The sequence below is a fragment of the Oncorhynchus mykiss genome, chromosome 10, assembly GCF_013265735.2.
Source record: "Oncorhynchus mykiss isolate Arlee chromosome 10, USDA_OmykA_1.1, whole genome shotgun sequence".
NCBI classification, from domain to species: Eukaryota; Metazoa; Chordata; class Actinopteri; order Salmoniformes; family Salmonidae; genus Oncorhynchus; species Oncorhynchus mykiss.
The window spans coordinates 16,104,047-16,392,404 of record NC_048574.1 but is presented as its reverse complement, the minus strand read 5'-3'; the positions used below and the strand labels follow the sequence as shown (position 1 = coordinate 16,392,404).

At 42.8% G+C, this 288,358-nt stretch overlaps 4 protein-coding genes across 16 annotated transcripts in view; all 4 read left to right on the top strand.

Moving 5' to 3' along the window:
• The window catches only part of LOC110533423 (CXADR-like membrane protein), a 122,203-nt gene extending 93,363 nt beyond the window's left edge, over positions 1–28,840 (top strand). For 2 of the 4 annotated variants that reach the window (XM_021617609.2, XM_036989804.1), the window contains exons 4-7: positions 8,315–8,482; positions 14,303–14,425; positions 14,573–14,714; positions 24,819–28,840. In XM_021617609.2, the coding sequence (XP_021473284.1) occupies positions 8,315–8,482; positions 14,303–14,425; positions 14,573–14,714; positions 24,819–25,173 (788 nt within the window). In that variant the 3' untranslated portion in view covers positions 25,174–28,840. The remainder of the gene's footprint in view (positions 1–8,314; positions 8,483–14,302; positions 14,426–14,572; positions 14,715–24,818) is intronic. The other 2 variants (XR_005053592.1, XR_005053591.1) reach the window with 2 other exon arrangements.
• A 41,570-nt stretch (positions 28,841–70,410) lies between these two features.
• Positions 70,411–205,951, top strand: gramd1ba (GRAM domain containing 1Ba). 8 transcript variants are annotated; one of them, XM_021617599.2, is made up of 23 exons: positions 70,411–71,237; positions 104,511–105,610; positions 110,615–110,689; positions 123,116–123,142; positions 148,453–148,693; positions 163,195–163,215; positions 174,685–174,769; positions 187,530–187,633; positions 188,164–188,259; positions 191,681–191,761; positions 191,916–192,031; positions 192,383–192,542; positions 195,881–196,070; positions 196,248–196,394; positions 196,689–196,813; positions 197,301–197,443; positions 197,797–197,900; positions 198,579–198,785; positions 199,079–199,169; positions 199,896–199,907; positions 200,234–200,341; positions 200,541–200,661; positions 201,017–205,951. In XM_021617599.2, the coding sequence occupies exons 2-23, from the start codon at positions 105,105–105,107 to the stop codon at positions 201,104–201,106; spliced, it is 2,850 nt and encodes a 949-aa protein (XP_021473274.1). In that variant the 5' UTR covers positions 70,411–71,237; positions 104,511–105,104; the 3' UTR covers positions 201,107–205,951. The 8 variants fall into 8 exon arrangements, with proteins under 8 accessions (XP_021473274.1, XP_021473283.1, XP_036845698.1 ...); XM_036989803.1 differs by lacking the exons at positions 70,411–71,237; positions 123,116–123,142 and adding an exon at positions 99,920–100,186; XM_036989802.1 differs by lacking the exons at positions 70,411–71,237; positions 163,195–163,215 and adding an exon at positions 99,920–100,186.
• Positions 205,952–206,674: 723 nt separating this feature from the next.
• LOC110533421 (dapper 1) lies at positions 206,675–251,087 on the top strand. Of its 2 annotated transcripts, XM_021617598.2 has the most exons (4): positions 207,402–207,535; positions 208,362–208,408; positions 240,162–240,291; positions 248,682–251,087. In XM_021617598.2, exons 3-4 carry the CDS (start codon positions 240,192–240,194, stop codon positions 250,307–250,309), a joined length of 1,728 nt encoding a protein of 575 aa, XP_021473273.2. In that variant the 5' UTR covers positions 207,402–207,535; positions 208,362–208,408; positions 240,162–240,191; the 3' UTR covers positions 250,310–251,087. The 2 variants fall into 2 exon arrangements, with proteins under 2 accessions (XP_021473272.2, XP_021473273.2); XM_021617597.2 differs by lacking the exon at positions 208,362–208,408 and having other exon boundaries at positions 206,675–207,535.
• Positions 251,088–275,344: 24,257 nt separating this feature from the next.
• Positions 275,345–288,358, top strand: part of LOC110533420 (myotonin-protein kinase) — a 23,146-nt gene continuing 10,132 nt past the window's right edge. For both annotated transcript variants that reach the window (XM_036989799.1, XM_036989800.1), the window contains exons 1-5: positions 275,345–276,702; positions 282,221–282,312; positions 282,396–282,479; positions 287,497–287,592; positions 287,819–287,967. In XM_036989799.1, the coding sequence (XP_036845694.1) occupies positions 276,534–276,702; positions 282,221–282,312; positions 282,396–282,479; positions 287,497–287,592; positions 287,819–287,967 (590 nt within the window). In that variant the 5' untranslated portion in view covers positions 275,345–276,533. The remainder of the gene's footprint in view (positions 276,703–282,220; positions 282,313–282,395; positions 282,480–287,496; positions 287,593–287,818; positions 287,968–288,358) is intronic.

The window sequence follows — 288,358 nt, the reverse complement described above, 5'->3', positions numbered from 1 at the left end:
AACAACTGTATCAAAAGCTTTAGAGAGATCAATAACAAGTGAGAGTCAGTGCTGTTTTTTATCAATGGCTTCAGTGATATAATTTAAAACCTTCATGGCTGCTGTAATTGTGCAATACTTCTTCCTGAAACCCGATTGGTACATTGATAAAGTAGAGTTAGCATATAAAAACTATTTTAGCTGTTCACTCACAAGGGTTTCAAGTATTTTCACCAGGGGTGACAGCTTTGAGATTGGCCTATAATTATTTAAAATAGTTGGAGCTCCCCCTTTTAAAAGTGGCAGGACAAATGCGGATTTCCAGACCTTTGGAATTTCTTTACATTCCAGGGTTAGATTGAACAGATATGTAAGTGGTTCAGCTATGAAATCAGCTGTCAGATTTAAAAAGCAGGGATCCAAAAGATCAGGACCTGCAGGCTTTCTCTGATCTAAGGATTTCAGGGCTTTATGTACCTCCTGCACTGAGAATGACAAAAAGCAAAAAGTTTGACCAGCTCTCGCTGGTTCATCCACACAGGGTTGTACAGAGACAGAGGACACTGAATCAAACAGCCTACCAGATGATTGAAACAATTCAGCATTTCAGTTTTGTCATATACAGCAACAAAGTCCTTCAATACACATGATGGTAATTCATTAACATTACTGTTTCCAGACATCAACTTCCACAACTTTCTAGGGTCATTCAGGTTATAAGTGCTAACAGACATAAAATATTCAGACTTGGCCTTCCTGAGAAGAAAAGAACACTTGTTTCGTAACTGCCTAAAAATAAGCCAATCAGCATCAGAACATGATTTCCTTGCTTTGCCCAGGCTAGATTACGGTCGTGAATAATACAAGACAGCTCAGAAGAAAACCATGGATTATCCCGCCCTTTAACCCTGAACCTGAGGAATGGGGCATGTTTGTTTACTATTTGGAGAAAACCATCATGAAAGAATTTCCAGGCAGTTTCCACATCAGGAATAAGCTCAATCTTGTTCCAGTCAAAATAAAACAAATCATGAAAGAAAGCATTATTCTCTGGTCAAGTATATTGTACACCCATCCATGATACCACAGGCAGTGAATCTAAAGTAGTAGACTCCTCTCACTGGTGTAGTGAAGATACCTGCATGACAAAAATATTATATTGTATATTCATTCTTATGTACAGTGCCTTGCGAAAGTATTCGGCCCCCTTGAACTTTGCGACCTTTTGCCACATTTCAGGCTTCAAACATAAAGATATAAAACTGTATTTTTTTGTGAAGAATCAACAACAAGTGGGACACAATCATGAAGTGGAACGACATTTATTGGATATTTCAAACTTTTTTAACAAATCAAAAACTGAAAAATTGGGCGTGCAAAATTATTCAGCCCCTTTACTTTCAGTGCAGCAAACTCTCTCCAGAAGTTCAGTGAGGATCTCTGAATGATCCAATGTAGACCTAAATGACTAATGATGATAAATACAATCCACCTGTGTGTAATCAAGTCTCCGAATAAATGCACCTGCACTGTGATAGTCTCAGAGGTCCGTTAAAAGCGCAGAGAGCATCATGAAGAACAAGGAACACACCAGGCAGGTCCGAGATACTGTTGTGAAGAAGTTTAAAGCCGGATTTGGATAGAAAAAGATTTCCCAAGCTTTAAACATCCCAAGGAGCACTGTGCAAGCGATAATATTGAAATGGAAGGAGTATCAGACCACTGCAAATCTACCAAGACCTGGCCGTCCCTCTAAACTTTCAGCTCATACAAGGAGAAGACTGATCAGAGATGCAGCCAAGAGGCCCATGATCACTCTGGATGAACTGCAGAGATCTACAGCTGAGGTGGGAGACTCTGTCCATAGGACAACAATCAGTTGTATATTGCACAAATCTGGCCTTTATGGAAGAGTGGCAAGAAGAAAGCCATTTCTTAAAGATATCCATAAAAAGTGTCGTTTAAAGTTTGCCACAAGCCACCTGGGAGACACACCAAGCATGTGGAAGAAGGTGCTCTGGTCAGATGAAACCAAAATGGAACTTTTTGGCAACAATGGAAAATTTTATGTTTGGCGTAAAAGCAACACAGCTGAACACACCATCCCCACTGTCAAACATGGTGGTGGCAGCATCATGGTTTGGGCCTGCTTTTCTTCAGCAGGGACAGGGAAGATGGTTAAAATTGATGGGAAGATGGATGGAGCCAAATACAGGACCATTCTGGAAGAAAACCTGATGGAGTCTGCAAAAGACTTGAGACTGGGACGGAGATTTGTCTTCCAACAAGACAATGATCCAAAACATAAAGCAAAATCTACAATGGAATGGTTCAAAAATAAACATATCCAGGTGTTAGAATGGCCAAGTCAAAGTTCAGACCTGAATCCAATCGAGAATCTGTGGAAAGAACTGAAAACTGCTGTTCACAAATGCTCTCCATCCAACCTCACTGAGCTCGAGCTGTTTTGCAAGGAGGAATGGGAAAAAATTCCAGTCTCTCGATGTGCAAAACTGATAGAGACATACCCCAAGCGACTTACAGCTGCAATCGCAGCAAAAGGTGGCGCTACAAAGTATTAACTTAAGGGGGCTGAATAATTTTGCACGCCCAATTTTTCAGTTTTTGATTTGTTAAAAAAGTTTGAAATATCCAATAAATGTCGTTCCACTTCATGATTGTGTCCCACTTGTTGTTGATTCTTCACAAAAAAATACAGTTTTATATCTTTATGTTTGAAGCCTGAAATGTGGCAAAAGGTCGCAAAGTTCAAGGGGGCCGAATACTTTCGCAAGGCACTGTATATATATATACACTGAACAAAAATATAAATGCAACATGCAACAATTTCAATGATTCTACTGAGTTACAGTTCATATAAGGAAATCAGTCAATTGAAATAAATAAATTAGGCCCTAATCTACGGATTTCACATGACTGGGCAGGAACGCAGCCATGGGTGGGACTGGTAGGGCATAGGCTCGCCCACTTGGGAACCAGGCCCAGCCAATCAGAAGTTTTCCCCCAGAAAAGGGCTTTATTACAGACAGAAATACTCAGTTTCATCAGCTGTCCGGGTGACTGGTCTCAGATGATCCCTCAGGTGAATAAGCCGGATGTGAAGGTCCTAGGCTGGCGTAGTTACATGTGGTCTGCGGTTATTGAGACTGGTTTGACATTCTGCCAAATTCTCCAAAATGAACATTCATTTCTCTGGCAACAGCGCTGGTGGACATTCCTTCAGTCTGCATGCCAAATGTACACTGACAGGGATGTAAACAAATTTGTGCACAAAATTTGAGAGAAATAAGTTTTTTGTGGGTATGGAAAAATTCTGGGATCTTTAATTTCAGCTCATGAAACATCTGACCAACACTTTACATGTTGCGTTTATATTTAAGAAATAGTCACCAAATATTTGCAAAGAATACACGATGCAGTAGTATCTGTAATGTTGATGTAAGCCTTGTCGATGTTTGTGAAGACTCTGCTATAGATCAGAGTAGTGTCACTGCTGATGGGTCCTACAGTAGCAGTCAGAGCAGTGGAGAACGCTACCTTTGGTCAGTCTTTAAATATGGGAGAGCAATTACAATTATCAAGTAAACATATTATTATTGCATATATTTTATCTTATCATATGCTGCAAAATCACACATTTTTTTATCCAGCAACTTTGGTTTGAGAACATTTTTATGTTATATTCTATTTTGTTTTAATAGCATACAGACAACCATTTGGGACATAACCTGTATTCTCTCTCTTCAGTTCCTCTACCTCTTTCTCAGTGGTTGTCAGTCTGGCCTCCATGGTTGGAAGCTCTGCTGCTAGTGTTGGAATTGTATTATTAAAAACCAATAAGAATATGAGATATGTTTCGCTATCTGCTGGTCCATATAACACTATCTCAAAGCTAACATACAGTATGCACATTATGTACTACAACCTGTGTTCTCTCTTTCCAGTTCCTCCACTGATTGTCAGTCTGGTGTCACGTTACTGACCTTAGTTCCTTTTGTATGTCTCTATTTTAGTTTGGTCAGGGCATGAGTTGGGATGGGCATTCTATGTTTTTGTTCTATGTTTTCTATTTCTGGTTTTGGCCTGGTATGGTTCCCAATCAAAGGCAGCTGTCAATCGTTGTCTCTGATTGAGAACCATACTTAGGCAGCTATGGGTTGTGGGTAGTTGCTTTCTGTCTTTGTTTTAGTTACCTGCCGGAACTCTTTCGGTTATTATTTTTGTTACGTTGTATTTTAGTGTTCAGTGCTATTGAATAAAATGACGAACACTTACCACGCTGCATATTGGTCCGATCCTTCATACTCCTCCTCAGAAGACGAGGAAAACCGTTACATCTGGTCTCACTGGCTGTCAGATCTGCTGCTTGTGCTAGACATGTTGAAATAAGTAAAAACAAAGGATAAACAATGTTGCTACTAATTTGACAGCTTTATTTACTGGCTTCAGGTTGTCTGTCTCTTGTAGAAGGTTGTCAGGTTGTTTGTCTCTTGTAGAAGGTTGTCAGGTTGTCTGTCTCTTGTAGAAGGTTGTCAGGTTTTCTGTCTCTTGTTCCTCTCATCCATCTGTCTTCAATGGCTGGAATAACATAAATTCACTACCTGTTGGGGTTACCTTCATTTTCCTCCTGTTCTTCCTTCATCTGGTTCCTTGAAATCGGCCCTAATTAATCGGCCATTCCGATTAATCGGTCGACCTCTAGTCCAGATGTCAGATTGGGTGGTGGTCTGAGTGTCGGTCAAGGCTGAAGTTTTGGTCTTCTGGCTTTCATAGTGAACTCCAATCCCCTCCTCCCTGTCTCCCTGAGCCCATGATGCCCCAGACACACACAGCAGCACCACCAGTGGAACTACAGAAGCCCTCATTCTGACAATACTCACACCTTCTAATGTACACTACATGACAAGTATGTGAATACTTGCTTGTCGAACATCTCATTCCAAAATCATGGGCATTAATATGAAGTTGGTCCCCCCTTTGCTGCTATAACAGTCTCCACTCTTCGGGGAAGACTTTCCACTAGATGTTGGAACATGCTGCGGAGACTTGCTTACGTTCACCCACAAGAGCATTAATGAGGTCGGCACTGACGTTGAGCGGTTAGGCCTGGCTTGCAGTCGGCATTCCAATTCATCTAAAAGGTGTTCAATTGGGTTGAGGTCAGGGCTCTGTGCAGGCCAGTCAAGTTCTTACACACCGATCTCAACAAATCACTTCTGTATGAACCTTGCTTTGTGCACAGGGGCATTGTCATGCTGAAAAAAGGAAGGGTTTTCCCCAATCTGTTGCCACAAAGTTGAAAGCACAGAATCATCTAGAATGTAATTGTATGCTGTAGCGTTAAGACTTCCCTTCCCTGCAATTAAGGGGCTTAGCCCAAACCATGAAAACAGCCCCAGACAATTATTCCCCCTCCACCAAACTTTACAGTTGGCACTATGCATTTGGGCAGGTACCATTCTCCTAGCATCCGCCAAACCCAGATTCGTCCGTCAGACTACCACGATGAAGCATGATTCATCACTTCAGAGAACGCATTTCCACTCCTCCAGAATTTAATGGCGGCTAGCTCTACACCACTCCAGACAATGCTTGGCATTGCGCATGGTGATGTTAGGCTTGTGTGTGGCAGCTTGGCCATGGAAACCGATTTCATGAAGCTCCCGGCGAACAGTTTTTCTGCTGACATTGCTTCCATAGGCAGTTTGGAACTCAGTAGTGAGTGTTGCAACCGAGGACAGAAGATTTTTACTCACTATGTGCGTCGGCCCTCGGCTGTCCTGTTCTGTGAGCTTGTGTGGCCTACCATTTTGCGGGTGAGTTGTTGTTGCTCCTAGACACATTAACAGCACTTACAGTTGACCGGAGCAGCTCTAGCAGGGCAGAAATGTGATATACTGACTTGTTCCAAAGGTGGCATCCTATGATGGTGGCACGTTGAAAGTCACTGAGCTCTTCAGTAAGGCCATTCTACTGCCAATGTTTGTCTATGGAGATTACATGGCTGTGTGCTCAATTTTTATACACCTGTCAGTAACGGGTGTGGTTGAAATGTCCGAATCCACTCATTTGAAGGGCTATCCGCATACTTTTGTATTTATAGTATACCATTTTACTGGGCTATTGATATTGGAGATGTATTGGAACTGTAAAGAAGTACGCATTTTAAATAACTGAATGGCTAACACTTAATTACTTTCACTGTCAGCAATGTATATGGACAAGATACTGTAGATTTTTGGAGGAATACAGTGTCTGTATGTATTGATATCTGGTTCTATAAAGTTGTTACAATATATAAATCTGGAAGCACATAGAAAGGACAGAGACATTGTCAAATTGTTATGTATTTATTAGTGGCAATAAATATGTTTGGTCTCTCATCCACACATTTAAGTACTGTTGAAAATAACATAATTTATGTCAGAAAACTCATCAGTATCCAGTTGAACATTCTGGAGCGGTCTCCCAGACATACATGAAATGGAAATTGTCACCAATTTTCAACCTCATATTCATCATCTCCAGCACCAACCCAACATCAAATGTGAAAACGTTGGCTTTCTATGTTTTGTATTAAAAAAATGTAGACGGAAAAAAAGTGTTTCCAATGACATCATCCAGTGGGCATTATGTCATCCCTTTAAACCTAGTCTTGTACTAAATTACCCTTTTAAACTGCACTAATAAAAATGGAATTTCTCAAACATGGTTTAAATGTGTATGTGTGCTTGATCAAGTTTGTTCATAGGGAGATATGTTGTGAAGTTATTGTGAGAGAACCTGTGTACCAAAAATACAACAGAACCACTGGTTCATGTACATACAGTTCTAGTCTAGAGACTTAACATGCTGGTTGGTCTATATAGTATATAGAGATTCTATTCTATATAGAGATTCTATGACCTCAGACTTGTCAGTGATGCACCAGTCAACTCGTTCATTATTGCTAATTTGATATTGGTAGATTACTTTATACTGCTGTAACCACTTAGTAATGACAGACATATAGTGCTTAATGAATGTTTTTAATGATTCTGTATGACGGCCTTATTCATACAGTTTTGTTGAATAGGAAATACATAATATCACATTTTATCATTTTAATATTACCTTTATTTAACTAGGCAAGTCAGTTAAGAACAAATTCTTATTTTCAATGACGGCCTAGTGGGTTAACTGCCTGGTGAGATTTTATCTTTTCTTGGAGTATCCTGCATTACTAGTTATTTTTTATGGCCCTCTCATGATAAATAATTACTTTTGGAGATTACGTAGATTACATTTGATTACATTTAACTGGTTCTAAATCACTTTTCTCACACTAAACATGTTATTACTACAGTAAAATATGCAATATTACAAGATATTTGTTTGATAATTATCACAGACATACTATATAATAATATATTAACTGTGTCCTCTCTGCTGGGGCGGCAGGGTAGCCTAGTGGTTAGAGTGTTGGACTAGTAACCGGAAGATTGCAAGTTCAAACCCCCGAGCTGACAAGGTGTCATTCTGCCCCTGAACAGGAAGTTAACCCGCAGACTCGGGGGCAGGACAGGGTAAACTAGCGAACAGAACTTGAGAAAAAGAAAGCATGCTGGTAAGACCTGACAAGACGAACTGGCAACAGACAAGCAGGTATAAATACACAGGGGAAGATGGGTGACACCTGGAGGGGGGTGCAGACAAGCACAAAGACAGGTGAAACAGATGAAGGTGTGACACGGTGTCCACAGATTGATTTATAAGCAAAAATGTCAGTCGGTACCAGAACCACACAGGGGACTTTACATCTAAGAGGCTCTTATTAAGAATACATTGTTCTAATTAATAATTTAGCCTTGTTTGTAATTGGTTTCTGAAGAGCATAATTGTAACAACATACTGTTATAGAATTTTTTGTATTCTCACCTGCATTATGCCTTTTCAGTTCCTCCACCTCTCTCTCACTGTCTGTCTCCCTGGCCTCCATTACATTAGTCTTAATTGGATCAAAACTACCCTCCTCCCTGTCTCCCTGAGCCCATGATGCCCCAGACACACACAGCAGCACCACCAGTGGAACTACAGCAGCCCTCATTCTGACAATACTCACACCTTCTAATGTACCTGCTCGTCCTTTTTATACAGTACCTGAACCATTACATAAGATCACTGTTGTTTTATTTTAGGTGCACTTTCATTTAAGTCCAAGAAATCATTGGATTATTTTTTAGTTATTTTAAAGGTATGTTGTGGGAAATATGAACCTGTTATTATCTAACACAAAAATGTGTGTGTTTGTCTCTCTCTTTCTCTCTGTCCCCAGTGAAGCCGTCTAAGCCGCGGTGTTGGATGGAGGGCCGGCTGTTGGAGGGTAGTGATGTTAAGATGAGCTGTAAGTCTACAGATGGCTCTGACCCCATAAACTACAAATGGGAGAGGCTGCTGGACAAGGGCAAGTACGTGGGAAAGCTGCCCCCACTGGCCCTCATAGGTAAGCCCTCTAGTCCACTGCAGGCTCTCTGTGTGTGTGTTGGATGTATTTCCTGTGCCTTCAAGACATAATGACAAGTCTGTCATTAGTCATACACTAAATTAAACTCCAACTAAGATTTCCTACTTGAGATGAAAACATTGAGTAACTTCCAGATCCCCTTTAAGGACTTTTGGGACAGAACATACTGTACTTTACATAATGAAAGTGTGTGTCAGAATGCCAGACCAATTTCAATGCAAATACACCTTCTCCAGTATCCTTGTTTGACCTTGTTCACATGTCCAGTTAGCGTTAGTGACAAGTGTTGGTAGAGTAATTTCTCACATGCAGACTCGGCCAAGTTCTTAGTCAATAGCACTCCTACTTGTTCTGGGAAACTGTCCATTCCATTCTGTCACAGCAAAGGATTGAGTTTACCAATCCCAAATCAAACACCAGCCCGACGCCCTATGAATTTCTGTTCTTTATTGAATAGTTTTGGTAAAAAATCGGTCTATAACTGGGAACAGTACTACTCATTTTTTACAATTACAATGTTTTAGTCAATTAGCAGATGCTCTTATCCAGAGTGAGTGCATACATTTTTAATACTGGTCCCCCGTGGGAATAAAACCCACAACCCTGGCATAGCAAGCGCCATGCTCTACCAACTGAGCCACACATGCGAAGAAACATTATGAAAGGGACCTTGCAGGAAAATGTAAAAGAGACACCATGGTTTGGATCATAGTTTGGTCACTGAATTAGTTTAACTTTATACATTTCCATTATTATCTATCACTATTTTTCTTAAAATATCTAATTTGATGTATCCGATGATTGTTCAAAGTTCAAACACTCTCCACATAACCATCACTTGCAATAGTGTTTCTGGATTTGATAGTTGAAAAAAAGCTTTAAATTGCATCACAATCACTGTACCTCACTGTATCCTGAACTTCCTGACGGACTGCCACCAGGTAATAAGGGTAGGAAACAACACCTTTGCAACGCTGACCATCAACACGGGGCCCCACAGGGGTGTGTGCTAAGTCCCCTCCTGTACCCCCGGTTCACCCACGACTCCAATACCATCATCAAGTTTGCTGACGACACAACGGTGGTACAACTGATCACCGACGACGATGAGATAGCCTATAGGGAGGAGGTCAGAGACCTGGCAGTGTGATGCCAGGACAACAACCTCTCCCTCCACGTCAGCAAGATAAGGGAGCTGATTGTGGCATACAGGAAATGAGGGGTGAGCACACCCCCATCCACAACGATGGGGCTGTTGTGGAGTCAGTTGGGAACTAAATGTTCCTTTGTGTCCACATCACTAAGGAATTATCATGGTCCACACACACCCACACAGTTGTGAAGAGGGCATCTCGGCACCTCTCCCCCTCAGGAGGTTGAAAAGATTTGGCATGGGCCCTCAGATCCTCAAAAAGTTAAACAGCTGCACCATTGAGAGCATCTTGACTGACTGCATCACCGCTTGGTATGGCAACTGCAAGGCACCCGACCGCAAGGCGCTACAGGAAGGCCCAAAAAAGTCCCAAAAAAACTTCAGCCCCCAAGCCATAGACTGTTCTCTTTGCTACCGCACGGCAAGTGGTACCAGTGCACCAAGTCTGGAACCAACAGGAACCTGAACAGCTTCTAACCCCAAGCTATAAGACTGCATAACAAGACTGCTAAATAACTAATCAAATGGCTACCCGGACTAGCTGCATTGACCCCATTTTGCACCAACTCTTTTACCCACACACACTCACACACTGCTGCTACTGTCTATTATCTATTCTGTTGCTATTGTAACGGGGTGGTGCGCGCTAAATAGAGTTTCAATCGGTGACGTCACTTGCTCTGAGACCTTGAAGTAGTGGTTCCCCTTGCTCTGCAAGGGCCGCGGCTTTTGTGGAGCGATGGGTAACGATGCTTCGTGGGTGACTGTTGTTGATGTGTGCAGAGGGTCCCTGGGGACGGGGACCCTCAGAGGGGACGGTCTAAAGTTATACTGTTACACTATGTCACTTTACCCCTACCTATATGTATTGTACATAGCTACCTTAGTTACATCGACTCGGTACTGGTACTCCCTGTATTAGCCATGTTCTTTTTTACTCGTTATTCACGGTGTATTTATTCCTCGTATTTCTATTTCAATGTTTTATCTTACAGTGCCTTGCGAAAGTATTCGGCCCCCTTGAACTTTGCGACCTTTTGCCACATTTCAGGCTTCAAACATAAAGATATAAAACTGTATTTTTTTGTGAAGAATCAACAACAAGTGGGACACAATCATGAAGTGGAATGACATTTATTGGATATTTCAAACTTTTTTAACAAATCAAAAACTGAAAAATTGGGCGTGCAAAATTATTCAGCCCCTTTACTTTCAGTGCAGCAAACTCTCTCCAGAAGTTCAGTGAGGATCTCTGAATGATCCAATGTTGACCTAAATGACTAATGATGATAAATACAATCCACCTGTGTGTAATCAAGTCTCCGTTTAAATGCACCTGCACTGTGATAGTCTCAGAGGTCTGTCAAAAGCGCAGAGAGCATCATGAAGAACAAGGAACACACCAGGCAGGTCTGAGATACTGTTGTGAAGAAGTTTAAAGCCTGATTTGGATATAAAAAGATTTCCCAAGCTTTAAACATCCCAAGGAGCACTGTGCAAGCGATAATATTGAAATGGAAGGAGTATCAGACCACTGCAAATCTACCAAGACCTGGCCGTCCCTCTAAACTTTCAGCTCATACAAGGAGAAGACTGATCAGAGATGCAGCCAAGAGGCCCATGATCACTCTGGATGAACTGCAGAGATCTACAGCTGAGGTGGGAGACTCTGTCCATAGGACAACAATCAGTCGTATATTGCACAAATCTGGCCTTTATGGATGAGTGGCAAGAAGAAAGCCATTTCTTAAAGATATCCATAAAAAGTGTTGTTTAAAGTTTGCCACAAGCCACCTGGGAGACACACCAAACATGTGGAAGAAGGTGCTCTGGTCAGATGAAACCAAAATTGAATTTTTTGGCAACAATGCAAAACGTTATGTTTGGCGTAAAAGCAACACAGCTGAACACACCATCCTCACTGTCAAACATGGTGGTGGCAGCATCATGGTTTGGGCCTGCTTTTCTTCAGCAGGGACAGGGAAGATGGTTAAAATTGATGGGAAGATGGATGGAGCCAAATACAGGACCATTCTGGAAGAATGATGGAGTCTGAAAAAGACCTGAGACTGGGACGGAGATTTGTCTTCCAACAAGACAATGATCCAAAACATAAAGCAAAATCTACAATGGAATGGTTCAAAAATAAACATATCCAGGTGTTAGAATGGCCAAGTCAAAGTCCAGACCTGAATCCAATCGAGAATCTGTGGAAAGAACTGAAAACTGCTGTTCACAAATGCTCTCCATCCAACCTCACTGAGCTCGAGCTGTTTTGCAAGGAGGAATGGGAAGAAATTTCAGTCTCTCGATGTGCAAAACTGATAGAGACATACCCCAAGCGACTTACAGCTGTAATCGCAGCAAAAGGTGGCGCTACAAAGTATTAACTTAAGGGGGCTGAATAATTTTGCACGCCCAATTTTTCAGTTTTTGATTGTTAAAAAAGTTTGAAATATCCAATAAATGTCGTTCCACTTCATGATTGTGTCCCACTTGTTGTTGATTCTTCACAAAAAAATACAGTTTTATATCTTTATGTTTGAAGCCTGAAATGTGGCAAAAGGTCGCAAAGTTCAAGGGGGCCGAATACTTTCGCAAGGCACTGTAACTCTGCATTGTTAGGACTCTATTCAATCAGATCTGCTTTAGAGGACATCTGCATAGTGGATGTTTTGGAGTTAGAGCTGTCAAATCCACAAGTGGCTCCCGGCATTATAAACTCAGCAAAAAATAAACGCCCCTTTTTCAGGACCCTGTCTTTCAAAGATAATTCATAAAAATCCAAATAACTTCACAGATCTTCATTGTTTCCCATGCTTGTGCAATGAACCATAAACAATGAATGAACATGCACCTGTGAAACGGTCATTAACACACTAAAAGCTTACAGACGGTAGACAATTAAGGTCACAGTTATGAAAACTTAGGACACTAAAGAGACCTTACTACTGACTCTGAAAAACACCAAAAGAAAGATGCCCAGGGTTCCTGCTCATCTGCGAGAACGTGCCTTAGGCATGTTGCAAGGAGGAATGAGGACTGCAGATCTGGCCAGGGCAATAAATTGCATTGTCCGTACTGTGAGACGCCTAAGACAGCGCTACAGGGAGACAGGACGGACAGCTGTTCGTCCTTGCAGTGGCAGACCACGTGTAACAACAGCTGCAGAGTATCAGTACATCCGAACATCACACCTGCGGGACAGGTACAGGATGGCAACAACAACTGTCCAAGTTACACCAGGAACGCACAATCCCTCCATCAGTGCTCAGACTGTCCGCAATAGGCTGAGAGAGGCTGGACTGAGGGCTTGTAGGCCTGTTGTAAGGCAGGTCCTCACCAGAAATCACCGGCAACAACGTCACCTTTGGGCACAAACCCACCGTCACTGGACCAGACAGGACTGGCAAAAAGTGCTCTTCACTGACGAGTCATGGTTTTGTCTCACCAGGGGTGATGGTCGGATTTGTGTTTATTGACAAAGGAATGAGTGTTACACCGAGGCCTGTACTCTGGAGCGGAATCGATTTGGAGGTGGAGGGTCCGTCATGGTCTGGGGCGTTGTGTCACAGCATCATCGAACTGAGCTTGTTGTCATTGCAGGCAATCTCAACGTTGTGCATTATAGGGAAGACATCCTCCTCCCTCATGTGGTACCCTTCCTGCAGGCTCATCCTGACATGACCCTCCAGCATGACAATGCCACCAGCCATACTGCTTGTTCTGTGAGTGATTTCCTGCAAGATAGGAATGTCAGTGTTCTGTCATGGCCAGCGAAGAGCCCGGATCTCAATCCCATAGAGCACGTCTTGGACCTGTTGGATCGGAGGGTGAGGGCTAGGGTCATTCCCCCCCAGAAATGTCTGGGAACTTGCAGGTGCCTTGGTGGAAGAGTGGGGTAACATCTCACAGCAAGATCTGGCAAATCTGGTGCAGTCTATGAGGAGGAGATGCACTGCAGTACTTAATGCAGCTGGTGGCCACAAGACTGTTACTTTTGAATTTAACCCCCCCCCCCCCCCCTTGTTCAGGGACACATTCCATTTCTGTTAGTCACATGTCTGTGGAACTTGTTCAGTTTATGTCTCAGTTGTTGAATCTTATGTTCATACAAATATTTACACATGTTAAGTTTGCTGAAAATAAACGCAGTTAACAGTGAGAGGACGTTTCTATTTTTGCTGAGTTTACATACAGCAGACATTACCTTTGGCTGCACCGAGTCGTATTAACAGAATTCCCATGCAGCCTTGTTTATACATTTGAAACATGAGATGTAATCTACACCTCTATTAGGATGATAGATGTAATCTACACCTCCATTAGGATGATAGAAACCCTCATTATTTATTTTCATGATTTTTCAATTTATTTGAAAAATAAATTATTTCTATATTGCCTACACTTTCTCGTTCTGAATTTCTAATTTGAGTGGGGGGGTGTGGCTTTGTGACAATGATCACAAGAGGAGCTGATCACCGATTTGACAGCTCCAACACAGTTCCACCTCCAAAACACTCACTATGTGGCTGTCTGCTATCTCCGGTAACGCTTGATGTGATTGAATCTGGGCCTTAGTCTACACGAAACATGTGACAAATACAATTGTATTTGAATTTGACCTTGTTCTGTTCTCGTGTAAGATTTGAAAAACTCAGAGATAGTGACACTGAGGAACCTGACCAAGGAGAGTGCTGGGGTGTATAAATGTACCGCCAGCAATGATGTGGGAGAGGAGAGCTGCACAGTAGAGGTCAAGATGCACTGTGAGTAACCCAGGCTATAACCAACACCCACGTACACACGTCTCATATTATAACCCCATTAGGGTTACCAAAGATGATCTGTAGGACAGTAATAGCTATCCCATTCTTTCAACCTGTGAACCATATTCATCTTTGTGTACATTTTAGATGTGCGGGGCATGGGTGTGGTGGCGGGCGCCGTGGTGGGCGTGTCCTTCGGTGTCCTCCTCATCATTCTCATTATTTGGCTGGTGTTCCGCAAGAAGGAGAAGAAGAAATACGAGGAGGAGGAGACCCCTAACGAGATCAGGTACACACAATCACACACACACACACACACACACACACACATTTAGGTTAGTTAAGGTAATTTGCAGATAGACAAAAACACAGAACATATTGAATCAAAAATAACAAAAAGTAAATACATAAACAGATGGGGTGGGAACAAACGTCACCTAGTTGGTACAAAAAGGGACTTGACTTCACTCTCAGTGCCTGTGTAGCATCCGCTCTCCAGCCTGTGTACCATCCTCTCTCCAGCCTGTGTGCATCCCCTCTCCAGCCTGTGTAGCATCCCCTCTCCAGCCTGTGTACCATCCTCTCTCCAGCCTGTGTGCATCCCCTCTCCAGCCTGTGTAGCATCCCCTCTCCAGCCTGTGTAGCATCCCTTCTCCAGCCTGTGTAGCATCCCCTCTCCAGCCTGTGTAGCATCCCCTCTCCAGCCTGTGTAGCATCCCCTCTCCAGCCTGTGTAGCATCCTCTCTCCAGCCTGTGTAGCATCCCTTCTTCAGCCTGTGTAGCATCCCCTCTCCAGCCTGTGTAACATCCTCTCTCCAGCCCGTGTAGCATCCCTTCTCCAGCCTGTGTAGCATCCTCTCTCCAGCCCGTGTAGCATCCCTTCTCCAGCCTGTGTAGCATCCCTTCTCCAGCCTGTGTAGCATCCCCTCTCCAGACTGTGTAGCATCCCTTCTCCAGCCTGTGTAGCATCCTCTCTCCAGCCTGTGTAGCATCCTCTCTCCAGCCTGTGTAGCATCCTCTCTCCAGCCTGTGTAGCATCCTCTCTCCAGCCTGTGTAGCATCCTCTCTCCAGCCTGTGTAGCATCCTCTCTCCAGCCTGTGTAGCATCCCCTCTCCAGCCTGTGTAGCGTCCTCTCTCCAGCCTGTGTAGCATCCTCTGTCCAGCCTGTGTAGCATCCTCTCTCCAGCCTGTGTAGCATCCCCTCTCAGGCCTGAGTAGCATCCCCTCTCCAGCCTGAGTAGCATCCCCTCTTCAGCCTGAGTATACCATCCCCTTTCCCCCCTCCCTCAGAGCAGGTTCCTCACCTCTTATAACAGGTTCCCAACCCTCAGACCAGGTTCCTCACCTGTCAGAGCAGGTTCCTTACCTCTCAGAGCAGGTCCCTTACTTCTCAGAGCAGGTTCCTCACCTCTCAAGAGCAGGTTCCTCAACTCTCAGAGCAGGAACCTCTCTCCAGCCTGTGTATGTATACACTCCCCTTTCCTCCCCATCCCTCAGAGCAGGTTCCTTCCCATCCCTCAGAGCAGGTCCTTCTCATCCCTCAGAGCAGGTTCCTCCCCATTCCTCGGAGCAGGTTCCTCCCAATCCCTCGGAGCAGGTTCCTTTCCATGCCTCGGAGCAGGTTCCTTCCCGTCCCTCAGAGCAGGTTCCTCCCCATCCCTCAGAGCAGGTTCCTCCCCATCCCTCAGAGCAGGTTCCTCGCCATCCCTCAGAGCAGGTTCCTCCCCATCCCTCAGAGCAGGTTCTTCCACATCCCTCAGAGAAGGTTCCTCCCCATCCCTCAGAGCAGGTTCCTTCTCATCCCTCAGAGCAGGTTCCTTCCCATCCCTCGGAGCGTCCTAAATTTTGTCTGCTGCCTGCTGGCAGTGCTTGTTACAACAGCAGCTATTTTTTGGCGATAGCGGAGCCAGTGCCGGGCTGAATTCTGCAGGCACATGGGGATGGCTGCCTACCAATAATGGAGTGGCATAGCAAGGGGAAGAGTCGCGTAGCTGACAGTCATTTCTGTCCTGTTGACATATGGAGCATTAGCGGCGACACATTCATACACACAGTCTGATATCAAACTGATGTTTAATTAGAGAAGGTGAGGGGTTGCTAATGAAGTAGTGACAATTAAGTGCATGTCGATGAGGTGCTGTCCTTACCTGACCTAACTAGGGTTCATTGTAAGAAGGGGATACCAGTTATTCTGTCATTCAGAGTACCATGTATTTGGTCAGCTACTGCTGTTACTGCAAAGAACACATCCATTTTATATGAAGACGTACAAGTTCATAATGGATGCAGACATACACTACCGGCCAAAAGTTTTAGAACACCTACTCATTCAATGTTTTTTCTTTATTTTTACTATTTTCAACATTGTAGAATAATAGTGAAGACATCAAAACTATGAAATAACACAAATGGAACATAAATGGAATCATGTAGTAACCAAAAAAAGTATTAAACAAATCAAAATATATTTTCTTTTGAGATTAAAATAGCCACACTTTGTCTTGATGACAGCTTTGCACACTCTGGGCATTCTCTCAACCAGCTTCAAATCAAATCAAATGTATTTATATATCCCTTCGTACATCAGCTGATATCTCAAAGTGCTGTACAGAAACCCAGCCTAAAACTCCAAACAGCAAGCAATACAGGTGTAGAAGCACGGTGGCTAGGAAAAACTCCCTAGATAGGCCAAAACCTAGGAAGAAACTTAGAGAGGAACCAGGCTATGTGGGGTGGCCAGTCCTCTTCCGCCTGTGCCGGGTGGAGATTATAACAGAACATGGCCAAGATGTTCAAATGTTCATAAATGACCAGCATGGTCAAATAATAATAATCAAAGGCAGAACAGTTGAAACTGGAGCAGCAGCACGGCCAGGTGGACTGGGGACAGCAAGGAGTCATCATGTCAGTTAGTCCTGAGGCATGGTCCTAGGGCTCAGGTCCTCCGAGAGAGAGAAAGAAAGAGAGAATTAGAGAGAGCATACTTCAATTCACACAGGACACCGGATAGGACAGGAGAAGTACTCCAGATATAACAAACTGACCCTAGCCCCCCGACACATAAACTACTGCATTATAAATACTGGAGGCTGATTCAGGAGGGGTCAGGAGACACTGTGGCCCCATCTGATGACACCCCCGGACAGAGCCAAACAGGTAGGATATAACCCCACCCACTTTGCCAAAGCACAGCCCCCACACCACTAGAGGGATATCTTCAACCACCAACTTACCATCCTGAGACAAGGCAGAGTATAGCCCACAAAGATCTCCGCCACGGCACAACCCAAGGGGGGGCGCCAACCCAGACAGGAAGATCACATCAGTGACTCAACCCACTCAAGTGACGCACCCCTCCTAGGGACGGTATGAAAGAGCCCTAGTAAGCCAGTGACTCGGCACCTGTAATAGGGTTAGAGGCAGATAATCCCAGTGGAAAGAGGGGAACCGGCCAGGCAGAGACAGCAAGGGCGGTTCGTTGCTCCAGAGCCTTTCCGTTCACCTTCACACTCCTGGGCCAGACTACACTCAATCATTTGACCCACCTGAAGAGATGAGTCTTCAGTAAAGACTTAAAGGTTGAGACCGAGTTTGCGTCTCTCACATGGGTAGGCAGACCATTCCATAAAAATTTAGCTCTATAGGAGAAACCCCTGCCTCCAGCTGTTTGCTTAGAAATTCTAGGGACAATTAGGAGGCCTGCGTCTTGTGACCGTAGCGTACGTGTAGGTATGTACGGCAGGACCAAATCAGATAGATAGGTAGGAGCAAGCCCATGTAATGCTTTGTTGGTTAGCAGTAAAACCTTGAAATCAGCCCTTGCCTTGACAGGAAGCCAGTGTAGGGAGGCTAGCACGAGTAATATGAGCAATTTTTTTGGTTCTAGTCAGGATTCTAGCAGCCGTATTTAGCACTAACTGAAGTTTATTTAGTGCTTTATCCGGGTAGCCGGAAAGTAGAGCATTGCAGTAGTCTAACCTAGAAGTGACAAAAGCATGGATTCATTTTTCTGCATCATTTTTGGACAGAAAGTTTCTGATTTTTGCAATGTTACATAGATGGAAAAAGCTGTCCTTGAAACAGTCTTGATATGTTCTTCAAAAGAGAGATCAGAGTCCAGAGTAACGCCGAGGTCCTTCACAGTTTTATTTGAGACGACTGTACAACCATTAAGATTAATTGTCAGATTCAACAGAAAATCTCTTTGTTTCTTGGGATATAGAACAAGCATCTCTATTTTGTCCGAGTTTAAAAGTAGAACGTTTGCAGCCATCCACTTCCTTTATGTCTGAAACACATGCTTCTAGCGAGGGCAATTTTGGGGCTTCACCATGTTTCATTGAAATGTACAGCTGTGTGTCATCCGCATAGCAGTGAAAGTTAACATTATGTTTTCGAATGACATCCCCAAGAGGTAAAATATATAGTGAAAACAATAGTGGTCCTAAAACGGAACCTTGAGGAACACCGAAATTTACAGTTGATTTGTCAGAAGACAAACCATTCACAGAGACAAACTGCTATCTTTCCGACAGATAAGATCTAAACCAGGCCAGAACTTCTCCGTGTAGACCAATTTGGGTTTCCAATCTCTCCAAAAGAATGTGGTGATCGATGGTATCAAAAGCAGCACAAAGGTCTAGGAGCACGAGGACAGATGCAGAGCCTCGGTCTGATGCCATTAAAAGGTCATTTACCACCTTCACAAGTGCAGTCTCAGTGCTATGATGGGATCTAAAACCAGACTGAAGCATTTCGTATACATTGTTTGTCTTCAGGAAGGCAGTGAGTTGCTGCGCAACAACCTTTTCTAAAATTTTGGAGAGGAATGGAAGATTCGATATAGGCCGATAGTTTTTTATATTTTCTGGGTCAAGGTTTGGCTTTTTCAAGAGAGGCTTTATTACTGCCACTTTTAGTGAGTTTGGTACACATCCGGTGGATAGAGAGCCGTTTATTATGTTCAACATAGGAGGGCCAAGCATAGGAAGCAGCTCTTTCAGTAGTTTAGTTGGAATAGGGTCCAGTATGCAGCTTGAAGGTTTAGAGGCCATGATTATTTTCATCATTGTGTCAAGTGATATAGTACTAAAACACCTGAGTGTCTCTCTTGATCCTAGGTCCTGGCAGCGTTGTGCAGACTCAGGACAACTGAGCTTTGAAGGAATACGCAGATTTAAAGAGGAGTCTGTAATTTGCTTTCTAATAATCATGATCTTTTCCTCAAAGAAGTTCATGAATTTATTACTGCTGAAGTGAAAGCCATCCTCTCTTGGGGAATGCTGCTTTTTATTTAGCTTTGCGACAGTATCAAAAAGGAATTTCAGATTGTTCTTATTTTCCTCAATTAAGTTGGAAACATAGGACGATCGAGCAGCAGTAAGGGCTCTTCGATACTGCACGGTACTGTCTTTCCAAGCTAGTCGGAAGACTTCCAGTTTGGTGTGGCGCCATTTCCATTCCAATATTCTGGAAGCTTGCTTCCGAGCTCGGTATTTTCTGTATAATAGGGAGCTAGTTTCGTATGAGAAATGTTTTTAGTTTTTAGGGGTGCAACTGCATCTAGGGAATTGCGCAAGGTTAAATTGAATTCCTCAGTTAGGTGGTTAACTGATTTTTGTCCTCTGGCGTCCTTGGGTAGACAGAGGGAGTCTGGAAGAACATCAATGAATCTTTGAGTTGTTTGTGAATTTATAGCACGACTTTTGATGTTCCTTGGTTGGGGTTAGAGCAGATTATTTGTTGCAGTTGCAAACGTAATAAAATGGTGGTCCGATAGTCCAGGATTATGAGGAAAAACATTAAGATCTACAACATTTATTCCTTCCATGGGACAAAACTAGGTCCAGAGTATGACTGTGACAGAGAGTAGGTCCAGAGACATGTTGGACAAAACCCACTGAGTCGATGATGGCTCCGAAAGCCTTTTGGAGTGGGTCTGTGGACTTTTCCATGTGAATATTAAAGTCACCAAAGATTAGAATATTATCTGCTATGACTACAAGGTCCGATAGGAATTCGGGGAACTCAATGAGGAACGCTGTATATGGCCCAGGAGGGGCCAGTAGCTATAAAAAGTGATTGAGTAGGCAGCATAGATTTCATGACTAGAAGCTCAAAAGATGAAAACGTCATTTTTTTTTTGTAAATTGAAATTTGCTATCGTAAATGTTAGCAACGCCTCCACCTTTGCGGGATGCACAGGGGATATTGTCACTAGTGTAGCCAGGAGGTGAGGCCTCATTTAACACAGTAAATTCATCAGGCTTAAGCCATGTTTCAGTCAGGCCAATCACATCAAGATTATGATCAGTTCATTGACTATAATTGCCTTTGAAGTAAGGGATCTAACATTAAGTAGCCCTATTTTGAGATGTGATGTATCATGATCTCTTTCAATAATGACAGGAATGGAGGAGGTTTTTATCCTAGTGAGATTGCTAAGGTGAACACCGCCATGTTTAGTTTTGCCCAACCTAGGTCGAGGCACAGACACGGTCTCAATGGGGATAGCTGAGCTGACTACACTGACTGTGCTAGTGGCAGACTCCACTATGCTGGCAGGCTAGCTAACAGCCTGCTGCCTGGCCTGCACCCTATTTCATTGTGGAGCTAGAGGAGTTAGAGCCCTGTCTATGTTGGTAGATAAGATGAGAGCACCCCTCCAGCTAGGATGGAGTCCATCACTCCTCAGCAGGTCAGGCTTGGTCCTGTTTGTGGGTGAGTCCCAGAAAGAGGGCCAATTATCTACAAATTCTATCTTTTGGGAGGGGCAGAAAACAGTTTTCAACCAGCGATTGAGTTGTTGTGAGACTCTGCTGTAGAGCTCATCACTCCCCCTAACTGGGAGGGGGCCAGAGACAATTACTCGATGCCGACACATCTTTCTAGCTGATTTACACGCAGAAGCTATGTTGCGCTTGGTGATCTCTGACTGTTTCATCCTAACATCGTTGGTACCGACGTGGATAACAATATCCCTATACTCTCTACACTCGCCAGTTTTAGCTTTAGCCAGCACCATCTTCAGATTAGCCTTAACGTCGGTAGCCCTGCCCCCTGGTATCAGTGTATGATCGCTGGATGATTCGTTTTAAGTCTAATACTGTGGGTAATGGAGTCGCCAATGACTAGAGTTTTCAATTTGTCAGAGCTAAATGGTGGGAAGCTTCGGCGTCTCAGACCCCGTAACGGGAGGAGTAGAGACAAGAGAAGGCTCGGCCTCTGACTCCGACTCGTTGCTTAATGGGGAAAACCGGTTGAAAGTTTCTGTCGGCTGAATGAGCGACACCGGTTGAGCATTCCTACAGCATTTCCCTCCAGAAACTGTGAGGAAGTTGTCCGGCTGCGGGGACCGTGCGAGGGGATTTATACTAACGTTACTATCTGTACTTACTGGTGGCACAGACGCTGTTTCATCCTTTCCTACACTGAAATTACCCTTGCCTAACGATTGCGTCTGAAGGTGGGCTTGTAGCACAGCTATCCTCGTCGTAAGGAGATTGTTCTCCTGTATATTACGAGTACAGCGACTGCAATTAGAAGGCATCATGTTAATGTTACTACTTAGCTTCAGCTGTTGGAGGTCCTGACGAACCATGTCCAATTAAAGCGTCCGGAGTGAAAAAATTGAATGAAAAAAAATTACAATAATTGAGGGAAAACCAAAAATATAAACGGTAATTAAAAAAGTAAAAACCGTAAAGTTGTCAGGTAGCAAAGTAAGGTTGGCAACAAAACGCACAGCAACACGTAAACAAGTCTGCAAGTTGTGACCGGAAATGGCTTCACCTGGAATGCTTTTCCAAAAGTCTTGAAGGAGTTCCTACATATGCTGAGCACTTGTTGGCTGCTTTTCCTTCACTCTGTGGTCCGACTCATCCCAAACCATCTCAATTTGGTTGAGGTCGGGTGATTGTGGAGGCCAGGTCATCTGATGCAGCACTCCATCACTCTCCTTATTGGTAAGATAGACCTTACACAGCCTGGAGGTGTGTTGGGTCATTGTCCTGTTGAAAAACAAATGATAGTCCCACTAAGCACAAACCAGATGGGATGGCGTATCACTGCAGAATGCTGTGGTAACCATGCTGGTTAAGTCTCCCGTGAATTCTAAATAAATCACAGATAGTGTCACCAGCAAAGCACCCCCACACCATAACACCTCCTCCTCCATACTTTACGGTGGGAAATATACATGCAGAGATCATCCATTCACCCACATTGTGTCTCACAAAGACACGGCAGTTGGAACCAAAAATCTCCAATTTGGACTCATCAGACCAAAGGACACATTTCCACTGGTCTAATGTCCATTGCTCGTGTTTCTTGGCCCAAGCAAGTCTCTTCTTATTATTGGTGTCCTTTAGTAGTGGTTTCCAGAGGTGGGACGAAGTCATTGTTTTAGAAGTCATAAGTAAGTCTCAAGTCTTAGCACTCAAGTCCCAAGTCAAGTCAAGACAGGCAAGTACGAGTCAAGTCTCAAGTCAAGAGCGTCAAGTATCAAGTCAAGTCTCAAGTTCTAAACTTTGAGTTGAGTCCTAAACAAGTCATAATGTGCTCTTCACCAAATGTAATACCATTTCATATTTTTAACAAGAGTAATAGTACATTACAGTTATGCAAATCATGAATGCTTTTAAAAATATCTATATATTTATTACTTTCCAAATAAACGTTATATTTCCATGGAAATACATGGATAGCCATGAGAAAGACACACCCCCCCAATAGTGATCGACTATCGAGCATCGCTATGGGGCGCAATCGGGCGATATAGGCTTGTACACAATAGCCCAACCTTAACACACACACACACACGCACACGCACACACACACACACTCTCTCTATCTCTCTCTCTGTGTGGTTACAGTAGGCTAACGTATGTCACTGGTTTTAGGAACAGCAGTAACATCAGGCAGAATTTAGGCTACCAACTGCCTAGCCAGTTGTAGGCAATCTTGGGTGCAATGATCACGTTCCCACACTGACTGACTGTGTGGAGGCTCATTGATTTAATGTTACGTTAGCCTACACCAGTAATGTAATAAAATATATAGCTGTCGGCTATTTTAGCCATAACTTACCGTTATTTGTGTAGCTTCAAATGTCGAACCAAGTTGGAAATTGTTACGCCTCCAGCTGTAATTTTCTTCCTGCATTTTTTGCAAGTTGCAATCTGTTTTTTGTTGATACAGCATCGTCTTTATATCCTAAATCAATAACTTGGGGTATCATCTTTCCAAGGGCTCCATCTGAATTCACCCGCTGACATTCCTCTGCACTGCCACGTACAACTTTTTTTCAGTTGGCTCAATTTGATTGGCTGCTATTTGATTCAAACTGTAATCCGTTAAATGAAGAGTTGATGCGCTGCACACTTTTTAAAATATTTGGGCTTGGGGGACGGTATCAAGTCAGGTCGAGTCATAAGGCTCAAGTCCAAGTCAAGTCACGAGTCATTGTTGTTAAAGTCAAAGTCGAGTTGTAAGTCATCATATTTGTGTCTCGAGTCTGACTCGAGTCCAAGTCATGTGACTCGAGTCCACACCTCTGGTGGTTTCTTTGCAGCAATTCGACCATGAAGGCCTGATTCACACAGTCTCCTCTGAACAGTTGATGTTGAGATGTGTCTGTTACTTGAACTCTGAAGCATTTATTTGGGCTATAATTTCTGAGGCTAGTAACTCTAATGAACTTATCTTCGGCAGCAGAGGTAACTCTGGGTATTTCAATCCTGTGGCGGTCCTCATGAGAGACAGTTTCATCATAGCGCTTGATGGTTGACTGAATTTCATGTCTTAAAGTAATGATGGACTGTCATTTCTCTTTGCTTATTTGAGCTGTTCTTGCCATAATATAGACTTGGTCTTTTACCAAATAGGGCTATCTTCTGTATACCCCCCTACCTTGTCACAACACAACTGATTGTCTGAAATGCATTAAGAAGGAAATAAATTCCACAAATTAAGGTACACCTGTTAATTGAAATGCATTCCAGGTGACTACCACATGAAGCTGGTTGAGAGAATGCCAAGAGTGTGCAACGCTGTCATCAAGGCAAAGGGTGGTTATTTGAAGAATAACACTTGTTTGGTTACTACATTCCATATGTGTTATTTCATAGTTTTGATGTCTTCACTATTATTCTACAATGTAGAAAATAGTACAAATAAAGAAAAACCCAAAGAGTAGTTGTTCTAAAACGTTTGACAGGTAGTGTACGCGTTGTGTGTTATAATGTGTTATGCATGCATTTAAACCATTATAGATGTGCTTGTAATGCACTCACTGTGCATTATGCGGAAGGTTGTCATTTCATTAATATTATCTTGTTTCATTGAGTGACATCCTTCGATGTCCTGAGCCACATGTCTTTGTCTCTGTCTCAGGGAGGATGCGGAGGCTCCCAAAGCCAAACTGGTGAAGCCCAACTCTCTCTCCTCGTCCCGTTCTGGAAGCTCCCGCTCGGGCACCTCCTCCACCCAGTCCATGGTCCACACCACTGCCCCCCGGGGGCCCCGCGCCCGGCTTCCTGACGTCGCTGCCCTCAAGGAGAACGGCCAGCCCCCCAGCTTCCCCCAACAGCCCCCTGCCTACACACAGGTGGTCCCCAAGACCCCTGAGCCCCGCACAGCCCCGGCCAAGCTTAGCCCTCCCCCAAAGCTAAGCCCCGGGAACCTGGCCCGCATGGGAGCAACGCCGGTCATGATCCCTGCCCAGACCCAGGCCTTTCAGACTGTGTAGGAGGGAGGGAGGGAGAAGTGGAGGGAGTAGACACAGACAGACACAAGAAGCCCCAGTACACAGCTGATAGCAACACCCAGCCTGCCCCCAGAAACCCTGTGAAAACCAGCCATATCATCAACTAAAAGTATAATTGAGTGCATTCTACGAAGGGAAGACTTTCGTAAGAGGTTTTGTCTCCTGTACAAACAATACAGAGCGAAATCTTTTGTTCGCATGATATCCCATGACAACAGAACATTCATTGTGTTTTTGCCTGATTTTGCTGACGAGGTCAGTGATGTGTATCATACTCTGACGAGGTCAGTGATGTGTATCATACTCTGACGAGGTCAGTGATGTGTATCATACTCTGACGAGGTCAGTGATGTGTATCATACTCTGACGAGGTCAGTGATGTGTATCATACTCTGACGAGGTCAGTGATGTGTATCATACTCTGACGAGGTCAGTGATGTGTGTCATACTCTGAGGTGGAAGAAGAGGAGCAAAGGGAGGACCCTGTGTAGAGTTGAGGTATTTTTAAACCAAACCGACAGAGCCATGAAAGCGGAATGGGCTATGGACAAAGGGAGGGAGGGAGTGAGAGTAAACAGGACTGTAAAAGAGCAAACAAAGGAGATACACAGGCTGCATAGCGCAGCAGAGATCAGGCGAGGGTGTCTGGCTGTCTTACGACACCTGATACCTGCTACCAACCAGGACAAACCAGATGGCAGACAAGACAAAGAGAGAAAAAAACCAAAAAGACAGGAAAAGTAAACCTCTCTCTGGACTTGCCTGAGCACCACACCTACCACACTCACACACTCTGCCACACCGAGCCAATCAATATCTCCCAGGCTTCTTTGTTGGCATCACAGACCTCCATGTAATCTCCTCCGGGATACCCGCCAAGGCCAGCAGGCATGGTGATTGGTTTAGTAAGGAATGGGGTGCTGGGGTGCACCGATCGATTGACACACCAATGAGAGTGGAGGAAAGTTTGATGCTGATACAAGAGGGATGTTTGCCTGTGATTATACAAAGATGATATAGCTTAAGTAAGAGACTCCACCTAGACACGTCACCTGTCATCCTATACACCTGCACATGGGTCACTCGCAGCAACACGAAAGATATCAATATTGATTTCCCATCTTTCCTGTGCGTCCAGCACTATACACTCAACAAGTCTGGACTTATGTAACGTTATCTTCCCATGTTCATGGACAGCGTCAATTAAGGCCATAGGAATATGTGACTGTGGTCATCATGGGGGATTATTAATGGCTGAAATATGTATTGCTTAATGTGTATTGTCTAATATTCTACGTTTCCTTTTTTCTATTTCATTTATTTCAGATTCCTTCAGAATGTTTAAAGATTGTTATTAAAGGGGTGAACTTAAGCCCTATCGATAAAGTGCCACAGTTGATGTTTGTTGAAGATGGTTAATGGCATTTCTGTTTTAATTTGTGTTGTGTTAATGACATTTCCATTAATCCAAAATGAATGAACTAACATATGAATGTGTTCTATGCCGTGCAGTATATAAAGGGCTGGATTCAATTTGTATCGCCAACTAACGTGCAAGATCCGCGTTACAGCTCCATTTAAATTTAAAGGCAATGTTCCCGCGTTCGCGGAGACCGCATTCACAGTCGGCTGAATAGAAAATTACCTTTACATTTGAAATACTTCCGCGATATATAGATTGATTCCAGCCCAAAATCATTGGATGCGAGGGCATCCATGTTTTTTAATGAGCAGAGATTTGCAGCAATACATTTAATCCCCTGCAGTTGAACTGTGTCTGAAAAAATACAAAATATATTCTGTATAATGAGCAAAGGGCCATACACATCATAATATGATATCACATGCGTTGGCTCAGCACCATCTTGTGATTATAGAAGAACAGTAATGATAATCCTAAAGAGGGCCTTGGGTTAACATACACATTTTAATTGAATACACCACAAAAAAGTATTATTCACAAAACATTAAACACGGCTTTACAGTGTAAAATGGTTAACTCTACGGTACACCTGAGATTGATTCCATTTCAAGCAGAATGAAAAGGACAATAGCTTTGAGTGAAGTCTCTTCATGGTGGCCAAACAGAATTTAAACAACACTCAACCTCAGTAAAATATCCTGGCTGAAAGTGTTGAATTATGCCCTACGATTCTCTGATTTAAATGTCAACTTTTGCCTGAGCTTTCATCTGATCTAAATGCGTGACTTCTGCCTAGCGATAGTCTTCTCTGCCTCTACGCAGCAGCACATTGGTCCTTCAGTGTTATGACTGCTTCCTCCAAAGAGACACCCCTGTTATTCTGGCTCAATCGCAATGCAATGGATGAGATGTCAGGAGCTATTTGGAGTGACTGATGCTGTGGCGCCCTCCAGGAGAACCCAGCAAACTCATCTTAGATCACCCAGGAGGGAGGGCTCTTCTCGTCCAGCGGTGCAGAGCATAAGAGCACACTCGTACTCTGGCCTCCGAAATGGTTCAAACCAGGACGGGTGACTCGAGAGTCTATACTTCTTGGTTGAAATCACCCAGATTAGTTTGTATCAATAATTGTATTTTGTAAAGTCGGCCTATTTTTGATGAGATTATTTCATGATCGTGGGCAGTTCAAAGAGTGAAAAGAAAATAGCAATTTTGTCTCTGTGACTCGAGTACTTCCAGCTTGCCCACTGTTGGTTGAAAAGCACCTTTAAACCAGGAGACGGATGAGTGGCGAGATGAGAGGACGACACCTGAGGGAGAGCTCCTGATTACCCACCACAACCCCCTTTGAATTTCCCATTATACCTTTAAAAGCCAATACAGGGAGGCCGATGATTGAATGTGGCTCTTACGGCCGTTTGATGGGGTAGGATACGCACCGGTATTGATTTTTCTGTTATCTGAGTGGCTCTGTGAATTCCCCTGGCAGAGGGCTCTGTGTCCTGAATCATTAGGGTTTCCACTCTTTTTCGTTTTAATGTCTTGCTTGGCAGACAGGAGGAATGGGAATGCTCCAAACCATGCTGCGGATAGGAACAACGTGAACCATGTATCGACTCCAAAAGGCCATTACCATAGGTTAACTAGTACAAAACTTGCATCTTGATGTCATTTATTAGTCTGTCTACTAAATACCTCCACTATGGTTTAAGTGATGGGACCTTTGATATCATGCATACAGTGTAATGTTCAAGAGCGAAAGAATCCACCCAAAGCTGAAAAATGATGGATATGCATGTCACAGATACTTAACTAGAGAAAGAACAAAACTGTATTTTTGCCTCAATGCTTATATAAATATATAAATTATCATCTTGTACAAAAAAATATTACAGTTAAAACAAATGCTATGACTGTAAAAAAGGAAAGTTATGTTCATTTTGAGTTTACTCCTTTGGGTTAAGAATTCAATCATAAGTACTTTGCACTTTCTTAAACTGTGCTCTCTGTGTCCCGCTTGCGTTAAGCCCTTTTCACCAACAGCGTTAGGGGGGAAATGTTCTCTCACTCTATTTTCTTTGATTGACAATGTCATGCAGTTACTTTGAGTTGTTGTAAACCAAAAAGGAAATGTACATACCTCCTTCTCGAGTGAAAAATGTATATTTGTACAATATCTGAATAATTCCTGTTTTGGTTTGTAATAAAGCATTTGATGAATAGCCACTTGGTATGATTGTTCTCTACTTCAGACACGCCGGCATGTGTAGGGACGGTTTCCTGGACACAAAGTGCATTCGGAAGTATTCAGACCTTTTGACTTTTTCCACAGTTTGTTACGTTACAGCCTTATTCTAAAATTGATTAAAATATTTTTTCCCTCATCAACCCTAAACACAACACCCCATAATGGCAAAGCAAAACAGATTTTATATACATTTATAAAAAATAAAAACAGATACCTTATTTACTTAAGTATTCAGACCCTTTGCTATGAGACTTGAAATTGAGCTCAGGTGCATCCGGTTTCCATACGCCTTGAGATGTTTCTACAACTCGGAGTCCACCTGTGGTAAATTCAATTGATTGGACATTTGGAAAGGCACACACCTGTCTATATAAAGGTTCCACAGTTGACAGTGTGTGTCAAGTTAAAAGTGTGTGTCGAGTTAAAACCAAGCCATGAGGTCCAATGAATCTCTGTAAAGCGCAGAGACATGATTGTATCGAGGCACGGATCTGGGGAAGGGTAAAAAAAACTTTCTGCAGTATTGAAGGTCCCCAAGAACACAGTGGCCTCCATCGTTCTTCAATGGAAGAAGTTTATAACCACCAAGACTCTTCCTAGAGCTGGCCGCCCAGCCAAACTGAGCAATTGATGAAGAAGAGCCTTGGTCAGGGAGGTGACCAAGAACCCGATGGTCACTCTGACAGAGCGATAGTGATATCTCAGATCATTATCTAGTTTGACCCCTGGGGTTTCTCAGACCCAGACCATACCCACAGATCTAATCAGAATACAGACTATTCCATCTCCACATTTGGTGGGGCGGTGAAAGGCATATTGTAGACGGCTGGCCATAAGGTTGCTGTGTGAAAACACCAGATGGGGTCTGCGTGCTGTTGTGCCCTTGAGTGCGGCTCAAGCGATGTCCATCTGTATAATGTCCCTCCAGATTTGGGGGTCTATAAGTAAAATCTTAAATAACTGTTACAATCAGGAAAACTGCTGGACAGAAAGACAGCTGATCTTCAAATTAATAATTGATCGAGTTAAATTTGATGCGACAACCAACCACTGTCCTTAAGATTCCCCTCCACCATCATTGGCTATGACACTGTAGGCTACCAACAAAAAAAATTCTGGTCAACTAGGGGTCTCATTTAAACATTTGAGGTGCAATGATGCACTCTACTGGTAAAATATAGTCATTACATTACACTAGGGCGATATTGTTCGGATGGGGCCACAGTGTCTCCTGACCCCTCCTGTCTCAGCCTCCATTATTTATGCTGCAGTAGTTTATGTGTCGGGGGGCTAGGGTCAGTTTGTTATATCTGGAGTACTTCTCCTGTCTTATCTGGTGTCCTGTGTGAATTTAAGTATGCCCTCTCTAATTCTCTATTTCTCTCTTTCTCTCGGAGGAGGACCTGAGCCCTAGGACCATGCCTCAGGACTACCTGGCATGATGACCCCTTGCTGTCCCCAGTCCACCTGGCCGAGCTGCTGCTCCAGTTTCAACTGTTCTGCCTGCGGCTATGGAATCCTGACCTGTTCACAGGACGTGCTACCTGTCCCAGACCTGCTGTTTTCAACTCTCTAGAGACAGCAGGAGCGGTAGAGATACTCTTAATGATCGGCTATGAAAAGCCAACTGACATTTACTCCTGAGCTGCTGACTTGCTGCACCCTCGACAACTGCTGTACAGAAACCCACCCTAAAACCCCAAACAGCAAGCAATGCAGGTGTAGAAGCACGGTGGCTAGGAAAAACTCCCTAGAAAGGCCAGAACTTAGGAAGAAACCTAGAGAGGAACCAGGCTATGAGTGGTGGCCAGTCCTCTTCTGGCTGTGCCGGGTGGAGATTATAACAGAACTTGGCCAAGATGTTAAAATGTTCATAGATGACCAACAGGGTCAAATAATAATAATCACAGTGGGTTGTCGAGGGTGTAACACATAAACTACTGCAGCATAAATACTCGAGGCTAAGACAGGGGGGGTCAGGTGACACTGTGGCCCCATCCGACGATACCCCCGGACAGGGCCAAACAGGCAGGATATAACCCCACCCACTTTGCCAAAGCACAGCCCCCACACCACTAGAGGGATATCTTCAACCACCAACTTACCATCCTGAGACAAGGCCGAGTATAGCCCACAAAGATCTCCGCCACGGCACAACCCAAGGGGGGCGCCAGCCCAGAAAGGAAGATCACGTCAGTGACTCAACCCACTTAAGTGACGCACCCCTCCTAGGGATGGCATGGAAGAGCACCAGTAAGCCAGTGACTCAGCCCCTGTAATAGGGTTAGAGGCAGAGAATCCCAGTGGAGAGAGGGGAACCAGCCAGGCAGAGACAGCAAGAGCAGTTTGTTGCTCGTGTCTTTCTGTTCACCTTCACACTCCTGAGCCAGACTACACTCAATCATAGGACCTCCTGAAGAGATGAGTCTTCAATAAAGACTTAAAGGTGTAGACCGAGTCTGTTTCTCTCACATGGGTAGGCAGACCATTCCATAAAAATGGAGCTCTATAGGAGAAAGCCCTGCCTCCAGCTGTTTGCTTAGAAATTCTAGGGACAGTTAGGAGGCCTGCGTCTTGTGACTGTAGCGTCTGTGTAGGCAGGACCAAATCGTAAAGATAGGTAGGAGCAAGCACATGTAATGCTTTGTAGATTAGCAGTAAAACCTTGAAATCAGCCCTTGCCTTAACAGGAAGCCAGTGTAGGGAGGCCAGCACTGGAGTAATATGATACTTTTTTTTGGTTCTAGTCAAGATTCTAGCAGCCGTATTTAGCACTAACTGAAGTTTATTTAGTGCTTTATCCGGGTAGCCGGAAAGTAGAGCATTGCAGGAATTTAACCTGGAAGTGACAAAAGCGTGGATACATTTTTCTGCATCATTTTTGGACAGAAAGTTTCTGATTTGTGCAATGTTAAGTAGATGGAAAAAAGCTGTCCTTGAAACAGTCTTGATATGTTGGTCAAAAGAGAGATCAGGGTCCAGAGTAACGCCAAGGTCCTTCACAGTTTTATTTGAGACGACTGTACAACCATCAAGATTAATTGTCAGATTCAACAGAATGTATCTTTGTTTCTTGGGACCTAGAACAAGCATCTCTGTTTTGTCCGAGTTTAAAAGTAGAACATTTGCAGCCATCCACTTCCTTATGTCTGAAACACATGCTTCTAGCGAGGGCAATTTTGGGGCTTCACCATGTTTCATTGAAATGTACAGCTGTGTGTCATCCGCATAGCAGTGAAGGTTAACATTATGTTTCCGGATGACATCCTCAAGAGGTCAAATATATAGTGAAAACAATAGTGGTCCTAAAACGGAACCTTGAAGAACACAGAAATGTACAGTTGATTTGTCAGAAGACAAACCATCCACAGAGACAAACTGATATCTTTCTGACAGGTAAGATCTAAACCAGGCCAGAACTTGTCCGTGTAGACCAATTTGGGTTTCCAATCTCTCCAAAAGAATGTGGTGATCGATGGTATCAAAAGCAGCACTAAGGTCTAGGAGCACGAGGACAGATGCAGAGCCTCGGTCTGACGCCATTAAAAGGTTTTTTACCACCTTCACAAGTGCAGTCTCAGAGCTATGATGGTGTCTAAAACCAGACTGAAGCATTTCGTATACATTGTTTGTCTTCAGGAAGGCAGTGAATTGCTGCTGGGGAATGGGAGATTCGATATAGGCCGATTGGTTTTTATATTTTCTCGGTCAAGGTTTGCCGTTTTCAAGAGAGGCTTTATTACTGCCACTTTTAGTGAGTTTGGTACACATCCGGTGGATAGAGAGACATTTATTATGTTCAACATAGGACGGCCAAGCACAGAAAGCAGCTCTTTCAGTAGTCTAGTTGGAATAGGGTCCAGTATGCAGCTCGAAGTTTTAGAGGCCATGATTACTTTCATCATTGTCTCAAGAGATATAGGTACTAAAATACTTGAGTGTCTCCCTTGATCCTAGGTCCTGGCAGAGTTGTGCAGAGTCAGGACAACTGAGCTTTGGAGGAATATGCAGATTTAAAGAGGAGTCCGTAATTTGCTTTCTAATGATCATGATCTTTTCCTCAAAGAAGTTCATGAATTTATCACTGCTGAAGTGAAAGCCATCCTCTCTTGTGGAATGCTGCTTTTTAGTTAGCTTTGCGACATTATCAAAAATACATTTTGGATTGTTCTTATTTTCCTCAATTAAGTTGGAAAAATAGGATGATCGAGCAGCAGTGAGGGCTCTTCAATACTGCAACGTACTGTCTTTCCAAGCTAATCGGAAGACTTCCAGTTTGGTGTGGCACCATTTCCGTTCCAATTTTCTGTAAGCTTGCTTCAGAGCTTGGGTATTTTCTGTATACCAGGGAGCTAGCTTTTAGTTTTTAGGGGTGCGACTGAATCTAGGGTATTGCGGAAGGTTAAATTGAGTTCCTCAGTTAGATGGTTAACTAATTTTTGCACTCTGATGTCCTCGGGTAGGCGGATGGAAGGGTATCTAGGAATCTTTGGGTTGTCCGAGAATTTATAGAACGACTTTTGATGATCCTTGGTTGGAGTCTGAGCAGATTATTTGTTGCGATTGCAAATGTAATAAAATGGTGGTCCGATAATCCTGGACTATGAGGAAAAACATTAAGATCCACAACATTTATTCCACGGGACAAAACTAGGTCCAGAGTATGACTGTGGCAGTGAATAGGTCCGGAGACATGTTGGACAAAACCCACTGTTTTTGAGTGGGCTGCACTCAATGTGATTGAGTGGGCTGCATAGATTTCATGACTAGAAGCTCACAAGACGAAAACGTTGTCTGTTTTTTTTTTGTAAATTGAAATTTGCTATCGTAAATGTTAGCAACACCTCCGCCTTTGCGGTGCTGAGGCCTCATTTAACACAGTAAATTCATCAGGCGTAAGCCATGTTTCAGTCAGGCCAATCACATCAAGATTATGATCAGTGACTATAACTGCCTTGGAAAGGAGGGATCTAACATTAAGTAGCCCTATTTTGAGATGTGAAGTATCCCAAACTCTTTCAATAATCACTTTATTCCAGTGAGATTGCTAAGGCGAACACCGCCATGTTTAGGTTTAGTTTTGCCCAACCTAGGTCGAGGCACAGAAACAGTCTCAATGGGGATAGCTGAGCTGACTACACTGACTGTGCTAGTGGCAGACTCCACTAAGCTGGCAGGTTGGCTAGCAGATTGAGTTGTGAGACTCTGCTGTAGAGCTCATCACTCCCCCTAACTGGGAGGTGGCCAGAGACAATTACTCGATGCAGACACATCTTTGTAGCTGATTTACACACTGAAGCTATGTTGCGCTTGGTGACCTCTGACTGTTTCATCCTAACATTGTTGGTACCGACGTGGATAACAATATCCCTTTACTCTATACACTCGCCAGTTTTAGCTTTAGCCAGCACCATCTTCAGATTAGCCTTAACGTCGGTAGCCCTGCCCTCTGGTAAACAGTGTATGATCGCTGGATGATTAATTTTTAAGTCTAATACTGCAGGTAATGGAGTCGCCAATGACTAGGGTTTTCAATTTGTCATAGCTAATGGTGGTAGGCTTCCACGTCTCAGACCCCGTAACGGGAGGAGTAGAGACCAGAGAAGGCTTGGCCTCTGACTCCGGATGATTCATCTTGGATGAATGAGCGACACCGGTTGAGCATTCCTACAGCATTTCCCTCCAGAAGCCATGAGAAAGTTGTCCAGCTGCGGGGACTGTGCGAGGGGATATATACTACTATCTGTACTTACTGGTGGCACAGACGCTGTTTCATCCTTTCCTACACTGAAATTACCCTTGCCTAACGATTGCGACTGAAGCTGGGCTTGCAGCACAACTATCCTCGCCGTAAGGCGATCATTCTCCTGATTATTATGAGTACAGCGACTGCAATTAGAAGGCACCATGTTAATGTTACTACTTAGCTTCGGCTGGTGGAGGTCGTGATGAACCACGTCCAGATAAAGCATCCGGAGTGAAAAAGTTGAATGAAAAAAAAGTTGAGTGAGGGAAAAACAAAAAATATAAACGGTAATTAAAAGGTAAAAACCGTAAAGTTGTCAAGTAGCAAAGTAAGGTTAGCAACAAAATGCACAGCAGCACGTAAACAAGTCTACAAGTTGATGAATGAGTACAGCAAAGTGCAATGAATGAGTACAGCAAAGTGTTTAGATAAGCTTGCGTCGTTTTTATTAGCATCGGGTCTTTTTTTGTATTTTCTCCCCAATTTCGATCTTGCCCTCCAAAACATGACCCGCCAAACTAATCTTCCTAACACCCGCCCGCTTAACCCAGAAGCCAGTTGCACCAATGAGTCAGAGACAACACTGGTAAACTGACGGAGGAAACACTGTTCAACTGACGAACGGTGTCAGCCTGCAGGCGCCCAGCCCGCCACAAGGAGTCGCTAGAGCGCGATGAGCCAAGTAAAGCCATCTGACCATCAGATGACCATCAGATGCAGGCCATTAGTCTAGTAAAATAAAAAACACAAATTATTATGCTCACTCAGCTGTGCCTCATAAGTAATACAACAAATGATCTATTACCAGTGTGATCATATACTTACAATTTTGAAATATAATTTCAAAATGGCGAGGTAATTCAAACATAGCCAATAAAATGTGATAATGTATTGGGCCAAAAGCCTACTGCACAAACCTCATTGCTACAGAACTTTTTTTTATTGGTAAATGTTGCATAGGCTTACGTTTTTTAAGGCATGTTTTTTTTTTTATCTGAGCGGTAGATCTCAAGATTCTTTTGGACTTCTCCTTGAGGACCGGCAGCTGTTCATGTATTTGATCTATTTCAGAGCTAGCATACCTGATACAAGTTGGCAACTAATCATTAAGCCCTTGATTAAGTGATTCAGGTGAGATATTTCCCAGAGGAGGTATGAGAGCCATTTATAGAGAACAATTGTTTTGAATGATTTTACAATTACAAATGTGTTTTGAAGGAAAAGTTAACATCGCACGCACGCGCAAACAGAAATCAGAACCATGGACAGCCACATCATATTCAGCTTATGTTGATTGTACTAAATAGTTTTTGGTATCTTAGAGTTGTCACTGTATTAGACTAAGCAGAGGTGATTTGATGATGTTGAAATGTTGAAGTTGAAATGTTCCTGGAATAGTGGCGGCAGCTCCTGCTCCAGCTCCTCTTGCAACTTGCGGTAACGCTCTGTGGTTCTAAATCAGTAGTTGTTTAGTGGTCCGAAAATGTTGGAAACATTGGGGGGCAGGTAGTCTAGTGGTTAGAGCGTTCTGCCCCTGAACAAGGCAGTTAACCCACTGTTCCCCAGTAGGTCGACATTGTAAATAAGAATTTGTTCTTAACTAACTAGCCTAGTTAAATAAAGATTGAAGAAAAACATGCTGAACCATGCTATAGGTAATGTAACTGTTTGTTACATGCAATTTGCGCCATGGACTTCACCAGACAGAGGTTTCTATCTGGTTTTGCGCTAAAACAAAGGTGTGTTTGAATTTATTCTGCCACTGTCTTCTTATTGTATCGGCTTTTAGGCCTATATATATCAAGGTGACAAGGAATACAAATTAACAGCAAACAACACAATTGTCACAAAACATACAGTGTAGGTTGTAATATGGGGGGGTTACCCTACTTCATCACACCGTACTTCATCACACTTACACTTATATTCCCCAGTCCTACCACAGTCCCACTTATTTTACAATACGTAGATGATGGAACATGAAATAATAAAATAGAGAGCATATTTTCCTCAAATGGTTATTGGCTGATTGTTACCAGTATGTCTGGGGCTACCGTTATTCTAGGAACACATGGAGCTGCTGTTGTTCTAGGAAAATGTTATATTTTGAAACAGAGACCACCTGCGCAAATGTGTGTTTTTTGTGTGTTTTTTGGCAAAACTAGGTTCATTAAAAACTTTGGAATATGCTCTTTCAGATTTGGTATAGCAATCAAAATGTCTGGCCTGCATGGACCTCTGCAGGATTATTTGAAAAATACCCTCTGTTATTAGCGTCAACCAGGGCTGAAAGTAAAACACTATGACGTTGTTCACTGTACCATACTGCAGCATCCCGCATGCTGTGCCTCTGTATGACACAACTGCTAAATGAGGACCCACTGTACTTCACTTTTGTTTTGAGACGACTTAGCCATCGGCCAGAGTAGGACACCTGGCTGGTTCCAAAACTAATACAATCCCTTTTCACCCACTTTACACTCTGCCTACCCGGGCAGCGGGGCCACAGAGATCCACATGACTGGGAATACAGGTATGCACTGTTGGTCACATATGTACTTTCTTTTTTTTTAAGTAGGGGCATGGATCAGAAAAACCACTAGGTATCTGGTGTGACCACTATTTGCCTCATGCAGTGTGACACATATCCTTCACATAGAGTTGATCAGCTGTGCTGTTGTTTGTGGCCTGTGGAATGTTGTCCCACTCATCTTCAATGGCTGTGCGAAGTTGCTGGATATTGGTGGCAACTGGAACACACTATCAAATCAAATCAAATTTTATTTGTCACATACACATGGTTAGCAGATGTTAATGCGAGTGTAGCGCATTAACATCGATCCAGAGCATCCCAAACTGCTCAATGGGTGACATGTCTGGTGAGTTGTCACGTATACTCCCTCCCCGGCCTCTAGGTCTGCAGGCTGCTGATTATCCTGCACACATATCCCTTTGGTTTACTTGCCTAATGACCATCACGACATACCTTATACAAATGTAGCTTTTTTTGTTTCAGAAATTACACATTTTTATTAATGGGGCCGTTTTGCCCCATGTTACCCTCGAGAACCCACTGGCCAAACACTGGTTGAATCAACGTTGTTTCCACGTAATTTCAACGAAAGTTTAGAACCAACGTGGAAAGACGTTGAATTGATGCTGTGCTCCACTAGTGGGAAGGCATTGGCAAAAAATAAAGACAAGTAATTTTGAACGTTTTGCGTGCAAATGTAAAAATAGTTATATTGAAGAACATAAGGGTATCGTTATGTTTTATAGGCATACTCATGGTTCAAACTTTCTTTCTTGAGGGCAACGGGGCAGGTGCCTGTGAGGTACTAATTTGCGTCGCTTACCCCTCTCCACCCCCGCGATGTGTGCTCTTCTCGGTCACATCACTCTGTCGGAGAATCGGTCAACCTCTCGATGCAGGGAGGACAGCAAAAAACAGAATATTTCACACGGGTGCAACCTCTAACGGTGTTTGTAGCTGCCCCATTTTAACAACGTTACGAAGTGCAACATCGCATGTATTGTGTACATTAGCCCTTCGCATTAAACTTATCAAATGGCAAACAACGGACATTTGATCCCGGAGCTGAAGCTCGAAGAGGCTGAGGACGAATGTTTGACGAGGAGCATCAGTCTGGGGTACTTGCAGCAGCTACAACAACGAAGCAACCCGCCTTCACCAATTCCGTCGAATTCAAGAGGACACAGGTAGGCAGGAGACTGTCGTCCTTCACTATACTCATACTCAAACGTAAAAAATTGCAATAAAAATTGCGTGAGGTTTGTTGGGTTGGAGTAAAACGTAAGTTGCATATTTATTTAAATATGTATACTGTAAATAAAACCAGTGGCATCAATGGATGAGATCTTTTGTAAAATTATAATTTTTTATAAACAGAATAAACATGGATTCAGAAGACTGACTGCAGCCTGATCCTGTGAACTTGACACTGCATTCAAACCGTTTTTACAACATTTTGTTGAAAGTTATTGTGCATTTAAAACTTTAATTCCAAGCACTTTAACACAACGTATTGTCTGGCCAACTCGGTGAAGTTGTCCTCTGTGCTTTGTAGTGTTTTTTGCTTAAACTCTCATCAGCATCACATTTCTCAAATATCCAGGCTGGCAGCCCTACAATTTCATTACTAATTGGAAGTCTACATAACTTGTATCTCAACACATTGCAATGAAATAGGCTAGAATAATACAGAATATAATCAAACCCAAGCAGGTAATCACAAGCAATGTAACCCAATCACATTTTAGACATCAGCACAACACACACACACACACACAGTATTGATTCTCATAACCCAGGGTAGACTTAATGAAACCCAATGACATGATCAGACACCAATGCTTCACAGTGCTATGTTAGAAACAATTATAGGCAATGATGTATCATAAAAGTTAGCCTGTATGATTTTGCTGGCAAAAGTCTCAAGTAGGCAGAGACCAGGGAAGTAGCCTACACTCATTAGGCTTGTGTATTGGATGTTAGACAGTGTTCTTCCTTCACACCACACACAGGCAACCTATGAGAGAGAAGCAGAGGCACCGCTGTTCTGGAGGCTGCAGCTCTTGAAGGGCACCTTTGAAGCGGTTTGGCCAGGAGAGAGGCAGCGGAGAGTGGGGGTTGTAGTTGCTGGATCCCTTTCCCCTGCTCTCAGTATTGACTCTGATTATGCCCTGCCTGCTCCTGGATAATTCACTCTCCAGCAGTGCAGATATATATGTCCCCCTCTCTACAACAGCTCTATTTCAGCGTTGGCCTGCAAATAAACTGTAAACGTAGGACGCTATCCTGATAATGCAGTGTACAGTAATTACATGTCAACTTTACCTCTCCCCTATTAAGATTTTTTTGTGTGTGTTGTCATTGCAGTCACATACAGTAAAAAAAAACAAAAAAACAATCAGAACAGAGAAGCACTTAATGTCTGTCAATCAAACATTCAAACTATGTCTTCATATTCAATGTAATGCACACTATATAAGCTCAAAATAGCAGGTGACTCAGTATTGGACAATTATTCAACACATTTTAGAGACCTGTAAACATTTGGTGAATGTACTCAAAGTGACCACCAGGTTTGTTTAGCTTATCATTAACTTATCATTAGTTCCCCTGACCTTGGCTTCAAGATGGGGAGAGTTAAGAGGGTGGCAGAGGTGAGGTGCTTGGTTCAGCCCAGCACTGATGATATGTCTTTATCCTTTGCTGTTTGTCCTTGGTCTGACAGCAGAGTAGGCCTAGTGCATGAATTCACCTCACGGTCAGGCAGATTTCATTATCGTCTCCGTTGTTTAATGTTCTCCGGCTGATTACCCTGATTACCCACATTTTGCCTTTCTAAAGCACTGAGCTAAAATGCTGGTCATGTTTTGGTGATATTCATTGTGTAGTCATCAAGGATAAGTGCTGAGAGGAAACAACACAGTGTTGTATTTTTATTAAGACTTATGAACCCTGTTATTCCCTTAAACTAAAGGAATAGTTCAGCGGTTTTACATATTTAGATATTTGTTTCCTTACCTTGAAAGCAGTGGCTTGCTGTCTCCTTGTCCAGACTGCCTTCAAGGTAAGTAAATCGGGTTGGGCGGTATCCATGGCTGATAGCCACTTTACCTCTGGGGAATCTGTCGAAATCGGATGCAGTTTGATCGGCATCTTAATTGGTGGTCCAATTCACAAATGTTGACCCATCGGCCTGAAATTTTGTTTGAGGAAGTGAGTGAAGAACTTTGATCACTTGTGGGGTTGATATGGCCCACATTCAATGCAAGCTGTAGTCCCGTGTCAAACTCCGGTAGCCACAAAGTGTAAAATTGAATCAGCACGGCTGCATTTTCGGCATGTGAGACAAGATTATGACGCAAGCTTGCTAAAAAAAAAATATATAGATTACATTTATTTTAGTGTTGGCAAATGGGAATGATGCTCAAATTGTCTTGGTCTCGTAGTGAGGAGCCTATAAAATGTAACTAGCTCCATAAATAGGTTTTCGGGAATTCTACAATTTATTGGAATAAATCACCAAACTATAAACTAGCTAGCCAACTATGGGTAACTGTAGCATATCAAAATATGATAGCCATGTATAATTTTTGCAAAGAAGATTGTGCTTTTTCATTGTAAGCTCATTTACTTGTGTGGCTGCCAGCCAAATAGTGTCGCACTTCTGTTGTCATCTGATGAAAATGAAGCTATTTTCAGCCGAATGTGTTGCACTAATGTATTTTCTGTGAAGGAAAACTATAGTGGCACGTCCCAGATCACTCTATTGAAGCAAAGAAACACGACTTTCAATATAAAACGCGAGCCGTCAATACACAGCTGGACTCAACGGCTCCCCTTTCTCCCGTTGTGCTATTTACAAACAAACACTTGACTGGCTCAACTGTTCTGGGGAACTATGGTAAGCTTCATTACATGAAATAATGTGACAGGTGAAATGAAGAACGCGATCTGCTTCATCTCCTAACGTATTGCACAAGTTGACGGCAGGTATTTACTTAAGTAGCTACAACTATAAATATTTATATCAAAACTTCCAAGAAATAGTTTTGACTGTATTGAAAAACCATCCCGGGTGGCTATTTCAAAATACCCTGATGTAAGATATATATGGTTTACCGCCCAAGCCTATAAGGAAACATGCCTAATTATGTCAAATCTCTGAACTATCACTTTAAAGTATTTACCTTTTTTATTGAGCTGCGCAAGAGTGAGTTGATGCCTTTAATAAGAGGTAATCAGTTGCGGTGGATGTTGGCTCAATCAAGTCATTAAAACACTAATACAGCTGCCACATCTGTATCAAAGTCAAATCACTGCCATTTTGTCCTCATGTCAATTCAAGGCCTCCTGCCAATCAAAAGCATCCTACATGTTTCAGATCCACCAACATGTCATGGGATGTCAATGGGGCTTGGGAAAGCAGGAAATTACTGATTGTAACTGTACCGAGTGGGAATGGTAGATAGTGGCAGACCCCCCACCCCCCTTTGGTTGGAAAGGGTTTAGTTAAAGGAAAAGAAAATATGGATGATTATGTGCTCTATCAAGGCTACAGAGGAGAACTCTGAAGCTTACGTACAGTCTGCTTTCATGTGGAATAAAGCTCACCGCCCCACCCGGACTAAAAATGCCAAAAGGTTATAAGATGAGACTATTTAATATTCTTCAGAATGCTGGCTGATATTCAGATGCATCGCGACATGCAACGTTTACAATACGCTGGTATGAAATCTGTATGAATTGGATATAAGAATCATATCATGTTTAAGCAAAAGGCACTTCACTTCTAAGCAAAGGCTTTTTCAATGGGATTCTGATGCTTGTACTTCCACTGAGGGGGAAATAATGTTTTTTTAATATAATTTTCATACCAAAGCAGTGTCCAATTGAGGTATTGAATTGCATCTGTCAGATTGGACATCCTCATTTAAAGCGGAGGATAACTCTTTCACCATATGCTAATAATTCACATGTACGTAGGCTATTGAAAACGCAATAGAGGGCACCTCCATAATCTCTATATCAACATTCAGATAGCATACCTTTCCTGCTCTACATTTGAATGGTTTAATTAAGCAATAAGGCCTAAGGGAGTGTGGTGTATGGCCAATATACCACAACTACGGGCAGTTCTTACGCAAGACGCAACGCGTACTGACTGGATACAGCCCTTAGCCATGGTATGTTGGCCATAAACCAAATCAAATTTGTATTTGTCACATGCACATGGTTAGCAGATGTTAATGCGAGTAGAGCGAAATGCTTGTGCTTCTAGTTCCGACCATGCAGTAATATCTAACAAGTAATCTAACAATTTCACAACAACTACCTTTTACACACACACGTGTAAAGGAATGAATAAAAATATGTACATAAATACATGGATGAGCGATGGCCGAACAGCATAGGCCAGATGCAGTATAGAGTACAGTATATACAGTGGGTCAAGAACATATTGTCAGCCACCAATTGTGCAAGTTCTCCCACTTCAAAAGATGAGAGGCCTGTAATTTTCATCATAGGTACACTTCAACTATGACAGACAAAATGAGAGAGAAAAAATCCAGATAATTACATTGTAGGATTTTTAATGAATTTATTTGCAAATTATGGTGGAAAATAAGTATTTGGTCAATAACAAAAGTTTATCTCAATACTTTGTTATATACCCTTTGTTGGCAATGACAGAGGTCAAACATATTCTGTAAGTCTTCACAAGGTTTTCAAACACTGTTGTTGGTATTTTGGCCCATTCCTCTATGCAGATCTCTAGCTGATGGAAGGAGGTTTTCACTCAAAATCTCACGATACATGGCCCCATTCATTCTTTCTTTTACACGGATCAGTCGTCCTGGTCCCTTTGCAGAAAAACAGCCCCAAAGCATGATGTTTCCACCCCCATGCTTCCCAGTAGGTATGGTGTTCTTTGGATGCAACTCAGCATTCTTTGTCCTCCAAACACGACGAGTTGAGTTTTTACCAAAAAGTTATATTTAGAATTTCAGAGTTTCATCTGACATTCTCCCAATCTTCTTCTGGATCATCCAAATGCTCTCTAGCAAACTTCAGACGGGCCTGGACATGTACTGGCTTAAGCAGGGGGACACGTCTGGCACTGCAGGATTTGAGTCCCTGGCGGCGTAGTGTGTTACTGATGGTAGGCTTTGTTACTTTGGTCCCAGCTCTCTGCAGGTCATTCACTAGGTCCCCCCGTGTGGTTCTGGGATTTTTGCTCCCAGTTCTTGTGATAATTTTGACCCCACGGGGTGAGGTCTTGCGTGGAGCAAGAAATGCAGCCTCAGGATATGTGGTTTCTAGTTTACATAGAGTCCATTGAAGTTCCTTCATGGCCGTCGATGTGTCTGCTTGGGGGGGATATACACGACTGTGATTTTAATCTAAGAGAATTCTCTTGTTAGATAATGCGGTCAGCATTTGATTGTAAGGAATTCTCGGTCAGGTGAACAAAAGGACTTGAGTTCCTGTATGTTGTTTTGATCACACCATGTCTCGTTAATCATAAGGCATACACCCCCGCCCTTCTTCTTACCAGAGAGTTGTTTGTTTCTGTCAGCGCGATGCGTGAAGAAACCAGGTGGTTGTACCGACTCTGATAACGTATCCTGAGAGAGCCATGTTTCCGTGAAACAAAGAACGTTACCATCTCTGATGTCTCTCTGGAAGGCAACCCTTGCTCGGATTTCGTCTACCTTGTTGTCAAGAGACTGGACATTGGCGAGTAGTATACTCGGGAGCGGTGCGCGATGTGCCCGTCTATGGAGCCTGACCAGCAGACCGCTCCGTCTGCCCCTTCTGCGGCGCTGTTGTTTTGGGTTGCCGGCTGGGATCCGATCCATTGTCCTGGGTGGTGGACCAAACAGAGGATCCGCTTCGAGAAAGTCTGATTCCTGGTCATAATGTTGGTGAGTTGACGTTGCTCTTATGTACAATAGATCCTCCCAAGGTGCCTGTTTGCTAATAAAAAAAAACTGGTTACCAGCAGTAAAAACAAATGTTTTGTCATACCAGTGGTATACAGTCTGATATACCATGGCTGTCAGTCAATAAGCATTCAGTGCTTGAACCGCCCCGTGTTTATAATATTGTCTATATACTTTAAACCTCTCCTAGTGGCTGGTGGTGGTGAGGTATCTCTGTCTCTTGACACTCTGCCATGTTAATCTTGGAGTGAGGCCATGCATGACACAGAAAGAGCACTGCTGCACTCTAATTTGTGTGCTGCTGACACATGGCCACACTTCTGACACTACTGGGGTTTCCTCGCCCAGGGGTATATGGGCAGCCATGCTCAGGCATTGTGTGTGTTTTTTGCTGTCAGACTGCACAGAATCACTGATCTACAAATCATCTTTCATCCCATTCCCAAATAACAATTCATTATTATGTGTTCAAGATTAGTGATTCTTCACGAAACCAGTACAAAAAAATACCATGATTTTTTGGGGGGGATTTCCACCAAATGTAATCTATAGAATTGTCGTTTGGAGGAAGTTTTAATGACATATATTTGAGATTTATATCTAAAAGCATAATTGAGAAATAACTAATCAAAGTTAGCATATTTATTATTTTGGGCTTATCCAGGCTTCCATCAGTAGGTGCTCCAAAGCAAAAATGTATGTCATATGAAGCTTGTTTGTTCTGTAACATGAGTAGTATGTACTATTGTTTTTTTAATTGAAATTAAAATATTACTCATATTACAGAACAGCAGTCAAGCTTCATGTTACATACATTTTTGCTTTGGAGCACCTACTGATGGACTCTTCAAATCAAATTGTATTTGTCACATACACATGGTTAGCAGATGTTAATGCGAGTGTAGCGAAATGCTTGTGCTTCTAGTTCCGACAATGCAGTACTAACCAACAAGTAATCTAGCTAACAATTCCAAAACTACTACCTTATAGACACAAGTGTAAGGGGATAAGAATATGTACATAAAGATATATGAATGAGTGATGGTACAGAGCGGCATAGGCAAGATACAGTAGATGGAATTGAGTGCAGTATATACATATGAGATGAGTATGTAAACAGGGGCATAGTTAAAGTGGCTAGTGATACATGTATTACATAAAGATGCAGTAGATGATATAGAGTACAGTATGTATATATATATATATATATATACATATGAGATGAATAATGTAGGGTATGTAAACATTAAATTAGGTAGCATTGTTTAAAGTGGCTAGTGATTTATTTTACATCATTTACCATCAATTCCCATTATTAAAGTGGCTGGAGTTGAGTCAGTGTGTTGGCAGCAGCCACTCAATGTTAGTGGTGGCTGTTTAACAGTCTGATGGCCTTGAGATAGAAGCTGTTTTTCAGTCTCTCGGTCCCAGCTTTGATGCACCTGTACTGACCTCGCCTTCTGGATGATAGCGGGGTGAACAGGCAGTGGCTCGGGTGGTTGTTGTCCTTGATGATCTTTATGGCCTTCCTGTGACATCGGGTGGTGTAGGTGTCCTGGAGGGCAGGTAGTTTGCCCCCGGTGATGCGTTGTGCAGACCTCACTACCCTCTGGAGAGCCTTACGGTTGTGGGCGGAGCAGTTGCCGTACCAGGCGGTGATACAGCCCGACAGGATGCTCTCGATTGTGCATCTGTAGAAGTTTGAGTGCTTTTGGTGACAAGCCGAATTTCTTCAGCCTCCTGAGGTTGAAGAGGCGCTGCTGGACCAATTCAGTTTGTCTGTGATGTGTACACCGAGGAACTTAAAACTTACTACCCTCTCCACTACTGTTCCATCGATGTGGATAGGGGGGTTTTCCCTCTGCTGTTTCCTGAAGTCCACAATCATCTCCTTAGTTTTGTTGACATTGAGTGTGAGGTTATTTTCCTGACACCACACTCCGAGGGCCCTCACCTCCTCCCTGTAGGCCGTCTCGTTGTTGTTGGTAATCAAGCCTACCACTGTTGTGTCGTCCGCAAACTTGATGATTGAGTTGGAGGCGTGCGTGGCCACGCAGTCGTGGGTGAACAGGGAGTACAGGAGAGGGCTCAGAACGCACCCTTGTGGGGCCCCAGTGTTGAGGATCAGCGAGGTGGAGATGTTGTTGCCTACCCTCACCACCTGGGGGCGGCCCGTCAGGAAGTCCAGTACCCAGTTGCACAGGGCGGGGTCGAGACCCAGGGTCTCGAGCTTGATGACGAGTTTGGAGGGTACTATGGTGTTAAATGCTGAGCTGTAGTCGATGAACAGCATTCTCACATAGGTATTCCTCTTGTCCAGATGGGTTAGGGCAGTGTGCAGTGTGGTTGAGATTGCATCGTCTGTGGACCTATTTGGGCGGTAAGCAAATTGGAGTGGGTCTAGGGTGTCAGTTAAGGTGGAGGTGATATGGTCCTTGACTAGTCTCTCAAAGCACTTCATGATGACAGAAGTGAGTGCTACGGGGCGGTAGTCGTTTAGCTCAGTTACCTTAGCTTTCTTGGGAACAGGAACAATGGTGGCCCTCTTGAAGCATGTGGGAACAACAGACTGGGATAGGGATTCATTGAATATGTCCGTAAACACACCAGCCAGCTGGTCTGCGCATGCTCTGAGGGCGCGGCTGGGGATGCCGTCTGGGCCTGCAGCCTTGCGAGGGTTGACACGTTTAAATGTTTTCCTCACGTCGGCTGCAGTGAAGGAGAGTCCGCATGTTTTAGTTGCGGGCCGTGTCAGTGGCACTGTATTGTCCTCAAAGCGGGCAAAAAAGTTATTTAGTCTGCCTGGGAGCAAGACATCCTGGTCCGTGACTGGGCTGGTTTTCTTTTTGTAATCCGTGATTGACTGTAGACCCTGCCACATACCTCTTGTGTCTGAGCCGTTGAATTGAGATTCTACTTTGTCTCTATACTGATGCTTAGCTTGTTTGATTGCCTTGCGGAGGGAATAGTTACACTGTTTGTATTCGGTCATGTTTCCAGTCACCTTGCCCTGATTAAAAGCAGTGGTTCGGGCTTTCAGTTTCACGCGAATGCTGCCATCAATCCACGGTTTCTGGTTTGGGAATGTTTTAATCGTTGCTATGGGAACGACATCTTCAACGCACGTTCTAATGAACTCACTCACCGAATCAGCATATTCGTCAATGTTGTTGTCTGACGCAATACGGAACATATCCTAGTCCACGTGATGGAAGCAGTCTTGGAGTGTGGAATCAGATTGGTCGGACCAGCGTTGAACAGACCTCAGCGCGGGAGCTTCTTGTTTTAGTTTCTGTCTGTAGGCAGGGATCAACAAAATGGAGTCGTGGTCAGCTTTTCTGAAAGGAGAGCGGGGCAGGGCCTTATATGCGTCGCGGAAGTTAGAATAGCAATGATGCAAGGTTTTTCCAGCCCTGGTTGCGCAATCGATATGCTGATAAAATTTAGGGAGTCACTTTTTTCAGATTAGCCTTGTTAAAATCCCCAGCTACAATGAATGCAGCCTCCGGATATATGGATTCCAGTTTGCAAAGAGTCAAATAAAGTTCGTTCAGAGCCATCAATGTGTCTGCTTGGGGGGAATATATACGGCTGTGATTATAATCAAAGAGAATTCCCTTGGTAGATAATGCGGTCGACATTTGATAGTGAGGAATTCTAAATTCTAAACAGAAGGACTTGAGTTCCTGTATGTTGTTGTGGCCACACCACGTCACGTTAAACATTAAGCATACGCCCCCGCCCCTCTTCTTACCAGAAAGATGTTTGTTTCTGTCCGCGCGATACGTTGAGAAACCAGCTGGCTGCACCGACTCCGATAGCGTCTCTCCAGTGAGCCATGTTTCCGTGAAGCAAAGAACGTTGCAGTCTCTGATGTCCCTCTGGAATGCTACCCTTGCTCGGATTTCCTCAACCTTGTTGTCAAGAGACTGGACATTGGCGAGAAGAATGCTAGGGAGTGGTGCACGATGTGCCCGTCTCCGGAGTCTGACCAGAAGACCGCTTCGTTTCCCCCTTTTACGAAGTCGTTTCTTTGGGTCGCCCGCTGGGATCCATTCCGTTGTCCTGGGTGAAAGGCAGAACACAGGATCCACTTCGCGAAAGTCATATTCTTGGTCGTACTGATGGTGAGATGACGCTGCTCTTATGTTCAGTAGTTCTTCTCGACTGTATGTAATGAAACCTAAGATGACCTGGGGTACCAATGTAAGAAATAACACGTAAAAAAACAAAAAACTGCATAGTTTCCTTGGAACGCGAAGCAAGGCGGCCATCTCTGTCGGCGCCGGAAGTCCTATAGGAGGAGGCCTGGATAAGGCCAAAATGACATAAATATGCCAACTTTGATTAATCATTTCTCAGTTATGATTTTAGATACATATGTCAACAATCTTAAAATATAATCATGTTATTTTTTTGTCCTGGTTTGTGAGGAATCCCTCATTAGCAATTCTGCACCTCACCTTGCTTCAACTGATCCTCTCAGACACGCCTACTGGCTAAATCCAAGGCCAACAAGGCTCTTATTCGAGCCACCTGTGATTCTGCCTCAAGTGAAATACTGCGAATACAACCTTACAGTGAAATGCTTACAAGCCCTTAACCAACAATGCAGCTTTTTAAAAAAATGTGTTAAAGTATTTACTCAAATATATTGAAGTGTAAAATAATAAAAACAAACAAAAAAATAAAAAATAACAGTAGCGAGGCTATATACAGGGGGTTACCGTTACAGAGTCAATGTGCGGGGACACAGGTTAGTTGAAGTAATTGATGTAATATGTACATGTAGGTAGAGGTAAAGTGACTATGCATGGATAATAAACAGAGCAGAGAGTAGCATCAATGTAAAAATGGGGGGGAGGAAAGCAAAGAAAATAGTCTGGGTATCCATTTGATTAGCTGTTCAGGAGTTGTATTGCTTGGGGGTAGAAGCTGTTAAGAAGCCTTTGGCCCTAGACTTGGCACTCTGGTACTGCTTGCCGTGCGGTAGCAGAGAGAACAGTCTAGTACTAGGGTGGCTGGAGTCTTGCAATTTTTAGGGCCTTCCTCTGACACAGCCTGGTATAGAGGTCCTGGCTGGCAAGAAGCTTGGCGTACTGGGCCGTACGCACTACCATCAGTAGTGCCTTGCGGTCGGAGGCCGAGCAGTTGCTATACCAGGCGATGCTGCAACCACTCAGGATGCTCTCGATAGTGAAGCTGCAGACATTTTTTAGGATCTAAGAACCTATGCCAAGTCTTTTCAGTCTCCTGAGGGGGGATAGGCGTTGTGGTTCCCTCGTCACGACTGTCTTGGTGTGTTTGGACCATTATAGTTTATTGGAGATGTGGACGCCAAGGAACTTCAAGCTCTCAACCTGCTCCACTACAGCTCCATCGATGAGAATGGGGGCGTGCTCGGTCCTCCTTTTCCTGTAGTCAGCAACCATCTCCTTTCCAACTTAATGATGGTGTTGGAGTCGTGCTTGGCCATGCAGTCATGGGTGAACTGGGAGTACATGACGGAACTGATCACGCATGATGGAACCAGTTGCAGAGGGAGGTGTTTAGTCCCAGTGTCCTTAGCTTAGTGATGAGCTTTTTGGGCACTATGGAGTTTAACGCTGAGCTGTAGTGAACGAATGGCATTCTCACATAGGTGTTCCTTTTGTCCAGGTGGGAAATGGCAATGTGGAATGCAATAGAGATTGCATCGTCTGTGGATCTATTGGGGCAGTATGCAAATTGGAGTGGGTCTAGGGTTTCTGGGATAATGATGTTGTGAGCCATGACCAGCCTTTCAAAGCCCTTCATGGCTACAGACGTGAGTGCTACGTGTCGGTAGTCATTCAGGCAGGTTACTTTGGTGTTCTTGGGCACAGGGACTATGTTGGTATTACAGAATCGTGCAGGGACAGGTTGAAAATGTCAGTGAAGACACTTGCCAGTTGGTCAGCGTGTGCTCGGAGTACATGCCCTGGTAATCCGTCTGGCCCTGCGGCCTTGTAAATGGTGACCTTTTTTAAAGGTCTTACTCACATCGGCTACGGAGAGCGTGAACACACAGTCATCCGGAACAGCTGATGCTCTCATGCATGCTTCAGTGTTGCTTGTCTCAAAGTGAGCATAGAAGTTATTTAGCTCGTCTGGTAGGCTCGTGTCAAAGGGCAGCTCGTGGCTGTGCTTCCCTTTTGTTGTCCGTAGTAGTTTGCAAGTTTGTAGTTTTCACTTCGCTTACACCAGCCTCATCTCGGGAGTTGATAGGCTTGAAGTTATAAACAGCGCAATGCTTGACGCACAACGAAGAGCTGCTGGCAAAATGCAGGAAAGTGCTGTTTGAATATTTACGCGCCTGCTTCTGCCTACCACCGCTCAGTCAGATACTTAGATACTTGTATGCTTGTATGCTCATTAGGATTATATGCAAAGCAGGACACGCTAGATGATATCTAGTATAATCATCAACCATGTGTAGTTAACTAGTTTTTTTTATTTCACCTTTATTTAACCAGGTAAGCTAGTTGAGAACAAGTTCTCATTTACAACTGCGACCTGGCCAAGATAAAGCATTCAGTAAGCTGCTCAGTTGGCAGATATTCAAAGTTGGTGAGGGAGATGAAAGTCACCAACTTCAGCGATTTTTGCAATTCGTTCCAGTCACAGGCAGCTGAGAACTGGAAGGAAAGGCGGCCAAATGGGGTGTTGGCTTTAGTGATGATCAGTGAGATACACCTGCTGGAGCGCGTGCTACGGGTGGGCGTTGACCATTGTGACCAGTGAACTGAGATAAGACGGAGCTTTACCTAGCATTGACTTGTAGATGACCTGGAGCCAGTGGGTCTGGCGACGAATATGTAGCGAGGGCCAGCCGACTAGAGCATACAAGTCGCAGTGGTGGGTGGTACAAGGTGCTTTAGTAACAGAACGGATGGCACTGTGATAAACTGCATCCAGTTTGCTGAGTAGAGTATTGGAAGCGATTTTGTAGATGACATCGCCAAAGTCGAGGATCGGTAGGATAGTCAGTTTTACTATGGTAAGTTTGGCGGCGTGAGTGAAGGAGGCTTAGTTGCGAAATAGAAAGCCGACTCTAGATTTTATTTTATATTGGAGATGTTTGATATGAGTCTGGAAGGAGAGTTTACAGTCTAGCCAGACACCTAGGTACTTATAGATGTCCACATATTCTAGGTCGGAACCATCCAGGGTGGTGATGCTAGTCAGGCGTGCGGGTGCAGGCAGCGAACGGTTGAAAAGCATGCATTTGGTTTTACTAGCGTTTAAGGGCAGTTGGAGGCCACGGAAGGAGTGTTGTATGGCATTGAAGCTCGTTTGGAGGTTAGATAGCACAGTGTCCAAGGAAAGGCCAGAAATATACTGAATGGTGTCGTCTGCGTAGAGGTGGATCAGGGAATCGCCCGCAGCAAGAGCAACATCATTGATATATACAGAGAAAAGAGTCAGCCCGAGAATTGAATCCTGTGGCACCCCCATAGAGACTGCCAGAGGACCGGACAACATGCCCTCCGATTTGACACACTGAACTCTGTCTGCAAAGTAGTTGGTGAACCAGGCAAGGCAGTCATTAGAAAAACCGAGGCTACTGAGTCTGCCGATAAGAATATGGTGATTGACAGAGTTGAAAGCCTTGGCCCGGTCGATGAAGACGGCTGCACAGTACTGTCTTTTATCGATGGCGGTTATGATATCGTTTAGTACCTTTGAGCGTGGCTGAGGTGCACCTGTGACCAGCTCGGAAACCAGATTGCATAGCGGAGAAGGTACGGTGGGATTCGAGATGGTCAGTGATCTGTTTGTTGACCAGGCTGTTGGCCGAGGTTGGAGTAGCCAGGAGGAAGGCATGGCCAGCCATTGCGAAATGCTTGTTGAAGTTTTCGATTATCATGGATTTATCGGTGGTGACCGTGTTACCTAGCCTCAGTGCAGTGGGCAGCTGGGATGATTGACTTTTTATAAGATAAGTTTAATGCTAGCTAGCAACTTACCTTGGCTTACTGCATTCGCGTAACAGGCAGGCTCCTCGTGGAGTGCAAGGAGAGAGAGGCAGGTCGTTATTGCGTTGGACTAGTTAACTGTAAGGTTGCAAGATTGGATCCCCCGAGCTGACAAGGTGAAAATCTGTCGTTCTGCCCCTGAAAGAGGCAGTTAACCCACCGTTCCTAGGCCGTCATTGAAAATAAGAATGTGTTCTTAACTGACTTGCCTAGTTAAATAAAGGCATATAAAAAATACATGTTAAAATATATATATATATTTTTTAAATCGGCGCACAAAAATACAGATTTCCGATTGTTATGAAAACCTGAAATCCGATTAATCGGTCGACCTCTAGTATGTACGTACAGTCACTGTGGGGACGACATTTATTGATGAAGCCACTGGTACTGGTACTTCCTGCTTTAGTTTTTGCTTGTAAGCAGGAATCAGGAGGATAGAGTTATGGTCAGATTTGCCAAATGGAGGGCAAGGGAGAGCTTTGTACATGTCTCTGTGTGTGGAGTAAAGATGGTGTTGGGGAATAATCAGAATTGGTTGGTAACATAGGTAAGATGTTTTATATTCATCATATGTTCTCATCAGAATGTTATTTTTGTATAAAACTGTGGCGGGGTTGCAGGATCTGTTCTATGTCAAGACTAAGTTGTTTGGGCCGGAGAGAGGGGAGAGGTCAAGCGTGTATCTCTTGGCTCCACAATGTCTGTGTGCCAGTCAGTGTGTCTCTGTGATCTTGTCAAGATAGGATGGATTTGATATATGCCTGTTGATATGGAGGATTGGTTTATGGTTCTGAGTTTGAGAAAATAACATGTTTTAGGAGACAAAACTGAACGATGAATTATGCCGATGCTGTCTTATCCTGTGTGTGTCTTTGCTATAAAGGAACTAAGTTGAAATGTGGAAGGGACTCTCAGAGAATTCATTGATAGACACTGAATTGATCTGAGAGTCACAGGGTTGTGATAGAGCTCATATAATTAAAAATGGACTTTGTGATAACTAACTCTGACGTGTGTGTGGTTTGCTCTCATGATTTGGTAAATAGAGGACATTTCCAAGACATTGGTCTAGAGCTTTGCCCTTACAGACCCTGATCTGAGACAAGTTGAGTGTTATTTTAACGGATTTTCTCCTCTTCGTCTGAGGAGGGGTAAGGATCGGACCAAAGCGCAGCGTGGTAAGTGTTCATGATGATTTTAATTAAAGAAAGCACTGAACACTGAATCAAAACAATAAACGATGACGTGAATTTAAAAACCCGAAACAGTACCGTTTGGCCCAAACACTCACACGGAAACAAACACCCACAAACCAAAAGTGAAACCCAGGCTACCTAAGTATGATTCTCAATCAGGGACAGAAATTGACAGCTGCCTCTGAGAGCCATACTAGGCCGAACTCAAAAACCAACATTAGAAAAACAAACAGACTGCCCACCCCAACTCACGCCCTGACCATACTAAAACAAAGACAAAAACAAGGAATTAAGGTCAGAACGCGACTGTTATCCCACCTGATGGTTTTGGTTTGAGGAGAGTAAGCTGATCCTAGATAAGTGACTTTTTAGCCAACTTTTACCTGGAGCACAGGCCAGTTTTGCATCCGAAAGACAGCCAGGGCTCTAATGCACCAGAGGAGTGACATCGCAATCTTAATTGGATCGTTTGCAGTAACTCATTTTTATTTTATTTAACCTTTATTTAACTAGGCAAGTCAGTTAAGAACAAATTCTTTACAATGACGGCCTACCAAAAGGCCTCCTGCGGGAACGAGGGCTGGGATTTAAAAAAAATATATATAAATATAGGACAAAACACACATCATGACAAGAGACTATATAACACTACATAAAGAGAGACTTAAGACAAGAACATAGCAAGGCAGCAACACATGAAAACACATTATAGTAACAACATAACAACAATATGGTATAACACATCAAGGTACCAGCACAAAACATGGTACAAACATTATTGGTCACAGACAACAGCACAAAGGGCAAGAAGGTAGACAACAATACATCACACAAAGCAGCCACAACTGTCAGTAAGAGTGTCCATGATTGAGTCTTTTGAATGAAGAGATTGAGATAAAACTGTCCAGTTTGAATGTTTGTTGCAGCTCGTTCCAGTCGCAAGTTACAGCAAACTGAAAAGAGAAGCGACCCAGGGATGTGTGTGCTTTGGGGACCTTTAACAGAATGTGACTGGCAGAACGGGTGTTGTATGTGGAGGATGAGGGCTGCAGTAGATATCTCAGATCGGGTGAAGGGGGCCTAAGAGGGTTTTATAAATAAGCGTCAACCAGTGGGTCTTGCGACGGGTATACAGAGATGACCAGTTTAGAGGAGTATAGAGTGCAGTGATGTGTCCTATTGTTGGCAAATCTGATGGCCGAATGGTAAAGAACATCTAGCCACTCGAGAGCACCCTTACCTGCCGATCTATAAATTACGTCTCGGTAATCTAGCATGGGTAGGATGGTCATCTGAATCAGGGTTAGTTAGGCAACTGAGGTGAAAGAGGAGTGATTACGATAGAGGAAACCAAGTCTAGATTTAACTTTAGCCTGCAGCTTTGATATCTGCTGAGAGAAAGACAGTGTACCGTCTAGCCATACTCCCGTACTTGTATGAGGTGACTACCTCAAGCTCTAAACCCTCAGAGGTAGTAATCACACCTGTGGGGAGAGGGGCATTCTTCTTACCAAACCACATGACCTTTGTTTTGGAGGTGTTCAGAACAAGGTTAAGGGTAGAGAACTTGTTCGACACTAAGAAAGCATTGTTGTAGAACATTTAACACAGCATCTTGGGAGGGGCCAGCTATAAGACTATCATCTGCATATAAATGGATGAGAGAGCTTCCTACTGCCTGAGCTATGTTGTTGATGTAAATTGAGAAGAGTGTGAGGCCTAGGATCGAGCTTTGGGGTGCTCCCTTGGTGACAGGCAGTGGCTGAGAAAGCAGATTTTCTGACATTATGCATTGTACTCTTTGAGAGAGGTAGTTAGTAGTGATGCACCGATATGACAATTTTGGCCGATACCGATATCCGATATTTTCCTTGCCAAAAAAACTGATGCCGATAACCGATATTTACATACATATTTACATACATTTAAACTCAGTTTTTCACAATTCCTGACATTTAATCCCAGAAGAAAGTCCCTTTCTTAGGTCAGTTAGGATCACCACTTTATTTTAAGATTGTGAAATGTCATAATATTTCTTTCATCACATTCCCAGTCAGTCAGAAGTTTACATACACTCAATTAGTATTTGGTAGCATTGCCTATAAATTGTTGAACTTGACTCAAATGTTTTGGGTAGCTTTCCACAAGCTTCCCACAATAAGTTGGGTTAATTTTGGCCCATTCCTCCTGACAGAGCTGGTGTAACTGAATCAGGTTTGTAGACCTCTTTGGTCACACACGCTTTTTCAGTTCTGCCCACAAATTTTCTATAGGATTGAGGTCTGGGCTTTGTGATGGCCACTCCAATACCTTGACTTTGTTGTCCTTAAGCCATTTTGCCACAACTTTGGAAGTATGCTTGGGGGCATTGTCCATTTGGATGACCTATTTGCGACTAAGCTTTAAATTCCCGACTGATGTCTTGATTTTGCTTCAATATATCCACATAATTTTCCTGGTGCCATCTATTTTGTGAAGTGCACCAGTCCCTCCTGCAGCATAGCACCCCCACAGCATGATGCTGTCACTCCCGTGCTCATGGTAGGGATGGTGTTCTTTGGCTTGCAAGCGTGTCCCTTTTTCCTCCAAACATAACGATGGTCATTATTGGCCAAACAGTTCTATTTTTGTTTCATCAGACCAGAGGACATTTCTCCAAAAAAGTACAATCTTTGTCCCCATGTGCAGTTGCAAACCGTACTCTGGCTTTTTTTATGGCAGTTTTGGAGCAGTGGCTTCTTCCTTGCTGAGCGGCCTTTCAGGTTATGTCATTATAGGACTTGTTTTACTGTGGATATAGATACTTTTGTACCTGTTTTCTCCAGCATCTTCACAAGGTCCTTTGCTGTTAATCTGGGATTGATTTGCACTTTTTGCACCAAAGTACGTTCATCTCTAGGAGACAGAACGCGCCTCTTTCCTGAGCGGTACGACGGCTGCGTGGTCCCATGGTGTTTATACTTGCGTACTATTGTTTGTACAGATGAACGTGGTACCTTCAGCGTTTGGAAATTGCTCCCAAGGATGAACCAGACTTGAGGTCTACAAAAACAATTTTGAGGTCTTGGCTGATATCTTTTGATTTTCCCACGATGTCAAGCAAAGAGGCATTGAATTTGAACGGTGGCCTTGAAATACATCCACAGGTACACCTCCAATTGACTCAAATGATGTCAATTAGCCTATCAGAAGCTTCTAAAGCCATGACATAATTTTCTGTCATTTTCCAAGCTGTTTGAAGACACTGTCAACTTAGTGTATGTAAACTTCTGACCCACTGGAATTGTGATACATGGAATTAATGAAGCTAGCTGGCTGCTTATAACGTTAGCTTTGGACAACAAGGTTAAGTAACTGGCTGGCTATTTATTTTCATGAGCTTAAGTTCAATTTCAATAGGCAACCAACAAGTGGCAACCTAGCTAATACTTACTCACAAGGATTCCTAAATCATTGCCAAGAATAATGAAAATGACTGCAGTTTCTACTGGTCATCGTTTTCAGGCTAGTTGTATTGGTGCTAGCCAGGTACCAAGCTAAAGCTAGCTACCCCAGAAGTTGTAGTCGAACAAATTATGCTTTATTACCACCCAGGTGGTAAGAGTAGGCAATATCACATCTGCCACACTAATCCTTAACACTGGGGCCCCTCAGGGGTGTGTACTTAGTCCCCCCCTGCATTCCCCCACGACTGCATGGCCAAACACGACTCCAACACCGTCATTAAGTTTGCTGACGACACAACAGTGGTTGGCCTGATCACCGACAACAATAAGACTGCCTATAGGGAGGAGGTCAGAGAACTGTCAGTGTGGTGCCAGGATAACAACCTCTCCCTCAATGTGAGCAAGACAAAGGAGCTGATCGTGGACTACCGGAAACGGCAGGCCTAACAGGCCCCCATTAACATCTATGGGGCTGTAGTGGAGCGGGTCGAGAGTTTCAAGTTCCTGGGTGTCCACATCACCAACAAACTATCATGGTCCAAACATACCAAGACAGTCGTGAAGAGGGCACAACAAAACCTTGTCCCCTTCAAGAAACTGAAAAGATTTGGCATGGTCCCCCAGATACTCAAAAGTTTCTACAGCTGCACCATCGAGAGCATTCTGACGGGTTGCATCACCGCCTGGTATGGTAACTGCTCGACATCTGACCATAAGGGGATACAGAGGGTAGTGCGTACGGCCCAGTACATCACTGGGGCCAAGCTTCCTGCCATCCAGGACCTATATAACAGGCACTGTCAGAGTAAAATTGTCAGACTCCAGTCACCCAAGTTATAGACTGTTTTCTCTGCTACTGCACGGCAAGTGGTACCGAGCGCCAGGTCTAGACCAAAAGTCCCCTCTCCCCCCCAAGAGAATGGTTGATTGTCAAGGGCAATTAATTTGATTATCTTGGCTTTAATGGATTTTGCCTTTGCGTTGCTCGATGAAATTTTCTTACTCTTTCAAATGACGGCTCGACTTGTTGACTGCTTGATCCACACAGCAGACATTGTGGGCTAGGTTAGGAAGGCTGTGTTGCATGTGTAGTACAACATTTTACGTGGCGTCATTACGATTTGTACCTAAGATATAGAGGTATGTACGGTAGCTTTGACATCAGATTTTAACATTGGCCTTAAACTAGACATCGGGCCGATACCGGCATTTTTAGCTAATATTGGCCGATTCCGATATGTTCACCGATGTATTGTGCAAACCAGGCCAAAGACCCCTCAGACACCAATACTACATAGCCGGCCCACAAGAATGGAATGGTCTACCGTATCAAAAGCTTTGGCCAAGTCAATAAAAATAGCAGCACAATATTGCTTAGAATCGAGGGCAATGGTGACATCATTGAGGACCTTTTTAAGGTTGCAGTGACACATCCATAACCTGAGCGGAAACCAGATTGCATGCCTGAGAGAATACTATAGACAAGAAAGCCAATCGGTTGATTATTGACAAGTCTTTCTTATTGCAATTTTATTTTAAAGCTACCAATACGTTGGTTGTACAACAGAACGACTGCAGGGTATTTTTCTAGCCAGGCTAGAATGAAACACTCTTACATTAGACTCTGATTGTTTATGCTCAGCTTGAATTAATGCCTGCAGACAATCATAGTGACAAACCTCCTCTGAAAAAATCCCCCAAGTCTTACAGACATGCATAAATTGCATTTGTTGTGCTTATGAAATGCTTAAGCATAACAAATAGGTTACCTGATTGCCAATTGTTCTAGACCGACATTGTAAAGATTTGCTTGTGAAAAGTGCTCTGCGTGTCAAAGTAATGGTAAAAAGCGTCTGTGTAGTGTCCGCTGGGATATGTGACCAGTGAATGTTAGACTCAACATAGAATATAGACGTACTGAGCTGAACTCAATCCCAGATCATTATTTCCATTCAGTAGATCCCAAACCGCATGCCTCATGTCCCTAGCCTGCACGCTGGTTGTGTCCCAAATGGTAGCCTATTCCTTACATGTTTTATTTGGGATATAGACACTGCAGGCTGCCTTATCGACTCCTTAGCAATTATCGGTGACCTCTAGCTGCTAAAAATAGATTTAGATCTAGTATCCTTGGGAAAAGCAGCAGTGTCGGGAACCCCAGTTTGAATAAGGGATTAGGTTGTTGTAATGCATGTCCAGGCCTCTTATGGGAATGTAATGTCGATAATATATAAACATTAGGAAATTAAATCCCTAATGCAACACACTCTGTATCCTATTTCACCCCTTCTGCAAAAACAGGACATGCATTATTTAATTTAGTTATTTTCTTGTCAGTACTGTATCAGTAACCATGCTGACTTAGAAGAAGAATATGAATGATGAATGAATACATCTGTAAAAAAGTATTCTTCTAAGTCATATTGTAAGGCTAACATTTTACAAAGTAGCCTACACACATCTTTTCAGGTGGTTCTTTGTTCACCCCAAATAACTCCATCTTTATTGACACTTCATGTCTAGTACTTTGTCTGATTGTTTAAAAGTTTTGTCAATTGAATTGTTACATCCAGTCTCATCCACCTGCGATATACAGAATAACACATTTGATATTAATATGGTAGAAAAAATAATAAAATAAAATTAGAACACCTCTAAAGTTCCTTCAATTTGAGTGGAAGCAGTTGAATTTCTACTGCTCTTCACAATCTGTTGTGGATAGCTTCTAATTCTGGAGAGCAAGGCCATGTTAAGTAGCCAGACAGTAACTGTTAGAATATATTTCTTAGGCATTTTTTCCTCCATTTTATTCAGCCGGGGATAGTATGACATGGATAGGGAAACAGAGAGGGAGATGTATAGTAGCTGGGGTGGTTTATATGTGCTGCAGGCGGCGGCATTACCCGGTAGACCAGCCAGACCAGCCTCTGGCACACCAGCTTGTAACTTTGTTATTGATCAGTAACTGCCTAATGAAAATGTGGGCTGGCATGACAAATTGATGTGTTTCGAAAAGCCTAGAAGCCTGACAGAGTATGTGTGGGACTGATCATAATTGAACCTCTTTGGTGTCTTTGACTCTCACGGCCACTAGATGGAAGACTTGGGTAATACATAGACACTGACGATGCTATGCTATTCCCATGTGAAACACTGCCCTGGGGTGTGTTTATTAGTGCACAATGTAGTAAAACATGTTGCAATGGAAAACAAGTGTTTCTTATTGTTCAAATTCAGGTTAGTCTCTCCCTGTTTTGGCGCGTTTGGTTCTTAGCAAATGCACTGCCCTATAGATACCCAGGCGGAACTATTCTGTTCACAGAGAACCCGGTACATATGTCTTCTGTCACTTGTTATATTAATGATGATAAGGAGATTAAGTCCCATCATGCACTGCTGATGTTTCCCCTGTGGCCAAAGCAGGAATGATTGACAGGGCATTTTCTGCCACCTGTATGAGGCTAGAAGAATAGACCGTTTGTCATTCAGAGCAGAGGAGTGAAGATTGTGTGTGCATGCGCAAGGACATATGAACCTGCTTTTGTGAGCTCGAAGTGCCCTCAAGCCTGTGTCTGGACAGACGGTGTCTTTGCACAGTTATTTGGGTAAGTGGATTAATTAACAAAATACTAAAATATTGTTTTTGAATGAACAATCCCTTTAAGTGTCACAGGATCAGTGATGTAGTGGTAAAAACAATTTGATGGGTAAAAAAAAAAGTAATGCTCCCTCTACTTTAAATGCATTTTTCTGCAAAAGGTGGGTAAACTGTTGGGCAAACAAATTAGGGTGGGTGAACTGTGTTTGCTTGTGTTTACTCTCCACTACATCACTGCACATGACGTATTTCCCTACATACACACAGTCTACTACTACACTCCACCTTATGTTTCCCTTCAAAAACCCTGAGCCTGCTCCATCCACGTTACAATTTTAATTTGATATTTTAGTTATTGATGTTCTTTTCTAGAGCAAAAAAATGGTGCACTGGAGCTGTCACAATGTGTACACCCTTGTTTACTCATCCAGCGTGTTGTGTAACCTCAGTCTCTAGCATATATTCTGTAGCTATATCTGATTCCTTAAGTTACTCGCCATCTCTTCCAGTGGTGCCAAATGTCTCACATCAACATGGAACGACACAGTAATGGCACAATCAGGGCACACAATGGCGCGTTGTCAGACTACCGGCAGAGAATGAGTCAAATCCAGGATTTTGGGGGGGGCTTTGTGCTATTATGTAACGGATAACCACAGACCTTCTGCACATTACCTTGGAAATAATGGATTACTCAGCGGGACAAGAGGCGTTTATCCCACTTATACCACAGTTACCAAAGACAACAATACTAAATCACACATTTACCGGTAGGAATAACATTTTTTCGTTGATATTTTAATAAGCATATTCATACTTTCATCTTTTGGTTGCTAGAGACGCTACCCAATCATTCGTTCGTTCGATTAGTTCAATATTTAAGGACACGACCCAGTTGTTCATTCTATATGTTCCGTTATCTATATGTTCCGTTATCCCTTGCAGTCATGACCTCTGCAGCAACTAGAATAACAGAAAAATAGCTGCATTTACATTTGTTTAAGCTGTTTTCTATTGACATCAAATCAAATTTTATTGGTCACATATACGTGTTTAGCAGATGCTATTGTGGGTGTAGCGAAATGCTTGTGTTTCTATCTCCGACTGTGCAGTTATTTTTATATATATATATATATATATATATAAGTAATAGCGAACAATTTCACAACATATACCCAATACACACAAATCTAAGTAAAGGAATGGAATTAAGGATATATAAATATATGGACGAGCAATGTCAGAGTGACAGACTAAGATACGGTAGAATAGTATAGAATACAGCATATGAGATGAGTAATGCAAGGTATGTAAACATTATTAAAGTGACTAGTGTTCCATTTATTAAAGTGGCCAGTGATTTCAAGTCTGTGTGTAGGCAGCAGCCTCTATGTGCTAGTGATGGCTATTTAACAGTCTGAAGGCCTTGAGATCGAAGCTGTTATTGAGTCTCTCGGTCCCAGCTTTGATGCGCCTGTACTGACTTCGCCTTCTGGACAATAGCGAGGTAAACAGGCAGTGGCTCAGGTGGTTGTTGTCCTTGATGACCTTCTTGGCCTTCCTGTGACACCGGGTGCTGTAGGTGTCCTACAGCACCCAATTTTACCTTGCATAGTGCCTTCTTGTCACATTGCAAATCAAACACTAGGCTAGAAGCTTGCAAAATAGTTTGTTGCTAGCAAACCTGCCAATATGACATCCGAATTCAAAAATATAATTTGCTGAAAACAGCTGGTCAAACTAGAAATTTAATGTGGGAGGATTTGACAGCATAGCTCCACTTGCGTCATAACTACAGTAAGGATCGAATAAATTAATTTTCATCACTCACCACGGTAGGTCACCAGATGCTCCCCAAAAAAGTCTCAGCAAAAACAAATCAATTGCTAGCTAACTAGCTAGCTAAGTTTTTCTTCGTTGGACCTAAGTTGACAATGTATCCAATTTTGGTTTGTGTGTTTGTTGGTTTAGCTTTCTGTAACTTTGTCGCAAGTATAGGCTACATGTGTAGGTGGATATTGCGTCATGATTGTCAGGTGCCCGGATATCTTTTCCAACTGTTTGGTTCAAATATCCATTCTAGAATTCCGTTCTAGCCAATCAGAAATGAGTATTCAACAATGCTGTGGTATAACCACTTATGATTTGCGTCTCAAATGGCACCCTATTCCCTATATACAGTTGAAGTCGGAAGTTTACATACACTTAGGTTTGAGTCATTAAAACTTGTTTTTCAACCACTCCACAAATTTCTTGTTAACAAACTATAATTTTGGCAAGTCGGTTAGGACATCTACATTGTGCATGACACAAGTAATTTTTCCAACAATGGTTTACAGGCAGATTATTTCACATATAATTCACTGTATCACAATTCCAGTGGGTCAGAAGTTTACATACACTAAGTTGACTGTGCCTTTAAACTGCTTGGAAAATTCCAGAAAATGATGTCATGGCTTTAGAAGCTTCTGATAGGCTAATTGACATTTGAGTCAATTAGAGGTGTACCTTTTTTTAATTTATTTTTATTTCACCTTTATTTAACCAGGTAGGCTAGTTGAGAACAAGTTCTCATTTACAACTGCGACCTGGCCAAGATAAAGCATAGCAGTGTGAACAGACAACACAGAGTTACACATGGAGTAAACAATAAAGAAGTCAATAACACAGTAGGGAAAAAAAAGAGTCAATATACATTGTGTGCAAAAGGTATGAGGAGGTAGGCAAATAATTACAATTTAGCAGATTAACACTGGAGTGATAAATGATCAGATGGTCATGTGCAGGAAGATATACTGGTGTGCAAAAGAGCAGAAAAGTAAATAAATAAAAACAGTATGGGGATGAGGTAGGTAAATTGGGTGGGCTATTTACCGATCTACTATGTACAGCTGCAGCGATCAGTTAGCTGCTCAGATAGCAGATATTTAAAGTTGGTGAGGGAGAAGTGTCCAACTTCTGCGATTTTTGCAATTCGTCACAGGCAGCAGAGAACTGGAAGGAAAGGCGGCCAAATTAAGTTTTGGCTTTAGGGATGGTCAGTGAGATACACCTGCTGGGGAGCGCGTGCTACGGGTGGGTGTTGCCATCATGACCAGTGAACTGAGATAAGGCGGAGTTATGTTATACTCACAGACATCATTCAAACAGTTTTAGAAACTTCAGAGTGTTTTCAATCCAATAATAATATGCATATATTAGCATCTGGGACTGAGTAGGAGGCAGTTCACTCTGGGCGCTATTCATCCAAAAATGAAAATGCTGCCCCCTATCCCAAACAAGTTAAAGGGTGATTATTCCAAATCTGTGAAATGCTGCAGATCTGCCCGCAGATGAGGTAGGAACACATATCCCACACAGAAGTGGTGGGTAGAATTTGACAGGTCAAGGTAGCCTTCTTCCTCCAAACTGTGCTGCAAGTTGTAGTACTGACATGTCAAGGCACTCCAAACATCTCTCCATAAGCGTTCCACTCTAACAGAGAGAAAGAAAAGGTTTTGTTGGGGTGGACCTAATCTCTGTGGTCCTGTGGTCTTCCTCCATGAATAGTGAACACTGAGGTGGGTCCGAGGTTATAGAAATGTAAGTTGTTTGTGCCTCTGTGAGTGGTTACTGACTGTATGTGACGCGGACACCTATCTGAGTGTACCTGAAACATTTAAATATAGAGGGCTATGGGTCTCACCACTTGGTTATTGCAAGCCTAACCCCCAGGAAAATCATGACTTGGCAGCAACAGGGGCTTGATAGTCCAGTGAAAATGTCTGTGTTTATGTGGTGTAAATCTGAAGAAAAAAAATGATGAATGCATGTGAGACAGGTTCCATGTACAACAAGACAGGCAGAGAGGAAGAGAGAAAAAGAACACAGAACAGATTAATTACCTCTGGTTATGGACACAAGGCTTCAAATCAAATCAAAGTTTATTTGTCACGTGCGCCGAATACAACAGGTGTAAACCTTACAGTGAAATGCTTACTTACAGGCTCTAACCAATGGTGCCCAAAAAAAGGTATGTGTGTGTAGTTGTAGGTAAGTAAGTAAGTAAAGAAATAAAACAACAGTAGAAAGACATTTGAAAAAAGAGTAGCAAGGCTATATACAGACACCTGTTAGTCAGGCTTATTGAGGTAGTAGTACATGTAGGTATCATTAAAGTGACTGTGCATATATGATGAACAGAGAATAGCAGAAGTGTAAAAAGAGGGGTTGGCGGGTGGGGGGATACAATGCAGATAGCCCGGTTAGCCAATGTGCGGGAGCACTGGTTGGTCGAGACAATTTAGGAAGTATGTACATGAATGTATAGTTAAAGTGACTAAGCATATAAGATAAACAGAAAGTAGCAGCAGCTTAAAAGAGGGGTTGGGGGGGGCACACAATGCAAATAGTCAGGGTAACCATTCAATTATACCATGCTAATTTCAAGTCTATATATCTTAAAAACGATGCTATTTCAGAAACGCATCATTTGTGACACACAATGCAAATAGTCCGGGTAGCCATTTGATTACCTGTTCAGGAGTCTTATGGCTTGGGGGTAAAAACTGTTGAGAAGCATTTTTGTCCTAGACTTGGCACTCCGGTACCTCTTGCCATGCGGTAGTAGAGAGAACAGTCTGTGGCTGGGGTCTTTGACCATTTTTAGAGGTCCTGGATGGCATGCAGCTTTGCCCCAGTGATGTACTGGGCCATACGCACTACCCTCTGAAGTGCCGTGTGGTCGGAGGCTGAGCAATTGCCGTACCAGGCAGTGATGCAACCGGTCAGAATGCTCTCGATGTTGCAGCTGTAGAACCTTTTGAGGATCTCAGGACCCATGCCAAATCGTGTCACTGGGCAGCTCGCGGCTGTGCTTCCCCTTGTAGTCTGTAATAGTTTGCAAGCCCTGCCACATCCGACGAGCGTCGGAGCTGGTGTAGTATGATTCGATCTTAGCCCTGTATTGACGCTTTGCCTGTTTGATGGTTCGTCGCAGGGCATAGCGGGATTTCTTGTAATCTTCCAGTTTAGAGTCCCGCACCTTGAATGCGGCAGCTCTACCCTTTAGCTCAGTGCGAATGTTGCCTGTAATCCATGGCTTCTGGTTGGGGTATGTACGTACAGTCACTGTGGGGACGACGTCCTCAATGCACTTATTGATAAAGCCAGTGACTGATGTGGTGTATTCCTCAAGGTCATCAGAAGAATCCCGGAACATGTTCCAGTCTGTGATAGCAAAACAGTCCTGTAGTTTAGCATCTGCTTCATCTGACAATTTTTTTTATAGACCGAGTCACTGGTGCGTCCTGCTTTAATTTTTGCTTGTAAGCAGGAATCAGGAGGATAGAGTTGTGGTCGGATTTACCCAATGATTTACTAAATGCCGCTGAAAAACATAGAATCTTATATCTTGCGGTCTGAGAGTCTTTAGGTGCCTTTTGGGAAACTGCAAGCGGGCTGTCATGTGCCTTTTACTGAGGAGTAGCTTCCGTCTGGCCACTTTACCATAAAGGCCTAATTGGTGGAGTGCTGCAGAGATGGTTATCATTCTGGAAGGTTCTCCCTTCTCCACAGAGGTCTGTCAGAGTGACCATCAGGTTCTTGGTCACCTCCCTGACCAATGCCCTTCTCCCCCGATTGCTCAGTTTGGCCGGGCAGCCTGCTCTAGGAAGAGTCTTGGTGGTTCCAAACTTCTTCCAATTAAGAATGGAGGCCATTGTGTTCTTGGGGATCTGAAAATGCTGCAGAAATGTTTTGGTACCCTTCCCCAGATCTGTGCTTAGACATGATCCTGTCTCGGGGCTCTATGGACAATTCCTTCGGCTTGGGTTTTCCTCTGACATGCACTGTCAACTGTGGGACCTTATATAGACAGGTGTATGCCCTTCCAAATCATGTCAAATCAATTGAATTTACCACAGGCGGACTCCAATCAATTTGTAGAAACATCTCAAGGATGATCAATGGAAACAGGTATCACTTGGGCTCAATTTCGAGTCTCATAGCAAAGGGTCTGAATACGTAAATAAGGTATTTCATTTACAAACAATGTCTGAACCTGTTTTCGCTTTGTTGTTATGGGGTATTGTGTGTAGATTGCTGAGGAAATGTTTTCAATATATTTTAGAATAGAACTTACGTAACAAAGTGTGAAAAATGTCAAATGGTATGAATACTTTCAAAAGGCACTGTAAATGCTCCTATAGGCACAGATCCACGTACAGATTATTTTCCCCTAACCTTGACTAAGACAAATGGCAAAAATGGCCAAATAAATGCTTCACAGATCTCAAGTAACAGACGCATCTCAACATCAACTGTTCCGAGGAGACTGTGTGAATCAGGCTTTCATGGTCGAATTGCTGCAAAGAAACCACTACTAAAGGAATAATAAGAAGAGACTTGCTTGGGCCAAGAAACACGAGCAATGGACATAAGACCGGTAGAAATCTGTTCGTTGGTCTGATGAGTCCAAATTTGAGATTTTTGGTTCCAACTGCCGTGTCTTTGTGAGGCGCAGAGTAGGTGAGCGGATGATCTCTGCATGTGTGGTTCCCACCATGAAACATAGAGGAGGTGTGGGGGTGCTTTGCTGGTGACACTGTCCTGTAATTTATTTAGAATTCAAGGCAAACCTAACCAGCATGGCTACCATAGCATTCTGCAGCAATACGCCATCCCATCTGGTTTGCGCTTAGTGGGACTATGATTTGTTTTTCAACTGGACAATGACCCAACACACCTCCAGGCTGTGTAAGGGCTATTTGACCAAGAAGGAGAGTGGCCTCCACAATCACCCGACCTCAACCCAATTGAGATAAATTGGACTACAGAGTGAAGGAAAAGCAGCCAACATGTGCTCAGCATATGTGGGAACTCGTCCAAGACGGTTCAAAGTGAAGCTGGTTGAGAGAATGCCAAATGCCAAGAGTGTGCTAAGCTGTCATCATTCCATATGCATTATTTCATAGTTTTGATGTCTTCACTATTATTCAACAATGTAGAAAATAGTAAAAATATAGAAAAACCCTTGAATGATTAGGTTTGTCCAAACTTTTGAATGGTACTGTATTTGATGTCATTACATTCGCGCCGTTCCATTATTATGAGCCGTCCTCCGCTTAGCGGCCTCATGTGGTGTGTAAATAGCTCTATCTGTTTTCATGTGGTAGTTGTCATCTGTCATGTTGTCTCAAAATGTTGATGTTATTCTTTTTTCATATCCAATTGGTAGTTAGTCTTGTCCCATCCCTGCAACTCCCATATGGACTCGTGAGAGGCGAAGGTCGAGAGCCGCGCGTCCCCTGAAACACAACCCTTTCAAGCCGCACTGCTTCTTGACACAATTCACGCTTAACCCGGAAGCCAGCCCCACCAATGTGTTGGAGGAAGCACTTGTACACCTGGCGACCGTGTCAGGAGTCTCTAGAGCACGATGGGACAAGGACATCCCGGCCAGCCACATCCTCCCCTAACCCCGACGACGCTGGGCCAATTGTGCGTCGCCAAAATTTAGGGGCCTCCCGGTTTGATACCAGGCTGTGTCGCAACCGGCTGCGACCGGGAGGCCCCTACATTTTGATGGTTTAATGTTATCTTTAACTCTGTGCACTTGAATGCCAGCCTGTAAAAGGCCAACTGAATGAACAGAACTTAACTGAATTGCGTTCTACTTACTCTGTCGTTGAGTTTTCATGGCATGTACCAGGCTGGTTATGGGAGCGTGTCTGGGATGGCTACTTGGTCATAGACTGGGGGTGGTGAGCAGGGTGAGTTTACATGGTCTCCTGCACTGTGGGAAGATGGTAATATGATTTGAGTCAGATAGCACTGCTGGATATTTTTATAGCTAAAGGTTGAGTGAAAGTGCTGCGACAAAAAATAGGCAAAATGGTTGAACAGAAATGTGTCATTTTGAGGTGTATGGCTTCTCGTGACTGGAGGTAAAGAAAATAGGTGTGTGGTCTCCTGTTTCTGGGAAGATGTTTTTATATGATTCAAGTCAGGAAACACTGTCTGAAATTATATGTGTTGTTCAAGGTTTTCCACAAGGTGTTAAAAATAGCTTCATTGTCTTTTAGCTTTGCCTTTTTTGTGTACAGTACTGTAAAACTCTACATACATGAAATGTATCAATTTTAATGTGGCCACCTTGTTAAGAAGCAGACAGGGTGGTCTCTGGTCTCCCTATTCACCATTCTGTGGTCGTCCCAAATGGCACCTTATTCCCTATATAGTTGAACCCTATGCTGTTTGGGACACATCCTCGGATCTAGTTAACCACAAACAAGATGCTAATCATCAAGGATAACAATCCTGACTGAATCACTAATTCTGGAATTAAATGGTACATCCCAAATGGCATCCTATTCCCTTTATAGTGCATTACTTTTGACCAGGGCCCATAGTGCTCTGGTCAAAGGCAGTGCACTATATAGGGAATAGGATGCCTTTTGGGACACAAAGTCAACCAACTCTCTTCTTGGGACTTCCTCCCTTCCATATGTAGTTTTCCCAGAGAGCGTTTCATGCCATATGACAAATGGGATCTGTGTATGTATAGATTAGACTGCTACATACCTTCATTCCTGGCTTGAGAGCCAGCTACCAGATTGGACCTAAGGCCTTGTTCTAAGTTAACTACAACAGTTCAGTTAATCTTTCTAACTGCAGCATCAGAGTAGCATACTGTACACACTATCTGCAGAACAACAGCACACAAACACTGCATCTGTTGAGGGGAAAATGCTATTTATAGCACACTCAATCATTTTGGTCTCGATGGCCCTAACAATGCTAGACTCCCAGTCCTTACAAGAGGAAATATGGGTTCCTGCTTATCCAGCTTACTATGTTTTGATATCAAATAAATGTGAATGTATACAAATAGCATATGAATACCATTAGCATTTGTGTATGCAGTTTTTGTTAGTCTTCTGTTTTCATTATATGTAGGCTATATGTCACTGTAAACAGGTTTGCATTGAGAATATTGTGATGAAATACCTGTAACTTTTTTGTCTCATCACATACGCTGCTGCTACTGTTTATTATGTCACTTTATTCCTAGTTATATGTACAAACTGTATCTACCTTAATTACCTCATACACTGAGAAGGGTGCAACTGCAGCCTGCAATACCTGTAAATAGCGAAGTGTCAAATTAGGCAAATATTTGGGGCTGCAGAAATATTTTTGCACTGTTCTAGATGAGATTCAGAGGCACTTCCATTGAAAGTAGGTCAGAAGAAGCTACTGACTTGATGTAAAAAAAAAAATATTTGTGAGAGATTTCAGACATTTGTTGTCATGAGCTGTATGAATATATTAGCATAAAGAATGTTCTCATGAGTGTTGTCAATTCGAAAATATTGTAAAGGATTGGATGCACTTAACTTTTTTTTATTACCGTGTCTAATAAATAATATTGGTAAACATTTTGTCATGGTAAAGAGAAACAAACACTTGTGCTTAACGTTTCGGTTAGTTGCTTTTATTAAGAGCACGACTAAACTAATGTTGTAAGATATGGTGGATAAAGGATTCTTTTCTGTTTTACTGTCACCTGATTTGTCCTTCCCTCTTGTAGAAGATTATCCTTGTGTTTGAATGTTTTATGATGCCACAATGCTTTACAAAGACTGATAACTCTCTTTTGTAATGCATGCACAAAACCAGACTGTCGAGACGCCAAATAATAAGGATTTGCAGAAGAGGAAGTGCTTATGCGTTATGTTGGCATAGCACTGTAAAACATCTTGATGGTTGTTGCTGTGAATGCTCCGAGGCTGAATTTCTACAAAGCTGCACAGGCTGCATGAGTGTTTTTGGAGGATATGGAGTGGTGAATTATCAGGATTGAGACAGCATGGTTGTGTACCAAATCGCACACTGTTCCCTATATAGTGCACTACTTTTGACCAGTGCACAAAGTAGTGCACTATATAGGGATTATGGTGCCATTTGAGATGCACCCCATGCTCCGCTGGGATATATTTACCCCCTAGAACACCATGTCACCTTGTCCACCCGACCAAAAACAATTGTAAAAGGGCCTGGTCTAAGTGGTGCGTGTGCTATTTTGGTGGTGGTGCTCTCTGGCTTGGGAATCAAGGCACACCGGAAAATAGGATAACAGCAAGATTCACTGGTTAGAGCGAGAGGGAGAGAGAAAAATAAATATATACATATATGAGTGCAAGAACATGCAAGGAGTGAGTGAAGAGAGAGGCAAATAGAGAAGAGAGAGTGCAAGAGGGAGATGGACAAGAGCAAGTGGAGTGAGCTGCAAGAGACGAGAGAGAGAGAGCAAAATAATAGGGATGAAACTGTGAGTCAGTGAAGAGACGAGAGAGAGAGCAAAATAATAGGGATGAAACTGTGAGTCGGTGAAGAGACGAGAGAGAGAGCAAAATAATAGGGATGAAACTGAGTCGGTGAAGAGACGAGAGAGAGCGAGAGAGAGCAAAATAATAGGGATGAAACTGCGTCGGTGAAGAGACGAGAGAGAGCAAAATAATAGGGATGAAACTGCGTCGGTGAAGAGACGAGAGAGAGAGAGAGAGAGCAAAATAATAGGGATGAAACTGTGCGTCGGTGAAGAGACGAGAGCGAAAGCGAGGCCGATGGAGAGAGAGACAACATGCAAAAGAAGAAAAATAAATGGAAATGTGTGTGAATGAGACCTGGGGAGGATGACACGCATCTTAAGAATGAGAGTACTCCCCTGCCTTTTTTCTTTACGTAAAACAGTGCTTCTCTGAGTTGCATTCAGAGAGACTGGACGGTCGAGGGAATACAGGAGAGAATACACATGATACTCCTTTTCTAGTTCTACTCCAAGGAAATGGATTATTAGGCTGTTCATTTAAACACTGTTTTACAACAAGCCAAGGAATTTGGAGAAAGCGCTATGGTGCGCAAGAAAGAGGTAAATCCAACCATTTTTCTGCTTAAAAGTTGTATGTTGAAGGTTAGATTTGATAGTAACTAATTGTAAAGTCTTGCATTTTTTTATTGTATATGATTAGTGAGGGGACAGAGCACAATGTAGACTTTTAATATTGCCAATCAACTTCTAACATTGATGAAAGACTCCATAAATTATGAAGAGTAACAGAGTCCAAGGTCTTGAGTCAATGGAGATGTCCAGTGATGAATAGCTTGTGAAGTCACAAGTGTGATGAGTGGAACAGGGAGTGATCAGTTTGTGCAACAATCTGGACTGGATTGATATTAGTCATTCCAGGGCATGGTGTCCTTTTTCAAGAGAACCAGCTTTCAGAATTTCACCAAAATGTATTATTGCAATGACTTGCGACATGTCCTTTAGTCTGATCGTGTTTCAGTGTTTTGAAATGAGGCACACCTTGTTATACAGAGGCAATGGAGGAGGTGGTGTAATGTGAATGCCATCACATCATTAGATCGCTACTGGTACTGTCTCCTACTGTCCCTGATTTAAAAATGCAGCTTATAACCTGCATTAAGGTCTGCCTCCTCCAAATATGTTGCCATCATCACCCATATCATGTCTCCTACTCATGAAGCCATGAGCCATGACATTGACCTGAAGCAGCCGAATACAAGGACCCAGCTTGATATCTAATTAAAGTAACTGTCCAGTGAAAATCTAACTTCTAAAAGTTAATATTATGTTATTAACTCAATGTTGTTGAATCCAAATACTCATATTTTTGGCCAAAGCTTAAATTGGAGAAAGAAACTTCCATAAACCCTACCACAAACTTGTATCTCAAACAGAACATTTAAAAAATGCTTGCTATTTCCTCCTAGAGGATGAGCTGGCCAATCAGCGGTCTACTCACATTAATATTTTCAATGACGGGTATATGCCCACACCATTCCAAGAAAAACAAACCCATATTAAATCAAATGTATTTGTCACATACACATGGTTAGCAGGTGTTAATGCAAGTGTAGCGATATTGTAGTTAATTATAGGTAATATTTCATAGAAATCTGGAAACACTGGACAGTTACTTTAAAGTATCACATTGCTGAATTTGCAGTGCATTAAATTGTTTAGCCTCACAACCTGTGACTCTCTGAAAGGTGAGTATGGTTAATGCTCATTTAGGTAATCACTGTTGTAGTTCATAAATGCCACTCAATGATCCGTTATAGTTTATTCAACTGTTGGAGTAGAATGTACTGTGCCCCACTTTTCTTCCCTCCAGCTCTGTTTATTTCCCTGCTTCTCAGTGGATGTCTGTGATCGCCATACAGTACGGGCTCCCCTCTGCAGAGAGCTAAGATAGGGGGATTTCTCTAAGCCCTCTTCAAATTACCCATGGGGGTAAAGTGAGTGGCTTGTCTGAGAGGATGGATTTGGGGACCTACCATGCAGACTGTATAATGATTGAGAGAGTAGAGATGTCTCCTCCCCTCCATCATTTTCCATTTCCCTTCACTCACCGGGTGAATGTTGATGGTGTTTCCTTGATTCATTGTGTGTTCTCTTCTCGCCTCCTTCTCAAAATGCATTGGAGGAGAAGATTTAAGTTCCTCCCCTCAGACCTTCACCTTCAATGTATTGTGAGGACGTAAGGAATCAAGGAAATACATGATCAGCATTAGCACTAGCCATGCTGGGAAGGATGAAAGTACTGGAACGACACTTTTTAACCATATATATGGTTCTAACCATAAGCCTCTAACCCTAAGTTATTTCCTTAAAATAGCTTAACTTACTCGGCATTCAGTTGTCCATTTTGGAATGGCCACCTTGTGACTATCCCACTACCAACATCTGACGGTGCGCTTTCTTATCTTTCTAACATTCGCTCCATGGGGACCCTGAACAATTCTATGGCCTTGCTATGAAGAAATATCTGCCAATAAAACAAGTAGGCCCTCATATTCATATTGGACATAGGGCTTTTGTCAACACTTGACAAAATAATGACATCATTCTGTGAGGATTAATAAGGAAAGTGTTCTATTGCTGATAGGTAATGTGTGTTCAGCATGCTTCAGGTCTCCATACAGCCAGCTATGACGAGTTAACCCAATTGTTCCTTGAAATATGTACTCTTTTTCTCATAATTTAATCTCCACACTTAGACAATGTTTTTGTTTAGTAATTATGAAAATCTGGCTACAGCTTGAACAATCGTTTATCACGTAAGGCACAACTAATTTGCATTTGCCGTGCATTCATATATGGTCCTGGTCAGTTCCTAGATGGGAGACCATATGCTGCTGGAATTGATGTTGGAGGGCCAGTAGGAGGCACCCTTTCCTCTGGTCTAAAAAAATATCCCAATGCCCCAGGGCAGTGATTGAGGACATGTGTAGGGTTCCGTCTTTCGGATGGGACGTTAAACGGGTGTCCTAACTCTCGGTGGTCACTAAAAGATCCCATGGCACTTATCGTAAGAGTAGGGGCTAAATTCCCAATCTGGTCTTCATACTGTACCATCATGGCCACCTAATCATCCCCAGCTTACAATTGGTTTCCCTGTAACTCCCCTATAACTATTCCCCAGGTCGTTGCTGTAAATCAGAATGTGTTCTCAGTCAACTTACCTGATAAAATAAGGGTTAAATAAAATTAAAAATTAAAAAATTATTAGCATCGTCAGCCTTCATCCTTTTGCTAAACACAATTAATCACAGACTATTCTTTCTCCCAAAATAGTTTGAGTAGCATCAGTGGGGTCTGTGGGCTTGAGAACCTCATTTTGAAAACACCATTCTTCAGCTTGTACCGTAAGATGCACAGTTGCATATTATATCCAACACTTGAAAGACAGTTACCGCTTTCCCTTCCTAGATTATGCCACACGGCTTTAAAAAAATGAAAATAACAGACAATAAATACCAGCTATAAAAAAAAATGGTGGCATTTGTGAGAGAATTATAGCTGAAATCCTCCTTGTTAAGAGTGGATGCTGAGCCAATGAATAATAATAAGTAACAATATAATTTCACTCCCACATCCCACTGCTCTCATTGGGACACTTAGGCTCTTATCATTGGCTTGTGTGGAAAACAACAACATACTCCTAGTGTAAACCCACAATAGTAGCTGGAAATTTACCCATTGTTAATAGTTATCCTATTATTTTAAAAAGAACCAAGCTAATCCTCCTGATTTAGAGATCTTAATATGTTATTTTGAGCTGAAGGATATTGATAGGTTTCTTTAATGAAGTCCAAGGGGGCACATAGGCTACATATGCGCTGCACATTTAAAAACATGGGCCTCAGATTGCTTAAAATATTACCCAGATGCAAACCGTGTCTGAACAGATTAAATCACCCTTACACTAGCATGCATTTTGTGCTCTGGAGGCATTGTTTTTGCATTGTAGCAAATCATGCATACAGTACTCTAGCTAGCTAGTATACGCTACGTGCTCTGAGAGCATTGCTTTTGCAATGCAACTTAGGCTGTTTTGTGGAGTGTTCTGCTCTTTCCACCCAAGGAAGGTTGTCTTAACAGCAGGTCCGTAACGGTGCAGCTGAGCGTGCAGTCTGGAGAAAGTAGGTGAGCATGTACGGAATACATCATAATAATAATAATAATAATAATAATAATAATAATAATAATAATAATAATAATAATAGATTTATTAAACTTATATAGCGCTTTTCATTAAACTCTCAAAGAACTTTAAGAGAAATCAAATAGTTCAATAGATTATGGCAGGCAGGGTAGTTCCTTCATGGCTTGAGCAGTCAGCCCCAAGGGGAAGGCTAGAGAGGAGGCATTCAGAGATGAAATAGAGGGGGGTCACATCCAGGGTGTTTGACTGGTCTGTAGTCATTCATCAGGGCTCCCTGGTCCCTGGTTTCTGAAGCAGCGCTTCTCAGTATTAGTATCTGAAGTCAGATGCCATGGCTAGAACTCTCTCACTACTGATGTGCAGCATCCACCTGAATGAATGCCACGACAGCTGTGAAGGAGGCAGAAAAGCACACTGCACATCAGTCCAGAATAGTCTGCCTTGAAACTAACCACTGGAGAAAACTGTTCAAAACTTCAACTTCAGAAACGTTTTTTAAAATGGTATTTTATTGAAACTTTATTTAATTAGGCAAGTCAATTAAGAACAAATTCTACAAATTTTTACAATGACTGGATCGAACCAGGGTCTGTAGTGACACCTCTAGCACTGAGATGCAGTACCTTAGACCGCTGCGCCACTTTTGAGCCAACTTAAACCAAAACATATTAGGAATTTCCACATTCCTATTCTTCAGACCTCACCCCTCCCCTAGTCATGTCTCAACCCTGCACTAGTCACCCAGACTTGACTAATGCTGGGTTGAAACATTGACTTGAGGAGGGGTGACGTTTCAGGAGGAGGAATGATGAAGTTGCTAATATGTCTACTGCAGGCTGGCTGCACTGAAACACACAGCTCAACCATTCACCTTGGGCATATGTGTGGCCTAGCTTTGGGACACAACATCAGGAGTCTGTGTATTGTTCTGGTGGTTGGCGATGGAAAATAACCATACCACAATATAGCCGGCTTCACATTTTCTTCTTCTTCTTCTTCCTGTCAATAAAAGCATCTGTAGAATCTCTAGGAACTCTACTTACCAGACATAGTGAAATGTGTCCCTTGCTATCAAATAAACTTTAGAATCCAGCTTTTTTCTAAACCGCATCATATTCCTACTGTGTAAACAGTGGTAGATTTCGTGGTAGGAAGTCTCACGTGAAGTGTGTGTGGTCTAATGGCAGCCCGCTGTCTAACTTGGTAGGAATATGGTTTGGTTTATTTCTTTATTTTTGCATAACCTGAACTAGAGGGATAAGGGTTGAGAATGACTAGGTTAAAGGAAAGTCTGATGACAAGGATTGAGAATGACTAGGTTAAAGGCAGTCATGCAGTCATACATCAAGTGTAAGGAAATGACCTAAAAACCATAAAGTTCAGTGTTAGACACCTGATAGGTGTGGAAGTGTCAAATGTTTACACTTGCTGTTGTTTTTCTACTCTACCCCAAAAAGTGTGAATGAAGAGCATTTTCATCGACTTCCCAGAAATTGTAATAAGATTTACTGTATAATATGCAGCTATGATGAGTATGGCATTTTGCATAACCAGAACAAATTCATTCATCATTAAATTATAAAATATCAAATATTTTTAAGTGATATTCTGGAATATTTCAGGAACGTGAAATAAAGTAATGCAACTGTTAACCCCTTCAACATGTGTTGCTAACAGATGTAATTGTAGTGTGCTATAATGTCATGTTACATTATATCAGGCGAAGGTACAGCTGGACATGAGCCTATTTCTGTACCCATTTGCTGCAGGCACAACTCTTACAAGCTCATCCCTCCTCCACAATATTGTTACCTTACACTCACTGTTAAAAGGGAGTACACACACTCATTTTTTTCTGTGGGGGGGGGGGGGGGGAATATAGTGCTATATAGAACCTTTTTTTTTGGAGGTTCTATAAAGACACATCCTCATAACATTTCCAAATGGAACCTGTATTTTATTGATTTATTTCACCTTTATTTAACCAGGTAATTACAATTGTGACCTGACCAAGATAAAGCAAAGCAGTTTGACACATACAACAACACAGAGTAACACATGGAGTAAAACAAACATAGTCAATAATACAGTAGAAAAATGTCTATATACAATGTGAGCAAATGAGGTGAGATAAGGGAGGTAAAGGCAAAAAAAGGCCATGGTGGCGAAGTAAATACAATATAGCAAGTAAAATACAGGAATGGTAGATTTGCAGTGGAAGAATGTGCAAAGGAGAGAGAAATAATGGGGTGCAAAGGAGCTTAATAAATAAATACAGTAGGGGAAGAGGTAGTTGTTTGGGCTAAATTATAGATGGGCTATGTACAGGTGCAGTAATCTGTGAGCTGCTCTGACAGCTGGTGCTTAAAGCTAGTGAGGGAGATAAGTGTCCCCAGTTTCAGAGATTTTTGTAGTTCGTCCAGTCATTGGCAGCAAAGAACTGGAAGGAGCGGCGGCCAAAGGAGGAATTGGTTTTGGCGGTGACCAGTGAAATATACCTGCTGGAGCGCGTGCTACAGGTGGGTGCTGCTATGGTGACCAGCGAGCTGCGATAAGGGGGGACTTTACCTAGCAGGGTTTAGTAGGCGACCTGGAGCCAGTGGGTTTGGCGACGAGTATGAAGCGAGGGCCTGCCAACGAGAGCGTACAGGTCGCAATGGTGGGTAGTATATGGGGCTTTGGTGACAAAACAGATGGCACTGTGATAGACTGCATCCAATTTATTGAGTAGGGTGTTGGAGGCTATTTTGTAAATGACATCGTCGAGGATCGGTAGGATGGTCAGTTTTATGAGGGTATGTTTGGCAGCATGAGTGAAGTATGCTTTGTTGCGAAATAGGAAGCCAATTCTAGATTTAACTTTGGATTGGAGATGTTTGATGTGAGTCTGGAAGGAGAGTTTACAGTCTAACCAGACACCTAGGTATTTGTAGTTGTCCACATATTCTAAGTCAGAACCTTCCAGAGTAGTGATGCTGGACGGGCGGGCAGGTGCAGGCAGCGTATGGTGCTATAAAGAACCCTTTCCTGAAGGTTCTATAAAAACATTAATAAAAGGTTCTATATATCACCAAAAAAGGGTTCCGCTCTAGTTACAACCCTTTTTGGGGCTATATAGAACACCTTTTTATGGTTCTTTATGGAACTTTTATGGATAATGGTTCTATAAAATCCTTCCTCAATCTCCAAGGTTCTTTTGTAGATCCTTTTGAATAACCAAACAGGGTTTTTTATTCTGGTTAGCCATACTATATAGTTAAAATTCCTTAGGTGTTTTTGTGTTATGTTGAATCAATTTTGCTAGCCCTACAATGGCTGTGGGTCCCTGAGGAGAGAATTGAGAACCTCCCTGATTTAGTCAACCGTTCTCAATTGACACAAGGTCATACATGAGTATTTCACAAGACACCATAACTGGCCATAGTCATATTTAACATGTAATGGCATTACACAACAGAGTTAAATAGGAATGTCACTCACAGTTTCACAAAAATAACTGTGAGCAAACCACTCCCCAAAATATTCTGAGATGCCGCACCTACATTTGAATTCTCCTTAAAAAAATGAAAGATCTATGTCAGCTGAGAAGAGGTAGTAATATTGGTTGGTAATGGTGAGGGTTGTTTCATGTCCTGAGGCTGGACATTCTGTATGACAGTTCTGTTCCATATGCACCCCTTCTGCCGAGAAGTCATTTTTGCCTAATCCTAAATTACGTTGTCGCAATACGCCTAATGGTTTGCTAGTTTGTGGGATTGTAATTCTTTGTATCTCGATGAAAATGAAATCAAATCCCATTACTCTTACAGTGGACGTCGTCTGACTCCTCAGCCCGCTCTCTCTCACTGGCCTGGTGAAATGAGAAGTGACAGCCCTGGTTACGTAATGTCCAATCAGACGCTTCTAGGTTCCATAGTGTAGGGTAAAGTTGCCACTAGACCTGCCATTGGGTCATGTGTATTTCCCCACTAATGGTTAAGATTGGGGGAGGGAAATCTGATCCTAGATCTGTACATGTAGGAGAAAATTCACCCAGGAGCAGGTTCCATACCAAGACTATGGGGATCATCTCTAGTCTAAAGCACTGCTCCTCAATCCTGGTCCTGGGGACCCACAGGGTGTGTGCAGGCTTTTGTTCTAGGCCAGCATTAACATACTGCATCTGATATACCTATTTAACTAATCACTGAACCCTTGATTAGTGGAATTAGTTTTGTGAGAATAGTACTGGACTGAAAAATACTGCTCTAGAGGAGTGAAAGTGCATCGTTTTGGTATGTGCCACCACACAAAATAAAGCATTCCACACAAATTGTCAATGTATACCACATGGTTCTGAGTTGGTGTCACACACCAGAGTGGGTTTCCCAGTGGGAGGTTCAGTGTTTGTGTGTGTAGGGGCATCTCAGCACCCCTGGGGTACCATATAGCACAGACAGGCTTATATAGCACAGAGGTCTCATCCCCTACACACATGACATGGGTCTGATCGAGGTTAAGTCCCTAGGGATTAGTTAGGAGCAGATCATTATGAATATGTAACAGGAGTGGAGCTAATCTCAATAAATTATTAAAAATAGAGGAAATATGCAAATATAAATGTCACGAGCTGCAAAAAAAGTATAGCCATACCAAGAAAGTGAATGTCCACTCACTGTTTGCTGTTCTCAAGTGTGATCTTTATTTGAGGAATTGAGACAGACGTTTTTGGAAAGTAACGATGTTGTCGGGTAGTTGACCGTTCCTCATAGCTCATATAGCCAAACACCTTTTTATTCATTTTGTAACATGGAAGATTTTCGATCAGCTATGCACTAAATGGTAAGGAGTTGATTAATTAGTTTGTTGTTGGATAAAATCACTTTGAATCACTTCACCAGTCATTCATTTCAGTGTTGAGTACAGTACTTGATTATCAAAAAAACTAAATAAGGATTACTTTCTGACTGATTACTGCACAGAAAGCACCTATTAAAGTGCACTGTGCAGCGCATTTTTTAAATTAAGTGTAATAATTTATTCATAGCGGCTGACGTCAGTAGACCGGCCTAGTAGTACGAATCGTTTGGGACTGCATTATATCATTTGGGAATACAAGACCTACTTTTCATATGTCTTTTGAATTAAGAACAGCAGCTTTGGTCTACAATTATTCATTAGATATTCATACTACATTTTCTCTACACACTGGTAGAAGTAGTTTTGGTAACGCTTAACTTGATATAGTCATGACATAACAAATGGTAATGACAATGGACTTTGCACTCTTATGATGATTCAGTGTTCAGGTCAGATATTGGTTCAGTGTAAAACGAACAAACTAATGGATTGTGTCATGACTGTAGATAGACTCTTGATTGTCAACGACATCCATCTTGTCATGATTATTACAGTGTAACCGACAGGTTGTTCTTGAAATCACCACCACTCATTTGACTCTCCGTTCCAGTCAGACCCATTGTGGGTTTAATATACACTGCTCAAAAAAAATAAAGGGAACACTTAAACAACACAATGTAACTCCAAGTCAATCACACTTCTGTGAAATCAAACTGTCCACTTAGGAAGCAACACTGATTTACAATAAATTCCACATGCTGTTGTGCAAATGGAATAGACAACAGGTGGAAATTATAGGCACTTAGCAAGACACCCCCAATAAAGGAGTGGTTCTGCAGGTGGTGACCAGAGACCACTTCTCAGTTCCTATGCTTCCTGGCTGATGTTTTGGTCAGGAGGAGCACTGCCAGAGCCCTGCAAAATGACCTCCAGCAGGCCACAAATGTGCATGTGTCTGCTCAAACGGTCAGAAACAGACTCCATGAGGCTGGTATGAGGGCCCAACGTCCACAGGTGGGGGTTGTGCTTACAGCCCAACACCGTGCAGGACGTTTGGCATTTGCCAGAGAACACCAAGATTGGCAAATTCGCCACTGGCGCCCTGTGCTCTTCACAGATGAAAGCAGGTTCACACTGAGCACGTGACAGATGTGACAGAGTCTGGAGATGTCGTGGAGAACGTTCTGCTGCCTGCAACATCCTCCAGCATGACCGGTTTGGCGGTGGGTCAGTCATGGTGTGGGGTGGCATTTCTTTGGGGGGCCGCACAGCCCTCCATGTGCTCGCCAGAGGTAGCCTGACTGCCATTAGGTACCGCGATGAGATCCTCAGACCCCTTGTGAGACCATATGCTGGTGCGGTTGGCCCTGGGTTCTTCCTAATGCAAGACAATGCTAGACCTTATGTGGCTGGAGTGTGTCAGCAGTTCCTGCAAGAGGAAGGCATTGATGCTATGGACTGGCCCGCTCGTTTCCCAGACCTGAATCCAATTGAGCACATCTGGGACATCATGTCTCGCTCCATCCACCAACGTCACATTGCACCACATACTGTCCAGGAGTTGGCGGATGCTTTAGTCCAGGTCTGGGAGGAGATCCCTCAGGAGACCATCCGTCACCTCATCAGGAGCATGCCCAGGCGTGGTAGGGAGATCATACAGGCACGTGGAGGCCACACACACTACTGAGCCTCATTTTGACTTGTTTTAAGGACATTACATCAAAGTTGGATCAGCCTGTAGTGTGGTTTTCCACTTTAATTTTGAGTGTGACTCCAAATCCAGACCACCATGAGTTGATAAATTTGATTTCCATTGATAATTTTTGTGTGATTTTGTTGTCGGCACATTCAACTATGTAAAGAAAAAAGTATTTAACCTCTAGTGACTCCCCATCCCGCATGTGGGAGCGTAATCATCGACTGACACTAATTAATATAACGCAACGGACATAAATATTCCTAGAAAATATTCCTATTCATGAAAATCACAAGTGAAATATATTGAGACACAGCTTAGCCTTTTGTTAATCACCCTGTCATCTCAGATTTTCAAAATATGCTTTACAGCCAAAGCTAGACAAGCATTCGTGTAAGTTTATCGATAGCCTAGCATAGCATTTTGTCCAGCTAGCAGCATGTAACTTGGTCACAGAAATCAGAAAAGCAATCAAATTAAATTGTTTACATTTGAGCTTTGGATGTTTTCACTCACGAGACTCCCAGTTAGATAGCCAATGTTCCTTTTTTCCAAAAATATTATTTTTGAATGCGAAATAGCTCCGTTTGTTTTTCACGTTTGGCTGAGAAATCGCCCGGAAATTGCAGTCACGAAAACGCAGAAAAATATTCAAAATTAGCTCCATAATATCGACAGAAACATGGCAGACGTTGTTTATAATCAATCCTCAAGGTGTTTTTCAAAAAATCTATTTGATAATATATCCACCGGGACAATTGGTTTTTCAGTAGGACCGATTGGAATAATGGCTACCTTTGTATTTTATGCGAGAATCACTCTGGGAGCCATCAGGTGACCAGTTGCGCAATGTAGCCGCTTACGGGTATTCTTCAACATAAATGCGTAAAACTACGTCACAATGCTGTAGACAGCTTGGGGAATACGGAGAAAAAGTAATCTGGTTGATAGCCCATTTACTGCTCAATAGGGACGCATTGGAACGCAGAGCTTTCAAAAGATGAGTCACTTCCGGATTGGATTTTTCTCAGGCTTTCGCCTGCAAAATCAGTTCTGTTATACTCACAGACAATATTTTTACAGTTTTGGAAACTTTAGTGTTTTCTATCCTAAACTGTCAATTATATGCATATTCTAGCATCTTGTCCTGACAAAATAGCCCGTTTACATTGGGAACGTTATTTTTCCAAAAATTAAAATACTGCCCCCTAGTCACAAAAGGTTTTAATAAGAATATTTCATTCATTCAGATCTAGGATGTGTTATTTTAGTGTTCCCTTTATTTTTTTGAGCAGTGTATTACTAAAGTGTACATGTGGCTTTGAATGTCCAAACTCCTATAGGCGTATTCTGAAAGGGAGAGCAATTTGACAGCCCCAAAGGGGGGGCTTAAACATGACCAAATACATAACTATTTTTGAAAGTATCACGAATGACACCCTATTCCCTTTAGTGGACTATGTAGGGAATAGGGTGCATCTTTGAGAAGCACTTTTGTGTCCCCAGTGGATTTCTAGAGCCTGAAGTCAAGTGAGTCTTTAGTGGTACTGATGGAAATTAGAGGAGTGACATTAAAGTGTGCTTTGTGCCGTTATGTGTCATACTGATGCTCTTGTGGGGGGTTTGAGGCTTTTAACTAGGGCACAAAACACACTTATTTGAAAGAGGCAGTTGACATTTGGGTAAATTATGTTGAGCATTAGTCATTATGAACAAAATAATGAAATGGCTCTGAACTCAGCGGCAAAGGGAGATACAGTAGAATTTTCCGTCTGTAGCCAAGCTAAGATCCAAATCTAGTATTCAAATGATTTCAGTTACAGTATTTCAGGGTTGGGGTCAATTCCAGTTCAATTCAGGAAGTAAACAAATTCCAATATTTTTTTCCTCATATTGAAGAAAATATTGTAATGTCAATTTACTTCCTGAATTGAAAAGGACCCCGATTACAGATGATCTTATCTGTCCTTAGAATAGCAATTATTAAAACATTGTTCAGAGACTACTGTACCTTTTTTTAAAGGGACTTTGGTCCTGTATAGTCAGTGTGCACTGGGCTGGTTGTACTCCAGTGCATTGTGAGCTGTGGAGGCAAAATGCTAACTTAAGGCAAATATTACACACCATTTATCTATTGATTTAAGAGTGTTTAGTAACACATCAGCCAAGGGCTGGAGGACTGTGGGAGGTGTTTGAAGTGAAGCATTGAATGCATCCACACTGTTGAGATGTGGTTGGTTACTCATCTTGACATGAGGAACAGGATCTGACTGCGGAGGAAGAATGTTGTGGGGGGATTGTTGATGTTTTAGGACAGGGGGGTCAAACTAATTTTTCCCCGGGGGTTGCATTCGGTCTTAAACGAGGTCCGGAGGGCCGCAGTGATTTAAAAAATATTTCTTTGACATTCAAATTTGAACAAAATAGTCCTCTATCATCTTTTTTTTATTTATTTGATGCTCCCTGACTCTCTAGCTTTCATTTTGGTGATTAGTAGTGAGCTGGAAACAGTCAAGAAACTGTATGAATGTAGGTCCATTATCATTTCTACACCGTTTCCATTTGGTTTTAGTCATTTTAAAGTAAAGTACTCTAACCGTTTTGGACCCCCTCGTGGGCCAGATTCGGCCTATGTTTGACAACCCTGTTTTTGGGCAGCATGATTGTTTGATATAGGAATTTAAACACCCACACCAGTAGAAATCCACTTTTTCGAGCTATAAGACGATAGCCAGAGCTTACCCATGATGTTGCACAACGATTTAAGTTGATAAGTCATCATTTTAGTCAAATAATTATATACAATACCGAAGTGCCCATTTCGTGCAAATCTGTGTGAATGCGCTGCATTTTCCTATGATATGATATACAGTGGGGCAAAAAAGTATTTAGTCAGCCACCAATTGTGCAAGTTCTCCTACTTAAAAAGATGAGAGAGGCCTGTAATTTTCATCATAGGTACACTTCAACTATGACAGACAAAATGAGAAAACAAAATCAAGAAAATCACATTATAGGATTTTTAATGAATTTATTTGCAAATTATGGTGGAAAATAAGTATTTGGTCACCTACAAACAAGCAAGATTTCTGGCTCTCACAGACTTGTAACTTCTTCTTTAAGAGGCTCCTTTGTCCTCCACTCGTTACCTGTATTAATGGCACCTGTTTGAACTTGTTATCAGTATAAAAGACACCTGTCCACAACCTCAAACAGTCACACTCCAAACTCCACTATGGCCAAAACCAAAGAGCTGTCAAAGGACACCAGAAACAAAATTGTAGACCTGCACCAGGCTGGGAAGACTGAATCTGCAATAGGTAAGCAGCTTGGTTTGAAGAAATCAACTGTGGTAGCAATTATTAGGAAATGGAAGACATACAAGACCACTGATAATCTCCCTCGATCTGGGGCTCCACCCAAGATCTCACCCCATGGGGTCAAAATGATCACAAGAACGGTGAGCAAAAATCCCAGAACCGCACGGGGGGACCTAGTGAATGACCTGCAGAGAGCTGGGACCAAAGTAACAAAGCCTAGCATCAGTAACACCCCCGGACAGGGCCAAACAGGAAGGATATAACCCCGCCCACTTTGCCAAAGCACAGCCCCCGCACCACTAGAGGGATATCTTCAACCACCAACTTACCATCCTGAGACAAGGCCGAGTATAGCCCACAAAGATCTCCGCCACGGCACAACCCAGGGGAAGGGGGGGGGGGGGGGGGCGCGGCGCGCCAACCCAGACAGGAAGATCACATCAGTGACTCAACCCACTCAAGTGACGCACCCCTCCCAGGGACGGTATGAAAGAGCCCCAGTAAGCCAGTGACTCAGCCCCTGTAATAGGGTTAGAGGCAGAGAATCCCAGTGGAAAGAGGGGAACCGGCCAGGCAGAGACAGCAAGGGCGGTTCGTTGCTCCAGAGCCTTTCCGTTCACCTTCCCACTCCTGGGCCAGACTACACTCAATCATATGACCCACTGAAGAGATGAGTTTCAGTAAAGACTTAAAGGTTGAGACAGAGTTTGCGTCTCTTACATGGGTAGGCAGACCATTCCATAAAAATGGAGCTCTATAGGAGAAAGCCCTGCTTCCAGCTGTTTGCTTAGAAATTCTAGGGACAATTAGGCCTGAGGCCTGCGTCTTGTGACCGTAGCGTACGTGTAGGTATGTACGGCAGGACCAAATCAGAGAGATAGGTAGGAGCAAGCCCATGTAATGCTTTGTAGGTTAGCAGTAAAACCTGGAAATCAGCCCTTGCCTTGACAGGAAGCCAGTGTAGGGAGGCTAGCACTGGAGTAATATGATCAAATTTTTTTGGTTCTAGTCAGGATTCTAGCAGCCGTATTTAGCACTAACTGAAGTTTATTTAGTGCTTTATCCGGGTAGCCGGAAAGTAGAGCATTGCAGTAGTCTAACCTAGAAGTGACAAAAGCATGGATTAATTTTTCTGCATCATTTTTGGACAGAAAGTTTCCGATTTTTGCAATGTTACATAGATGGAAAAAAGCTGTCCTTGAAATGGTCTTGATATGTTCTTCAAAAGAGAGATCAGGGTCCAGAGTAACGCCGAGGTCCTTCACAGTTTTATTTGAGACGACTGTACAATCATTAAGATTAATTGTCAGATTCAACAGAAGATCTCTTTGTTTTTTGGGACCTAGAACAAGCATCTCTGTTTTGTCCGAGTTTAAAAGTAGAAAGTTTGAGGCCATCCACTTCCTTATGTCTGATGCTTCTAGCGAGGGCAATTTTGGGGCCTCACCATGTTTCATTGAAATGTACAGCTGTGTGTCATCCGCATAGCAGTGAAGGTTAACATTATGTTTTCGAATGACATCCCCAAGAGGTAAAATATATAGTGAAAACAATAGTGGTCCTAAAACGGAACCTTGAGGAACACCGAAATTTACAGTTGATTTTTTTAGAGGACAAACCATTCACAGAGACAAACTGCTATCTTTCCGACAGAAAATATATAAACCAGGCCAGAACTTGTCCGTGTAGACCAATTTGGGTTTCCAATCTCTCCAAAAGAATGTGGTGATCGATGGTATCAAAAGCAGCACTAAGGTCTAGGAGCACGAGGACAGATGCGGAGCCTCGGTCTGATGCCATTAAAAGGCCATTTACCACCTTCACAAGTGCAGTCTCAGTGCTATGATGGGGTCTAAAACCAGACTGAAGCATTTCATATACATTGTTTGTCTTCAGGAAGGCAGTGAGTTGCTGCGCAACAGCCTTTTCTAAACATTTTGAGAGGAATGGAAGATTCGATATAGGCCGATTTTTAGTTTTTTATATATTTTCTGGGTCAATTTTTTTCAAGAGAGGCTTTATTACTGCCACTTTTAGTGAGTTTGGTACACATCCGGTGGATAGAGAGCCGTTTATTATGTTCAACATAGGAGGGCCAAGCACAGGAAGCAGCTCTTTCAGTAGTTTAGTTGGAATAGGGTCCAGTATGCAGCTTGAAGGTTTAGAGGCCATGATTATTTTCATCATTGTGTCAAGAGATATAGTACTAAAACACTTGAGCGTCTCTCTTGATCCTTGGTCCTGGCAGAGTTGTGCAGACTCAGGACAACTGTGCTTTGAAGGAATACGCAGATTTAAAGAGGAGTCCGTAATTTGCTTTCTAATAATCATGATCTTTTCCTCAAAGAAGTTCATGAATTTATCACTGCTGAAGTGAAAGCCATCCTCTCTTGGGGAATGCTGCTTTTTATTTAGCTTTGCGACAGTATCAAAAAGGAATTTCGGATTGTTCTTATTTTCCTCAATTAAGTTAGAAAAATAGGATGATCGAGCAGCAGTAAGGGCTCTTCGGTACTGCACAGGACTGTCTTTCCAAGCCAGTCGCAAGACTTCCAGTTTGGTGTAGTGCCATTTTCGTTACAATTTTCTGGAGCTTGCTTCAGAGCTCGGGTATTTTCTGTATACCAGGGAACTAGTTTCTTATGAGAAATGTTTTTAGTTTTTAGGGGTGCAACTGCATCTAGGGTATTGCGCAAGGTTAAATTGGGTTCCTCAGTTAGGTGGTTAACTGATTGTTGTCCTCTGGCGTCCTTGGGTAGACAGAGGGAGTCTGGAAGAACATCAAGGAATCTTTGTGTTGTCTGTGAATTTATAGCACCACTTTTGATGTTCCTTGGTTGGGGTCTAAGCAGATTATTTGTTGCAATTGCAAACGTAATAAAATGGTGGTCCGATAGTCCAGGATTATGAGGAAAAACATTAAGATCCACAACATTTATTCCATGGCACAAAACTAGGTCCAGAGTATGACTGTGACAGTGAGTCGATGATGGCTCCGAAAGCCTTTTGGAGTGGGTCTGTGGACTTTTCCATGTGAATATTAAAGTCACCGAAGATTAGAATATTATCTGCTATGACTACAAGGTCCGATAGGAATTCAGGGAACTCATTGAGGAACGCTGTATATGGCCCAGGAGGCCTGTAAACAGTAGCTATAAAAATTGATTGAGTAGGCTGCATAGATTTCATGACTAGACGCTCTAAAGACGAAAACGTCATTTTTATTTGGATGATCCAGAAGAAGATTGGGAGAATGTCATATGGTCAGATGAAACCAAAATATAACTTTTTGGTAAAAACTCAACTCGTCGTGTTTGGAGGACAAAGAATGCTGAGTTGCATCCAAAGAACACCATACCTACTGTGAAGCATGGGGGTGGAAACATCATGCTTTGGGGCTGTTTTTCTGCAAAGGGACCAGGACGACTGATCCGTGTAAAGGAAAGAATGAATGGGGCCATGTATCGTGAGATTTTGAGTGAAAACCTCCTTCCATCAGCAAGGGCATTGAAGATGAAACGTGGCTAGGTCTTTCAGCATGACAATGATCCCAAACACACCGCCCGGGCAACGAAGGAATGGCTTCCTAAGAAGCATTTCAAGGTCCTGGAGTTGCCTAGCCAGTCTCTAGATCTCAACCCCATAGAAAATCTTTGGAGTGAGTTGAAATTCCGTGTTTCCCAGCAACAGCACCAAAACATCACTGCTCTAGAGGAGATCTGCATGTAGGAATGGGCCAAAATACCAGCAACAGTGTGTGAAGACTTTGACCTCTGTCATTGCCAACAAAGGGTATATAACAAAGTATTGAGAAACTTTTGTCATTGACCAAATACTTATTTTCCACCATAATTTGCAAATAAATTAATTCAAAATCCTACAATGTGATTTTCTGGATTTTTTTTCTTCTCATTTTGTCTCATAGTTGAAGTGTACCTATGATGAAGGCCTCTCTCATCTTTTTAAGTGGGAGAACTTCCTCAATTGGTGGCTGACTAAATACTATTTTGCCCCACTGTATACAACTTATTTTCAGCCTATGTTTTGTGTCAGGGCTGGGTTTTATTTGAATGTTACCACCCATCAGCATGGGATTGTTTATTAATAAGAAACAGATGCAAAGATATTCCTCTTCAAGACTGAGATGAGCCAAACAGACTTGTCCACTTGCTCACCTCAGCCATGGAGCAAATTCAAATAGGGATGCAAACTTGTGTTTTTGCACATCCATTTTTATTTAGTTTTTTTACCAGAAAATAATCATAATCCATTGGATATTTTTGTCAATTTCACTTGTTTTTTTAACTGATGCGCTTATCCAGAGCAATTAGGGTTAAGTTCCTTGTCAAGAGTACATTGATAGATTTTTCACCTAGTCAGCTCCAGGGTTCGAACCAGCAACCTTTGAGTTACTAGCCCAACGCTCTTAACCGCCAGGCTACCTTCCGCACCCATATAGCTGACCATTTATTAAATAGTTTAGTTCCGTGATATGATAGCATTTTGCAAACCTGCTCCCCCTGTTGCCCCAAGATTAATAGTTTTGCTTCATTACACGGTCCACTGCTTTGATTGGTGTAACATTAGCTAGAAATGTCTATCCAGATAATGAAAAGCCCCCTCAAAATAAATTCAGGGAAATTATAGTTACATGTTATTTGTGGCATGCATGATCATGAGCTAATTCATTGTAGCCTTTCATTTTACTTCTGACTTGGCTTTGCTGTGCCGAAGCCTGCCAATAGCCAAAAGTTCTGTGTCCATTAAAATGTAGAAAAACGCATATCAGCTATCTTTTAATAGTTATCCATCTTTACCGGAGCGTCATCTTATTCTTTTTAACTATTTATTTGGCAGATTTGCAGCCGCAATTTTTGGAAGATGCCAAAACCTTGGAGATGACAAAGTCAAAGATGTGGCCAGTGATTTCTATGTGTGGCAAAGTTTTCCCTAAATAATTTAAGGACAACCGATGACAAATGTGTTTGGAGATTTGGGTGATAGAACACTTTTTTTTTTTTACCCCTTGCATGATATTGTGGCATCAATGTACCTCAATCTGTATCTATATCAGCACACACATTATCTGAGTGTGGTACAGTTTCCTCAATTACACAGGCCATTCACATTTTGTTTTGTTTTTTTTATCAAACTTTGAAAAGATAAAACTTGTCACTAGGGTCACCACATTTAAATTACCCATATGCGGAACAACAGGATGGTTTTGCCAGACAGTGTGACCCTACATGAATAAAAACATTTAGTAGCATTATTTCTCAAAATTTGTACCGATAGATATCATTATAGAATATGCACAATATACATCCACCAATTGCAACATCTGCCTATTATCTCAATACAATTTTTAATACCTACAAACCAAGTTAGTCATACACATCTTTAAAATAGGCCATCGTCACTATCAATTGTGAATGATAATTCTTCACATTTTACCAGGGAAATGTCCAAACTGCGTCTGCATCCCAATCATTTGATCTCAAGTCAGTTTCATGGGAATATGCATTTAAAGTTTCGTAAATTACTGTTTAGTGAGCAAATTAGAGCAGATCGTGTTAAACTATATAGCCTTCCTATATTTTGTTTGAATCAAAGAACATTCTGCCTAGTGGCGCGTGCTGTTGAGTTTTGGCCGCATTACATTTTTTGGGGACTATGCAGCTAACCAACCTAAAATCTCATAGGAAATGTGGTGTTTTTGGTGTAACAGTAACGTTATACTATCATTGTCATCTTCCAAGACATTGATTCAGCTTTGCTATAACTTGACTAAACTACCACCATTGTAACAACCACCATCCGGTGTGCTCTGGCAGCAATACACCCCTGTAGTCCACTACAACGACCAAGCAATTGAAGCATAGCCTACTCTTGATGCAGAAGCAAGAGACCATGTGCGACCATGATCTCAACAATGATTGGAATGTTTAACATCACCAGTAGGCTTACGACTCGTGTACACTAGCACGCGGTAAATTGCAGCGTGACGCTTAGGCCGCCCAGAGTGGCTCGCTTGTGGGTGTCCTTGCAGCATATAGCAGCACGTTCGATTGTGGGTCAAGAATTCAGCATAGCAAGTTTGTATGAAGGTCTGGTTATTAAATGGGTAAATACACTGCTCAAAAAAATAAAGGGAACACTAAAATAACACATCCTAGATCTGAATGAATGAAATATTCTTATTAAATACTTTTTTCTTTACATAGTTGATTGTGCTGACAACAAAATCACACAAATTATCAATGGAAATCAAATTTATCAACCCATGGAGGTCTGGATTTGGAGTCACACTCAAAATTAAAGTGGAAAACCACACTACAGGCTGATCCAACTTTGATGTAATGTCCTTAAAACAAGTCAAAATGAGGCTCAGAAGTGTGTGTGGCCTCCACGTGCCTGTATGACCTCCCTACAACACCTGGGCATGCTGAGGGATCTCCTCCCAGACCTGGACTAAAGCATCCGCCAACTCCGTTGGTGGATGGAAGAGCCATGATGTCCCAGATGTGCTCAATTGGATTCAGGTCTGGGGAACGGGCGGGCCAGTCCATAGCATCAATGCCTTCCTCTTGCAGGAACTGCTGACACACTCTAGTCACATAAGGTCTAGCATTGTCTTGCATTAGGAGGAACCCAGGGCCAACCGCACCAGCATATGGTCTCACAAGGGGTCTGAGGATCTCATCTCGGTACCTAATGGCAGTCAGGCTACCTCTGGCGAGCGCATGGAGGGCTGTGCGGCCCCCCAAAGAAATGCCACCCCACACCATGACTGACCCACCGCCAAACCGGTCATGCTGGAGGATGTTGCAGGCAGCAGAACGTTCTCCAACGGCATCTCCAGACTCTGTCACGTCTGTCACGTGCTCAGTGTGAACCTGCTTTCATCTGTGAAGAGCACAGGGCGCCAGTGGCGAATTTGCCAATCTTGGTGTTCTCTGGCAAATGCCAAACGTCCTGCACGGTGTTGGGCTGTAAGCACAACCCCCACCTGTGGACGTCGGGCCCTCATACCAGCCTCATGGAGTCTGTTTCTGACCGTTTGAGCAGACACATGCACATTTGTGGCCTGCTGGAGATCATTTTGCAGGGCTCTGGCAGTGCTCCTCCTGCTCCTCCTTGCACAACGGCGGAGGCAGCGGTCCTGCTGCTGGGTTGTTGCCCTCCTACGGCCTCCTCCACGTCTCCTGATGTACTGGCCTGTCTCCTGGTAGCGCCTCCATGCTCTGGACACTACGCTGACAGACACAGCAAACCTTCCTGCCACAGTTCGCATTAATGTGCCATCCTGGATGAGCTGCACTACCTGAGCCAGGTTGTGTGGGTTGTAGACTCATGCTACCACTAGAGTGAAAGCACCGCCAGCATTCAAAAGTGACCAAAACATCAGCCAGGAAGCATAGGAACTGAGAAGTGGTCTATGGTCACCACCTGCAGAACCACTCCTTTATTGGGGCTGTCTTGCTAATTGCCTATAATTTCCACCTGTTGTCTATTCCATTTGCACAACAGCATGTGAAATTTATTGTCAATCAGTGTTGCTTCCTAAGAGGACAATTTGATTTCACAGAAGTGTGATTGATTTGGAGTTACATTGTGTTGTTTAAGTGTTCCCTTTATTTTTTTGAGCAGTGTAGTTTAATCCAATCATCATTTCATGAATTTATTCACAAGTAAATAGTAATATGCTCTAAAATGCTCTGGTGGCAAACCAACTTTGCTGACCGGTTTCCAATCGTCCACATGGCTGGGAGAACCTATTCACGTAAGTAAATACATTTAAAAAATAATATGTATTACTAGTTAACTAGCTACAGTGCAGGCTAACTCAAATGAGCTGCTAATGTAGCTAACTTGCTATCTGGCCAACTTTACATACTGTATAGCTAGCTAAGTGAATTAAATATCACCAGATAGCTAGCTAATATTAAGTTATCTTGATGTATGTATCACTCTAATAATAAAAAATAAACTACAAATGCATTTGTAGGTAGCTAGCTAACAGCCATGGAGGAGGGTGAAAGGATAGCAGCCCCAACTGTCAAAGTGAGAGAGTAAGCTATTTTGGATAGGGCAGGTACTTTTGTGTAGTTCCAGTCCATAGAAGTGAGGCCGGAGATAATAGTAACATAATATTCAGTGAGGTCTTAATTTGAGTATAATGAAGTCTATTTCTTGTGAGGCTTTCTGTCCTCAGAAACAGAGATTTGTGAAAGCCTGTCTGCAGATGAAGAGGTCTCAATGAAGAGCAGTGGTTCTCAGTCCTGGTCCTCGGAACTCGATGGGGAGCACATTTTTTTTATTTTTTCCTTAGCACTGCACAGCTGACTCAAATGTTTTATTTTACCTTTATTTAACTAGGCAAGTCCATTAAGAACATATTTATATTTACAATGATGACCTAGGAACAGTGGGTTAAAGGATCAACTCATCATCAAGCTTCAAGTGATATTTATTTATTAATTTGTGATGCTATCCTTGATATGATCCTGCTATTGTCACATGCACATGTGTATGCACATGCATCTATCTATCCAATGTTATCAATATTTTTTTATGAGGGATATTATACTTTAGTAGTCCACAATGTCCTGGTGATGTAAAAGTCTAATAATGATATTATCTTCCATATTCCTACAGATACCTTGTAACTGGAGATTCCTTCAAAACGATTCTCTACAGTTACCGTATAAAGCACTGCAAAGTTGGGTGACCAGGGCCATCTGGGACTGCCTCTTGGGGGAATTCAGGCATGTGAAGGCTAGCTGTGTCCTGCATATCTTCATGAGGATAGACACGAGGACCAAGTCTGCTGATCTCTAGGATGTTTCAAGGATGGGGTCCAACAACGCAGCAAGAGAGGCAATCTGTGTGTGTGAGAACTTCACCTCCTACTTCTTCAAAGAGGGTGCTGTTCCCTGGCAACACCATTGACTACACTATGCACAACCAACGGCTCTTTTAAGAGCCATCCACATTGCAATAAGAGTATTCTTCCATTTACTTAGCTATGTCAACTGCAGTTCCCAGTTTATATCCCTTTTGATTTCTACTTCTCTGGTGAGGGTGCTGATTAGGTAAGGGTGGGATGTCTGTAAAAGAAAAACAGGCTATTTTAAGTAGTATAAAGAGGAGGAAGGGAAGTGCTACTAAGGTACACAATAGTACATTTTGGTAGATAGGTGTTCTTTGGTAAAAGGTGTAAATTGGTTATCAAAAAGAAAGGAGGACCAAGGCACTCTTCCTATAATTAATTTAAATGCCTTTATTAGTATGGCATGTTCAATAGAAACAAAGATTTTTTTTAAACCGAAGAGTTTCGGGCAGCATGGCCTTCGTCAGAGAGTACAAAAAAAGGAATATAATGTCCTCTTTTGAACAGCTTTTCCAATTAGCCCTAATTGGAAGAGGGAGTGGTTACAAAATTGATTAGATACACCTAGTAAGCAATACTATACACATTAAAAGGTGAAATACTGTAGCTAAGTTATCATAAAAATACAACTCCAAGCTAGAAGTATCAGAAGACTAAAAGGTTGTTCTAAACTTAAATATGACTGGGAGAAGTGTCAAGAATAATAAAGCAATATATTCCATAGTACACTAGAACAACAAAACATGAACAACAACAGTCTAACCATTGCTGAGGGCAAATTAAGCAAAATGTCCACTGGATGACAGCAAATGAACCCATCACAACCCTACCGGAAGGGTGAGAAATCCATATCTTCATTTAAACCAGGGTATTTAGTGGCCTGTAGTTTGTAAATCCAAAAACGTTCCCTTTGGTTTAACTGTTTAAGACGGTCCCCTTTTCTAATAGAGGATATTTTAAGTCACCAATATTGAAATAGTGTAGAACAATTAGACACCCTATAACCCACACCTACACACTCATGTATCAATCTGATTGATGGATTGTGTTGTGCAGTATGCAGGCTCAGGTGTAGAACTGTGGCTCCTTCCACTTTCAAAGAATAGGGAAGAGGGCCAACCATGGAGAATAGTAAGACACTTCATTATTTCTATAACTACGCTATATTGTTTATTCTTGTGTGTCTGTGCATGTTTTACAGCATAAAGTACTCTGTAGCCACTTAGTGTGGACACCAGGTGAGGCCACACACACAGATTCCCATTAAACACTCTCTTTAACTACCTTATTTTCCCAATAACAGTCGCTCTCCTTCACTTCGTCCCTCTCCCCTTCTCCCCAAATCCTTTAGGTTATTTCAGCTGTGTTGGTGAACCCCTCCCGCATCTGAACTGGCTACAAAGAGGGCACAGCATGATCAGAGGTGAGAGGTCACTTGGTCGGGTCAACAGGAAGTATTATTAAAGAGATGCTTTACATTGAAATACAGATAGAGATGTAGTAGTCCAAGAGTTTATGATCCAAGGTCAGTTTTGCATTTCACCTTCTGATGATTATGATGACTGACAATGTTAGCATGTTTAAGCCTTGTTTTTTAAAATTCTCTCTCTCTCTTGTCACAAGGTATGTTTTGATGTGAGAGAGGATGCCAACCCCCAGTCCCGTCATCGCTACCTCACTCGCTTTTAAAATAACCTGGTTAGGAGACACCAATAGAAACACAATTGCTGTCTTCCCTGCTCCTCTGTTCTTACCTCTTTCCCTTCTACACCTCTCTCATCACCTCCTTTCTTCCTCTGTTTTTATATTGCACACCATATGTGCATTGAAGTAAAGATTGAACTTGTATATATAATATTACAATTATATTTATAATGCATGTATTATGTATTTATAACACTTGGATAATGAACTTCTTTCAATAAAGCGTTCCACATTCTCTACTGGTTGAAATTAAGTCTCTAATTTGATGAAATACTACACCTATCCTGTGTTTATCAGATCAATACAGATGAAAAAATTGAGATTAACTGTTTTTTAGAGTATTTACATGATGCATAGGAGGTGTAGTGTACTGTTTAAGTTATATTTATGTACAGTACCAGTCAACATTTTGGACACACCTACTCATTCAAGGGTTTTTCTTTATTTTTACAATTTTCTACATTGTAGAATAACTGAAGACATCAGTATAGAATCATGTAGTAACCAAGAAAGTGTTAAACAAATTAAAATATATTTTGTATTTTAGATTGTTCGAAGTAGCCACCCGTTGACTTGATGACAGCTTTGCACACTCTTGGCATTCTCTCAACCAGATTCATGAGGTTGTCACCTGGAATGCATTTCAATTAACAGGTGTGCCTTGTTAAAAGTTGATTTGTGGAATTTCTTTCCTACTTAATGCATTTGAGCCAATCAGTTGTGTTGTGACAAGGTAGGGGTGGTATACAGAAGATAACCCTTTTTCGTAAAAAAACAAGTGCATATTATGTCAAGAACAGCTCAAATAACCAAAGAGAAATGAGAATCCATCATTACTTTAAGATTTGAAGGTCAGTCAATATGGAACATTTCATGCACTTTGAAAGTTTCTTCAAGTGCAGTCATAAAAACCATCAAGCACTATGATGAAACTGGCTCTCATGAGGACCGCCACAGGAAAGGAAGACCCAGACTTACCTCTGCTGCAGAGGATAAGTTCATTAGAGTTACTAGCCTCAGAAGTTACAGCCCATATAAATGCTTCACAGATTTCAAGTAACAGACACATCTCAACATCAACTGTTCAGAGGAGACTGTGTGAATCAGGGCTTCATGGTTGAATTGCTGCAAAGAAACCACTACTAAAGGACACCAATAAGAAGAAGCAGCAATACTTGGGCCAAGAAACACGAGCAATGGACATAAGACCGGTGAAAATTTGATCTCCGGTGTGTGGTTCCCACCGTGAAGCATGGAGGAGGTGGTGTGGGGGTGCTTTGCTGGTTACACTGTCAGTGATTTATTTAGAATTCAAGGCACACTTAAGCAGCATGGCTACCATAGCATTCTGCATGGATACGCCATCCCATTTGTTTTTCAACAGGACAATGACCCAACACACCTCCAGGCTGTGTAAGGGCTATTTGACCATAAAGGAGCGTGATGGAGTGCTGCATCAGATGACTTGGCCTCCACAATCACCCAACCTCAACCCAATTCAAATGTTTGGGATGAGTTGGACCGCAGAGTGAAAGAAAAGCAGCCAACAAGTGGTCAGCATATGTGGGAACTCCTTCAAGACTGTTGGAAAAGCATTACAGGTGAAGCTGGTTGAGAGAATGCAAAGCTGTCAAGGCAAAGGGTGGCTACTTTGAAGAATGTCAAATATAAAATATATTTTGATTTGTTTAACACTTTTTTTAATTTGTTTAACACATGATTCCATATGTGTTATTTCATAGTTTTGATGTCTTCTATTATTCTACAATGTAGAAAAACCCTTGAATGAGTAGGTGTGTCCAAACTTTTGACTGGTACTGTATATATGTATTACAAATCAGCCTAACTAGTTAAATCATGTTTCTAGTGTATTCTAGTCCTGGGACATTGGTAAACACTGTTGAAGTGTATAATTTGTATATATACATGCAGACAGAGCATCATTCAAAGACTGGAATTTTATACCCCTGGTATTGGATATGACTGAAAAAGAATCTCACAGACATACATACCTGAACTGCACCTTTATTTGCCAAGGTAGAGTACATGATTAGTGAATATATTCAATGTACAGGTTACAATGTTGGGATCTCATGCATGGTATTATTATTATTTGACCATGCTGGTCATTTATGAACATTTGAACATCTTGACCATGTTCTGTTATAATCTCCACCCAGTACAGCCAGAAGAGGACTGGCCACCCCTCATAGCCTGGTTCCTCTCTAGGTTTCTTCCTAGGTTTTGGCCTTTCTAGGGAGTTTTTCCTAGCCATCGTGCTTCTACACCTGCATTGCTTGCTGTTTGGGGTTTTAGGCTGGGTTTCTGTACAGCACTTTGAGATATCAGCTGATGTAAGAAGGGGCTATATAAATACATTTGATTGATTGATTGATTGGGAAGTACATGTATATACGACTTGCATCCTTGGTACAAAATTATATTATATTCTACTCAATCCATAGGCTTCGTTGAAGTTGATATAACTGGCTATGATAGCTGAGGTTCTGTAGCTAGGTTCTGAACTAATATGTATACCAAACGTTTTAGGGTCCATACACAGATCGGCTACATGGCTAGCTACACATCCATAGGCATACAGGTATTTTTATCCTCCACTGTGCAATAAGCAAGAAAATAGTTGGCTAGCTACGTTACTTCAGCTGCATTGCATGGCAAATATCAGCAAGGCAAGCTTACAAAATTGTACATTCAATTTGTAGTAAAAGCTTTTGCTAACTAGATTCTTTACATCCACTGTTTCACAAGATGACAGCCTGGTTTGCTGGTTGTTTCAGGAGTCCTTAAAACATTAAACAACCAGAATTACAATTTCTAACTCATGTCACAACACACATAAAGCTAGACAGCTAGGTGGCTAATTTTAGCTAGTCAGCTAGCTTGCTAAATAGGGATTTTCGTAATAAACTTTATGACAAAACTATGCATAATTGTTTGTCTTTACATGAACTAACATTCCTCTCAACTGTACTTTTTTTTGCCTGATTCGTTATGTTATAATTACTTACATTTGCTTCCATCCTAGTATTTTTGTCAGCCATTGTAACAGTATAAGTTTAGACCGTCCCCTCGCCCATACCCGGGCGCGAACTAGGGACCTTCTGCACACATCAACAACTGACACCCACGAAGCATCGTTACCCATCGCTCCACAAAATCCGCGGCCCTTGCAGAGCAAGGGGAACAACTACTTCAAGGTCTCAGAGTAAGTGACGTCACTGATTGAAACGCTATTTAGCGCACACCGCTAACTAAGCTAGCCGTTTCACATCCGTTACACCATATTTGCTGAAGAAAGTCTCCAGCCTTGGGTCGCATAGCGTCAAAATTGTCATGGGAACCACTCGAAATGATTGGTCGCCGCTGGTGATTTTCATAAAGTAGGGACATTTTTACATTTTTCAGCACGTTCGTGCTGCCCAATGGTCCCTGCTCTCTCCACTTCTCACCGCTTTCCTTCCATTGAAAATGAATAGGAAGTGGTGTTTCCCCGCGCGGCACCGCGTGCTAGTGTACACGGGGCATTAGGCTACCACATCCTTATGATATATTTTCATAAGCGCAACATGACTGCAAGAGACAGGTTGGAATGTCTGACTCAAATTGCATTTTTTCCTAAATTGGTGGTGTTTGAATTTGTTGGGATTGGTTGTTTGGTTTGATTGTTTGGTTGTGGGACAAAGGGCCAAATTTCCCAACTGACAACACAATTCGGGAAATATGGTCACCCCACTTGCCAGTAAAGATGCCTTCAGAATGACATCACAACTCATTGTGTCATTGCCAGTGTGGCAATGTGGCAAGGTTGGAATCTGAAAATAATTTGTGAATGTGTCCGAAATGGCACCCTTATTACCTTTATAGTGCACTACTTTTAACCAGGGTCCATAGCGTGCCATTTAGGACGTAATTGTGTTTCACCCCCAAGTCATGTAACTAACCAACCCATTCTGTCAATCACAATAACCTCAATATGGACATTAATGGTCTGGCTCTAGGCTATTTTCTAATGGCTTTTTTTTTTATTCAAGCCTGAATGCAAATGCAAAAAAATATAGATGAAAGGGAATAGGAGGACAATAGTTAAAGAGAGCAACTATCCACAGCTGTTATGATACTGTAGGCTATCTACAAAATTAGAAACATCTTACTGGCCTTCCTTTCTCCATGAGAAACTGATGATTAGATCTCATTATAGGCCTACACCGTGAAGCATAATAGGCTATGATGAACAACATCTGACAATGAGACTTTTGACTGTGCTGGACTCTCAATGTCAAAAATGTGTTTAATCATTTCTAGTGTTCAGTCTATTTAGGGCTGTATTTTGTGATTTGAGATAATAGGCATAGATACATGATTGGAGAGAGATTATGATATGAAAAGGTAGAATTTTCATGGGGTGTATCGCAAAGATCTCTGAGATCATGATGTGAATAAGTACGAGGCCATATGAAATTGATAACTGTCACATTCTCACTTAGCGTTAACAGTTCAGGCACGAAATGCAACCGGACACAGCTAAGACCTTCTTCCGAAAAGCGTAGCCTTCTCGGAACATTGAAACTGAAAGGCCATTCTGATTGAATGAAGGATGTGTCAATCGAATACTGCCTGTTAGCCCCTATGTGCAGGAAATAAAGTTGACAAAAGGATAAATCACAAATTATTTCTGAGATACGTTTAATAAATAGTGATTGAATAAGCTAAGTTTTTTGTTTGTTAAAACTTCCCCCCAAGGCTGTGCGTGGACACATCTTAACGAAAGGAAATACATTGTGAAAGTACGCGGTCTATTGCTGTGACAAAGTTTACAAGGTGCAGTTTGACAGCTGGCTACTTTTTCAACAATTCATGCCTGGGTCTGAAAAGGTACGGATAGCAGCCTAATTGTTTGCTGAAACATTACATTTTGGTGTTTTGGAAAATGTTGCAATATTTGCATTGACATAACATTACATTTTGATGTTTTGAAAAACGTTGCAATATTTACATTGTCATATCGTGGGGACTATTGCAGCTTTTCTCCGCTGGTTTTGTATGAAATAATTGCCACGTAATATCTCATTTATTTGACATTCTTTGTCCTATTTTACTTTTAATGCATTGCTGTGATAGCCTACAGCGATACGGAGTAGTCGTATTGTACGTTCAGATATTCATTCATAAGGACATTGGCAATTGCGTGTAGTTACGGTATGACAATGCGTGACCACATCTTTGTCATAGCATTGACACGTTCTTGTGGAATTGTCAAATTAGAAAATGTCACCTATTAACATTTTGAATGGGTCCTGCAGTTTCAGATTAGGATGTTAGGCTATGTAACTTCTTCAGAGAGTACAATTCCTGAAATAAGACCAACACTCATTTGCCAAACCAAGTTGGCCTTGGACATTTATAACAGTTTGATTTCTACACAATACATAGGCAGCCCGATTATGATACTTTTCCACTAAAATGTTCTTTTGACCAATCACATCAAAATATTTTTCAGCGCTGATCACAATTTTAAAAGCTGTGTGTGTGCGTGCATGAAGGAGATTGTGTGAAAGGGCATACGAGGTACATTAATTTTATAGTAATCAGATTGCAGCCAAATGTTACATTCCTCAGTTTTAACCACATCCTGTGATCACATGACTGGATGTTGTTGCACCACAGACTAATATGAACTTGAAACATTATATTCAAGCTCTTTTCAACATCATATATTACATTCGATGCAGTTAGCTATTTTATCTAATGCTGAATCTGTAAGTAGCCTGGAATCTGTATTGAACACAATTCAAACAACGTCCTATATAAGCAGGTCTCCATTAGCCTGGAGGTTAAGAGCATTGGGCCAGTAACCGAAAGGTCACTGGTTCGAATCCCAGAGGCAGTTCTGCCCTTGAGCAAGTCAGTTCACCCCAACAACAACTGCTCCCCGGGCACCGATGACGTTGATGTCGTTTCAGAGGAGTTGGGATAAATGCGTTGAATGCATTGTTGGTCAACTGACTTTCTTCCTTAGAGGGGAAACACATTGAAAATAAATAACTGGTCACTTCCCTCTGCTTTCTTTGTCTATTGAGAAAGAGAGACAGACCTGTTTTTCACTAATTTGCCTTCATGTCTTAAAGTAATGATGGACCTGTCAGTGTATTTCTTAAAGTAATGAACGCAGCTGTATACATGTCTGATGGTAGAATGGCAGGTCTCCATTCAGTTGTGAAAAGAAGTTCTTTGACATTTACAGTACCAGTCAAAAGTTTGGACACACCTACTCATTCCAGGGTTTCTTTTTTTGTACTGTTTTCTACATTGTAGTATCCAAAAAAAGTGTTAAACAAATCCAAATATATTTTATATTTGACATTCTTCAAAGTAGCCACCCTTTGCCTTGACAGCTTTGCATATGCTTGGCATTCTCTCAACCAGCTTCACTTGGAATGATTTTCTAACGGTCTTGAAGAAGTTCCCACATATGCTGCGTACTTGTTGGATGCTTTTCCTTCACTCTGCAGTCCAACTCATCCCAAACCATCTCAATTGGGTTGAGGTTGGGTGATTGGGGAGGCCAGGTCATCTAATGCAGAACTATATCACTCTCCTTTTTGGTCAAATAGCCCTTACACAGCCTGGAGGTGTGTTGGGTCATTGTCCTGTTGAAAAGCAAATTATAGTCCCACTAAGCGCAAACCCGATGGGATGGCGTATCGCTGCAGAATGCTTTGGTAGCCATGCTGGTTACGTGTGCCTTGAATTCTAAATGAATCACTGACAGTGGCACCATCACACCACCTCCTCCATGCTTTAAGGTGGGAACCACACATGGGGAGATCATCCGTTCACCTACTCTGCATCTCACAAAGACATGGCAGTTGGAACCAAAAATCTCAAATTTGGATTTCCATTCCATAATGTCCATTGCTCGTGTTTCTTGGCCCAAGCAAGTCTCTTCATCTTATTGGTGTCCTTTAGTAGTGGTTTCTTTTCAGCAATTCGACCATGAAGGCCTGATTCACGCAGTCTCCTCTGAACAATTGATGTTGAGATGTGTCTGTTACTTCAATTATGTGAAGCATTTATTTTGGCTGTCATTTCTGCAGCAGAGGTAACTCTGGGTCTTAATTTGCTGTGGGGGTCCTCATGAGAGTCCGTTTCATCGTAGCGCTTGATGGTTTTTACGACTGCACTTGAAGAAACTTTCAAAGTGCATGAAGTGTTCTTGAAATGTTCCGGATTGACTGACCTTCATGTCTTAAAGTAATGTTGGATTGTCATTTCTCTTTGCTATTTGAGCTGTTCTTGACCATAATATTTTTACCAAGAAGGGCTGTCTTCTGTAAAGCACCCCTACCTTGTCACAACTGATTGGCTCAAACGCATTAAGAAGGAAAGAAATTCCACAAATGAACATTTAACAAGGAACACCTGTTACTTGAAATGCATTCAAGGTGACTGACTACCTCATGAATCTGGTTGAGAGAATGCCAAGAGTGTGCAAAGCTATCATCGTGGCATAGGGTGGCTACTTTGAAGAATTTCAAATATTAAATATATTTGGTTTGTTTAACACTTTTTTTTGGTTACTAAACGTCCTCTCACTGTCAACTGTGTTTATTTTCAGCAAACTTAACGTGTAAATATTGCCTACCGTTTGTAAGTTGTTAGGGTCTTAACAACCGTTCCACAGGTGCATGTTCATTAATTGTTTATGGTTCATTGAACAAGCATGGGAAACAAATCATACAAATCTAATTAACTTCACAGATCTTCATTGTAAAGGGTTTAAACATTATCTGTGAAAGACAGGGTCCTGAAAAAAGGCTGTATCTTTTTTTTTGCTGAGTTTGTGTTATTTCAAACTTTTGACTGGTACAGTATCTAATCTGCCATGTACCAAAGGCTTAATACAGAGTGAGTTTTTAACAGTGCTTTACGAGTTAAACACAACTGGCATGATCAGAATGAAAAGTGGATACAGAAAATATGGGAAAGAAAATCATCTTTCTATTATCTGACTTCTATGGAAATCTGAAAGCTGGGAATTTTGGAGCTGGAGTTTATCATCCACATATAGAATTGGCTGTTTGTCTGTCATCATCTGATGTGAATGGCATCCCCAATCTGTTTTGGCCTTAATCTGCAGAGAAATAGTAGGATGATGGATGGTGGCTCACTCAACTCAGAGCTGCGTTCCAAATGGCACCCTATTCCCTACATAGTTCGTTACTTTTGACCAGGGAGAGAGAGAGAGAGAGTATAGCGATGCCATTTGGGTTGCAGACAGAAATTAGCTTCCCATTAGGGCAATCAACAGTTATTTTCCCTGAATTAGCTCCCTGCTGGGAAGGAGATGAAACCAATCAGAATATCACTTCCCTGCTCCCTCTGTGTGTGCCCCCCCCCCCCTTCTCTCTCTCTCTCTCTCTCTCTCTCTCTCTCCTCTCTCTCTCCTCTCTCTCTCTCTCCCCCCCCCATGCTTTATTGGCATGGGAAACATGTGTTAACATTGCCAAAGCAAGTGAGGTAGATAATATACAAAAGTGAAATAAACAGTAAACATTACACATACAGAAGTTTCAAAACAATAAAGATATTACAAATGTCATATTATGTATATATACAGTGTTGTAGCAATGTACAAATGGTTAAAGTACACAAGGGAAAATAAATAAGCATCTCTCTCTCTCTGTCTCTCTTGCTGTGTGTGTCTCTCGCTCACTCTCGCTGTGTGTCTCTCGCTCTCTCTCTCTCTTTCTCTCGCTGTGTGTCTCTCTCTCGCTGTCTCGCTCTCTCTAGCTGTGTCTCTCGCTCTCTCTCTCTTTCTCTCGCTGTGTGTCTCTCGCTCTCTCTGTGTGTCTCGCTCTCTCTTGCTCTCGCTGTTTGTGTCTCTCGCACGCTCTCTCTCGCTGTGTGTGTCTCTCTCGCTCTCGCTGTGTGTGTCTCTCTCGCTGTGTGTGTCTCGCTCTCGCTGTGTCTCTCTCTCTCTCTCTCTCTCTCTCTTGCTATGTGTGTCTCTCGCTGTGTGTGTCTCTCGCTCTCTCTCTCTCTCTCTCTCTTGCTGTGTGTCTCTCGCTCTCTCTCGCTCGCTGTGTGTGTGTCTCTGTGTCATTGGGTAATTGTGACTGGTGCTGTGAATATCTACATGCATGTGGCTACACCGTACTTAGCATACGGTATCCTTTCATTTTCCTCTGACTTTTAGGCCATGGCTGTGATACCAGGGACTAGAGCAAGGGGGCGCTGAATAGCACTCATCTTAATGGGCTACTGACACCAAGTGGAGGCTGGATCAGAAATTCTCGAGACCTCGGCCCATAGAGCAAGTCATCAGGACGAGTAATGACACAAGAAGATGCCATAGTGCTTTTGCATCCAAACCGTCTACTTGGAAGAATTGGTGTAACATTAAACCTCCACTTGTCAGCTCAACCTGACATACCTCATGGAACGCAGTACTTAGATAGAGCCACATGCCAGATGTCGCTGATCACTAGTGAAGGCAGAGATTCTGCTCTTTCTAGTCTCATTGGAGAGGACAGACAGCAGGACTGGATTGGCGAGGCCATTGCTCATCAGGACCACTGAGGAACTGCCCTGATCTCTGTCACACAATAACAAGGTAGAGTTACAAACTCAACCAAGTCCTGATTCTGTATACTCCCTATCACTCTGGACAAAACAGTTCAAAGGTCTCTCCACCTACACTACTGCACTCCCCGCAGCATCCTGCAAGACATCCGTTCCCTCTCCCTCTCTATCAGCCTCCCTGGATAGAGGGTGCCCCTCGGCTGCTTTTATGAGCCAGTTGTTGGTGGGACAGAAGATCATGTCTGAGAACCTTCGGCTCCCCTCCTTCCAGGTGCAGGCCCCCGGTGACTGGGAGACCCAGGATGGCGACCCAGGATTGGGAGCCTCCGCCTCGGGAGACAAAGTTGAGGTACCCGCCGGGGATGGTGACCCTTCCGCCCTCTCCGGTTCCACCACTCCGTCCCTCCGCCGCAAGCGCTTCAAGATGCGACGCATGAAGAACGTGCAGAGCGAGAGCAGTGTGACCCCGGCTGTGTCTGTGGCGGCTGCCACGAGGTCAGAGGTCATGAGTAAGGGCCATGGGTCACGCTCCTTCTCAGGGGCCATGGAGTACCTTCAGCTGCCGTCCATTGAGATAACGCCAATCAGCGATGAGGACGCGGCAGCCACCTGGTCCAACTGCTCCACACCCAGCGCTTCGCCGCGACGCAAGCGCTTCCTGCTACGCCGTTGGCTGAACGTGCGAGAGAGGAAGGAGCACAGCAGTGAGAGCAGGTCTGTATAGAAGCTCCATCTGAAGTTACCTCTAGGATTAGCTTCCCCTCCCCAATCCTAACCTTAACCATTAGTGGGGAAAATGCAAAATTGACCTAAGATCAGGAACTAGGGGAAACTTCAACCTACTGCCAGGCAGTTACATAACAAATGAGGGTAGTCCCCAAGTGTTATTAATGTATACAGCAAGGGTGGGTTACCCATTAAGTGTTGTATATAAAGTCGGGCAATCTTACTATTTTTAAGGCATTCTCAAGCATCAAAGTTTAGTCGGAAGTTGGAACCATGTAGAAGTGGAACCATAGAACAAAACAGTCTCTGTATGACCAGAAAAAGTATAATTACACACTAAGTGAAAGGTATGATTAGAGTTGGAGTCGCCTTTGTCCATATCATTTTCTATCACTTTATGAATACAAGCCCTGGTCTGTAGAGTTGCTGGGATGTAGTTTGTTTTTGTCTTTGTGTATGAGATTGGTCCTGAAAAAATATTTTCTGTAAAAAATGTCACACCCACCTACTTTTATCAAAGAGAAATATAGTTGTGATTTAAACGACCTTTATCACTTTTCACTCGAACAAGCCCCTAATAGGGATTAGTGACACGAAAGGTCAGAGTGCACCTAGTGTTTCAAGTCCTCAGTGGGCCCCTATTTGTTCATTGAAACTCCATCCCAGGTTTCTGTGATCTAGTAGACTTCATTTGCACATGCAGCCTAATTCTCATATTTTTTGCCACTAATTGGTCTTTTGACCAATCACATTAGATCTTTTCACATTAGATCTTCTCACATTCGATCTTTTCACATTAGCTCTTTTTCAGAGCAGATCTGATTGGTCGAAAGACCAATTTGTGAAAGAAATATCAGAATTAGAGTGCCTGTCTAAACGCAGCCATAGACACCAGCTGGTGACGTCCCACTCTGTTCTATAAACAGGTTATTTTTACCCCCAATCTTACCTTCACTCCGAATAGGCTCCTTGGAATGTTACATAAGCCACAGTGCTGAGTATGAATTGTCCTATACATTATAAATAAAACCAGCCCCATGCTATTTATCATCAAACAACAGGAAATGCAGGAGTGTACTTAAGAATATCGATACAAATGTTTAATACATACAAATGCCCTTACTGACAGAGTTTGGTCTTCAGTGAATGTAGATGTTATGCACTGCGCTGCCATAATACATAATACATACATAATTTGAATATGACTTAATAATTAATAAATACATTTTATATTTATTCAAATGTGGGTGTATGTTCACTATTGGAAGTTGATGTTTTGGCCTTATATATATTTGATGAGCATAATGTTTATTTCTAGAAGTTGCCTGGTGTTTGTTACTAGCTTCGTCTAGGTTGGCAGAAGTGAGAGAATGCATATTTGAGTCTTATGAGGAGTATTGACTACTATAGTATTGTCCCTGGCTGTTCAGTACTTTCAAATATGTACGATTTGTACCACTTGTAACATTGGTTCTACTGTGATGATAGTTGGAAGACTGGTGAAAATTAATCTCGGCACAGGTTGGCATTTTTTGGGATGACTCATGTAGTGGAGGCAGCTCTACAGGGTAGTCACTCAGATAATCAAATCAAATTTTAAACCTAACCTTAACCACACTACTAGCCTTATTATGCCTAACCATGACCTTAATTTAAGACCAAAGAGATAATTTTACAATACATATAGCCAATTCTGACTTTGCCGCTGGCCCATCTAGTGGAAATCGCTCAGCTCTGCTGTCACTCTCCGGCCTCTAAGTCATCAGGCTGCTGATTATCCCGCACACCTGTCACCATCGTCTCGTGCACCTGCGCCTCATGACTCTCACCTGGACTCGATCACCTCCTTGATTATCTTCCCTATATCTGTCACTCCCCTTGGTTATTTCCTTAGGTGTTATTGACTCTGTTTTCATGTCGGTGTGTTGTTTATTGTTTCATTTATTTATAAAAACACTCACTCCCAGAATTTGCTTCCCGACTCTCAGCGCACTTGTTACATCTGCCTCCAGGACAAGATTAATCCCAATAAATGTCAACCTGCAATCTCAACACCCTGAACCAAATTGCCGCCGAATTTTGGGGTGTTCACAAGAGATGAGGTGAAGCCCATCTGACTTTATACTACAGCCATCCCAGGAGACAAAGTGCGAAGCTACAATTCAAGCTCATTACTGTAAAATAGATAGTTCTGGAGCTGACAAGCGTGCTAGTCCCCTGACATGTACAGCCTTACAGAGGAGAGCTAAAGGTACTGTCTACGTCCCAAATGACACCCTATTACCTATGTTGTGCTCTACTTTTGGGGCCCATAGGGTTCTGGTCAAAAGTAGTGCACTATATAGGGAATAGGGTGTCATTTGAGACATAACCCATGTAAAAGTGCCAGGGGACAGTACTGGAAGGAGTTACGTGGCTATATTAAATATTCTCAACCAACACTGTTTGTGAAGACCTGGGTCAAAAGTATTGCATTATATAGGGAATAGGGTGCCATTTGAAACACAGCTCTGATTTTCTAAATATAAAACAGTACTGCTGCTTACATATCCCAGCCAGCCTTTAGTTTCCGGTGCTCTGACACACAGCCTGGATGGCAGACTGTTTCTGCACCCACGCCTTGTTGTTGTCATGGCAAGTCTTGCCAAGTTGGCTATTGCAGAAACAGACTGGCTCCCAGGCTGCTCTGACGGTATATTAGTTGCTGCGGGAGGTGGCACTTTTTCTTTGTCTCACTCTTTCTTGTGGTACATGTGAGGCAGATTGTAGTCGTGCCACTCTTGGTTATGTGAAGAGGCCTATTCAACAAATGGAGGCTTGTCTTTTGTTTTTGTCTTTGGATACCCCTTCACGGAAAACATCTCACTGTATTTGCATAAATGTTGCTGCCTTATAACTGGCAACAATGCAAGGAAGACTTTCAATAGGACAAATTATAGCTTCCAGTGACAAGACGACCAGAGACACAGTATATGTCTCTACAGGCCAGTTTCCCGGACACAGATTAATCCTAGTTATAGACTAGAAATAAGACATAGCTATTTACGACTATGATTAGTCAAATCACATTAAGGAACGACTCCTGGCCTTACCATAACATGTTTACCCTCATTGTTGACAAAGTCAAATCAAATGTTATTTGTGACATGCGCCGAATACAACAACTTACTGTCAAATGCTTACTTACAAGCTCTTAACCAACAATGCAGTTAAGAAAATAGAGTTAAGAAAATATTTACTAATAAACTAAAGTAAAAAAATAAAATATAAGAAGTAATACAATAAAATAACAAATAGTCTTTGCTGCTCTCTAGTGGGGGCTTCTATCTTTTTTTCTGTCTGTTAACTGTCAGTTTTTTTTACTTTGGTTTTCTGAGTTTGACATTTGACATTGTGTGTTGTCTAAGTAATCAGATTGTCCCATTTGCTTTGGGATTTTGGGGAATTTGCTTAAATACCTTTTGTCTGACTTTTAAATTAATAATATACACTACCGTTAAGTTTGGGGTCACTTAAAATGTGCTTTTCTTTAAAAAACAAGGACATTTCTGTTGTCCGTTACAATGACATAAAATGTATCATAAATACAGTGTAGACATTGTTAATGTTAAACTGTTGTTCTGATTAAAGAAGCAATAAAACTGGCCTTCTTTAGACTAGTTGAGTATCTGGAGCATCAGCATTTGTGAGTTTGATTACAGGCTCAAAATGGCCAGATACTCAACTATTCCATTTCAATATTATCGCTTGCACAGTGCTCCTTGGGATGTTTAAAGCTTGGGAAATCTTTTTGTATCCAAATCCGGCTTTAAACTTCTTCACAACAGTATCTCGGACCTGCCTGGTGTGTTCCTTGTTCTTCATGATGCTCTCTGCGCTTTTAACGGACCTCTGAGACTATCACAGTGCAGGTGCATTTATACGGAGACTTGATTACACACAAGTGGATTGTATTTATCATCATTAGTCATTTAGGTCAACATTGGATCATTCAGAGATCCTCACTGAACTTCTGGAGAGAGTTTGCTGCACTGAAAGTAAAGGGGCTGAATAATTTTGCACGCCCAATTTTTCAGTTTTTGATTTGTTAAAAAAGTTTGAAATATCCAATAAATGTCGTTCCACTTCATGATTCTGTCCCACTTGTTGTTGATTCTTCACAAAAAAATACAGTTTTATATCTTTATGTTTGAAGCCTGAAATGTGGCAAAAGGTCGCAAAGTTCAAGGGGGCCGAATACTTTCGCAAGGCACTGTAGATATTCCATACAAAATCAGCCGTTTCTAGCTTCAATAGTCATTTACAAAATGAACAATGTCTACACTGTATTTCTGATCAATTTGATGTTATTTTAAATGGTCAAATGAATATGCATTTCTTTCAAAAACAAGGACAATTCTAAGTGACCCCAAACTTTTTAACGGTAGTGTATACCCATTGATTCTTGAAATGTGTAACTTCTAGAATCTAGATGGTCAGTCCTTGCATGCATAGCTCTGTCGAAGCATTTGAGAGGGGTTACATTTCTCCAGCTCTATTCCTCAGCGTTTTACCGAAACAGTGGAAAGGTGCCTGCTTTGTTATAGTTTGAACTGCAGATGACCCCTAGGTGTCACACGCACACACTCACACACATATACACATTGAACACACACACACAGACAAACACATAGAGATCTCTGGTTGCATGTGGTAAGCTACACCTAACACTGTCTCTCTGTGGTGTGTTTCCTCAGCAGGAAGAGCAGCCTACAACACACATTACATCTAACACTGTCTCTCTGTGGTGTGTTTCCCCAGCAGGGAGAGCAGCCTACAACACACCTTACACCTAACATTGTCTCTCTGTGGTGTTTTTCCCCAGCAGGGAGAGCAGCCTACAACACACATTACACCTAACACTGTCTCTCTGTGGTGTGTTTCCCCAGCAGGGAGAGCAGCCTACAACACACATTACACCTAACACTGTCTCTCTGTGTTGTGTTTCCCCAGCAGGGAGAGCAGCCTACAAAGCAGCCATGAGGAGGACTCTGCTCACTTCTTGACCCCTCATAGCCGGGAGGAGAGGTGTGTAGCGTGTTTGTATTTCTGTGCCTGGGGGTGTGTGTGTGACTTGTGTGCATATGCAGGTTCAAAAAAAGACAATGAGAGAGCAAATAAAAAGGGTATGTATTGATCATAAAGACTTTTGGAAGACGTTATGTTTTTAATGTATCGCTTATCATCCAACTTAACCCAACTTGCTAGCATGCAAAGAGATGCCGGGGCGGCAGGGTAGCCTAGTGGTTAGAGTGTTGGACGAGTAACCAGAAGGTTGCAAGTTCAAACCCCTGGGCTGACAAGGTACAATCTGTCATTCTGCCCCTGAACAGGCAGTTAACCCACAGGCCGTCATTGAAAATAAGAATTTGTTCTTAACTGACTTGCCTAGTTAGATAAAGGTAAAATAAAAAATTATGGTCTGAGGTCAGTGAAGTACCTGCATTGTTCTGATAATTCCACTAGAGGGCAGTACTGCTACACAGGAGTACTGCTACACAGGAGTACTGCTACACAGGAGGACTGCTACACAGGAGGACTGCTACACAGTAGTGCAGGTTTAGAGTCAATTAGAGAGAGGGGACAATATGCATGACCAAGTGTGAGAGAAAGGGAGAAGTCCCCCTGACTGTTTTAAAGAGGGGTGTTCAATTTACAAGTGTTAATTTGGAGGTGTTAAGTTGCTTTGAAACAACGGTTCCTTTTTTTCTCATCAAATGTCTTCTGGGCTTGACCACCAGGAGGCTGTACACACTACAACACAGTATTAGAGAATTTTCCCTAGTCTCCTTCTCTCTACAACACTGTCTCAGAGAATCTCCCCTAGTCTCCATCTCCTCTCTCTCTCTCTCTCTCTCTCTCTCTTTTAGTTTCATTTCCTCACACTGAGCACTGGTGAGGTTGAATACACTTGACTAAAGGGCTCTACACAGTCTACACCAGGGGTACTCAACTACTATTTGAGAAGGTCCAGTGACACAAATGTCTTAGGTGGCAAAGGTCAGGATGGATATCGTCCTTTATCGGCTCTGTGGTACAGCGGAGTAACAAACATAGTCGCCTATGACTTAGGAAACATGTATGACTTAGGAAACATATATTAAATGAGACTAAGAATTTGAATGAATTACAACTTATTTATTTTGAATGTGCAACATGCATCAACATTGCCGAAGAACAAAAGTGGTTGCTTAATTGTCTATACAAAAAGTGTGCTGTGAACCAATGTATATGGGCCTTGACACAATGGAGTGAGAGCAACTCTAAGACACTGGTGCAGGTGTTCATTGTGAACCTGGTGCAGTATTTGTTTTTAACAAAGTTAATTGTGGAGAAGCCTGATTCACAGCTGTATGTGGAGCCAAACATTGTCAGGATGTACAGTACTAGTCAAAAGTTTGGACACCTTCTCATTCAAGGGTTTTTCTTAATTTTTGACTATTTTCTACATTGTATAATAATAGAGAAGACATCAAAACTATGAAATAACAAATCAAAATATATTTTATATTTGAGATTCTTCAACGTAGCCACCCTTTGCCATGATGACAGCTTTGCACACTCTTGGCATTCTCTTAACCAGCTTCGTGAGTTAGTAACCTTGAAAGCATTTCAATTAACAGGTGTGCCTTGTTAAAAGTTCATTTGTGGAATTTCATCCCTTCTTAATGTGTTTGAGCCAATCAGTTGTGTTGCGACAAGGTAGGGGTAGTACACAGAAGATAGCCCTATTTGGTAAAAGACCAAGTCCATATTATGGCAAGAACAGCTCAAATAAGCCAAGAGAAATGACAGTCCATCATTAAAACCAGCAAGGGCTATGATGAAACTGGCTCTCATGAGGACCACCACAGGAAAGCAAGAGCCAGAGTTACCTCTGCTGCAGAGGATAAGTTCATTAGAGTTACCAGCCTCAGAAATTGCAGCCCAAATAAATGCTTAACAGAGTTCAAGTAACAGACACATCTCAGCATCAACTGTTCAGCAACTGTTCAGAGGAGACTGTGTGAATCAGGCCTTCATGGTTCAATTGCTTCAGAGAAACCACTACTAGAAGAGACTTGCTTGGGCCAAGAAACACAAGCAATGGACATTAGATAATGGAAATCTGTCCTTTGGTCTGATGAGTCCAAATTTGAGATGTGTCTTTGTGATATGCAGAGTAGGTGAATGGATGATCTCTGCATGTGTGGTTCCCACCGTGAAGCGCGGAGGAGGTGTGATGGTGCTTTGCTGGTGATACTGTTAGTGATTCATTTAGAATTCAAGGCACACTTAACCAGCATGACTATCACAGCATTCTGCAGCGATACGCCATCCCATCTGGTTTGCGCTTAGTGGGACTATGATTTGTTTTTCAACAGGACAATGACCCAACATACCTTCAGGCTGTGTAAGGGCTATTTGACCAATAAGGAGAGTGATGGAGTGCTGGATCAGGTGACCTGGCCTCCACAATCATCCAACCTCAACCCAATTGAGATGGTTTGGCATGGTTGAGAGAATGCCAAGAGTGTATAAAGCTGTCATCAATGAAAAGGATGGCTACTTTGAAGAATCTAAAATATATTTTGATTTGTTAACACTTTTTGGTTACTACGTGATTCCATATGAAGATGTGTTTTGCTTCTTCTGACACCTCTGTCACATTTGTGACCAAGAAGAAAACTTGCGTAGACTGTGTAGAGCCCTTAATAAAGGGACTCGTGTTCATTAGGGCACACCATAGCCAAACATTTCAAAACACTTTTTACTCTTGGCACCAGCTGTAGCAAGAACACACTATTAATTTGTGTCAAAGGAGGACATATAATGGTGTAACATCTCCTCTGCAAGCTTTCAGGTGTTGCAAGCTTGCCTTGAACTGGTATACCCTCTCCCATGAAGGCGTAGCACACCATCAGTCCCCTGAGTCGGGGTGCCTCCGAGCTCGAGGGGCCTTTGCTCACCTCACACATTTTTTTTACAACCTGTACAAATGTACATCACAATTAATTAAGCTATTTAGAATTAGAAATAGATTTAGCACTTTTGGGACTATTCCATTGAACTCGGCTCTAAAAAAAACTTCAAAGGTTCTAACCCACATCCACTCCTCAGGTCATTTTTGGCCATTACCAACATCACAGTGTGCCAGTGTACAGTAATAGAATGTTTATTATAATTCTATAGTTAGATTATAAATAATAGTGGGTACTTTGAATACAGTGTTGTTTGACATGACAACAAATGAAAATGCCATGGACGAGTTATTGTGACAGGGTAGGAACCAAGTTGACGTTCAGTGTTTCCTAGGGGACACTATAATCTTTAGCTACATATAGCCAACATATTCATGCTTCGCCTATTCCTCTTTGATTTAGAAGATACTGTTGCACAAACAACATGCTGATATAAGCCTCCACCAGTATTGGTATCAGGCTGTAGTAGGTAGCTACGTTTGCTCTGACTCAGTACTTTTATTAGCTAGTCAGCTAGCCAGCTAACTAGCGATGAGCATTAGTGGCTAACACGATTTAGCTTAACTTGCTAAGAAAATACGAACTAGCTGTTTGCAGATGTAAGAAGCACAAACTAATATTGTAATTATAGAACGCTTGTGGATTTAAATTAAGATTAAAGTGGAAACAACATCGTTGTCATCAACATTGTCTAGTGGTCAAGCAACAACAAATGCGCTCCTTGAGTGACGGAATGGGACTAGGTCTGTGTGGAAAGCGGCATGGAGAGAGCGGAGAGGGATGACTCAAGTAGCGGAGTAAACTATACAAATGGACGTTACACATGGCGTATCACAGTTAACAAACCAAACATTCAAATACCGTTATAGAAGGTAAAGTAAAAACCCAAGCTGGTCCGTGCATAAGTACCGGTGTATAGTAAAATATGGTATACCGCCCAGTCCTATGTGACTCATAATTATGTTCTGGCTGTGCACCTGTCTTATGTTGTAAAACAGTGACTAGCTGCTAGAGTGTTTGGACTGAGTCGAGTTACTCATCTCCGATATATTCAGACACTGCCCAAGACATGAATTTGATTTGAATGCGTACTTGTTGGCGGACATTTGAATACGTTTTTAACCCAGGTCTGGGTTAACCTTAACCATGAGTGAGGAAAATGCTAAACTGACACAAGATCAGCATCTAGGTAGAGCTTTATCCTACACCTTCAAATTAAGCTTTATTTATACAGCACATTTAAGACATGGAATGCAACGCAATGTGCTTTACAAGAAGAAAATAATAAAAACAATAAATTAAAGCTGAAATATTTACTACACAACAAAAACAAGACTATCACACTGCAGGGAAGAGCAGTCTAGGTGTCTACCTTCCTTGCCTTCTCCTTGCATGTTGCCTATTGACAACACATTGGAGTATTAAATTAGACACTAGACAATCTCACCGGGATGCTCATTTACCGCACACTGGGTTGTACAGTATATCACTAAAACACCTCGGCCCTGAACCAACCAACCATACACACACACACACACAACCCCCTGCATTAACACCTGCAGAGACAGCCATATGGGGGGTGGGGGGCATTGAGCACTTTACACATGTTCCCTCATAGTTAACTCCAATGCTCCCCTCCCCTAGCTCAACCTCCCTGGTGGACAGTACATGAATTATGGGCGGCCCCCATGCGGAGAATATATCCACCCAGCACAGCGGACTGTAGCCAGATATACAGGGTATCATAGTACAGTACGATACACCAGCAGAGCTGAACAGAGCAGGTGAGGAGAGGAACAAGACTGAGAAGCCTGGAAAGTGGGTCACCTTGAAGAGGGAGGATATGAGCGAGAGAGACATGAGAGTGAGTGAAAGAGGGATAGAAATAGTAGGGGACTGAGAAAATGTAAGACTGAGTGTGTGAAAGCGATTGGGCTGATTTTCACCATAGTCCAGAGTGGCCAGCTTGGTCAGATGTCCTGCAGCCTGGGAGTCAGTTAGAGCTGTCACCTGCGGGTGACCTCAATGAGGAGGAGACTGGCCCTCCGCAGGGTCAAGTGAGTAGCACTGACCTCTCTCAGTCATTCTCTCTGTTGTTGGACTCTCTGTTTCTCAACTCCCCACAGGACATGCCCATTTTATTTCCATTCCAGCACTAATCTACCGGATTCAACTAATTGAGCACTTGATGGTCAGTGGATGAGTTGAAACCAGTGGGTTAGTGCTGGGCTGGATCAAAAATGTGCGTTGTGAGGGGACCCAAGCTTGGAGTTGAGGAACGTTGATTTGGAGCACATAGTGGCTTTGTTCAGAGAAAGCTGTTCAAATTATGCTTAATGTAGGTCCACATTCCTTTGTGCCATGTACTACTTACTATATTATATTGTTCTTGATGAGGTCAATATACGTTTTTGAGTTGCTATTGCACCTTGGAAAACAGTTGGCACAAAGACGTGTGGTGCCTGGTATTGTTTTTTTTTTTTATTGATGAATGGTTTTACTATGTACAGTACACCAAGGTTTAGATGTGGACTGCAAAGCTGTTTGAATCTGAATGAACAGGTTCATATTAGCTCATGGTTGTTGTTATTGACTCGTATTGTTGTACACTGAACCAAAATATAAACGCAACATGCAACAATTTTTTAAATGTTACTGAGTTATAGTTCATATAAGAAAATCCGTCAATTTAATTAATCTATGGATTTCACATGACTGGGAATCCATATATGCATATGTTGGTCACAGATCCCTTAAAAAAAGGTAGGGGTTTGGATCAGAAAACCAGTTAGTATTTGGTGTAACCACCATTTATTTGCCTTATGCAGCGCGACAAGTCTCCTTTGCATAGAGTTGATCTCGTCGTTGATTGTGCCCTGGAATGTTGTCCCACTCCTCTTCAATGGCTGTTTGAAGTTGCTGAATATTGGTGGTACCTGGAACACGCTGTCGATCCAGAGCATCCCAAACATGCTCTATGGTTGACATGTCCTGGTGAGTATGCGGGCCATGGAAGAACTGGGACATTTGCAGCTTCCAGGAAATGTGTTCAGACGACGAGCATGCAGATGAGCTTCCCTGAGTTGGTTTCTAACAGTTTGTGCAGAAATTATTTGATTGTGCAAACCCACAGTTTCACCAGCTGTCCAGGTGGCTGGTGTCAGATGATCCCGCAGGTGTAGAAGCTGGATCTGGAGGTCCTGGGCTGGCGTGGTTACAGGTTAGACGTACTGCCAAATTCTCTAAAACAATGTTTATGGTAGAGACATGAACATTAAATTCTCTGGCAACAGCTCTTGTGGACATTCCTGCAGTCAGCATGCCAATCACACATGCCCTCAAAACTTGAGACACCTGTAGCATTGTGCTGTGTGACAAAACTTCACATTTTAGAGTAGCTTTTATTTTCAACAGCACAAGGTGCACCTGTGTAATGATCATGCTGTTTAATCAGCTTCTTGATAATGCCACACCTGTCAGGTGGATGGATTATCTTGGAAAGGCGAAATGCTCACTAACATGGATGAAAACAAATTTGTGCATTTGAGAGAAATAAGCTTTATTTGCGTACATTATGGAACATTTCTGGGATCTTTAATTTCAGCTGATAAAACATGGGTCCAACACTTTACATGTTGCGTTTATATTTTTGTTCAGTGTATACAGACCCCTTGACTTTTTCTACATTTTGTTACATTACAGCCTTATTCTAAAATAGATTACATCGTTTTTTTCCCTCACGAATCTACACACAATACCACATAATGACAAAGCAAACAAAGGTTTTTAAACATTTTTTAAACCCTTTACTGAGTACTTTGTTGAAGCACCTTTGGCAGCGATTACAGCTTCAGGCTTTTTGGCAATGACGCTACAAGCTTGGTACACCTGTATTTGGGGTGTTTCTCCCATTTTCTGCAGATCCTCTCAAGATCTGTCAGGTTGGATGGGGACAGGTATTTTCAGGTCTCTCCAGAGATGTTTGATCGGGTTCAAGTCCGGGCTCTGGCTGGCACACTCCATGACATTCAGAGACTTGTCCCAAAGCCACTCCAACGTTGTCTTAGCTGCGTGCTTAGGGTCATTGTCCTGTTGAAAGGTGAACCTTCGCCCCAGTCTGGGGTCATGAGTGCTTTGGAGCAGATTTTCATCAATGATCTTTTCAATAAAATAAAACGTTATTTGTCACATGCGCCGAACACAACAGGTGTAAACCTAACTGTGAAATGCTTACTTACAAGCCCTTAACCAACAATGCAGTTTTAAGAAAATACCCCCCCACACCCAAAAAGTAAGAGATAAGAATAATAAATAATTAAAGAGCAGCAGAAAAAACAATAGCGGGGCTATATACAGGAGGTACAGGTACAGAGTCAATGTGTCAATGTGCGGGGGCACCGGTGTCGAGGTAATTATGTACATGTAGGTAGAGTTTTTAAAGTGGCTATGCATAGATAATAACAGAGTAGCAGCAGCGTAAGGAGGGGGGGGGGTCAATGCAAATAGTCTGGGTAGCCATTTGGTCAGCTGTTCAGGAGTCTTATGATTTGGGGGTAGAAGCTGTTTAGAAGGTCTTGGACCGAGACTTGGCTCTCCGGTACCGCTTGCCATGCGGTAGCAGAGAGAACAGTCCATGACTAGGGTGGTTGAAGTCTTTGACAATTTTCAGGGCCTTCCTCTGACACCGCATGGTATAGAGGTCCTGGATGGCAGGAAGCTTGGCCACTGTGATGAACTGGGCCGTACACACTACCCTCTGTAGTGCCTTGCGATCGGAGGCGGAGCAGTTGCCATTCCGGCAGTGATGCAACCCGTCAGGATGCTCTCGATGGTGCAGCAGTAAAACCTTTTGAGGATCTGATGACCAATGCCAAATCTTTTCATTCTCCTGACGGGGAGTAGTTTTTGTCGTGCCCTCTTCACGACTGTCTTGGTGTGCTTGGACCATGTTAGTTTTTTGGTGATGTGGACACCAAGGAACTTGAAGCTCTCAACCTACTCCACTACAGCTCCGTCAATGAGAATGGGGGTGTGCTCGGTCCTCTTTTTTCTGTAGTCCACAATCATCTCCTTTTGTCTTGATCACGCTGAGGGAGAGGTTGTTGTCATTGCACCACATGTCAGGTCTCTGACCTCCCTATAGGCTGTCTCATCGTTGTCAGTGATCAGGCCTACCAGTGAGCAAACTTAATGATGGTGTTGGTTGTGCCTGGCCGTGCAGTCATGAGTTAACAGGGAGTACAGGAGGGGACTGAGCATAAACCCCTGAGGGTCCCCCGTGTTGAGAATCAGTGTGGTGGATGTGTTGTTACCTACCCTCACCACCTGGAGGCAGCCCGTCAGGAAGTCCAGGATCCAGTTGCAGAGGGAGGTGTTTAGTCCCAGGGTCCTTAGTTTCGTGATGAGCTTTGAGGGCACTAGGGTGTTGAACGCTAAGCTGTAGTCAATGAATAGCATTCTCACATAGGTGTTCCTTTTGTCCAGGTGGGAAAGGGTAGTGTGGAGTGTGGTATGCATATTGGAGTGGGTCTAGGGTTTCTGAGATAATGGTGTTGATGTGAGGCATGACCAGCCTTTCAAAGCATTTCATGGCTACAGATGTGAGTGCTACGGGTCGGTAGTCATTTAGGCAGGTGACCTCAGTGTTCTTGGGCAAAGGGACTATGGTGGTCTGCTTGAAACATTTTCAACGAGGTTGTTGGCCAGCGCATGCTCGGAGTACACGTCCTGGTAATCCGTCTGGCCCAGTGGCCTGGTGAATGTTGACCTGTTTAAAGGTCTTACTCACATCGGCTGCGGAGAGCGTGATCACACAGAACATCCAGAACAGCTGATGCTCTCATGCATGTTTTAGTGTTACTTGCCTCAAAGCGAGCATATAAGTTATTTAGCTTGTCTGGTAGGCTTGTGTTACTGGGCAGCTCTCAGCTGTGCTTCCCTTTGTAGTCTGTAATAGTTTGCAAGCGCTGCCACATCCAACTAGTGTCAGAGTCGGTGTAGTACAATTCGTTCTTATTCCTGTGTTGACGCTTTACCTGTTTGATGGTTCTGTCAGAGGGAATAGTGTAAACTTTCGGGTTAGCGGGAGCTCTTGAAAGTGGCAACTCTATGCTTTAGCTCAGTGCAAATGTTGCCTGTAATCCATGACTTCTGGTTGGGGTATGTACAGTTGAAGTTGGACATTTACATACACTTAGGTTGGAGTCATTAAAACTCATTTTTCAACCACTACACTAATTTCTTGTTAACAAACTATAGTTTTTGCAAGTCGGTTAGGACATCTACTTTGTGCATGACACAAGTAATTTTTAGAACAATTGTTTACATACACATTATTTCACTTATAAATCACTGTATCACAATTCCAGTGGGTCAGAAGTTTACATACACTAAGTTGACTGTGCCTTTAAACAACTTGGAAAATTCCAGAAATTGATGTCATGGCTTTAGAAGCTTCAAATAGGCTAATTGACGTCATTTGAGTCAATTGGAGGTTTACCTGTGGATGTATTTCAAGGCCTACATTCAAACGCAGTGCTTCTTTGCTTGACATCATGGGAAAATCAAAAAAAATCAGCCAAGACCTCAGAAAAAATTGTAGACCTCCACAAGTCTGGTTCATCCTTGGGAGCAATTTCCAAACACCTGAAGGTACCATGTTCATCTGTACAAACAATAGTACGCAACTATAAACACCATGGGACCACGCAGCCGTCATACCACTCAGGAAAGAAATGTGTTCGGTCTCCTAGAGATTAACATACTTTGGTGTGAAAAGTGCACATCAATCCCAGAACAACAGCAAAGGACCTTGTGAAGATGTTGGAGGAAACAGGTACAAAAGTATCTATATCCACAGTAAAACAAGTCCAATATCGACATAACCTGAAAGGCCGCTCAGCAAGGAAGAAGCCACTGGTCCAAAACCACCATAAAAAAAACAGACTACGATTTGCAACTGCACATGGGGACAAATATCATACTTTTTGGAGAAATGTCCTCTGGTCTGATGAAACAAAAATAGAACTGTTTGGCCATAATCACCATCGTTATGTTTGGAGGAAAAGGGGGGATGCTTGCAAGCCGAAGAACACCATCCCAACCGTGAAGCACAGGGGTGGCAGCATCATGTTGTGGGGGTGCTTTTCTGCAAAAGCAACTTGTGCACTTCACAAAATCGATGGCATCATGAGGTAGGAAAATTATGTGGATTAACAATTAACAATTTAAAGGCAATGCTACCAAATACAAATGGAGTGTATGTAAACTTCTGACCCAGTGGGAATGTGATGAAAGAAATAAAAGCTGAAATAAATATTTCTCTCTACTATTATTCTGACGTTTCACATTCTTAAAATAAAGTGGTGATCCCAACTGACCTAAGACAGCGACTTTTTACTAGGATTAAATGTCAGGAATTGTGAAAAACTGAGTTTAAATGTATTTGGCTATGGTGTATGTAAACTTACGACTTAAACTGTACGTACAGTGACTGTGGGGACGACGTCCTTGATGCACTTATTGATAAAGCCAGGAGCTGATGTGGCGTACTCCTCAATGCAATCGGAAGAATCCCGGAACATATTCCAGTCTGTGCTAGCAAAACAGTCCTGTAGTTTAGCATCTGCTTCATCTGACCACTTCTTTTATTGACCAAGTCACTGGTGCTTTCTGCTTTAATTTTAGCTTGTAAGCAGGAACCAGGAGGATAGAGTTATGGTCAGATTTTCCAAATGGAGGGCGAGGGATCGCTTTGTACGCGTCTCTGTGTGTGGAGTAAAGGTGGTCTAGATGTTTTTTCCCCTCTGGTTGCACATTTGACATGCTGATTGAAATGAGGTAACACTGATTTAAGATTCCATGCATTAAAGTCATCGGCCACTAGGAGCGCCGCCTCTGGATGAGCGTTTTCCTCTTTGCTTATGGCGGAATACAGCTCGTTGAGTGCGGTTTTAGTACCAGCCTCGGTCTGTGGTGGTATGTAGGCAGCTGCTAAAAATACAGATGAAAATTCTCTAGGTAGATCGTGTGGTCTACAGCTTATCATGAGATTCTCGACCTCAGGTGAGCAAAACCTTGAGACTTCCTTAGATATCTTGCAGCAGCTGTTGTTTCCTTAAATGCATAGGCCCCTGCCCCATGTCTTACCAGAGGCTGCTGTTCTGTCTATAACCTGTATGTTCTTAATGTCATCGTTCAGCCACGACTATCTGAAACATAAGATATTACGGTTTTTAATGTCCCGTTGGTAGGATATATGTGCTTTCAGTTCGTCCCATCCGGCGCCATCTTCCATCTTTCTGTACTTTGCTCCGTTCATCTTTCCCTCGATGCTGACTAGTCTCCCAGTCCTGCCGCTGAAAACATCCCCACAGCATGATGCTGCCACCACCATGCTTCACCGTTGGGATGGTGCCAGGTCTCCTCCAGATGTCAGACGTGACGCTTGGCATTCAGTCCAAGGAGTTCAAACTTGGTTTCATCAGACCTAAGAATCTTGTTTCTTATGGTCGGAGAGTCTTTAGGTGTCTTTTGGCAAACTCCAAGCGGGCTGTCATGTACCTTTTACTGAGGAGTGGCTTCCGTCTGGCCGGTCTACCATAAAGGCCTGATTGGTGGAGGGGTGCAGAGATTGTTGTCCTTCTGGAAGGTTCTCCCATCTCCACAGAAGAACTCTGGAGCTCTGTCAGAGTGACCATCGGGTTCTTGGTCTCCTCCCTGACCAAGGCCCTTCTCCCCCGATTGCTCAATTTGGCTGGACGGCCAGCTCTAGGAAGTATTGGTGGTTCCAAACTTCTTCCATTTAAGAAAGATGGAGGCCACTGTGTTCTTGAACTTTTTAATGCTTCAAAAATGATTTGGTACCTTTCCCCAGATCTGTGCTTCAACACAATCCTGTCTCGGCGCTCTACGGACAATTCCTTCAACCTCGTGGCTTGGTTGTTGCTCTGACATGCACTGTCAACTGTGGGACCTTATATAGACACCCTCATGTCCAATCAATTGAATTTACCACAGATGGACTCCAATCAAGTTGTAGAAACTTCTCAAGGATGATCAATGGAAACAGGATGCAGTTGAGATCAATTTTGAGTCTCATAGCAAAGGGTCTGTAAATAAGATATTTTTGTTTTTTATTTGTAATACATTTGCAAACATTTTCTAAAATATGATACTGTGTGTAGATTGAGGAGAAAAAAACGATTTAATACATTTTAGAATAAGGCTGTAATGTAACAAAATATGGAAAAAGTTAAGGGGTCTGTATACTTTCTTTACTTTACCAGGTCGTTTGGATGAGTCAGTCACGATTTATTTACGTCTGATTGCCATGCTATCAGTTTCATAAATACAACCAGATTAATGAATGTGTTGTGGTGTTGTCTTTTTGAATTATGAATTGATAGCCATGATGTGATAAGTATTCACCCAGAAAACTATTGTTTTTAGTAGTTTTATAAGCTAAAAAAAAAAGATGTTTGTTTTCATACAGGTCCGACAGTGGGACAGGCAAGGTGAGGTAAGAATTGTCTCTTTGTGCAGAGAATGTGCTAAAAGATGGTTACTGAATCATGACTTCTGCTCCAAGATGATGAAAATGCCATTGTTTTAGTTTCCGGACAAACTACACCTCTCATTGTGTGAAGAGTATTCAGCCTTTTGTATTTGTCGAACTGTCTGTTTCTGGTGTATTGTTAGTTCCAGGTGCTATTTTACCTCGGGCGACCTGAAAGTATTGTGTGTAGGTGTGTGTGCATGCGTGAACATAATCTGGTTGATAGGCAGAGCCGTGCCCATCAGAGAGAGTGTTCACTATGGAAGCACTGGAATGGTTATGCAACGTTTAACACTAGAAAGGACTTGAGGACCCCCGAGCCAATGATGCATCTTTTGGACGTCAACATTCTAACAGTCTAATAATGCTATCGGAAAAGTAATAATTTGGTTGCATTTATGAAGGTTTTAGGTAACATTAGAATACAAAAATGTATTACTGTAAGCCAGGGTCCCCAATTTGTTTCTGGCTGGCCAAATAAAATACTCATCAAATTAAAGACTCACCAAGAAATTAGCTTAAAGTGATTTAAATTTAGGAAATATCTTCCCAAGTATTCTCATTCATAAATAGAGAGGCATATCTGATCATATCCCAATGTAATCAAGGTTAGAAAATACTCAATGTTTTTGTCAAATACTACATTTGTATTTGCCAGCAGCATACCACCCTGCATCCCACAAATGGCTTGCTTCTGAAGCTAAGCAGGTTTGGTCCTGTTTGGTAGACCAGATGCTGCTGGAAGTGGTGTTGGAGGGTCAGTAGGAGGCACCCTTTCCTCTGATCCAATCATATATTTTTTAAGTGATTGGGCACATTGTCCTGTGTAGGGTGCTGTCTTTCGGATGGGACGTTAAATGGGTGTCCTGACTCTCTGTCGTCACTAAAGATCCCATGGCACTTATCGTAAGAGTAGGAGTGTTAACCCTGGTGTTCAAGCTAAATTCCCCATCTGGCCCTCATACTATCATGGTCACCTAATCATCCCCAGCTTACAATTGGTTCATTCATCCCCCCTCCTCTCCCCTGTAACTATTCCCCAAGTTGTTGCTGTGAATGTGTTCTCAGTCAACTTACCTGATAAAATAAGGGTTCAAATAAAATAAAACATATGTTTGGGATTCTTGTGGTCAATTTGCAGTGTACAAATTATTTATAACTACGTTCGGGCCCCATCACCATCCGCTAAAGGAGAAATCGACCCATGGCTGAATGTAATTGGGGCTACTGTACTGTATGTTCAAATGAAAAAACATCAGAAAGATCAACATTGTACTTTTGGGGGGCAGGTCTAAAGAAACATGGAAATAAGAAAATGTTTTTCAAAACACAAATGTAAAGTTTTATTATGCTACTACTCTTTGCTTAGTAGCCTGAGCTACACTTTATGACCAAAGGTATGTGGACACATGCTCATCCAAAAATCATGGGCATTAATATGGAGTTGGTCCCCCCTTTGATGCTATAACAGCCTTCACTCTTCTGGGAAGGCTTTCCAATAGACTTTGGAACATTGCTGGAACAGTGCACAGAAGCATTGTCATGCTGAAACAGGAAAGGGCCTTCCCCAAACTCTTGCCACAAAGTTGGAAAAACCTAATAGTCTAGAATGTCATTGTATGCTGTAGCGTTAAGATTTCCCTTCACTGGAACTAAGGGGCCTTGCCCGAACTATGACAAACCCCAGCCCCAGAACATTATTCCTCATCCACAAAACTTTACAGTTAGCACTATGCATTGGGGCAGGTAGCGTTCTCCTGGCATCCGCCAAACCCAGATTATTCCGTCGGACTGTCAGCTGGTGAAGCGTGATTCATAACTCCAGAGAATGCGTTTCTACTGCTTCAGAGTGTAATGGCGGCGCGCTTTACACCACTCCAGCCGACGCTTGGCATTGCGCATGGTGATCTTAGGATTGTGTGTGGTAGCTCGGCCACAGAAAACCCATTTTATGACACTACCGACGAACAGTTCTCGTGCTAACATTGCTTCTAGAGGCAGTTTTGAACTCGGTTGTGAGTGTTGCAACCAAGGACACATGATTTTTATTCCCTACACACTTCAGCACTCGGCTGTCCTGTTCTGTGAGCTTGTGTGTCCTACCACTTCACGGTAGAGCCGTTGTTGCTCCAAGACGTTTCGACTTCACAACTAACAGCACTTACAGTTTGTTGAACTGACTTGATAGAAAGGTGGCATTCTATGATGGTGCCACGTTGAAAGTCTTGGAACTGTTAAGTAAGGCCATTCTACTTCTAATGTTTCTCTATGGAGCTGTGTGCTCGATTTTCTACACCTGTCAGCAATGGGTGTGGCTGAAATAGCCGAATCCACTAATTTGAAGAGGTGTCCACATACTTATACAGTGCATTTGGAAAGTATTCAGACCCCTTCCCTTTTTCCACATTTTGTTACCTTACAGCCTTATTCTAAAATGTATTTGTGTTTTTTTTTACCCTGAATCTACACACAATAGCCCATAATGACAAAGTTAAAACTGTTATATATAGAAAAAAACCCATACCTTATTACCATAAGTATTTAGACCCTTTGCTATGAGACTCGAATTTGAGCTCAGGTGCATCCTGTTTCCATTGATCATCCTTGAGATGTTTCTACAACTTGACTGGAGTCTACATGTGGTACATTTAAATATATTGGACATGATTTGGAAAGGCACACACGTCTCTATTAGGTCCCACAGTTGACAGTGCATGTCAGAGCAAAAACCAAGTCATGAGGTCGAAGGAATTGTCCGTAGAATTCCGAGACAGGTTTGTGTCGAGGCATAGATCTGGAGTAGGGTACCAAAAAAGTTACAGTATTGAAGGTCCCCAAGAACACAGTGGCCTCCGTCATTCTTAAATGGAAGAAGTTTGCAACCACCAAAACTGTTCCTAGAGCTGGCCGGCTGGCCAAACTGAGCAATTGGGGGAGAAGGGCCTTGGTCAGGGAGGTGAACCTAATGGTCACTCTGACAAAGCTCCCGAATTCCTTTGTGGAGATGGGAGAACCTTCCAGAAGGACAACCATCTATGCAGCATTCCACCAATCAAGCCTTTATGGTAGAGAGGCCAGACGGAAGCCACTCCTCAGTAAAAGGCACATGACAGCCCGCTTGCAGTTTGCCAAAAGACACCTAAAGACTCTCAGACCATGTGAAACAAGATGCTCTGGTTTGATGAAACCAAGATTCAACTCTTTGGCCTGAATGCCAAGTGTCATGTCTGGAGGAAACCTGGCACCATCCCATCGGTGAAGCATGGTGGTGGCAGCATCATGCTGTGGAGATGTTTTTCCAGCGGTAGGGACTGGGAGACTAGTGAAGATCGAGGGAAAGATGAACGGAGCAAAGTACAGAGCGATCCTTGATGAAATTCTGCTCCAGAGCACCCAGGACCTCAGACTGGGGCGACCATAAGCACACAGCCAAGACAACACAGGAGTGGCTTCGGGACAAGTCTCTGAATGTCCTTGAGTGGCCCAGCCAGAGCCCGGACTTTAATTCGATCAAACGTTTCTGCAGAGACCTGAAAATAGCTGTGCAGCGATGCTCCCCATACAACCTGACAGAGCTTGAGAGGATCTGCAGAGAAGAATGGGAAAACTCCCCAAATACAGGTGTGCCAAGCTTGTAGCTTCATACCCAAGAAGACTCGAGGCTGTATTTGCTGCCAAAGGTGCTTCAATAAAGTACTGAGCAAACGGTCTGAATACTTATGTTTTGCTTTATCATTATGGGATATTGTGTGTAGATTGAGGGAAAAAAGGCTGTATGGTAACAAAGTGGAAAAGGTCAAGGGTTCTGAATACTTGTTTGGTTGTAGTGCATAATAATATCAGTTTTTCTCTTCATGTCCTGTCAATGGCAGCTGTCGGAAAAATGGTGCTAACGACAGAAATGTTATTTCTTGCCTTGCACTGGTATAGTGTGAGTGTTGTCTTGTCATTCTTCACCACCGTTGTGGAGTAAAACAGCTGTGCAAGTGCATTTTGCGCAGAGAGGGTGAGCTCCCATCTCGCTTTGTTCATGGTGCCGATTAGGATTGTTTTATTTGCAAGCAACTTGTTCGGCAATGACAGTGAAGTGAAGAAATTGTCCATGGTGATATTTCTCCCCTTGCCAGCATAAGGTTCCACAAGCCTCATCACCACATTCTCTGAAACTTGCTCACCTGCTGCCCAATGTGGATCTTTTCTGAAACGGTGTAGTTCCTTCCTCTCTCCTGTCTCACCATCTCATTTGTAGTTGGCCCGGGCATACCGTTCTGGCTTTTTTATGACTAGGCCTCGGAAGTGTAGATTCAGGCTGAGGCTCAGAATCAGAAGAATAATCATCAGAGATGTCATGATTGAATTCCTCCCCGCCATCTGAGTCATTTTCCTTCAGATCTTGTAGCAACGCTAACTCATTATGTGCATCCATCCATTCGTCTTGGTCTTCTTGCCCTTCTAAATCACGCACGCTCTCACTGTGTACTCCAAGTAGGCCAGAGTAGACTGATGAAACTGCTTTGATTGGGTGGACTGATATAGGGTACATACCATTTTGAGATTATAAATAGAATATACCAATACAATGGCCCGCCCTGTTCTTCATTCTGGTTACTACGTAGTTATGCATTGTCCGTTTCCCCTCGCTCATCAACTCACCCATTCGTCCCCATCATACTTTACTTCATTTGTTATATGTGTGAAATTAGTTTAGGTTCAGTATCGGGGTGATTATCGACTGGCCATTGCACCTTCCAATGTCGGGAGAATGAGCAGAGCAGGCCCTACCGTCGGGAGAAGGAGGGGCAACGGGGTTAAACCATTCAAATAATGACAAAGACTGCGGGGAGCATGACTTTAAAAATGTCATAAAATAAATACATGAATGAGCAGTCAGAATGCCTGCTTTAGTGGTTCTAGTGTTAAAGGGGTAAAGTAGAATTCCTGATTTAGTGATTCTAGTGTTAAAGGGGTAAAGTAGCTTTCCTCGACTCCTTTCCTTGACTCCTTTCCTTCATATGCCCTGATCTGGAGGCAGGTCACTGGATCAAATCACAGTGAAAACAATCTGTCTCTGTGCCCTTGAACAAGGCACTTCACCCAAATTGCTCCAAGGGTGCTGGAGAATGGTGACCCTGGCCATGAGCCCACTCTCTGCAGGTGTCTCAGGAGGAGTTGGGGTATGCAAGAAACACATTTCCATGACATGCTAATGCAATTCTGTGACAGGATAAATATAGGACCCCCCCCCCCCCCAAATTATTTGTTATTAATTATCTTAAGAAATGGAACAGGTGAGAGCAGATTTCTAGTAGTCGTTCCCGATTGCTTTCACCTCTTTTCAGATCAGTGCAGAATATAATTCAATAAAATAGAACTGTATTGTTCATTTGTAAGCAAGAGCAGCGTGGCTTGAGAGTCAAACCACATGGGACAAACGAGTGAGACCGAATAAAAGGAATTGTCATATGAAGATTGCAGAGAGAGGGGGGTTTTTGTGTGCATGCATCTTTGTGTGTGTGTGTGCGCTTGTCTGAGCGCGCGTATCTGTTCAGGGATCTCTGTTCAGAGGTCAGAGTGGTGTTTGCTGCTCTGATCTGAGGAGATAGAGGCTGCTTCAGTGATGCAGCAGTAACAGCAGTAGCGGGGATTCATATTACATCTGATGATTCATCACCACCATACTGCAGCATGCAGCAGACCAGGGTTATCTGAACCCCTACACACACACACACACACACACACACACACTCCACTACAGCCAGACAAGAGCTAAAAGGTTTAAGGTGTAACAGTTAAAACTCCCAACTGTTAACGGTTCATGTACGCACGCATACAAACACACACGCAGCTATTTCAGCACACACACACATCACTTTCTTTCACTAAACTCCTCTTTCCATCTCAGATTAATTCCCTCAGCCTCTCCTCCCCTGACTTTGTGCTCATTTAGATTAAGGTGCTAGATAGCATATAATTATGTTGCTAATTATAGTCTTGCTGAGTTACTAATGTCTCGGTAGTCTCACTATATTGTGTTGGTGGCATCGTGAGAGAAACTGTGTGCCTTGCTGAGTAGAGGGAAGACGCTGATTTTGTGTTAGTTTAGCGTTTCCCCTCACTAATGGTTTAGGTAAAGAAAGGCTAATCCTAGATCTGTACCTAAGGGACACTTCACCCAGGAGCAGTGTCAACCTTTCTATGGGAGGCTCGTCCGGTGCAGATTGTAGAAGAGCAGATGCTAGGCTAAGGGATTAGCACCACAGCCTAGAGGCTCTGTTTCTGATGCTAACCCAGCCCGACAGGCACCCGTCTGTCACCTGACTTCCCTCGCCGCCCTCTCATTGGTTGGCCGGTATAAAGCAGCATGGCTAAAAATACCAAATAAGGTTATAGAGGGGACTGATAGCCAGTGTGTGGGCGCTCTGGGGCCTGGCCCTTTGAACTCTGGCTTGGTGTGTGTCCCTGCTGCGCCGCTCCAAGCATAGGAAGCTGTGTGTGTGTGTGTGCTGAAATAGCTGTGTGTGTGTTTGTATGCGTACGTACATAAGTGTGTAAGGAGAGCCTTGGGTCCACAGTGTTCTCAGCCACATCTCCAGAGACCAAGCACAGGAAATCAGCAGGCCCACATCCAGAGCTACAATTACAGTGAATATACAGCAGCAATGTAGGCCGGCTAGAACACCTTGCATGGCATACCGCAGTTCTGTCAGACGGGTTCGATTCACAGGTCCGCACTTAGGTCTCTCTCTTTCAACCCTGTATGTTGTTTTGTAATAATAATATATGGGACTTACACTGAGTATACAAAACAGGAACACTTGCTCTTCACATGACATAAACTGACCAGGTGAATCCAGGTTAAAGCTATGATCCCTTATTGAAGTCACTTGTTAAATCCACTTCAAATAAAATGTTATCACATACACATGGTTAGCAGATGTTAATGCAAGTGTAGCTAAATGCTTGTTTTTTTGTTTAGTGTAGATGAAGGGGAGGAGACAGGTTAAGGAGATTTTTAAGCTTTGAGACAATTAAGGCATGGATTGTGTATGTATGCCATTCAGAGGGATATTGAAGTACCTCTGAACAGGTATTACGTTCCAGGTGCATTGGTGTGAAGGTGTCAAGAACTGTAACGCTGCTGGGTTATTCACTCTCAACAGTTTCCTGTGTGTACAGTATCAAGAATGGTCCACCACCCAAAGGACATCCAGCCAACTTGACACAACTGTGGGAAGCATTGGATTCAACATGGTCCAGCATCCCTGTGGAGTCCATGCCTCTTCAAATATTAGGTTTTCCTAATGTTTGGTATACTCAGTGTATATAGCACTTTTCAATGACCCAAAGTCTCCCCCTCTCTTCACTTCTGTCTAAAAATAGTAAGAATAATACTTTAGTGTTACCAGGGCTAAATGCAACACTGGTCAGTTGTAGCAGGTACATTGTAGTGATACATCTTTGTCTGAGTACCAGTGTAAAGTTTTTTGGGGACATTCACGTCATCAATATGTTGCTACTGGATGTGTTGAGAAGCTATTCAAATGCAGTCAAAAAGCATTTTTCAATGTTAAATTAATCCAAATCGATTATGAATGTGTAAAAAATACAATCATTTTCAAACCCACTTTCTGTTGATTAAAGTGCAGTCAAACGTGTGGTGCGGTTTTGTAAGGGGGTACTCGGGGAAGGTTGAAGTTCAAAAAGACAACTTTATTTAGGTAACCACTGTGATTAAATGGTAGGCTATAGGCACATCACTGTTGCAGTCCTCTCTGTTACTATACTGTGGAATCGACCAGACTAGAAACACTCATACTGATATTTTATGTGTTTTACCAGATTAGGATGGATTGGTTTGCATTCAAGAAACCTGAATGTACGTGACACAAGTCATTGGTTTTGAGTGGTTTGAATTCCTGTGTCATCGTTGCACTACCCGTGCGTCTAAGGGGAGGTTTCCATGACAACAGTCCTTGGCCATGTGACACCCAGCCTTGGCCCAAGTGCATTTTGGGTAAGGTGACTCTGCAAAACTTGACTGTAGCAGGAAAGAGAGGGAGAAGGAAAGAGAGAGGAAGGGAGAAAGGGAGACAGCCAGTGTCCACTCCCTCCCTCCGTCTCTCTCTCTCCAACTCCCTCTTCAGTCCTTCCCCTTTTCCCTGTTGGCGTGCTGCCAAAATGTGCTGGAGCAGGACGTATAGTGTAGGGAGCAAAGCAAGGCTAATTTTTTGACCCTGAGCTCAACCCAAATGAGGAAGGAGTCTGAAAATGAAATGGGCACTTAAGGCTCCTGTTGATTTAAACAAAAACAGCATATAAATAGTATAGCATATAAATAGCTTCTTTAACTTAGACACACGTGCTGTAAGAAAATGGCCTGTAGTATTATTATAGACGATACGGGGATTGCATTGTGTGCACCATGTACAAAATACAGCGTGTTTACTTGAACAGGGTAATCATCTCCTTCTCACAGACATTGATTTACGAAAAGTTACAACATAAATTGTGTCACAGACTATAATTTTACTACCCCTGTCTATATAATATGTTAGTTAGTTGCGTGTGTCATTACTTTAGTTAAATGTTACCCAAGAGGTCCATAAATTACAATAAATTAGAATACTGACTTACAATATCAGTGGCTTAGCAGTGTGGTTAGGGTTAGCAGGGTGGTTAGGGTTAGCAGTGTGGTTAGGGTTAAGCATTAGGATTAGCATTGTGGTGAAGGTTAGGCTTATGATCAGATTTGATGAGTTTGTGGCTTTGCCAGCTAGTGACCACTCTGCAGTTTTCCCTCCAGGGCAAGAATGATGACAAAATATGGCAACCTGTGACAATGAATGTGACTTGACCAAAGAGAAAATGTGAAGTTGGAAATCCGGAAATTGACTCAGCCACAGGCACATACAAGCACACGCATATACAAAACAGTACAATTAGGTTTCTCTAATTTTCATTCACACACACACACATTATCTTTCTCTCTCACAGCCACACCGACACACACACACACGCAGTGTGCTCCATCTATCCCGCGTTAAGAGATTAGAGAGCCAGCTGCTAGGACTGACGGATACTGGAGTTTGTGGCCACACACACACTGTAATCCCCTCCGAGGGTCTGACTCTAACAGACATGAGAGAGTGTGTGTGTGTGAAATAGAGAGGGAAAAGGTACTGTTAGGTTGGCGCCACAGTACTGTTCTGTTGGGGGGAGGAGCTAAACTCATAGAGAGAAAGAGGGGGCTCGCTGGATTGGATGTGAGAGGAACGGAGCATGCCCAATAGGTCTCTCAGCCCTGCAAGCGGCTCAGCTCTTGCTTTCATCTGCAGAGCGAGAGAGAGTAAGTGAGTCTACTGCATATGGGAGAGTTTGCATGTGAGCAGCTGCCACCACCGTACTCTCTCACACACACACACACACACACACACACACACACACACACACACTCACACTCAAACTCTCATCCACAAACACACACAGATGAGGCTGAAAGTGTTTGGGACAGGCAGCAGGAAAGGACAGCTTTATCAGCACTAGTGTTAGCATTATAGCATTTTGAGCTAGCTGGCTCCTCTTCTCCTTCCTCCGTTTCTCTGTGAGCCAGGGCAAGCTCCCCTCTTTCTCCCCCTCACATGGGCCCTGCGGACAGACCTAGGGTCCCGGGACTACCCCTCCTGTTGCCACTCAACATGGCAAGGAATGACTGGCCGTCCGAGTGGGGAGACCTCGCTATGGGCATTGGACAGCAACGCTTCTGCTCACCGCTGCACTAATGAAGGGCTTCAAGCTCGCCTGGTAAGACTAATATCTGTCTTTATTGGGAGACACTGATGATAGGGGTAGGAGGAAGAAGATGATGAGGGTTAGGAGGAGGAGTAGCCGAGTGCTTCCCTGCCCTGACCTGCTATTTCCTCAATCCTTCCCTTCCTTCGTCTTCTCTCTCTTTCTTTCACACCATCTGTCCATTCCTGGCATCAAGGATGGGAGATTTTTACTGAGCCCTTTATAATATGGCAGCCTTGAAGAGAGCATCATATTCCTCTCCTCTCATTGGTTCGTGTCTCCTCTCATCAGACTCTTCTAGTTTCTTTTCCCTGCATTTTTTCTCAGTTATCCTCATCTCTCCTGTCCTTGTTTCTCATTTCCTCTCCCCGGTTCTCCTTGGTTTTCATTGGTTCTGCTCAGTTCTCCTCTCCTCTATTCTATTCTCCTCGATGAACCTCTGTTTCCAGTGTTTGTGAATGCGTCTCCCTCCTGCCTCTGTCATATATTGTTATTGCTGGCCTCCACTGATTGTTACACAAGGGAGTGAGGGAGAGAGAGAACGCTAGCCTGATGCCATCATTGAAGTCATTTGTGGTGAGGGGCATTGTATAAACCGAAGTCATCAGCGATTGGATTGTCTCTAACCAATCAGAGTATCAAAGCCAATTACGAATTTTCGAATTTACCCACGTGTGTTCTGGCCCAACCCATCGGTTTCTGTACCAATTAGACGGCCCTGAATGTGTTTGCATTCGGTGAAGGGTTGGGGAGGTTCTCTGATCCAGACTCATTGCGGAGAGGAACTAACGTCCGTGGGCGTGGTATAGCATTTGGCCGGAGCAGGGAGTCTGGTTAGCCAGGCAAAGAGAACACAACAGTAACACCACTGTCAGTGGCATTCTGAGCAATCTTTTTCTCCCACAGTGTCCCGAAGTTTCTCCACTTAATTTTAGATCTCCGTGCCTCAACCCTCCTCTCCCCTCGTTGCTTCCTCAGAATCTGAGGATGTGCGCTTGTTTTGAATACCCCAAAATCAAATCAAATTGTATTTGTCACATGCTTTGTAAACAACAGGTGTAGATTAACAGTGAAATGCTTATTTACGGACCTTCCCAACAATGCAGAGAGAAAAATTAAATGAAAATGATAACACAAGGAATAAATACACAATGAATAACGATACCTTGGCTAAATACACAGGATACAAGTACAGAGTCGATGTGCAGGGGTACGAGGTCATTGAGGTAGATGTGTACGTAGAGGTAGGGATAAAGTGACTTGGCAACAGGATAGATGATGAGCAGTAGCAGCAGCGTATGTGATGAGTCAAAATAGTTAGTGCAAAGGGGGGTCAATGCAGATAGTTAACCAAATATCTACCAGGACTATTTAGCAGTCTTATGACTTATGGTAGAAACTGTTCAGGGTCCTGTTGGTTCCAGACTTGGTACATCAGTACCGCTTGCTATGCAGCAGCAGAGAGAACAGTTGACGTGTGGGTGTACATGTATTTGTGAATTTCCTTGCACTAGTGTGTACACTGTATGATGTGCATGTGTGCACATGGTCACATCTGAAATTGTCAGCATTGATAAAGATGAGCAAAAATGACTGTATAAAATAAATGATACAAATACTGAACTATATTGTATGCTCCAAACATTTTGACAATTACCTTATTTTATACTAATACAATTGCTCAGAGAAAGATTTTGTTTAACCAGTAATACTTTTTTTCCTTCATACAGAATCTTTCCAGATCTTTGATATCCTTTGTCTGTACTTATAGACTGCCCTCTTCAATTCAAACCACAGGTTTTCAATGGGGTTCAATGGGGTTCAAGTCCAGAGATGAAGATGGCCATTGCAAAAGGTTGAGTTTGTGGTCAATTAACCATTTCTTTGTGCTTGGGGTTATTGTCTTTCTGCCAGATATACTTGCAGCCAAGTTAAAGATGCACAAATATCGTACCCCCCAAAAAACCTACCCCCCCATTATTGTAATGTTTACGAGGTCAGCATGTCCTGGGGGTATGGTGTTTGTGTCTGAAACTTTCTCACTCACCATTATTCACAAATCATTCAAGATTTTCCGTAATCATTGTAGCATCCATATTCATGCAGAAGTGTTTAGAAACATATTCCATTCTTATTTTCAGTAAAAGTGACTCCAAAATGACATGTTATTTATAATTTAATTCCTATTGGGCGCAAAATAATCTGAAACAAAACCAAAACGAGCAGCAAATACAACCAACAAATTTGTAGAGTCACAAACTTGATATACAGTGCCTTGCGAAAGTATTCGGCCCCCTTGAACTTTGCGACCTTTTGCCACATTTCAGGCTTCAAACATAAAGATATAAAACTGTATTTTTTTTGTGAAGAATCAACAACAAGTGGGACACAATCATGAAGTGGAACGACATTTATTGGATATTTCAAACTTTTTTAACAAATCAAAAACTGAAAAATTGGGCGTGCAAAATTATTCAGCCCCCTTAAGTTAATACTTTGTAGCGCCACCTTTTGCTGCGATTACAGCTGTAAGTCGCTTGGGGTATGTCTCTATCAGTTTTGCACATCGAGAGACTGAAATTGTTTCCCATTCCTCCTTGCAAAACAGCTCGAGCTCAGTGAGGTTGGATGGAGAGCATTTGTGAACAGCAGTTTTCAGTTCTTTCCACAGATTCTCGATTGGATTCAGGTCTGGACTTTGACTTGGCCATTCTAACACCTGGATATGTTTATTTTTGAACCATTCCATTGTAGATTTTGCTTTATGTTTTGGATCATTGTCTTGTTGGAAGACAAATCTCCGTCCCAGTCTCAGGTCTTTTGCAGACTCCATCAGGTTTTCTTCCAGAATGGTCCTGTATTTGCCTCCATCCATCTTCCCATCAATTTTAACCATCTTCCCTGTCCCTGCTGAAGAAAAGCAGGCCCAAACCATGATGCTGCCACCACCATGTTTGACAGTGGGGATGGTGTGTTCAGCTGTGTTGCTTTTACGGCAAACATAACGTTTTGCATTGTTGCCAAAAAGTTCAATTTTGGTTTCATCTGACCAGAGCACCTTCTTCCACATGTTTGGTGTGTCTCCCAGGTGGCTTGTGGCAAACTTTAAACGACACTTTTTATGGATATCTTTAAGAAATGGCTTTCTTCTTGCCACTCTTCCATAAAGGCCAGATTTGTGCAATATACGACTGATTGTTGTCCTATGGACAGAGTCTCCCACCTCAGCTGTAGATCTCTGCAGTTCATCCAGAGTGATCATGGGCCTCTTGGCTGCATCTCTGATCAGTCTTCTCCTTGTATGAGCTGAAAGTTTAGAGGGACGGCCAGGTCTTGGTAGATTTGCAGTGGTCTGATACTCCTTCCATTTCAATATTATCGCTTGCACAGTGCTCCTTGGGATGTTTAAAGCTTGGGAAATCTTTTTGTATCCAAATCCGGCTTTAAACTTCTTCACAACAGTATCTCGGACCTGCCTGGTGTGTTCCTTGTTCTTCATGATGCTCTCTGCGCTTTTAATGGACCTCTGAGACTATCACAGTGCAGGTGCATTTATACGGAGACTTGATTACACACAGGTGGATTGTATTTATCATCATTAGTCATTTAGGTCAACATTGGATCATTCAGAGATCCTCACTGAACTTCTGGAGAGAGTTTGCTGCTCTGAAAGTAAAGGGGCTGAATAATTTTGCACGCCCAATTTTTCAGTTTTTGATTTGTTAAAAAAGTTTGAAATATCCAATAAATGTTGTTCCACTTCATGATTGTGTCCCACTTGTTGTTGATTCTTCACAAAAAAATACAGTTTTATATCTTTATGTTTGAAGCCTGAAATGTGGCAAAAGGTCGCAAAGTTCAAGGGGGCCGAATACTTTCGCAAGGCACTGTAGTCATTGCATCGTATGAATATGGGACCAAATACTTTTTTCATAGTTTAATTCACATAAGGGAATTTATCCCAATACTTTTGGTCCCCTTACATGGGGGGTACTATGTACAAAAAGTGCAGTAATTTCTAAACGGTTCTTTAACGGTATATTAATGGGTCTGCATAGAACCATACCGTACATTTTGACGATGCGCACGCATGCACACACACTCCACATTCCCTAAAATGGGAAGCTCCATGGCAGAAATCAGCTAAAGATGGGTAAGAACCCGGTGTAAATCAGTGACGCCTCAGAAAAATTCAAACCAACCAAATGCCTTGCTTGGACGGAGTTACAAAGCTGCTCACCAGATTAGTGCTGTGGGAGCAACAGTGTGTGAGGATAAAAAACAAGCACTGGTGACAAGACATTTTTACAGCACACTGGTTCACACAGCATTTCTGTTATTTCGAAATGAGCTAAAGCTGATAGGCTAATGGACGTAATTTGAGTCAATTGTAGGTGTACCTGTGGATGTATTTCAAGGCCTACCTTCGAACTTAGTGGGAAAATGGGAAAATCAAAAGAAATAAGCCAAGACCTCAGAAAAAAAATTGTAGACTTCCACAAGTCTGGTTCATCCTTGGGAGCAATTTCCAAATGCCTGAAGGTACCACGTTCACCTGTACAAACAATAGTATGTAAGTATAAACACCATGGGATCACGCAGCCGTCATACCACTCAGGAAGAAGATGTGTTCCGTCTCCTAGAGATGAACATACTTTGGTGCGAAAAGTGCAAATCAATCTCAGAACAACAGCAAAGGACCTTGTGAAGATGCTGGAGGAAACAGGTACAACATTATCTATATCCACAGTTAAACGAGTCCTATATAGACATAACCTGAAAGGCCGCTCAGAAAGGAAGAAGCCACTGCTCCAAAACCACCATAAAAAAGCCAGACTACGGTTTGCAACTGCACATGGGGACAAATATCGTACTTTTTGGAGAAATGTCCTCTGGTCTGATAAAACAATAACAGACCTGTTTGGCCATGATGACCATCGTTATGTTTGGAGGAAAAAAGGGGAGGCTTGCAAACCGAAGAACACCATCCCAACAATAAAGCACAGGGCTGGCAGCATCATGTTGTGGGGATGTTTTGCTGCAGGAGAGACTGGTGCACTTCACAAAATAGATGGCACCATGTGGAAAATTATGTGTATATATTGAAGCAACGTCTCAAGACAACAGTCAGGAAGTTAAAGCTTGGTCGCAAATGGGTCTTCCAAATGAACAATGACCCCAAGCATACTTCCAAAGTTGTGGCAAAATGGCTTAAGACAACAAAGTCAAGGTATTGGAGTGGCCATCACAAAGCCCTGACCTCAATCCCATAGAAAAGTTGTGGGCAGAACTGAAAAAGTGTGTGCGAGCAAGGATGCCTACAAACCTGACTAAGTTACACCAGCTCTGTCAGGAGGAATGGGCCAAAATTCACCCAACTTATTGTGGGAAGGCTACCCAAAACGTTTGACCCAAGTTCAACAAATTGAAGGCTATGCTACCAAATACTAATTGAGTGTATGTTTACTTCTGACCCAGTGGAAATGTGATGAAAGACATAAAAGCTGAAATAAATCATTCTCTCTACTATTATTCTGACATTTCACATTAAAACAAAGTAGTCACCCTAACTTACCTGAGACAGGGAATTTTTACCAGGATTAAATGTCAGGAATTGTGAAAAACTGAGTTTAAATGTATTTGGCTACGGTGTATGTAAACTTCTGACTTCAACTGTATATTCTCCTCTATTTACTCTCAAATTGAAAATCATGCAAGACTACAAATCCCTGCAAGCTCCTGCATGTCATATCTAGCTGACACCTTTGCTAACAGGTATTGTCAATTTAAAACTTGCACAAGACCGTTCACAGAATTGTCAATTTAAAGTATTGTATCCAATTTATTCATTACTAAATTTAGCTAACATTAGATAGTTAATCCAGAGATTCTTACCTTTGCCTCGATTCGGCAGTCTCTTCCAGATCATCATGGTGTTTGTAGTTCTTTATCATTATCTGCTAATTACCATTTCATTTTTGTGGTAAATAGAAACGAGTATATTGTTAAAAGTCACCTTGTCCTAGAGAGATTTACACATGCACACCAGGGTAAGCCTACACAAAACACAGCCGTTATTTAAGTGCATCTAAAATTCCCTATGGGAGAAATGAGTATTGGGAAAACGATTGGAACCATTTCCCTGTTTGACCACTAGGTTTTATGGGCATTATGAATCATACTGTGGTACTCTATTGTCACCAGCACAAGGTGCACCTGTGTTATGATCATGCTGTTTAATCAGCTTCTTGATATGCCGCACCTGTCAGGTGGATGGATTATCTTGGCAAAGGAGAAATGCTCACTAAAAGGAATGTAAATAAATTTGTGCACAACATTTTTGAGAAATAAGTGTTTTGTGCGTATGGAAAATGTCTGGGATCTTTTATTTCAGCTCTGGAAACATGAACAACACTACATGTTTTATTTATATTTTTGTTCAGTGTACATTGTCTACTGGTATAATTTTTAATTGAGAACAAATAGCTCAACATGTAAACAATGTGTGAAAATAAGCTATTCTCTGCTTCAGATACCCTTAAGGCCAGTAATGCCCTCAAACTGTAGGTCTATGGCTGCATTGGCAATGCATGCCATATGATAAGCTGCTAAATGGATTCACATACCGTAGCTGATATACTGAGAGAGAGTGACAATCAAATAAAACAGATTTGAGATCTTACAACTAGACAAAAATGAAATGTTCATTTGAGAATACAATCTGGAGGCGAAAGAAACGCACACCTGTTTAGGCGAGGTGCTGGATGGCGAAGTAGAACACCTGTTTAGGCGAGGTGCTGGATGGCGAAGTAGAACACCTGTTTAGGCGAGGTGCTGGATGGCGAAGTAGAACACCTGTTTAGGCGAGGTGCTGGATGGCGAAGTAGAACACCTGTTTAGGCGAGGTGCTGGATGGCGAAGTAGAACACCTGTTTAGGCGAGGTGCTGGATGGCGAAGTAGAACAAAATTAAAGGAGAGCCGCACACTCTAGGAGCTCAGATGCAACAATTGAATAACCCAATATCCAACGTTTCAACAGACTTCATCAGTGTATAATGACAAACATTGCGGGTCACTAGTTTATATAGTGTCAAAGGACACACACAGGTGTCTGTAATCATGGCCGGGTGTGGTCTGATATCGTTGGTTATTTCGCAGATTTAAAAAATACAAAAAACATGAATCAGAGCATACGATCATAGATACAATTTGGCTATATGGGCCTATAAACATTTACAATGAATAGCAACATAACAATAATCACAAGAATGGCTTCAGATCAAAGTCCACGTTGAGACCAAATGGAACGAGGGTCTTTAAATTAAAGATCCAGGCAGCCTCTCGTTTTAACAATAAAGTGTCGAGGTCACCCCCTCTCCTAGGGAGAGTGACATGTTCGATGCCTATATAACATAGGGATGAAATCGAGTGGTTCGCTTCCAAAAAGTGGGCCCCAACTGGGTATGTCAAGTTTTTGCACCTAATGGTGCTCCGAGATTCGTACTTTTAATTTGCGCTTTGTTTTACCCACATAATTTTTACCACAAGGACAAGTTATAAGATAAATAACTGCCTTAGTGGAGCACGTGATAACACCTTTGGGGAAACAGATCCCAATCAAAGGTGTTATCACTTCTTGAAATGTAACATCCAATCAAAATCTTGCTGGTCCGCTGGATCCCAGCATTCAAACTGTTTTTTTCAATACATTCTCCAGACCTCCAAGGGAGGCGTGACACGATGTGATTTTGGAGGTTTGGCAACTTTAGACTATTTGTCTACCAATCAGTTCAGAGCCGTTTGACCTTGTTGTGTTGGCTCTGCTGTGTGGTCATTGAATAGAATTGATAGGACAAGAGACAGAGGGGTCATTGAACAGATGTCAGCTGTTTGCTGTCTAAAAATGGCACCGCATGGATTTTTCTCTGTGTGTGCATGTTTTTGTCAACTGACAAGGCATGTAAGGCCAACATTCCACCATATTGTTAGTCCTGTTTTTTTGTCTACAATGAAGCAACTTGATTATTCTATTGGTCTTAAAGCCAATGTTAAGCTGAATCCTGGACTATAAAATGATTCTTCAAAAGGAGCTTGCTTTTAAGTCCAGGAGTAGGCTTAATCCGGGTCTGGGAAACTGTCCCTTGACAGTTCTATATATATTAAATGACTGAGGATATCGCCATCAATATTACCTATTCCATATCTAGATTGCTTTTCTATCTAGGTATGGAATAATACCTTTTCTGTCAGATGTTTTTTTTTCCACTGCCATAACAATCCTTGATTGAAACGTTACAATACTTCACTCTTAGCCATGTTGTCCTCTTTGTGTCTCTCTGATTTAATCAACCTCCTGCAGGGAAGCAGAGAAGACACAGATATGGTTATCTATTTGGGATGTGCATCTTTCCCTTTTAAGACAATTCGATACGCATCTAGGTACATGGGCCCCGATATGATACAGGAACGATGTGTTTTGTTTGAAACGATTCTGTGCGATTCGGTTTGATTAGAGAACGAATCGATGCGTTTCGGTTCGATGCGATTGAATGCACTAACATTCTTGCATAAACACATTCATTTTCTATTCCAAATTTCAATTGGCTGCTGATGGAGCTCATGAGCTAGGCTTCTGAGCTGGATCTACTGCGCTGACGTGTGTGTGTGTGTGTGTGTGTGTGTGTGTGTGTGTGTGTGCGTGTCAACATTCTCTGATGTGTGGACCTCCAACCATCTTTGTGGTACCATTTGAAAGTTTACATTTGAACAAATATTAAATAGCGTCTAAGCTACAAAATATGCACATATTTAAAAAATCAAGTTCATACATGTTTAAATAATTGAATATTTAAAAAAAATGTATATATATATATATGTATATATATAAACAACAATTTTAAAAAAACTTTACGTTTTTAAATTGTATCAAACTCAACTGTTTATTTTTTCCAATGATTTCTCATGGAATGGTGGGGTGTGCAAAATGGGTCAACTTTGAGCACTTCTATCTCCTTTGGCATTCGGGTCCAAAAAGTCATTTTCAGCCATTTCTTCCATGGGAAAACGTATGGAACGTTTTGTTTAAATCCTACGGGATGCTGTCAAAAGGGATTGAATTCACATGAATTTACCCTGTAAAATAAGAATGGCTCTGTCTATGAACTTGCTTTATTACAGTGATTCTCCCAGGGTAACGTCAAAGAAATGATGGCTTGGTGTTTTCTAAAATGGCAGACGAGCCCAACTACCACAGGGAGAAGAATCTGTGTGTACCCCAGACACTTTATCTTCTACAAGTAAAGTCATCACACAGTTCACTATATCACAGCTAAAGTAGAGAGCGTATGTCTGCATTGAAAACCTCCCCATCTACATTATATAGGCTACACCTTCACAGCCCCCGATTGGCTACATTTTGGCTCACTCAGCAGTTAGGTGCTCTCGGATATGACGATTTGGTTCAGTGTGCTGTGCGCTGAGGTCTGATTGGTTGCTTTTGGCTCAGGCCACATAGTGCTATGTGCAATCAGCAGAATAGTCCCGTGGGGATTCATATTCAGCGTTACTTAACAGAAAACAGTCTCTACAAGGCACAGTGAATGGTTGGTAATGTGGAAGCTGAAGCTATGCACTTTGAATGAAGCATAACATAGTGTGCCATATTTTTGTTTTTAGGCTCCAGTACAGAATTAAGTATAACACATCTCTTTGTGCTTCTGTAGGCTTTCATAATGTTTTCCCTTGGCTTTTTTATTTTCAAAAAAGTCAAAAGAACTTGCATTGTGAATGTGATGAAAAGAAAACAGAATTACCTGGAGATGTATTCCTCATTTAATGTTGAGGCCCTTTGAAATGATACTTGATCACGTATGTAATTAAATTAACATGTTTAGAGTTGATTTAATGAGCTGACATAAGCATGCGAAGGAAATGTATATTCACCGATGACAGCGCAAATTGGAGAATATCGATTGGGAATGTGTTGGGAACTTGTTTTTCCCCAGGGAACACAGGCTTAGAATCTCTGCAGGTAGCAACATCAGCCAAAGCAGGGTCATTATCATTAGGCACCAGTTGGAAGAAAGTGGACTGAACGGGGAGGGACTTGTCCAATAAGAAATGCTTGATTTCGTTTTCTGTTACAAAACATTATTAAATTGTTTCTATTGCGGGCCCTAATGAACATGAGTCCTATGCCCTGTCCCAAAACTTGTAAACTGCAGCCCTGCTTCCTTCCTGCAATTATTAAGACTTGAACAGGGTCGTAGAGTGGTAGGTGTAGTATGGCACTTGTCAGACAGCACCTACGGTCATAGATCAATTAAAGGTCACGGCGCAATCTTTCTGATAACCCTGTCAGTCTCATTTCCGAGTAAAATTGTTTGTTTATCTTACTTTGCACTGTCCCCCCTCTCTCCTTTCATGTCTTATGGGCCGGGGAGGATGAGGGGATAGCGGGATGAAGGAAAGCTTGCGGTGTGTTCTGATGCCAGGCGCTCTTTAGAGCCAGCTGTGTGCTTGTTGGGAGTTGTGTCAAAATGCCCCCCCCACCCTTCTCTTTGCCTCTACTGCTATCCATCCCTCTCTCTTCTCCCTCCCTCCCTCTGCTTCCCAACCTGTTTTTTTTCTATCCCCCTGTTTCATGGAATATTCATCTGAGCATGTAGTGAAAGGAATATTGTTTTTTTTCTCCACTATCACTGTGCAAACCAAAGCCTGAAGGCCTGATTTGATATTTTCCACAAATAAACGTTTTTGTATCGGAACAAAATAACATGTCATAGCTGGAGTATATCGCCCTCCACAAAAAACATTGTTTCCTAACAATAGAGGAATAAACTGGCAAACCAGGGTGTTAATGGTGCAAAAGTGTAAGTGAGAGAAGTGAGGGTTTGATGTGTGCGCGTGAATTCTTGCAGGTGTATGCGTGGGATCTCGCATGCGTGTGAGAGACAGACTGAGAGGAGAGGTTGTTGTTGTTGGTGTGTGTGTGTGTGTGTGTGTGTGTGTGTGTGTGTGTTTGGGGGGAGGGGCGGATGGGCTGACAGCGAGAGTTAGGTGACGTCAGCCAGTGCGGCTCCATTCATGAACAGCCTGAATAATTGACGAGCCGGCCTCCGGAACAGTGCTGCACCATGCAGAAGCCATTATGCAAAGCAGCTAGCATCGGCAGCCATCTCTCCCCAGCTTCAGCATCACCTACACCATAGAGAGGGAGAGAGGGAAGGGGAAGACATGTAACGGAAGCAGGGAGAACGGGAAGAGCGAACAAGAAGCCAAGGAAGGATAGAGAGAAGGGAAGAAGGAAAAGAGGAGGCTTTGCAGTAGCCGAATAACGTGCCCGTGAATCACTGCAGAGAGAGGGAAAGACAGCGAGAGGGAAAGAGGGAGCAAGAGAGGGAGGCCATCACGATGTCTGTTTGAGAGAGGGTGTGCTCCGAAAGCCTGTATGCGAGTGGTATCGGAGGGCTAGACGGTCGTGTCTAACCCAGACCCCACACACGAACCCCTGTCTGGGATGCAACGGAAGGCATCCCCCCCATCTCCTCTGCCTCCCCTTCTCGTGCTGGTCACTGAGTAAATGGATGAATGAAGCAGGTGGAAGCCAACAGGCGGGTTGAGTCCTTCATGGCTACCAGGTTAGTTCTTATCACTGCTTCAGGGGTAATTCACATTCGCATCCTCACCTTGCACTGTCTAGTAGAAATTAATAGGAGGGCTAATTAGTTTAGGCTAATGCTTATCAGAGCATCCGATGACGGAGGAGACCGGTTATCTCGTCTGTAGACGTGCTGGCAATGTTTTTTTTTTTTTTCTCCATTCCCAGCACTTCGACTAACAAGGTAACCTGTCTCCTCCGTTATCGGACGCTCTGATTAGCATTAACCTAGCGTGAGCTAATTAGCCATGTTAGCCCCCCTCCTGTTCATGTATACTGTACAGTGCAAGGTGAAGATGCTAATGTACATTGGCTATACGGAAACATCAGGGATGTCTTGCATGAATGCCCAAACTGTTTAAGCTTAACTGTCTGGCTTTAGGGTCGATGCATGTTAAGCAGAGTATAATCAAAGTGAGTGACTCGGAGCCTTAGTATTCTGTAGCACGCTAATGCTAACAACCAATCATTTGAATAGCCAATGGATAACCATGATCGCTACAGAAAGAAAATGAGAGGAGAGAGATATTAAGATTCAGGAATGCTGGCTGCAAGATGCATCCATCATTCCGTATTCATATCACCTTCATTTATGAGCATATCTAAGCTGTCTGTATTGTAGCAATTATTTGATGCATGCACCATGATTATCTTTACACATTTCCCTTCCTTTAGTTGTGATGTTTTAAGCATGACATCTGTCTTTGCATGCCTCAATTGATCCATCCCACTTACAATGACTACATACAATGACTCTGTTTTGTCACAGAATAACCTGAAACATAATCCATCGTTTCACCCTTTTCAGTGTTATTAGAAGTGTAACCTGTGCTGCTGGGCTCTTGTTTTCAAGAACAGGAGTATGACCATATGAAGAGTAGCTTGACCTGTGTCAACGATAGTGCCGTTTGACGTCAGTAAGCATAGCAACAGTTGACCTCCACTTCTCCCTCTCCAGTGGAATTTGGGTTCAGTGTCAAAATATGTTCTGCATTTTACCATTGTATAAAGACACAGATGCTAGTAGGCTCAACCTGAGATTTATGAAATGGGCTTCACCTGTATAGCAGGTGAATAAGTGTCCTCATCTGAGTGCTGTCAAGCCACAAAGCGGATGTGTAATGACTGCTAATGGATGCCAGGACATTGTTGTTTCTAGACACTGATCTAAGATAGTTTTTTACTGATGATAACACCCTTGAGAAGATGCACAGGTACACACACCCTCGTCCTCCTACCCAGCTATAATAAGCATCCCAGTATGGTGTATCAAGCAGTCTTCCTGTGTGTAGCCTGAAATAGACCAGATAAGGATGGATAGAGTAATGAAATGATAGATGAGAGGGTGAGGCACTGTACACACATCCTCCCACCATCCCTTATGTAAGGCAACAGCACACACACACACACACAGAATGTATTATACAATCACTTCCAACCAGGTGGGTACTGTTTCAATAATATCACTCTCACCTGCTGGAGCTAGTCGAGACACACCTGTGTGTTTTTGTCTATGCCTGTAATGTTGCCCATAGCAGATCAAAGTTCCACCAATAAGCTGTAATCTACTGAATGCAAGTTAGATGTCTCGAGTGAATTAGGGAGTATTACTGAAGCGTTGTGTGTGTGTGCAATGACCCAGCAATTTAACAAGCATAAACGCATGCCTCAATAGTAAAATGGCACTATAATTTATCATATTGTAGCTGTCTAGGATGTCCTATGACCTCCCTCTCTCTTTGTTGGAATCTGTTTGCTTTTCCAGCCTGACACACACACACAAACTCTGCTTAAATAATAGTCTTCACCCAAAGCCCTTGGGTGATGTAGAAAGTGAATTGTGGAGAAAGAGATGGGAGGAGTGAGAGAGAGAGGAAAATAGTGTGTGAAAGCTGATGGCAGGACACTCCACAGGGTACACTCCATGGGAGCTTACTGTTGGGATAGAGTGAGAGGGGGCGCCAACACCTGCAGCAGAGCTGCTGTTCTCTCACCAACCATGAAGAGGGTTGAGTGAAGTTAGTGTTCTCTCCACTGAGCTACACCAACATGGCCAAAAGAGCCTCAGTTAACTGATATCAAATGAAGTACATCTGTTGAATCTGCCAGCACTTAGACCTGAAGTTCTGGGTCCGTGTTCATAAAATATATTAGAGTCCTGATCTAGAATCAGATCCCTTCTCTTATTCATTGATTTTAAAAAGGCAAACTGATCCTCAATCAGCATTCCTACTCTTGAGACGCTTTATGAATACGTGCCCTGCAGAGTAGACACTCTAGTCTGGATAGGAAATCAGTTAGTCAATACATTGTCCTCTCTCGTCAAGGGCAGAGACAGTGCCTCATTGATGTGCTCTGAATCAAAGACTAATCTGGCCCTCTGGAGGAAGTGAACACATTGTCATTGGGGAGGTTCCTGCTATCTTAAATTGTCTGATGGTCAAACAACGTAACTTGCAATGGAGTGGATGTTTTTTATAGGGTCTTTGTAAATCATGCATCATGTCAAGACTTCTATTTGTTTAATTGAGTACACCAGCCATACTGTACTCAACAGGAGGAGCACGGTCCGGGTCCAGAAACACTTTTTTTTCTGCTGTTTAGAGTTGTAATAGTAGAATGCATAAGGTGTAATTTTGTTATGTGTTAGTGCATGGGCAGTTTTCCTCTTATGTCATTCACTGGCAGACCTTAGAGAGCTATTTATAACCTGTCAAATGTCCAGTTGATCAACCACTAGCCCACATTGATTATTAGGGCATGAAATTAACTTTTTGGTCTACCAGCCAAATATTTTTTGCTGCTTAAATTACACCAACAAACCACAAATTAACAGATAAGCTTTGTAATGCTTTGTAATATTTCTAAAACAGTACATGAATTACTAGTAAGAAGTAACTAATGTTTGTGACCGGTCTTTTATACAAAATATCACGACTCAAGTCATGTTTGTACCTGTGAGATTGACTAGTAGAAGTGTTGTCTTCTCTTCCCTAGCAGTTGAAACTCAAACATAGAAAAACAACCTAGCTTCTGAACAAAACAATGTAAATAGCCAAGAAACACAAGGACAAATTCTCATTTCAGTAAATTTTTGTTTCAAGTAAATTAGACAAACTTTTATTCCTGTGCGCAGTGCATCTAAAAATGAATCTTTCACTCAGCTCTTCACATGCGCACAGCCCCTAGCCAGGCTGTATTGCAGTGCAAGGTGGAATAGGTTATATACGAAACTTTGAAAATGGCTACCACAGCATTTATTTGACGATAAATGTGATCATACTTGACTTTTTTTCCCGCAAATGCGAGTGAAATGCTCAAACTGTGGAGCCCCGACCACCCACCAACATTGCTGTTGAAATAGACATCTTACCCGCCAATGTCAAAATCCACCCGCAGGTGGTGGGTGTTAATTTTAGACCCTGTTGATTTTGTTGAGTCACTCAGGTATCATATGAACACATAAGACATGGAAAATGTGTAGAATTTCTGGAAATTAGCTTTAAAACTGCAACATTTTCTTCTTAATTAACCCCATGGCAAAAGGTGTAGAATTGCAGGAAATGACCTTTTTAAAAAGGCTAAATGTTCTCTCTGACATCAACAGGGGTGTGGGGTTGCAAGGTCGGGGTTTGTTACTATGCTGATAAATGATCATATCCCTACCTTTTACACCCCTGTGTGACTGAACCTTCTCAAATAGTAGTTGAGGACCCCTGGAGTACACATTTGGATCTCAAGCATTCAGCCCATAAGTGCTCTGAGTATCTCAGAGTTTAAACAATTATTTTAATCATTCCCTCTCTTTCCATCTCTCACTGACAGCACTGCCAGCAATTCGAACCGGAGCACGCCTGCTTGCTCGCCCATCCTGCGCCATCGCTCTCGCTCGCCCACACCCCAGCAGAGCTTGGAGCACAGTGGTGAGAACATGGTGGAGAAGGGCCACTTGGACCCCGCCTCTGACAAGGACAAGTCCCCCTCCACCCCAGAGCAGGTGGTGCAGCGCACCTACAGCCAGTCGGTACACTCCGCCACACGCAGCAGTGGAGGCAAGAACTCCAAGGTGAGCCCATGCACCTGGACCAGACATGCATTGGATATAACACGCACATGGGACAAAACATAATTGTGTATAGGGGGTGAACATTTATGCAGTAACGCACATACACACACACACACACGCATGCATATCGTACACAGTGCAGACACACACAAAATACTCCACATTACATACCTATCATGCTCTTAAATCTCCATTGAAGGAGGGTTTCCCCCTATCTCAGTCCTGTAATCTTCGGGAAATAACCATGCTCTGGTCTGGACCAGGGGCCAATGGGCAGGTGTGGACACGCCCCAAATACATAGCCTCTCTTGGCCGCCCACTGCATATCCTCACACATTTGCTCTGCCTTTTAATCACATCTTCACAGGACAATAAAGTTGTTTGCCTTTTGGGCCTTCTGATCCACTGGGGCTAAAAAGTAATCCACGCTCTCACAACAGAAGAAACAGCAGAGATCTCGGTACAAATGGTAAACTCGATTACTTCATCCCAGTTGAAATGAATATACTGTAGAATGAACTTCAGTGTGGGCTGTCTGAATGAAATCGACAAAGTTCGTGTGTGAAGAATGTTTGTCTGCCACTCAGTAGTGGATTTTGAAAATCTGCTTCTTAGTCAAGTATCATCGTAAGGTTCTTCTCAACCTTTTTCATATCCCATTCCATGGTGATGTTTGCCTCATTTCCACTCTTAGGGATTGACTTGTCCGTCGGTTGTCATGCCATGTTACTCCGCTGTTTTACTTTCCAGACATTGTTATGTTTCTGCACCAGCTGCACCGTGTTAAAACCACTCACAATCCAAGTCTTTAACTTGAAATTCTTATGGATTTATTTTTTCTGCCTTAGGTGTTTGCTGTTTATTTGTTTTTGTTTTCTGATTTTCTTTGTTCTTCTTCTCATGCATGCTAGTCTCACAAGCGACTTTCCAAAGTAAGCATCAATCTTTTTCTGGTCTTTCTCCTTTCTCCTTCCCGCTAGCTTGTGCTCATGCCTGGTGACCTTCCTACTATCCCTGCAATACGCTAATTGTTTCTCCTCTATGCCACCCTACATTATGCTAAGTTAACGTGTGCCTCTATCCTGTTTTTGCCTATGCTACTTTACGCTACCTGATGAGACTGCCCAACCATCTCTACGCTAAACTATGTTAGCCTAACCTAGCTTACCCCTTGCTAACCAACTGTATTAGCCTACCCCTTGAACTGACCTGATCTTGTTTCCCTCATGCCTTGATAGCTAGAAGCGCTAGCTCACTTTGCCCTGTGTTTACCTATCCCACCCTGTAACGCCTCTACTATTTTCTAACCAACCTTTTTATTTATTAGACTTGGTGATCCTAAACTCCATTTCTCCTTACTCTATGCTGCACTATATCAATACCGGTTACCATCTTTTTTTCTGGAGAATCTCATTTCTATACTGCTTGAGCACATGTTAAAATGGTTACCATGGTAACCGGAAACCCTCAGTCTATTCAACATTACCCTAAATTGCCATTGCTTAACTTTCCATCTCTCTATCACACCACATTATCCAAACCTATCTTAAAGGTACGCTCATCAATATGTTGTCATCATCCAGCGCTGGAGACAACTTCCTGTTTACAGACAACTGAATTCAAATCTGCTAAGACTGACACTATTAGCTTTTTACAATTTATGCACTCCTTTGAGGCATGCCCACTTTGTGAAGAGTTTAGTTGTTGTTGACGTCTGTATGCGGGAAGTGGCCCCGCTTCGTATGATATCATATTGCAGAGTGTACCTTTTACCCACCTATCCCCACATGTACCTTTCATCTGCATACACAAAGCTAACTTATTACTGACTAAAACCTAATGAGTTTACTAAGAGTAGGCTATACTAAGATTTTATACTAAGAGTATGTATATAGTAAAGAGTAGGCTATACTAAGATTTTATACTAAGAGTACGGCTATACTAAGAGTACGGCTATACTAAGAGTACGGCTATACTAAGAGTACGGCTATACTAAGAGTACGGCTATACTAAGAGTACGGCTATACTAAGATTTTATACTAAGAGTACGGCTATACTAAGATTTTATACTAAGAGTATGTATATAGTAAAGAGTAGGCTATACTAAGATTCTATACCAAGAGTACGGCTATACCAAGAGTACGGCTATACTAAGATTTTATACCAAGAGTACGGCTATACTAAGATGCTATACCAAGAGTACGGCTATTCTAAGATGCTATACCAAGAGTACGGCTATACTAAGATTCTATACCAAGAGTACGGCTATACTAAGATTCTATACCAAGAGTACGGCTATCCTAAGATTCTATACCAAGAGTATGGCTATACTAAGATTCTATACTAAGAGTACGGCTATACTAAGATTCTATACCAAGAGTACAGCTATACTAAGATTCTATACCAAGAGTACGGCTATACTATGATTCTATACCAAGAGTACGGCTATACTAAGATTCTATACCAAGAGTACGGCTATCCTAAGATTCTATACCAAGAGTACGGCTATACTAAGATTCTATACTAAGAGTACGGCTATACTAAGATTCTATACCAAGAGTACAGCTATACCAAGAGTACGGCTATACTAAGATTTTATACCAAGAGTATGGCTATACTAAGATTTTATACCAAGAGTATGGCTATACTAAGATGCTATACCAAGAGTACGGCTATTCTAAGATGCTATACCAAGAGTACGGCTATACTAAGATTCTATACCAAGAGTACGGCTATACTAAGATTCTATACCAAGAGTACGGCTATCCTAAGATTCTATACCAAGAGTACGGCTATACTAAGATTCTATACCAAGAGTACGGCTATACTAAGATTCTATACCAAGAGTACAACTATACTAAGATTCTATACTAATAGTATGTGATTGCAAAAGGCATCCGTGTCAGGGATATGCCAAGGCAGGATACTCTGAGTGCAGCCCAATCCAGAAATCTGGCAGTGGCTTCAGATTTAAATTAAATTTTCACAAAACCGCTTGTTGCAATTTCGATGAGGCTCTCTTGTTCAGTTATCGGTATGTGGACTGGAGGCATGCATGAAAGGGATAACAAATCCAGTTGTTTGTGTCATCTGTTTCGGAAAGTACCTGCGTAATTGCGCATCCAACTCATTCCGGTGCTTCGCTATATCACATTTAACGTTGTCCGTAAGCTTGAGTTCATTTGGACACAAAAAATCATACCATGATGGAAAGACCTGTGTGTTGTCCTTGTTAATGCAGACAGAGAAGAGCTCCAACTTCTTAATCATAGCCTCAATTATTTTGTCCCGCACATTGAATATAGTTGCGGAGAGTCCCTGTAATCCTAGATTCAGATCATTCAGACGAGAAAAAACATCACCCAGATAGGCCAGTCGTGTGAGAAACTCATCATCATGCAAGCGTTCAGACTAGTGAAAATGATGGTCAGTAAAGAACTTTAAGCTCGTCTCTCAATTCAATTAATGTGATTGGATGTTAATTATTTCTCTAGGCTACCTGTATTTGACATTGTGTTATTTCGCTGAACAATAGATTGTTTAATCAGAGCCGGTCCTGAACTCCCTGGGGCCCTAAGCAAAATTCTGCTAAGGGGCCCTCCTACCTGACCCGTGAGAACATGTAAACCATTTACTATTACCACACAGTCACACCTGACACCTCGGTGCTCCCACTACAATCCTCCCTCCTTTAAAACGGTTTGCTCCATCTGTCAGTCTAAGAATAAGTAGACCAGAACAGAATGAGATATATGCAAACAACGTTTATTGAATATAATATTTTCTATAGCATCTTAAGATAAGTGAATATTAACAAGAAATTGTAGAAAATAATAAAATATAACACTGAGCTTTGGCTCTGCTGCCTGGTAATTAGTCCAGTCCTCAAAACATTATACAATTAACTTTGTCCATACAATGTAAACACAAGCCTATAGGCTATGGCTGCAGCTATATGTCTTAAAATAGTCAAATAAAACTTATACATCTGTGTGATTAACTTTGGTTCCCTCTACAGCCTGGGCATTTTCAGCATCAGCATGGGCACCAGTCTGTATGGAAGAAATTGAGAAAGTATGTCATATAGTTAGTTAAGAAGTCATTTACACACATGCACTTCTGCCATACAATCTTAAATGTTACTAAGTATATAAACATTTCAATTTTTGAATTAAAATCTTACCATCAAAATATTCCTCTTCTGCACTTTATTAAGGAAAAATCATCATCAATGATGTCATCATAGGACATGTGTTTCTCCACGTCATGATTTATGCTCATGATGGCCAGACCACTATGACATGGGAGACCTCAGGTAGCTTTTGATGTGCTTTCATTTTGAAAAGCTATTTTCTGCCAATGCTACTGTTACTGGTAGAGTGACTGCAATTATTAGGGCCATCCAAAGGTTAGGATAGATTTCCTTTAGGTTTTTCTCACAGAGAAAGAAAAGTGGCTCAAAGGCTGTCAGTCATCTTATCTGTTGGCAGATCAGGTCAATTCTGAATGTCGTGTGCCAGATCCATTCCACTGATGTCACAGTCATTTCTGAAGGTTAGAGTTTTCAACTTCCATGCACTGAGCCTTTAAAGATTCACTGGACATCTGAGAGGCAGTGCTGATGTTCAGCAGCACTCCATATTTGGTTTACACCTGGTTTAGTGTTTCAAATCTCTCATCCATGGATGTCACAGCAGAGTCGACCACAGTGTTGAAGTAGTTGACTTCAAGGTTTTTCAGTGCATTAGTTCATCAGGAGCCTCATAGCTGAAATGCCTCTTGCTGTTTCTCAGACTCTTTTCTTTCAGAACAGCCTCATTAATTTCTTCACAAATGCTTTTGGCTGTTATATGGGCCTCAGAGAATCCAGTTTCCCGGTATGTAGTGAGGGAGGTCTTTGCATTTGAGATTAAATTCACTGCGATATCCAACTGCATTGAGGGGGATTGGAGGAGCTTGTTCATCTTGTTTGTCATTGTCAGTATCTCACACCATACAACACAGCAATCAAGAAGAGGTAGGACCCAACTTCCTCTGCAAGTGCTTGTGCCTCCACTTTGGCCACAGGATCGTTGATCGTCTGTCTGGCTTCCAGTAATGCCTCCCGAACCTCGGAAGCCTGATACCTGATTGCATGAACACTTTGGAACCTACTCTCCCATCTTGTCACTCCATGACTTCACAGTTATTTTCACGTGTTTCTTCAAAACACTCCATCTTTGTGTGTGAAGAGCTTTTGCACATGCCCAAAACACCCAACTGCATCTTTTGAAGATTTGGCAGCATCTGCAATGACAAGGTTTAGAGTATGGGACGAACACGGCAGTCTGGCTTGTACTCCTTGGTGCTTGCCCTTCATGTTGGCCTCAATATCATAAGCTTGCCCTCTGCAATCTTCAAATGGAATCTTCAGCTCTTTCAGCTTATCTAAGATGACGGTGGACAGATTCAAGCCTGTTGTAACAACAACATTCACAAAGCCAATGAAGTGCTCCTTGATCTCTGGCTTTCCCTTTAAAGCCACGCTTCTCAGATTAATGGACATTTGCTCCTAAATCAAATCAAATCAAACCTGGTGACTAATGTCAGGTATACAGTCCAAGATAATGGAGAAGTACTATGAGTCTCTTGAGTCACTATTGCTTCCAGAATCTTGTCACTCACAATCTGTATCAGCTCATTCTGTGTGCGCTTCCCAAGGTAATGAGCATGTCTCTCCATCTTTAATTTTGCTGAGATGATTTTCCATAACGTGGTCAAATTTTGCCAGTAATTCAACCTCGTTTAGGAAGTTTCCATTATCTGGTTGGAACAGCTTGTTTGAACTCCTGATTGCTAGGTTTCTTTCAGCCAGAGACTGGGTGATACTTATTAAGTGTGTAAGGACATGCTGCCATCTCTTTCTTTCAGCCTCAAAATTGTAATCTGTATCTGGTCAAGAGTCTGTCCCTGACTTAGGTGCCAATCAAGTTCTCTCTACTTAATCATATTGTTGTGTTCAGCACTACCCTCATGGTGTTTCAGAATGGCGTTGATATTTGACCAGTCATTCACACCTTCCTTTATTATTTTGTAGTCTTCTGTAGAAAAGAGCATACAGCAAAAACAATACACAGTGTTGTTTTTGATTGAGTTTGAAAGCCAGCTCCTGGTAATCTTCTGTAATAAGCCTGAATGGAAACCTCTTCTAGACTTGTCTTTAGGTTAAGAAAAATTCACTCCTGGTTAGAATGGACCTCTGCCCTCTAACTCAGTCCTCATAAAGTCTGTGAAAACTGGGGGCCAATCTGGGTCATTTGGTGGAGCAGCAACTGTTCTATTATGGTCTGAGCTGCTTGTATCTGATGCTGGCTGTACACCTCTGGTTGTGCTAGTACTGGCTGAGGCTGCCTGCACTTTACCTGGGTCTGTGTTAGTACTTGCTGAAGCTGCCAGTACTGGGTCTGTGTTAGTATTTGCTGAAGCTGCCAGTACTGGGTCTGTGTTAGTATTTGCTGAAGCTGGCTGTACTGGGTCTGTGTTAGTATTTGCTGAAGCTGGCTGTACTGGGTCTGTGTTAGTATTTGCTGAAGCTGGCTGTATTGGGTCTGTGTTAGTACTGGCTGAGGCTGGATGTGGATCAACTGAGTCTGTGCTTGTACTGGCTGATGATCCAGCATCTCCCTCTACTGACAAACTTAAGCATAGCACCTGTAAATTATAGATAGCAAAACTATTATTAATTTTATCAGCTGCATCAGACCCATTCAAACTGGCTCCCCCAGTTTCCTTTTATACATTCTCAAATATAAAATAGTATTTATACTATGGCGTGACTGAATAATTGATGGTTATTATTTACTGAGAGATGTGCATCCATATTTCCCAGTATGCCCAGCTAATCAACAACTAATTCAATATATAAATCAATAGTCAATGTCAATCCATTGCTTTCCATCTTGCATTAGTCCAGAGTTGTACAACTAAACATTGACTGAGAGACTAGACAATCATTGTCTTGTTTTAAAATGTGCGCCTATGAGGGGTGCCATCACACCTATATATTTTCTGGACTGGTCCCCAAAGAGGTTGCTGCTGGAAAGCGAGAGGTTCATTTCGTGCACGCGCATATGAACGCATGTTCACGTGTGACGCGGTTATCTTTTCCGAGCTGCAGTTTATAATCATCGATGCCCGTTTTGCGTTTATCCAACGTAATAAATTGTTGTATTTCACTCTCACTTTTGTCAGGCACAAAGTCACATAACACAGCCCTGGAAGTGGCTGGCAAGCAAGACGCAGACAGACCAAGAGAGGCACTGCCCAGCTAGGTTAGCTAGACAGACAGACTAGAGAGAGATGCACTGCAAGCTTGCACATCAACTTAATGTTAGTTATTTGCTGACGTCAAACTTGAAGAGGAGAGAACACAAGTTTACCTGATTTCTGTTCCTGCTATTCACCCTCATGGTGTGTTTTTCTTCTTCTCTTTTTGTGACCAGAAGAATAGTTCCGCTTCATCCTCTTATTCCACTTTGACACAAGGGGGATGCCGGGCCCTTGCGTAATTTGCAGGGCCCTAGGCAAGTTGCGTAGTGAGCGTATAGGGCCGCCCGGCTCTGGGTTTAATTTTATTTTTGGCAGTGAAATGAGGCTACTCAGGCAAAGGGGAAAAAACTAGCCCCGTTGGAAAATAGAAATGGACTCTTTGAAAATGTGTTTTTGGCGTACCCCAGTTTGGGAATACCTGCCATACACTATTCTATGGACTTTATCCTAACCTTCTTTAACTTCTTGACTTTGCCTAACCCCTTCTAAGGGTTGTGTTCAGGTTTTTTTTACAACTGAAATTTGTGTTTCTTATTGAACAAGGCCCTGCCGGTTTCGGGTGTGTTTTCTTCTGTTGATGCCTAATCAACATGGCCCAGCCTTCCTACCCTACTCTACCACTTTCCTGACAGCATCATTCATTCAAACATGATCCCCTATGTGCTTCTCTGTCTGAAATATTCTGTGTTTCTGGAGAAGTTAACCCTAGATGCTGATTTTGGGTCAGTTTAGCATTTTCCCCACTAATGGTTCAGGTTAGGATTGGGGAAGGGGAAGCAGATCCTAGATCTGTACCTAGAGAGAAATTCCCTTTAGTGCTACTGTTCATGCTGTTCTTTAACTTTGATGGAGGACCACACTGTACAAATCGTAGCATCGCTGTGGTACCAGGACAAATCCCAAACATTAATATTTGAAGGCATGTAGGCACACACACACACGTAGATATTGTACACACGGATGCACACAGCTCCCCCTCCCACCGACCACCACTAGTTACTATTACTTCCTGAACAAGCTAACTATGGAAGAGGAAAAGCTTGACACTTTATTCAGACGGTGAGGAAATTAGGTGGCGAGACAGTCAAGTGGGAGAAACAGTGGGAAGGGGGGATGCAGGGATTGAACCCTGGTCTCTGGTGGGGAATTGTATATGTGACATGTACTGGGGAGTGTTACCACTACATGTCTCTGCACTTGGAAGGGGAAAGGTAATAGTCAGTCACCATTGGTCACTTTCCTCTTAGTTGGAGGCCTTCACGAGTCCAAAAAGTTGTACCCATTCTGAAATGGACCAGGGGCTTTCCCATCTTGACCCGATATGCATCAATACATAAAAAAAATATAGAGCTCCATTGGAACGGACTAGAGGTCAACCGATTAATCGGCATGGCCGATTTAATTAGGGCCGATTTCAAGTTTTCATAATCTGTATTTTTGGACGCCGCTTATGGCTGATTGCATTGCACTCCACAAGGAGACTGCGTGGCAGGCTGACCACCTGTTACGCGAGTGCAGCAAGGAGCCAAGGTAACTAGCTAGCATCATCTTATAAAAAACAATAAATCTTAACATAATCACTAGTTAACTACACATGGTTGATGATATTACTAGTTTAACTAGCTTGTCCTGCAAATAATCAATGTGGTGCCTGTTAATTTATCATCGAATCAGTCTACTTCGCCAAACGAGTGATGATTTAATACACAAGTATATATATTTAAACCTGCATATTTAGTTAAAGTAAATTAATGTTAGCAGGCAAAATTAACTAGGGAAATTGTGTCACTTCTCTTGCGTTCGGTGCAAGCAGGGTCAGGGTATATGCAACAGTTTGGGCCGCCTGGCTCGTTGCAAACGGTGTGAAGACCATTTCTTCCTAACAAAGACCGTAATTAATTTGCCAGAATATTACTTAATTATGACGTAACAGCAATATTTAGACATGGATGCCACCCGTTCGATAAAATATGTAACGGTTCCGTATTTCACTGTTTTCGAAAGGATAGTTTCCGGATTTGACCATATTAATGACCTAAGGCTCGTATGTCTGTGTGTTAATTATAATATAATTAAGTATATTATTTGATCAAGCAGTCTGACTGAGTGGTGGTAGGCAGCAGCAGGCTTGTAAGCATTCATTCAAACAGCACTTTCCTGTGTTTGCCAGCAGCTCTTCGTAACACTTGAAGCACAGCGCTGTTTATGACTTCAAGCCTATCAACTCCCGAGATTAGGCTGGCAATACTACAGTGGCTATAAGAACATCCAATAGTCAAAGGTATATGAAATACAAATGGTATAGAGAGAAATAGTCCTAATAATTCCTATAATAACTACAACCTAAAACTTCTTAACTGGGAAATTTGAAGACTCATGTTAAAAGGAACCACCAGCTTTCATATGTTCTCATGTTTTTTTACATGGCACATATTGCACTTTTACTTTCTTCTCCAACGCTCCAAATTGAACATGTTTCATTATTTTGAGACTACATAGATTTTGATTTATGCATTATAAGTTAAAATAGGTGTTCATTCAGTATTGTTGTAATTGTCATTATTACAAATATATATAACGGCCAATTAATCGGTATCGGCTTTTGTGGTCCTCCAATAATCCGTATCAGCGTTGAAAAATCATAAGTGGGCGACCTCTAGAACGGACCCGAGGACAACTAGACCCATTTCCGTATAGACCTGGTCGGATCCAGATCCAGTCCGATCCGAGTGAGAGAAGCAGCAAACAAGTCCATTTTTAAACTACTTTATTAGCCGATAAAGCGTGAGGGAGAGGAGTTATAGGGAGTCGATGCTCTAACAGGGGCCGTGCTGTGTGTGTAGGCTTACTGTAAGTGTGAGTGAGTGACACGGTGCAGGGCGGAAGGAGGGAGAGACGGCCACCAACCATGCCAACTCTTGCTATAGTTAACTAATAGCTGCCATAGATGGGTTATTTATCATGCAATATTATTACGTAGTACCGGTCTTGACTGCATCAAACTGGGAGAAGCTAGTTATGCTAGCTCGCTAGGCTAATTGAAGTCGCGCGCGCTTTCTCATCCTACAGTTACAAACAACTCCATTCAGAATAGAAAGTAGCAGCCTACCTTTTGGCTCTTGGTCGTTGTTGCCTATATCCTTCAACTTGAACTTTTAATTCCATCTTCCATTGATTTAGATATCTCCCAACTTTTGCCACACAATGCCTGTAGCCTATTGCTGCTTTGATGACTTGATTGGCCAACAACAAGCTACATGCACCACTCTCGTGAAAAGCAAGAGCAGCAGCATAAATCATAATGTCTCTCTCTCTACTGCAGCAGTCACATTCAGATCTGTACGGTTTAAATGACCAACCCCGAGACCCGTGAAAATCATATGAGATTCGACGTAGACCCGTGACATTATTTACAGTTCTGGATCCGGACCCGCTCTGGTCCCGGATTGGGTCTTGGGTATTCGAGTACAGGTGGATCTGTGAAAACGTTTATTTGGAGCACACACTCATATCTTCAGCCTCTCCAGCCTGAGTTATGACAAGCAGGACACAACGAACATAATCAACATAAATCATCAACTGATTAGCAACCAACCAATGTTTTATTATTATTATTATTGGACATCATTATTGAACAGCTACGACATCATCAAGCGCTATCAATGTGTGACACAGTGCACACCAGCCCAACACAGTAGAGAGAGAGATATATATATATCACACACACACACAGTTGAAGTCGGAAGTTAACATACAGTCGTCGTTAAAACGTTTTGAGAATTGACATATATTAATTTTCACAAAGTCTGCTGCCACAGTTTGTATGATGGCAATTTGCATATACTCCAGAATGTTATGAAGAGTGATCAGATGAACTGAAATTAATTGCAAAGTCCCTCTTTGCCACGCAAATGAACTGAATCCCCCCCAAAAACATTTCCACTGATTTCAGCCCTGCCACACAAGGACCAGCTGACATTATGTCAGCGATTCTCTCGTTAACACACGTGTGAGTGTTGACAAGGACAAGGCTGGAGATCACGCTGTCATGCTGATTGAGTTTGATTAACAGACTGGAAGCTTCAAAAGGAGGGTGGTGCTTGGAATCATTGTTCTTCCTCTGTCAATCATGGTTACCTGCAAGGAAACACGTGCCGTCATCATTGCTTTGCACAAAAAGGGCTTCACAGGCAAGGATATTGCTGCCAGTAAGGTTGCACCTAAATCAACCATTTATCGGATCATCAAGAACTTCAAGGAGAGCGGTTCAATTGTTGTGAAGAAGGCTTCAGGGTGCCCTTCAAGGACCGTCTCCTAAAGTTGATTCAGCTGCGGGATCGGGGCACCACCAGTACAGAGCTTGTTTAGGAATGGCAGCAGGCAGGTGTGAGTGCATCTGCACGCACAGTGAGGCAAAGAATTTTGGAGGATGGCCTGGTGTCAAGAAGGGCAGCAATGAAGCCACTTCTCTCCAGGAAAAATATCAGGGACAGACTGATATTCTGCAAAAGGTACAGGGATTGAACTGCTGAGGACTGGGGTAAAGTCATTTTCTCTGAATCCCCTTTCTGATTGTTTGGGGCATCCAGAAAAAGCTTGTCCGGAGAAGACAAGGTGAGCGCTACCATCAGTCCTGTGTCATGCCAACAGTAAAGTATCCTGAGACCATTCATGTGTGGGGTTGCTTCTCAGCCAAGGGAGTGGGTTCACTCACAATTTTGCCTAAGAACACAGCCATGAATAAAGAATGGTACCAACACATCCTCCGAGAGCAATTTTCCCAACCATCCAGAAACAGTTTGGTGAACAATGCCTTTTCCAGCATGATAGAGCACCTTGCCATAAAGGTAGAAGTGATAACTAAGTGGCTCGGGGAACAAAACATCGATATTTTGGGTGCATGGCCAGGAAACTCCCCAGACCTCAAGAGGTGGGTGGACAAACAAAAACCCACACATTCTGACAAACTCCAAGCATTGATTATGGAGGAATGTGCTGCCATGTGGCCCAGAAGTTAATTGACAGCATGCCAGGGCTACCTCATGATGCCATTTATTTTGTGAAGTGCACCAGTCCCTCCTGCAGCAAAGCACCCCCACAACATGATGCTGCCACCCCCGTGCTTCACGGTTGGGATGGTGTTCTTTGGCTTGCAAGCATCCCCCTTTTTCCTCCATACATAACGACGGTCATCATGGCCAAACAGTTCTATTTTTGTTTAATCAGATCAGAGGACATTTGTCCAAAAAAGTAGGATCTTTGTTCCCATGTGCAGTTGCAAACCGTAGTCTGGCTTTTTATGGTGGTTTTGGAGCAGTGGCTCCTTCCTTGTTCCTTGTTGGCCTTTCAGGTTATGTCGATATAGGACTCGCTCTAGATACTCTAGATACTTTTGTACCTGTTTCCTCCAGCATCTTCACAAGGTCCTTTGCTGTTGTTCTGAGATTGATTTGCACTTTTCGCACCAAAGGACGTTCCTCTCTAGGAGACAGAACACGTCTCCTCCCTGAGTGGTATGATGGCTGCGGGTTCCCATGGTGTTTATACTTGCGTACTATTGTTTGTACAGATGAACGTGATACCTTCAGGCGTTTGGAAATTGCTCCCAAGGATGAACCAGACTTGTGGAAGTCTACAATTTTTTTTCTGGGGTCTTGGCTGAATTCTTTCAGATTTTCCCATGATGTCAAGCAAAGAGGCACTGAGTTTGAAGGTTGGCCTTGCAATACATCCACAGGTACACCTCCAATTGACTCAGGCTAATTGACATCATTTATCAGAAGCTTCCAAAGCCATTACATAATTTTCTGGAATTTTCCAAGCTGTTTAAAATACACAGTCAACTTAGTGTATGTAAACTTCTGACCCGCTGGAATTGTGATACCGTGAATTCTATGTGCAGTAATCTGTCTGTAAGCAATTTTAGGAAAAATTACATGCACAAAGTGGATGTCCTAACTGAATTGTCAAAACTATAGTTTGTTAACAAGAAATTTGTGTAGTGGTTGAAAACGAGTTTTAATGACTTCAACCTAAGTGTATGTAAACTTCCGACTTCAACTGTGTGTGTGTGTGTGTGTGTGTGTGTGTGTGTGTTTTTAGAACTATGGAATGTAAAGAACACCTCCTACAGTTCATGCCAATGGCCTCCCATCAAGAAACCACACCTCGCAGTTCTACTCAGGCACTTGATTAATGTTGATTTCATCCCGATGAGCAAAGATAAGCTCGAAATAATTTGATGCATAATCCAAAGAATGTTGATGGTCGGTTGTTTCATGTGTAATATGGATGGTTAATTTGTAATGTCAATATTATTACACAATTGAAGGCAGCTAGTTGTAAGCTGCTGTTATGAGAGGCCTTCATACAGATGTAGGATGCACTATATTCCCTGTATAGTGCAATACTTTTGAGCAGCCCTAATGGGTCCTGGCCAAAAGTAGTACACTCTAGGGAATAGTGTTCCATTTGGGATGCCGTTTTAGTGTTCAAGTCTACTATAATATGGACAAGATACCTTCCTGTCAATAACTTCACTTTTGAGGGTAATCTTTTTTTCCCCAGTTATATGTAGCCCATTGTTGCCCTCTTCTGGCGTATATATGTATTGACTTTTATATTAACTTTTACTTACTTTTCAAATGTTTTTGTAAGCAGTAAGACTGACTGTGAGTGGGATACTTCTGTACAGGTTTGGAGTAACTGATTACATGTAATCTGATTTACAAAAAACCTACCTGTTACCAGCTAACATATTGTAATCGGATTACAGATACTTTTGAAAAACTAGATTACTTCTTGGATTTATAAAAAATCCAGAAAGGATGTTTGAGAAAAAAAAAACATTATATGACACCTTTCTGTTTTTTCAATGACATTCAACTCAGCATGGAAAAAGGTGCAAGTTTGAGTTTGTTCCTGTGCGAGTCTGACCAACACTCAGAGACCACTATGATAACACACCAAATGCTTTTAATGAATCATTTTTGTCTTCTAATTACTTTTAAAGGGAAAGTAATCCAAAAGTAACCGAAAGTGACTTTACTGATCTACCCAACCCTGCTTGTGTTTAAGGTGTGAAAGCTTTTTTCTGTGTATTTTTGTTGCCCTAGCACTAACACATCTCATCTTTCTCTCTTTTTTTTGTCTCCTTCTCCACCTTGATGTTCGACTCTTGTTTGTGAGCACAGAAAAGCCAGAGCTGGTACAATGTAAGTCTCTAACTCTTCTCCTACCTCTCCTTGGTGAGCTGTATGTAACTGTGGGTGATGTGTTGCACGTTCTGACGGCACAGTGGGTTGGAGCAAGGTGCTTGCAGTTGTGGGTTTGATTCTCACATGGGCCTCATACAGTATACGGGAGGGTGTGTGTGTGTGTTTGTTTGTTTGAAGTTGCTTGGGAGAAAAGCAGCTGTTAAAAATACCATTATAACCATATTATATATTTCAGTGATATGGGTAGGACTGGTGTTCATGTTATCAGACTGTGTTGCACTTTGTCATTTGACTGTTGGCTGTTGCAAGGTTTAGGTCTACTGTGAAGTACTTCCCTTGCAAATAGTATGTCAAAACATTCCTGGTAATGATGGCAGTCATGTGAAATTATGAATTCACTTTTTATCCAAAGAAATTATTGAAAATTAGAGGCTAATTTAATATGGCATCAAATTAATCATGAAATTGTCTTCAGTTGTGATTCGCATTGCTCCATGGTGAATAGTGAATACACATTTAACAATGCAGTTGCCTAGGGTGATTTTTCCCATGGGAAATGGAGAGATCTTAGAGTCATGGCATTCAGTATGAGAAGTTGTTCAGTCACGTCGTATGTGGGTGGGTGTGCATTTGCAAACCTTCGTGTCTGCATATATGCTTGTGTGTGTGCGGTCCGTATTTGTACAAGTGTAAGTGTGTGTGTGTGTGTGTGTATTGACTTTTGTGTTTGTATGCACTTGTGTGTGCGCACAAAGGGCTTTTGTTGTATTTGGTTGCCTCTTGACTATAACCAGGGCCTGTGTTCCCTGACTGTAACCAGGGCCTGTGTTCCCTGACTGTAACCAGGGCCTGTGTTCCCTGACTGTAACCAGGGCCTGTGTTCCCTGACTGTAACCAGGGCCTGTGTTCCCTGACTGTAACCAGGGCCTGTGTTCCCTGACTGTAACCAGGGCCTGTGTTCCCTGACTGTAACCAGGGCCTGTGTTCCCTGACTGTAACCAGGGCCTGGGTTCCCTGACTGTAACCAGGGCCTGGGTTCCCTGACTGTAACCAGGGCCTGGGTTCCCTGACTGTAACCAGGGCCTGGGTTCCCCTGACTGTAACTAAGCAGTAGCTGACAATAGGCTAATCTCCCACCTCCCTCTGATAAACCAAGCTGACAAAAGGCCGATCTCTGTTTTAACCAAGCTGACAAAAGGCCGATCTCTGTTTTAACCAAGCTGACAAAAGGCCGATCTCTGTTTTAACCAAGCTGACAAAAGGCCGATCTCTGTTTTAACCAAGCTGACAAAAGGCCGATCTCTGTTTTAACCAAGCTGACAAATGGCCGATCTCTGTTTTAACCAAGCTGACAAAAGGCCGATCTCTGTTTTAACCAAGCGGACAAAAGGCCGATCTCTGTTTTAACCAAGCGGACAAAAGGCCGATCTCTGTTTTAACCAAGCGGACAAAAGGCCGATCTCTGATTTAACCAAGCTGACAAAAGGCCGATCTCTGTTTTAACCAAGTGGACAAAAGGCCGATCTCTGTTTTAACCAAGCGGACAAAAGGCCGATCTCTGTTTTAACCAAGCGGACAAAAGGCCGATCTCTGTTTTAACCAAGCTGACAAAGGGCCGATCTCTGATTTAACCAAGCGGACAAAAGGCCGATCTCTGATTTAACCAAGTGGACAAAAGGCCGATCTCTGATTTAACCAAGCGGACAAAAGGCCGATCTCTGATTTAACCAAGTGGACAAAAGGCCGATCTCTGATTTAACCAAGCGGACAAAAGGCCGATCTCTGATTTAACCAAGCGGACAAAAGGCCGATCTCTGTTTTAACCAAGTGGACAAAAGGCCGATCTCTGTTTTAACCAAGCGGACAAAAGGCCGATCTCTGATTTAACCAAGTGGACAAAAGGCCGATCTCTGATTTAACCAAGTGGACAAAAGGCCGATCTCTGATTTAACCAAGCGGACAAAGGCCGATCTCTGATTTAACCAAGTGGACAAAAGGCCGATCTCTGATTTAACCAAGCTGACAAAAGGCCGATCTCTGATTTAACCAAGCTGACAAAAGGCCGATCTCTGATTTAACCAAGCGGACAAAGAGCCGATCTCTGTTTTAACCAAGCGGACAAAAGGCCGATCTCTGATTTAACCAAGCGGACAAAGGGCCGATCTCTGTTTTAACCAAGCGGACAAAAGGCCGATCTCTGATTTAACCAAGCTGACAAAAGGCCGATCTCTGATTTAACCAAGCGGACAAAGGGCCGATCTCTGTTTTAACCAAGCGGACAAAGGGCCGATCTCTGATTTAACCAAGCGGACAAAAGGCCGATCTCTGATTTAACCAAGTGGACAAAAGGCCGATCTCTGATTTAACCAAGCGGACAAAGGGCCGATCTTTGTTTTAACCAAGCTGACAAAAGGCCGATCTCTGTTTTAACCAAGCGGACAAAAGGCCGATCTCTGATTTAACCAAGCGGACAAAGGGCCGATCTCTGTTTTAACCAAGCGGACAAAGGGCCGATCTCTGTTTTAACCAAGCTGACAAAAGGCCGATCTCTGATTTAACCAAGCGGACAAAAGGCCGATCTCTGTTTTAACCAAGCGGACAAAAGGCCGATCTCTGATTTAACCAAGTGGACAAAAGGCCGATCTCTGATTTAACCAAGCGGACAAAAGGCCGATCTCTGATTTAACCAAGCGGACAAAAGGCTGATCTCTGTTTTAACCAAGCGGACAAAAGGCCGATCTCTGATTTAACCAAGCGGACAAAGGGCCGATCTCTGTTTTAACCAAGCGGACAAAAGGCCGATCTCTGATTTAACCAAGTGGACAAAAGGCCGATCTCTGATTTAACCAAGCTGACAAAAGGCCGATCTCTGATTTAACCAAGCGGACAAAAGGCCGATCTCTGATTTAACCAAGCTGACAAAAGGCCGATCTCTGATTTAACCAAGCGGACAAAGGGCCGATCTCTGTTTTAACCAAGCGGACAAAAGGCCGATCTCTGATTTAACCAAGCGGACAAAAGGCCGATCTCTGTTTTAACCAAGCGGACAAAAGGCCGATCTCTGATTTAACCAAGTGGACAAAAGGCCGATCTCTGATTTAACCAAGCGGACAAAAGGCCGATCTCTGATTTAACCAAGCGGACAAAAGGCTGATCTCTGATTTAACCAAGCGGACAAAAGGCCGATCTCTGATTTAACCAAGCTGACAAAAGGCCGATCTCTGATTTAACCAAGTGGACAAAAGGCCGATCTCTGATTTAACCAAGTGGACTTTTGATCTGTGGACCAGGGCTGCATCCCAAATGGCACCTATTCCCTTTTTGCTGTTTCTAGTTTATGTCAAAAGACTGCAGTATATTATATGAACATGACTGTGTATTTTAATTCTCATGTACTCACTCTAGTGGTATAGCCCGTGTTCATTAGGCACCAATAATATTCATTTTATCTGACTATGGATTAGTCCAATAGGAAATGCTTGTTTCTGTTTTCAGTTGCGTTACATTGTGCCAGATTTAGTTATTGGTGTGCAGATAGTGAGAAGTGTGATGTGCTTCCTGTTTCTGAATATCAACAGGAAGTGTGAATTAGGGACATTGTTTTTAGGTGTCCATGGAACACATATGGTAGCCTACATCTGTACCGAACATTTGGTTCTGTCAGTCATGTTTAGATTTAGGCTACCCTTTGGTGATAAAGTAAGACTAGGTTTACACTCCACCTAGCATTATCCTTAGCAAAACATCACTGATGCTTGAGTGAAGTTACAGATTCTGGCATACACCGAAATCTCTGTGCAGAGCCCTCCGTGTGGTGTGCAGTGAAGTCACAAAGCAGAACTTCGAAGAGCCGCTATGGAGTGCCCCTATAGTGGAGTCTAAGTCCAGCCGAACCAAACTCCAGGGATTGAGGACAGTATGACGGGATGCCTAACTAGATACAGATGAGGTGTTTCTGAACCGAACAGTTTGGCCTGTAAAACAAAACCACCATATGACTGAGCAGATGAGAAGCCGTTTTAGGTCTAGTTTCTTTATTAGGATCCCTGTTTGCTGTTCCAGAAGATGTTCAGCTGCTCTTCCTGGGTCCACAACAGCCTGTAAACAGTAAACACAAGACATGTGGATAGTCTTCATAATGACCATGAGGTCATAAAAAAACAGACCTATCCAGACAGCCAGAGAAAGGAAAGGAAAGAAATAGGGTAAAAGAGAGAGGGTTAAACTAGGAAGGTGCAGTTTCACTGCATGGTAGTCCTAATAGTTAGTCAATAGACAGGCAGCCATAGTCGACTGTAGCCTGTCTATCATAGGGTTGTTCACACACCTTAGAACCTGTTGTTCCAGGGGCACAGTGGGAAAACCAAATATTTCTGTGCTCTGCAATGGATCTGGACTTCAACCGATCTATCATTGGCAGTCTTAAGACCAGGAAAAGGTTAGAGGATATGAGTCACACTGGTATAAAGGCTGTAATCCAACACACAAGAGTCATGTTCAGTAGTGAGGAAACATTTTAAAATGGAATGAAATGTGGAGGTACTACTTAAACTTGTCCAATAAGACACACTCATTTTTGTTTTCTGTTGCAAATGTTTTGCTACAGTGTGTCTTAATGAATTCATCCCTGGTTCCTTTGGGTAATGTCAGAGAGAGACTGCGAAGTCTCAGACAGATGTTTGTGTAGGGGGAGACGAGGATGGTGGGGGAGAGCCAGGATGGGATGCAGGAGTTGGGTTGGGAGGGCAGTGTAGCCGTGTGAATCACCTTTCTGGTATGAGAGTAAGGGCCTCCCATGCCCATAACCCAAATCAGCCCCGTGAGAGGGCCTTTGGAGTTCATTCACCCCATGACCTGAGATAGAGTGGGAGACAGCGAGATCTGGCTTGGGCCTTGTCCTTGGCCATGCTACAATGTTTACACCATATGACACACACACACACAATGGGTTTTTCTGTTCGCTGCTCTCTCTCTGCATACAAAACCTCTGAATTCATTTTTGCCTCCCATACTTTTCCTGGAAGATAAATGTATTTATTTGCATTTTTGCAGGATGAAAAAAATAATACTTAGTAACAGTAATAATATGGCAACTACTAATAATAAAATAACTGTTTTTTAAACCTAAATTAACAGCATAAAAATGTTTTGTCCAGCTACTAATTTGTATTTATTTGTGATCCCCGTTAGTTCCTGCCAAAGCAGATACTCTTCCTGGGGTCCAAACGTACCAAAGCACCCACATTACATATAAAACTACAGATAAAACAGTGAACTATGTGTTCTGACTGAACTAAAGGTAAAACAGTACATCCATATAACATCCCTACACCACCACATATCCACAACACAACATGTTTAATGCCACCATACAACAATACCACAATGTGTCTGTACCTTTTTGTGTGTGTCTCTTCAGTCCCCGCTGTTCCATAAGGTGTATTTTTACCTACTTTTGAAATCTGATTCTACTGCTTGCATCAGTTACCTGATGTGGAATAGAGCTCCATGTAGGAATGTGCGCCTCCCATAGTCTGTTCTGGACTTGGGGACTGTGAAGAGACCTGTCTCTGGTGGCATGTCTTGTGGGGTGTGCATGAGTGTCCGAGCTGTGTGCCAGTAGTTTAAACAGACAGGTCGGTACATTCAGCTTGTCAACACCTCCTACAAAAACAAGTAATGATGAAGTCCATCTCTCTTCCACTTTGAGCCATGAGAGATTGACCTGCATGCCATTAATGTTAGCTCTCTGTGTACTTTTAAGGGCCAGCCGTGCTTCCCTGTTCTGAGCCAACTGCAATGTTCCCAAGTCCCTCTTTGTGGCACCTGACCACATGACTGAACAGTAGTCAAGGTGTGACAAAACTAGAGCCTGTAGGACCTGCCTTGTTGATAGTGTTGTTAAGAATGCAGAGCAGCGCTTTATTACGGACAGACGTCTCCCCATTTTAGCTACTGTTGTATCAATATGTTTTGACCGTGACCGTTTACGATCCAGGGTTACTCTAAGCAGTTTAGTCACCTCAATTTCCACATTATTCATTACGAGACGTAGTAGAGGTTTAGGGTTTAGTGAATGATTTGCCCAAATACAATGCTTTTAATTTTGGAAATATTTAGGCCTAGCTTATTCCTTGCTACCCATTCCAAAACTAACTGCAGCTCTTTGTTAAGTGTTAGTGTTATGTCATCTGCATACATACACACTGGCTTTACTCAAAGGCTGCATGTCGTTAGTAAAGATTTGAAATAGGCCTCCAGCTAATAAACTACTGTTACAACTACTAATACAATTAAGTACCTATAAAATATACATACATATTTTCAAATATCTTCACATGGTGATGGTTCTATTAGTTCTTAACATTTGAAAAGGGTCTTTCTTAAATTGACTGGGATTTAATGCCATGATTTCTATAGGTTAATGATTCCAGTCATTTGGGTCTTTGCATCTGAAACATCTTACTCCAACCTCATGATGTACTCTTGGAATTTCTAATTACTGCTGCTGTTGAATGGACTAGTGTGAGTCTTGTAAAGTTAGGTGTTCCTTAATATATACAGTTGATACTAGAGGTCGACCGATTATGATATTTCAACCATGATACCGATTAATCGGCCGATTTTTATTTATTTATTTGTAATAATGACAATTACAACAATACTGAATGAACACTTATTTTAACTTAATATAATACATCAACATTTATCCTCAAGTAAATAATGAAACATGTTCAATTTGGTTTAAATAATGCAAAAACAAAGTGTTGGAGAAGAAAGTAAAAATGCAATATGTGCTATGTAAAAAAGCTAACGTTTCAGTTCCTTGCTCAGAACATGAGAACATATGAAAGCTGGTGGTTCCTTTTAACATGGGTCTTCAATATTCCCAGGTAAGAAGTTTTAGGTTGTAGTTATTGTAGGAGTTATAGGACTATTTCCTTCTATACCATTTGTATTTCTTTAACCTTTGACTATTGGATGTTCTTATAGGCACTTTACTATTGCCAGTGTAACAGTATAGCTTCCGTCCCTCTCTTCGCTCCTCCCTGGGCTCGAACCAGCAACACAACGACAATTAGCGCGCGCTAACTAGCTAGCCATTTCACTTCGGTTACACCAGCCTCATCTCGGGAGTTGATAGGCTTGAAGTCATAAACAACGCAATGCTTGACGAAGAGCTGCTGTCAAAACGCACGAAAGTGTTTGAATTAATGTTTACGCGCCTGCTTCTACCTACCACCATTCAGTCAGATACTTGTATGATTGTATGCTCAGTCAGATTATATGCAACGCAGGACACGCTAGATAATATCTAGTAATATCATCAACCATGTGTAGTTAACTAGTGATTATGATTGATTGATGCTAGCTAATGCTAGCTAGCAACTTACCTTAGCTTACTGCATTCGCGTAACAGGCAGTCTCCTTGTGGAGTGCAACGAGAGAGGCAGGTCGTTATTGCGTTGGACTTGTTAACTGTACGGTTGCAAGATTGGATCCCCCGAGCTGACAATGTGAAAATCTGTCGTTCTGCCCCTGAACAAGGCATTTAACCCACCGTTCCTAGGCCGTCATTGAAAATAAGAATGTGTTCTTAACTGACTTGCCAAGTTAAATAAAGGTATAAAAAAAAAAATAATAATCGGCAAATCGGCGCCCAAAAATACCGATATCCGATTGTTATGAAAACTTGAAATCGGCCCTAATTAATCGGCCATTACGATTAATCGGTCGACCTCTAGTTGATACATTTCAAAATAGATTAGTACCAATGCAGTTGTCTTCTGTTTGGGAGGGACAGCCCATTGAGTGATTCAGACAGTGTGCAATGATGTCTTATAACGGCATCCAAGAATCAATCTGCAAAGATTGTTATGAATGACAAAGTAAGGTCTTGGTTGTGTTTTAATAGATGACGTCACCATAGACTAGGATAGGAAGCAGTAGTTGGGTTACTAAACTACTAAATTCACAGCGGGTATCATAAGAAAAGCCTTTGGTTCAAGTCAGGACTTCCGGATGGACACACACAACACACACGTGGATACATGACTTGTGCATACTGTGTAGCCTTAGGGTCTTCATAGAGAACCATAGAGGTTGACTGTTCAAAGGGCTTTTCAGGCTGAGAGATGGTTTTTGGAGGTGTTTTATAGCCTTAAAAACATACAAGCAGGTACACCTTCTGTTGCACTCTAGGCCCTCCCATTTCTCCTCCCTCTCTCTCTCTGCCACTCTCTCCTTCCTTTTTCTCTCTCAATGCTCCTCCAATACCACTTTCCTCGAGAATAGGGGAGGGAGGGAGAGATTTCAACAGTAGGACTAGAGTCCTGGTAGGAGCACACGGCTCTGTTGTGGTTTGCCTGGTCAGTAGTGTGCAGTGGTCCTTTTTGGTCAGTCACATGGGTTCCACTCTGTCCTGGGACGCACTGTTGACCACTTTTATTGATGAACAATCGTCTCTTCACTGGACAAGCTAAAGCATCAAGCGGATTGTTCTGTTTTCTGCTCTCCCTGAGGACAAAGACTGTATGTGTCCATTTTAGAGAGAGAGAGAGCAATTGGACTTTGAGACTGCTTGAGCTGGGCTTATATGTATGTTTTCTGTTAGTGCAGAAAGAGAGCTTTTTTTCTCCATGTGGATTGTGTGTTTTTTGATATAGATATATATTGCTTTGAGAAATCATTTGAGGAGACCATGCCATTCTGCAGCACCTTTGGAGGTATCCCTATCTGAAATGACTTTGGGGATGACTGCATGTATAAGTGGGATTGTTTTATAAGAGGATTGTTTTAAACCAACTTTTTCCGTCAATTACAGACTGCAAAGCATATTTTCTGTAGTTTAACTGACTGGAGGCCTTTTCTGTGTCCCAGGTCTTAACCTTGTCTTAACCCTGTTTAAACCTGGTTCTGACTTGGTCTTAACCCATTCTTAAGCCGGACCAACCAGTGCACTTGGCCCAAATGGCCTATTAAGACTTACCAGGGGATCAACTATTTTTCAAAAACAGGAGGGAGGGAGGAGACATTTCCACTCCAGAAGAAGGGGGCTCCTGCTGTCCTGAGTGTAAATCAATATTTCCTTACGCCCTCCACCCAGCTTCTCATGCCTAACTGTACTCTATGGAGTACTCTCTCTGAGTTCTGTAGTTCTATATTTTGGGGTCCTGTAGCTAAGCAGTTCAGAGAGTTAGGAAACGTTCACATTCCTTCATTCTTTAGTAATGTGAAATATGCTCTTATTAATTCTGTATTGTTAAGTTCTAGTGAGCTCTTAAGCTCTGCTAGTTACCTGTAGTGGTGAGAGATATTATTCCAGGTATCTCTGTCTCCCCAGCCTCTTTGGGAGGGTTCAGAGAAGTTCTCTGTTCCACCCAGGGGAGGGAGGGAGAGAGATGGGGAGAGAGAGAGGGAGGGAGGAGCTGATGACAAATGACCAGTCCCCTGAGGGCTGAGTTTACTGCAGGTCAACTGCAGCTTAGGCGCTGTGTGTAAGAGGAGCCAGGGCTAGACAACGTTTGACTCGTAGAGGAATTCCATTCCTTCATCGACAAAGGGGGAATACCAGACCAACACCAGACCAACACCAGACCACCCGCCGGGCTGAAAGACCCTGCTCACACCTTCCACCTGAGGAAAGAAAGAAAGAAAGCGAGAGGGAGGGGACGGGTGGGAGCCAAAAGAAAACGGACATCCAGGCCATGGACATTGCAGTCAGCATGGACACTGAGACAGACCAGGTGTCTCTGTCTGAAGATGCCCTAGCCCACTGGGAGACCTGGGACTGGGAGTCAGAGAGGGTGCCAGCTGTAAGTCACCCTCTCTGGAGCTGGGGTGGAGACAGGTGTGGGGGGATGAGTGGGTGAGGGTTACAGTTTTAAATCCCAAGTTGATTATCGGTTTCTAAACTAGTATGTGATATTGTTGTGCTGTGCTGCAAAGTGACTTATGGTGAACTTGTGGTCGCGGTCATTGTCTTGCACATTTTTGGGGGTTGATACAGGACTAGGGGTAAGGGTAGGCTGGACAGCGAGTGGAGTGGCTCTAGAAGATTCGCTTAGGCGCACTGATTTGGGGTGGCAGGTAGCCTAGTGGTTAGAGCGTTGGGCCAGTAACCGAAAGGTTGCTAGATCGAATAACCGAGCAGACAAGGTAAAAATCTGTCGTTCTGCCCCTGAACAAGGCAGTTATCCCACTGTTCTTAGGCCGTCATTGTAAATAAGAATTTGTTCTTAACCGACTTTCCTAGTTTATTTAAAGGTTAATTTAAAATAAAATAAAATAGGGTAGACAGTTGTGGAAAAATAAAATGCATAATTTTATATAGGAATGTAGTGGAGTAAAAGTAAAAGCTGTAGAAAATATAAATAGTAAAGTACAGATACCCCCCCAAAATTATTTAAGTAGTACTTTAAAGTAGTTTTACTTAAGTAATTTACTTCACTGCCTATAGAGATGTAATAGAGAGCTCATCTATCTGTAAAGGCCTCTTCTGTGACAGCATGGCCAACGGCATTGAGACAAGTGCCAGTCTCCATTTTAAAGTAGTGGTACCCTCTATCCAACTCTATGGCTAGACCTGATGACCAACACATTAACACTACAACTCAAGCTTTAGTTCTAGGCCATAGGCTCTTCCGTTGCTGTGCACTGGGCTGGTTAGAATGACCCAAGGCAATGTTAGTGTCCAGTCTAAAACCATCACCACCACACTGAGAGCTCATTGGCTGCATTCCCTCCCTTTTCAGGATAAACAATGCAGTGTTTGTGTGGAGAGACAGGCGAACTGGCTGTGGTCTGCAACTGCCGATAAGAGAACTCTCTCTTTATCTGGCCCTCTAGAAGGAAATGTGTTTATCTGAATGTGAGGGAGAGAAAGACAGGAGGAACTCCAGCTGAAGTATTATTAGCATCAGCGTGGATCATTTAGCATATTTTAAAGTGTTCCCGTTTGTGATAGGAGCTTTTATGTTATTTCAGACTCTGACAATCTGTAGAGAAAGAAAAGAGAGACAGAGTTTGATTCTATTTCTGCAGTAGCCATGGTCAGATAACATCACTGAATGGGGGTGGCAGCTAGCCTGGTGGTTAAGAGCATTGGGCCAATAACTGAAAGGTCGCTGGTTCAAATCCCCAAGCCGACTAGGTGAAAATTCTGTCGGTGCCCTTGAGCAAGGCACTTATCCCTAATTTCTCCTGTAAGTCACTCTGGATAAGAGTGTCTACTAAATGACTGAAATGTCAATTTAACTGGAATAAAATATATAGTCATGTCTACTACCATTTTCATAAAAAAACTGGGCAGAGTCATGTTATACAGATAAGTAAATTAGTTCCCTGTCTGTTTATTGCTGTCAGTGGGGGCATTACACTTGTTTGCGTATCTAAAATATTTTATATTTGTGTTTGTTAATTTAGTGCAAATGTGTTTTTTATGTTTTCCTTCTATCCCCGCTACAGGTATTGAGTCCTACGTATAAGCAACGCAATGAGGACTTCAGAAAACTCTTCAAGCAGCTACCCGACTCAGAACGCCTCATCGTGGGTGAGTAAGATGGAAGGATCAATGAAAACTATATTCATATTTATTCTTGAACACCTTGGTGGTTTTCAGCAGGGCACACCATACAATAGCAAAAACATATTACAACGGAATAACAGTCTGTTTTTCTAAATTCAGATAGTGACTCTCTGTTTCAATTGTTTTCTCCCCGCTTAACATGACCTAGCTTTTTCTTGTTGTCCTGAACAGTACAGATCTTAATCTCCCTTGGCTTTTTTTGATGTCTGCAAAGTATGACAAACTGAGTTAGGAGTGATTTAATGTGCAATGTCACCCGATCACAAGTATATTCAGAGATGTGAAACATTTAGAACGTTGCAGATGGAAATGTAACCAGTAGAGCCAACTCAAGCTCTCAAACAATAAAAACCATACATAAACAAAAGACAATAAACACACATTTCAACAAACATTAATGGCATCACACCTGCTCAGACCCACATGTCTCCACCGCAACCCTACACATCACGTATGTCTCACAACCACACTCCCCCTCAACCTTCATCCCCTGGAACTTTCCAGTGCTTATAGTTCTATTTTTCTCAGTAGCCCACACCTTTTCAATATTTAAATAATCATACATTTGATTCGTCCACTATCGTAGTGAGCGAGTTTTTAAGTAGACATTTTTTTGAAATTGCAAAAGTATGGTCCATCCCGTTTTGGGTATCTCACCGCACCCTCATATGCGACCCGTTTCAGGAAACTAGGCGTATGTCGCGGGTCACTACTTCACAGGAAAGCCGTTTCAACGTAAACTTTTTTACGTCACCAACGCTCTGGATAACATGAAAGCAGCCTAATCAGCTCTGCTAGGCTGAGTAAAATGGTCAGAGTTTGAGTGGGGGCTAAAGCTTAAGAGGGTGTGAACGATTCTGAATGGGTGTTGACAAAGAAGAGTTCTCCAGTAGGTACAAAAACAAAGGCTATTTTCTAAAAAGTGAGGTTACAAGTTTATTAACTTTAAAAGCAGAATTACTTTCCCATTGTTCCTCATTCAGTGTATGGTATACCATTTTGTATAATATCTCTGTGTCTCTGGATAAAAGCAACGCTACATAAGACCGAGTCAAGGCAGTTGGTCACATATGCCATGTCTTGAAATATGCAGAGAGACTGATTTTTAAAAGTAAACTTACATTGTAAAACTTCTGACAGCCAACTTTCTAACTCAGACCATAACTTTTGGACTTTATAGCACTCCCAGAAGGCATAAATTATTGAGTCTTTATTAGTTTTATACTTAAGACATGACTGCCTTTGTGCTGTAGAATTTGTGAATTTTGTCTCTTGTATAATAAATTCTATACATTTAGTTTATATTGGATTAAGCGTACAGTCGTGGCCAAAGGTTTTGAGAATGACACATATTAATTTCCACAAAGTTTGCTGCATCAGTGTCTTTAGATATTTTGGTCAGATGTTACTATGGAATACTGAAGTATAATTACAAGCATTTCATAAGTGTCAAAGGCTTTTATTGACAATTACAGTGGGGCAAAAAAGTATTTAGTCAGCCACCAATTGTGCCAAAGTTCTCCCACAAAGTTCTCCCACTTAAAAAGATGAGGCCTGTAATTTTCATCATAGGTACACTTCAACTATGACAGACAAAATGAGAAGAAATTGTGCCAAAGTTCTCCCACAAAGTTCTCCCACTTTAAAAGATGAGGCCTGTAATTTTCATCATAGGTACACTTCAACTATGACAGACAAAATGAGAAGAAAAAAAATCCAGAAAATCACATTGTAGGATTTTTTATGAATTTATTTGCAAATTATGGTGGAAAATAAGTATTTGGTCACCTACAAACAAGCAAGATTTCTGTCTCTCTGACCTGTAACTTCTTCTTTAAGAAGCTCCTCTGTCCTCCACTCGTTACCTGTATTAATGGCACCTGTTTGAACTTGTTATCAATATAAAAGACACCTGTCCACAACCTCAAACAGTCACACTCCAAACTCCACTATGGCCAAGACCAAAGAGCTGTCAAAGGACACCAGAAACAAAATTGTATACCTGCACCAGGCTGGGAAGACTGAATCTGCAATAGGTAAGCAGCTTGGTTTGAAGAAATCAACTGTGGGAGCAATTCAGGACACCAGAAACAAAATTGTATACCTGCACCAGGCTGGGAAGACTGAATCTGCGATAGGTAAGCAGCTTGGTTTGAAGAAATCAACTGTGGGAGCAATTACTAGGAAATGGAAGACGTACAAGACCACTGATAATCTCCCTCGATCTGGGGCTCCACGCAGATGGACTCCGTGGGGTCAAAATGATCACAAGAACAGTGAGCAAAAATTCCAGAACCACACGGGGGGACCTAGTGAATGAACTGCAGAGAGCTGGGACCAAAGTAACAAAGCCTACCATCAGTAACACACTACGCCGCCAGGGACTCAAATCCTGCAGTGCCAGACGTGTCCCCCTGCTTAAGCCAGTACATGTCCAGGCCCGTCTGAAGTTTGCTAGAGAGCATTTTGATGATCCAGAAGAAGATTGGGAGAATGTCATATGGTCAGATGAAACCAAAATATCACTTTTTGGTAAAAACTAAACTCGTCGTGTTTGGAGGACAAAGAATGCTGAGTTGCATCCAAAGAACACCATACCTACTGTGGAGCATGGGGGTGGAAACATCATGCTTTGGGGCTGTTTTTCTGCAAAGGGACCAGGACGACATATCCGTGTAAAGGAAAGAATGAATGGGTCAAGTATCGTGAGATTTTGAGTGAAAACCTCCTTCCATCAGCAAGGGCATTGAAGATGAAACGTGGCTAGGTCTTTCAGCATGACAATGATCCCAAACACACTGCCCAGGCAATGAAGGAGTGGCTTCGTAAGAAGCATTTCAAGGTCCTGGAGTGGCCTAGCCAGTCTCCAGATCTCAAACCCATAGAACATTTTTGGAGGGAGTTGAAAGTCCGTGTTGCCCAGCAACAGCCCCAAAACATCACTGCTCTAGAGGAGATTGGCATGGAGGAATGGGCCAAAATACCAGCAACAGTGTGTGAAAACCTTGTGAAGACTTACAGAAAACGTTTGACCTCTGTCATTGCCAACAAAGGGTATATAACAAAATAATTTGCAAATAAATTCATAAAAAATCCTACAATGTGATTTTCTGGATTTTTTTTTTCCTCATTTTTTCTGTCATTGTGGAAGTGTACCTATGATGAAAATTACAGGCCTCATCTTTTTAAGTGGGAGAACTTGCACAATTGGTGGCTGACTAAATACTTTTTGCCCCACTGTACATGAAGTTGATGCAAAGAGTCAATATTTGCAGTGTTGACCCTTCTTTTTCAAGACCTCTGCAATCTGCCCTGGCATGCTGTCAATTAACCTCTGGGCCACATCCTGACTGATGGCAGCCCATTCTTGCATAATCAATGCTTGGAGTTTGTCAGAATTTGTGGGGTTTTGTTTGTCCACCCGCCTCTTGAGGATTGACCACAAGTTCTCAATGGGATTAAGGTCTGGAGTTTCCTGGCCATGGACCCAAAATATCTACACTGCTCCAAAAAATAAAGGGAACACTAAAATAACACATCCTAGATCTGAATGAATTAAATATTCTTATTAAATACTTTTTTCTTTACATAGTTGAATGTGCTGACAACAAAATCACACAAAAATTATCAATGGAAATCAAATTTATCAACCCATGGAGGTCTGGATTTGGAGTCACACTCAAAATTAAAGTGGAAAACTACACTACAGGCTGATCCAACTTTGATATAATGTCCTTAAAACAAGTCTAAATGAGGCTCAGTAGTGTGTGTGGCCTCCACGTGCCTGTATGACCTCCCTACAATGCCTGGGCATGCTCCTGATGAGGGATCTCCTCCCAGACCTGGACTAAAGCATCCGCCAACTCCTGGACAGTCTGTGGTGCAACGTGGTGTTGGTGGATGGCGCGAGACTTGATTTCCCAGATGTGCTCAATTGGATTCAGGTCTGGGGAACGAGCGGGCCAGTCCATAGCATCAATGCCTTCCTCTTGCAGGAATTGCTGACACACTCCAGCCACATGAGGTCTAGCATTGTCTTGCATTAGGAGGAACCCAGGGCCAACCGCACCAGCATATGGTCTCACAAGGGGTCTGAGGATCTCATCTCGGTACCTAATGGCAGTCAGGCTACCTCTGGCGAGCACATGGAGGGCTGTGCGGCCCCCCAAAGAAATGCCACCCCACACCATGACTGACCCACCGCCAAACCGGTCATGCTGGAGGATGTTGCAGGCAGCAGAACGTTCTCCACAGCATCTCCAGACTCTGTCACGTCTGTCACATGTGCTCAGTGTGAACCTGCTCTCATCTGTGAAGAGCACAGGGCTCCAGTGGCGAATTTGGCAATCTTGGTGTTCTCTGGCAAATGCCAAACGTCCTGCACGGTGTTGGGCTGTAAGCGCAACCCCCACCTGTGGACGTCGGGCCCTCATACCACCCTCATGGAGTCCGTTTCTGACCGTTTGAGCAGACACATGCACATTTGTGGCCTGCTGGAGGTCATTTTGCTGGGCTCTGACAGTGCTCCTCCTTGCACAAAGGCGGAGGTAGCGGTCCTGCTGCTGGGTTGTTGCCCTCCTACGGCCTCCCACGTCTCCTGATGTACTGGCCTGTCTCCTGGTAGCGCCTCCATGCTCTGGACATTACGCTGACAGACACAGCAAACCTTCTTGCCACAGCTCGCATTGATGTGCCATCCTGGATGAGCTGCACTCCCTGAGCCACTTGTGTGGGTTGTAGACTCCGTCTCATGCTACCACTAGAGTGAAAGCACCGCCAGCATTCAAAAGTGACCAAAACATCAGCCAGGAAGCATAGGAACTGAGAAGTGGTCTGTGGTCACCACCTGCAGAACCACTCCTTTATTGGGGGTGTCTTGCTAATTGCCTATAATTTCCACCTGTTGTGTATTCCATTTGCACAACAGCATGTGACATTTATTGTCAATCAGTGTTGCTTCCTAAGTGGACAGTTTGATTTCACAGAAGTGTGATTGACTTGGAGTTACATTGTGTTGTTTAAGTGTTCCCTTTATTTTTTTGAGCAGTGTATGTTTTGTTCTCCGAGCCACTTAGTTATCACTTTTGCCTTATGGCAAGGTGCTCCGTCATGCTGGAAAAGGCATTGTTCGTCACCAAACTGTTTCTGGATGGTTGGGAGAAGTTGCTCTTGGAGGATGTGTTGGTACCATTCTTTATTCATGGCTGTGTTCTTAGGCAAAATTGTGAGTGAGCCCACTCCCTTGGCTGAGAAGCAACCCCACACATGAATGGTCTCAGGATGCTTTACTGTTGGCATGACACAGGACTGATGGTAACGCTCACCTTGTCTTCTCCGGACAAGCTTTTTTTTCCGGATGCCCCAAACAATCGGAAAGGGGATTCATCAGAGAAAATGACTTTAACCCAGTCCTCAGCAGTCCAATCCCTGTACCTTTTGCAGAATGTCTGTCCCTGATGTTTTTCCTGGAGAGAAGTGGCTTCTTTGCTGCCCTTCTTGACACCAGGCCATCCTCCAAAAGTCTGCCATTCCTGAGCAAGCTCTGTACTGGTGGTGCCCCGATCCCGCAGCTGAATAAACTTTAGGAGACGGTCCTGGCACATGCTGGACTTTCTTGGGCACCCTTGATGATCCGATAAATGGTTGATTTAGGTGCAATCTTACTGGCAGCAATATCCTTGCCTGTAAAGCCCTTTTTGTGCAAAGCAATGATGGTGGCACGTATTTCCTTGCAGGTAACCATATTTGACAGAGGAAGAACAATGATCCCAAGCACCACCCTCCTTTTTAAGCTTCCAGTCTGTTATTCGAACTCAATCAGCATGACCGAGTGATCTCCAGCCTTGTCCTCGTCAACACTCACACCTGGGGTAACGAGAGAATCACTGACATGATGTCAGCCTTGTCCTTTTGTGGCAGGTCTGAAATGCAGTGGAAATGTTTTTTGTGGATTCAGTTCATTTGCATGGCAAAGAGGGACTTTGATCAGATGAATTGCAATTAATTGCACTCTTTATAACATTCTGGAGTATATGCAAATTGCCATCATACAAACTGAGGCAGCAGACTTTGTGAAAATTAATTTTTGTGTCATTCTCAACTTTTGGCCATGACTGCACATTAACTGTAATTTTGTTCGTACACTCCCTCCATCTTGTGCAAATATCAGTTCTTTAAAAATGTTGTTGTATATCCTACCTATTATTTGAGCGAGTATCTTTTCCTGACTCAAATAGGATTCCCTCAACATTGCTCTGATGACCAAAAGTTTTCAGATCGAAATTTCGTAAAATACAACTTTTAAGTTGCATATTAGAGGTCGACCGATTATGATTTTTCACCGCCAATACTGATACCGATTGGAGGACCAAAAAAGCCGATACCGATTTAACTTCTTATGGTATAGGGGACGCTTGCATCCCACTTGGCCAAAAGCCAGGGAAAATGCAGCGCAGCAAATTCAAATAAAATTATATAAAAATCAAACTTTCATTAAATCACACATGTAAGATACTAAATTAAAGCTCCACTCGTTGTGAATCGTTGTGAAGCTATTATCTGATGATGGCACAACAGTAAACAAAGAGGGTAGCATATTTCAACCCTGCAGGCGCTACACAAAACGCAGAAATAAAATATAAAACATGCCTTACCTTTACAAGCTTCTTTTGTTGGCACTCCAATATGTCCCATAAACATCACAATTGGTCCTTTTGTTCGATTAATTCCGTCCATATATATCCAAATGTCCATTTATTTGGCGCTGTTTGATCCAGAAAAAAAACAGCTTCCAAATTGTGCAACGTCACTGCAAAATATTTCAAAAGTTGCCTGTAAACTTTGCCAAAACATTTCAAACTACTTTTGCAATACAACTTTAGGTATTTTTAAATGTTAATAATCGGTCAAATTGAAGACGGGTCCATCTCTGTTCAATAGAGGAAGATGACAAACCAAGCTACTTTTCAAGTCTTGCGCAACTCTCAACAGTGTTACGCAGTTCCTAGATGGCCGTACTTCTTCATTGCACAAAGGAATAACCTCAACCAAATTCCAAAGTCTGGTGACATCCAGTGGAAGCGGTAGGAACTGAACACAACTTCCTAAGAAATATCGTTTTCCAATGAGAACTCACTGAACAGACAGAGACCTAAAACAAAATCTGAACGGTTAGTCCTCGGGGTTTTGCGTGCTACATAAGTTCTGTTGTACTCACAGACATGATTCAAACAGTTTTAGAAACTTCAGAGTGTTTTCTATCCAAATCTACCAATAATATGCTTATCTTATATTCTTGGCATGAGTAGCAGGAAGTTGAAATTGGGCACGCTATTTATCCAAAAGTGAAAATGCTGCCCCCTACACCTTAAGAAGTTAATCGGCAGATTTTCTTAAAAAATGTATTTGTAATAATGACAATTACAACAATACTGAATGAACACTTGTTTTAACTTAATATAATACATCAATAAAATCTATTTAGCCTCAAGTAAATAATGAAACATGTTAAATTTGGTTTAAATAATGCAAAAACAAAGTGCTGGAGAAGAAAGTAAAAGTGCAATATGTGCTATGTAAGAAAGCTAATGTTTCAGTCCCTTGCTCAGAACATGAGAACATATGAAAGCTGGTGGTTCCTTTTAACATGAGTCTTCAATATTCCCAGGTAAGAAGTTTTAGGTTGTAGTTATTAAAGGAATTATAGGACTATTTCCCTCTATACCCTTTGTATTTCATTAACCTTTGACTATTGGATGCGCTTATAGGCACTTTAGCATTGCCAGTGTAACAGTATAGCTTCCTCCTCCATGGGCTCGAACCAGCAACACAACGACAACAGCCATCATCGAAGCAGCGTTACCCATGCAGAGCAAGGGGAGCAACTACTAGAAGGCTCAGAGCGAGTGACGTTAGAAACGCTATTAGTGCGCAAAAGTTAAGCACGAAGAAACTGTGGAAATACTCATCAGGATGGGGAAAGCACGTTTCTGACCACACAGCGTGCTGGGGTCATAGAATAACTGAAACTGAAGTCCCAGGAATCAAGGCCACTGATAAGCTGAATGAGATGTGATAAGTATTTGGTGTGACCTTGACCAATAAGACTCTTAACAAAAGTGGGGCTCCTCTGAATGGAAGACCAAGCTGCCCGACTAGAACTAACCAGAAGGGATGGCTAGAATCAGCTGACGGAAGCTGTCCGTTTTAACATTGTTCCTCTTTAGAGTATTTAACAATATATACCTTGGGTGGCGAGTTGATACAATTCCAAATTTGAAAGTTTTAAAACACCCTCAGATTTTGGGAAATGTTCCACTTTATTCTGAGTTTTATTTGCCCAAATGAAATCTGTCATTGGTATTACCGAAAATAAATTCTAATAAATTTTGGAGCCATGCCATTCTAAAGCGGTTTATTCTACCTGTAAGATTTATGGGGAGATTATTCCATTGAATTATATCTGATTTCATGTTGTTGAGTAATGGGTTAAAGTTGTATTTATGTATTTGTTGTTTGTCACTTAATAATCATCTTAAGTATGTAGTATTTTTGTGGACCACAAGTATCGTCAATATTTCAGTTTTTTCCAGGTTCATTTTATATCCTGAGATTTTTAGATTATTCCGGAAATATTTTTACATTGAGTTTTCAATATTAGTCAGGTGTATGAGGAGATGGTCTGCAAATAAGTTTAGTTTATATACATGTTTACTGATATCTGTTACTTTTGGGTCCTGTCTAATTTCTTTATTTTTTTTTTCACCTTTATTTAACCAGGTAGGCTAGTTGAGAACAAGTTCTCATTTGCAACTGCGACCTGGCCAAGATAAAGCAAAGCAGTTCGACACATACAACAACAGCGTTACACATGGAATAAACAAACATACAGTAGAAAGTCTATATACAGCTTGTGCAAATGAGGTAGGATAAGAGAGGTAAGGCAATAAATAAGCCATGGTGGCGACGTAATTACAATGTAGCAATTAAACACTGGAATGTTAGAATGTGCAAGTAGAGATACTGGGTGCAAAGGAGCAAGATACATAAATAAATACAGTATGGGGATAAGGTAGATTGGATGGGTTATTTACAGATGAGCTATGTACAGGTGCAGTGATCTGCAAGCGGTTCAATTGTTGAAACAGGAGGGGGGAGAGAGGACATCACTGTCTCGTACCCCTTTCTAAAGCAATTTAATCAGATAAAATATTTTTGTATATTTTTGCTTTAGGATATTTATTTAATATTTAATATTTTTATGACATTTGTTATTTCATCTGGAAAGTTGAATGTTTCCAAAGTTTTGATTAGAAATGGCCACTCGATTGTCGAAAGCGTTTTCGTCATCAACAGCCATTATTGGAAAATGCACATCTTGTTTTTTAGCGCATTGTATTATACTAAAACATGTTCTGGTATTTGTTTGCAAGTGTTTATTTTAGTATGTATCAAGTCTGGTAATACTTTTGCCATTCTGTTGATTATGAGTTTTGTTATTTTGTTGTCTCAATTTATTAAACCTATCACTCTGTAATCTGCTGGGGACTCTCCTGAAATAACTGTTTGATACATGGAACTCAGAAGCACTACATTGAGTGGCATGTGTGTTTGTCATTTGCATAAATAGGGGTGCTACTTTGTCCCAGAATATCAAATCCAATTCTACGTGAAAGCGGTCCATCCCTGGTGCTTTCTCTGAGCGATTGTTTTAACGGTGTCTTGTTTATTTTTGGGTGAGTTCCATTTGCTGATCTCTACTTAAGGGTTATTGAGTCTAAGAAGGCTGTAGAATCAGTCTAACTGAAATATAATTCTTATTTATATAGATTTTCATGCAAGCTTTTATAATTGTTATTAGAAGCATTGTTTAATTAAAGCAATTGTATACTTAACTTAAAAAAGGATTACTTGTTTGGCGTGTATTCATTTTGTGTGGGCTGTGTGGTTGTTTACCGGTTTCTTTTGCCATGACATAGTATGCTTTAACTTGTAATTGTATGTTCTTTATTTTGTAAATATTTTTTTGTCTTTTTCGAAGATAATGATTTATTTGTATTTCATTTTAATTTCTAACTGATTGAACTTTTGCCAGGTATGAGATTATCATTCCCCTAATATATGCCTTGAAAGCATCCCAAAATGGCTTCTCGAGCGGCACAGTGGTCTTTATTTTTTCGTTTACATATTTAATAGACTTCTTGTCTTGAAGATGTGCTATGTTCATTCTCCATATTCTGTCACTAAGTGTATTTTCTATTGGTTTAATTATGCATGATTCATGAGAATGATCCGATATCACTATATCATGGATTTTAGAACCAGTATATTGTTGTGCATTGTCTTTTTATTTTTTTTAAAGGTGTGGTCTTTTGTAGTTGGGAATACAAATCTCCAGATGTCCTGTAAAATATTTGTAGAGTCCCTTTTCGATAGACGGGTTGGTTGTTTAGCAAAAAAAAACGATGCCTGTACAACTATGGGACAAAACAGATGGGGTTGTCTTAGATTGTTAACCATATTTTCTCTCCAATGTTTGTTGATAACAAATCAATTTGCACAATGGGCATTTGTTGCCTCTCATACATCATTACAGTTGTTGGTTGGCTAACTAGTGAATTTGAGGAATATTAGCATTGACATCAAATCAGTCAAAACACCTCAAAACAAAACACAGTATCAAGAACAAGATGAAACTAGCTGAAACAAGTCACTTACGATTCCCCACATGGCAGTTTCTTCTGATTGTTTGTAGCTATCTGACCATCCAGAATCGCATCGTTTTCGTGACGTCAGCTAACCCATCTATATGACAGACAATCATACCTGTTCTACACAACACATTTCTGAACGTTCTATAACTTTTCACACCCCCTGAACAGGCCCCAGGTTTCGATTAATATGCTCAGCTGGCTTTTCTGCCATTGGACTTGTTTTGAAGCTCAAATGCACATAAACTCAGCAAAAAAAGAAACATCCCCTTTTCAGGATCCTGTCTTTCAAAGATAATTAGTACAAATCCAAATAACTTCACAGATCTTCATTGTAAAGAGTTGAAACACTGTTTGCCATGCTTGTTCAATGAGCCATAAACAATTAATGAACATGTACCTGTGGAACAGTCATTAAGACACTAACAGCTTATAGACGGTAGGCAAATAAGGTCACAGTTATGAAAACTTAGGACACTAACGAGGCCTTTCTACTGACTCTGAAAAACACCAAAGAAAGATGCCCAGGGTCCCTGCTCATCTGCGTGAATGTGCCTTAGGCATGCAGCAAGGAGGCATGAGGACTGCATTGTGGCCAGGGCAATAAATTGCAATGTCCTTACTGTAAGATGCCTAAGCGCTACAGGGAGACAGGACGGACAGCTGATCATCCTCGCAGTGGCAGATCACGTGTAACAACACCTGCACAGGATCGGTACATCCGAACATCACACCTGCGGGACAGGTACAGGATGGCAACAACAACTGCCCGAGTTACATCAGGAACACACAATCCCTCCATCGGTGCTCAGACTGTCCGCAATAAGCTGAGAGAGGCTGGACTGAGGGCTTGTAGACCTGTTGTAAGGCAGGTCCTCACCAGACATCACCGGCAACAACGTCACCTATGGGCACATACCCACCGTTGCTGGACCAGACAGGACTGGCAAAAAGTGCTCTCCACTGACGAGTCGCGGTTTTGTCTCACCAGGGGTGATGGTCGGATTCGTGTTTATCGTTGAAGGAATGAGCGTTACACCGAGGCCTGTACTCTGGAACGGGATCGAGGTGGAGGGTCCGTCATGGTCTGGGGCCGTGTGTCACAGCATCATCAGACTGAGCTTGTTGTCATTGCAGGAAATCTCAACGCTGTGGTTTCAGGGAAGACATCCTCCACCCTTCCTGCAGGCTCATCCTGACATGACAATGCCACCACGCACATAACGAGCAGTATTGCTGATTTCTTGCAAGACAGGAATGTCAGTGTTCTGCCATGGCCAGCGAAGAGCCCGAATCTCAATTGCATTGAGCACGTCTGGGACCTGTTGGATCAGAGGGTGAGGGCTAGGGCCATTCCTCACAGAAATGTCCGGGAACTTTCAGGTGCCTTGGTGGAAGAGTGGGGTAACATCTCACAGCAAGAACTGGCAAATCTAGTGCAGTCCATGAGGAGGAGATGCACTGCAGTACTTAATGCAGCTGATGGCCACACCAGATACTGACTGTTACTTTTGATTTTGACCCCCCCCCCCCCCCCCCCCCCCCCCCCCCCCCTTTGTTCAGGGACACATTATTCCATTTCTGTTAGTCACATATCTGTGGAACTTGTTCAGTTTATGTCTCAATTGTTGAATCTTATGTTCATACAAATATTTACACGTTAAGTTTGCTGAAAATAAATGCATTTGACAATGAGAGGACATTTCTTTTTTTTCCTGAGTTTAGATGCAGCCTTGTCCCAGATCTGTTTGTGCTCATACATTCTATCCTTAATGAGGGCAGACTTTGGCATGATAATGAGTGACAAGGAGTTGGCATGAATAATAAATTGAATGGATAGATGTACAATGGCTGTCATTAGAAGTAACAATTTGTTCTTAACTGACTTGCCTAGTTAAATAAAATGTAAAATAAAAATTTGATCTGCAGATGTTTTATATTTATTGGTAGAGCCATGACTTCTTATAAACCCCATGACCTTTAATAACCTGATGACCTTTGACCCTGTGTGGCAGACTACTCCTGTGCCCTGCAAAGAGATATCCTGCTGCAGGGGCGCCTCTATGTCTCAGAAAACTGGATTTGTTTCTATAGCAACATCTTCCGCTGGGAAACACTGGTATGGACTTTAGTTTCCTTTACCATTCTCTACACTGGGTTACTCTGTCCCTTAATGCATAATGTGCCAAATTGCCCTCGTACTTATGTGTAGGCCATCTATTTTCTCTTAATAGAAGGTATTTGACTTCAAATTAAAGTGATTTGCTTGGTTTGTTCCATATACTGCAGTAGTAAAGCTACAGTCCAGGATTTGTGATTCTGTAAAATCATATGTCTTATCAGAACCCAAAATATAAGGTTTTATTATTTCATGTTAACAAGCAACAAGAATGTAATCATACAATGTATATCTTCAGAATATAGTTGAAACCATAGAATCTTTGATGCCAATGACTTGCAGCTAGAGCACTGTCTATCAATTTGAGTAGTGTTATGTTTCCCTCCGCTGTCTGGTTGAGGACCCCATTCTGTTGTTTTTCCAATCAGACTGTAGCTTTAATGATAACATCTTTCATTTGCAATAGTTCTAGGCTTTTCAGGAGGGATGTCATCTGTAGTCTAACACAGTTTCGCGCTTTTCCTCTCTAGCTGACAGTCCGGCTGAAGGATATCTGCAGCATGACAAAGGAGAAGACTGCCCGCCTCATTCCCAACGCCATCCAGCTGTGCACTGACAATGACAAGGTCAGCACTGGACCCACACATGCATATATATACACAGGCATGGACGATTGCCACTCCTATTTGTCATTTTTTTATTTGAGTCGAGAAAAATGTGTCCTCAGACCTGGAGCCAAAGTCATTCCACTACACAAGAATGGTAAAGAATCCTTTACTGGTTCTAACAGTTTACCAATCAGCTTGCTGCCGACTCTTAGCAAATGTTTTTTTTTAAAAGAAGGGAAAAAAGTGTTTGACCAGACACAATGCTATTGCTCTGATGATTGGTTGAAAGAAATTGATAAGAAGATGATTGTGGGAGCTGTACTGTTAGATTTCAGTGCAGCCTTTGATATTATTGACCATAACCTGTTGTTAAAAAAATGTGTGTTATGGTTTTAAATTTATTTCAACCTGCTGTATCGTAGATTGCTGTGATCCATCTAAAATAATGGAAGCATCTCTAATGTTAAACATGCAAAGTTTGGTGTACCGTAGGGCAGCTCTCCTTGCCCTCTACTCGTCTCTATTTTCACTAATGACCTGCCACTGGCGTTAAACAAAGCCTGTGTGTCCATATATACTGATGATTCAACCATTTACGCTTCAGAAACCACAGCTAGTGAAATCACTGCAACTATAAACAAAGAGTTGCAGTGAAGTTTAGAATGGGAGGCCGGTAATAAGCTAGTCCTGAACATCTCTAAAATTAAGAGGATTGTATTTGGTACAAATCATTCCCTAAATTCTAGACCTCAGCGGAATCTGATAATGAATAATGTGGCTATTGAGCAAGTTGAGGAGACTAAATTACTTGGTGTTACTTTAGAATGTAAACTGTCATGATCAAAACATATTGATTCAATGGTTGTAAAGATGGGAAGAGGTCTGTCCATAATTAAGAGATGCTCTGCTTTTTTGACACCACACTCCATAAAGCAAGTCCTGCAGGCTCTAGTTTTATGTTATCTTTATTATTGCCCAGTCATAAGGTCAGGTGCTGCAAAGAAGGACCTAGAAAAAGTGCAGCTGGCGCAGAACAGAGCGGCACGTCTTGCTCTTCACTGTAATCAGAGGGCTAATATCAATACAATGCATGTCAGTCTCTCTTGACTGAAAGTAAGGAGCGACTGACTGCATCACTTATTTTTATTAGAACCTCCGTGTTCAAAGTTCCAAATTGTTTTCCATAGTCAACTTGCACACAGCTCTAACACACACTCTTACCCCACCAAACATGCCATCAGGGGTCATTCCACAGCCCCCAAATCCAGAACAAATTCAAGAAAATGTACAGTATTATACACTGAGTGTACAAAACATTAGGAACACCTTCCTTGTATTGAGTTGCAGCCCTTTTTGCCCTGAGAACAGCCTCAATTTGTTAGGGCATGGACTACACAAGCTGTCGAAAGCATTCCACAGGGATACTGGCCCATGTTGACTCCAATGCTTCCCACGGTTGGCTGCATGTCCTTTGGGTGACGGGCCATTCTTGGGACACACGGAAAACTGTTGAGCATGAAAAACTCAGCAGCGTTGCAGTTCTTGACCCACTCAAACCGGTCCACGCCTGGCACCTACTACTATACCCTGTTCAAAGGCACTTAAATCTTTTGTCTTGCCCATTCACCCTCTGAATGGCACACATACGCAATCCATGTCTCAAGGCTTAAAAATCACCTGGTCAGTCTCTGTCATGGAAAGTTGTTTCTAATGTTTTGTACACTCAGTGTATAGCGCCATAATTGCATTGAATTCCCTTCCATCTCACATTGCTCAAGTGAACACCAAACCTGGTTTCAAAAAACAGATAAAGCCACACCTCTCAGCACAACGCCTCTCCCCCATGTGACCTAGATATTTTGTGTGTATGTACTGATACTTTTGTTTATATAGTGTATGTGGACACCTCTTCAAATTAGTGGATTTGGCTATTTCAGCCATACCTGTTACTGACAGGTGTGTAAAATTGAGCCCACAGTCCGTAGACAAACATTGGCAGTAGAATGGCCTTACTAAAGAGCTCAGTGACTTTCAACGTGGCATTGTCATGGGATGCTACCTTTCCAACAAGTCAGTTTGTCAAAATTCTGCCCTGCTAGAGCTGCCCCGGTCAACTATAAGTGCTTTTATTGTGAAATCGAAACGTCTAGGAGCAACAACGGCTCACCCACGAAGTGGTAGGCCGCACAAGCGTACAAAACGGGACCGCAGAGTGCTGTAGCGCGTAGCTCGTAAACATTTTGTCCTCGGTTGCAACACTTACTACCGAGTTCCAAACTGCCTCTGGAAGCAACGTCAGCACAAGAACAGTTCATTGGGAGCTTCATAAAATCGCTTTCCATGGCCGAACAGCCACACATAAGCCTAAGATCACCATGCGCAATGCCAAGCGTCGGCTGGAGTGGTGTAAAGCTCGCTGCCGTTTAGACTCTGGAGCAGTGGAAACGCTCCAGTGCTCCAGAGTGATGTTTTTCCAGTGAGGGGAAATCTTAACGCTACAGCATACAATGACATTCTAAACGATTCTGTGCTTCCAACTTTGTGGCAACAGTTTGGGAAAGGCCCTTTCCTGTTTCCGCATTACAATGCCCCTGTGCACAAAGCCAGATCAATGCAGAAATGATTTGTCGAGATCGGTGTGGAAGAATTTCGCTGGCCTCCACAGAGCCCTTACCTCAACCCCATCGAGATTGACAGAAATTATATCACTGACTGCGAGCCAGGCCTAATCGCCTAACATCAGTGCCCGAACACTGTCAATGGAAATAGTCCGGGTGGTCATTTCATTAATTGTTCAGGAGTCTTATCGTTTGGGGTAGAAGCTGTCAAGGAGCCTTTTGGACCTAGACTTGGTGCTCCGGTACCGCTTTCCAGGCAGTCTTTGACCATCAGAGGAAGGCCCCAAAAATGGTCAAAGACTCCAGTCACCCAACTCAGACTGTTTTCTCTGCTACCGAGCAGAGTGAACAGTCTGAGTTGGGTGACTGGAGTCTTTGACCATTTTTGGGGCCTTCCTCTGACACCGCCTAGTATAGAGATCCTGGATTGCAGGAAGCTTAGCCCCAGTGATGTACTCTGGGCCATACGCACTACCCTCTGTTGCGCCTTACGGTCAGATGACGAGCAGTTGCCATACCAGGCGGTGATGCATCCGGTCGGCATGCTCTCGATGTATGTAGTTCTGTCCTTGAGCTGTCTATTAATGTTCTGTATTATGTTTCATGTGGACCCCAGGAAGAGTAGCTGCTGCTTTCGCAACAGCTAATGGGACCCTAATAAATTACCAAATAAAAGACCAAATGCTCACACAAACATATGCATGCACATACTTTATATACACACATGCGCAAATAAATGATTGAACCTTTTTTATGACAGACAGATGGCTTTCCTATCAGGTTGGTGATATAGTATCCTAACCTTTTCTTGCTTCCCACAGCACTTTTTCACCTCGTTCGGCGCAAGGGATCGGACATACATGATGATGTTCAGACTATGGCAGAATGCTCTGCTAGAAAAGGTACGACTGTTACATGTATGACTGTTCACTTTTAATTCAAATACAACACTGTGGAGAGTGTATTGTAGCCAATTTAATCAAAGCTCACCTTTTCCCCCTTCTATCACTTCTCCCTCTTTCATCTCTCCTTTCTCCCTCTCTCTATCTATCTCAGCCTTTGTGTCCCAAAGAGTTGTGGCACTTTGTCCATCAGTGTTATGGCAATGAGCTGGGTCTGACCAGCGACGACGAGGACTACGTGCCTCCAGACGATGACTTCAACACCATGGGGTGAGTTTTGACCCCATAGTCACACACACCATCGGTGACCCCGATGACCATGGGTAAAGCGCTGGCACCGTTCCCCGTGCTTATAATGGTGACCTACAGCTGTTGTACTTCCCCGTGCTGATAACGGTGACCTAAAGCTGTTGTGCTTCCCCGTGCTGATAACGCTGACCTACAGCTGTTGTGCTTCCCCGTGCTGATAACGGTGACCTACAGCTGTTGTGCTTCCCCGTGCTGATAACGGTGACCTACAGCTGTTGTGCTTCCCCGTGCTGATAACGGTGACCTACAGCTGTTGTGCTTCCCTGTGCTGATAACGGTGACCTACAGCTGTTGTGCTTCCCTGTGTTTTAGGTATTGCGAGGAGCTGCCGGTGGAGGAGAACGACGCCAATGACGCCACCACCCTCGCCAAGACGGCAGACGTCAAAGGCGACACCAGCCCCCTGTTGTCCCGCAGAGTCTTCCCCGACAACATCCTGCCCTGCCCGGGCATCATCGACCCTCTCCTTCCCGTGAGTACCACTAGATATTAGACCAATTCTTGCTTTGCATCACCTACAGACAAAATGTATAGAGTGTTCTAGAGTCAGCAACTTAGTCAGCTAGCCCACCTCAGACTCTGCTACCCAAGCCTGACGGGCCCCAACACTATACATTGGGTTAGGGATGGATAGGGCCTGTTTTTACATCAATATCTAGGATACAGGCAGGGCTCAGTTATCACTAAATTGATCTCAAACCTTTTAAAGCTGAGCCATTTGCTTGTGCTCTGCTGTGCAGTACAGTCACATCTGACTAAGATCAACTTCAACCTTGTCAAATATAAGACCGAGAGGAGAGATTATTTCACAGAAAAAAAATTACGTTCCTTGAATTTTGTCTGAGATTATCATCACTGTCAAACGCTCCCTGAAACACTTCAGCGAGCAGGCCTTTCTAATCAACCTGGCCGGGGTATCCTGGAAGGATATTGATCTCATCCCGTCAGTAGAGGATGCCTGTTTTTTTTTAAATGCCATCCTAACCAACTTAAATAAGCATGCCCCATTCAAGAAATGTAGGAACAGATATAGCCCTTGGTTCGCCCCAGACCTGACTGCCCTTAACCAACACAAAACCATCCTATGGCGTTCTGCATTAGCATCGAACAGCCCCCGTGATATGCAGTTTTTCAGGGAAGCTAGAAACCATAAGACACAGGCAGTTAGAAAAGCCAAGGCTAGCTTTTTCAAGCAGAAATGTTCTTCCTGCAACACTAACTCAAAAAAGTTCTGGGACATTGTAAAGTCTATGGAGAATAAGAACACCTCTTCCCAGCTGCCCACTGCACTGAAGATAGGAAACACTGTCACCACTGATAAATCCACTATAATTGAGAATTTCAATAAGCATTTTTCTACGGCTGGCCATGCTTTCCACCTGGCTACCCCTACCCCTGTCAACAGCACTGCACCCCCCACAGCAACTCGCCCAAGCCTTCCCCATTTCTCCTTCTCCCAAATCTAGTCAGCTGATGTTCTGAAAGAGCTGCAAAATCTGAACACCTACAAATCAGCCGGGCTAGACAATCTAGACCCTTTCTTTCTAAAATGATCTGCCGAAATAGTTTTCACCCCTATTACTAGCCTGTTCAACCTCTCTTTCGTGTCGTCTGAGATTCCCAAAGATTGGAAAGCAGCTGCGGTCATCCCCCTCTTCAAAGGGGGTACACTCTTGACCCAAACTGCTACAGACCTATATCTATCCTACCCTGCCTTTCTAAGGTCTTCAAAAGCCAAGTCAACAAACAGATTACCGACCATTTCGAATCTCACCATACCCTCTCTGCTATGCAATCTGGTTTCAGAGCTGGTCATGGGTGCACCTCAGCCACGCTCAAGGTCCTAAACAATATCTTAACCGCCATCGATAAGAAACATTACTGTGCAACCGTATTCATTGATCTGGCCAAGGCTTTCGACTCTGTCAATCACCACATCCTTATCGGCAGACTCGACAGCCTTGGTTTCTCAAATGATTGCCTCGCCTGTTTCACCAACTACTTCTCTGATAGAGTTCAGTGTGTCATATCGGAGGGTCTGTTGTCCGGACCTCTGGCAGTCTCTATGGAGGTGCCACAGGGTTCAATTCTTGGAGCGACTCTCTTCTCTGTATACATCAATGATGTCGCTCTTGCTGCTGGTGAGTCTCTGATCCACCTCTACGCAGACGACACCATTCTGTATACTTCTGGCCCTTCTTTGGACACTGTGTTAACAACCCTCCAGGCAAGCTTCAATGCCATACAACTCTCCTTCCGTGGCCTCCAATTGCTCTTAAATACAAGTAAAACTAAATGCATGCTCTTCAACCGATCGCTGCCTGCACCTGCCCGCCTGTCCAACATCACTACTCTGGACGGCTCTGACTTAGAATACGTGGACAACTACAAATACCTAGGTGTCTGGTTAGACTGTAATTTCTCCTTCCAGACCCACATCAAACATCTCCAATCCAAAGTTAAATCTAGAATTGGCTTCATATTTCACAACAAAGCATCCTTCACTCATGCCACCAAACATACCCTTGTACAACTGACCATCCTACCAATCCTCGACTTCGGCGATGTCATTTACAAAATAGCCTCCAGCCTCCAATACCCTACTCAACAAATTGGATGCAGTCTATCACAGTGCAATCCGTTTTGTCAACAAAGCCCCATATACTACCCACCAATGAGACCTGTACGCTCTCGTTGGCTGGCCCTCGCTTCATACTCGTCGCCAAACCCACTGGCTCCATGTCATCTACAAGACCCTGCTAGGTAAAGTCCCCCCTTATCTCAGCTCGCTGGTCACCATAGCATCACCCACCTGTAGCACGCGCTCCAGCAGGTATATCTCTCTGGTCACCCCCATAACCAATTATTTCTTTGGCCGCCTCTTCTTCCAGTTCTCTGCTGCCAATGACTGGAACGAACTACAAAAATCTCTGAAACTGGAAACACTTATCTCCCTCACTAGCTTTAAGCACCAACTGTCAGGGCAGCTCACAGATTACTGCACCTGTACATAGCCCACCTATAATTTAGCCCAAACAACTACCTCTTTCCCTACTGTATTTATTTATTTTATTTATTTATTTTGCTCCTTTGCACCCCATTATTTTATTTCTACTTTGCACATTCTTCCATTGCAAAACTACCATTTCAGTGTTTTACTTGCTATATTGTATTTACTTTGCCACCATGGCCTTTTTTTGCCTTTACCTCCCTTATCTCACCTCATTTGCTCACATCGTATATAGACTTGTTTCTACTGTATTATGGACTATGTTTGTTTTACTCCATGTGTAACTCTGTGTCGTTGTATGTGTCGAACTGCTTTGCTTTATCTTGGCCAGGTCTCAACTGTTCTCAACTTGCCTACCTGGTTAAATAAAGGTTAAATAAATAAAAAATAAAATAAAATAAATTAGAGTAAGGAAATATAACTAGCTAACAGCTAACTGCTCTTGTTCACATCTCCTGAGCACCCCAAGGTGGAACCGTTGCTATGGATACTCACACATAGACTAGCAGAAAGAAGAGCAGCCCTGGGAGTGAGGGGCAGAGACCAGCAGCTAATGGATACTAACAAAGGAAGGGCCTGAGTAGGGTAGGGCCTGAATGTTGCATGCATGGGTAGGGCTCAAGCTTAAAATTCATGCCCATGCAGGGCCCTCCCAAGATCACACCACACCAGTGGCATTTCAACCATATTATCCCTTGCTGAGCTTTCAATTTTAAAAGTATGTAGGCAGTAGGTAGGGCAATGATCTGTGATTATGGTTTTACTTGACCCTTCGCTCATGACCCCCTCTTCCTCTGTAGTTTGATTTGGCCACCGTGGACGATTTCCCCCTGTGTCTCCCTGATGGCGAACTCCTGACCCTCCAGTTGCCGGGGTTGGACAACCGGAGCAGTGGTCACAGCAGTCCCGCCCCCTCGCCCTCGCTGGACTTCAACGATAATGAGGACCTCCCTACTGAGCTCAGCGACTCTTCCGAGACGCACGACGAAGGTTTGGGTCTCTGAAACATGCACATGCGCGCTCACTTGCACACATGCGTGCATACACGACGACTCATTCACTCACTCACACACTCACACACACTCTGTCACTGTCCTATTCCTGTATATTAAAACACATACACACACACACTCACTCACTTGCTCTCCTTCCTCTGTGTGTGTGCAGCAGGGGAGGTGCAGGCCTTTCATGAAGACCTGAATGGGAAGCAGTACATGAACGAGGTGTATGAGTTCAGCGTTGACAAGATGTACGACATCCTCTTCACCGAGTCCACCTTTATGAGGGACTTCCTAGAGCAGAGACGCTTTTCAGGTGACACCACAGTACCCAGACCAGTTTTACCTTTTAGATCTTAATGATGAAGATTACATGGACAGGGGGTGACCTGATCCTTGATCAGTTTTTCTCTCCTTCCTCCCTTGAGGTAAATCCTTATCTGACATGGTTGGATTGGTAAAGTGGACACCACAATAACTCACAGATCAGAATTGAAGGAAGGCAGGAAGGTTACATTTTGAAAGAATTCAATGTGTGTCAGACTAAAACCTGGGCAAATGTTAAAGGAGGAAGGGCTGATCTTTCTGTCTGTCTTCACTCTTCGTCTAGACATCGTCTATCACCCCTGGAAGAAAGAGAAAGACGAGGCAGGCAACCAGACCAGAGAGATCATGTACACCGTCTCCCTCACCAACCCCTTGGCGCCCAAGACCGCCACCGTCACTGAGACTCAGGTGAGTGGAGCCTCCCAGTGGCAATGCAGGTCATAGAGGTTTTAAATGTTGTACATAGTTTGTTTTCATGCTTTGTTTGCGTTTGACGTAACGTAACTACAGTCACTGTTATGATCACCTGTGTGTAATGCATTATGAATGCTATTACGGTTATGAATGTATTTACAGGCTGCTTTTGGGAGCCACGGGTTGTTATGAATGTATTTACAGGCTGCTTTTGGGAGTCACGGGTTGTTATGAATGTATTTACAGGCTGCTTTTGGGAGCCACGGGTTGTTATGAATGCTTATAAAAAAATATTATGAATGCTGATAGCAATGTTCTTATTATTGATTATTTATAGAAGGTACTAAAACATATAGAAAAACCACCACATTCATTTTCAGATGACAAATGGCTTAATGTAATTTGCAGCCTTCCAATTGCCAGAATAGGCCTCTTTTGTTGTTGTCTGTTAACACAACTATTCCATATCTCTGTGGTTTAGACGCTGTACAAGGCCAGCCAGGAGAGCGAGTGCTACATCATAGATGCCGAGGTGATAGCACACGACGTCCCCTACCATGACTACTTCTACACCCTAAACCGCTACGTGCTCACCAGGGTGGCCAGGAAGAAGTGTCGGCTAAGGTGAGAGATTTCCCTCTATTCTTCCTATGATTGGAGATTGGGTGCTCCACTCTGTTAAAATTAGCTGTTAAAATTCCAACCAGGGATGTGTTCAGTGGGGCACACTAGCAAAATGCTTTACAACGGAAGACAATAACAAGTGTTCTGATTGGACATGTTTAGGTAGTGCCACTTCATTTCACTCTGTTTAAAAAATGTTTTCTCCCTACTGAACACAACCTTGATAATGCAGTACTTGACTCCTTGGGTGAAATGTATTCAAAATGTATTAAAAGAATAAGTCAAATTTAAGGTTGACCAAGTAGGTGTAATAACGGTTGAATTATGTGTGTCTGTGTGTGTGTGTCCTGCAGGGTATCCACAGAGTTGCGCTACAAGAAACAGCCGTGGGGGCTGGTCAAGGGCTTTATCGAGAGGAACTTCTGGAGCGGCCTGGACGAGTACTTCAGACACTTAGGTCAGTTGGACTATAGTTTAATCTAGAATATGAATGGTATGGAGCCTGGGGTCATTCTTGGAGCCTAGTATTTGTTAGCCTGATCCACCATCCTGCCAGCTGTGCTCTCGTTTCACTTCACTTCATCAAGAATCCGTGTAGCGAAACAGAATGTAAGCTCGCGAGATCAGGATGGTGGTGAGAGGCTAGGGATTTGTCTTTCTTAAAACATTTAAATCAACTGTATTCTCACTTGAGAAACTAGAATGAGTACTCTTTAGATAGTGCTTAATCACCAGGATAAATTATTTAAGTAAATATTTAACTCAAAGAATTAAGTAATTTACTTTGCTTAAACCTGTAGTTTGCATGCCGGTCTGTTTCTACTTAAGTGGGTCCTTTGGTAGTTGCCTTGCCAACAACTCACAACAAAGAAGTAAATAGCAGAAACATACTGGCACCCTGGCTATTGAATCTCTCCATGATTTAAGACCCAGCTTCTGTGAATACCATACAGTGTCATACTGGTTGCATCCCTAATGGCACCCTATTCCCTATATAGTGCACTACTTTGGACCAGAGCCTTAAGGGCCCTGATCAAAAGTAGTACACTGTCTAGAGAATAGGGTGCCATTTGAGAGAAACTGTGTTATGCAGCTTGTGAAATAAGCATAAACCCTTTCCTTTAACTCTTTCCAGAGCTGGAGCTGAGTAAAGTGGAGGTGGTCCTGGTTGAGCCCCACAGACAGTCCCCCAAGGCCAGGGCTCTACGGGCAGGGGCGTTGAGGCGGCGGAAAAGGCCCTTGATCCACCTGCGGCCCCCCCACATGGACGAGGCCCTCAGCCCCGTCACCACCCCCGAGGACGAGGAGGTCACCCACCACCATCGCATCAAACAAGTGGCAGGTCAGACCAGTCAGACCTGGGTTCAAATAATATTCAAATTCTTAAGATGCTTGTGATTTGCGTTTTCCTGGCACAATGGAACAACTGTCAGAACAATTGCCGCAATGTTTGTGTAGCACTGCGCTGTAGATTTTCATAGCGATTGTCATCACAAAAAGCTGTACTGTATCAGGGTTGTGAAAAACAAATAGTTTATTACCTGCAGCTGTAATATTTGATTAGGGCAGGAATAAAGCATTAGGTATTGCGTGGCTTTTTGTATTGATCCAAAATGGTCACCTGTCTTCCTGCAGGTTCCACTCAGACCAGACACATCCCGGACCATGTCCCAGGGGGCCTAGCGCTCTACAGCGTCTCCAAGCTACTCCTCATCATCAGCTTTGTGTGAGTATCCTTCCACCACCACCCTGGGGGGCTGTCACCATGGCAACACCTGGTTGTTTGAGATTCTCTTTCATGTGTTTACTGAGAGGTACAACCATATAAATATAATTACTAGAATGGCCAAAGCCCCTCAAATGTCCATTCTAGTAACTCTAATTCAATGGGTGGAGAACTATCCATTGAAGATCCCATAGATATCTCTGGTCTCTACTTTTCTCAGTTGATGTTGAATGTTTTGGGTGTCATTTATGTGTCAAAGTTGCCTGTGGGGACTCATCTGATTTAAATCTGTCCACTTCAACTTGTCTTGTTCTTGGTGTACTAAAGTGGAGAATGTCAGAAGGTTAACATTAATGGAGACACCTTTTGAAGACCGCGTCGTATTTGCTAGCAAAGGTGGTGCTCTTGCTAATGAACTGTTACTGCGCTCTTTAGCTAACTACCGTAACACTATTGTTTTAAAAAACAACAATCAAAATACTGGCGAGGTGTCTCAAGTTGTGACGCTCCCATGCGTTTCCACTTTCTAGAAGTACTGAAACCAAACATTGACAATCGAATATATTTTATTTTATTTGTATTTATTTATTTATTTTTTTTTTTTTTTCCTACTACTCTAAAGCAGAAAAACCCTGTCTTCTTGTCTGGTGATGTGTGTAATTGTCCTCTCTCTCTCTCTCTCTCTCTCTCTCTCTCTTTCCCTGTCTCCATTCATGCATCCTATAGGATCTGTATAAGGTATTCAACTTTTTTCATAACACCATGTTGATTAGATATGTGTTTGTGTTTGATGGACTTGGTTCAACCCATACATACACTAGACATGAGTGTTAACATATTCTTCCTTTGCAGTAGTTGAAGGCATGCACATTCCAGGGGAATCCTGCTATCCTTAGTCTAACATAGATTTATGTCATCTCTACCTCTCTTTACTCTAAATATCTCTCTACTTTACCTCTTTCTCTCTTCTCTACATCTCTCTCTCTGTTTATTCTCTCGCACTCTCTGGCTTCACACTCTCTCTCTCACTCTACTCTCTGTTTACTCTCTCTCTCTATCTACAGTCTAGTATTGCTGGTGTTTCTGAACATGATGCTGTTCTATAAGCTGTGGATGCTGGAGTACACCACACAGAGTCTCACCTCATGGCATGGCATACGACCACAAGAAAGGTACTTCACACAAATACACTACAACCCAATTCGGTACCAGCCCTGTGGAATGACTTTGGAATTGTATGTTAGTCTGTTTTAGAGTTTAGAACATTATTAAAGTGTCACTCCACAATATGACAGTAATTATGACAGTAACAGACAAATTACAGATTAAAAACAGTGTTTGTGTGTGTTTCTCGCTCTCCCCTTCTCTCAGTAAACTGCCCCAGACCCAGATGGAGTGGGCCCAGCTCCTGGAGTCGCAGCAGCGTTACCATGACGACGAGCTGCAGAAGTGGAAGGAGATCATCAAGTCGTCTGTGATGTTGCTGGATGAGGTGAGACAGCCAATCAGTAGAATACTGATGGCCTTCGCATAACTGACCAATTAGGTCAGAGAAGGATAGTTCATTCACAAACTTTACTTTTTGAGAATGTGTGTGTGTGTGTGTCATAGATGGTTGTTCAAACACATGCAGTACTGTATTCAATGTGACGGCATGTAATGTGTATTCAATGTGATGTGAATTTAGGAATCAACTTAATTTACGAATGCTAAAAATCTTTGACATTGCATATACTTCCTATTGACTTCAATGCATGATTTTCAACAAAATAAAAAATGTATGATTTTTGCAAAAAGTTTTGAAGTCGAGCTTGTGAAGTTGAAATGTTTCCTTTGTCCCTCTACAGATGAAGGACTCGTTACTAAACCTGCAGAAGGGCATGGGTTTAAAGGACTTTAACTCTGAATCGGAGGAGAAAGGGAGTCGATATCACTGAGAAACAATCCCAAGGCCACCAGCCGGGACATTATGTGCAATATCTAACCAACCATTCATTGGAACTCTTGGGCAAAGAACAGAAGGATGTTCTATTGCAAGGTGGACAGGGCCATTCTCCCACTGCCCAACTTCTGGCATGAAGTGACCTCATCACCATCAGGACCGGAGTGGGACGGCAGCCATCGTTGCATCATGTGAAAAGACCGCAGTGATGGTCCTTATTACCCAGGATCCTTGGGACGTCCCTACCCCATTGACGTTTAAATTTGAAACCGTTTAAGGTAAGGGTTAAGGTTAGGTAAAGGTTATAGCGAAAGTTAGCGTTAGGGGTTAATGTTAGGGATTAGGGTATGAACGTCCCAAGGATCCCGGATAGCACTAGCTGTGCCGTGACCCACCTTGGCCTGAACTTTGAACTTTTTATCACCTTGTTTTCCGAGAATGTCGTACTGTAAAGTTTTTTGTTTTTGGGGGCCACGTGCGGACTGGGATGGCATGGGGGGCCGGTGAAAGCATGCAGTTTCTTGTCTCCGTCTGAAGAAAACAAATTGCTTTCCTGGTGGAGATGTGTATTGAAACCTCTGCGTACTCTGTCTCAGACTGGGTAAGGGGTTAGTACATAGCCTTTTTAGGAACTCTTGGACAAAGTTGTGGAGCTGCAGTATCCTTTTTTTTTTTAACAGACCTTAGGACTCTGGGAACAGGTTACGACCGTGCCGGAAACATAATCAGCATGCAGTGTTTCAACACAATCCATCATTTGTAGGATAGAACCACAAAGAATCAAAGTATATTATAAATGAAAATATAATTCCGTATTTATTTTTTGTGGAAGTCAATTGCAGTCAGGGCACACTTTTACCAGGCTTCCGTGGTGTATCAGGGCAGGTTTCCCTGAGAGCTTGTGCCATGGCTTTGTTATTCTCTGTTTAAGTGTTTGTCGTTTTCTAAGGCATGTTCTCTACTGTGTGTAGAGTAGCCCAACCCCTTTTGATTTGTGGACAGGGGAGCTAGCTATAGCTGTTAGCAGCAGTGAGAATATATTGGTTGTTACCATATATGGATGAGAAAGCAGTCTGCTTTTGCAGAGGTACACAGTATGTTTCGATGATGCAACCCTCTTCCATAAACAGGGCATTCTTTACCCTAGCCAACCCCAAACGCTATCTCAACGTTGTGCTTAGGTTTTATCCAAACATGTCTCCAACCTTATCCTTCAGGATGATTTGTTTTAGGTTATGGATACACCTATTCATTGTTGCCAAGATTTGTGTGTCAACTTTTATGCTAACATGTATGTTTTTTCAATTTGGGCAGTATTCTTGTCATCTTTTATTTGGCCACTTTGTGTTGTATCAATTCATATGTGGCTATCCTGTCCTTGGCTTGAATAGAATGTACTCAGAGTGTACTGTATAGGCCTTGGTATGTTCCCTAAGTGATTTTACACATGCAATGGAGCTTGAATTTGTCCCTACCTGCGCCACATAGATCATTCATGTTTTTCCCACAGTATTTGTTACCAGCCTAAATACTGTCAGACAGAGAGAATAATGACCAGTGTTTTGATAATGTGGATGTTATACTCTGTCACTCTATGAACTTTAAAGTGTTCGGTTTTTAACCAGAGAGGGAGTAGACAGTATTTTAGGGAGGGTATTCTTTTCGTAGAGAAGTTTACAAAGGGATACTGCAGCCGAACTGAAGTACGACAATTACAACGATGTATTTGATGATTAAAACTGTGAAATTCCTCATTGAAAAATATGCTTGAAGCTGGAAAAAAAGAATAATGCATATTGTACAGTTCAGATATTTATTGATTTATTTATGTACAGTGTAAAACAAACGTTTGGGGAAATGATCAGTGTTCACCCTCTGCAGACCTGTATTCAAATACCATTTTAAAATATTTCAGCTTTGCTTGATTAAGCTTGTCTGGCTTTGTGGACCAATAGAAAAGTCCTAAAACTGCAAACCCCAACCACTTGGTATTCTAGGCTGGCTAATGCAAACACTCAAAGTATTTTAAAAATGTCTAAATGTATTTGAACTCGGGTCTGACCTTCTGTAGTCCTTTTTGTCGTCCCAAAAATGTCTGCCATGGGCTATATTCTGGCATATTGGATGTGTCAAATTGACGCTATCAACCATTACCACTTTGTGTCTGTCGATTTTGTCTAATGATTTCTACTGTGGCCGAAGCTATCTGTTTAGTATCTCCCGCATCTGTCTATGGAAGCATATAGCTATCAAAAGACATGTTATTTTCAGATTGAATTTTGACTGCTATATACGTCCATATTTACCCTGCCACCCATGTATTTATCATTGACTCTCTAGGATTGTTATGATGACTTGGGAAACAAACAAAGCCCTGTTCAAAAGTTGATTCAGCCACTAACTGGTGTGTTTGAGGGATTGGTTCACGGTGTGCACAAATAACATTTGAGCCAAAAGAATGTCAGAATTGAAAAATGTTATGCATTGGGATACAATGCTTTCGCCATGGGTTGTATTCAGTAGGAAGCAAACGAGCCAAAACAGGGAGGGACCTACCTGAATTTGTCAAATAAGATACTCATTTTTGTTTTCAGTTGCAAAACATTTTGCTGTGGTGTGCACTAATGAATACGACCCTGGACTCATTAGCATTGCACAGAGAGGGGATGGGTTCAACTCACGTACATTCCAAAAAGAGGAGGGTTTCATCTGAAAGAAGAAAAACAACAATATGGATTGATACAGTCGGTAGCATTTCATACACATTTTTGATTGCGAGTCATTTACGTTATTGCAGAATGATTTTCCCCGACTCCCTTGCGCTATGACATGGTTTAATGTTACTAAAATGGCCATTTGACCTTGTTTAGGTCAAATTGCCCAATTTTAACAATGACAACGTGACAATTCAGGGCAGATTTATTTTTAAGAGAAAGGGCCCATGATGAGATTACAATGACCTGTACTGTACTTTACATTTTTTGCCTGTATCTCACCATGGCAATCATTTCTGTTGACATTGTGGCCCTTAGAAGAGGAGTAGAAAGCAGTCAACCAATGTGGGACGATGTGCAACTAAAAAGAGTATTTGGGAGGAATAGTAAGGTATTCTGAGGTAATAGTAATCTCTTCCAAATGACTTGGTGACCCTTAAAGATAAAACTATTAATCTAATGCAATACATGTATTTAATGAATTCACTAACATTGACAGCAAGCTGCCTTCGTTAGGGTTTCTGAAAAACTTGAGACCCTTGTGGACCCTTCGAAAGTGAATGCATGCTAGCTTCCTGTCCCATTTGTTCTCATTCACAATCTGATGCGTTCTATGCATGGGTGCTTTATATTGCAAGAATGCCTCAAATAGCCCAGAAAAAAATGTACTCTGTTCAACAACCTACATGAATCTAATATATTGGTAGTTGAAAGCTTGCAGAGTGTTTTTCAATAGAATGGTCAGCAAGCATGTTTGAGTGTCTGAGAAAACAAACAAAATATATTGCAGCCAAAGAGTAGTGTTCTTCAAAAACCTGAAACTGAAAGAGCTTTACTCATTTGAATGCTCACAAAGCCACAGACCTGTTCATGTTTGCCGAATTGTAGAACATTCTAAATCAATTCTTAACAATTTGCAGAATATAGAGAATGTGTTATACTGAGTATGAGACATAAATAGCTAATTGAAAGGATGTATTTTAGAGCTTGTGGTTGTAGTTATGTTTCCTGACGACTCAAACTGAATTCTTCCACTGCTCTGTGTTCGCTACATACTTCAGTCTGACACTTCCATCGTTGAAGTCGTTTGTGGTGATGTCAAAATGAGGGGTGTTGTACCAAACAGTCATCAGCCATCGGATCATGTCAAACCAATCAGATTATTTTCAAAACGCTGCTTGACCTGCGTGTGTTCTGGCTCTGGCCCAACCTGTCCGTTTCTGGGACCAATTCAGAACAGTTAGCATTCTAGAAATGGTCGGGGAGATACTCAGATCCAGACTCATTGTGGGGGAGAAACTACTGTCCGTGGGTGTGGCATAACGTTTGGCCGGAGCATGGTGTTTGGGTAGCCAGGTAAAGAAGCCTGACCAATTCTTTCAAACCCTTCACTTCATTACACACACACCTCAGACAGGTGCAATTTCTTCAGATTTTTTTCCATCTCAAACACTGTGGTATTATATCCTCTGTATCAATACCAGATGTTTTTTTTAAAGCCTTCTGATCTCCGATATATGACTGAAATATTCTGCTGAGGGGAGGACAGCTCATAGTAATTGCTGGAACTGGAATGACATCAAACACATGGAAACCATGTATGATACCATTCCATCGATTTCGCTCCAGCCATTACCGTGAGCCTGTCCTCTCTAAGGTGCCACCAACCTGTGTTATACAGATAATATATTGTATTTCTATGTTGTGTATCGTTTCAGTGTACACAGACTAGTGAAACCCTTCTGCGCTGGTCGTGGTTTTGGGAAAAACTCTGAAAGAAAAAGATTCTAAAGGCTTTATTGGTTTGCGGAGGAGAGATGGAGGGAATGAAATAAAGTCAATCAAATAGGTATTTTCTGTCTGACTCATCCCTGCAGCTGTCTGTTTCTGTCCATACCAATGAATTGTGATGTTTTTTCAATGGGGGATTCTTCAGTACCCCCTTGAGCAATGTTCACGTTGCTTCCAATTGTCAGTGCTACATTTGGTCATTCATTCAGTTCAATTAATTTCTAGTCACTATTTTCATTCATGTCATTTAATCTAATAATGATGCTGCCATGTTACTAAGACATTTGTAAATGAGACATGCATTTTATAGCCCTATTAAATAAGTGAGAGGAGGCATTTCGAATGTCAGCTGTTCATCATTGTTCCTTTGTGTCCTTGCTCGTTATATCAGAGGTTGTTTAAGGTTATCTGATGATGCGTAGCAAATGGCACCCTATTCCCTATACAGTACACAATTTTTGTCCAGAGCCCTACATAGACATACACTTCGAGACATACTGTACATTCCCTACATAGGGAACCGGGTGCCATTTGCGAAGCAACTAGCTATCTCCCAGCAATGATTAGGTGAGAGGTGTGGACTCTTCAGGCTGCATGTTCCATATAGGCAAATGTTCCAGACCCCTAAAGACGTGAGATGAGAAACAGTTGATATGTACACCCAATCTGTTATGTAGCACTAATGTGATTTAAGTCTCATTTCATCATCACTCTGCAATGATCTGAAAACCGACTATATCACTGTATATGAGCAGATCCCACGTTTCAACTGTCCACAGGCCCAAAGGGAGACTATGTAGGACTATTGAGATGCTACGCTGCACTCTAGGCTGGGTCTTGCACCTATAGTTCATACCAAAAGTGGGTGGGCATGTGTGCGTGTGAGAGGGAGAAATAAAAAGAGATACATGTGGCCACCAGATGGCGCCTTCCCCTTGTTAGGCTGTAATGTACACAATCTACAGGCAGGGAGTATGTCTCCAGTAGCCTACTTATCAGTGAACTTTGCAACCAACCTTTGTTATGTTTCAAGTATAAATAGCGTATAGAACCGTCGGTCTCCCTTGCAACTAGTCATACGATTTCACTGATTCCTTTTTCACTGACAATGGGTTTATAGGCGAGGTAGCCAGAGAAGGTGCTTGGATTTTCATGAAAGGCTGGTACAACGTGATCAACGCTTCACGATCCCTTGGTGTTAACTTTTAGGCATTAATGAAAGATTAATTCATTGAACTGGCTGGGTGAATGTGACCTTGAGCGTTTAGGAATACAAAGGAGAGCTCGTTGTCCAATCACATCTTGAAGAGCAGATTACTTATGAATATTAACTATTGTGGGTTCTGGGTAACCAATGGACCCTCTGAAAAACCCGGGCATGCTAATGTACAATTGACAGCTACGGAATTGGAATCCAGCAACATCATTGAGCGAGCAGTAGGTATGGGTTCGGTTCTGCATACAATGGTTCGCAGCTGTATCTATAGTTTACATTCGCTACTTCGCTTTAAAACATGTATATCAAACCAAAGAGTAAAGTCACTTTGAAATTAAATATGCAGACAAGTTAGCCTCACTTGGATACTAGTAGGAAGGAACGACCAACGGCTGAGAAACGATCAAAGAGCCAAAGAGTAAGCACTCAGCCACTCTCCGAGCAAGGGAGAACGATGTACCGAACGTTTTCTTTCCCAATGACAGCGGAGCGCAGTCGGAATAAGGAGCGCCTTGAGGCGAGTTTGGCCGGTCTGTGTGAGTTGGAGCTGCTGAAACAGAGGCAGGAATGCCTGGTGCTCAGTGCCCTCTCCCTCGGGGTCTCGGTCTCAGGACGCCCGGCATGGGGCGATGTACAGCCGGCCTGGCCCGTTCCGGAGACAACCAACTGTGCGTCAGACGACTTTAGTTATAGGCGCCATACGGTAAGACGACTTTCGTATTAGTGTACTTATAATGCATATTGTACATTTCTATAATTTTGTATTACTGCGCGTTCATGGAAAGCTGTAGAAGCGGATTTGTTACGCGTGTAATGCTCTTGGAATGACGGCCGTGAAATTATAAATCTATCATATATAACTAACCTATATAGAGTGGATCTGTGCCGAATAACGGTACCATCCGAAATGTGGACCAGACAGCACCATACTGTGTGACCGGAGCGTGCGTGACCATTTAAGGCGAACTTCGGTGCTTGGGTTTTTCATTCCGTTGTCCCTTGACGCTGTTTCGAAAAAAATAAAAGTATATCAGCCGGCTGTATTGTCTTTATCGAGTTAGTGATAAATGATCCGTTGTTCTGAAAAGGTCGGACCGTGCCCACCACCATGTCGATCCTGGAGTTCTGTGTAGGCCTATAGTTGCTGTATTGTGGTAGTTTCCACCATTATTTGGGGCATCTGTAAATTATCTTTCCACTCAGTAGGCTAATAATATGATGAATAACATCTCCATATCTTTTATCGTGTTTTACTTTTTCTATTTATTTATTTTATTATTTATCTAGGAATATTACATGCTTTCCCTTGGCTGCATTTTTAAAGAGAATACCTGGGGTGCGATGTGGTTGGAGTTCCATATCCTTAATTGAAGTAGCGTTAATTAGGTTTGAGTAGCATAATATGCTTAAAACCCCCAAAATTATATTTATAGCTAAATGGAGACCCACTCAGTTAAAATATTTGAACAGACATTTGTTCAAGTGCTGCGCTTGATGCAAGTGTTGCTATCTCTTCATCATGGTATTAGGTGATGTCCATAACGCAGAGATTACAACAGCATTGGCAACCTAACAGGTAAGGAAAATATTTTGCAATTTTTCATCAAGTATTATTTTCTCTATGGATGAAATTGGTGATGTGGGGATAACCTGGACATGCATGGCCTTGCACATTTGCTACGAAAATATTGATCCATATGTTTTATGGTAAATACATTTACTTCCGCGGGCATAACAATTAATTAACCTCTCTGGGATAGGGGGCAGTATTTTCACGCCAGGATGAAAAGCGTGCCCAAAGTAAACTGCCTGCTACTCAGGCCAAGAAGCTAGGATAAGCATATAAGCATAGATTTGGATAGAGAACACTCTGAAGTTTCTAAAGCTGTTAGAATCATGTCTGTGAGTATAACAGAACTGATTTGGCAGTCGAAACCCCGAGCACAATCCATCCAGGGGGGGAAATTTGAGGTCACTGTATTTTCCAATGTCTTTCTATGGGAGACCTGATTTATTAAGGCCCAGATTGCAGTTCGTATGGCTTCCACTAGATGTCAACAGTCTTTAGAAATTGTTAGATGTTTTTCTTTTGAGAAATGAAGTAGAGCTGTTCTTTGTAGGTGTCACTCTGAAGGGCTTTAGTCTTTTGTTGTGTGTGAACTGGAGCGCGCTTCACGTTGTTTTTATCCGGTATTAGAAACAGTTTATTCAGTCTTAAATGTTATTTTATTTACATTTTAGGATACCTGAAGTTGGATTAGGAACGTTGTTTGAAATGTTTGGACCAAGTTTACAGGTAACTTATTAGATACTTTGTAGTCATGTTGGAACCGGTGTATTTCTGAATCAAATGCGCCAAATAAATTGACATTTTGGGGATATAAAGAAGGAATTTATCGAACAAAACGGCCGCTCATTGTGTCACTGAGACATTTGAGATTACAAAAAGAAGATATTCAAAGGTAAGACATTTATTATATGGCTATTTCTGACTTTTGTGTCGCACCTGCCTGGTTGAAAAATGATTTTCATGTGTTTGTATGCAGGGCGCTGTCCTCAGATGGTTTGCTTTCGCTGTAAAGTGTTTTTGAAATCTGACACAGCGGCTGGATTAACAAGAAGTTAAGCTTTATTTTGATGTTTTACACTTACATTTTTGTGAAGGTTGAATATTGATATTTCTGTAGTTTGGATTTTGGTGCGCTACAATTTTACTGGATGTTGTCAAATCAATCCCGCTAACGGGATTCGAGCGGGATTCGCGCTTAAGGGATCCATAACTAATCCTGCTACATCTTTGCCTCTATCATCAAGCGAGAAAGTGTATGTAAATGCATCCTAAACTAAACGGTAGACTAGCCTGGCTGCAGTACATTTATTAGACTATCTAGACTGAAAAATGACGAGCATGACTTGCACACGACCCCTATAAAAGAGGTCACTTTAAATTGGTGATAGGTATAAGTGAATGGGCTTTCTCTCTTTCAGGCACTTCAGGCCGCTGTGTGAACAATGGCCTTGGGTTAAATGGATATTGATAGGGCCATTGCTCTTGTGTTGTGACACATTGATAACCTTGTGGACCATTTGGTTAGGCGTTAATGGTTCAAATATTGTTTTGGGTTGTCTTCGTGGGTTTTGAACATTATGTTTCAATACTTTCAAAATGTTAGTCATATTGGCTAGTCCACATAATTATCTAATGATTTTATGACTATTTTTGCATAAAATAAAGATAGGGCCATGCAATTGATTCTCAATTGAAAGTAATTGTTGGTCCTTATCCCATCATGCTCTAGCGACTCCAGTCTAGCAACTCCTATGGCAGGCAGGGCACATGCACATTGACACAGTCACGGGTTGTGCCTAGAGGTCGACCATTATGATTTTTCAACGCCAATACCGATTATTGGAGGACAAAATGTATTTTAATATATATATATATATATACACACACATTTTTGTAATAATGACAATTGTAACAATACTGAATGAACAATGAACACTTACTTTAACTTAATATAATACATGGGTGTTCTTAAGGTGATTCCACAGGTTGGTGGTATTTTTTGATTTAGCCGTTGCTGACCCCATGCTTACATATTTATCACAAATAAGACACCTTGCTTTCCCTGGTGCCAATTCCATGTAATAGTCCCACACTGGTGCTTTGCTTTTCTCTGCCATCTGTAAAACACACACACAGCTCTGAAGTGACAATGATACTGAAGAGTCTGCATAGGAGACAAATACTCTCAACTGTTTGAATAAAAATAGAGTTTAAGTTACCTGTGATGAATGTTGAAAACAAAAACTAATTTCTATATGCAGGAAATCCTATTTTAATAATGGACATGGTAAGAATTGACTACCAAAGTGCGAGTCATCATTCCCATGACTCTTTCTAGCAAAATCTGAAAATATCGGTTCCTTCATTCATTTATTCCATAGGATATTTTTAGATTCACTTAAAATAAGGTCTGTGTTTCGTGTAGGCCTACACCACCTTGCCAATTTTATAACTGTGTAGATATCCATAGGACAAGGTAACTCTGATCAATATTGTCTAAATATAAGCGAAGATCATTTTTTTTGTAGAGTGGATTTATGAAAATATTTTGACAAACGTTACCTTATCCTAGTGAGATTTACATGGGTATCAAAACGCCGAGGCGGTTTAAGTCTGCACGAAACACAGACCTTATTTGAAGTAGATCAAGACATTCTCTATGGAAGACATGATCGGTAAAATAACGAAGGAACCCCTTTCAAGTTCAGCCGCAAGTTATTACAGGAATTATAACGCGTCGACTATTTCTCTCTAAACCATATACCTTTGACTATTACGAGCCTGCTGCTGCCTACCACCCCTCAGTCAGACTGCACTATAAAATCATAGACTTAACTATAATAAACACACAGAAATACAAACCTTAGGTCAAATCCGGAAACTATCACCTCGAAAACAAAACGTTTATTCCGTTCCATGTTTCATCTAACGAGTGGCATCCATGAGTCTAAATATTCCTGTTACATTGCACAACCTTCAATGTTATGTCATAATTACGTACAATTCTGGCAAATTAGTTTGCAAAGAGCCAGGTGGCCCAAACTGTTGCATATACCTTGACTCAGCGTGCAATCAACGCAAGAGAAGTGACACAATTTCACTTGGTTAATATTGCCTGCTAACCTGGATTTATTTTAGCTAAATATGCAGGTTTTAAAATATATATATATATACTTGTGTATTGATTTTAAGGCATTGATGTTTATGGTTAAGTACACATTGGTGAAACGACAGTCGTTGATAGTTTTTTTTATAAGATAAGTTTAATGCTAGCTAGCAACTTACCTTGGCTTACTGCATTCGCGTAACAGGCAGGCTCCTCATGAGGCAGGTGGTTAGAGCGTTGGAGTAGTTAACTGTAAGGTTGCAAGATTGGATCCCTCGAGCTGACAATGTAAAAATCTGTCTTTCTGCCTCGTTCCTAGGCCGTCATTGAAAATAAGAATGTGTTCTTAACTGGCTTGCCTAGTTAAATAAAGATTAAATAAAGGTATAAAAATAACAAATTCTGCAAAATCTGCGCCCAAAAATACTGATTTCCGATTGTTATGAAGACTTGAAATCGTCCCTAATTAATCGGCCATTCCAATTAATCGGTCAACCTCTAGTTGTGCCTAGAAGGCCAGCATCCCGATGTCGCCTCTTCACTGATGACGTTGAGACTGGTGTTTTGCGGGTACTATTTAATGAAGCTGCCAGTTCAGGACTTGTGAAGCGTCTGTTTCTCAAACTAGACACTAATGTACTTGTCCTCTTGCTCAGTTGTGCACCAGGGCCTCCCACTCCCCTTTCTATTCTGGTTAGAAGCGCAGAGAGCATCATGAAGAACAAGGAACACACCAGGCAGGTCCGAGATACTGTTGTGAAGAAGTTTAAAGCCGGATTTGGATACAAAAAGATTTCCCAAGCTTTAAACATCCCAAGGAGCACTGTGCAAGCGATAATATTGAAATGGAAGGAGTATCAGACCACTGCAAATCTACCAAGACCTGGCCGTCCCTCTAAACTTTCAGCTCATACAAGGAGAAGACTGATCAGAGATGCAGCCAAGAGGCCCATGATCACTCTGGATGAACTGCAGAGATCTACAGCTGAGGTGGGAGACTCTGTCCATAGGACAACAATCAGTCGTATATTGCACAAATCTGGCCTTTATGGAAGAGTGGCAAGAAGAAAGCCATTTCTTAAAGATATCCATAACAAGTGTCGTTTAAAGTTTGCCACAAGCCACCTGGGAGACACACCAAACATGTGGAAGAAGGTGCTCTGGTCAGATGAAACCAAAATGGAACTTTTTGGCAACAATGCAAAACGTTATGTTTGGCGTAAAAGCAACACAGCTCATCACCATGAACACACCATCCCCACTGTCAAACATGGTGGTGGCAGCATCATGGTTTGGGCCTGCTTTTCTTCAGCAGGGACAGGGAAGATGGTTAAAATTGATGGGAAGATGGATGGAGCCAAATACAGGACCATTCTGGAAGAAACCCTGATGGAGTCTGCAAAAGACCTGAGACTGGGACGGAGATTTGTCTTCCAACAAGACAATGATCCAAAACATAAAGCATAATCTACAATGGAATGGTTCAAAAATAAACATATCCAGGTGTTAGAATGGCCAAGTCAACGTCCAGACCTGAATCCAATCGAGAATCTGTGGAAAGAACTGAAAACTGCTGTTCACAAATGCTCTCCATCCAACCTCACTGAGCTCGAGCTGTTTTGCAAGGAGGAATGGGAAAAAATGTCAGTCTCTCGATGTGCAAAACTGATAGAGACATACCCCAAGCGACTTACAGCTGTAATCGCAGCAAAAGGTGGCGCTACAAAGTATTAACTTAAGGGGGCTGAATAATTTTGCACGCCCAATTTTTCAGTTTTTGATTTGTTAAAAAAGTTTGAAATATCCAATAAATGTCGTTCCACTTCATGATTGTGTCCCACTTGTTGTTGATTCTTCACAAAAAAATACAGTTTTATATCTTTATGTTTGAAGCCTGAAATGTGGCAAAAGGTCGCAAAGTTCAAGGGGGCCGAATACTTTCGCAAGGCACTGTAGATATTCCATACCCTTTGTTGGCAATGACAGAGGTCAAACATTTTCTGTAAGTCTTCACAAGGTTTTTGCACACTGTTGCTGATATTTTGGCCCATTCCTCCATGTAGATCTCCTCTAGAGCAGTGATGTTTTGGGGCTGTTGCTGGGCAACGTGGACTTTCAACTCCCTCCAAAGATTTTCTATGCTACCCATCCCGCTATGCCATCCGCTAATGGGATGGGTAGCGTCAAGAAGTTAATGTAACCACTGTGTCAGATTTCAAAAAGCTTTACGGAAAAAGCAAACCATGCAATAATCTGAGTACGGCGCTCAGAGCCCAAACAAGCCAAAAAGATATCCGTCATATTGTGCATTCAACAGAAGTCAGAAATAACTTTATACATATTCACTTACCTTTGATCTTCATCAGAATGCACTCCCAGGAATCTCAGTTCCACAATAAATGTTTGTTTTGTTCGATTATGTCCATCATTTATGTCCAAATAGCTCCTTTTGTTAGCGCGTTTGGTACACACATCCAAACTCACGAAGCACGTTCACTAGGAGCAGACGAAAAGTCAAACATTTCCGTTACAATCCGTAGAAACATGTCAATCTTTAGGATGTTTTTAACATAAATCTTCAAAAATGTTCCAACCGGAGAATTCCTTTGTCTGTAGAAAAGCAATGGAACAGAGCTCGCTCTCATGTGAACGAGCGTCACGAGCTCAAGGCATTCTGGCAGACCTCGTGACTCATTCCTCTCTCATTCACCCCCACTTCACAGTAGAAGCATCAAACAAGGTTCTAAAGACTGTTGACTAGTGGAAGCCTTAGGAAGTGCAACATGACCAATATCCCACTGTATCTTCAATAGGGAATGAGTTGAAAAACAACCAACCTCAGATTTCCCACTTCCTGGTTGGATTCTTTCTCAGGTTTTTGCCTGCCATATGAGTTCTGTTACACTCAGACATCATTCAAACAGTTTTTAAGAAACTGCAGAGTGTTTTCTATCCAAATATACTAATACTATGCATATATTAGCAACTGGGACTGAGTAGCAGGCCGTTTACTCTGGGCACCTTATTCATCCAAGCTACTCAATACTGCCACCAGCCTTTGAATTTGTACATTTTCCTGTTTAATAAATATATTGTTCAAAACAAACTGTTCAGCTACTTCCTACTCTGCCCCTCAGTGACTGCCAGCAGCAGCAGCTCCCCCTCCGTGGGCACATAGGCCTTTCGAACATTGCTTGGATTGTTTTGCCTGCTATTTGCCCCAATGAAATCGCAGGATTTCATAGCATAAATTATAACAGCACAAGTTAAATGGACCTTCCTGGGTTGCTCAAATGTGTGTCCATTCAGTCAGAACTTCTGGGTCTGCTGTAGTCTCCATCCCAGTGAGTCTCTCATTGTCAGATGGCTTGCTTCCACACGTGAGACTAGATCTGCTCTATCAGGTACAGATGGCGCTAAAGCAAAAAGCTAATTGTAATTAACTTGTAAGTAAATAATCAGAACAGTCATGGGACATGATAAACCAGACAACTACTTCCAACAAGAGTCAAGGGACAGAGGGATACACTAGCTAGAACCTTCTCATCGTAGATCTGGTAGGACAAAAAAGCATGGCCAATTTGAATTTGTTCCCGCCCAATGTTGTTCATCATGTTCTACTGTTGGTGACAGGGCAACGTGTTATGTGGACTAAAACGGCATAAAACCGGGTGTATTACAAAGCATGATCCAATTAATTAGCCAGCTAAAGTAATTTTGAAAGTCATTGAGAAATTGTTTGGTCGATTTTTGGTATGGTTAAATTAACCAGTTATATACCTTTGATAAGCAATAGCTAGCTGGTAGCTTGCTAGCTAGTTAGCTCCAATGCCAATTTCATGGCTTTCTAAACTAATATGACTAACTCTGAAATATGAAGTTTGAGAATAAAAGTTAATTGGCTAGCCCATCATGCTTTGTGACATTATGCTAGCTAGCTATCCCCAGTTAACCTGTTTTCACTTATTGCGTTCTCACTGGTGCACTCGTTTGTTCATGACGTGAGCTGGCTGGTTGCATGTGCAGCAGTGGTCATTCGTTTTTTGACATGCAAAAGTTAATTAGGTGTGTCTATGCTGTTGTTCCAATGCAGAGATCGATTATATATTCTCAAAGAAACTAACGGTAGGTCGAAAAAATGGTCTCATATTTCTGTCATGCTGCTTTGTTCACAACTCCAAACACCTCGCGCCCTAGGTATTCAGCCAATCAGTGGCCGCCACTGACTGACAAGTCATTTCTGGAGCACAATATACTGTGTGCACCAAGCAAAATATTGACTGTCTTCAAATGCTTTCCTAACTAGATATGTTACAAATTCATCATCATTGGGAGCAGTTCTCCAATTATAGAGGGATTAATTAAGCAAAGTATAGGCCAATCCATAGGAAATAATGATTTTGCCATTTGATCTCCTCCTCACACAAAGTGTGCGTCCTAAATGATACCCTATATAGTGTACTACTTATGACCAGAACTTATGGGGCGCTGGTTGGAATTAGTGCACTATATAGGGCAAAGGGTGCTATTTGGGACATACAAAGCTGAGCCTTTGCCGATAGCCTGCTCTAAGACCAGACCTCACATCTTCCTGATTGTTAACTAAACAATGCTTGATTCTCCCTCTGTAGTGGGATAAAGATAAGGTAAGGTGTAAAGATAAGTTCAGGGACAGGTATAAGGGGTTGGTTTGTGTGTGTGTGTGAGAGACACAGGAGAAAGTTGAGTGTGTGTGTGAGGAAGGTGCTGCCATGTGATTAAGGTTGATTTTGTGTGTGTGCGTGCATGTGTGAGCAGACTCTCCAGGTTTGTTCCTGTGGCGGTGGTGCTGACAGCCATCAGACAACAGCTGGGAAATCAAATATTGCCCCTGTTCCAGAGGGGAAGTATGTGTGCTTGTGTTTAAAAGAGAGAACAAATTAATGTGGGTGTGGGAGGGACGGGGTGTTGGAGGTCAGATTGTGTGTATTGTTTTTGATATCTGATCAGTGCTGCTATGTGATATCAAAGTATGTGTGAGAATTTCATTCAAAGTATGTGTGTGTGTGTGTGTGTGTGTGTGTGTTTCCTCATATTAGCAGGCTGTACTGTAAGCCCCCATGGAGCCCCTTGCAGCTGTGGCCATGTGTCATCGGAGCCTCCCATATGTGACATACACAATTCTCATACTCTACTGTAATGTGTGTGTGTGTGTGTTTGCGTAGCCTACAATGTGTGTGTGTGTGTGTGTGTGTGTGTGTGTGTTTTGAAGCCTAGCTGTGTTGGGTTAACATTGTGGAGTGTCAGGCGAATGTGTGCACAGAGTCAAAGTGGGTGAGAGGCATAATGTCGGTTGTTGTCACGTCTGTCTTGTTGTGGGGTTTCTAGACAAGCTCTGGGGTGACAGTTTACTTCGGTACAGATCTAGGATCAGATTTGTATTTATTATGGATCCCCATGCCAAAGCAGCAGCCAAAGCAGCAGCTACTCTTCCTGGGGTCGTGCAAAATTAACGCAATTTATACCATTTTTAAAACATTACAATACATTCACAGATTTCACAACACACTGTGTGCCCTCAGGCACCACTACTCCACCACTACCACATATCTACAGTACTAAATCCATGTGTATGTATTCCCATCCCCATACCTAAACTTAACCATTAGTGGGGAAAATGCTAAACTCACCCAACATATGCCTCTTGGGGTAACTTCACCCTAGTCCCTCTACACACAGTCCATGGGATGTGGAGAGAAGCCCCTAACCACTGATGTAGGGTCAGATCTTTCCCTTCCCACTAATGGTGTCACGCCCTGATCTGTTTCACCTGTCCTTGTGCTTGTCTCCACCCCCTCCAGGTGTTGCCCATCTTCCCCATTATCCCCTGGGTACTTATACCTATGTTTTCTGTCTGTGCCAGTTCCTTTTGTTTGTTCAAACCTACCAGCAGTTTCCCTTTCTCCTGTCTTTGCTATAGTCCCTGTTTCCTGGTTTTGACCTTTCCTGCCTGCCCTGACTTTGAGCCTGCCTGCCGTCCTGTACCTTTGCCTCTACTCTGTATTACCGACCTTTGCCTGACCTGACCCTGAGCCCGCCTGCTGTTCCGGTGCCTTACACCCTCTCTGGATCATTGACCCCTGCCTGCTTGACCTGTAGTTTTCCCACCCCTGTTTAAAGAATAAATGTTAGTTTCTTCAACACTGTCTACACCTGGGTCATACCTTAAAACGTGATAAATGGTTTATATAAGGGGGTAAGGTTATATGATCGTAGATCTGTGTCTAAGGACAACCTCGAATTTCTACACCACACCATCTCCAACCCCTGAAAATAACCCCCATGTTGGCTTCTTTCCACCACCACAGAGCTCCACGGAAGCTGACTATCAACCTCCATACCCAGCTTCGGTGCTCCCTGCTGGGCTTCGCTGAGCAGAGGGTTGGCCTGTCTTCCCTGCTGGGAGTTTGAGGATCCAGCAGGGGCATAATTAGCCATGCTCAGTGCTGAGGGACGCTGTTAGCGGTTGTTAGCGGTTAGCTGCAGCGCAGGCTGTTAATAATTGATGGGAACAAAAGGTTTAATTGCACAAGAATCCTGCCTGAGGAGAGACATGAGTGAGAAGCTAGGGATGAGGAGTGTGTGTGGGGTGTATTATAGCTGGGTTGAAAGGGAGTTGTAATGTAGTGCTGGTGTCTGTCTGTTAGGGTGAGAGTTTTGGTAGTGGGAGAGGGCTGGATAATTCATCCAGAGAGATGGGGATGCCCGTGGAGATTGATTGATTGAGTGTTGCTCTAAGGCAGTGGTAACCAACCTTCCCTGAGTCAAGATCACGTTCTCTAATACAACTAATCTCATCTTTCTCAGCATAACTCATAACCTGGATATAAACAGCTGGGCTAATAATCCAAGATGACCCACAGCACAGGAGGAAAAATTATGTAGTCAAACTGCCAAAAAGCAGAGAGTGCATAGCTACAGGCTGGGCAGCGAGTCCACTACCATCCCCTACAGCTGGCCGACAGCCATGTCAACAGATGGTGAACATTACTCTCCTCAAAGACCATGAGTCAGAGGATCTGATAAAACTTCATGATTCGCTCAGAGCAGAGAAATGCAAAACATTGGACTAGAAGTCACATTTCATCTGTGTGATCTGTCTGTCACTGGTCTCTATTGTGGCTACAGGTCTATGGCCCTGGCCAACAATCCTGCTGGTTAGTGTCCAGGCCTACAGGCTCTGGTTAAGCACTGGGCTTGGTGCTTTGATCTGGGTATTAGAGTGAGACAATCTGGCAGCAGGTGGGGTAGATTAGCTGGATTGGATCTATTTACTACATAGCAGACCAGGGAACTCCCAGAAAATCTCTTCTCATTGTCCTGGGTTACCTGGGGTTACCTAGGGTTACTGGCTGATGCCCCACTGAGACTGATAAGAGGTTGACACACAAAAGTCAGCCAAAGTGTGTGTGTGTGTGTGTGTGTGTGTGTGTGTGTGTGCACACTTTTCTCAGTATTTAAAAGACTGTCTAGTTTGCCGATAGATACAAATAGATTCATACAACTGCAAAAAAAAATGATATATTACCATTGAAGAACAGTACATGATTTATTAAATACAAATACCATATCACATTAGTTCAACCTAAATGTACACATACACAATGACCACCGTAAAAAAGAAATAACACATCAATGCCGATACAGTAGATCATTTTGAACAACAGGGAATGGTGCTAGATTACTTACACCATACTGTGTGACTGACAGAGTCAGCAGAGTCAAAATTCAAGCCGAGATCTACCGCTCAGATTTTTTTTAACATGTAAGCCTATGCAACATTAACCAATTAAAAATAGTTATGTAGCAATGAGGTTTGTGCAATAGGCTATAGGCCCAAGACGTTATCACTGCATATTGACTATGCTTGAATTGTCCTGCCAATGTTGTTCTTCTCAGACCATTTTGAAATTACAGTGCCTTCGGAAAGTATTCAGACACCTTGACTTTTTCCACATTTTGTTACGTTACAGCCTTATTCTAAAATGTATTAAATCGTTTTTCCCCCTCATAAATTTACACACAATACCCTATAATGACAAAGCAAAAACAGGTTTTTAAAAATGTTAATTTTTTTTTTTTTTTACTGAAATAATACATTTACATAAGTATTCGAACCCCTTACTCAGTACTTTGTTGAAGCACCATTGGCAGCGATTTACAGCATCAATTCTTCTTAGGTACAAGCTTGGCACACCTGTATTTGGGGAGTTTCTCCCATTCTTCTCTGCAGATCCTCTCAAGCTCTGGCAGGTTGGATGGGGAGAGTTGCTGCACAGCTATTTTCAGGTCTCCAGAGATGTTCGATTGGGTTCAAGTCCGGGCTCTGGCTGGGCTACTCAAGGGCATTCAGAGACTTGTTCCAAAGCCACTACTGCATTTCCTTGGTTGTGTGCTTAGGGTTGTTGTCCTGTTGGAAGGTGAACCTCACCCAAATCTGAGGTTGTGAGCACTCTGGAGCAGGTTTTCATCAAGGATCTCTCTCTACTTTTTTTCCATTCATCTTTGCCTCTATCCTGACTAGTCTCCCAGTCCCTGCCGCTGAAAAACATCCCCACCGCATGATGCTACCACCACCATGCTTCATTGTGGGGATGGTGCCAGGTTTTCTCCAGACGTGACGCTTGGCATTCAGAATCGTTAGGTGCCTTTGGCAAACTCCTAGCGGGCTGTCATGTGCCTTTTACTGAGGAGTGGCTTCCGTCTGGCCGCTCTACCATAAAGGCTTAATTGGTGGATTGCTGCAGAGATGGTTGTCCTTCTGGAAGTTTCTCCCATCTCCACAGAGGAACTCTGGAGCTCTGTCAGAGTGACCATCGGGTTCTTGGTTGCCCCCCTGACCAAGACCCTTCTCCCACGATTGCTCAGTTTGACCGGGCAGCTAGCTCTAGGAAGAACTTCTTCCATTTAAGAATGATGGAGGCCACTGTGTTCTTTGGGACCTTCGATGCTGCAGACATTTTTGTACCCTTCCCCAGATCTGTGCCTCGACACAATCCTGTCTCTCAACTCTACGGACAATTCCTTTATCCTTTTTGCTCTGACATGCACTGTCAACTGTGGGGAAATCATTTCCAAATCATGTCCAATCAATTGAATTTACCACACGTGGACTCAAATGAAGTTGTAGAAACATCTCAAAGACGATCAATGGAAACAGGATGCCCCTGAGGTCAATTTTGAGTCTCATTGCAAAGGGGCTGAATACTTATGTGAATAAGGAATTTCTGTTTTTTACTTGTAAGACATTTGCAAACATTTCTAAAAACCTGTTTTCGCTTTGTCATTATGGGGTATTGTGTGTAGAATGCGGAAGAGTTTATTTATTTAATACATTTTAGGGCTCCCGAGTGGTGCAGCGTTCTTAGCCACTGCATCTCAGTGCAAGAGGTGTCACTATAGTACTTGGTACTATAGGCAATATATATTTAAAAAATGTAGGTATATGATCACACTAGTAATAGATAATTTGTTGTATTACTTGTGAGGCACAGCTGAGTGAGCATAATATTTTTTTTTAAATTCTGGACTGATGGCCTGCTTCTGAGGGGAGGGAGGGAGCAGTGGTGAGGCTGCCTCTCACCTGACTCACAGTCCCTCCGCCCTCCTTCCCTCCGCTGAGAAAAGGGGACACAGTCTTCCAACTTATTGCAAAACTCAAGTAGCATTGCATTATTTCTGCCTCATGCACCAATTCATGTTGTTACGCCTATGACCAGAGAAAGTGAAATATTCCTCAATATTAAAAAAGACACAAGATGCTAATAATAACAACGCAAGCTTAAACACTTTGCTATATACATTCATTGCACCTGCAGTGCTGGTTATAGCGTGAGTGAAAGTAGGGAGGAATCACATTTTATGGCTACTAAAGGAGCAACGCCGCTATTGGGCACGCAGTCAGAATGCCTGAGTGTGATTAACCTTTCTTCACTTCCCATCACCACTTCTTTCATCCCCACTGCATCATGTAATGACTTTGACACCACAATAGAGTTTTAGAAATTATTTAGTACATTGAGACTTAGGGAGTTCTTCTGTCCCATAAATGAGGAGTCTAAATGTGAATGTGTCAAGTATGATTGAGACGAGTGTTCAGACACAATAGAGAATGACATTTCCCACAGAACGAATACCCCTTTTGAGCCAAATCCACCTTTTGTCTGCCCAGATACAGAAATCCTTCTCTAGAAACATACTGCAGATTGGCAGAAAAAGATGTCTCTGATTCTGAATAAATAACAAGAATAGAGAGTCTAATCTCCCTAAAGAACAGAGACAAGCATTGGACGATTTAAAAAATGATTCCACTTTGATAGGGCGTAATGCTGATAAGAGCAAAGCTGTGGTGTTGTTAAACCGTGATGACTATGTGAATGAGATCTGGGGACAATTGAACACCACCACTTTCTATCAGAAATTGTCACGTGACCCCACACCACTGTTCAAAGAACATTCACTGCAAGCTGAAGTCTCTTGTGGAAAGGTGAGACATTATGCAAAAATAATGAGAATATGAAAGTAGACTATCCAATCAGGAGCATTATTCATGTCTTCCCAAAAATCCACAAACAATGGGATAAGCCACCAGGGAGACCTATTATGGCCTCCATTGGCTCATTGACTGAAAATATTTCTGCTTTTGTGTCAGCTCGACTGGTTGATTACCACGGCTCTCAGGGGATCGCTGTGTCTTGCTTTCAATCACACTCTCTGTCGCTCTCACTATTTCTCTGTCTCTCTCTCTGTGTATAACTCACTCAGTCTCTCTCTCTCTTTCTGTCTCTCTCACTCTCTCTGTGTATAACTCACTCAGTCTCTGTTTCTCTCTCTCTTTCTGTGTCTCGCTCACTCTCTCTGTGTATAACTCACTCAATCTCTCTGTCTCTCTCACTTTCTCTGTGTATAACTCACTCAGTCTCTGTTTCTCTCTCTGTCTCTCTGTCTGTCTCTCTCACTCTCTGTGTATAACTCACTCAGTCTGTTTCTCTCTCTTTCTCTCTCTCTCTTTCTGTCTCTCTCTCTCTGTGTATAACTCACTCAGTCTCTGTTTGTCTCTCTCTTTCTGTGTCTCGCTCACTCTCTGTGTATAACTCACTCAATCTCTTTGTCTCTCTGTCTGTCTCTCTCTTTCTCTGTGTATAACTCACTCAGTCTCTGTTTCTCTCTGTCTCTCTCTCTCTTTCTGTCTCTCTCTCTCTGTGTATAACTCACTCAGTCTCTGTTTCTCTCTCTCTGTCTGTCTCTCACTCTCTCTGTGTATAACTCACTCAATCTCTCTGTCTCTCTGTCAATTCAAGAGGCTTTATTGACATGGGAAACATATGTTTACATTGCCAAAGTAAGTGAAATAGAGAAAACAAAAGTGAAATAAACAATAAAAAAATTAACAGTAAACATTACACTCACAAAAGTTCAAAAATAATAGACATTTAAAATGTCATTATGTCTATATACAGTGGTGTAATGATGTGCAAATAGTTAAAATACAAAAGGGAAAATTAAAAAACAAATATAAGTTGTATTTACAATTTTTTGTTCTTCACTGGTGTCCCCTTTCTTGTGCCAACAGGTAAAACATCTTGCAGTTGTGATCACTCAATAGATATGGGAGTTGATCAAAATTGGATTTGTTTTTTTGAATTCTTTGTGGGTCTGTGTAATCTGAGGGAAATATGTGTCTAATATGGTCATACATTTGGCAGGAGGTTAGGAAGTGCAGCTCAGTTTCCACCTCATTTTGTGGGCAGTGTGCACATGGCCTGTCTGCTCTTGAGAGCCAGGTCTGCCTATGGCGCCCTTTCTCAATAGCAAAGCAATTAGTCAAAGATTTTCTTAATTTTGAGTCAGTCACAGTGGCCAGGTATTCTGCCACTGTGTGTTCTCTGTTTAGGGCCAAATAGCATTCTAGTTTGCTCTGTTTTTTTGTAAATTCTTTCCAATGTGTCAAGTAATTATCCTTTTGTTTTCTCATGGTTTGGTTGGGTCTAATTGTGTTGCTGTCCTGGGGCTCTATGGGGTCTGTTTGTCTTTGTGAACAGAGCCCCAGGACCAGTTTACTTAGGGGGCTCTTCTGGTGATGGCTTTGTTATGGAAGGTTTGGGCATCACTTCCTTTTAGGTGGTTATAGAATTTAACGACTCTTTTCTGGATTTTGATCATTAGCGGGTATCGGCTTGCATTATTTGGTGTTTTACGTTGTACACATAGGATATTTTTGCTGAATTCTGCATGCAGAGTCTCAATTTGGTGTTTGCCCCATATTGTGAATTATTGGTTGGTGAGCAGACCCCAGACCTCACAACCATAAAGTGCATTGGGTTCTATAACTGATTCAAGTATTTTTAGCCAGATCCAAATTGGTATGTCACATTTTATGTTCCTTTTGATGGCATAGAATGTCCATCTTGCCTTGTCTCTCAGATCATTGACATCTTTGTGGAAGTTACCTGTGGTGCTGATATTTAGGCCGAGGTATGTATCATTTTTGTGTGCTCTAGGGCAACAGTGTCTAGATGGAATTTGTATTCTTGGTCCTGGCAACTGGACCTTTTTGGAACACCATTTTTGTCTTACTGAGATTTACTGTCAGGGCCCAGGTCTGACAAAATCTTTGCAGAAGATCTAGGTGCTGCTGTAGGCCCTCCTCAGTTGGGGACAGAAGCACCAGATTATCATCAAACAATAGACATTTGACTTCAGATTCTAGTAGGGTGAGGCCAGGTGCTGCAGACTTCTAGTGCCATCACCAATCCTTTGATATATACACTACCATTCAAAGGTTTGGGGTCACTCAGAAACATCAAATTGATCAGAAATATAGTGTAGACATTGTTAATGTTGTGCATGACTATTGTAGCTGGAAACGGATGATTTTTAATGGAATATCTACAGTGCCTTGCGAAAGTATTCGGCCCCCTTGAACTTTGCGACCTTTTGCCACATTTCAGGCTTCAAACATAAATATATAAAACTGTATTTTTTTTGTGAAGAATCAACAACAAGTGGGACACAATCATGAAGTGGAACGACATTTATTGGATATTTCAAACTTTTTTAACAAATCAAAAACTGAAAAATTGGGCGTGCAAAATTATTCCAGAAAATTGCCTAAAATTGGCCTCAGACTCTTCACGGAGCAGCCTGTTAATTACAAACAAAACAGTGAAAGCTTTGTATTGAAGTGGGATTGCACATTTTGCAACTCATGATTACATCTTTGGTCATCGTGGGAAAGACGCATCATTAAAAACATTTGTAAACAACTGTCTGCAGTTCAGAGCCAACCTGGATACTGAGGAGATCCTGGGGGAAATGGATGAGAATCAACAGCTTCATGCTATAGAGGAACAACATACTCCATCCTGGAAAGATCCGCCTACTGTACCTCACAGAATAACTCTAACCCTACAAAAAAAAGAAAGACAGATTCATCTACAAACACGGACTATTTACTTACTTTGAAGTAGAGGCTAGTACTCTTGCTGGAATCCATGCAACACAAATTGTGTTTGCAGGTAGCAGGGCTGAGGGTAAGTTTGGCGTTTTGCCAGAGTGAAATTCTAATGCGCCAAGGAGAGAACAGCCAAGGTAAAATCCCTCGATTCCAACATGGATTGTCTACTCAGGGAAAAGAGGGTGATAAGTGGGTCGCTACTAGACATACAAACCTGGAGCATGTGTGAAAATATCATATTTTCTGTGATTCCTGAGGACTCATCCAATAATAATCCAGAGGGGGCAATCAGAGTTCATGCAATCCGCTTTGAAACTTCCTCTAGAGACTGTAAACAAGGTTGTTTTCCACTAGGTTTGAACATTTTGGTGTATATTCAGAGGTGGAAACTTTCCATGGGAATATATGGCAATTAATAGAAATATATGCAAATTAATATTAATTACATTTAAATGTAGATGTTTTTTGCATTGGATATATTTACCATACCACATGGAGACAGAAACATTAACATTTTACCTTAACATAAGTAGAAATAATTGCAAATGATTACATTTTTCCAATAGGAAAAAAACTATTTATGAATTGAACTTTAATTAAATAAGTTGACTCTTCACATGGGATGATTTCACTGAACAAAAGAAAGGGAATATTGAATGATCCCAATGATCCATCACATCTCCCAAAAATGTTTTCAACATATGGAGGAGTAAATGATAGTTTAGAAACTAAAGCTTTGGTTGTCTTCCTCCCAGGCTTCCATGTCTTCTCCATGGACCTCCTCAATGTCCACCTCTTCAACATCAGAATGTGAGGCCTCATCTTCCCTGTCACTTTCCAACCTTGTTGAGGATGGCTCGTTGTCAGGCTCAAAAATCCTTAAATTTACCCAGATGGTCACCAATTTTTCAACCCTTGTATTGGTCAGCCACTTGCGTGCTTTGGTGTGTGTGTTCCCAAACAAGGACCAGTTGCGCTCTGAGGCTGCTGATGTTGGTGGGATTTGGAGGATGATGGAGGCAACGGGAAAGAGCCTCAGATCCACAAACTCCCTTCCTCCAGGTGGCTGATGAGATATGTTGGCACGACTGCCATATTGTAACTCCATCCCATAGCCCTTGCTTGGAAGTGTACTTTGCCAGACTGCCAATAACCTTGCCCTCATCCAGGCCAAGGTAGTGAGATATGGGAGTGATGACACCATAGGCCTTGTTGATCTCTGCACCAGACAGGATGCTCTTGCTAGCATACTTGGGGTCCAACATGTACGCTGGGCTTCAGGCAGAAGTCTTCACGCTTTTTGATGTTTTTCAGAACTGCAGTTTCCTCTGCTTGGAGCAACAGTGAAGTGGGCAAATGTATGCATGCACCGGCAGACTGTGATATCGGCAGATTGTGGTATGGCCATTTCTTGGAGAGACTTCTTCCCCTCCAGGAGACTGCCAAACATGATGACAACACCACCTCAACAGGTGTTGCTGGGCAGCTTCAATGTGGTGCTTTTATTCTTCTCACTTTGCATGGTGAGGTAGATTGCTGCTATAACTTGATGACCCTTCACATACCTAATCATTTTCTTGGCTCTCTTGTAGAGTGTATCAATTGTTTTCAGTGCCATGATGTCCTTGAGGAGCAGATTCAATGCATGAGCAGCACAGACAATGGATGTGATGTGAGGGTAGGACTCCTCCACTTTAGACTAAGTAGCCTTCAAATACCTTCTGTGGTCCAACGTAATTGATGACTGCCTTCAGCTCATCTGCATTGTAGAGACCGGTGTGTCTGTTGTCCCTTGTGTCTGTGCGCTTGTAGAATACTGGTTGAGAGGTGGAGGTGATGTAGCAATTATTCTTTGCCCACGAACATTCAACCACCCATCAGAGAATTCCAATACAGCCTGCTTTCTCTATGATTTGCTTGACCTTCACTTGAACTCTGCATCCAGCAAAGAATGTCTGGTTGGAGGGGTGTATGCTGGGCAAAGAACATTCAGAAATCTCTTCCAATACACATTGCCTGTGAGCATCAGAGGTGAACCAGTTGCGTGCACAGCTCGAGCAAGACATTCATCAGCATTTCTCTGACTACGTTACTCTATTGAGTAACATAGTCAGAGAACTAACTTTGGATTCCAGGAGGACCATCGATAAGTTGTCATTCGTCATTTTCACCTCGAATAGAAGTAGAGGGACTTGGCCTCCCGGATGGCGCAGTGGTTAAGGGCGCTGTACTGCAGCGCCAGCTGTGCCACCAGAGACTCCGGGTTCGCGCCCAGGCTCTGTCGTGACCGGGAGGTCCGTGGGGCGACAAACAATTGGCCTAGCGTCGTCCGGGTTAGGGAGGGGTTGGCCGGTAGGGATATCCTTGTCTCATCGCGCACCAGCGACTCCAGTGCGCGCTAACCAAGGTTGCCAGGTGCACGGTGTTTCCTCCGACACAACCTGACTTCCGGGTTGGAATCGCTGTGTTAAGCAGCAGTGCGGCTTAGTTGGGTTGTGTATCGGAGGACACATGACTTTCCGAGCCCGTACGGGAGTTGTAGCAATTAGACAAGATAGTAGCTACTAAACAATTAGATACCACAAAATTGGGGAGAAAACGGGGCACAATTCGAAGAAAAAAAAAGGAGAGAGACTTTTGTCAGAGGTTGCTTGTTGTGAGCGCTGAGGGAACTTTATGCACTTGGCCAGATGATTCCTCATTTTTGTTGCATTCTTTACATATGATTTGGCACAGTATTTGCAAATGTACACAACTTTTCCTTCTACATTAGCTGCAGTGAAATGTCTCCACACATCAGATTTTCCTGGCATTTTCCTGTAAAGATTAGAAAACAGAGTACATTTTAAAAAAAATACAATTCCAGGTACATATAAATAGTTAAGCAGTTAGATTAAACAACTCCTTTGTAAGATAAATGTTTTAAAATGAACATGTATGGAAACAGGTGAATTAACACTACACAGATAGCAGGCTAAAGCAAGCTAAAACCCACATGGTAGCAGAAACTAACTAGCAGAAATTGTTAACAAGTTAGAAATTATTTAAACACACCTTGCTGTACTATTTACTAGTTAACAAAAAAATCATGCATGTCATATAAAATATATTCACCCCACCCAGTATTGTAATCAAAACTTACCAGAAAGCATGTAGTCCTTGGCTCAGACAGTGTAGTAGTGTGGGCTCAATAGCATCTCATTAGTGTGCAAGATCTTGAGAATCAGCTGTACATGTGATGGAAGAGTGCACTGCACATGTGATGTAAGAATGCACTGTGCATGCAGAGGGTTGCAATTCCATTGAATTGGGGATAGTTTAACCAAAATATGCCACAAGACCTAGAATTGCCTTATGCGATTCCCCAAAAAATTGGGCTGACTAAATACTTTTTTGCCCCACTGTATATACTGAGATCATGTGACAGATCATGTGACACTTAGATTGCACACAGGTGGACTTCATTTAACTAATTATGTGACTTCTGAAGGTAATTGGTTGCACCAGATTTTATTTTGGGGCTTCATAGCAGAGGGGTGAATACACATGCATGCATCACTTTTCCATTTTATATTTTAGAGAATTTTTTGAAACAAGTAATTTTTTTCAAAGGTGTTTATGTATGCCGATGACTCAAGTTGTATATTAAGTCCTGAAGCTAGATCCCTGCAATGTCTCATTGAAGATCTAGATATCTTTTTTGGAATCTCTGGACTAAAACCTAATTAGGATAAGTGTACAATATATTATATATATATATATATATTATATTATATTATACACAACTTTTACATTACCCAGCAGTTTACCTATAAAATGGGCTGACGGTGAAGTAGAAATACTTGGTATTCATGTCACAAAATATATAAATGAGCTCTCCACAATGAATTTCAATAGAAAACTTGTAAAAATAGACGAGATCCGGCAACCATGGAGAGGTAAATACCTGTCTATTTATTGAAACATTGCCCTGATTAACTCCTTAGTCATTTTTCAATTTACTCACTTACTTATGGCGCTGCCTACTCCTGACGATTTGTTTTTCGAATCATATGAGCAAAAAATATTTAGCTTTATCTGGGACGCTAAACCAGACAAGATAAAGCGTGCCTATCTGTATCATGAATATGAATTGGATGGGTTGAGATTATTAAATATAAAAACACTAAACCTCTCTAAAAGCTCAACTTATTCAAACGTTTTACTTGAACCCTAAATGGTTCTCAAGTAGAATACTAAGAAAAGCTCAACCATTGTTTAAATATGGCCTTTTGCCTTTGTGCAGATTGCCATGTCTCATTTTCGATTAATTTAAAATTATACTTTTTTCCACGTAACTCTCTTTTTCAAACAAGCATTGCAGAGCTGGCTACAATTTCAATTTCATCCCCCTGAAAAGATAGAACAAATATTACAACAAATATTATGGCTGAACTCAAATGTCCTGGTTGATAAAATAACTGTATTTATGGGAAAGGGTCTTTTGTTTTTAAATAATATTGTAAATTGGAATGGTAGCATTATGTCTGTCATGGAGTTATCAGAATTGTATGGGAAGCTCAAAAATGGAGGAGGCAGGGTAGCTGAGGGAAGCTGAATAGTATGGGAAGCTGAGAGTTGGGATGTGGAATTGGAGACAAGTGGGAGTGGAGTTGCTGGGCGGGGGATAGAACGACGGTCAAAGATAAAAGTCGAAATTAAACATAACAAAAAGTAAGTTTGAATGACACTGAGGGGCAGTGTTGTTACAGCTAATGCCTGTTTGCCTGAGGCTGATGCCATGCAGGTGTTTGTACACATGCATATACACACACTCTCATTTGAATGCACACGTGAATATACATGGACACACACATGTAAATAGTGCCATACATGCACTCAAACATATTCAGTTGGCCTTGCTGTTATTATTTTTGTTGTCCTTGATATCTTTTGTTTTTTGCATTGTTGTTTTCTGTTTTCCTTTGTCTTTCTCTTTTTTCTCTTTTGATCATTTTGTTGATTGTTGGTGCATTTGGGAGGGGTCTTGGGGGTGGGGAAAGCAGTTATTGTATTTTTCTCTGTGGGGGGCAGCTCTTGGGGAACTGTGCCTTGGAGGGCTGTGGCCTAGCGGTTGGGAGCTTGGGCCGATGGCTGATGGATCACTGGTTCGGGTCCCCGTTATTGACCTTGTGGGAGATGTGTCGACTTGCCCTACAGCGGGGCATTGACCCTGGTTGCTTCTGTGTGTCGCTCTGGAGGGGAGTCTGTTAGATGACTAATGTGATGTAGTTGTTGAGTGGCTTCACTGCAAGTATATTGTATGTTTTAAATATTAAAAAAATAAATGTGTGTGTTTTTTGTCCATTTTTAACCGCACACTTGTTGTTTGTGTACATGGATTTTATAATGTCATGTTTTTCCCCCAACACCACTTTCCATCAATTTGTATAGCAGACCCTAATGCCAAATTGAGTCAAAAGCTTTTTTGAAATCAACTAAGCATGAGAAGACTTTTCCTTTGTTTTGGTTTATTTGTTTGTTAATTAGGGTGTGCAGGGCGAATATGTGATGTGGTCTGTCGTACGGTAATTTGGCCAAAAGCCAATTTGACATTTGCTCAGTACATTGTTTTCGCTGAGGAAATGTACGAGTATACGGATAATGATAATGCAGAGGATTTTCTCAAGGTTGCTGTTGACGCATATCCCCGGGTAGTTAATGGGGTCAAATTTATCTCCACTTTTTTGGATTGGGCTGATCAGTCCTTGGTTCCAAATATTGGGGAAGTTGCCAGAGCTGAGGGTGATGTTAACAAGTTTAAGTATAGCCAATTGGAATTTGTGGTCTGTATATTTTCTCATTTATTTTAGGATACCATCAACCCCACAGGCCTTTTTGGGTTGGAGGGTTTGTATTTTGTCCTGTAGTTCATCCAATGTAACTGGATAATCTCTCCCCATTTCTCATTCTCTCTTCCCATTTTTTTCTCTCCCTCTCTCTCACTCCTGGAGAAGGCACCTCACTTTGTTGCCATGGTGAAAGTAGGGGGGGGGGTTACATAATTGGGTTTGCTAACAAGTTTAAGGCTGTCTCAAATGACACCCTATTCCCTTTATAGTACACTACTTTTGATGAGCCCTGGTCAAAAGTAGTGCACTATATAGCGAATACACTGGGATGCAAAGTTAGAGTAGATTTTATTTTGGGAGCTTCCAGCGGGCCTTCTTGGGGCCCCCCGCATCAGCAAACACAAACACACCACAGTGAGTTGACCTATCAGAGAGAGGGCCCCACACAAAGGCCTCCCGCTTACTCACACACACTACACAACTCCACTGCACCACAGTACACTACACAGTGTGGGGGCTACTGTTTGGGCTGGGGGGTTTTGTGCCCTCCAACGGGGGGGGGGGGGAGCGTGTGCGTGTGTGTGTGTGCACACTACTGCACAACTCACAATACAATAAAGTCTATACAGTTAAGCACAATGTGACTTCATTCAGATGCACCACTCTGGAAACTCTGTGTGCCTCCCAAATGGTACCCTATTCCCAAAATAGTACACGCCTTCTGACCAGGGCACATAGGGCTCTTGTCAAAAGTGGTCCACTACATAGGGAATAGGGTGCCATTTGGGACACAGTCTCTAAATGGCATGCTTGATTTCACGGAGTAATTTCAGAAAGTGGTGCATTCACATGGAAAACATGAGGTAATGCACCAAACTGATGGTGTTCAGTATACCATTGATAATCCATTCAAATCTTATTTGTCACATGCTTCGTAATCGGAAACAACAGATGTGGACTAGCAGTGAAGGCCCTCCTCAACAATGCAGAGAGAAAGAAAATCAAGAAACAATAGAAAAGTAAAACGCGTAATAATAAAAGTAATAATAAATACACAATGAGTAATGATAACTTGGCTATATACAAGCTGTTCAGCATCCTGTTGGTTCCAGACTTGGTGCATAGGTACAGCTTGCCGTGCGGTAGCAGAGAGAACAGTCAATGACTTGGGTGGCTGTCTTTGACAATTTTTAGGGTCTTCCGCTGACACTGCCTGGTATAGAGGTCCTGGATGGCAGGGAGCTCGGCCTAAGTGATATAATAGGCTGTACGCACTACCCTCTGTAGTGCCTTCCAGTCAAATGCGAAGCAGTTGCCATACCAAGCGGTGATGCAGCCAGTCAAGATGCTCTCGATGGTGCAGCTGTATAACTTTTTGAGGTTCTGAGGGCCCATGCCAAATCTTTTCAGCGCCCTGAGGGGGAAGAGGCATTGTCGTGCCTTCTTCACGACTGTGTTGGTGTATTTGGACCACGATAGTTTATTAGGGATGTGGACGCCGAGGAACTTGAAGCTCTCCACTATAGACCCGTCAATGTGAATGGGGGGCGTGCTCGGCCCTCCGTTTCCTGTGGTCTACATCAGCTCCTTTGTCTTGCTCACATTGAGAGAGAGGTTGTTGTCCTGGCACCTCACTGCCAGGTCTCTGACATCCCTGTAGGCTGTCTCATCGTCGTTGGTGATTAGTCCTTAGTCCTACCACTGTTTTGTCGTCAGCAAACCTAATTATGGTGTTGGAGTCATGCTCGGCCACGCAGTCGTGGGTGAACAGGGAGTACAGGAGGGGACTAAACACGCACCCCATTGGGGCCCCTGTGTTGAGGGTCAGCATAGGGGATGTGTTGTGTCCCTGGTGTCAGAGTTATTTTCCAAGCCCAGCTGTGTAAACACCTTTTAATTATCACAATTCAAATGTTATCTTCACTATACTGAATTTCAGATGGAACAGTATGTCATTTCGACATAATTACATTTTACTTTTGGAGGCAGTGTGTAGTGCGAAATCTCATTGTAGTATAATGTTTATCATATTGAAGGGGTATCAATGACTCTCAATTGATATATATATATATATATATGTGTGTATATGTATGTATGTATGTATATATATATATATATATATATATATATATATATATATATATATATATATATATATATATATATATATATATATATACAGTGCCTTGCGAAAGTATTCGGCCCCCTTGAACTTTGCGACCTTTTGCCACATTTCAGGCTTCAAACATAAAGATCTAAAACTGTATTTTTTTGTGAAGAATCAACAACAAGTGGGACACAATCATGAAGTGGAACGACATTTATTGGATATTTCAAACTTTTTTAACAAATCAAAAACTGAAAAATTGGGCGTGCAAAATTATTCAGCCCCTTTACTTTCAGTGCAGCAAACTCTCTCCAGAAGTTCAGTGAGGATCTCTGAATGATCCAATGTTGACCTAAATGACTAATGATGATAAATACAATCCACCTGTGTGTAATCAAGTCTCCGTATAAATGCACCTGCACTGTGATAGTCTCAGAGGTCTGTTAAAAGCGCAGAGAGCATCATGAAGAACAAGGAACACACCAGGCAGGTCCGAGATACTGTTGTGAAGAAGTTTAAAGCCGGATTTGGATACAAAAAGATTTCCCAAGCTTTAAACATCCCAAGGAGCACTGTGCAAGCGATAATATTGAAATGGAAAGAGTATCAGACCACTGCAAATCTACCAAGACCTGGCCGTCCCTCTAAACTTTCAGCTCATACAAGGAGAAGACTGATCAGAGATGCAGCCAAGAGGCCCATGATCACTCTGGATGAACTGCAGAGATCTACAGCTGAGGTGGGAGACTCTGTCCATAGGACAACAATCAGTCGTATATTGCACAAATCTGGCCTTTATGGAAGAGTGGCAAGAAGAAAGCCATTTCTTAAAGATATCCATAAAAAGTGTTGTTTAAAGTTTGCCACAAGCCACCTGGGAGACACACCAAACATGTGGAAGAAGGTGCTCTGGTCAGATGAAACCAAAATTGAACTTTTTGGCAACAATGCAAAACGTTATGTTTGGCGTAAAAGCAAAACAGCTGAACACACCATCCCCACTGTCAAACATGGTGGTGGCAGCATCATGGTTTGGGCCTGCTTTTCTTCAGCAGGGACAGGGAAGATGGTGAAAATTGATGGGAAGATGCATGGAGCCAAATACAGGACCATTCTGGAAGAAAACCTGATGGAGTCTGCAAAAGACCTGAGACTGGGACGGAGATTTGTCTTCCAACAAGACAATGATCCAAAACATAAAGCAAAATCTACAATGGAATGGTTCAAAAATAAACATATCCAGGTGTTAGAATGGCCAAGTCAAAGTCCAGACCTGAATCCAATCGAGAATCTGTGGAAAGAACTGAAAACTGCTGTTCACAAATGCTCTCCATCCAACCTCACTGAGCTCGAGCTGTTTTGCAAGGAGGAATGGGAAAAAATGTCAGTCTCTCGATGTGCAAAACTGATAGAGACATACCCCAAGCGACTTACAGCTGTAATCGCAGCAAAAGGTGGCGCTACAAAGTATTAACTTAAGGGGGCTGAATAATTTTGCACGCCCAATTTTTCAGTTTTTGATTTGTTAAAAAACGTTTGAAATATCCAATAAATGTCGTTCCACTTCATGATTGTGTCCCACTTGTTGTTGATTCTTCACAAAAAAATACAGTTTTATATCTTTATGTTTGAAGCCTGAAATGTGGCAAAAGGTCGCAAAGTTCAAGGGGGCCGAATACTTTCGCAAGGCACTGTGTATATATAGTGGTATGGTATTAGAATAGGGAAGCATATAGCTGTCAAAATCCAATTTTAAAATATATATTGAATAAATCCATATCATATTTGCTATATGCTTACATAATAGAATGTACCTTTATCAACTGAACCACGGTGAGAACATTGTTGGTGTTGGCTTCCAATGACATCGTATCTTATGTCCTTTCACTCAATGTCAGTAATGTATTATGGGGTCAACTAGTTTTCTATTCGTAGTCAGGAAAGTACTCTATGGCAGTGGTCGCCAACCATGGCCCTGAAGAGTGCAGGCTTTTTGTTCTAATCCAGCACTATGATGATACCCTACTAAGCTAATGTACATCTCATCAACACCATGGTTAGCTGAATCAGGTATGGTTGTGCTAGCCTGGGTGACAGTCTGTTTCTGCTCTCTTGCCAACAACCTATGGAATTGTCATGCCCACTTGAAACAGACTGGTAACCAGGCAACAGGTCAGCTCTCATATGACATGTAATGAGCATTTTCACCCTCACTCGTTGGCTCAGCTAGAGCAACCTAGCTGCTTTCTTTGTCTAGCACATTCAATGAGAGAGAGAGATTCCTCTTGTCCAGATGGGATAAGGAAATAGGATGGGAATTGCGTCATCCGTGGATCTGTTGGGGCAGTATGCAAATTGTAGTGGGTCTAGTAAGGTGTAGCTTATATGATCCTTAACTAGCCTCTCAAAGAACTTCATGATGACAGAAGTGAGTGTTACGGGGACATAGTAATTTAGTTGAGTTACGTTCACTTTCTTGGGTACAGGAACAATGGTGGACATCTTGAAGCAAGTGGGGACAGCAGACTGGGATAGGGAGAATATGTTTATGAATATGTTCATAAACTCCAGCCAGTTGGTCTGCACATGCTCTGAGGACCCGGCAAGGGATGCCATCTGTGCCTGCAGCCTTGCGAGGGTTAACACGCCTAAAGGCATAGCTGGACTATTTGTACTCGTCCATGTTCCCAGTCACCTTGCCGTGGTTAAATGCAGTGGTTTTGCGCTTTCAGTTTTGCTCAATGCTGTCATCTATCCACGTTTTTGGTTTGGGTAAGTTCTAATCATCACAGTAGGAACAACATCCTCTAGGCCCTTCCTGATAAACTGAGTCAATGTTATTCTCAGAGGCAACCCGGAACATATCCCAGTCCACGTAATCAAAACTTGAAGCATAGATTCTGATTGGTCAGACCAACATTGAACATTCCTTACCACAGGAACTTCCTGTTTAAGTTTATGCCTATAGGAAGGGAGGAGCAGAATGGGGAAAGGGACAGGGAAAAGGGGATACCTAGTCAGTTGTACAACTGAATGCATTCAACAGAAATGTGTCTTCCACATTTAACCCAACCCCTCTGAATCAGAGAGGTGCGGGGGCTGCCTTCATTGATGTCCACGTCATCGGAGCCCAGGGTACAGGTGTTGTTGGGGGTTAACTTCTTTTCTCAAGAGCAGAATGGCAGATTTCGAACCAACGTTCTTAACCGCTAAGCTACCTGAGCCTTGATCTGATTTGCCGAAGGGAGTGCGTGGGAGGGTTTTGTAGCGGTGCTGGAAGGAGGAATAGCAATGGTCAAGAGTTCTCGATGAGTGAGTAGCGCAGCCGATGTGTTAACTTTGGGACAGTTTTCCTCAGAATTGCTTTATTAAAGTCCTCAGCTACAATAAATGCAGCCTCAGGACATGCGGTTTCCAGTTTGCACAAAGTCCGTTGTAGTTCTTTGAGAGCCGTCGCGGTGTCGGCTTTAGGGCGAATAATCACTGCAGTGTCATGGGAAGTAACTTCAGAGCAGCTCGTAAATGAGTCAAGAGTTTAAGTCATATTTAATTACTTTTTAAAGATGGCTTGAATCATTTAGAGAGAAAATAATCACTTAGGGAGATGAAATGTAGGGGAGGGAGGGACTTGGAGTAATGCTTTACTGCAGTTAAGGGTGTAACTCAAGGCAATTTCTGTTTAAAACGTTTTAGTGGTTCACATGATTTGGAGTTATACTGTGTGCTTATATATCTTGTATGACATACAAAACACATGGATTACACTTAAGATGAACTGAGTTACATCCTAACTTTACTTCAACAACATTGGAAATTAGTAAAGGTTTTGTGCTCTCGGTCGGGCTGCCCTCTTGTATCCGCTTGTTTTCTTTGTAAACTGAACTCTTGTATCATGTCTTTACTAACAGTGATGCCAACATGACACGTGGCCTTGAACCTTACCAGACTAGCATAATCAAATGAATGAAGAAGTCATCCTCTTATTGTGCCATTATGTAACAAGCTTTAGACATGCACAGGGTGAGCATGGCTTGGGCTTATTCTATAGCTTGTGTGTGTCTACGTGTGTGCAAATGAACTGGGCTAATGTGATGCATGCGCTGGATGAAAGGACCTGTGTGTGGGTTTAGGAGTCACTCAAGTGAGACAACACCGGCTCAATGGGCACGTTTCCTCTGCACACACACACAAGCACAAGCACATGCACACACACACACACACACACACCTCACAGCCACTGTGTATATAATCCCTGAGATCAAATCGCTGTTAACCCTATAGAGGTCAAACTATAAAGGCTTTGGCCCTATATCTTCTGTATTATGTGATTACCACTCAAAGTACACCAATCAACTCCACTTCCATTCCAGTCCATTCAAGAGGCATGGAGAAATCACCGTGGGGAAGGGTCACCAAACTTTAGTCCCCCAATCCTGGCAGGCTTTTGTTCCAGACCAGCACTACCTGTCGTACTACTACCCTGATAACCCTCAAATTAGTGAATGTATTCATCCCCCTCTCTAACATCTTTACCCTCCCTCTTCTCTCCCCTCCTCCTCATTCCCCACCTCCTCCCACTCTTCCCTAATTCCCCTCCTCCCCCTCCACCTCAGCAGTTAAAGTTCCTGAGAGCACAAAGACTGACTCAGTCTTACTAGAGAGAGAGAGATGGGGGGGAGGGGGGGGGGGGGGGGGGGGTGAGAGACTGACAGCCCAGGGTGGTATGTTTACAGCCCCTGTCCCCCCCCCCCCCCCCCCCCCCCCCCCCCCCCCTCTTCCCTGAGGGTGTTGGACTGACCCTGCCCCTGGCCTGAGTGGCGGGCCTGCTCCCTGCTCTGACAGGTCGCTCAACTATGGACCCCTGGAAGGGGGAGAGGGAGGGGGAAGGGAGAGGCCACTAGGGCTATAGAAAGAGAGTTTCTGTGTTTTTCGACCTGGCGTTTTGTCAGGGTGATTGACACTCACAGACTGAACGGAAAAAGACTCATTCGTGATGACAAGATGCATTGTGTGCAGGGACTAGTGGTGATTGTGTATGCTGTTCCTCCCTCATTTCCCCCCTCTTTCATGTTGTCTTGATCTCTTTCTCTCCCTCTCTTTCTTTCAATTCAATTTATTTTAAACGTATTGGTATGGAAAGTGAGAGCACTTACATTCAGTGGTGGTAAAAGTACCCAATTTTGATAAAAGTAAAGATACTTTAATAGAAAATGAATCAAGTAAAAGTGAAAGTCACCCAGTAAAATACTACTTGAGTAAAAGTCTAAAAATATTTGATTTTAAATAGACTTAAGTATCAAAAGTATAAGTCATTTCAAATTCCTTATATTAAGCAAACCAGGCAGCACCATTTTCCTGTTTTTGATTTATTTATGGAGAGACAGGGGCTCCAACACTCAGACATCATTTACAAATGAAGCCTGTGTGTTAGGTGACTCCACCAGATCAGAGGCAGTAGGGATGACCAGGGATGTTCTCTTAATAAGTGTGTGAAATGGACCATTTTCCTGTCCTGCTAAGCATTCAAAATGTAACTACTACTTTTGGTTGTCAAGGAAAATGTATGGAGTAAAAAGTACAATGTTTTCTTAAAGAATGTTTATTTATTTAATCTTTATTTAACTAGGCATGTCAGTTAAAAACAAATTCTTATTTACAATGACGGCCTACCCCAGACAAACCCTAAACCAGACGACACTGGGTCAATTGTGCGCCACCCTATGGGACTTCCAATCACGGCCATTTGTGATACAGCCTGGAATTGAACCTCGGTCTGTAGTGATGCCTCTAGCACTGAGATACAGTGCCTTACACCGCTACACCACTCGGGAGCCCACTCGGGAATGTAGGGAAGTAAAAGTAGTCAAAAATATAAATACCCCAAAAAACTACTTAAGTACTACTTAAGTACTACTTAAGTAGTACGTTAAAGTATTTTTACTGAAGTACTTTACATCACAGCTTACATTGTCAAAGCAAACATAAAACATGGATGGCTGAGTAAGACAGAAATCTTATCCTTTTCTCTCCCTGTTATCTATCTCTTTCTCCTCTCTCTCTCTCTCTCTGTCTCTCTCTCTCCACAACTCTTCCCATCTTCCCCCCTTTCTCCTTCCCCCTCTTTCCAGTAAGTTCACCATTATTTCATGGACAGGTCAGCATGTCTGTGTTTTTAACCCACAGCTTCCCTGCCTTTATATGGCATTTTTTACTGGGTGAGAAGCCCTGATTTACACAGGGAAAACCATTGAGTAAGGCTATGGGTTGTTAGGGAGTTAGTTTGTTTTTTAGCTGCACTGTGGACCCCCCCCCCTCCCCCCGTCCCCCTTCCATCAGATGTTTAACTTCAGTTTCACAGCAGGCTCCCCCAGCGAGTCTAGTGTGTGTGTGTGTGTGCGTGCGTGTGTGTGTGTCTGCATTTTTTGGGGTGTTTGAGTTTTTCAATCAGTTTGTGGGTTTTCAGTGTGTGTGAGTTTTCATTCGAAGTGTACAATTTGTGTGTGTGCAGGTGTGCTTTGTCAGTGTCAGCTTGTGTGCCCACACACACAGACGTCTCAGCGTTATTCCCAGAGTCCTCCTCTCTCCTCTGAATTACTGTAAATATAGAACTTTCTCTACCACATGACCAGCAGGCTTTTCTACCTTCTCAGCTAGTCAAACCACGCCCGATGTTATAAGCCAGCAGAGTGTGTGTGTGTGTAACTCTGTACACCTCTATAGCACAGGAGGCTGCTGAGGGGAGAATGTCTCATAATAATGGCTGGAATGGAGTAAATGCAATGGTATCAAATACATGGACACCATATGTATACTTTGTTCGATACCATTCCGTTTATTCCATTCCAGACATTACTATAACCTCGTCCTCCCCAATTACGGTGCCACCGTTGTCTCTTATTTTCCATCTCTCACTCTGTCACCCTTTTATCTCCCCCTTCTCTCTCACTCTTTGTCTCTCTCTCTTTCTTTTCTTTTTTCTTTCTCTCTCTCTCCTCTCTCTCTCTCTCCTTCTGTCTGTAATATATTCGGTTCTTCACGTCCGCTAAGGGCTGTTGTTTTGACAGCTTTAACCTTCTCCAAAGCCGATGCTGTTCCTATCCTTCGCTAGCCATTTGAGATTTGGCTGTGTGTGTGTGTGTGTGTGCGCACGCGTGTGTGTGTGTGTAGAACATCCAAATACAGTCTTTAACCCTGATTCTATGTCTCTCATTGTGTTCCAGAGCAGTCTACAGTGTACTCCATGTGGTCTGATGGCATCTCTGGAGCAGCAGGTTGGGGAGCTGAGGATGGATACAGAGGATAATGCGGTGGAGGCCTCTACTGAGCTGATGGACATTCGGCCCAGCTCAGGTAACACAACACTGCACAAATTGGACCCTTAAGTAGGGAGGGTTGCAAAATTCCCAGGTTTTCCAGATATTCTGGTGGGAAGATTCCTGGAGTCAGCTGGCAATAAGCAGTAAATATGGGAAACATTCCTCTGGGATTTCTGGAGAAAATGTTTTGGGGGAGGGGGAGTTACCAGAATTTTGCAACCTTGCCATTGGTTCAATCTATCATACAGTATTTCTGCTAAACATTGGCTGGCCCTCGCTTCATACTCGTCGCCAAACCCACTGGCTCCATGTCATCTACAAGACCCTGCTAGGTAAAGTCCCCCCTTATCTCAGCTCGCTGGTCACCATAGCATCTCCCACCTGTAGCACACACTCCAGCAGGTATATCTCTCTAGTCACCCCCAAAACCAATTCTTTCTTTGGCCGCCTCTCCTTCCAGTTCTCTGCTGCCAATGACTGGAACGAACTACAAAAATCTCTGAAACTGGAAACACTTATCTCCCTCACTAGCTTTAAGCACCAACTGTCAGAGCAGCTCACAGATTACTGCACCTGTACACATACATTTTTTTGCCTTTACCTCCCTTATCTCACATCATTTGCTCACATCGTATATAGACTTGTTTATACTGTATTATTGACTGTATGTTTGTTTTACTCCATGTGTAACTCTGTGTTGTTGTATGTGTCGAACTGCTTTGCTTTATCTTGGCCAGGTCGCAATTGTAAATGAGAACTTGTTCTCAACTTGCCTACCTGGTTAAATAAAGGTTAAATAAATAAATAAAAGTATGACCGTTTGGTGTTGGAGAGCAGTGTTGTACTACCTGAGTCTCGGGCTCAAGTCACGAATTTCATGACTCGTGACTCGACTCTGACTCAACCAGTTGTGATTTTGCTGTCATAAAGCCTTTCTCCCTTGCATAAGTCAACATGCTAGATAGCCACTGTACTAGCAGCTAGGCCTTATCAGCTAGCATTCTACATGACAAAATATAGTTTAAAATATTTTTAGACCTCATCCTAGGGAACCGTGACTCAACTCTGGACTCAAGTCAAGGGCTTGAGCCTGCTCTAGTTCCAGGCCTTTATGCTGTAGTTCCATCAGAGAGAGTCGTCACCGAGGCCCATTTAGTTTCTCTCCTTGGCTCAGAGGCTGACATCATTATATGAGGTGGTTTGGTAGCCTGGCAGGAACAATTGCAGGCAGACGCGTCGGCGCCATTTTAGAATGGTTAACTTAAATGACCCCACAGTAGGCCCATTACTGCTCTGTACAGATGTAGGATCTTAATTTGATCACTCTTTTGTTGCAGAGAATTTTCCTGGACAGAAGGAAATGCAAACTTGTAGTGTATTTGAGTTTCGAAAAGGGTTCAAAAGTTTGCCATTTCCGACATGAAATTTCAGACTTAATTTTCCCCAATGAAAAATGTATCAACCACTACAAAATGTGTATGAATTATAATCCACATAATTACTACTATTTCCTGTTGCTGCAGTATTATTTTCCTTCTGTAGCAAACTGGCTCAAATAAAGATCCTACATCTGTATAGCTATCTCACCCCTATCTCACCTCAATCTTACTGTATTGTACTGTATATTTCACGCTTGTCTTTTTGGAGAGAGAGCCAAGGTCGTATGTGATATAGCGGGATTTGTCGAGGGCTGCGTAGGTCATGTGCTTTATGAATCAGTGCAGGAAATGTTTCCAAAGCCCACATTAAACTGATAAATGGATTCCATTTTCAGAGAAGCATTTTTGCTAGGAGTTGAAAACTACTTGGCTTGGAGAGTTGTGAGCCATCCAATGAAAATGTACTTTCGGCTCCCAGAGTTTTAAGTCCATGGCTAATGTTGTGCCATTTACCTCAAAATATACACAGACGGCTGGCTATTTGGAGATTGAGGGTGGCACGTTGAAAAAACACTTTGAGAAACCTTCACAGGTTAAGAAAAGGAAACCTTGAGAGGCATCAAATGCCTTCAGGAATGGCTAAATGACTAACGTGCCATTCGCTTTCAATGTGAAAACAACACAGTATATCTCCCTTAGAAAAAGACTAAATGAACTGGAAAAACACTAGACTCTCCTACATTCCAAGCTAGGCTAGTAATGATGTGCTACCAGTCCTCTCTTCATAACTGAATGTTCCTCAGCTACAGTCAAATGAAAGAGATGCTGTGTAAGTCTTTTAAGAGAGGATACTCTTCTGTAGTTATTTTTGGGACCCAATTGTACTTACTTGCTTACTATACTTTTATTATTTCACAGTAACATAACCTTTAAAAAATGGACAGATCTAAAATGACTCTTAGTGGCATGCAGAGAAAGACCATAACAAATTAAAAATAAAAAGCTCAGCTTTTAAAAAGCTACTACACTAAAGAGATTACAATGAAATCTAGAGTGAGAGGCCAATATAATATAAGGGGGACCCACCCGTCTACGGCCGACAAAGTCACACAAGTGAAGGTGGATATAAGTTAACATGGCAGTCTCTTTCTATTCAAACCAATTAGTGTTCCGGTTCATAAGAAAAGTAAGCAAGAGACTGTATGCATACCCAATGACTGTAGAAACAACCATCCACAGGAAACACAGACTGTTGCACTTGCATACCAGTACTCCCAAAGGTCATTTGGCTGAGACTTGAGTGGTATTGGTCCTGTGTGGCTCAGTTGGTAAGAGCATCAAATCAAATCAAATTTTATTTGACAAATGCACAAAAAACAACAGGTAGACCTTACAGTGAAATGCTTACTTACAGGCTCTAATCAACCGTGCAAAAAAGGTATTAGGTGAACAGTAAAAAGACAGTGAAAAATAACAGTAGCGAGGCTATAACAGTAGTGAGGCTACGTACAGACACCGGTTAGTCAGGCTGATTGAGGTAGTATGTACATGTAGATATGGTTAAATTGACTATGCATATATGATGAACAGAGAGTAGCAGTAGCGTACAAGAGGGGTTGGCGGGTGGTGGATGGCGGGACACAATGCAGATAGCCTGGTTAGCCAATGTGTGGCAAAACTGGTTGGTCGGGCCAAATGAGGTAATATGTACATGAATGTATTATTGAAGTGACTATGCATATATGATAAACAGAGAGTAGCCGCAGCGTAAAAGAGGGGTTGGTGGGTGGGGGGGGGGGGGGGGTGGCACAGTATTGTATTGTGCTTTTATTTTCTGGACACTACACTACAAAAAAGTGCTATTTTTTTTAGATAGATCCATGTCCCAGGCCATCTGTTTTGTAGATCCGGCTATGCCACTATCTAAAATGAATTACATTTGCTGATTTGCTGTGCATATTCCATTCATTTGGGGTTGATCCTCGATGTTAGCATCGACCTGCTAACTGTCTGAATCGCCGTGTCCCCAGTCAGCCCAACCACTCACTGGACCCATATGTTCACTTGGCTACGCATTCCTCTCTCTAATATTAATATGCCTCGTCCATTACTGTCCTGGTTAGTGATTACTGTCTTATTTCACTGTAGAGCCTCTAGCCCTGCTCAATATGCCTTAACCAACCATGCTGTTCCACCTCCTGTACATGCGATGACATAAAACATCTCTCATTAAACGTCTCTAGAGACGATATCTCTCATCATTACTCAATGCCTAGGTTTACCTCCAATGTACTCACATCCTACCTTACCTTTGTCTGTACATTATGCCTTGAATCTATGCTATCGTGCCCAGAAACCTGCTCCTTTTACTCTCTGTTCCGAACGTGCTAGACGGCCAGTTCGTATAGCATTTAGCCGTACCCTTATCCTACTTCTTCTCTGTTCCTCTGGTGATGTAGAGGTTAATCCAGGTCCTGCAGTGCCTAGCTCCACTCCCACTCCCCAGGTACTCTCATTTGTTGATTTCTGTAACCGTAAAAGCCTTGGTTTCATGCATGTTAACGTTAGAAGCCTACTCCCTAAGTTTGTTTTACTCACTGCTTTAGCACACTCTGCCAACCCGGATGTCTTAGCCGTGTCTGAATCCTGGCTTAGGAAAACCACAAAACCCTGAAATCTCTATTGCTAACTATAACATTTTCCTCCCAAGATAGAACTACCAATGGGGGCGGTGTTGCAATCCACTGCAAAGATAGCCTGCAGAGTTCTGTATTACTATCCAAGTCTGTAACCAAACAATTCGAGCTTCTACTTTTAAAAATTAACCTTTCCAGAAACAAGTCTCTCACTGTTGCCACTTGCTATAGACCTCCCTCTGCCCCCAGCTGTGCCCTCGATACCATATGTGAATTGATTGCCCCCCATCTATCTTCTGAGCTCGTGCTGCTAGGTGACCTAAACTGGGACATGCTTAACACCCCGGCCATCCTACAATCCAAGCTTGATGCCCTCAATCTCACACAAATTATCAATGAACCTACCAGGTACAACTCCAAATCCATAAACACGGGCATCCTCATAGATGTCATCCGAACTAACTCTCCCTCCAAATACACCTCTGCTGTTTTCAATCAAGATCTCAGCGACCACTGCCTCATTGCCTGCATCCGTAATGGGTCTGCGACCAAACGACCACCTCTCATCACTGTCAAACGCTCCATAAAACACTTCTGCGAGTGGGCCTTTCTAATCGACCTGGCTGGGATATCCTGGAATGACATTGACCTCATCCCATCAGTAGATGATGCCTGGCTATTCTTTAAAAGTGCCTTCCTCGCCATCTTAAATAAGCATGCCCCATTCAATTTTTTTAAAACTAGGAATAGATGTAGTCCTTGGTTCAGCACAAAAACATCCTGTGGCGTTCTGCATTAGCATCGAATATCCCCCGTGATATGCAACTTTTCAGGGAAGTTAGGAACAAATATACACAGGCAGTTAGTAAAGCTAAGGCTAGCTTTTTCAAACAGAAATTTGCATCCTGTAGTACTAACTCAAAAAAGTTCTGGGACACTGTAAAGTCCATGGAGAATAAGAGCACCTCCTCCCAGCTGCCCATTGCTCTGAAGCTAGGAAACACTGTCACCACCAATAAATCCACTATAATTGAGAATTTCAATAAGCATTTCTCTACGGCTGGCCATGCTTTCCACTGGGCTACCCCTACCCCGGTCAACTGCCCGGCACCCTCCACAGCAGTCCACCAAAGCCCCCACCATTTCTCCTTCACCCAAAACCAGATAGCTGATGTTCTGAAAGAGCGGCAAAATCTGGACCCCTACAAATCAGCCGGGCTAGACAATCTGGACCCTCTCTTTCTAAATTGAGCTGCCGAAATTGTTGCAACCCCTATTATTAGCCTGTTCAACCTCTCTTTCGTATTGTCTGAGAATCCCAAAGATTGGAAAGCTGCCACGGTCATCCCCCTCTTTAAAGGGGGTGACACTTTAGACCCAAACTTCTACAGACCTATATCTATCCTACCCTGTCTTTCTAAGGTCCTCGAAAGCCAAGTTAACAAACAGATTACCGACCATTTCGAATCCCACCGTACCTTCTCAGCTATGCAATCTGGTTTCAGAGCTGGTCATGGGTGCACCTCATCCACACTCAAGGTTCTAAACGATATCATAACCGCCATCGATAAGAGACATTACTGTGCAGCCGTATTCATCGACCTGGCCAAGGCTTTCGACTCTGTCAATCACCACATTCTTATTGGCAGACTCGACAGCCTTGGTTTCTCAAATGATTGCCTCGCCTGGTTCACCAACTACTTCTCAGACAGAGTTCGGTGTGCCAAATCGGGGGGGCCTGTTGTCGAGATCTCTGGCAGGCTCTATGGGGGTGCCACAGGGTTCAATCCTCGGGCCGACTCTCTTCTCTGTTTACATCAATGATGTTGCTCTTGCTGCTGGTGATTCTCTGATACACCTCTACGCAGACGACACCATTCTGTATACTTCTGGCCCCTCTTTGGACACTGTGTTAACTAACCTCCAGATGAGCTTCAATGCCATACAACTTTCGTTCCGTGGCCTCCAACTGCTCTTAAATGCAAGTAAAACTAAATGCATGCTATTCAACTGATCACTGCCCGCACCTGCTCGCCTGTCCAGCATCACTACTTTGGACGGCTATCACTTAGAATACGTGGACAACTACAAATACATAGGTGTCTGGTTAGACTGTAAACTCTCCAACCAGACTCACATTAAGCATCTCCAATCCAAAATTAAATCTAGAATCGGCTTCCTATATCACAACAAGGCATCCCTCACTAATGCTGCCAAACATACCCTCGTAAAACTGACCATCCTACCAATCATTGACTTCGGTGATGTCATCTATTAAATTGCCTCCAACACTCTACTCAACAAACTGGATGCAGTCAATCACAGTGCCATCCGTTTTGTCACCAAAGCCCCATATACTACCCACCATTGCGACCTGTACGCTCTCGTTGGTTGGCCTTCGCTTCATACTCATCGCCAAACTCACTGGCTACAGGTTATCTACAAGTCTCTGCTAGGTAAAGCTCCGCCTTATCTCAGCTTACTGGTCACCATAGCAGCACCCACCCGTAGCACGGGCACCAGCAGGTATATCTCACTGGTCACTCCCAAAGCCAATTCCTCTTGGGTAGTACATCATCAGTTTTCCTCTTGTCGTACCAGTAATTGCATACCTTAGAGCAGGGATCATCAACTAGATTCAGCCGAGGGTAAATTTTTTTCTTGAGCAGATGGTGGGGGGGGGCCAGAATATAATTACAAATAATTAGCAAATTGACCGCGAGAGTTGGAAACAGATAATATTTGACTAAAATATAATAATTTCAAACCTTGCTTACATTTGTATATGATCACATCTCTCTATTATGCCTAGGAATACTTGGGAACAGTTCCTCAATGCTGGAAGGGGGGCCAGAGTGAAAAAGTTTGGGAACCCCTGGTAAAAGAGGGGACTGCCTGTGCCCAGTGACATTGATAAATTAGGGTACTGGGTGTGCTGGTGGAGGGGTGAAAGGAGAGACTGGTTGTTCATGTTTTGATGTGTAACGGCATCAGTGGACTGTCTTGTGGTGATTATGCAGGGGCCTAGATTATAGTCATGGGATTAAGACAAGGCTGCTCTGTACAGACTCAGTCGGAGAGAGAAAGAGACCCACTGTAGCATGTTAGAGAGACACACACACACACACACACACACACTTACAGACTCTCTCTCACACACACACACACACACACTTACATACTCTCTCTCTCACACACACACACACACACACACACACACACACACACACACACACACTTGAACAAACACACAGGCAGAGAGACTCTCAAACATTAACACTCACACACCCACACATACATAGACTCTCAAAGACACACACATACTGTGCATAGACACTGTTAGAGTGCATCTTACCCAGTCTGGCCATGGTTGTGCTAAGCTGACGTTCCTAAAAGGAATGCGTCCCTATGGGATGCAGCAGACTAGTTTAGGGAAAACAGAAGGCGTGTCCCAAATCGCACCATATTCCCTTTATAGTGCACTGCTTTTGACCAGAACCCTATGGGCCCTTGTCAAAAGTTGTGCACTCAAAAGGAAATATGGTGCCATTTGGGACACAAGCCAGACTTCAGTTTGATGTACAGTAGAGTAGATCCCTGGTGGTCAACCTCTTGTTACCTCAGCTGCTCATTCTATCTGAAGGATTCAACAGAACACTGTCTACGCCCCAAATGGCACCCTGTTCCTTATATAGTGCAGGACCCTGGTCAAAAGTAGTGCACTATGTAGGTAACAGGGTGCCTTTTGGAACAGAGCCTGTGTTGTATCTGTAACCGCCTGGTCATAATAAACAGCGTCCGCTGTTTTTGCAGCTGTGTATTGTACATACAGCTAGAGCTACGTCCGTAGTGCCTGGTGTATGTTTGCTCATTCACCTGAGTGGGTTTGTATACCTATTTCCCATAACGTGCTCCTTTTCAATGATAGTTTGTCAGCAATGCCTCACAATACTGTAAGTGCTACTGCAGGCTAGTGACTAGAGATGGCATTTCTTCAGAAGCGCCATAGCCCATTTGAGCAAGTCTCCGTTTTGGATAGAAAACCAAATGTAAAAAAATTGGTTTGAGATGAGCGTGGTTCCCCAATTTTGTGTCCTGACACACTCCAACATCATTTAGGCTGTAATAGATAGTGTGTTGGTCCCTCGAGTATACGGCATATTGCACTTTCACTTTAAATGTGTAGCCATAGCACTTTGAATGAATTATTTTGTGTAGTTTGTGTTTTCATGTCGTATGTACGTCTTTTTAAGCACATGACCAAATAAAGTTGATCCGAATGACAAAATCTCACTGTAGATGCATCATTAGCTTATGTCTGTGGGTTCTCAAGTCTGTGGGTTTTCTTGTCTGTGGTGTTGTTCTCTGCTTTGTCTGATTATAACTGTGTTATTGGTTCTGTTTTCCAGGGGAATTCTTCGTGGCCAATCGGGAAGGACAGCCAGAATCCGGGTCCCGCCCCACAGTCCCCCTCTCCTTCTCGGCCCCCTACCCCTCCCTGGAAGGCATCACCGAGGGGGAAGACAAGGCCTGGGCCTGGGACCACAGCTCAGGGCCAGGAGGAGGGCTGGATGTGGAGGGGGAGCCCACGGAGGAGGACTACCGTCAGGCCCAGCGTGTTGAGACATATATCCTGAGCCTGATCCAGCGGCGCGCCCTGTCCCCTCGGCCCTGCAAGCCCCGCACCGCCATCACCGTGGCCCGCCAGAGCAGCCTCTGCCGCAAGGACCCCCTGCCTCCACCACCCGCTGCCTCCATCCCTGAGCACCACCCCCACCACCACCAAGCCGCTGGTCCCCCTCCCTCCGAGGGTCCCCCTGCATCCTGGGCCTGCCACAGCCTGGACCAGGAGCCATACGCATGCATTGCCTTGCTCCCCAATGACTCCCCTCTCCACCATCACCACCCTCACCCTCACTACCCCCAACCAAGGCCCAGACAGCCCTTGGCCAACACCCGCTCTGCCTCCCTGGACTCCCCCTGCAGCATACCTCCATCCCAGGGCCCAAGCAGCCACGAGCCCGACTCACCCCATCCCTTCCACCACAGCTACCCGGCCCCTCCCCCGCCCCGTTCGCCTCCCTTGCCTGACCAGCAGCTGGTCAATGCCCAGTACATCCCTGCCCAACCTCTCCGGGCCCCCACCGCCAGGGCCTCCGCACACTCCCACTCCCACAGGGGGGCCCCTGGGGGACCCAAACCCAGCCGGGGTGCCTATTCTCCAGAGAGGGGTTCTCAACAGCAGCCGGCCCCACAGCAGCTGCAGCAAGCCAAGTCTAAAGCCGCCCCCAAGAAGTGTCGCTTTAGCGAGGAGAGGGAAAGGGAGAGGGACAAGGAGAGGGAGAGAGACAGAGAGAGAGAGCGGGAGCGGCCAGTAGGCTCCAAGAAGCCTGGAAGACGAGCCTGCAGGTCCCAGTCTGAGAACAGCCTCAATGGGCAACGGGGTGTCCCTGAACGCAAGTACAACACGGTGGAGAGAGACGGGGGAGGATCAGGGTCAGGAAGCGGCCGCGGAAGCCAGTCCAAGGGGAAGAGGCCCCAGCCGGGCAGCACAGGCTACCGCCGCTGGCGCTCCACCCTTGAGCTCAGCCAGGATGAAGCTGAGCAGCCTCCACAGCCGCCCCCAGCTGACCAGGGGTCCAGGCGCACCCGCAAACCCCGGCCTCCTCCTCCACCTTATGCCTACATCAACCCACACCCGCATCATCACCCCCATCTGGAGTACCTGGACCGAGAGCTCGCAACCCTGTGTTGGCCCGAGGAGTGCTACCCCCACCCTGGGCAGGGCGAGTCCGAGTCGAGCCTGAGTGAAGACTCGCCGGCCTCCAGCTCGCTGTCAAGTGACTCAGATGAGAGCGGGGGTCTGGTGTGGCCCCAGCAGCTCCCCCCTCAACTCTCCTCCCCCCTGACGGCCACCGCTCCAGCTGGGGCCCCCCTGCAGCCCAAAGCCTTCGTCAAGATCAAGGCCTCCCACGCGCTCAAGAAGAAGATCCTGCGCTTCCGCACGGGCTCCCTCAAAGTCATGACCACCGTTTAGAGTGCCGCACAGGACCCGTGCTTAGTAGTTGGGGGTTAAGACAATTTAGTGTCTCTCTCTATATGCACCTGGTTTCCTTTGAGGAGAAGCACAGTCTGTTTTGAAGAGCCACAAGTACAGAAGACAGCAAATGTAACTCACTGCACTGCCTAACTGTACATGCATATACATAGACTCTTTGGCTTTCAATGCATCCTTCACAGGCCTCAGATCTGCCATAAACCCTCCTGAACAAGCAAACAGAGCTGAGCCTGAGCTCTAAACTATGATCCCAGAGCTGTGAAGCTTTCGGCTATTGCTTGAACCCAACCAGGCGGGGTCTGAGACAAGATAATATGCTATGGGGCTTGAGTTGGCCTTATTCCCCTTTCCCTCCCCCTGACAGAGAGTACTGTGAGCATGATATGTCCCGTCTTGTGACTCAGCATCAACGTGTCTGTAGTCTAGGTTGCGTTCCAGGCCACACTACTTTGCAGACATTGTATCAACCAATGGATACATGCCATGTTATTAACTGCATAACGCAGTTGGGTATCAGACTGCTAAATCATATGTGGTTAGCTGATACGTTAAACACCTATCTAGCTGTGAAATCTGACGTTGTCATATCTGGCAGGTGTATGCAATGTAGCCTGGAACGCTGCCCTCCTCTGCACATGACCACCTGTGTGGTGTGATTTACTCACTCCTGTATTTATGAATGTATTCTGTAAATAAAATGAGCTGGGACCATAGAACCTTAAGGGGACCACAGAGGTCTTGTCTCTCGACCACCGGCTGTCAATGTGTGTTTCATTGGACGGAGAGAGAGTGAAAGTGAGTGACTGTGGGTGTGTTTGCCTCTCTAGCTCTTTAAAGCTCTCAAGCTGTGATGAATTATTAGTGTTGTTAGTGTTCCATCCTGAATCGCACCCAGGTTTACCACGCAAAAGACCATGCATGGGCTGTGTCTGAAAACATTACTGGCTGTCAAATCCTTGCTGTTTCTGTTTACTCAATTCCTCACCTTCCTCTCAAAGCTCTTTGGAGGAGAAGGCCCAAGGGGAGGGATCTTGGGTACTCTGTTCCAATGCACTTTGAGAGGGAGGAGAGGACTGGTGGAAACAAGGACGGAGGATGCAAGGATTTGTCAGCTAGAAATGTTTTCAGACACGTCCATGGATGGGCTCTTTCTAAAATATGCTTTCTTCAATTCCTTGCTTACTCTTTCCTCGCCTCCTTCACAAATTGTATTAGAGGAAAAGATCTGAGGTGAGGAAACTTAGACCTTCTCTTTCAATGCATTTTGAGAGGGAGGTGAGGAGAGTGGATGCTAGGGGAGAAAAAGAAACCCAAGCTGGACGTCCATTTCAGAGCAAGGATAAAGCTATGACGTGATGAAAGACAACCTTGCAGTAAAGGTACCGATAACATGATTCATTTTAAGAGAGCTACATGATACACATTTTCCTTCTGACAATTCAGACCACATGTGGCATATCTGACACTGTAGCCAGTCTAGTTGCTCTATCTCATGGAGATAAAATGTAAACTACAGTGGGGGAGTCCCAAATGGCTCCCTATTCACTACATAGTGATCTACTTTTTACCAGAGCCCCATGGGCCCTTGTCAAAAGTAGTGGACTATATAGGGAATAGGGTGACATTTGGGACATAACCAGTATCTGCTGTGCTGGGTGGTACCAGTGGAGCCAACTGCACTAATAACCTTTCACTGAGGTAGGTGGTGGAACACACACAGGCAGGGAAACACACACACCCTTTTAGCAGTGAAAAGCCTGGTGCTGCAGGTGATGTAGGTGTTAATTGAAAGAAAAGAGGGAGTTGGGGAGGGGTAAAGGAGGATAGTTGGGGGGGAGGGGTAAAGGAGGGTAGTTGACAGAGGGTGGAAGGAGGGAAAGCGGGGTAGATGGACATGGAAAAGCATGTGAAAGCAGGGGAGGGGCTGGTTTCTGGGTTAGAGATGGTATCTTGTTTTTGTTGTTGTCATGCAGGTCCAGTCTGGCGTGTCACCAACATGGCTGCAAGCCAGAAGACAGGAATTCACATAAACACTTAATCAGTTTCTTCCCCTGGAGAACAAGATCATTAGCCCCAGATGTAGCGGAGCAACTTCCTACAAACACAAACACACACACACATACACACACACACACACACACACATACACACACACACACACACACACATACACACACATACATACATACACACACACACACACACATGCTTGAGCAAACACACAGGCACTGGCACACACCCAGACACATATTCAGGCACTGGCATAGGCACACACATGCATACACACGCGCAGACACATACACATAAACCAAGTGGGAAAGAAGGGCAGGAAAGCGTCATCATGTAAGATCCTGAGAACTCCTATGACAATTTTGACAGACACCCATTCTTACACACACAGTTACACACTTCAAAAAGGCCCTTGCCCTACGACCTTTCCTTCCATTGCCACATTCTGGTAAACACACACAAATGCACGTCTTAGGGCAGCTGTAGAACACAGCACTATTGAGTAAATGAACAGGGAGTGTGTGAGGCTGGGGGAAGAGAAGAGGACATGGATTTTTGGGATATGGGTTGGGCATTATGACACTGTTCCAGCTGTGTCAGTCATCTGTCCTGCTGCAACAGGAATAGAAAAGAGAGTGCAGGAGAGGAGAGGAAGGCTCCAGAAAAGAAGATGGGCGGTTGAGAGAAACTAGCTGAAACTAGTGAGCCCCTTACCCTAATCAATCCTGCTGGAAATAGAGAGGGAGGAGAGATAGAGGGAGAGAGACTGAGAGAAAGAGGGAGAACTCAGGCAAAAGAAATAACTCTCTGTAGCCTCCCTCTCTCTTCACTCGTTCACTGTCTCGCTCTCAGGCATTTCCCCGCCCACCATCCCCTCTCTTTCTCACCCTCCCTCCCTATACCTCTCTCCCTCCCTCCATCTGGATTTGGTTAGAGAAGCATGCTCCCTTCAGGGCTAGGAACCTGGGGTATTTCCTGAGAAGCAGTGATACAAGAGAGCGGGCCAGTCAGCCAGCACCAGGCCAGAAGAGGAAACCAAAACACAGAAAGAGAAACAGAGAAAAGGAGGGAGGGAGAAAGGGAAAAAAGGAGAGTCAAACTCAACTGAATGGAGGCCTGGCCGGCGCCACATCTGGGTTTGATTTGAGGGAGAGGGAGGGAGTGAGAGTTAGAGAGAGAGAGACGAAAGAACGGGGGATGGTGTTGAGTGAAGGAAGAGAGAGAGAGAGAGAGAGAGAGAGAGAGAGAGAGAGAGAGAGAGAGAGAGAGAGAGAGAGAGAGAAAAAAAAGGGGCTTTATTTTGGGCACTCTTTTTCTCTAGTTTTTATTGCGGTCTTTATCTCCTTGCGCCCCGACTTTGATGACTTTGTCCTGTTCTCAAGAGAAAAAGCAGCAGCAGACTGAGCAGCCGTTCACTCCTTTTCTCATTTTCACTCTGTCTGTGTCTCTCCTTTCTCTGCTCTCTCCTCACCCCTACTCCTCTCCCCTACTCCTCACCCCTACTCCTCACAATTCACAATTCACACACATACTCTTCTCTACCATTGATGGCCTGATAAATCCTTCCCCCCGTAAACCTATGTGAACTTTCCTTCATATCTAAATGTGATGAGTTTGCGGCATATTTCAGAGGATAAGATATCCTACATTAGGCTGGGTATCAGTCAAGCAAGACCTGATGAGAAGTTTGTTGATATGTATCCTAGCCTACCATGCAAGAGCAGTATGGTTTTATTTTATTCTGTGCCCTGGTTGGCACAGACATGCTCAGGAAAGTGATATCTGAACTAAACATTAGGAATGTGACCTAAATATATTTTTAGGAGGAACATTGCTAAGTGGCGGCTGTTTCTCTCTCAGACTGATACAGAGAGACTCATCAATGCTTTTATTACAAGCAGGCTTGACTAATGTAATGCTCTCCTTCCTGTCTGGTCTACCAGAGAAAGCCATTGGTCAACTGCAAAACATACAGAATGCTGCAGCACGGGTACTGACCAAGACCAGATGGAGAGCACACATTACACCGGTTTTAAGGTCTCTGCACTGGCTGCCTGTGAGTTTTAGAATTATTTAAGATTCTTCTATAGGTTTTTAAAACAATCCACAATTGTGCTTTTAAGTTATGTACCCAATAGGTCCCTCAGGTACTGACCTTTTAACTATCCATGGATAGTCCGCCTTTAGTTATTCAACCTTTATTTAACTAGGCAAGTCAGTTAAAGCCTAGCAGCAGTGGGTCAACTGCCTTGTTCAGGGGCAGAACAACAGATTTGTACCTTGCCAGCTTGGGGATTCAATCTTGCCACCATTTCGGTTACTAGTCCAGCGCTCTAACAACTAGGCTACCTGCCGCCCCTATTATGCCCCCAGCCTCTGGAATAGCCTGCCAAAGAACCTGAGTGGTTCTGTGGACATATTTAAAAGATATCTTAAAACTTTTTAGCTTTGCTTTTCCTCTGGGTGCTTTTTAGTTGTTCAGTTTGTGTCATTCTTTTGTTTTTTATCTTATGTTTGTTCTGTAGTAAACATTTCAGCTTTTATTTTCTTCGTTTTTTCTTGTAATGCACATCCATGTCTGAAATGTGCTGTATAAATAATGCTTGATTTGATTTGATATACACACCACACACAAACACACACACCCTCAAACCCCCAATAACCATGTCTGCCTTTTTCCATATCCATAACCCAACATAAAGAGGGGCTCACACACAGGAGCTATGTGTCGGGCCGCAGTTCTGCATACCACGGTCTGGGAGCCCAGCCAGCAATGTTACAGAGAGAGAGAGAGGGGGGGGGTATGAAGGAGGAGACTGGGTGAAAGTGGCTTGTTTGATGGGAAGGGGGCAAGAACTTTGTGGACAGACACCCCAACCTCTGGGATAACTCATACCCCCCTCCCATGACAGACAGCTCCCCCCAGGGTCCAGCCCTATAGCTGGCCCCCAAACCCTCTTCCCTCCAGTCCAGGTGGTCAGACAGACAGACAGACCGACTGATGAAGGACAGAGCCCAAAGCAGCAGGCACATAGAACAGAAACACTGGTGGCCCACATCGGACACAAAACAGCCGCTGTGACGCCACGCCAGCGGTGCAGCACAGGGTTGTGTGTGTGTGTGTGTGTGTGTGTGTGTGTGTGTGTGTGTGTGTGTGTGTGTGTGTGTGTGTGTGTGTGTGTGTGTGTGTGTGTGTCTGTGTGTGTGTCTGTGTCTGTGTCTGTGTATGAACACAGTCCCACAATCAATGTCCATCTCACATTTCACACTGATGTACTCTAGATTTTGCTTGCATGTACAGCGTGACTGCTGGTAGATACTTAGCACAGTAGGAGGCCATTCCTGCTTTTGCTAGAACAAAAGATGTTCCTCCTGTGTATCGTCCTGGTACCGACGAACCAGACTTTTGTACTTGTAGAATCACAATGCTTGTCAGTGGCCGAGAACTTGAGAGTACAAACCTCCACGTGGGGGAGCCGACAGATGTGACAAGAACAATGAAAAAAAAAAGGACACTTTTCCCTTCTTATCAGAATGTTCTAACTAAAACAAAAAAGCTGCAGCTACCTTTTACATCTAGCTAAGATTTTTTTGTTAGGTTCAGTTTGATAATGTGCAGTTTGATAATGTAGCGCCTACAGAGATGGTCACCTCGCTTTGCGTTCCTAGGAAACTATGCAATATTTAGTTTTTTTATGTATTATTTCTTACACTGTTACTCCAGGAAATCTTAAGTCTTATTACATACAGCCGGGAGGAACTATTGGATATAAGAGCAACATCAACTTACCAACATTACGAACAGGAATGCGACTTTCCCGAAGCGCATCATCTGTTTGGACCACCACCCAGGACAATGGATCGGATCCCAGTAGGCGACCCAAAACAACAGCGCCGCAGAAGGGGCAGACGGAGCGGTCTTCTGGTCAGGCTCCGTAAACGGGCACATCGCTCACCGCTCCCGAGTATACTACTCGCCAATGTCCAGTCTCTTGACAACAAGGTAGACGAAATTCGAGCAAGGGTTGCCTTCTAGAGAGACATCAGAGATTGTAACATTCTCTATTTCACGGAAACATGGCTCACTCGGGATACCTTATCAGAGTCGGTACAGCCACCCGGTTTCTTCACGTATCGCGCCAACAGAAACAAACATCTCTCTGGTAAGAAGAAGTGCAGGGGTGTATGCCTTATTATTAACAAGTCGTGGTGTGATCATAACAACATACAGGAACTCAAGTCCTTTTGTTTACCTGACCTAGAATTCCTTACAATCAAATGCCGACTGCATTACTGAGAGAATTCTCTTCGATTATAATCACAGCCGTGTATATCCCCCCAAGCAGACACCTCGACGGCCCTGAAAGAACTTCATTGGACTCTATGTAAACTGGAAACCACATATCCTGAGGCTGCATTTATTGTAGCTGGGGATTTTAACAAGGCTAATCTGAAAACAAGGCTCCCTGAGTTTTATCAGCATATCGAATGCACATCCCGGGCTGGTAAAATTCTGGGTCATTGCTACTCTAACTTCCGTGAGACATACAAAGTCCTCCCTTGCCCTCCTTTCGGCAAATCTGACCACGACTCCATTTTGTTGCTCCCAGCATATAATCAGAAACTGAAACAGGAAACGCTTGTGTTCAAGTCTGTTCAACGCTGGTCCGACCAATCTGATTCCACGTTTCAAGATAGCTTCAATCACGTGGACTGGGATATGTTCCGGATAGCCTCAGATAACAACATTGATGTATACGCTGATTCGGTGGGCGAGTTTATTAGCAAGTGCATCGGTGATGTTGTACCCTAAGTGACTATTAATACCTTCCCCAACCAGAAACCGGGGATTGATGGGAGCATTCACGCAAAACTGAAAGCGCGAACCACTGCTTTTAATCATGGCAAGGTGACCGGAATCATGACTGAATACAAACAGTGTAGCTATTCCCTCCGCAAGGCAATCAAACAAGCTAAGCGTCTGTATAGAGACAAAGTGGAGTCGCAATTCAACGTATTACAAAAAGAAAACCAGCCCTGTCGTGGACACAGATGCTTGGTCCCAAACAAACTAAACAACTTCTTTGCTCGCTTTGAGGACAATACAGTGCCACTAACATGGCCCGCTACCAAAACCTGTGGGTTCCCCTTCACCGCAGCCAACGTGAGTAAAACATTTAAACGTGTTAACCCTCGCAAGGCTGCTGGCCCAGATGTCATCCCTAGCCATGTCCTCAGAGCATGCGCAGACCAGCTGGCTGGTGTGTTTACGGACATATTCCATCAATCCCTAATCAATCCATATCCCAGTCTGCTGTTCCCACATGCTTCAAGAGGGCCACTATTGTTCCTGTTCCCAAGAAAGCAAAGGTAACTGAGCTAAACGACTATCGCCCTGTAGCACTCACTTCCTTCATCATGAAGTCGCATTAACATCTGCTAACCATGTGTATGTGACCAATAAAATTTGATTTGATTTGACCTGCTCATTAGTTCGCTAGCTAGCTAATGTTAGCTTACTAACTAAGCCACAGTCACACGCGTAAGTAATATGAATGGAATTGGGTGGTAAGTGCAGCACAATGAACACAACAATAAATGCTTCATCAAGATAGCTATCTAGCAAGATGATGAAGAAATTATTTGTATACAGTACCAGTAAAAGGTTTGGTTAAAAAAGTTTATTTTGTCAAAAGTAAAACGTTTATTTTGACTGTTTTCTACTTTGTAGAATAATAGTGAAGACATCAAAACTATGAAAGTTTTCATGCAGTCACCAAAAAAGTGTTTAAAAATATTTTAAGTAGCCACCCTTTACCTTGATGACAGCTTTTCACACTCTTGGCATTCTCTCAACCAGCTTCATGAGGAATGCTTTTCCAACAGTATTGAAGGAGTTCCCACATGTGCTGAGCACTTGTTGGCTGCTTTTCCTTCACTCTGCGGTCCAACTCATCCCAAACCATCTTTATTGGGTTGAGGTCGGGTGATTGTGAGGCCAGGTCATCTGCTGCAGCACTCCATCACTCTCCTTCTTGGTCAAATAGCCCTTACACAGCCTGGAGGTGTGTTTTGGGTCATTGTCCTGTTGAAAAACAAATGATAGTCCCACTAAGTGCAACCCAGATGGGATGGTGTATCGCTGCAGAATGCTGTGGTAGCCATGCTGGTTAAGTGTGCCTTGTGTTCTAAGTAAATCACTGACAGTGTCACCAGCAAAGCACCCCCACACCATCACACCTCCTCCTCCATACTTCATGGTGGGAACCAGACATGCAGAGATAATCCGTTCACCTACTCTGCGTCTCACAAAGACACGGTTGTTGTAACCAAAACTCTCACATTTGGACTCATCAGATCAAGGTACAGATTTCCACCAGTCTAATGTCCAATGATCGTGTTTCTTGGCCCAAGCAAGTCTCTTCTTATTATTGGTGTCCTGTAGTAGAGATTTATTTGCAGCAACTGAACCATGAAGGCCTGATTCACGCGGTCTCCTCTGAACAGTTGTGTCTGTTATATGTACTCTGTGAAGTATTTATTTGGGCTGCAATTTCTGAGGCTGGTAACTCTAATGAACTTATCCTCTGCAGCAGAGGTAACTCTGGGTCTTCCTTTTCTGTGGCAGTCCTCATGAGAGCCAGTTTCATTATAAGCGCTTGATGGTTTTTGCGACTGCACTTGAAGAAACTTTCAAAGTTCTAGAAATTTTCCATATTAAAGTAATGATGGACTGTCATTTCTCTTTGCTTATTTGAGCTCTTCTTGCCATAATATAGAAAATAAAGAAAAACCCTTGAATGAGTAGGTGTGTCCAAACATTTTACTGGTACTGTAATTCACTCTCCATTATCCTATACTACCAGTGCCAGTTCGCTTGCTTATGTCATGACGTTGCCCTCTTTGGAGATAGAGAGTACCATCCCTCTCTCTCTGCACCATCCCTCTCTCTCTCTCACCACCTCTCTCTCTTCCCCCTACCAACAGGCTCTGTTAGGCAGGTCATAAATTCCTAGAGGAGTTCTCTCCTCATTGCCAGAGTGTAAGAGAGAGTGAGTTTTCATAGAGAGAACAAAGGAACTTCTTCCACATCACAGAACTTCAGAACTGAACAATATTCATGTTCTGGAGAATGTATGAATGGTCGGTGAAGTAGCCAGCTACGAACTGGTCCGTTTTGCACAATTTGGTGACCTCAGGAAAGACAATACAGCCACATTACCATAACTCTATTTATACAAGAGTCTCAGTTGTGAGGCTTGCATCTAATTGTTGTATAAAATTAATGAGTAAAGATGAAACTATTTGTGAAATTATGTAATGTGATTTTAACATACACTGTCTGGAACATCGACCTCTTCACTTGGTTTTCAATGGAGCCTCACTCCTTCTTTCTTCTTTCTTTCTCTCTCTCTCTATTTCTCTCTTTCTTTCTCGTTCTCTCCCTCTTCCTCTCTCTCGCCCGTTCTCTCCCAGAGGTTGCCTAATTTTTATATCTTCGTTGCCATGGAGTGCTTTTATATTTAGCCCGCTTCTGGTGGAGGGACCTGTGGTTTCCTTGTCTGCTAGGATTTAAAGTTCAGAGGCGATGTGCTTTGCAGGTGCTGCTCTCTCTGCAGCATGGACAGCAGCTCTCACCCACTGTTTAGACTCCTGTGACAGCCCAGTTGATCTGTGTTGTTTACAGACGAAACAGTAACAGCACAATGAGCCTACTGTGAAAGCAGCATTGTGAAATGTTGTGAAAGACGCCACAAAAATCAATTTCAGCACGAGGTCATGTAAGATCTGGATCTCTGTCAGTAGTAGGCCTATTTTACAGGAGGTTGGTGACACCTTAATTGGGGAGGATGGGCTCGTGGTCATGGCTCGAGTGGAATGGTATCAAACACATGGTTTGATGCCATTCCACCTGCTCCGTTCCAGCCATTATTATGAGCCTTCCTCCCCTCAGCAGCCTCCAGTGGGCCCTACTGCATGCTCTGACAACAACTGCCAACTGAGTTTTTTTTTTCTCGAAACTGACAGATTTGTCAGATTTTTCTATTTATTTTTATTTAACCTTCATTTATCTAGGCAAGTCAATTAGGAACAAGTTCTTATTTACAATGACGGCCTACCACATCAGGACACAAGAGACACCACAACACTACATAAAGAGTGACCTTAGACAACAACAGAGCATGGTAGCAACGCAACATGACAACAACACAGCAGCAGCACAACATGGTAACAGCACAAACATGGTACAAACATTGTTCGGCACAGACAACAGCACAGAGGGCAAAAAGGTAGAGACAACCATTCATCAAGTGAAGCAGCCACAACTGTCCTAATATGGATGTCGTACGTGTAGTTGTTCCTTCAAGCTCCAAGCTCCATGTTGAGTACCACTCAGAGTTAATATACGAGATGAGAGTTGGTTGATACTTTTTTACATGTGGAGGACCACTGTAAACATAAGATTAAAGGGTTGTATTGCTACTCTTCAACTATTAAAATGGCAGTAATGCAATTGTGCTCCTTTTGTGCCTCGCAACAGAGTTTTGTTTCAGAAATAGACATCTGGGAGGTCTAGATTCAATTATTTGAGACATGCTTGAACATTTGTAACCCACAGTAGCCTACAAATTCTGCTTTATAAATAATGCATGAGGATGCAGTTGTCTCGTCCATCTTCAGTGTCATTTTAGCAGCAAAATTCCAAGATCCTTTGTTCTACAATGCCCTTATGCTCAAGTAGTGATTGTGTAACTGTAGCTTGTTGGAAATTGCATTGGAGTTATTGGGCGATGGTTGGAGAGCGAAGTGGAGTTGGCCTGCTGTTGTGCTGCCCACGTGAGGTCTGGTAGTGTAACTGCATCGTTACTTGAAACACGAACACAGAAATATCTAATTTACTCATGTATTCACACCCCTGAGTCAATACTTTGTAGAAGCACCTTTGGCAGCGATTACAGCTGTGAGTCTTTCTGGGTAAGTCTCTAAGAGATTTTCACAGCTGGATTGTGCAAGGTCCATTATTATTTTCTAAATTCTTCAAGTTCTGTCCAATTGGTTGTTGATCATTGCAAGACAACCCTTTCCAGGTCCTTTCAAGTAGATTTAAGTCAAAACTGTAACTCAGCCACTCAGGAACATTCACTGTTTTCTTGGTAAGCAACTTCAGAGTGGGAGCAACTTGGTAAACAACTTTAGGGCTTCTGAGTGGCGCAGCGGTCTAAGGCACTGCATCTTAGTGCTGGAGGTGTCACTGCAGAAGCTGGTTTGATTCTGGGCTGTATCACAACTGGCCGTGATTGGGAGTCCCATAGGGCGTTGCACAATTGGCCCAGCGTAGTCCGGGGCTGGGGTAGGCTGTCATTGTAAATAACAATTTGTACTTAACTGGCTTGCCTAGTTGGAAAAAAAAAAAAAAAAAAACTCCAGTGTAGATTTGGCCTTGTGTTTTAGGTTATTGTCCTGATGAAGGCAGTGGTTAATTTGTAAAACGGGAGGTGCCGGAACCAAAAGTGAGCGCAAGAGGGGGGTGACCTGGGAAGTTTTGAGGTATCGGAATGCATGAGAAAAAAATGATCACCTTTATAGTAAAGCATGCATATCATCGCATTTGTGTAGTGACAGAGCAGTAGAATAGAAGCATTTAAAGAACTTGCACATATGGGGAACATTTTTAGTGGCCAAGGGCCTGGGAAAAACGTGGCCTTTTATAAACGCATTTCATGCAATTCTACGTCATTTTACATGACTGGAGACTTTGGCAAAATATTTTTTAATAGAGCACAAATTATCAAAATGGCAGGCTACTTTGACACTGACAAACTGAAAATCTGAGATCAATGAAAACTACCTTGTCTTGCATCCCCCATCCGCCTAGGCATAGGTGTCTGGAGACAAATCGTAGGCTACAATATGAGGAGGAAATTATAGTCCTAAAAATGCTTTCCAGTTTCACTGACTCACCCAATGATGCACAGCTCATTCACTGGTGATGGCTGATGCACTCGTGCCGAAAACCTATCTCTCTCTCTCTCTCTCTTTTGTTAAACAATATTTTATAATATAAGTTGATCAAATATTTTGGTAGCCTACAGCACAGAGTCCTCGCTTTTCAGCAGAAGCCATTTGCTTTCCAACCTGTGTTTTCCCTCGATTGTATTTGAAATATTGCGAAAGGCCTGTTTTGTCTGCATGATGTTTTTTTCACTGACAGATTTGTAGGCTAATCCTTGTTATTGGGCTACAATCCACAGCTAGGCTATTTTTTTAAATAAGCTATTGATCGTCTGTCTAAATTATAGGCCTTCTCATGGTGTACAGTAGTAGGCTATTCTGAATGATTTCATTAACAGACAGCAGTAATTCAATAATTTTGGCAAATGTATTTTAATTTATCAGGGTTGCTGCAGTGCTTCATTAAGGAAAGAAATGATTAAGTGCATGAGTTGCAAGCTCATGTCTACCAGAGCAGTGAGGGAGAGGGATCATATCAATGGAATCTCATTCTAGTTATGTGAGAGATACTGGTGCGTTTCTCACACAGCCACCACCAAGCGTTGGTCTCAAACATGTTACAATGTCGCGCAAACCATAAGCCCGGCCGGCCCAACACAAATCAACTCTTAGAATATTAGGCCCAGGTTGAAAATGCACTTTTTCACATAATTGTTTTTTTTGTGGAGGTAGGAGAATTAATGAAGAGACAACTCAAATTAACTTTGATCGCTTTTTAAAATAATTTTTACATTGAAAAAAGTGAATTATTTTTCATGCCACGAGTGGTACAGGATCCAGCCAAGTAGGTTCCGGAACAAAACAGTCCAAAACAGAGAGGTGGCTCAAATTAAGCACTGACTGAAAGGTGAAAGGTGCTTCACTGGCTCAAAGGTGCTTCAACAAAGTACTGCGTAAAGGGTCTGAAGACTTATGTAAATGATATATTTTTTATAAATTTACAACAACAACAAAAAGTTTTTGCTTTGTCATTATGAGGTATTGTGTATAGATTGATGAAAACAACTAAGACTAAAATGTTAATCAATTTGTAGAATAAGGCTGTAACGTAACAAAATGTGGAAAAAGTCATGGTGTCTGAATAATTTCCCAATGCACTGTAATTGGATGGATTCACAGAAATGCTGGGTTTCTTGAGTTTCAGTGCTCTTGTTTCACATTGGGAAAGACTATGCCAGACCAGTATTCGATAAGGAGGTGTTTACTAATATCTTTGATGAAATATTACACATAAATGCAGAGTTTTACTCAATATGGGCCATTTGGGTTTGCTCCAACGTATACTATTTGATGGTGCCTGGCGGGCAAAATATTCAATAGTCCTTAAAGGAATTTCAACCCAAGGAGATAATGTACAAACACATCTGTGTTGCCACAATTAGAAGTTGCATGCATTCGTGATGAATAAAAATTATCTGGTGAATATTCATGATGAGCCATGTTCATGTATTCATTTATTTTCCTTTTTTGTGCTAGAGAGAAGTGCAATATCCTCATTTGAATGTCCCAATCTGTGGCACGTGCTCACAAAAACGTACTTGTAGTATGGTAATAAAAAAAGATATCAAAATAGTATAGTAGTCCTACACAATACTATGTAGCGTCATTCAATTATTTCTCAGCCTCTTTTCAAAATGTCTCCAAACAAGTGATTTCTACCTTTTAATTCTACTGTGCGGCTGCTTGCGTCTCAATAAAATCCAAACGTGTCTCTACAAGATTATCAACAGGGAGATAGATGCAGGAGTAACTATGCAGGAGTAATGACACAAGCAGCTTGTTGAACTGATGTACAACCAATTTGACAAAAGTGTTACATAACTGTTGTGGAGACACCACACAATGGTTGTGTAAAAAGATATGTGCACACAAATTCTCAGTTTGATCACAAAAATAAAGAGTGTATCACAACCATTGTGCCAAATGTGCTGTACATCAGTTGTACAGTACCAGTCAAAAGTGTTTCTACATTTTACAATTTTCTACATTGCAGAATAATAGAGAAGACATCAAAACTATGAAATAACACACATGGAATCATGTAGTAACCAAAAAAGTGTTAAACACATCAAAATATATTTTATATTTGAGATTCTTCAAAGTAGCCACCCTTTGCCTTGACAACAGCTTGCACAATCTTGGCATTCTCTCAACCAGATTCATGAGGTAGTCACCTGGAATGCATTTCAATTAACAGATGAGCCTTGTTAAAAGTTCATTTGTGGAATTTCTTTCCTTCTTAATGCTCAAACAGCCAATCAGTTGTGTTCTTACAAGGTAGGGGGGGTATACAACAGATCACTCTAGTTGGTGAAAACCAAGTCCATATTATGGCAAGAACAGCTCAAATAAGCAAAGAGAAATGACAGTCCAGCATTACTTTAAGACATGAAGGTCAGTTAAAATTTCAAGAACTTTGAAAGTTTCTTCAAGAGCAGTCGCAAAAACCATCAAGCGCTATGATGAAACTGGCTCTCGTGAGGACCACCACAGGAAAGGAAGACCTAGAGTTACCTCTGACGCAGAGGACAAGTTCATTAGAGTTACCAACCTCAGGAATTGAAGCCCAAATAAATGCTTCAGAGTTCAAGTAACAGACACATCTCAACATCAACTGTTCAGAGGAGACTCAGAATCAGGCCTTCATGGTAGAATTGATAATGATCTCCTGATGTGTGGTTCGTACCGTGAAGCATGGAGTAGGAGGTGTGATGTGTGGGTGTGCTTTGCTGGTTACACTGTCAGTGAGTTACTTAGAATTCAAGGCAAACTTAACCAGCATGGCTACCACAGCATTCTGCAGTGATACACCATCCCATCTGGTTTGTGCTTAGTGGCACTATCATTTGTTTTTCAAGGGCTATTTGACCAAGAAGGAGAGTGATGGAGTGCTGCGTCAGATGACCTGGCCTCCACAATCACCTGACCTCAACCCAGTTGAGATGGTTTGGGATGAGTTGGACCGCAGAGTGATGGAAAACCATCCAACAAGTGCTCCGCATAATGTGGGAACTCCTTTGAGCATTCCAGGTGAAGCTGGTTGAGAGAATGCCAAGAGTGTGAAAAGCTGTCAGTGGTTAACACTTTTTTGGTTACTACATGATTCCATATGTGTGATTTCATAGTTTTGATGTCTTCACTATTATTCTACAATGTATAAAATAAAAGAAGAAGAAAAGAAAAGAAAAACCCTTGAATGAGTAGGTGTGTCCAAACTATTGACTGGTACTGTACAACTTGAGTGTGTAATGGGCTTATTTGTTTCAGGTAGCGAATAATGTGACTTCCATGACGGCGGTAGAGGACACCATAGTCTTTTATCGAACGTTATTACTTGGCGCAGGCGAAACCACTGCACTGTAGCCCACTGCACTGTAGCATCTCTCAGACCTAGGTTGCATCTCAAATTGCACCCTATTCCCTATATAGTGCATTCCTTTTGACCACGGGGCATAGGGCTCTGGTCAATAGTGCACTATATAGGGAATAGGATGCCATTAGGGAGGCAGCCCTAGCCAGTTGCTTGTTTCCATGTTGTCACATAGCAACAGATTTGTCTCTTGAACACAGTCTGAAAACTACAGGTAGCTAATATCTTTTTGTATTTGTGTTCTATGTACACATTTTTACTAGTTTCCCAAGAGGGGAGGCCCTAACGTTTCAATTAATATCATATGGCATTTTAAATCTTTATTTTAACAGTAAACAATAATAAAAACCCATTAAATGAGAAAAAACCTTTCCGTCTATCTTGAAATATGCCATCTTATGTCACATAAGATATTGGAGAGGTAAAAATCCACAGGCTGCATGTCCGGATGATGTCAGAGAGAGTTCCGATGGTGATGTCAGAAAGAGTTCCGTAGTTTCGTCACTGTGCTCCACTCCTATTGGCTCATCTCCTCAGGCTTGGGCGGGGCAGTCTCGCGGAGGGGCGAATGGGGAGGAGTCAAAAGGGCGACGTTGAGGGATTGAGCCGTAATAGAACTCTTTCGTCTTCTGTGAGAGAGAGAGAGAGAGAGAGAGAGAGATGGTGGGTGGGTGGGTGGGTTGAGGGCAAGCATCCACTAGCGCTTGTGCTGATCTGGAAGAATTGTATAGGTACAAGCAATATCGTGGCAGCCGTTGTGCTTACACCTATCCAGGCCTCTCAGATCTACACATGTGCCTAAGCCTAAGAGCTTTCCCTGAGTGAGCCTTTGTCCCTCTTAGTTTTATCTCTGGTTCTTACCCCTGTAGCACCACCACATCATCCTGGTTGTCCCCACTGATGCAGCTTTCTGTCTGGGGGAGGCTCTGCTCATTGAAGAGGTCGTTCTCCTCCACTCCCTGGGAGCAGCGCCGCTCCCCCATCTCGCTTGCCTCGTCAGTCTGCACCACGATGGAAGGCAGCCGCCCCCTGCGGTGAATAGGGTCCTCTGCAAACGACTCTGACTCTGTGGCCATGGGAGTCAGGGTGCAGGGGAAGATCTGGGGGAGAGAGGGGTGGCAGGGAGAGAAAGGCAGGGGGAGAGAGGCAAGGGGAGAGAGGGGTGGCAGGGAGAGAGAGAGAGAGAGAGTTATTGAGTTTGTGGGTCACTTTGTCATACATAGTGAGTGAGTGAGTGAGTGAGTGAGTGAGTGAGTGAGTGAGTGAGTGAGTGAGTGAGTGAGTGAGAGTACCTGGTAGACTCTGCTCTCTCTCCTCTGCACTGGATCTGCTGAATCCACTGGAGCAGTCATCACATTCACACTGCACAGACACAAGAAGAGTGTGTTAAAACACAGCAAGATACCACCACATAGCACACAGATATCATTTAACACTATTAACACAGCCACACACACAAGAACCTACAGAGTCATGTTCCGTGCGGTTGTCGACAACATGCCTTTGATTGAATCCCGGCCATGGTTTAAAATATAATTTTGGGTAATGCAAGTTCTTGTGCTGGTAGGGGAATAACCTGTTAGGGGAATAATCTGTTAGGGGAATAACCTGTTAGGGGAATAACCTGTTAGGGGAATAATCTGTTAGGGGAATAACCTGTTAGGGGAATAACCTGTTAGGGGAATAATCTGTTAGGGGAATAACCTGTTAGGGGAATAACCTGTTAGGGGAATAACCTGTTAGGGGAATAACCTGTTAGGGGAATAATCTGTTAGGGGAATAACCTGTTAGGGGAATAACCTGTTAGGGGAATAACCTGTGTGTAAATGTAATCTGCTGCTGTATTTTTTGTGTTATCTGTGATCGGTTTGTTGGTCTTGTTTAGTTTCTTGATCATTGTACATAAACTGTATGTGTAAACATGTATACGCAGGGCCCAGCTGTCAAAGAGACCTTGGTCTCAGTCTGTGTTCCTTGTTGAAATAAAGGTATAATAAATTAATATAATTTTAATTTCATGGGTGGTCAGTCCTTGCATCCATATACAGTGCCTTGCGAAAGTATTCTGCCCCCTTGAACTTTGCGACCTTTTGCCACATTTCAGACTTCAAACATAAAGATATAAAACTGTATTTTTTTGTGAAGAATCAACAACAAGTGGGACACAATCATGAAGTGGAACGACATTTATTGGATATTTCAAACTTTTTTAACAAATCAAAAACTGAAGAATTGGGCGTGCAAAATTATTCAGCCCCTTTACTTTCAGTGCAGAAAACTCTCTCCAGAAGTTCAGTGAGGATCTCTGAATGATCCAATGTTGACCTAAATGACTAATGATGATAAATACAATCCACCTGTGTGTAATCAAGTCTCCATATAAATGCACCTGTACTGTGATAGTCTCAGAGGTCCGTTAAAAGCGCAGAGAGCATCATGAAGAACAAGGAACACACCAGGCAGGTCCGAGATACTGTTGTGAAGAAGTTTAAAGCCGGATTTGGATACAAAAAGATTTCCCAAGCTTTAAACATCCCAAGGAGCACTGTGCAAGCGATAATATTGAAATGGAAGGAGTATCAGACCACTGCAAATCTACCAAGACCTGGCCGTCCCTCTAAACTTTCAGCTCATACTGATCATTTCAGAAGACTGATCAGAGATGCAGCCAAGAGGCCCATGATCACTCTGGATGAACTGCAGAGATCTACAGCTGAGGAGGGAGACTCTGTCCATAGGACAACAATCAGTCGTATATTGCACAAATCTGGCCTTTATGGAAGAGTGGCAAGAAGAAAGACATTTCTTAAAGATATCCATAAAAAGTGTCGTTTAAAGTTTGTCACAAGCCACCTGGGAGACACACCAAACATGTGGAAGAAGGTGCTCTGGTCAGATGAAACCAAAATTGAACTTTTTGGCAACAATGCAAAACGTTATGTTTGGCGTAAAAGCAACACAGCTCATCACCCTGAACACACCATCCCCACTGTCAAACATGGTGGTGGCAGCATCATGGTTTGGGCCTGCTTTTCTTCAGCAGGGACAGGGAAGATGGTTAAAATTGATGGGAAGATGGATGGAGCCAAATACAGGACCATTCTGGAAGAAAACCTGATGGAGTCTGCAAAAGACCTGAGACTGGGACGGAGATTTGTCTTCCAACAAGACAATGATCCAAAACATAAAGCAAAATCTACAATGGAATGGTTCAAAAATAAACATATCCAGGTGTTAGAATGGCCAAGTCAAAGTCCAGACCTGAATCCAATCGAGAATCTGTGGAAAGAACTGGAAACTGCTGTTCACAAATGCTCTCCATCCAACCTCACTGAGCTCGAGCTGTTTTGCAAGGAGGAATGGGAAAAAATGTCAGTCTCTCGATGTGCAAAACTGATAGAGACATACCCCAAGCGACTTACAGCTGTAATCGCAGCAAAAGGTGGCGCTACAAAGTATTAACTTAAGGGGGCTGAATAATTTTGCACGCCCAATTTTTCAGTTTTTGATTTGTTAAAAAAGTTTGAAATATCCAATAAATGTAGTTCCACTTCATGATTGTGTCCCACTTGTTGTTGATTCTTCACAAAAAAATACAGTTTTATATCTTTATGTTTGAAGCCTGAAATGTGGCAAAAGGTCGCAAAGTTCAAGGGGGCCGAATACTTCCGCAAGGCACTGTAGCTATGTCTATGAATTTCAGTGGTTACATTTCTCCAGCACCATCGCTTAGTGGCGGACGGACATTTAGTTGTTTTTCAAATCGTAGACTTTAGCTTTAATTAGACAACAAGTGTTTTTACATACAGTATCCACAATATCTAAGATGGTTTTGGCTGAGACTCAAGACAAAGGAATCTTCTTTCTTTTCTGTATCATAAAGTAGTTTAATCGAAGCAAAGCCTCAGCGACTGATGTAATACAGCAGAAATGCATCAAAGCTCACTGCTCAGGTGACATTATGTCCCCAAACAACACTTGCTGTTCTACAGGGCAATTGGGGGCTGCCCTCTTCTATATGTAGAGTGGAGGCTGGTGGGAGGAGCTATAGGAGGATGGGCTCATTGTAATGTCTGGAGTGTGTTCCATTAATTCGAGTCAAATGTGGTTTCCAAATCACAGGCTGTAGCTTTAATGGCGAGGGGGAGAAAGTCTCTCCTCCTCCTCGTTAGCTAAATCCCCACAGTAAGACCTTAATGAGGTAACAGGCTTGCACGCCCACATGACTCATCACCCCTCCTGGGGAAAGAGGAAGTGAAGGGGGAAGGGGAGGAGAGAGGGATGATAAGGCAGAAAACAAGGACACAAAGTCACAACACAGATGGGGTTCCATTGCCAGTGGGGGTGGGACCCCAATCCTGGACACCAGAAATACTGAATGGAGTTAGGATCAATTCTATTTTGGATTCATTTGAAAAAGTGAATTGAATGATCCTCATTGAAGATGAATTGCCCTTCTGATATCGTGAATTGAATTTAAATTTGTATACTGAAGGAACTGAATTGAAATTGACCCCAACTTTAATACGGACAAATTCTGTTGTCAATGATCGCTTACTGACCGGTAAACATTCAAGCACACAAAATGAGGAACAACCTTTCTGCGCTCAACACCATCAATGTAACAGGAACCAACAGACACTAACCAACATAACCACATTTGCATTATGTTATCTATTTACATTAACAATTTGTGGTTCCCTGAACAGTTTCGTTTTAGCTCTAGATATTGTCACACTCCCTAATTTTTTGGGATACATATTATAGAATGATAGTCAGTACTGAGCTGCCAATGCCAAGCTTGTATGTTACTGCTCTAGCATTGGCCCACGCTCCGGGGTAAAGTTTCTCCTAGGTACAGATCTAGATTCAGTTTCCCCTCCCAAAATCATATCCTTAACAATTATTGGAGGAAAAGCAGCCCAAGATCAGTGTCTAGGGGAAGCATCACCCCCCGGGTCTTACCTGTGGGGAGAGGGTAACCGGGTTACCATTTCCAACGGAGAGTCCTGGAAATGGTTGTACTGACTTCAGAAGATAGTCAAATCAAATCAATCAGGAACATCACCCGAAAACTGAACCCAAGTCTGATGCTCTTTTGGATTTTGTTTCTGTCTTTCTTCTGTTATTTTACTTCTCTCTCTCTCTTTGGACCTCTATCTCTCTCTCTTCTCTGTCTCCCATTCACTGACACATGCATACAGTAAGTACCTACACCCTCATGCACTCACACGATCCCAAGCCAGCTTTACTGACTGACCGGCTTAACTTCACTTTAAATTAAAAACGAGCAGGTGACATCATGGTGACTATCGTTGCACGGGGTTGGCCACTAAGGAGCCATGGGAAAAATGGCCACCGCAGACAGAGAGTCCAGGGAAGTATTCATTAGTGCAGGAGTTCAGGTAGTCCTGTTTCAGCTTGTTTGATTCCGTTTGTGTCCTAGTAAATATGACCCAGCTAATAAAGCACCCCATATTTTACATCACACAAAATAACGGTGTCTAAAATGGCTCTCTATTCCCTTTATAGTGCACTACTTATGCAAATCATACTTTTATGATTACTTTAATTAATAGGTATAGATGTCTTTTAGTGATGGAGGGTTAACACAAATGAGTATATCCCCAGATCAGAGTAGAGCTAGAGCATAAGCTGCAGTAAGACAGCACATGGACACAGACACGTTCTGATAATACTGTTAGACAGAGCATGCTATACCTCTGAAATGTACTTGAAATTACATGTTAATGCTACGGTTACTGACATTTTGTTGGTTGCCATTTCTTGTTGTAGGGGGAAGTGGCCTCTAGACGCTGATCTTGGTTCAGTTTTCATTTTCCAAACTAAAAAAAATGCATATTGATGTGGCAAGTGACACTTTGCTTCTTGAAATTCCAATATCTTGAAAACTTGACTGCTGACATGCTAAACATTTCAGGACTGTATCAAAAGTGGACAAAAAACAGCATTAATCTGTAAAGGTTAGGGTTGGGGAGGGGAAGCTGATCCTAAATCTGTACCTAGGGGAAACTTCACCTCGGAGTCGATTTCAGATTTCCAGAGAATAAATGGATGTAAAGCGTTTTGTCCAGCGTCTTTATGCTTCTGTTATTGATAGTGCATGTGATTGTGTTGCTGGTCTGTAGGTTAGAGTTGCTCTGCCCAATACAGTTCAATTCATGGGTCATTCTTGCTTTTGACCACCTGGCGGCACTAGTACATGTAAACGATTATCGGTGAGCCAGGGTTGCAAGTTTGAATAACACGACTGACAGGGGCACTTCTGACAGGTTTTCAGGTGACACTTACTACCGTTGTACCCTTGAGCAAGGCGTCTAATGCCAAAGCAACCCCAGGGGCACTGCACTGCACTGCGGCTTACCGTGTGCAGCTCCCAGCCTGTCACGTGTGTACAGTATGTTTCTGTTTGCTGCTGTCAGCAAAATATCACATTTCTCTTGTAATGGACATAAATATCTATTCTATTCTAAATAACTATTATATTTTCTTACATTCTGTTCTATTCTGTGTGCAGTGGTACTCTATCGTGACTGAACAGCACTTCTCTCTCCTGCTGTACAATAGACCGGCAAGTAGCCTAGTGGTTAGTGCGTTGGACTAGTAACTGAAAGGTTGCTAGATTGAATCCCTGAGCTGACAAGGTAAAAATATATCGTTTTGCCCCTGAACAAGGCTGTTTACCCCCTGTTCCTAGACTGTCACTGAAAATAAGAGTTTGTTTTTCACTGACTTGCCTAGTAAAATAAAGACCCAGACAGTGTCTCATAGTGTGTGCTTGATAATGGATGCCTCTGAAATAGCAAGCTATTCCCTTTATATGGCGCACTGGGCCCTGGTTAAAAGTAGTGTACTGTAAAGGGTGCCATTTGGGGGACACCCAATGACTCATGGGCTCTACTGTATTGTGGCTCACATGTTAAGATGTGTCCCTCAAACAGAGTATTAACTCCTCTTTTCACAGGAGGATTCTGTCTCTGTCTTTGCATGAGCGCCCACACTGTGCCTGGGTAGAAGTCGTCTCTAGGGTCAGATTACTCTCCCCCAAATCCTAACCACAACTATTTAGGGTAAAATGCAAAAACTGATCATGTATCAGAATCTAGAGGCAACTTCTCTTTACTCTGTGTGGTCTATGTGGGCACCAACCAGGGTTTGGGTCAATTCCATTTTAATGAAACTATTCAAGGAGGTAAAGTGATATTTTGTCAACTGAAAAAAGGGAACATTGGGATTGGAATTTCAGTTTACTTTCTGAATTCAACTAATTGAAATGGAAATTAACCCCAACCCTGGTGCCCACACTACTCTCCCAGCATGCATTGGTTCTGGACAGAACTGACCCTTGAAGCAGATCTAGGATCAGTTTACCCAGCTTATATTAACCAGACATTAGATCAGCATTGGGTCTGACAAGGGTGAAGCTTTTAAAAAAAATGTTTTTTTTAATTAGGCAAGCCAGTTAAGATCTTAAGAACAAATTCTTATTTACAATGACGGCCTACCAAAAGGCAAAAGGCAAAAGGCCTCCTGCGGGGAGGGGGGCTGGGATTAAAAATATAAAATAAATAAAATGTAAATATAGGACAAAACACACATGGCAAGCTAGCTGCCCAGTGTTCTGTTCCCTGGCGTGTCCCAGAGCACCACTTCCTTAGGAAAACATTCCACTGACACCGTCTGCACCACACTGCTATGCTGTTGTTGCTGTGGGCTCCACAACAGTACACAAACCCTCTCACATGGGCACCACACACTTATTCATTAAGTCTAAGATATGCTATGCACACATAATACAAACACACACTGTGCACATACAGATATGCTACACTGAACAAAAATATAAACACAACATGAAAAAGTGTTGGTCCCATGTTCATCCCAGAATATGTTGATAAGCACAAAAAGCTTATTTCTCTCATATTTCCTTTACATCCATGTTAGTGAGCATTTCACCTTTGCCAAGACAATCCATCCACCTGACAGGTGTGGCATCTCAAGAAGCTGATTAAACAGCATGATCATTATACCACTGGGGACAATAAAAGGCCACTCTAAAATGTGCAGTTTTGTCACCTAACACAATATCACAGATGTCTCAAGTTTTCTTGCTGACTGCAAGAATGTCCACCAGAGCTGTTGCCAGAGAATGTGATGTTCATTTCTCTACCATAAGCCGCCTCCAACGTCGTTTTAGAGAATTTGGCAGTACGTCCAACCGGCCTCACAACCGCAGACTATGTGTAACTATGCCAGCCCAGGACCTCCACATCCGGCTTCTTCAACTGCGGGATCGTCTGAGACCAGCCACCTGGACAGCTGATGAAACTGAGGAGTATTTCTGTCTATAATATAGCCCTTATGTGGGGAAAAAAAACATGCTGATTGGCTGGGCCTGGCTCCCCAGGGAGTGGGCCTGGCTCCCAAGTAGGTGGGCAAAGGACTGCGCCCCTGCCCAGTCATGTGAAATCCATAGGTTAGGGCCTAATGAATTTATTTCAATTGACTGATTTCCTTAAAGGAACTGTAACTCGGGGAAATCGTTGAAAGTGTTGCATGTTGTTTTTAAATTTTTGTTCAGTATAGATGTGCACCAACAAAAGACAGAAATGCATGTACAATGCATACAGGAACGCACGCAGGCACATGCACGCTCTATATGCACACACATCTACACAGCAAATTGACCAGTGTTACCTAGTGTTGATTTTCCGGTGTAACATTTCTAGTGTTGATTCAGGAGTTAAATTAACACTCAGTGATGTTGTCCAGGGTCACGCCAAGGTTCTTTGCACTCTGGGAAGAGGACACTGTGAAGTTGTCAACCGTGATGGAGAGGTCTTGGAGCGGGCAGGACTTCTCCAGGAGGAAGAGCAGCTCCGTCTTGTCAAGGGTGAGCTTTAGGTGAGATCCAAGCTGAGATATCTGTCAGGCTTGCAGAGAGGCGTGTCACCACCTGGGTGTCAGAAGGGGGGAAGGAGAAAAGTAGTTGAGTAGGAGAGACCATATGAGGATATGACAGAGCCTAGTGACTTGGTGTATAGAGAGAAGAGGAGAGGGCCTAGCCCTGGGGGGGCACCAGTAGTACGAGTAAGTGGTCCAGACACAGATCCTCTCCACGTCACCTGTTAGGAGGGATCTGCCAGGAAGGATGCAATCCAGGAGTGTGCAAGGCCTGAGACACCCAGCCCTGAGAGGCACAATATGCAAGTGTGTACCCACACGCACACAAACACAATTCAAAACACACTTATCAATATGGAGTTTAAATGAACACCGTATTGAATTATAATCTGGGTTGTTCGAGTCCTGAATGCTGATTGGCTGAAAGCCGCGGTATATCAGACCATATACCACAGGTATGACAAAACATGTATTTTTACTGCTCTAACTAAGTTGGTAACTAGTTTATAATAGCAGTAAGTATACGTCAGCATAAAGCATGCTTTCTGCAGGATGTGCTATGAAAACAATGAAACATTCAAATAAAATAGAGAGACAAGAAAAGGAAAAGAGAGGCTGATTTGAAGGGAGGGAGGCAGGAGCAGTGGTGTATTTATAAACAGAGAAGTAGAGGAAGGGGGCAGTTCACTGGAGAAATCAAAACAGAAAAGTTGGGAGGAGAGAGAGAGAACGAGAGAGGGAGGAAAGCTTAACAGACAAACAATGAGCGACAGACACCGGGGGAGAAGAGAAGGACAGACATACAGAGAGAATAAACGGGTGGACAGACTGAGTGAGTTGAGGATTTTCAGAGCCAGTGAGCTGGAAAAGAGAAGTGGACAACCACTGTGCCCCTGAAAAGAGTGCATGAAGAAGGTAGGGAGGAGGGCTGTGAAGACAGAAGGAGAGAGAGAGAGGTGAGTTGGAGGGTCTGCAAAAGGTTGAGGGACCGAAATATCTCATGGACCGTGGACAGTTCTGTAACTGTAGTGAGATTTGAGGAGACCATAAAACATGTACCTGTGGTACAGAGTAGTGTATGTTTTAGCTTGACCACATACAGTTCTAGAAAATGGAGATACAATTCTGTGAAAGAGGTGGAATATTTTGAACTTTGAAGTTTTAGAAGGACGGAAGAATTGACGTATGAGGTGGACGGGAGACGGAGATTACAAAGCAAAAAGTCACTTGGAGGAAAAAATTGAGACAATCTTTTTTACACATTAACACAATCCTCCATCTACTGTAATATTGCAGACACTGCATTTGGACAGAAGGAGAGAGAGAGAAAGAAGGAGAGGGAGAGAAGGGACGCACCAAAAAAGGGCTGGAGTTAGAGTCGGAGTAACTGCATGCTTAACAGACACTGTAGAGTCACGGGGAGAGAAGAATAAGGGGGCGGAGAGACAGAGAGACAGAGAGACAGACAGACAGACAGACAGACAGAGGGACAGACAGACAGACAGACAAAGTGACAGACAGACAGTGGAACATTTCAGCTGGTGTAAGCCCCCAGCAGTCACACACAACCACACCCCCCCACACACACAAACACAAATACACACACTGTACAGAGTGAAGGACTGACAGATGACAGGGGAGTTGCAAGGGGCACAGAGCAAGGATAGCCGGATCGAGAGAGAGAGAGGGAGGGAAAAAGAGAGAGTGACAGAGACAGGGAAGAAGAGAGAGAGCGGGGAGGCACTGTAAACTACAGGAAGCCCCGGTGTGAAACAAACAGGGGACAGTGGCTAGAAGTGCTCCACTCCAGAACCAGCCACCAGTCTCCATGGACTCCAGGGAGTTGCAGCACCGCTGAACCCAGGCCCTCCTCTGCTGAACAGCATGTCGGCGGGCCCGGGACCTCGTGACTCAGACCTACTGCTGTTGGAACTCCAGGCCCCAGGGCCGGTTGGACTGCAGACACTGTTGGACCTGCTAGTGGGGGTGTACCAAGAGTTCCACTCGTTACCCCTTGCCAGGGAGAAGTACGTCTCGAGCTTCCTACAATGGGGTCAGTGTTTTACTTGGAAAAGCTTTACTCTGTGTGTGTGTGTGTGTGTGTGTGTGTGTGTGTGTGTGTGTGTGTGTGTGTGTGTATGTGTGTGTTATCTTCCATGTTTATTTACTGTTGAGGGTCTAAAACCTGCCTGTGTTTGAATATGCTTATCCGGCAGGCCTAATGTGTGGAGTTTGCACTTTTTGTATTATCCATTGGTTTCTTTGCTCCATGTAAACGAAATTAAGAACACAAAGTATTTGAAAGAAAACACATTTCTTGCATTGATGCAAAAGAAAGACAAGATAGAAACACTCTTTTGTACCTGGATTGTCACATTGTGTTTTCACAAAATCACAACACCCCCATGAGTCATTATTCAGTCCCGTCCTCCTGTCAATCTGTATGGAAACGTTGAAATGTGCATATGAGACATAGCAACCCAGTGACACACACCACTCAGGTTCTCTTCTCCCTTTATGGCGGGTGTACATGGGAGGAGAGGTCTCTGGACTGTGTTTCACAGGGCAATGACACACACACAGACATGGTATGATGACTGCATTGCTCCATCATTGCTCATACGGCTCTTTGTATGGGGCGTAGGGGTGTGTGTGGGGGTGAGGGGTGTATGTGTGTGTGTGTGTGTGTGTGTGTGTGTGTGTGTGTGTGTGTGTGTGTGTGTGTGTGTGTGTGTGTGTGTGTGTGTGTGTGTGTGTGTGTGCGTTCTCACTTTCAGATCAAAAATAGCCGCAATGATTTCCCTTCATCCAACAACTCCCATCCAGACATCATACAACCATCTTGCCAATGATGTGTATGCAGTGTTGTATTGCAATGGGCTGTGTCGTGAACATAGAGCACGGTGTGCTCAGCATGTGTTTGTTGTTGGTGACTGTTTTTCAATTACCACTGTACCACATTGTATAATATAAAGTGTAGTCTAAACTGTTCTCATAGTAGAAGAGTGCAGTGCAGAAACAAGGTTGTACAAGCCAACACCCCTCTGGTAACCCTCTGCCAGTCCTCATGAGCCCCTGGGATAAATCAGCTGGTGTCAGTCTTAACGCACACACACACACACACATACACACACTGTACAGTAGGAAATGACAGGACTGTTGACTGACTGCCCCTTAAGCTACTAACCTGTTTTATTGGGAACATTGGCTTCTCTGTTGGACATGGACTATGTGACAAGAACTCCTCACATCTTCCCGCCGCTCTTTTCAACCCTTCAACCTTTATCCTCCGTCTTCGTCTTCGTCTCAGTCTCAGTCTCAGTCTCAGTCTCAGTCTCAGTCTCAGTCTCTGTCTGTCTCCGTCTTCTCTCTCTATCTCTCTGACTTTTGTCACCCAAGCCAATGAACTCTCAACTAAGTCAGACATACTGTATGCTGTAACATATGGTGAATGAGTCCACATATGGCAATACATGTCACAGTATATACAATGTTCCTCCTCTCTACCTTGAAGTAATCACTGATCTGACACAGTTGGAAAGGGTTCCACCGCATCGCCTCCACTAGTCTATGCCATGTCAGATCAGTGCTTACAGTAGACTTGATTTCTCCTGTGCTCTAAATGAATGAACTTTCAGTGTACAGTATTTCAAAATACTTCATAAATGTGTGTGTGTGTGTGTGTGTGTGTGCGTGCGTGCACACAAAATTGGGTTTTTGTGTGTGTGTGGGTCCGCATGCATCCGTGTGTGTGCGATTTAGTCTAGTGTCCAAGGGCTATCAAATGTCAGTGATGGAGGTTCCTATTTTGGTCTGAGCATGTGTCCAGGCTCGCTGTGGGATGAGGGTACATGACAGTCACAGGAGGCTGCTGAGGGGAGGACGGCTCATAATAATGGTGGAACAGAGCAAATGAAATGGCAATAAACACCTGCAAACCATGTGTATGATGTATTTGATACCATTCCACTTATTCTGCTCCAGTCATTACCACGAGCCTGTCCTCCCCAATTAAGATGCCACCAACCTCCTGTGATTACAGTGTTAGATGTGGAAGGATGACCAGTGATGCATCAGGGTAGCTTAGATTAGGCTGAGCAGGTTAGATCGCCATTCAACTCCGCTTAACACAGTCAGCAAGGATCAAACCGCTTAACACAGTCTGCAAGGATCAAACCAGCACCAGAGTATGTCTGTCTGTCTGTCCGTCCGTCCGTCTCTCACTGTGACCTGTCTCTTTCTGTCTCTGAATCTTTCGGTCTGTATCTGTGTGTGCCCTTCTCTCCCTCTTTCTCCCCCTACCCCCATCTCTCTCTCTCTCTCTCTCTCTCTCTCTCTCTCTCTTTATCTCTCTTTATCTCTCTCTGTGTAGGGTTTGGTCTGGTCTGGTCACTCCCTACATGGCCTTAACAACAGGACGAGTGTTCGATGGGGACATGGCCAGAGTCAACATGCTCAGAAACAAGCTGTGGCTCCATCTCCTTTTCCACTTCCAGACCTTTTCGCTGCCGTAAAACAAGTGTCCGGTACTGTTGGCACGTAGTTCAATAGGACTAGAGCGATGCGTGTCTAAGTCTGGGTTTTAGGTCTTATTAGAGTCTCATTTCTTATTTTGACCTTTCAGTGTATAGACCTCATGTAAGGAGAGGGAAAACACATAACATAATTTCTCCCGCTTTGAGGATGCAAAGCCAGGGTTGTCCACAAATGTATTACGCACTGGGGAAAAAATGGTTGAATCAACGTTGTTTCGACGTCATTTAAAAAATATTAATTTGTGATGACGCTGAATCAACGTGGAAACTGATTGTATTTGCAAAAAGTAATCCCCGTAAGGGAATTTTATATTATTTTCCCCAAAATGTTTACCTAAATCCAATGTCATTGTGACATTTTTGGTTGATTTCACGTTGAATTCATGTTAGTTGACAACTCAACCAAATGTAAATCAAAAATAGACGTTGAACTGATGTTTGTGCCCAGTGGGATATCATGGAATGATCATGTGTCAGCAGCTACAGAGGAGCTATGAGTATTCAACCTGGGATAGTTCCTTATACTCTGTATAATATTGGTATTTCGCATTGAATATTTTGCATTATTATACCATCTCCCTAAAAATCAGGATCTTTGTTATAAGATGCCAAATAGAGGAGGGGGTGCATAGATTCTGCAAAAGTCAAATGATGCTGTGTGGATGCTGTAAAAAAGTCACCTAACTTACCCATCTGTCACTCCAGACTCTAGAGGGTTTACCTGATGTGACCCAACCTTGACTAGAGGATTTACCTGATGTGACCCAACCTTGACTAGAGGGTTAACCTGATGTGACCCAACCTTGACTAGAGGGTTAACTTGATGTGACCCAACCTTGACTAGAGGGTTAACCTGATGTGACCCAACCTTGACAAGTCATTTTCTCTACTTGTATCTTTCAACTTTTTGAGAATGTTTACCTCCCCCCCCCCCCCCCCCCCCCCCCCTGTCTCGCTCTCTCTTTTCCTCTCTCTGTCTCTTTCCATCTCCCTGGAGGAAAGACATGTCCATTTATGAGGCTGTGTGCTGGTTGGTCTGGTTGGCACTGTGCGCTGGTTGGGCTGGTTGGCACTGTTCCATCATTAAAGGACTAGGGTAAACAACACAGGCGGGAAAGCAGAGGAGAGGAGAGGAAAGACTCTCAGCGTCCCCCCCACCCCCACCCCACACCATACCATACTTTCCATCAGGCCCTGTTTTCTGTCAACCAGTGGGTGTGGTGTGGTGTGGTGTGGTGTGGTGTGTGTATGTGTGTGTATGTGTGTGTGTGTGTGTGTGTGTGTGTGTGTGTGTGTGTGTGTGTGTGTGTGTGTGTGTGTGTGTGTGTGTGTGTGTGTGTGTGTGTGTGTGTGTGTGTGAAGGGGAATACAGCTGGGCAGGATGGGTGGAAAGGAAGAATGGTGATTTCTGACCCCATATCCTCTCCTGTGGTTTTACAATCATCATCTCTCATCAACCAAGCATGTCCTGCTGACACTCCTGGGTGAAGTTTCCCCTAGGTACAGATCTAGGATCAGCTCCCCCTCCCACAATCCTAACCTTAACCATTAGTGAGGAAAATGCTAAACTGTCGCAAGATCAGCGTCCAAGTGAAACTTCACCCCGGAGTCATTCTCTGACATGTAGAGAGAGGCTGGTGGGTTCCTACACTGCTTTTGATTAAGCTTGCCTGGCACATTGGAACCAATACAATTGTCCCAAATGCGCAAACAACGCCAATCCGGTACTCTAGGCTGGCTAAAGCAAATGCTTAAAAGATTTGAACCCAGGTCTGATGGCTGGGTTGCAGAAATTGCCTTATTCATCTGGAGAGTCGCAAGAAATGTGTTGAGGGTCCAATGAAAAAGTTTTTATATGGGTCACCGCATGCGAAGTATTAAGATCCACTGTTCTTGGGTGTTCCAAAGCATTGCTATGAGCTAAAGAGATGGTTTTGTACAGCCTCAATATTGGCTGTCCACATTGTTGGTATTGGTCCTGATGAAAATCCTGGACAGATTCCCCAAATCTACAGTCACATGCCAGTCACAACAGCCGCTGTGCACAAGTACATCGCTCCATTCTAGAAGTCTATAAAGGAATTTATCTGCATCCCAAATGGCACCCTATTCCTTACATAGTGCACTACTTTTGACTAAAGCTCTATGGGCACTATATAGGGAATAGGGAGCCATTTGGGACACAATCAAGGAAGCCAAAATATTTGGTTGTTTCTACAAGATGCCTGAAAGGCTGAGTGGGTCTGGAACCTTCTCTCCATTTCTCTTTTCCTCTCTCTCTCTCTCTCTCTCTCTCTCTCGCTCTCTCTCTCTCTCTCTCTCTCCCCCCCCCTCTCTCTCCCCACTAAAACAGTTTATACTGTTGCCTTGGTCTCGCTCGCATTCCTCCCCACAGGAGAAGGGAGTGAAGAAAAAAAGAAAACCAAGGGGCTGGAAAACTTGCCTTAAAAAAGTATTAAACGGTGGCAGCTATTCTTAGACACACTCTTAGACTATTTCAGAACACCAGTGCCTTAAAGGGGATCTGGCTGCTTGTTACTGTCATATGAGCATACATTTTTAGCGTGGTGGTCTAGCAGGATTCGAACCCACGACTCTGGCAATGCAAATTTCATGCTCTACCATCTGATCCACAGTCTCTCCAACCACACACAAAAATACACATGCGTGTGTTTTGGCTGTTTCTGGGTTGTATTTCATAGGAGGCTGGTGACCCATGACACTTGGAAGTGTTTGTTTGAAAGGTTAAAGGAAACAGACAGCTTTTGCCAGGATGCCCGGAGGTCTTCTTGTTAACAGTCTGTGTGTGTGTGTGTGTGTGTGTGTTGAGGGCCATCTACATGAACAAGCACAGTGTCTAGATCTAGTCCTTACTCCAGGCTTGTCAGGCCTGCTTTTGGAGGATGTGAGTGTATAAAATATATTCTCCATACAAAGGTTGACCCTAGTTAGAATTTATTTATTTTCAAACACCCGCTTTCCATGTCTTTTCTCGTGAAATCAACAGCCTCTCTGCCCTCTCTCCTCCAATCACAGCGGAGCCCCTGGTGAGGCAGGTGAAGAAGACACGCATCAAGAGGGATGACTTCCATATCTTGAAGGTGATTGGTCGAGGGACCTTCAGTGAGGTGAGAGGACGCCGAAAGTCAAGGTGCACTTTGGACAATTGAATCTTATCTCCGTGGTAACGTGTGTGTTGCTGTATTTATAGGTGGCTGTGGCGAGGATGCGTAGCACACAGCAAGTGTACGCGCTGAAGATTATGAATAAGTGGGACATGCTGAAGCGAGGAGAGGTAAACACACATACACAGGAACCTTCCCACTGGGCACAAACTGGTTGAATCGACGTCGTTTCAACTACAAAAAATTAAGTGTGATGACATTGAATCAACATGGAAAACTGATTGGATTTGCTAAAATCAACATAAAGAGTTTTTAAGCTATGGTCTACCCTGTAAAACAACATGTTTCACTGCACTTATCTGGTGTAAGTAACAATATTTTATCATTTTAAAGCTAAATATAATGACATGGTTCAAATGTTTCTTGTTTTCATGTTAAATTCACATTCATTGACAACTCAATCAAATGTAATTTGAAACTAGACATTAAAATAATGTCTGTCCTTAGTGGGTTTTACTATTAACATAACAACGGATACATTTTGTATTAGAACCAACTTCTTTGTTGCTTCTTGCGTCTACTGTAAAACAACATCCCAGCTAGCACATAACGTTCTGAGAAAGTAGTCCTATGGTTATTTTGCAATACAACCTTCCCACAACTTTCTAGAAATGGTGCAGGATAGTTGCTTGACTTTGGAAAATTCTCAGCAAATTTAAAGACATTAAAATAACTTTATTTTCTTGGTGTTTCATTACTTTAACAGAACATTTCCTAAAAGTTCAAACATGGTTACATTTGATTACATTTTTAGTAATGTTCTAGGAACGTTCTCCAACTGGTTTGACATTGGGAATGTTCTGAAATAGTTCTGAGAACATTAAGAAAGTTTTTTTCTGAGGGAATTTCAGTACTTTAGAGTAACGTTTCCTACAGGTTTCCTTATAGTTCTATTTAAAGTACTGCTCTCAAATGGTTCCCTGAGGTGTGTTTGTCAAGGGCCACAAAAAACTGTGTACTGTTGAGGGTGCTCGAGGACCAGGGTTGGGAAACACTGCCTTAGGACACATGGAAATGAATTTGCTATGTATGGCTGGAGTTCAAAACAGTTAACGCAAACAGTGTTATTCAAAATCTTATTGTTCTCAGAATGTTATTTAACCTTCTATGGCATGGTAACAAACAACCTTTTTGGACCTCACAGCACCCCTTTTTGATAATATTTTTTTATATATGTATATATACACTGCTCAAAAAAATAAAGGGAACACTTAAACAACACAATGTAACTCCAAGTCAATCACACTTCTGTGAAATCAAACTGTCCACTTAGGAGCAACACTGATTGACAGTACATTTCACATGCTGTTGTGCAAATGGAATAGACAACAGGCAATTAGCAAGACACCCCCAATAAAGGAGTGGTTCTGCAGGTGGTGACCACAGACCACTTCTCAGTTCCTATGCTTCCTGGCTGATGTTTTGGTCACTTTTGAATGCTGGCGGTGCTTTCACTCTAGTGGTAGCATGAGACGGAGTCTACAACCCACACAAGTGGCTCAGGTAGTGCAGCTCATCCAGGATGGCACATCAATGTGAGCTGTGGCAAGAAGGTTTGCTGTGTCTGTCAGCGTAGTGTCCAGAGCATGGAGGCGCTACCAGGAGACAGGCCAGTACATCAGGAGACGTGGGAGGCCGTAGGAGGGCAACAACCCAGCAGCAGGACCGCTACATCCGCCTTTGTGCAAGGAGGAGCAGGAGGAGCACTGCCAGAGCCCTGCAAAATGACCTCTAGCAGGCCACAAATGTGCATGTGTCTGCTCAGAAACAGACTCCATGAGGGTGGTATGAGGGCCCGACGTCCACAGGTTGGGGTTGTGCTTACAGCCCAACACCATGCAGGACGTTTGGCATTTGCCAGAGAACACCAAGATTGGCAAATTCGCCACTAGCGCCCTGTGCTCTTCACAGATGAAAGCAGGTTCACACTGAGCACATGTGACAGACGTGACAGAGTCTGGAGACGCCGTGTAGAACGTTCTGCTGCCTGCAACATCCTCCAGCATGACCGGTTTGGCGGTGGGTCAGTCATGGTGTGGGGTGGAATTTCTTTGGGGGGCCGCACAGCCCTCCATGTGCTTGCCAGAGGTAGCCTGACTGCCATTAGGTACCGAGATGAGATCCTCAGACATCTTGTGAGACCATATGCTGGTGCGGTTGGCCCTGGGTTCCTCCTAATGCAAGACAACGCTAGACCTCATGTGGCTGGAGTGTGTCAGCAGTTCCTGCGAGAGGAAGGCATTGATGCTATGGACTGGCCTGCCCATTCCCCAGACCTGAATCCAATTGAGCACATCTGGGACATCATGTCTCGATCCATCCACCAACGCCACGTTGCACCACAGACTGTCCAGGAGTTGGCGGATGCTTTAGTCCAGGTCTGGGAGGAAATCCCTCAGGAGACCATCCGCCACCTCATCAGGAGCATGCCCAGGCGTTGTAGGGAGGTCATACAGGCACATGGAGGCCACACACACTACTGAGCCTCATTTTGACATCTTTTAAGGACATTACATCAAAGTTGGATCAGCCTGTAGTGTGGTTTTCCACTTTAATTTTGAGTGTCACTCCAAATCCAGACCTCCATGGGCTGATAAATTTGATTTCCATTGATAATTTGTGTGTGACTTTGTTGTCAGCACATTCAACTATGTAAAGAAAAAAGTATTTAATAAGAATATGTCATTCATTCAGATCTAGGATGTGTTATTTTAGTGTTCCCTTTATTTTTTTGAGCAGTGTATATATATATAATATCACCGGACATGTCTGTGTCCTATGAAATGAGGGGCTGAAGTGAGTGTGGCCTTTTGTCTGGGGTGGAGCAGTCCTTTCAGAAAGCAAAGCCGCATGGGACACATTGCCACCAATTGGTAAGATGAAATCCCTTTTTAACATGTTTAAATTGAAATAACTTTTTTTTTAAATATATGCATGTGCATGAGTATGTAAAGAAGTATGTTTGATTGTTTAAAGACTTATTTTGTTTTTATTTATATACTAAAACAGTGTTTTTTGGTTTGTTGCCTCAGGGCAACATTGTGCAGTTAGACCACTTTTGTTCGGGCAATATCATGCTAAAGTTTGGAGATGTGCTTGGATGCATAATTATGACCATGGTCAATGTTTTTACTTTACTATCTACTGATACTTACAGGAAATGGACACAAGAACATTTTATGGGCGGAAGGAACATCATCGAGCAGTTAGGGTCATTCCCTCTGACAGTAAGGACCATGAGCTTGAGGAGAGTCAGGAAGAGTAGATCCCAGAATCAGGTTTTACAGACAGTTAGGAGGTCAGGGGTCAGTTAGGGGTCATTCAGCAAAGTAATGTGTGCGTGTGCGTTAGTGGATGAAGAAGGGTATATGACACATTCAAATGTGTGCTTCCTGCTTTATTTTTTAAAGGGGAATGCCTGTCTGTTGACAATGAAACTGAGTCTGAGGATGAAGATGTAGCAGTGGTTGATGTTCCACGCCTACCCCGGTGGAGAACACCCCACAATGCATACTTCAATGCTTACCCAGAATGGCAGGGCCTGCTTTCAAGATCTGATGATATCATGTCCCCCTCCAGTACTTCAAACAGTTTTTCACTGAAGACATTCTGGAAGTTATTGTAGGCTTGTCAAGTTTATATGCAATACAATGTAATGCAAACAAGCCCCTTAACCTCACAACAAAATAATTGGAGCAGTTCCTGAGTATTATGGTGTACATGTTGTTGTTTGCTTTACCAGGCACCCGCATGTTTTGGAACAAAGTCTGCCGAGTGTCCCAAGTTGCTGACACCATGATACTGAATAGATGGGAGGCCATAAAAAAAAACTGAGGTTGACAGGTGGGATCTCAAGCAAAAGATGATCACCAAAGTCCCCTGCCCTGCTGTGGTGAAAGATTATACAACAAGGATATTGGTGGTGTGGATCTGCTTGACTCACTGAGTGCACTGTACCGGAACAAAATCAGAGCAAAGAAGTGGTACCACCGGCTGGTGTTCCACTTCCTGGATATGATTGTCGTGACAACCTGGCTGCTCTACTGAAGAGATTGTGAAGGCACTGGTATGAGAAAGAAGGAACAAATGAAGTTGTATACCTTCAAGTCATACATCGCTGAAGGCCTATGCAAAAGTGGAAAGAGTCTGGAGTGCAAGAAAGGTCGTCCCAGTTCTACAATTGCTGGTGAGTAGGAGGAGAAGAGGAGGAAAGGACCCCTGCTCCAATTCCAGTCCCTGATGTGCGCCTGGATGCCACAGCCCACTGAATGAGTCTGGCTGAAAAGAAGGGGAGATGCAAGGTACCAGGGTGCACAGGTACATCAAAAGCTAAGTGCCAGAAATGTGATGTCCACCTCTGTTTCACATCCACCAGCAACTGCATCCTGAGGTTCCACACAGAATTGGAAATCAGAGTGTGCTTTGTCAAAAAGAGAAACACTGATTCAAACAATAACCCAGAAAAACACACATTCAGACACACTGAAACACACACACACACTCGCACATATACCCACACACATAGGCTAACCCCTACACACACGCACACACGCACACACACACAGACAGTCATTTGGATGTTGGCTTATATGTTTCTATGGAAAATAAAACTTTTGTTCTAATTCATATATCGCTTGTTTTCCTTACTCCAGCCCTGACGCAACAAACCAATGTCTGGTTCAGGGGTGTGGGGTGGGGGGGAATGGACGACAAATTTGATGATAGATATATTATCAGGGACCCGCAAGCCCCCCCCCCCCCCCCCCCCCCCCCCAAAAAAAAAATCGGGTGAAATATTTTTTCCCCCCAAAATAAAAAGTCATGCCATAGAGGGTTAATTACCTTCAAATAAGATATCATTTCTGTTCGCAGAACATTAATAAAGCCTCCCAGGAAAACTTTCAGGAAACCATAGTAAAATGTTCTCAGAACCTCCCAACCCAAAAAGGAACGAACCCAGAAAAGGGTTCTCAGAACGTTCCGTTTTACGTGTCAGGAAACTTATGGCTTCATTCCCAGAAACAACGGGAAACCAAAAACGTATGTTCCCACAACTTCCAAGGAACCAAGCTGGGATGTGAGGCCATCTGTCTCTCTGTGTTGCGTCTTTGTGTTTCTGTCCTGTAGACAGCTTGTTACCAGGAGGAGAGAGAGGTTCTGCTGAAGGGTGATCGAAGGTGGATCACAGAGCTGCACTATGCCTTCCAGGACGACAATTACCTGGTGGGTATTAGTGACAAATCGCAAACATCAGGGTCATTTCAGCCTTTACATCTGACTGCAGTCTACCTGGTGTGATTCAGTCACTTCCCTCAGTTTCTTTCCCTTGAAATACACCAAGGGATAATAATTTAAGCTTTCTTTCTCTTAATTTTTTATTCTTCACATCTCTCTATCTCTCTCTCTCGCTCACTCTCTCTCTTGCTCACTCTCTCTCTCTCTCTCTCAGTACCTGGTGATGGACTACTACGTGGGTGGTGACCTGTTGACCCTGCTCAGTAAGTTTGGCGACCGTATCCCTGAGGACATGGCCCAGTTCTACTTGGCTGAGATGGTCATGGCGATCGACTCCATCCACAGGATGGGCTATGTTCACAGGTTAGTTGGTCAGAGACACCTGGCAACATGACAACCTCCAGCAAACAATTTGTGGTGTTCCTAGAATACCGCCGTAATGTTCTGAAAACAGTCATTTTTCTGGAAGAAATGTTCTCAGAAAACAGGGAACATTGTTCCTTACTTTGGAGGACCTACAAGAGAGGTTCAAAGAATGTTTGTTGACTCTGGAATGCATGAATAAATAAGCATAATAGAACTTGAGAAGACTCTTTTTGAGTGTGGACTGTCTACGTCATCTAATGGTTTCATTTTGGTCCATGCACCGTAAGTTCTGAGTCAAGGGTTCCAAGAACTATGAACTATGAAATCTCATATAGATGACCTGGGAACAGTAAGAATAATGTTCAGACCTGTGAATGTGCATAGTCAG

Coding starts and splice junctions, on each gene's coding strand:
- gramd1ba (XM_021617599.2), top strand. CDS start 105,105: ATGAGCCAGTTGTTGGTGGGACAGAAGATCATGTCTGAGAACCTTCGG. Junction 174,770..187,529: donor CTCAGAACGCCTCATCGTGG/GTGAGTAAGATG, acceptor CCTGTGTGGCAG/ACTACTCCTGTGCCCTGCAA. Junction 196,814..197,300: donor CCACCGTCACTGAGACTCAG/GTGAGTGGAGCC, acceptor TCTGTGGTTTAG/ACGCTGTACAAGGCCAGCCA.
- LOC110533421 (XM_021617597.2), top strand. CDS start 207,287: ATGTACCGAACGTTTTCTTTCCCAATGACAGCGGAGCGCAGTCGGAAT. Junction 207,536..240,161: donor TTAGTTATAGGCGCCATACG/GTAAGACGACTT, acceptor ATTGTGTTCCAG/AGCAGTCTACAGTGTACTCC. Junction 240,292..248,681: donor GGACATTCGGCCCAGCTCAG/GTAACACAACAC, acceptor TCTGTTTTCCAG/GGGAATTCTTCGTGGCCAAT.